At 40.5% G+C, this 211,499-nt stretch overlaps 1 protein-coding gene and 1 non-coding gene across 7 annotated transcripts; one reads left to right on the top strand and one right to left on the bottom strand.

Annotated features, from left to right (window-relative positions):
- Positions 1 to 6,023: 6,023 nt before the first annotated feature.
- On the top strand, positions 6,024 to 209,323 carry MAST2 (microtubule associated serine/threonine kinase 2). Of its 6 annotated transcripts, none has more exons than XM_043876744.1 (30): positions 6,024 to 6,567; positions 28,270 to 28,417; positions 39,656 to 39,798; positions 97,936 to 97,967; positions 150,211 to 150,302; positions 178,766 to 178,841; positions 181,286 to 181,306; positions 183,094 to 183,172; positions 185,397 to 185,551; positions 187,462 to 187,537; positions 189,908 to 190,117; positions 194,340 to 194,441; positions 196,725 to 196,857; positions 197,656 to 197,717; positions 197,968 to 198,053; positions 198,492 to 198,700; positions 199,693 to 199,831; positions 201,724 to 201,856; positions 202,595 to 202,760; positions 203,325 to 203,426; positions 203,669 to 203,791; positions 203,963 to 204,072; positions 204,423 to 204,577; positions 204,779 to 205,062; positions 205,188 to 205,385; positions 206,004 to 206,230; positions 206,443 to 206,565; positions 206,987 to 207,123; positions 207,257 to 207,447; positions 207,750 to 209,323. In XM_043876744.1, the coding sequence occupies exons 1-30, from the start codon at positions 6,355 to 6,357 to the stop codon at positions 209,267 to 209,269; spliced, it is 5,445 nt and encodes a 1,814-aa protein (XP_043732679.1). In that variant the 5' UTR covers positions 6,024 to 6,354; the 3' UTR covers positions 209,270 to 209,323. The 6 variants fall into 6 exon arrangements, with proteins under 6 accessions (XP_043732679.1, XP_043732681.1, XP_043732678.1 ...); XM_043876743.1 differs by having other exon boundaries at positions 6,025 to 6,567; positions 207,254 to 207,447; XM_043876746.1 differs by lacking the exon at positions 181,286 to 181,306.
- On the bottom strand, positions 105,569 to 105,759 carry LOC122678399. The gene has a single exon (XR_006336085.1). It is a non-coding gene; the product is annotated as a U2 spliceosomal RNA (small nuclear RNA).
- Positions 209,324 to 211,499: the final 2,176 nt, after the last annotated feature.

The raw sequence follows: 211,499 nt of genomic DNA, 5'->3' as shown, positions 1-211,499 counted from the left end.
CATGGAGTAAAATGCCCTACATTCCTGTTGCTGAGGGTCCTAGAGATGCTTCCAGTTCCAAATTTCCTAAAAGTCCTGTTTCATTGCTGAGTATATTCTAATGTATTTAATATGGCTTCAGTTTCCATCTGTAGCTGGTGTCCTGCCTGAGGTTACGTTTGGATCCATCAGCTCTAGCAAAACAGGTACTAGAAATCATCATATTAAGTGATGACAATGGAGGTTTAGTTACATGTAACAGACACCCCAAATTACAGTAACTTAAGATAGAGGTATATGTCTCGCTCACATAATGCTACAGGGGGCAGGAATGGGAGGTCTGATCCATTAGATTATCTTGGATCTTTCTACATTTGTTGCATTGTCCTCCCTTAGATGTTTTCTTATCTGTGTGGTCCAAGATAGGTTACTACCATGACCACTTTCCAAGCAACAACCTAGAAGAAAGGAGAAAAGAAGAAAGGAAAGACATGACTTTTCCCTTTTAGAGTGTAATTCAAAGGTTACGCTCATGCTCACAGCTCACTGGTCAGAGCTCAGTCACATGGTTACGTTCAGCCACAAAGAAGGCTGGAAATTTTCTTTATTCTAGGTGGCATGTGTCTACTGATATGAAAAGGGAAGAATGGATATTTGGCGACAAGTGTCTGTTTTTGCCATAATGTAATAAGGAATCTTTGTAGTTAATTCTTAGAAAGAGTAATGTGGCCCCTTTGAATCTCCTAGGAAATCTTTCATATAAGAGTAGAGAATGTTAGTATCACTGAAGACAGCCTTTTCCAAGAGGGTATGTAATGATACCTTTGCCCCTAGAAACATGAGTATCCTCCCTTAGGAGGATTAGCAAGCAATCATTGCCTAGGAGCATAATTAGATACTCTCTCTTTTGAGTGTTTAAGAGGAAGAATTGCAGATCCCTAGGATGTGGGCTCCTTGGGAAACTTGTCCTGGGCCTGCTTGCTTCCCTGGCAATTGATTGTGCTGTGTATGGAAATAGAAAACATATACCACTAAGAGCTTCAGTTGTGGGAACTGTGACCTGGGCATCTTTGGCTGAGCTGGGCACCAAGGGAATGGGCTTGTCCACTCTCAGAAAACTTTGCTGAACTGGGTTCAGCTGAACTGCTTAACCTGGTTATGTGGTCTGTATTAGCCTGCTTGGGCTGTCATGACAAGGTACCTTATGGAATTCTGTGGTGGTCCAGTGGTTAGGACTCAACACTTTCACTGCCCTGGGCTGGGGTGGATCCCTGGTTGGGGAACTAGGATCCTGTAAGTTGCCAAGGAGCAGCCAAAAAGAAAACAAAACATTAGACTGGGTGGTGTAAACAACAGAAATTTATTTTCTCACAGTTCTGAAGGCTAAAAGTCCAAGATCAAGATTCTGACTGATTCTCTGGTGAAAGCTCTCTTCCTGGCTTGTAGTTACCCACCTCTTTGCTACACAGTCACATGTCCTGTTGTGTATATGTGCATGGGGTGGGGGTGAGCAAGCACCCTCTGGTGTCTCCTCTTATGAGGATAATACTCCTGTTGGATCCAGTCCCCAACCTTACGGTTTTATTTAGCCTTGATTACTTCCTCAGGGGTCTGATCTCCAAACATAGCCACTTTGGAAGGTAGGACTTTAACATACGAATTTTGGGAGGACACAGACATTCACATCATTACATGGTCCCAGGATACAATGATGCTACTGTGGAAACTGTACTGATCTTCCTGGAGTAGAATTTCAAAGATAGCTACACTCTTCTTCTCTTTGAATCCATTACCCCTTGCCTTGTAACTTTAGTCCCTTTCTACACTGACTTGCTTTGGCAACAACTTGCTTTGTGATTTATGACTTGCTTTGGCAATGGCACAATTGTCAATGAGACACCAAGGAAGACTTAAAAAGTGCTTTCACATTGAGGCTTGCTGATTTTTTTCTGTTCTTGGGACCCCTATACTGCTGCCATGTGAAGAAATTCAAGTTAGTCTGCTGGATGATGAGATATGTGACTTAGTTGGCTCCACTGCTATGGCCAACAGCCTGAAAACTGCCCGATATCTGAGAAAGGCCATTCTAGATTATCTAGCCACCCATCAATCCTCAGCTAACTGCAGATGCACTTGCAAGCCAAGCAGTGATCAGCTAAACTGGTCCAGGCCATAAGAACCACCCAACTGATCTACAGAATTGTCAGCTAAATAAATGCCTGTTGTTTTAAGTCACACATTTTGAGATGGTTTATTATATAACAATAGACAACTACCATCCTTACCTTTTAGAATATGTAGGAACTTTGAAATTCTTAAATAATTAAGGAGGAGATACCAGACTTCCTGATAACTTGACATGAGGGGTCTGAGTGACTAATTAGAAAACAGAAAAGAATGTCATCACACGTATAACCCCAAGATTATTGAGCAGTTTGTATTTGTTATACATCTAAATACTGGTAGCTCTCACTTCTGGGCTCTAAACCAATTTAATCAATAGTTCACTGTACATACTCCCATAGATATCTCACTGGTACTTAACAGCAAATACATCTAAATGATCAATCATAATCTCCTTCAAACTTCTTCACTGTTTCCTATATCAGTTGTCCAAGCCAGAATCTTGGAAATTATTCTCAAATATTCTTTCTTTGTCTCTACCCAGATGAATCAACAGTTCCTATTGTTTCTGCTTTCTGAGTCTTTCTAAAATTCATTCACTTTCTTTCATCAGGACTATCACTTTCTTAGTACTTGTCATCATCACCTCTCTCCCAGATAATTATAACATTATCTTAATTTGGCTAGCATAGAATTTGCTAGTGGAATGGATGTGAAATGTGTGAGAAAGAAAATATTCAAGTATCATTCTGAGGTTTTGGCCTGAGAAACTGAAAAAAATATTGGCTTGTCATTTATTAAGCTGGGGAAGATAGGAGTAAGAGTGGACTCAAGCCAGACTGTGCCACATGGCCATCTCTGACAGATAAGAGGCTGAGAAACTAAGTATCTGAGTGTATTAGCTTTCTATTACTGGGTAATAAATTACCATAAACTTATCAGTTTAAAATAATACACATTTATCTCACAATACCTGTGTATTGTGAGTCCAGATATGGCTGGGCTATGTTGTCATCTGGAGAAGTTTGCTTTCAAGCTCACTCAGGTTGTTGGTAGAATTAATGTCCTTGTGATTGTAGGTTCCTTTGTTTTATTTTTCTGCTGGCTCTTAGCCAGAGTTGCCCATAGCTTCTAGAGGTTGCCTGCAATTTCCTGCCACATGACTTTCTCTATAGGCAGTTCAGAACATAGTAGCTTGCTTCTTCAAGCCATTAGAATGAAAATGAGAGTGGGTCTGTTAGCAAGCCAGAGTCTTATACAAAAATAGAAAAAAGAAAAAAAAAGACAGAGTCTTATACAATGTAATATAATGTAATCACAAAAGTGATATCATACCATTTTTGCTATTTAAAAGCAAGTCACAGGTCCCACCCACCTCAAGGGAAGGGGATCACACAAAGGGTTAAACTGGAGAGGAGGTGGATCATGAGGGCAACCTCAAAGGGTATGTGCCACACTGATTTTCCCAGTCCTACAGTGGAAGGTAAGCGGTTGAAGTAGAGCTCTGGTCCCTAAGTTGCCAAGGCTGAGCCAGGGAATTCTCTTGCCAGAGATTGTGAATCTGGAATGATGATGCAATTAGAGAGAAGAGAAGGTTAGAATCCCTTTGTACAGCAGCATGGCACATTGGCTGGTGGTGGTATGGGAGCACTGGTGACAGCACTGTCCTAAAATTGTCTCTAGTGTGTTCTCTGGAGAGGCTCCTTGTTTCTTGCTAGTTTCATAAGCTTGATCTTCCAATCTCTGTTCTGTGAAGCCCTCTATATAGTCTTCTAATAATCCCCCCTTAGGGTAATCAGAGTTTGTTTCTGTAACCGAGAATGTGTCAGACTCTGTACATACAGGGAAATATAAACAGTTGGCATAGTGAAAGTGAAAGTCACTCAGTTATGTCCAACTCTTTGTGACCCCATGGACTATACAGTCCATGGAATTCTCTAGGCCAGAATATTGGAGTGGATAGCCTTTCCCTTCTCCAGGGGATCTTCCCAAACCAGAGATCAAACCCAGGTCTCCCGCATTGCAGGTGGATTCTTTACCAGCTGAGCCGCAAGGGAAGCCCAAACAGTTGGCATAACTGTAAATAATTGCAGGTGGCTCAATGATAAAGAATCTGCCTGACAATGCAGGAGATGCGGGTTCTATCCCTGGGTCAGGAAGATCCCCTGGAGGAAGAAATTGCAACCCATTCTGGTATTCTTGCCTGGAGAATCCCATGGACAGAGAAGTCTGGTGGGTTATAGTCTACGGGGTTGCAAAGAGTTGGACACAACTGAGCAATTAAGCACACATACACACAGGAATTAATAGGAGAAGGTGGCATAGACAGAGACCAGATTTCAGATGTCCTTGCCAATCATACCAAGTTCAGTGGTAGACTTCATTTTGAAGGTCATGGAAACATATTTAACTGTTTTAAGTAAGAAAGTAACATGTTTTTTGAAGATTCTTGTAAAGGCTTATTGGAGGATGGGTTTGAAGAGAAAGGGTCTGGATGTAGACGAATTAGTTAGAAAGTTTTCCTAGTCAAGTAGGTGAGAGAAGATAAGACTTGAAGTGAGGTAGTACTAGTAGGATGTAAAGAGGAGACAGATTGGAGAGGTGGTAAGGTTACAGAAGAAGCAAGACTTGTTCATTAATTGGATGTGGGGACAGGAGGGGGAGGAAAGAAGTACAGGATGACTTCTAGGTTTCTGGTTGAGGCAACGAGGGGTGGATGGTGGTGAGGAACTGAAACAGGGAATATAAGGAGCAGATTGACGACTGACTGTAGAATGCACTGGTTGTGTGTGCAGGCTCTGATATCTGATAGACCTTGGTCTGAGTCCTGGCTCTGCACTTATTAGCTGTGTCATATTGAACATTTTATGTAACTCGAACCTGTTTCCTCAACTGTAAACTGGAAATAGTACAACTTACCTCTTGTTTACATATGTGTGAATTGAATGCACACTGTCTGGTATCCAGTAGTTTTGCTATAATGTTATTTATTATTACCTTTCAGAAAAGGTTCAGGGAAGAGGCTCAGGAAAAAAAAGGGGGACCCCTTAAGGAAATGCTTCTGTGAAAGCATTCCTGTCAAGTCAAAAGAGGAAAAATACGGTGCTGTGACAGACCAGCTGAAGCCAGAAGGAGGAGGCCAGACAGGGCTGAGCTACAGCCACGTTGCTGAGCAGATGAGTCACTGAAAGTGGCAGGCTGAGCTGCCCAGGCCATAGCTGGACTCGCAGTGGCCAGGCTGGACTGGGCTATAACGTGATGACTTCATTGTCAGTGGGGAATCATGGCGATGTTCTGGAAGCTTATCTTCCCTTTCCCCTTGAAGCAATCAATTGCTTCTTCCTCTTTTATAGGACTTTCCACATCCTGTCTTACTTTTTGGAAGCAGCAGGAAACCGTGGAAAGAGGCAGAAAAGCCAGAATTTGAGTTCTGTCTAGCTTGCTCAGTGACCTGGTGCATGTCACTTCTCGTCGGTCTTCTTATCTGTAACAGGAGAATGAACAGACCTGCCTTCAAAGTGTGATGTGACGATCAGATGACAGTTGGTTGGAAGGTGCTTAACAAAAAGGCACGCATTCGTGTTCTGTTCACTAGTTGTCTCCTTTATCTTCTTGCTGCTCCTGGTCCTTCTCCACCTACTTCCTTGAGGACGTTGATCAGTTCTAATTCATTTTAGATCCGCACCACTTAGCTTGGCCTGGCACACAATTTCGTGAATGGACGAATGAAAGAATCAATGAACCGTCCGTGGCAACCACAGGCGCGTCAGGGCCCCGCCCCCTTCCGCTTTCCACCCCCTCCCTCACACACCACGCGGAGGGGCCAAGGGCGGGTCTCTCGCGACCGTTCGCTGGCGCGTGCGCGGGAGACGGCGCGCGGCCGGAGGTGGCGGGCGGGCTCCCGGTGCGCGCGCGCGAGGGGAAAGGAGGGGCGGGGCCCGGCCAGAGGCAGGCGGGCGGGCGGCTGCCGTGGAGCCGGCGGCGGCGGCGGCGGGTGACCAGCCGAGCGTGTGCCGGGTGGGACAGGACGAGGCTGCGGCGATGCTGCCGCCTGCGTAAGGAGCCCCTAGGAGGCCGCGGCCCTTGAGGCCCCAGAAAGCGCGGAGGAGCTACGGGCTGGGGTCGGTGGCTTCGGGTGCCCGCCGGGCCATGGTGGCCGCGGGAGGTGGTTGGCGCGGCAGCGCTGCGGCCCGGGGCGGTGCGGGGCCGGGACAGTCGCGGCGCTGACGCCCGCAGGGCCCAGCCGCAGATATGAAGCGGAGCCGCTGCCGCGATCGACCGCAGCCGCCGCCGCCGCCGCCGCCGCCGCCGGCAGCCGGCCGGGACGATGGGGCTCAGCGGGCGGCGGAGCTGCCCCAGTCCCAGCCCCTGCCCCTGCCCCTGCCCCCGCGCCGGCGAGCGCCGCCCGGGAGGCAGCGACTGGAGGAGCGGACCGGGCCCGCGGGGCCCGAAGTCAGGGAGCAGGTAGGGCTCGCTGGGGTCTCGGAGGGAAAGGATGGGGAGGGGGAGCCTGAGTGGGACTGATGGGGGAGGGCTATCTCGGGCGGGAAGATTTGGGCTGGGGGAGTTGAAGGGGTGGGGACTGAATTGAAGTTGGGCAGGAGGAATGGGAGGTCTGGAGAGGCAGAAAAATGCGGAGTGGAGAAATGGAAGATGAGAGAGTAGGGATGAAAAATGGTCCTATGGGCGTTTGAGGTAAAGGGTTCTGGAGGAGAAGAAGGGACTCCGGAATGTGGGCTGGGAGTAAATGAAGTGCAAAGAATAGGCTTACTAAAGGGGTATGGAGGGATTATCCAGAGGGGCAAAAAGTGTAAGGTAGGGAGAGTCAGTTGATATAGTAAATGTTATCTTATTTTCTTGAGGTTGCCTTGACAGTTGTGAAAAAGATGTCATTCCTAAGCGTTCTCTAGTTTGGCCATCGTTATAGTCTTGTTGGAATATGTTTCTAGCCATTGTTAAAGTTCTCTCCAGTAATGATCCATTTCACGAGAAAGCACTTTTTAAAACATGTGCTTTGGGGATGCATGTGTGCAATCCCAAGGCAGTACTGTGAGCAGAGAATTCATAGATTTAGTCTCTGCCTTATAGGAGTTTACCACTGAAAATATCTTAGTGAAAAAACAGAAAGAAATGCAAAAAGTTCGTGGAGTTTCTGAATGGACAGGATGTGTTTATATATTAATTTATTAATCAAGTGTGGGTTATTTAGAAGTAGGGGATAAAGGTCAGTTTTATCAGGGAGAAGTTGTCATTAGTAGCTGTAGGAAGTTCAGTGAGTACTGCATGGTCCTTGATCTTGTGGGATTTACAGAAAAATGTACTGTAGTAATGGACTCCAGTGACAGCTTCCCTTTTGCACATACTATTCAAGACCCTACTGACTTCATCTTTGGAGATTTGAAGGGTCCTGTTAGGTCTCCTGCCTAACAGGAGACCTTTCCCGTATGTTAAATAAGTATTTTCCATAGACATCATTATTATATATAGTTTCAGTGATGCACATGTTAGCACTTGGACTTTCCCCCACTGTTGGTTTTTTATCTTGTATTCTCCACCCAGTGCTGAGTAGACTGTGCCATTGCTATCTTTGCCCTTACTTTCATGCAGCTGAGGATTGTCCTCTTACTGTAATTTTCTCTCTCAACCTTGTCTTTTATATTCTCTGCAGTTCCTATTTGAAACATTTTAAAAAGTACTTAAAACCCAGATCCTTTCCTTAGTCAGTTTACCTGGTCCAATTTACCTTATCCAGTGCTTCACTGAAGAGTTCAAGGTTATTTGATTTCTTCCCCTTTATCTCAGGATTTCTGTGTTCACTCATCCTTTTAAATCTCAAAGAAGGAAGTACTTATCCTCTTCCAGGCTAATTTCTCTATGTTTTTTATTTCATTCCCTCTTATCTTCTGTAGGCCCTTGTTGTATTATACCACAAATAAAAGCAAGACAACAGGATTTCCCTGAGTTTTGTAACCTACTTAAGCTGCTTTGTAATCTCATTTTTGCTAACCAGCAACCTTCTTGAAAAATGAGTTTATATTCAGGAGTCTGAGAAAGCTCCAGGAGATGGTGAAGGATAGAGAAGCCTGGCGTGCTGCAGTCCATGGGGTTGCAAAGAGTTGGACACGACTGCGTGACTGAACAACAGTTCACTCTCTCAGCTTCTTCACCTTGTATACAGTCCTCATATATTTGGCTTTTACCCAAACTGATGTCTTCAAGGTCATCAGTAACTTGTATGTTTGTTTATTTACTTTTTAATTGTGATGTGACTACAGAGTGCAAATCAAAGGTTCACTGAGCCCATGAATTTTTTTTTTCATTTATTTTTATTAGTTGGAGGCTAATTACTTTACAATATTGTAGTGGTTTTTGTCATACATTGACATGAATCAGCCATGGATTTACATGTATTCCCCATCCCAATCCCCCCTCCCACCTCCCTCTCTACCCGATCCCTCTGGGTCTTCCCAGTGCACCAGGCCCGAGCACTTGTCTCATGCATCCAACCTGGAGCCCATGAATTTTTACAGAATGAATACACCTATGTGACCACTCCTCAGATAAAGATGTAAAACATTTCCAGTACCCTAGAATGTGCCTTTGTGTTTTCTCCCAGGTATTACCCATCTCTAGAGGTAACCACTCACCCAGCCTCTATCACCATGGACTAGTGTTGCCTCTTCTGAACTTCATATAAATTAAATCATTCAGCTTAACTCTTTTATGACTGTACTCTTTCATTCAGCTATGTCTGTAAGATTCATCTATGTTCTTTTAGAAAAAGCTTGTTCTTTTTCACTGCTGTATAGTTTTCCCTTGTGTAAATGTTCCACGATAGATGCTAAAACTTCCTTTTTTTAAGTTGAAAAATAATATGTGGCTATTTGTGAAAAGTTTTCATTGTGAAAGAATTGCACAGAAAGATTTGCAGCAGTCCTGGGGACCTTAAAATGACTAAAGCTGATAACCTCCCTCTTCTCTGACCTCTGTGAACTATTGGTCACTCTTGACCATGTGTTTCTTTTGATGTTTTCTTCTCTTTTGTCATAATGTCTTTTCCACTCCTGTTTCTCTGACTGCTTCTTGGGTGTCTTTTTCTGTTTTCTGTCGCTGTCTCCAGTATGTTCCTTGAGGATGTGTTTCCTCTCTGTCCTCAGCTTTTTTCTTTTTATTTTTTCTGGTCATGCTGAAACTTACAGGACCTTAGTTTCCCAACCGGGGAACCCAGGCCCCTGCGTGTGAAAGCACTGAGTCCTAACCACCGAACCAACAGAGAATTCCCAGATTTTTTCTTTTATTCTTTGTTTTTAAAATTTTATTTATTTATTTATTCACTTTTGGTTGTGCTGGGTCTTTGTTGCTGCTCAGGCTTTTCTCCAGTTGCCGGGAGTGGGGATTACTCTCTAGTTGCTGAGCATGGGCTTCTCCTTGCGGTGGTTTATCTTGTTGCAGAGCACAGGCTCCAGGGTACATGGGCTTAGTAGTTGCAGCTTTTGGGCTCTAGAGCATGTGGGCTTCATTAGTTGTGACGTGAAGGCTCAGTAGTTGCGAGTGCAGGCTCAGTAGTTGTGGCACACTGGCTTAGTTACCCCTTGGCATGTGGAATTTTCCCTGACCACGGATTGAATCCATGCCTCTTGCATTAGCAAGTGGATTCTTAACCACTGGACCACCAGGGAAGTCCACGGGTTTTTTTTTCTTAATTGTGTTTTGTTTTTTAACAGGCTTACCCTATTCATGGCAAGTACTTAGGATACGGAGTAGGGCCTATGTGCTGTGCTTGGTCGTTCAGTTGTGTCCGACTGTTTTGTACATGGGGATTCTCCAGGCAAGAATACTGGAGTGGGTTGCTATGCCCTCCTCCAAGGGATCTTCCCAACCCTAGAATCGAACCCAGTTCTTCTCATTGCAGGCAGATTCTTTACCGACTGAGCCAAAGGGTCTGTAGTTCTTTTTGTTCATGACATTGTGTCACAGAGCCTCCTTGTAGTCTCCAGGCCTGACCTCTTTTCTTAGTTCTATATTTCCATTTCTAGCCTTAACATTTCCACCTTAGACTCTCAGCATTTGTGATCTTAACATTTGTGGTTTTCATAATTTGATAGTGTCCTTGAAATTATTTGTTGAAAACTTAAAAAATTTAAATTTTGTGTGTTATGAGGTGGGATGGATTATTCCATTTATTCAGGGAGTAAAAACCTAGCTGATCACCAAGGTATCTACCTTTCAGAAATGACTTTGTTCTTCATTTCTCCTGACATGGAATAATGCTGTTATATGTTATACCATGCTGGTGTTTAGGAATAATTTCTGAACAGGATGCAGAACTTGGATCTCTGGATTAGTGGCTTACTGTATCATTGAAATATTGATAGATTCCATTATTCTCTTTTGAAATGTGCTTCTCCCTGTGTCTTTCCTTGCTGTGGTCCTCAAACTTGAAATTATATCCGTGGTCTTTGTCTTTTTGCTCTCCCTTGACCCCCTTCTCCAGATTCTGCTGATCGGTCTTCATGATCTCTTTCAAATTTTTGTGCTCACTGTCATCACCTTAATTTACACCATTTATAAACTTTTGTCTTGGTTGTTGTAATATCTTAACTGCATTTACTCTGCTTTTAGCCTTTTAGCCTCTAATTTATTCTATATTCTAATAAAGATGATTGGAACTCCTTGCCTGTCTGAGTTGCAAATAAGTATTTTTAAATGATCAATTCATTGCTTTATCTTTAGAAACTTTCATTAGCTTTTTAATATCATAGAATAAAGTTTGAAGACCTTGGCATTCAAGGTCTACTTGAAACATCACTTTTTATTAGAATCAGTTAGAGGCCCCTTCTCTTGGTTCCCAATACTTTGCTTTGTATCCATTGTAGCATACATTATTGAAATAGCTTCTCTCTCTTGTTAGCAAGTTCTTTGAGGCCCAGACTCTTTCATTTACTATTGTATACACCTAGGGCCTAGTATGATATTTGAAACATAGTTATTAGTCTGAATACTTACTAGAAACATGTATGTGTGCTGGCACTTGAAACGTATCCTGAGCAATATCCTAACTGGTTGTCAGTCTCTCATCAGAGAAAAACTCCTCAGAGGCCGTCTTAATCATCACTGTACCAGCCTTTAGTGTTTTAACTGGTACATAATGGGCACTCAGTAAATATTTGTTTCCTCCTTAGGCACTTTCATATTTTTATTTTAATTAGTTATCTATTTGAAAAACTTTCTTCATAGTCTTTGCCCATTGAAATTCTACTCAAGCGTCCAGGCCTAACTCATGCCACAGAAACTGTTCTGTGAAGTTGCTTTTCTCTGATTGGGCTGTCATAAATAGCACTTCTGTCCTTCTGTATTCATTTTATGTTATTTCATATCTGCTTTTAAGTTGTAAATTATTGAGGGTGGGAACTATATCATCATTTTATATACCATAATACGTAATCAGGGCCTTTGTCACAATAGGCACAATAATTATTTACTAACTGAATGAATGAACAGGAAATGATTCAAATATTTTGAATTTGGGTGAGTTGAGTAATAATGGTAGTAAGAGAGAAATAGGTAAGTAAAGAAAATGAGACATTTTTGAAGATGGAGGAAGATGGAGTTCAATTTTACTTTCTAGAATTCTCTCAGCAGCATTAAGGAATTTTCAAAATTTTTTTCATGAAAATCATTATTCGGCACTGTAATGTTATTGTATAGTCAAAGTGAAGTGAAAGTTGCTCAGTCGTGTCTGACTCTTTGCGACCTCATGGACTGTATATATAGTCCATGGAATTCTCCAGGCCAGAATACTGGAGTGTGTAGCCTTTCCCTTCTCTGGGGGATTTTCCAAACCCAGGGATCAAATCCAGGTCTCCTGCATTACAGGCAAATTCTTTACAAGCTGAGCCCCCAGGGAAGCCCAAGAATACTGGAGTGGATAGCCTGTCCCTTCTCCAGTGGGTCTTCCTGAACCAGGGATTGAACTGGGATCTCCTGCATTGCAGACAAATTCTTTACCAACTGAGCTATCAGGAAGGCCCAAAAGCACAGGGCAGAAAACACACAGAGGGAAAACTGTGTATATTTTGTAGGGAAATGTAGTTGTTTGGTATTGTTGGAATTTGAACTTGGAGGCATAGATGATGAGTTTAGAGCCTAAAAGAGCCTCGATAGTAGAAGATCTTTACTACTATTTAAAAAGTAAAGTAGGGGAGTATGATGGTCTTACTTGTTTTTTTAACCTGGGTTACTCTGGCAGCTGTGTGGAGGATACAGTGTAGGACATGGTAATTAAGACATGGGCATTTGAGAATTTTTCCGAGTTTTCCCAGGGGCTTTACAGGTGGCACAGTAATAAACAATCTGCCTGCCAATGCTCAAGATGCTGGTTCGATCCCTGGGTTGGGAAGATCCCTGAGAAGGAAATGGCAACTCACTCCAGTATTCTTGTCTGGGAAATTCCATTGACAGAGGAGCCTTACAGGCTATATCAGACACGATTGAGCAGGTACTCACACTAAGTTTTCAATGGAAGGTGTGTGCTTAATTGCTCAGTCATGTCCAACTCTTTGTAACCCCATGGACTATAGCCCGCTAGGCTCCTCTGTTCTTGCAGTTCTTCAGGCAAGAATATTGGAGTGGGTGACCATTCCCTTCTCCAGGGGATCTTCCTGACCCAGAGATCGAATCTGAGTCTCCTGCATTGCAGGTGGATCCTTTATCATTTGAGCCATTGGGATGCTAGTGATAAAGAACTTGCTTGCCAATGGAGGAGACATAAGAGACTCGGGTTTGGTCCCTGGGTCAGGAAGATCTCCTTGAGGAAGGCATGGCAACCCATTCTAGTATTCAGTATTTTTGCTTAGGGAATCCCGAGGACAGGGGAACCTGGGAAGCTACTGTCCTTAGGATCGCAAAGAGCTGGATACGACTGAAGCGACTTAGCACGCACCTACTCCAGTCTGACCTCTGCAATGACAATGAGTTTTCAATACAGTGTTTGTTAACTCTTTCCTCCCATCTTGTCCCGAAGTAATCTAAGTAAGGGCCAGCCCTGAAGACCTATTACCTTTGGAAGATTTGATTTCATCAAAGGTCCTGGGAGCAGAGAGCCTGGGATGGTTGAAGCAGGTTGGACAGTTTTCCCTGATGAGCGTAGGATACATCTGCTTACAGATTTTTCCCATTTTTGTTTTACTGGATGCCTCTTAGCCTGCTGCTGCTGCTCCTAAGTCGCTTCAGTCATGTCTGACTCTGCAACTCCATAGACGGCACCTCACCACACTCCCCTGTCCCTGGGATTTTCCAGGCAAGAGTACTGGAGTGGGGTGCTATTGCCTCCAGCCTCTTAACCTAAGATCAGCCTAAAAGCTTTTTCCACCCCAGTTACTCATGGTGACCTATGTTTAGGACTGTTAGAGGCAGCTTCGTACTGCAATCACTATGCTTCTTTCATTGATGGTCTTAGCTACTATATGGTTCTTTGCTAAATTTGCTATCTAGCTTTGTACTTTTTGGTAAAACCCCCATGGTACCTTGGTAATTATCTTTTTTATCAGCAGGTATTGGTTGTTTTTCTTCTCTTATATATGTACTTGGGGTTCCAAAGAGGTTTGAAAACCAGGTTATTGGGTCAAGGGCTAGCCCTGGGGGTGGAGGAAAAAGTCCTCAGGGGAGAGCAGAGACTAGGTGTCCCCGGGAGTCAGGACTTACACATGATGCACTGTTAGTCCAACATAGTTGACCGCCTTTTTGTTTCAATGTTGTACCTCATTGTCAACTCCCCAAACTTTTTTCTCTGCACTATGGCTATATATAGCCATATATACAGTGGTGATGTAAAAGTGAAAGTCGCTCAATTGTGTCTGACTCTTTGTGACCCCATGGACTATACAGTCCATGGAATTCTCCAGGCCAGAATACTGGAGTGGATAGCCATTTACTTCTCCAGGGGATCTTCCCAACCCAGGGATTGAACCCAGGTCTCCCACATTGCAGGCAGATTCTTTACCAGCTGAGCCACCAGTGAAGACCCTATATAAAGTGGAAATATAGTAAATAATGATGAGAAAAATTGATATCAACCTGAACTTTCTGCTTCCATGTTCATTGGGCATATTTCATCTTTACCAGTAATAGTTCCACTTCTAAAATCTTAGTTTAGAGCTTACCACACTCTGACCTTCACATCATGTTCTGTTTCTGTAGCTCGCATTCATTCATCTCCAAAAATTGTTCAAACTCTTTGTAACCTCTAGCCTGTTGATTTTTGTTTTTCCTAAATCATCTTTTCATTGTTGGTCACCTCATGCCTCTACTTTCATCCTTGTCCAACTAAATATTTCATGGGCTATCATAATTATTCCTATGTATGTACCTTCAGTACCTTCTTTCATACCTGTCATACTTGAGAAAATCCCAACTGTGATTAAACCAACTCTGTCTATGGTACACTTGTATCAGATAATAAAAGAAATAAGTAAAATATGTACTGTGCTATACGGTGATAAATACTATGAAGAAAATAAAGCAGAAAAGGGAGATATAGAGTGATGGGAGATGTTATGGCTTTAAATAGCATTATCATGAAAGACATCTCTTTGGAATGAGATGTTTGAGTAAAGACCTGAAGGATATAAGAAACAGGCATTTCAATTCTGAGGGAAGTGTATACTTGGTAGAGGTAGAAAGCTCTTTAGGCTGGAAGCATCCCTTTAGCTCTAAAATTTTGTTTGAGGAACACCAAGGAGCCCAAGTATGGCTAGAGTAGAGTGAGTGAGAGGAAGAGTAGTAGGTGAGGTCAAAGGGGAAAGATGGGGAGAGGAGGGCTGAATTGTGGAGAGGTTCAGATGGGTAAGTGTCTTACAGGGTAAGGTTTTTGACTTTTGTGCTGAATGAGATGAAAAGCCATTGGAGAATTTTGAGCAGAGGAATCACGTGATCTGACATTCATTTTAATCCCATCTGTTTGACTACTCTAAGGAGCACTGACTGAATGGGTATGTGGAAGCAGAGAGACCACTCAAGAGACTCTTGCAGTTATTCAGGCAAACGAGCAAGGGATATGAAATAATTGTCTGTGAATAAGAGAGTGCTTTTCTTTAGAACAAAACCACTTGAAAGAATTATCTGTATCTTTCATTTCTTCTGCTCTTACTCTTTTTTGAACCCATTCCAGTCAAATCAGGCTGTAGTCTCCTAATTCCACTGCAGCACTTATGTCAGGGTCATCATTGGTCAAATCCAGTGGCCAGTTTTCAGTCTTCATCTCACTCAACCTGTTGCTTTTGACTTGGTTGATCATTCCATCATTTGGCTCCTGGGACCATGCTCTCTTGGTTTTCTTTCAGTCTCACCAGTGCTTCAGAGAGCTTAGTATTTAATCTGCTTCTACAATCTGTTCTCTCTCCTGCTGTAATCTCATTAGATTGTATTACTTTGCATTTCATCTGTATGCTGTTGATTCCCACCTTTTCCCCTCTTGTCTTGACTTTCCTCTGAGCTCTAACTCCTTTTTTCAGTTGTGAGTGTAACATTTCTATTTGGGTAGCTAATAGACCTTTCAAACTTAATGTGTCCAAAGTTGAACCCTGTTTTTATTTCCTATTCTGCTTCTCCCTCAGTCTTTCCAATGTCGATAAACAGCACTATCATTCAAGCTATGACAAACCTAGACAGAGTATTAAAAAGCAGATACAACACTTTGCTGACAAAGGTACATATACTCAAAGCTATGGTTTTTCCAGTAGTCATGAACAGATGTGAGAGTTGGGCCATAAAGAAGGCTGAGTGCTGAAGAATTGATACTTCCTAACTGTGGTGTTGGAGAAGACTCTTGAGAGACTGTTGGACTGCAAGAGATCAAACCAGTTCATCCGAAAGGAAATCAGTCCTGAATATTCACTGGAAGGACTGATGCTGAAGCTGAAGCTCCATTACTTTGGCCACCTGATGTGAAGAACTGACTCACTGGACAAGACCATGATGCTGGGAAAGATTGAGGGCAGGAGGAGGAGGGGTGACCAGAGGGTAAGATGGTTGGATGACATCGTCAACTCAATGGACACGAGCTTGAGCAAACTCTGGGAGATGGTGATGGACAGGGAAGCCTGGCATGCTGCAGTCCATGGGGTCGCAAAGAGTCGGACACGACTGAGCGACTAAACAACAAAATCATTCACTCAAAGCAAAATATGGAAGTTGTTTTTGATTCTTTTCTAAACCTCATATTCCACATTCAGCCCATCAGTTTTGGTTGGTGCAGTATTCAAACTGCATAAGACTTTTCCCCACTAGCTCCATCACTAGTCTAATTTTAGCCTCTTTCATCTTCCATCTGGGTTACTATAAAAGTCTCCTAACCTGTCTTCCTGATTCTATTCTTCTACCCTCCCCCCAACTATGATAATGATAATTTGCACACAGCAAGAGCAGTATCATCCTGTAAAAGCTAAAGTCAAAATTTGTCACCCTCTCTAGTCAAAAGTGGCTTTCCATCACAGTTAATCAAAGTTGAAGGTGCTTGCTTTGTCCTATTATAAGTGCCTATGTGATCTGCCTCTAGGCCTTCTCAAACCTCATTTCCTTCTCTTCCTCTTGTTACTGTGCTGTAGTCACAGTGGCTGCCTTGATGGTCTCCAGATATATTAAGCATGCTCCTGCCTGAGGACATTTTAAAAATTATTTGAGAAATTCTATACTTGGTAGGAACGTTATGACCAACCTATATAGCATATTAAAAAGCAGAGACATTACTTTGCCAACAAAGGTCCGTCTAGTCAAGGCTATGGTTTTTCCAGTGGTCATGTATGGATGTGAGAGTTGGACTGTGAAGAAAGCTGAGTGCCGAAGAATTAATGCTTTTGAACTGTGGTGTTGGAGAAGACTCTTGAGAGTCCCTTGGACTGCAAGGAGGTCCAACCAGTCCATCCTAAAGGAGATCAGTCCTGGCTGTTCATTGGAAGGACTGATGCTGAAGCCGAAACTCCAGTACTTTGGCCACCTCATGCGAAGAGTTCACTTGTTGGAAAAGACCCTAATGCTAGGAGGGATTGGGGGCAGGAGGAGAAGGGAATGACAGAGGATGAGATGGCTGGATGGCATCACTGACTCGATGGACATAAGTTTGGGTAGACTCCAGGAGTTGGTGATGGACAGGGAGGCCTGGCGTGCTGTGATTCATGGGGTCACAAAGAGTCGGACACAACTGAGCAACTGAACTGATACTTGGTAGTTTTCTCTACCTGAGGTGTTCTTTCTCTGGATATGTTTATATGACTGGCTTCCTTATTTCATTTAGGTCTCTGTTCAGATATCACCTCCTCAGAGGCCTTCCTTGACCAGCTATTTTTTTTTTCCATTTATTTTTATTAGTTGGAGGCTAATTACTTTACAATATTGTAGTTGTTTTTGCCATACATTGACATGAATCAGCCATGGATTTACATGTGTTCCCCATCCCGATCCCCTCTGACCAGCTATTTTGAAGTAGCACTCTTAGTCACTTCCGTCCCCTCTTTTTAGTATGTCCTTTATTCACCTGTGACTGTCACATATTTATTCTCGTTCTCACACATTAGAATATATGCTTAATGAGGATATGAATTTGAATTGGTTTTTCCTTACTGCTGTATCTCCAGTTTCTAGACATGTATATTGGAGATACTAAAGAAATACTTCTTGAGTGAATGTATAGTGATTAAGTCATTGTCTGACTTTAGAGTCCAACTCTGTGACCGGATACAAGTTACTTAAATTCTTTAAGCCTTAATCACCCCATGTGTATGTAGTGGAGATAATTTCATTACCAATTTCATTGTTAGGATTTAATAAGTTAATCCATAAGTTAAACACTTACTACAAAGCCTAATACCAATGAGTGCTCAATAATGGTTAATTATTATATTTTTAGGATACATGCATAGAATGTGTGAATATAGGGTTCATATTTTTCAGTGTTCTTATCTGGTTTCAGAAAGAAATAGAAAAAGGTATGTCTTAACCTTTGATTTGTTGGCATTATTGAACTGTCCTTTTATTTTGTTCAGCTTGAAAAAGCGGCTTTAATTTGTATGTTTTCCCTTTTAGCCCACCAGGCTCCTCTGTCTCTGGGGATTCTCGAGGTAAGAATACCAGAGGGGTAGCCTAGCCCTTCTCCAGGGGATCTTCCCGACCCAGAATAAAACCAAGGTCTCCTTCAGGTGGATTCTTTACAACCTGAGCTACCAGGGAAGCCCTTAGGGAAACTCCTATGAATTTCTTTCTAAGTAACTGGTTTAGAATGTGTTGTAGTCTCCCTAGGCTTTAGGATGTATTTAATAGCAAATATGGACCAAGGAAACCACGTTTTAAAATTCTGTGATATTGTTTTAGTTGTATACCAATTTTAATGTAATGTTCACCCTTCTTAAGGGTGAACCTGGTAGCAGAGGTACAAATCCTTTAACCTTCAGTTTGTTGGGAGATTAATAAGCCACATAACTTCTCTGCCTATGTTTCAGCAAAACAGGGGTAATATAGATGTAGGAATACTTGTTTTTTAATTTTATATAAATCATTTATTATATGTATACTTTTGCTTTCTAACCTTGTTCCACTCAGCATTGTTTTTGAGAATTATATGTCACAGATCAACACACGTTTTCTGTTAAGGGCAATATAATAAATATTTTAGGCTTTGTCATACTGTTTGTTTCACAACTACATACTCAACTATACTGTTGTAGCATGATAGCATCCCTAAGATAATATGCCAATGAATGAACTTATCTATATTTCAATAGACTTTATATAGAGATATTGAAATTAGAATTTTATGTAATTTCCATATTTGTCATATTGAGAATACTATTTTACAAAATCTTGTTCTATTGATTTGTTTTCCAACTATTTACAAATGTAAAAATTTCTTTTAGCTCTCTGGGTAGACATAAGCAGACTGTGGTAGGACATGGTCTACCAGCTGAAGTTTACTTACCTTTATCTATGTTATCTTAACACATTTAGATTAATTTCATCAATTTTAAACTGCTATATAGCATTCTTTTGAAAGACTAATTTGTAATATGTAAACTTTTTTGAAAAAATTGGACTTCCCTGGTGGCTCAGATGGTAAAGAATCTGTCTGCAATGTGGGAGATCTGGGTTTTATCACTGGGTTGGGAAGATCCCCTTAAGGAGGGCGTGTGGCAACCCACTCCAGTATGCTCACCTGGAGAACCCCCATGGACAGAGGAGCCTGGCAGGCTACAGTCCATGGGGTCACAAAGAGTTGGATACGACTGAGTGACTAAGCACAGCACAGCAAACATTTTGTTGTAATAATGGACCATTAGGTGATTTCCATTTTCCAGGGCTACAGTAAATATTCTTGTACTTACCTCCTTGTGCACATGTGCAGGAGTTTCTCTTACAGGATATCATTGCCAGATTGCTTTTTTCAGTGTTTGTACCTGTATATGCTTTGACCTCTGATGTTTTGCTGTGTCCTTGACAACTCTTGTTGTTATCACTTTTTGTTAATTTTCTAGATTTAGGTGGCAGCTCAGTGCTTTAAATACATTTTCCTGATTATTAGCAAGGTTGAGAATCTCTTCACAGATTTAGTATTTACTTGGAAGTTTTGTTTTCTGTGACTTCCTTAGTTGTGAACTTTGTTTTTCTCATAAACTGTTTCTTTTTATTTTTCTTATTGATGTTGAGTTTTTTTTTTTATTGTCATTTAAAAATAGAATGTGGTGAAGAAATATTGTAGAGAAAGAGCAAATTAGCCAAGATAGTAGTGATGAGAGTCTCTCGACCCACGGCCTCTTGCTCTCCCCCCACGTTTTGTAAATACATGATTATGTAACAGCTGAGGTCACTTATATCACTGCATATGCACTTCACGACGTACCCCCTTGGGCACAGGCTACCTAAACATATATAAGCTCCACCTGAAAAGCCCTTGAGGCTGCATTATGTCTGCATCTGCTGGGCCAACCACAAGAGAATACAGTGTGTCTGCCTTAAGGCTGCTGCGCTAGCCCGGAGAGAATAAACATGTCTGCAGTTCCTTGAGTTTTCTTTCAGCTTCCCCACTTGTGCCTTGCCTACCCTGGGTTCCGCAAACAGTCAGATACAGGGAGACAAATATACTTTAGGTTTGAATTCTCTTAATAGCTTAGTAGGTTTGAATTTGAAATGGGGATAGCAATGTCTATTTAACCGTGTTGTTCTTATGGTTATAAATTGCCTAGTTTGTATTGGAGCTCACTAAATGTTTGTTTCTGTGTTTTTTTATTGTGTTTGTTCTTTGTCACTACTGTAACTTTGTGTGTAGCAAAATATTCCTTTTGTAGCAGACCACTGGTTTAATGAATTTTCTTTCTTTCCTCCTTTTTTTTCTTTTTTACTATTTAACTTGTTTATTGTCAAATATAACAAGTACAGAAAAGCAGTAAAAAACAGAAGGATAATTTAGTGAATTATAAAATGAACACTATGAAGCAGAATTTTACCAGCCATTCAAGAAACTCTTCTTGCTGTGCCCCTCCCAATCACAGTCCCTCTTTCTCTGCAAAAGTAGTTAGTATTCTGACTTAGGGCTTCCCTGGTAGTTCAGACAGTAAAGAATCTGCCTGCAATGCAGGAGACCTGGGTTCAATCCCTGGGTTGGGAAGATCCCCTGGAGGAGGGCATGGCAAGCCACTCCAGTATTCTTGCCTGAAGAATCTCCATGTACAGAGGAGCCTGGCGGGCTACAGTCCATAGGGTTACAAAGAGTCGGACACAACTGAGTGACTAAGCATAGCATAGCATATTCTGATTTGAACATTTCTTTGTGTTTCTTTTTAAGTTTGCATCTAAGACATTACAGTTTAGTCTTGCCCATTTAAAAAAACTAGATGCATTTGTCTTTTTTAATCTATACGTTTTCCTTTCATCTCTTCTTTAAAGTCTGTATGTTGAAAAACCTTGAAACATTTGACCTGTAGTTTCCCATAGTCTAGATTCATAGTTATGGTGCATTTCAAAATGTTTCATGTCCTTTGTATTGCCTGCAAGTTACAGCTGGATAGAGAGGCTTAATCAGTCTCAGGTTCAATTCCTTTGGCAAGATTTTGGGTGGTAGTGTGTTCTTTCAGTAGAAGACACACGATGTCTGCTTTTTGCTCTTTGATTGGGGGTCCCCTGTACATAATGAATTGCATGTTTCTTACTGTTTTGAATATTTTCTCTTTGTTGTTGGCTTCAGCAGTTGGTAATGATATGTTTTGACTCAAATTCTGTTTGAATTTAACCTACTTGAAGTTCATTGAGCTTCTGAACATGTAGGCTCATGTCTCTCATCAAATTCGGGAAGTTTTTGGCAATTATTTCTTCAGGTATTCTTGCCATTTCCCTCTTCTTCTTCTTCTGGGATTCCCTTAATGCATATATTGGTTTTTTTGAAGATGAACCCCTCATCTCTTAGGCTCTCTCTTCACTTTATTCTCTTTTTTTCTTTTTGTTCCTCAGACTAGATAGCTTTGTCTTGTCCTCGAGATTGCTGATTATGTCTTTGCTTTCTCAAATTTGCCGTTGAACCCCCTACTGAATTTTTCATTTATTTATTGGTTTTCTTATTCTAGAATTTCTATTTGATTCCCTTTTATAATTTGTCTTTTTGTCGATAGTCTTGTTTTGGTCATACATTGTTTTCCTGATTTTCTTTAATTCTTTGCAAATGTTTTCCTTCGGTGATAGGAGCATAATTAAGACATTAGATTTCAAGTTTACTGCAAAGTGTGATACTGGGCTTCCTCAGGGATGTTTTCTGCTAATGTATTTTCACTCTTTTGAGTGGACCATATTTTATTACTTTATACATCTTGTGATTTTTAAAATTTTTATTGTTGAAAATTAGAGATTTGAATATTGGCAACTTGGGAATACAGTGTTTCCCCTTTCCCTAGGGTTTGCTATTTTTTGACTATTGAAGGCTGTAGTTGTTCATTTGTCTAGTGAGTTTTCTCAGCCTTTTTTGTAGAAATTGTATTTCTTGCTGTGGGTGATACTGAAGTCTCTATTCCTTAGCTTGTATTTTGATAAAGATTTTCTGGATTGCCAGGAGCTAAGCAAACAAACAAACAAGCATACAATCAATATGTTTGTTTTACAAACATACAACAATCTGGTCTTTGCAGATTGACTTTTTGACTCCTTCGGCCCTTAGCCAGACTTGTGCTGACTCCAGGGATCAGCTTGAGATGAAAGCTTAAAATCTCAGTGTTTCCTGAGCATGCATTTCACCCTGGGCTTTCTAAGTTACTTTATATACACAGGTGTTTGTGATTACCCTAATTTCCCAAAGAAACTCTCCCTTTTCCTGCCCAGATCTCAGGCAGTCAATTGTATGTCTCATTGTTAATCCTTTGCCCAGGTGGCTGTGGGTGTTTGGGTCACCTTATGGGATTTTAAGCAGTGCTTGCTGCTTTTCCACTGAGAAGATTCCAAGTTAGGTGAAATAGAGAGGAGTGCCTCGTGTCAGTCCTCCAGGCAGCCCCCAGGTAAGTTAGAACAGACGTAATAATTTACAAGTAAGGTCTACTCTGGTCCTTCTGGCACGAGGGGCCAGGGTCCCACTCTGGGATCCCAACTGATGTCTTCAAGATTGCCTCCACATCAAGGAATGAGTAGGGTGAGGGCGAGTAAAAATGCCACAAAGCTTTCCTACCATTTTTAAGTTGACTTCTTGATTCAGTTCTCATGGTTGTTGTAAATCTTCTATTTTCCAGAGTCTGACAAAAGTGGTTCTGACAGTTTCTGCCTGTTTTTCAGTGTTTCTTTGGGATAATTTTAGCTTGGGAACTGTCTACTCCACCATTTTTCTTATGTTGTCTTTCACTTGATTTTAATTTTTATCTTCCTAATGATGAATGATGTTAAGAATGGTTTCATTTTCCATATTTGCTTTTTCTTTGCTAAAATGTCTATTAGGTTTCTTGCTCATTTTTTTTTTATTGGCTTGTTACTGAATGCCTGTCTTTCTTAGATATGTTTTGCAAATATTTTTCCTCCTGTGTGATTTGTTTTCACTTTTTAAACAGTATCTTTGGAAGAGTAGTTTTTAAATTTGAAGTCTATAAATTTGTTCTTTTTTAAACTTATGCTTTGTTGGGTTATCTAAGAATGCTACCTAACTCAAAGTATGAAAATTTTACTCTTGTATTTTTTTGAAGTTTTATACTTTTAGATTTTATAGTTAGATTCATAATCCATTTAGAATTATTTTTCATACATTGCCTTTGATATGCCTGAGGTATGGGTCAAAGTACTTTTTTTTGTATATGCACATCAAGCAAAGGTTTTAATAGGGATAAAGAGAATATACTTTGATTAGTGTGACGTCTGGGTTTGACTCTTGGCAGGGTAGGTCAGGAAGAATCTATCACAGTATATGGACTTCTCTTCACCTATTAAATTACCATTCATATGGGATAAGACAACTTGTGTTGCAAGCCCAGGTTTTTAGCCTGATAGACAAGTTTTTAGTGTGTAGACTTCTGTTCTTTAGCTGTGAATCCTTTGATTATATCGAATCCTATCCTTGTGTGTGTGTGTGTTAGTTGCTCAGTTGTGTCTGACTCTTTGCGACCCCACAGATTGTTGCCCACCAGACTTCTCTGTCCATGGAATTCTCCAGGCAAGAATACTGGAGTGGATTGCCATTCCCTTCTCCAGAAGATCTTCCCAACCCAGGGATTGAACCCTGATCTCCTGCATTACAGGCAGATTCTTTACTGTTTGAGCTACAGGGAAGTCAAGGAAGGAAGTCCTATCCTGAAAGCATAATATAGTATAAACACAACACTAGCCTTGTGTATAAAGTTAGCCTGAGATTTGCTTTAGTACTGTGGGAGACCAAGAGAGTTCTGACCAAGAGAGGGAGGACTCTGTGAGGACTTGAGAAAAAGCAATAAGCTCTAGAGTTGGGAGGAGCATGTAGAGATTTTTTTTTTTTGTTTTTTTGTTTTTTTTTTTTTGGAAGAGATTTTGTAGTCAGGCAATTTTCAACCTTTTATTTGATAGTTGAAATTTACATGTCATATAGTAGGTATGTTATTGTTACATTGTTGCTATAATAGATAAATACAAATTATGTGTAATTTCTGGCATGCAAGCTATAATTCTGCCTTTTAAAAAATCTCACGTAAGAAACAACGTTGTAACATAAGTGAACCGACTTTATTGTAGTATTTACCAGGAACTTGCTTTCATTTAATTAAGAGTATACTGATTGAGTACTTTAAATCAATTTCAAGTAATTTATGACACAATTCTCACAGTTGATCAACATGTGTGTCTGTTGGTGGAATCAAACTGAAAGTTTTTGTTTAGTTTGGTGGTTCTCAAACTTGAGTGTGCTTCAGACTTACCTGTTAAGACAGATTGCTGGTCCCCTACCTGAGATTTTCCAATTTAGTAGATCTGGGGTGGGCCTCTAGAATTTGCATTTCTAACAAGTTCACAGGTGATGCTGATGTTCCTGGTCTGGGGACCACATTTTCAGGATCACAGCTTAGGCCAACTTTCACCTTACTATTTCAGTATTCTAGGGGCAGAGTTTGTCCTTTTTAACATAGCCTATTCACTGTTAAGATAGTTCTTCCGACAATTAAACCTACTTCTCCTTCTGTTATTTTTGTCCAGTGTTTCTAGCTCTGGCCTGTGAAGTAAGAAGTTTACTTTTCCTGTAACAGAGGAGAAAGCCCTCATGTAGTTGAAGAAAGTTTTTCATGTCTCCTTTATTTAATTTCATTCATGTTAAGCATTTATAGTTTCCTAATAGTTATTGGAAGAATACTGTAATTTGTAGTTATGTTAATACTCCCATAAGTGTGTTTTATTTGTAACCTCGTTTCTCTTCCTTTATTTTCTGGGATACTATCCAGGCCAGAATCCTGGAAGTCATCCTAGGTTCCTTCCCCTCCTTAACTCCCTATTTTGCCGAAGAATCATTTGATTGTAGAAATGCTAGGAACCAGATAAAAATTTGATCCAGTTTAAGCAGAAGGGGGCAGCTTATTTTAAGGGTACAGTAATATGCTATTGAACCTGAAAACCATGTGATTTGGCTGGATCTCTCATAAGTGACTAGAAATGGGAACTAGAAAATTGCAAGAAGTAAGTTAGTTTGGAAGTTATACTATAGAAAGGAAGTTCCTCCTCCCATGCCCCTTTTCTTTCTCTCTTAGACTATGTGTTCTATTTGCTTCATTCCCTTTTCTTGTCTTTAATAAATTCTTCAGTAAATCCAATAATGTTCTACTGTTTTAAAAAGTCCAGTCTAACTAACATATGTACAATAGATAGCCAGTGGGAATTTGCTGTATGACCCAGGAAACTCATACCAGGGCTCTCTAACAGCCTAGAAGGGTGGGAAGGGTTGGGAGGTGGGAGGGAGGTTCAGGAAGGAGGGGACATGTATACTTATGGCTGATTCATGTTGTTGTATGGCAGAAACCAACACAATATTGTAAAGCAGTTATCCTTCAATTAAAAATAAATAAGTCCAGTCTAGCTAGCTGAGCAAGAGAAGCAAGGTACAGAATAGTTCATAAAGAGTGATCTATTTATGTACTCAACTCTGTCCGAAGCCTGGATAGTAATTATCCTGGGGAGATAGTGTAGTGACTGAGAGGGAGCACAAGGGGCTTTCTGGAAAGTGCTTGGTTATGTTTCTTTTTTTTCTTTTTTTTTAAATCTTGATGGTGGTTACATGGATATGTTTAACTTGCTAAAATTCTTTGTTGTATGCTTAGTTATATGTACTTTTCTGAAATGAGTAATATACTAAAGTTAAAAGGACGTCCTGCTTTAAAAGTTAAATTTCATTTCCCATTTAATTAACATTTCCTTCCCTTTGCAAAGTTTTGATAGGAGAGACTTGGAATGAGAAGGTGCATAATCTGCTTTCATTTTTCCTCTCCTCTGGCTTCTTTTCTTTGGTATGTTATGATAGGGAATAGAGAGATTGAAAAGGATATGACTTTCTTTTCTTTTCTTTTTTTTTTTTTTTAGGATATGACTTTCTTTTAACTGATGCTGATCTAGTCCTATTGGTTGTCAGTCCTTTTGTGCCTAAGACTAATTGTTCATCCATACGATGAAGCAGGCATCCAAGTGCTGGCTCTGTCATGTAGCTCATTTTAAGTTATTTTGGGAGTATTTTCCTTTCCATGTTGCCTTCATATAGGATATTCCTTCGCCTTGGTATCTTGTCAGACCTCCTCACTTCCCTCCACCCACAGCTGCTTGCTGGAGTGTTGCCTCTGTGAATGGCCAGCCCTTTTAGATGGGTTACCAGCTTTAGTGCCCAAACCCTGATTTCTTTATGGTTTCTACTTGATGCATAAGTACTGTTTCATCCTTGTCACACCATTTGGTGGTAATATAGGCTGCTGCCTTGATGCTTTCTCTTTTTACATTGACTTCGTACATTCCCCTTTCTTCCTGCTCATTCCTGATACAGTTGCCTGGACACATCAATTGCTTCAGTGGTTGTTGTTTAGTCGCTCAGTCACGTCCAACTCTTTGTGACCCCATGGACTACAGACTCCAGGTCTCCCTGTCTCTCACCATCTCCTGGAGTTCACCCAAGTTCATGTCCGTCGAATTGGTGATGCTATCCCACCTTCTTATCCTCTGCTGCCCTCTTCTTTTGCCTTCCGTCTTTCCCAGCATCAGGGTCTTTTTCAATGCTACCAGTAATGGTACAGTGCTTTACTATCCCCCATATTCTTTTATCCATTTACTACCAATTTTAAAAATACTTTCTCCTTGGGACTTTCGTTGTGGTTCAGTGGTTGGGACTTCGCACTCTCACTGCTGAGGGCCCAGGTTCTATCCCTGGTCAGGGAACTAAAATCCCACAAGTGGCGCAGTGTGACAAAAAACAAAACAACAACAACCAAGAAAACAACTTTTCCCCCTTTCTCTTCAGCTGTTTTTCATCAACTTCACTCTTTTTAAGCTGGGGTATTTGTAAATTATATTCTGGATAGCCACTACCAACCAGTATTTGTGCTTTCCTATGTGTGAACCTACCTGTCACAATATGTGAGACCAGAGGCTTTTAAAAAAATCTTTTCTCAAGGAGGTAGGCGTTTCTCCATTTATTTTCCATCCCCTATGGCTTTTAGTATTGCTGTGGTACCAGTTACTTGTGTCTTGTTTTTCAAATGGCAGGTAATGTACATTTCATTTATTTCTCCTTATGCTTCTCATTTTGTTTTTTTACTGTCCAGGTCAGATTGATGTGCTGCTTATCTCTGTTTGTTGTAGCTTCCTTCATTGAAATGTAAAAGATAGGCTTCATTTGCCGTTTTTTTTTTTTTTTTAAAGAATATTTTCTCATTTAATGCTGCTAATTAGGTGGGTGTTTGCTTTAGAATGTCTGCATCTTGATGATGCTTATTGGTGAGGAGGAAGTGGCATTGGGATGGAGTGGGATGGGCTAGACTAAAGGCAAAGGGAAGGCACTTCATGTTGTCTGTATTGCCTCCTTTGTACCATTATACTTTTCCATATATTTAGCTCCTATTATAGAAACATAAGATCTTCCCTGGTGACTCAGATGTGAAGAATCCTCCTGCAAAGTGGGAGACCTGGGTTCGATCCCTGGGTCAGGAAGATCCCCTGGGGGAGGGCCTGGCTACCCACTCCAATATTCTTGCCTGGAGAGTTATAGACATATGTATTATAGAATATAAAGAAGGTTCTGAGTTTTACTTCAGCATTAACTGAATGTTAGGGATATTTGTAACTTTGTGTGACAGGTATTTTATTATTTATGATTTTTTAAAAACTGAGATATGCTTTTCTTTACTGGATGTAATGTGACTAAAAGAAAAGTAAATAAACATAAGTAGACATGTACTCGTTAGGAATAATGTATCCTGTCAAAGTGCCTTATTGTATCACCTTGAAATCTCATCCCCTATTTTTCCTTTTGTAATCAATGTCTCACATCATTCATGGCATACCAAAACAGTTGTCACTAAGAAATTTGTTTCTGGCTTCAGCTGTTCAATAGGAAATATGAAATGTTGGCACTTTTTAACTGTAATGAATGTTGTAGAGATGTTTAAAGTTCTTATACTTTCAGAAAAGACATTAAAGATTTATGTGTTTTACTTTTTACTTCCTTTGAAGGATGTGATAACTGGACGTAGTCCCCTGCTCTTCAGGAAGCTTAGTAATCCTGACGTATTTTCATCCACTGGAAAAGCTAAACTTCAACGACAACTTAGTCAGGATGACTGTAAGTTACGAAGAGGAAGCCTGGCCAGTTCTTTGTCAGGTAAGTATCTAGTTTTTTTATTCTTTTTAAGAGTTTTGGGACTGTGTTGTCAGTGTTTAAGGGTGTATCAACTTGGCATCTTGACACCTTCTTCTGTGGTAATAGTCTTCTATAGAACACTTGTGAGTAAGGCTGTCTTCCTTTCTTTGCTGTTTCCTCATGGCATCTCTGAATGCTAACCTCATGAACCTGCTAAATATTTCTTGATTGACCATTATTACTGGTTATTCCCTTTCAATATGATTTTTGCTCTGTGTTTATTTCTTCAGACTTCACAAACTTTGCTGCTGCTGCTTTTTCTTTTCTTTTTTTCTATTTCTGAAATACATTCCAAAGGCCATAGTGTCTCCCTACCTCTTCTATAGAAAAGTCTTAAAAGATTCAAAAGGAAAAATTAATACAAGGAATTCATGCCTAAATAGGAAGCAATTAAAACATGGCATGATTTTAAGCAGTCAATAGAGTATGAAAAAAGAATCTATTTGACTTTAGTTGAAGAAGGAAAAGTAGTCCTATTATGTTCCTTGGCCTATAGTGAACAGTATCAATTTCTTTTTACTTTTGTTCCTTTTCAGGGCTATTCCTTTGGTTTTCTCTTCTCACTCTTCTATTGAAATTTTTATTTTGTCTGTCATGTTTTAATCACATAGAACTGTTTCTTTCTTTTTCTTTTTTTCATTTATTTTTATTAGTTGGAGGCGAACCACTTTACGATATTGTAGTGGGTCCTGTCATACATTGACATGAATCAGCCATGGAGTTACATGTATTCCCCATCCCGATCCCCCCTCCCACCTCCCTCTTTACCCAATTCCTCTGGGTCTTCCCAGTGCACCAGGCCCGAGCACTTGTCTCATGCATCCAACCTGGGCTGGTGATCTGTTTCACCATAGATAATATACATGTTTCGATGCTGTCCTCTCGAAACATCCCACCCTCGCCTTCTCCCACAGAGTCCAAAAGTCTGTTCTGTACATCTGTGTCTCTTTTTCTGTTTTGCATATAGGGTTATCATTACCATCTTTCTAAATTCCATATGTATGTGTTAGTATGCTGTAATGCTCTTTATCTTTCTGGCTTACTTCACTCTGTATAATGGGCTCCAGTTTCATCCATCTCATTAGAACTGATTCAAATGAATTCTTTTTAATGGCTGAGTAATATTCCATGGTGTATATGTACCACAGCTTCCTTATCCATTCGTCTGCTGATGGGCATCTAGGTTGCTTCCATGACCTGGCTATTATAAACAGTGCTGCAATGAACATTGGGGTGCACGTGTCTCTTTCAGATCTGGTTTCCTCGGTGTGTATGCCTAGAAGTGGGATTGCTGGGTCATATGGCAGTTCTATTTCCAGTTTTTTAAGAAATCTCCACACTGTTCTCCATAGTGGCTGTACTAGTTTGCATTCCCACCAACAGTGTAAGAGGGTTCCCTTTTCTCCACACCCTCTCCAGCATTTATTGCTTGTAGACTTTTGGATAGCAGCCATCCTGACTGGCGTGTAATGGTACCTCATTGAGGTTTTGATTTGCATTTCTCTAATAATGAGTGATGTTGAGCATCTTTTCATGTGTTTGTTAGCCATCTGTATGTCTTCTTTGGAGAAATGTCTGTTTAGTTCTTTGGCCCATTTTTTGATTGGGTCATTTATTTTTCGGGAATTGAGCTGCAGGAGTTGCTTGTATATTTTTGAGATTAATCCTTTGTCTGTTGCTTCATTTGCTATTATTTTCTCCCAATCTGAGGGCTGTCTTTTCACCTTGCTTATAGTTTCCTTTGTTGTGCAAAAGCTTTTAAGTTTTCATTAGGTCCCATTTGTTTATTTTTGCTTTTATTTCCAATATTCTGGGAGGCGGGTCATAGAGGATCCTGCTGTGATTCATGTTGGAGAGTGTTTTGCCTATGTTCTCCTCTAGGAGTTTTATAGTTTCTGGTCTTACATTTAGATCTTTAATCCATTTTGAGTTTATTTTTGTGTATGGTGTTAGAAAGTGTTCTAGTTTCATTCTTTTACAAGTGGTTGACCAGTTTTCCCAGCACCACTTGTTAAAGAGGTGGTGTTTTTTCCATTGTATATCCTTGCCTCCTTTGTCGAAGATAAGGTGTCCATAGGTTCGTGGATTTATCTCTGGGCTTTCTATTCTGTTCCATTGATCTATATTTCTATCTTTGTGCTAGTACCGTACTGTCTTGATGACTGTGGCTTTGTAGTATAGTCTGAAGTCAGGCAGGTTGATTCCTCCAGTTCCATTCTTCTTTCTCAAGATTGCTTTGGCTATTCGAGGTTTTTTGTATTTCCATACAAATTGTGAAATTATTTGTTCTAGTTCTGTGAAAAATACTGTTGGTAGCTTGATAGGGATTGCATTGAATCTATAGATTGCTTTGTGTAGTATAGTCATTTTGACAATATTGATTCTTCCAATCCATGAACACGGTATATTTCTCCATCTGTTTGTGTCCTCTTTGATTTCTTTCATCAGTGTTTTATAGTTTTCTATGTATAGGTCTTTTGTTTCTTTAGGTAGATATACTCCTAAGTATTTTATTCTTTTTGTTGCAATGGTGAATGGTATTGTTTCCTTAATTTCTCTTCCTTAATTTCCTTGTTTTCTCATTGTTAGTGTATAGGAATGCAAGGGATTTCTGTGTGTTAATTTTATATCCTGAAACTTTACTATATTCGTTGATTAGCTCTAGTAATTTTCTGGTAGAGTCTTTAGGGTTTTCTATGTACAGGATCATGTCATCTGCAAACAGTGAGAGTTTCACTTCTTCTTTACCTATCTGGATTCCTTTTACTTTTTTTTCTGCTCTGATTGCTGTGGCCAGAACTTCCAAAACTATGTTGAATAGTAGTGGTGAGAGTGGGCACCCTTGTCTTGTTCCTGATTTCAGGGGAAATGCTTTCAATTTTTCACCATTGAGGGTAATGCTTGCTGTGGGTTTGTCATATATAGCTTTTACTATGTTGAGGTATGTTCCTTCTATTCCTGCTTTCTGGAGAGTTTTAATCATAAATGGATGTTGAATTTTGTCAAAGGCTTTCTCTGCATTTATTGAGAGAATCATATGGTTTTTATCTTTCCATTTGTTAATGTGGTGTATTACATTGATTGATTTGCAGATATTAAAGAATCCTTGCATTCCTGGGATAAAGCCCACTTGGTCATGGTGTATGATTTTTTTAATACGTTGTTGGATTCTGTTTGCTAGAATTTTGTTAAGGGTTTTTGCATCTATGTTCATCAGTGATATTGGCCTGTAGTTTTCTTTTTTTGTGGCATCTTTTTCTGGTTTTGGAATTAGGGTGATGGTGGCCTCATAGAATGAGTTTGGAAGTTTACCTTCTTCTGCAATTTTCTGGAAGAGTTTGAGTAAGATAGGTGCTAGCTCTTCTCTAAATTTTTGGTAGAATTCAGCTGTGAAGCCATCTGGTCCTGGGCTTTTGTTTGGTGGAAGATTTCTGATTATAGTTTTGATTTCCTTGCTTGTGATGGGTCTGTTAAGATCTTCTGTTTCTTCCTGGGTCAGTTTTGGAAAGTTATACTTTTCTAAGAATTTGTCCATTTCTTCCAAGTTGTCCATTTTATTGGCATATAGCTGCTGGTAGTAGTCTCTTATGATCCTTTGTATTTCACTGTTGTCGGTTGTGATCTATTTTCATTTCTAATTTTGTTAATTTGGTTCTTCTCTCCTTGTTTCTTAATGAGTCTTGCTAACGGTTTGTCAATTTTGTTTATTTTTTCAAAAAACCAGCTTTTAGCTTTGTTGATTTTTGCAATGGTCTCTTTAGTTTCTTTTGCATGTATTTCTGCCCTGATTTTTAAGATTTCTTTCCTTCTTCTAACTCTGGGGTTCTTCATTTCTTCCTTCTCTAGTTGCTTTAGGTTTAGAGTTAGGTTATTTATTTGACTTTTTTCTTGTTTCTTGAGGTAAGCCTGTATTGCTATGAACCTTCCCCTTAGTACTGCTTTTACAGTGTCCCATAGGTTTTGGGTTGTTGTGTTTTCATTTTCATTCATTTCTATGCATATTTTGATTTCTTTTTTGATTTCTTCTATGATTTGTTGGTTATTCAGAAGTGTGTTATTTAGCCTCCATATGTTTTAATTTTTAACAATTTTTTTTTTCCTGTAATTGAGATCTAATCTTACTGCATTGTGGTCAGAAAAGATGACTGGAATGATTTCAGTTTTTTTGAATTTTCCAAGACTAGATTTATGGTCCAGGATGTGATCTATTCTGGAGAAGGTTCCGTGTGCACTTGAGAAAAAGGTGAAGTTGATTGTTTTGGGGTGAAATGTCCTATAGATATCAATTAGGTCTAGCTGGTCCATTGTGTCATTTAAAGTTTGTGTTTCCTTGTTAATTTTCTGTTTAGTTGATTTATCCATAGTTGTGAGTGGGGTATTAAAGTCTCCCACTATTATTGTGTTACTATTAATTTCCTCTTTCATACTTGTTAGCGTTTGCCTTACATATTGCGGTGCTCCTATGTTGGGTGCATATATATTTATAATTGTTATATCTTCTTCTTGGATTGATCCTTTGATCATTATGTAGTGTCCTTCTTTGTCTCTTTTCACATCCTTTATTTGAAAGTCTATTTTATCTGATATGAGTATTGCGACTCCTGCTTTCTTTTGTTCTCCGTTTGCGTGAAATATTTTTTTCCAGCCCTTCACTTTTAGTCTGTATGTGTCTCTTGCTTTGAGGTGGGTCTCTTGTAGACAGCATATATAGGGGTCTTGTTTTTGTATCCATTCAGCCAATCTTTGTCTTTTGGTTGGGGCATTCAACCCATTTACATTTAAGGTAATTATTGATAGGTGTGGTCCCGTTGCCATTTACTTTGTTGTTTTGGGTTCACGTTTATACAACCTTTCTGTGTTTCCTGTCTAGAGAAGATCCTTTAGCATTTGTTGAAGAGCTGGTTTGGTGGTGCTGAATTCTCTCAGCTTTTGCTTGTCTGTAAAGCTTTTGAATTCTCCTTCATATCTGAATGAGATCCTTGCTGGGTACAGTAGTCTAGGTTGTAGGTTATTCTCTTTCATTACTTTAAGCATGTCCTGCCATTCCCTTCTGGCCTGGAGGGTTTCTATTGATAGATCAGCTGTTATCCTTATGGGAATCCCTTTGTGTGTTATTTGTTTCTCCCTTGCTGCTTTTAATATTTGATCTTTGTTAATTCTATTAATATGTGTCTTGGGGTGTTTCGCCTTGGATTTATCCTGTTTGGGACTCTTTGGGTTTCTTGGACTTGGGTGGCTATTTCCTTCCCCATTTTAGGGAAGTTTTCAGCTATTATCTCCTCGAGTATTTTCTCATGGCCTTTCTTTTTGTCTTCTTCTTCTGGGACTCCTATGATTCGAATGTTGGGGCGTTTCACATTGTCCCAGAGATCCCTGAGGTTGTCCTCATTTCTTTTGATTCTTTTTTCTTTTTTCCTCTCTGCTTCATTTATTTCCACCATTTTATCTTCTACCTCACTTATCCTATCTTCTGTCTCTGTTATTCTACTCTTGGTTCCCTCCAGAGTGTTTTTTATCTCATTTATTGCATTATTCATTTTTAATTGACTTTTTTATTTCTTCTAGGTCTTTATTAAACATTTCTTGCATCTTCTCAATCTTTGTCTCCAGGCTATTTATCTGTAACTCCATTTTGTTTTCAAGATTTTGGATCATTTTTATTATCATTATTCTAAATTCTTTTTCAGGTATATTCCCTATTTCCTCCTCTTTTGTTTGACTTGGTGGGCATTTCTCATGTTCCTTTACCTGTTGAGTTTTTCTCTGCCTTTACATCTTGTTTGGATTGCTGTGTCTGGAGTGGGCTTTCTGTATTCTGGAGGTCTGTGGTTCCTTTTTATTGTGGAGGTTTCACCAGTGGGTGGGGTTGGACGATTGGCTTGTCAAGGTTTCCTGGTTAGGGAAGCTTGCATCGGTGTTCTGGTGCATGGAACTAGATTTCTTCTCTCTGGAGTGCAATGGAGTGCCCAGTAATGAGTTTTGAGATGGGTCTATGTGTTAGGTGTGACTTTGGGCAGCCTGTATGTTGATGCTCAGGGCTATGTTCCTGCGTTGCTGGAGAATTTGCATGGTATGTCTTGCTGTGAAACTTACTGGCTCTTGGGTGGTGGTTGGTTTCAGTGTAGGTATGGAGGCTTTTGGACAGTCTCTTATTACTTAATGTTCCATGTAGTCAGGAGTTTTCTGGTGTTCTCAGGTTTTGGGCTTAAGTCTCCTGCCTCTGGATTTCAGTTTTATTCTTCCAGTAGTCTCAAGACTTCTCCAACTATACAGCACTGATAATAAAACTTCTAGGTTAATGGTGAATAGATTCTCCCCGTGAGGGACACCCAGAGAGGTTCACAGAGTTACATGAAGAAGAGGAGAGGGAGGAGGGAGATAGAGATGAGCAGGAGGAGAAAAAGGGGCACTCGAGGAGAGAGACAGATCTACGCAGTTGTCTGTTCCCAGAGTGTTCTCCGTAGCCCAGACACCCAGAAAGATTCACAGAATTTGATTGGGAAGAGAAGGAGAAAGGAGGAAATAGAGGTGTTCTGAGGTAGAAAACGGAGAGTCAAGATTGGGAGAGAGTAATCAACACACTCCTGAATAAAAATGGGAACTGGATATTGGATTCTTAAATGTCCAAAATTTATATCACATACTGAAAAACAAAGATTAAAAATCTAGAGTAGAGGTTAGACTCTTAAAAATACAATATTAAAAACAAAAACACAAAAAAGTTTTAGAAATATATATGAAGTTTGGTTTAAAAATAGGGCTTCTCTTTTTTTTTTTTGCAAGGTTATAGTGAAATGAAAATGAAAATTAAGGCGTAATAGAGGACTTTAAAAGGAAATAAGAGAAAAAGAAAGAAAAAAAAAGAAAAAAGAAAAATAAAAAACAAGACAGAGAAATTTTTTCCTAATTAAAAAAAATCATAAAACTCTATGAAAATGAAAGTTAAGGAGTAATGGGGGAGTAATAGGGAATTTTAAAAGAAAATAAAAGAGAAAAAATAAAAAAAGAAAAAAAATTTTTTTTAATTAAAAAAAAAAAAAAAGGTAAAAATATATGTAGGAATGTCTCTGGAGCTGTTGCAGTCAGTGTGGGTTTGGTTCAGGTTCAGATAGCTCCTCGTTCCAGCTTACACTTCTTGATATCTATAGGCCCCTTCCAGTGTAGTCAGTGTTCTCTACAGGGATTTTAATCTGTTGCACCGGTCCCTTCTGAAGCGGTTCCCTTTGTTTATTTGGCTTCTGTTTGCCGGTCTCTTCAGTGCCTAATTTCTGCCCTGATACAGGCGGGTGGAGGTGGTCTCTTGTTCAGGTTGCTAGTTCCGTCACGCTGCGGGGAGGGACGTGCGCTGCTTTCCCCGTCTACGCTGCTCAGGCTCCCGGCTGCTCTATATAGAGCGTGCCCTGCGCTGCGCGCGGTTCCAGCCCTCCGGTGTTCCACAAAAGCGCGGACTCGGCTGCGCCTGCGTTTTGTGCCTTCCCCAGCCCAAGCAGCTCAGGCAGCCAGGAGCTTGACGGGCACACTCTCCCCGGGTGCGGCGCACCTTCTCCTCTCCGCGGTCCCAGCCTCAGTTTCCGCCCGCACCAGTCGGGTACGTGTGCCTTCTCCCCTCCGCCTCCCCAGCCCCAGTCCCCATCCGCGCCGGTCCGGTGCATGTGCCCTGTGTCTAGCCGCGACCCTCCCGGCGGATGTCGACCATCCAGAATCTCAGGAGGTCTTTGATTAGAAACTGGAGGCCTGTTTGCAGTGCGGTAGGGGATGCTTTCCTTGGGGCCGAGCTGCCCCTTTCCCCTCCCCTCTGCCTCCTGCCTCTGGCGGGGCTGGGCCAGTCCGCAGCCGGCTACCTCCTCTGGACTTGCTCGGTCCCTTTGTTCTGCGAACGGCCAGCAGTGTGTTTGGGCTGGTTAATTTTCTCTCTCTCTCTTGCCATCCCACAGTTTAAGTTGGTAACTCACAAAAGCTCCCTCCGATTGCCCTCAGGCCTGGTCCTTACCCTAAGCAATGCCGCCCGCTCCTCTCCGTTCAGCCCCCACTTGCTGGTGGCGGATGCGGGCGTCTGGGGTACTTTTCTGCTGGGAGTTGCTTTTAGGCACGTAATCTGTGGGTTTTATTTATTTTTCCCTACCAGTTAGGATGCCCTCCGAGATTCAAAAACTTCCCCCAGACCCGCCAGTGCGAGGGTTTCCTGGTGTTTGGAAACCTCCTCTATTAAGACTCCCTTCCCCTTACGGATCTCCGTCCCTAGCTCTTTTGTCTCTCTTTATCTTTTATATTTTGTCCTACCTCCTTTCGAAGACAATGGGCTGCTTTTCTGGGCGCCTGATGTCCTCAGCTAGCGATCAGAAGTTGTTTTGTGAAGTTTGCTCTGCGTTCAATTGTTCTTTCGATGAATTTGTAGGGGAGAAAGTGGTCTCCCCTTCCTATTCCTCCGCCATCTTGGCTCCTCAGAACTGTTTCTTGTTTGTTTCTTTTTCCATAGTGTTTTGCTCTTCTTTCAAGGATGTGTTTTATCTTCTCATTCCCTATGAGTAAAGGGATTTTTACTTTTTAAATTAAAATTTTCTTGAAGTTTTCTTTTTTCTTTTTTTTTGGCTCAGCTGGATCTTCATTGTGGCACACAGGGTCTTCTCTAGTTGCAGAGCACAGGCTCTACAGGGCGTGGGCTCTCTAGTTGTGGCATGGGCTTAATTACCCTGTGGCATGTGGGATCCTAGTTCCCTGACCAGGGATCGAACCCAGCCCCTTGTAGTGAGAGTGCTGAGTCCTAACCACTGGGCTGCCAGGGAATTCCCTCTTTATTCTCATTTAATGGAGTTTCCAGGGGGACAAGATACAAATATGTGGTCATTCAACCATCTTTAACTGGGAATATTTCTTAAAAATAGGCTCTTGAAATCATTATAAGAGTAATAATTAGAATTTTTAAGTTTTTTCCCCTGAGTTATTTGTTTACTAAAGGGCTAGTTGCTCCATTTGTTCATGTTGTTCCTTTTGTTTTAAGCTATTCGTGTTCCTCAAATTCTTGACATTTCTTGGTAAGCTTCAAGCCCTTACTAGTATATGTCCATATGGGTTTTTTCTGCTGTCATGTAAATTTCTTTCCCCATTAGGCACTTATTTTGAAGAGAGAGAGAATTGTGATACTAGCCTTTGGATATGTGGATGGGAAGTTAACAACAAACTAATTTTCCTTTAGGTTATATAGCTCCTCATCTATAGGCAGATTGCCTGGAGAGCTTGGCAACATTTGCAGAAGGAAGAAAAGAAACTAGGCAGGCTCTACTCCAGGCTTGTGGAGGTTTTGAGTAGAGAAACAGTATTATTTTTTTGTGGAGGGTTTTATGAAAAGACTTCTCATTGAAGCATGCATTTGAGAGCATAGTTGGGAGAGAGCTGGATTTTTTTTTTAATTTTGTTTCTGATGAAAAATGTAAAATATGCCAGTTATACAAAATTTGAGTGCAGTAACATGCTTCATGTCAAAGTTGAAAATCTTTACGTTCTTCTCTTTTCCCTCCCTCCAAACCACTTATGTATACTCCATTATATTTAAATATACATTTAAAATCTTATGTAAGTATATAAACTTTATTTTAAAAATAAAAATTGAGATCTTATGCTATATACTTCCTTTCTGCTATTTTCACTCAACTGAAAACATTGAACATTTTCTCCTGACTGCAGTGTTGAGCTGCCTCATTATTTTTAATGGATTCAGTATGTCATTATGTGGAGATATTATAATTTCTTTAATTTGTAGTGATCATTTATTTTATTCCCCATTTTATTATAGTGAGAGCATTGCTAGGGTTAACTTTCTGGTCTACTTTTTTTTTTTCCTTTGCATTCCTACAAATGGAATACTATGTCTAGGCTTACTCAAATTAAAATTATAATAGGTTTTGCTAAATTGCCCTCCAAATAAGTTCCATCACATTTTGTTTGCAGTAAAAGGGTATGTTACAGCACAAACAAAACCCAAACCTAGTTTTGCTCATACCTCTTTATAAAAGTGGTTATTTCTCTGATGAATAGAATTTTGCAGGAAGAAGAGTTTTTAAGTAAAATTGGTGATCAAGTTAAAGCCAGGTGAATATGCAGGGCAGAATATTGAAGTTGAATGAGTGAATGGGTTTGGAAAAAGTAGAAGGAGATGAGGCCAGGGAGATAATATGGATTTATGGAGGATCTTTTTAGAGTTTTAAAAGTGTAACTTAGGACTTCCCTGTCAGTCCAGTGGTTAAAACTCTTGTGCTTCCCCTGCAGGGGTTGTGGGTTCAGTCTCTGGTCAGGGAACTAATATCTCGCTTATCACATGGTTCTGCCAAATAAAAACAAAAAAACAAACAACAAAAAAAAAAACACCAAAACTAAAAAAGCAACAAAAAGTGTGGCTTAATTCTTTAAACAGTAGAGAGTCATGAGAAGGGAATGACATGACCATATTTGTTTTGTTGGATCACTAGCACCAGTGCAAAGAATGGTGTGAGGGAAGGGGTTGAAATGGGACTTGAACCTCAGCTAGAAAGTCATTGCAGTTCTAGGTGCTCCATCTTTATAAATGAGTTTCTTGCAGTCTTTCAGTGGGATTAAGGCATTCAGTCAATCTGGACTGAACACATGGAATCTGGCAAGAGCAGCATAGATTCAGTGTTTGCCTTCTGGAAACCTAAGGGCCAAACTTGTCTAGGAGAAGCTTTCAGCTCCATTCTTAGCACATTGAGTTGATGAGAAACTAGGTAGGATGGAAGGGACTGGAAAACTCCTAGCCTTCTAGGTTGGGTGTTAGGTTGGAACAAGCCTGTTTGGTTGAAGGTTGGGCCCTGGCCTGGTGGTGAATATTACAGAGAATTTAAAATCATCGACTCAGTTCAGTATTCCACTTGGATTTCTCACTACCACCAACATAGGTGGAGTTTTTTAGAGGGCTACAGATCCTAAAATGGATGTTGGAGGGGCTTCACTTTGCTTTGGATCAATGTACTTTTTTTTTTTTTTTCTTTTTTCTGTATTTATTTATTTGTTTTTTTCCATTTTTTTTTTTTCCCATTTATTTTTATTAGTTGGAGGCTAATCACTTTACAATATTGTAGCGGTTTTTGCCATACTGGATCAATGTACTTTTAATCCATTTGCTGTGATTTATATTTTTTCATTTCATTAGTTAATAATTTGTTAATTTTCCAAATGTTGTGTTTGAAGGTAAGCAGCTGCTCCCCTTGTCCGGCAGTGCACACAGCAGTGTGGGACAGGTGACTTGGCAGTCATCAGGAGAAGCGTCCAACCTGGTGCGGATGAGGAATCAGTCCCTTGGACAGTCTGCGCCTTCCCTTACTGCTGGTTTGGTAAGTGTTAGTACAGAAGTTCCCTTGCTCTGTGAACAAATCCTTGGTTGTCATTTGTCATTACCATAGCTATATTTTTCCTTTAGGGTTTGGCTAGATTAATTTCTCAAAGCAAACAATGGAAAAGAATGGAATTTAATAGACTGTATTCTGAATGCACTCTCATGCTGTCACTGGTACTGACTGTGTAATGAGAGTCAATAAAAAGATTCAGTATGATTTTAACTTTAATGAATAAATTTCCTGAGAAAGAGCTTTCTTATGGAAATGATTCTAAATCTTGTGAAGTTGTGTTGCTTCCGTATATAGCTCTGTGGTATACATATTTAGTACACAGGGAACATGTTTTACACAGAGTAGGCACTTCAGTATGTATCAGGTGAAAGAATGAGCCTCTTCCTTGTCTAGCTTTGCATAGTAGACAGGACCTAACAGGTTAAGCTGTATAGTCTGGGCAGGTTGTTCTCTGCCTGTTGTTGCGTCTTGTACCCTTTTATCCTCAGTGGCCCTGCCTCTTTACTTGGGGAATCCATTGACTTTCTATTGATCTCAACCCTCTTCCCTCTATCTGTAAGACAAGGCAGACTAGTAATTTGCAGGATATGATAACAAGCTTGTTCCCGTTAAGATAAGTTCATCTACTCTTTGGGGCCATAAATCTTTTGGGTTGGCATATAGGCAGTAGAAAGCTTTGTCCATTTGTTCATCCAAGAAAGTGGGGATAGGGGAAGAAGTCTTCTTATAGCAGGTAGGAAGTTAGTTTTTGGATCAAGATTTCCTTATATGACCTGAGGTTTGTGATTTCAGGCTACAGGGATAATTGGCATCATTTGTGGAACTTCCCCAGCTTTTTATTTTGAAAATATCAAACTTACATAAAAATGGAAGAAATGGCAATTAAACTTACTTAGATTGACCAATTTGGTTGTAACTTTATATTTTGTGACATTTGTTTTATCTGTGTGTATATGTGTATATTTTTTTCCCTGAAGATTTCAAAGCAAGTAACAAACATTATGCTGTCTCACCCTCAAGTATTTTTCCTAAGATCAAGGGACAGTCTCCTAAATAACCACAATATATAACGGACCCTTGAACAACAGGGATTTGAATTGAGTGGGCCTAATTAAATGTGGGTTTTTTCCCCCATTAATACTACCAGATCCATGGTTGGTTGAATCCTGCAATGCAGAACTGTAGATAGGGAGGACCAGCCGTAAATTTATACTTGGATTTTCCACCGCACGGGGATGGGGAGGGATTGGGAGATGTCAGCACCTCTAACCCTTGTGTTGTTCAAGAGTCGTCTATATTACCAGATCCGAGAAGTTTAACATAAATTTAATTTTAAAAAATTCAGATTTTTCCACTTGTTTTCAACATGTCTATTAAAGCCCCTTAACCTCTTTTAACCTCTGGAACTTAAAAAAAATCCATGCACCATCATAGAGATTTTGATCCAGTGGGTCTGGAGTGGTCCCAGGCATCCGTATTTGCTTTAAATGCACTCTTTTGAGAACTGCTGCCATTAAGGTAAAGCTGAATGTTTCATTTTAAGGTGGTTTGTTGCAGAGGAAATTACTGGACTGAGTTTGCTGAATTCCTAGCCTAACAATTGAAGGAGAATATTCCTGAATTAATTTTTTTTTTAAAAAGCTTATTGAAATATAATTCACATATGATAAAATTACTCATTTAAATTGTGCATTTCAGTGATTTTTAGTATATTCATAGATGCAGCAATCACTGCAGTCAGTCTTAGAATATTTTCATCATAATCAGAAGAAGAATTCCTAAATCCTTTAGCTATATCACCTTATTTTCGTATCTCTCTAGGTCTTTGTAACTACTAATATACTTTCTGCCTCCACAGATTCACCTGTTCTGTCAATTTCCTATAAATTGAATCCTATAATATGTGGCCTTTTGTAATTGGCTTCTTCCACTTAAAATGATGTTTTTAAGGTTCCTCCATTGTGTAGCATGTATTAGTATGTCATTCCTTTTTACCGCTAAATAATGTTCCATTGTATGAATATACCATATTTTATCTGTCAGTTGATTGACATTTGGGCTGTTTTTTCCTTTAGACTATTATTAATAATGAACATTTGTTTACAGTGTTCATATGGACAGTTTTCATTTTTCTTGGGAGTGTAATTATTTGGTCTTATGATAACTGTTTAAATGCAGCAGTGTTTGATAAACTGCAGTATATGATGATTTTGGTTTCTTTACCTCTTCATCAGCATTTGCTATTGTCTGTCTTGATTTTAGTCATCCTAGTGGTTCTGAAGTGATATCTGTGGTTTTGATTTGTGTTTTCCTAATGACAGTAAGCATCCTTTTATGTGATTATCGGCCGTTTGTGTATCTTCTTTGAAGAAATGTCTATTCAGATTCTTTGCTCATTTAAAAAATTGGGTTATTTGTCTTTTTATGGGTGTATAAAATAATTACTTCTCTAGAACTGAATCTAGTTATGTCTTTCCTCCCAGGGATCTGCCTTTTGTTTCCTCTTGTGCTTTTCTTCCTCAGCAATTTACTTACTTATGGTAACCTCAGGCAAGTTCCTCCTTTTCCATTCTCGTAATCAAGGATTTCCAGTTGAATATTTTATGTTTGATGGCACATTTGATAGTTTTGAATACTTCCCTTGCTTTGACTTGCTGTACACTGAATATACCTTCATGCCACCCTAGCTTCTGTGGCATTTCTAAAAAAGTCTGTCCTATAATGTATTCTTGTTGTTAATAGAATTATGGCCATATACAGCCCACAGATCCATATATAGTCCGCAGACCCATATACCGTCCACAGACCCAGCCTCCAGCGAATTTTTGGGTCTATAAGATTCACATATAACAAAAAACCAATTTAGAAGTAATAAGACAACATTTAATAGAATAAGGAACTAAGGGGACAGGAATTGTCTTGGGTATAATGATTGGGGAGATAATTTGCCAGAGGTTAGATTTGACCAGAGTCTGGAGAATGATGAGCCAAAAGCCTGAGTGTAGCAACTGTTTTCATTTTGAGGCCATCTTGGTGATTGCGTTTGTGAGGGTAGTTTTGGACTTCTCCCTCATTTCCTAGTGTCTATTGAGAGGATTTCTCTGAATGTCCATTTTCCCCATATATGTAGAAACTATGATTCCAATTAGTGGTTTCCAGAGCATGTATAAAAAGAATCATCTAATCATATTACGGTATTTTATGTTCCTAGGGATAGGGAAAAACTTAGATGGAATCTTGTCCAAGATTATTCATTTTAAAATATATGTATGGTTCAATCCCTTGTTTGGGAAGATTCCTTAGAGAAGAAAATGGCAACTCACTCCAATATTCTTGCCTGAAAAATCCCACAGACAGAGGAACCTGATGGGCTACAGTCCATGGGTTGCAGAGTTGGACACGACTGAGTGTGGCACATACTTGTTCAGGAACTGTTGACCAAAACCTCCCACCTAGGCCAGGCACAATGATATCTGCTTGCCTGAATTGTCTCACAACAGGAGGTTCCCATAAAGAACTTGGTGCTGCTCCCCAAAACTAACCTGGAGAATTTGGGAAGGCCAAAAGGAGGAGGTGGTGTGTCCTGCCAACTGTCCAGAGGCCCTCACACTGAAACCCATCTTGTCTGAGAGAGGCGCAGGCCACCAGGAAGGACTCTGAGTCAGATGAAATTTAGGCCAAGCAAGATGATTGGCCAGAGACAACCTGGAAACTAATCCTGTTGCTGTAAACCTGAGACCGCGAGCTGTGTGGCAGAGCAGTTCTCCTGGGTTCCCTTACCCTGCTGCTCTCCACCTGGGTGTTCATTCCCAGTAAAGTTTTTGCTTTTTGTCAGCATGTGTCTCCTCGGACAGTTCATTTCCAAGTGTTGGACAAGAGCCCCACTCTTGGGCCCTGGAAGGGGTCTACCTTCCTACAATATATATACATATCCTTATATACTATAAATTATATGATATATATACATATATATGTATATGTGTCTTAAGACATATATATAAGAATATATATATAATTTTTAAAGTAAGGTTAATTCCTGCTTTGCTTTGTCATGAATATGCCAAGTAGTATCTGCAACTTTGATCTTTGTCTAAGACTCACTCATCTGTTTATTCTGCCTCTGTGTTCCCCTAAACCAATTCTTCAGTTGTTAACTAGAACCATGACCCCCTCCCTGCCCTGATAGCCCAAAAGCAGAGACCTGGAAGTTTATTTTGACTCCTCCTTTCCCTTACTCTCCCCCATCCAATCACCCAGTGAATCCTAGCTCCAAACATTTCTAAGAGGTCTACCTTTTTTCACCTTAGACTTTTTTCACCAGTCTAAGCCACATTTGCAGTCTCTTTGATCATTGCTGGGACCTCATTACTGTTAGTTCACTCTTCTTCCTTTCTAACCCCTCTCCACTCTAAAGTCTGTTCTTTCAAAAACAAGATCTGATTTTGTCTGTTCTTTTTTCTTTTAGTTTTATCTTCTAAATTTTCATTTGGTTAATATTTATCCAGCATCAATGTTTAAAATATTTCCATAGCTCCCTGTAACAATTATTATAAAATACAATAATCAGTAATTATTGAGTGGATGAATTTTCTTTGGCATTAGCAAATTGTCAATGAGAAATTGAGACCACAGATGGAAAGATGAGGCTTGGATGATTTTTCTCTGAAATCAGTCTGTTGGGTTCAAGTAATTTATACTGAGTTTGACCTAACCCATGAATTGTGCCAAACATTCAGATTTTAATAGAAGGGCTGTACATACCAGGAATCTCTTAATTGATAGTGTTTGACTAATTCTTTCTTTATTGGCAGACATGACCTTCACAGGACTGAGGTATGCATGCCAAGTTGCTCACTCGTGTCTGACTCTTTGCAACCCCATGGACTGTAGCCCTTTAGGCTCCTTTTTCCATGGAATTCTCCAGGCAAGAATACTGGAGTGGGTTGCCATATCTTTCTCCAGGGAATCTTCCCAACCCACAGATTGGACCCACAGATCGAACCCGTGTCTCTTGCATCTCCTGCATTGGCAAGCAAATTCTTTACCAACTGTGGTCGTAGGGATTGTCATTTACAAAGAATGGCTGTTTCCATCATTGTGTTCCTAGTTGACATGTTACATGCAACAGGTACATGTTGTACCTGGTACATAGTAGGCAATGTATAATTACTCACTGAAGGGGTGAAGGACTTTTGGAATACCTTTGCTAATATTATTGCTGGTTGGATTAACACTTGTTTGAAATATAATGTCCAAAAAGAAGGTTAATTTCATGTGTTGTTACCAGCCTGAAATGATGTCACACAGACCTCTATTCTTGTCCTTGTCCTAACTGCTGTCTTAATCAATTTCTTGGATAAATACACTGAAGAAATTACTTGTTACATATGCTGATGGCACATTTCCATTGTTGGAATGTTAAATTCAGTCAGAGCCTCACAAACAAATGATGGTTCAAGAAGAACCAGCACAATGAGATTTAACAGAGAGAGAAGTAACCTTTGAAAAGCCAAGCTCAGCACTGGATTGAAGGACTTACCTGGTGGTACATTGACTAGGAATCTGCCTGCCAATGCAGGGGACATGGGTTTGATCTCTGGTCTGAGAAGATTCCACATGCCATGGGCAACTAAAGCCTGTGTGCCACAGTTACTGAGCCTGCGCACTGCGATTTCTGAACCCACACACTACAATTTCTGAGCCCACGCTCCAGCTGCAGCTGCTGGAGTTTGTGTGTTCTAGAACCCATGAGCCACAACTAATGAGCCCCTGGTCGACAACTACTGAAGCCCACATGGCCTGGAGCCCACAGACCACAACTGCTGAGCCCTTACAGTGGAAGCATGGAATCCTAACCATTGGACTGTCAGGGAATTCCCTATTATTGTTTTTATTTATTTATTGGGTTTTAGTTGTGGTGTATGAGCTTGGTGGTTGCAGCCCAACTAAGCATGGGCTAGGTTGCCTCTCGGCATGTGGGATCTTTGTTCCCAACCCGTGATCAAAACTGGGTCCCGTGACTTGGAAGGTGGATTCTTAACCACTGGGTCACCAGGAAAGTCCCTATTATTGTATTCTTAACTTAGTATTTCAGAACTTTTTTGAGGTGACATAATTGGGGTATGCTTTTGAAGAAATTGGGAATCCAAGGGACTTCCATGGTGGTCCAGTGGTTAAGACTCTGGGCTTCCAGTGCAGGGTTCAGTCCCCTGTCAGGTAAGTAAAATCCCATATGCTTCATGGTGTGGCCAAAAAACGCAATCCAAGATATTCCTTACAACCTTTCTCCGTGTTTCTTAACTCGTATGATTATTCTTTAATGTTCACACATGGCTTCCAGTGCAGGGTTCAGTCCCCTGTCAGGTAAGTAAAATCCCATATGCTTCATGGTGTGGCCAAAAAACGCAATCCAAGATATTCCTTACAACCTTTCTCCGTGTTTCTTAACTCGTATGATTATTCTTTAATGTTCACACATGGCTTCAAAGAGAAACACCGTAGTTTTCAGAGCTGTATATGGTTGTGTCACCACCACCACCACAATCATGATATAGATAAAGAAAATCATGGTATGGAAATTTCTGTCACCCTGAAATGTTCCCTTGTGTCCCTTTACAATCGGTTCTTTCCCCTGCCAACCCTTGGCAAACACTGACCTGCTTTCTGTCACTGTGATTTTTTTTTTTTTGTCTTTTCCAGAATTTCTTGTAAATGGAATCATACAGCATGTGATCTTTTGTGTTTGACGTCTTTCGCTTAACATAATGGTTTTGAGATTCATCCACATTGTTTCTGAGCATTGGTAGTTCCTTTTTACTGATGAAAGTATTCCATGGTCTGGGTATATCAGACATTGTTTATTCATCAGTTGATGATCGTTTGGATTGTTTCTTGTTTTTTTGCCTGTTGTGGAGAAAACTGCTATAAAAGTTTGTGTACAAGTATTTGTGTGGACTCATACTTTCATTTCTGCTGGATAAATACCTACGAATGAGATTCCTGGAATATGTGTCAAGTGTATGGTGTATGTTTATCTAGACGAGAAACTGGCATTTTTGTATTCCCACCAGCAGTTGTTCCACATCCTTTTCAGTGCTGGGTATTGTCATTTTAATTTTAGCCATTCTAATGGGTGTGTAGGGGTATCTCATTGTGGTTTTAATTTGCATATCCCTGATGACCAGTGAGGCTGAAAAGCGATTCAGCCTCACTAGTCATCAGGGATATATATATACACACACACACACACACACACACATATTTTTTAATGAATTAAGTTTTTATTCAAAGTTAAAAGAATTTTAAAGAAACTTTTATAAATTACATAAAAGAAAGTTAAGAGGGACAGTCACAAGTCTTCAAAAATAATACAAAAGTATCTAAGGCAAAAAAAAAGAATCAGTATCTAAGGCAGCATGAATACAGACCATGTCACAGCATGGTGACCTAACTGTGATATAAATAAGACATAACTAACATTTGCACCAAGACCAGAATTTTTTAAAAAAGCAAAACATAACTTGAGAAGCTTAGTTCTGCATTGAGCTTCACTCAGATCCTTAATGGGTTTACACCATGTCATTGTTTTAAACAACTACATCATGTCAAACTATAAATTACATGGATGTGATTCTTTGAATTACTTGTACAGATTTTCTGTCCTTTAAGATTTTTAGGTTGTTTGTCTTCTTATTATTGAATCTTATGAGTTCTTTGTATATTCTGGATACAAATTATATATCAGATATATGCTAAGTATTTCTCCCTGTCTGTGGCTTATGTTTTCATTTTCTTGTTACTGGTTTTTTTTTTTTTTTTAGTAAGTAAATTATAAATATTTATTTTGTTGTAACTATAAGACAGTGAATGTGGTCAAATCATAGCAAAGAAAGTGTAAAACTTAAAATAGTTTTGTTGGAGTCATGGAATTTTAGTTATATTTGTTTTTGCTTTTTAAATTTTCTTGAAAATTATTTACTGGGTTTCTATAAAATTCACTTTCCACCATTTTGAAAAAACTTCTCCCAATCACGGAAAACTTTTAAAAAAAGGGGCGGGGGGGAGAAAAAATATTTTCTCATATTCCCAGCACATAGGAACTATTACTTTTGACTTTTCAGTGTACAGATGACTAATTTTTCTGTGTACAAGATTTGGTATGTATGTCTTCAATGCATATATAAAATCTATGAACATCATCACTATAAATGTCTTTCTTAAGTATCTTGAGTCAGGGATCAGTCCAGATTCATTGGAGTCGAAGCTCACACAACTGAGGAGTGCCCCCTCTTTGGGAGGAAAAATGAAAAATTGCCAAGATAAAATTAGGTGTTACCCCATGCACTGTAGCCTGCCAGGCTCCTCCCTTCAAGGGATTTCTCAGGCAAGAATACTGGAGTGGGTTGTTCTTGTTACTGTTTTATACAAAAATCTATATATAAAAATAGGCAAAGATTTACTGTATTTCTCTAACACAATGAAATTGAAATTGAAATTACTATTTATAATCGCTTAAAATTAAATAAAGATAAATTTTAAAAAGTTATTTGAAAGACCAGTACATTTTATTTTTTTTTAAGACCAGTACATTTTAAAGTACAAAACATTACTGAGAGAATTTAAAAAAGACTTAAATGATTGGAAAATATATGTTTATGGATTGGAAGACTCAGTGTCATTAAGATGTAAATTCTCCTATTGATCTATAAATTCAGTGCACTTCCAATCAAAACCCAAGCAACAACGTGATTTCAAATTTATATTGAAATGGAAAGAGCCTAAAATAACCAAAACAATATTGAAAAAGATGACCAGAGTTGAAGGAATCATCCCACCTGATTTTATGAGTGTCTATTAAAGGTACACTAATCAACATTGTGATATTGGTATAAAGATAAACACACAAATCACTGAAACAGAAAATGTAGAAATAGACAAATATGCAAGGTAATTTAATGGTAAAAGAGTCATTCCAACAAATGGTGCTAGAACAGTTTACATGGGAAAAGAAATGAACCTTGATCCTTACCCCATGCTATATATAAAAATTAAGTTGAAGTGGGCAATTGACAGTTGTAAGAGCTGAAGTTATAAAACATATAAAGGAAAACAGGAGAAAGTCTTTGTGATTTGGGATGAGGCAAAGGTTTCTCAGGGCACAAAAAGCACAGCCATAAGAAGGAAAAAGTTTGACTTTATCAAGTAGTATAAAATATTGAAGTGTTCAATGTATTAAGAATTATAGGAGTACAGGTTTTAAAAAGTGCATTCACTGCCTATTAACTTGAGAATCGCTCTCCTTCCACTTTTGGTTTCTTTCTTTTTTATAAGAGGAATGTGTTTCTAATGCCACCTAGTGTCTTTTCAAAGGTATGAGAATAATAAGGTTTCATCAGTTCAGTTCAGTCGTTCAGTCGCTCAGTCGCGTTCCACTCTTTGTGACCCCATGAACCACAGCACGCCAGGCCTTGGTATTCATCACCAACTCCCGGAGTTTACCCAAACCCATGTCCATCAAGTCGGTGTTGCCATCCCACCATCTCATCCTCTGTCGTCCCCTTCTCCTCCTGCCCCCAATCCCTCCCAGCATCAGGGTCTTTTCCAATGAGTCAGCTCTTCACATCAGGTGGCCAAGTATTGGAGTTTCAGCTTCAGCATCAGTCCTTCCAATGAACACCCAGGACTGATCTCCTTCAGGTTGGACCTCCATGCTGTTGCTGCTGCTAAGTCTCTTCAGTCGTGTCTGACTCTGTGCGACCCCATGGACAGCAGCCCACCAAGGCTCCCCTGTCCCTGGGATTCTCCAGGCAAGAACACTGGAGTGGGTTGCCATTTCCTTCTCCAATGCATGAAAGTGAAAAGTGAAAGTAAAGTTGCTCAGTTGTGTCCGACTCTTAGCGACCCCTGGACTGCATGCAGCCCACCAGGCTCCTCCGTCCATGAGATTTTCCAGGCAAGAGTACTGGAGTGGGGTGCCATTGCCTTCTCCGTAAGAGCTTTTAAAGTAAAAGTTGGGAAACTTTCATGATATTTCAACAGGATATTAGCAGTCTGATTGCTTGTTCTCAAGAATATGTTTGAGAAGCAAAAGAATAGGTTAATTATCTTACCTGAACAAATTTGGTGCTGAATTTTATAAACACTTTGATATCTTTGTGATAATTTGTAAAGAATATAAGGTGTACAACTTTAAAAATAGTGGCTTTCATATTTTAAAAAAGCATTTAAAATTTAAAAAATTTTAGACAAATTAGTTGATTGATTAGGACTATTGGAAGACATCTTATTGAATTTATTAAGAGTTAGAACAAATGACAGTGTTTATGCAAATACTTCATAAAGAAAAAGATTATTAAATCACCAGTTAAAAGTTATAGCTATATATTTTGTTCTGTTTTGTTTTTGTTTAAAATTTTTTACAGAAAGTCTTTTAAATTGGACCATTAATGCTGGGTATTGCTGTGTGTAAGTATAATAGTGCTGAGGAAACATTGAAAGGTGTTGATATTGGTACATTCTGTCATGTAAAGAAAGTAGAATTACTGGAGATATTTGAGTTGAGGTGGGCTTCCCTGGTGGCTCAGACAGTAAAGAATCTGCCTACAATGTGGGGGACGTGGGTTCGATCCCTGGGTCGGGAATATCCCTTGGAGAAGGGAATAGGGAATGGCAACCCACTTCAGTATTCTTACCTGGAGAATTCTACGGAGAGAGGAGCTTGGCAAGCTATAGTTCATGGGGTCTCAATGAGTTGGACATGACTGAGCGACTAACACACACATACACACATTTGAGTTGGGGTAGAGAACTAATTTTTACTAGACCTTATACTTGGATTCTTTTACATATATTCTCCTTCATTTTCTCTGGAACATAAATTTTCTTCTTGTGAGGTAGACATAGTTACCTTATTTTATGGGTGAGGAAATTCAGACCTGCAGAGATTATTCATTTGTCCATTCATTCTACAAATATTTATGAGGTACCCACTGTGTATCACCACTGTACGGATGCTGGTAATACAACAGTGAACAATACAAAGTTAAAGTACTTTGCTGTGGGATAGTGGGTGAGTATTAGAGTAGGGACTCAGAACCGGGTCTGACTCTGAGGTCTGTTTCAAGACTTGTAGGTAAGTAAAGAGGAAAGTCTTCAGCAAGTTGGAGAATTTGAATTGCATTTTTTTGCTTTGACTTGATACTCTATTTTCTCAACTATTCAGATACTGAAGATTTTGATCAGGATTACATACAGGTAAAATTTCACTTGATTTTGATTACATAAAAATTTCTTTTTTAAAGCCTTTCTCTTCTTTAGAGTATGCAAATGAAGTTGAAAATATGTTTAATTTTATTCTACATAAAATGGTTCTGGCTGGAAAAAGAACAGACAAATTACAATAAAGAGATATAGGCAAGATGTGAAATGGCAACATGTACATAGCACCTTTTCCTTAATAATAACCTGGTGCTGTTACCAACCCTAGGCCTGAAAGGGTGAGGGGAGGAAGTGACCCTTGGAACTTGGAGACAGAGGAGGCTGTGTGTAGAAGGTGACCTGACAGCATGACTTGTCATTGTGTGATATAGCCTAACACAACCCTGCAGTGATTAACCCAGTAGAAAAGTCGCTACTCTCTCCCTTACCATCTGTTCTTTCTCCAATCTCCTGCTGGTGCTACCTATTGGCTGAACCCATTTGAATGAAGAGGGCAAGGGAACCTGTTGACGTGGTTCATAATGAGCCTGCATTTGGGATACAATGAATGATCTGGAGTGACAAATGGATGGTATCTTGTACATCTTGCAAATGTTTTAAGCGAGCTTATTTATAATTTTGACTATGAATTATGTTAAGTTATATTACAGTTTTATTCAAAGCACTGCTAATTTTCTTTTTGGTAAACATTTTTTTGAGTGTGTCTTCATCCCAGAAACCTTCTCTTGTAGTTCAGAAATTCTGTCACAGTTCTCTGGTTCATTAAAATAAATGCAAATGTAGCATTTACTCTGCTTAAATTTGTGTGTGTAAAAACTTAAGTTCTTTAAAAAAAATAATGCATAGTAGCAAATAGCAGTTATTCTGTAAACTTTTCATAAATTCTGTTTTCAAATGGGAAATCAAAGTACTCGATATGTCTCTTGGACTCTTATTTGGAATATATTGTTCCCCTTGCTTAGATTGTTCAGTCAACTTCTGCACATCTTTTCAGCTTCAGTTTAATGATTTCCTCTATTGTGAAGACTTTTGTGACTCCCCCATCCTGAACAGAGTTTTTAAACTTTATTTTTAGCACAATTAAACCTTACACAACCTTTCTCTGTATAGGTGGTAGGCTCCAAGAATGTGATTGAAAATTGAGTGGTTAAACTAGTTGCTACCGATAGAAGATGCATTGCTTTGTACAAATTGCTTAACTTTCCTGTAATGCTTTTTCTTTGTAAAATGGGAATAAAAAATATCTGAAATAGTTATTCTCTTTTTGTCTTAAATATTAAATGAATTTGTAGATGTAAAGTTTAGAACAATGCTTGGTACATAGTAAACTCTAGGATACATTAGATAATGATATGATTATTGTTTAAATCTTCTCTCACCTGATAGTCTTTAAGTGCATGTTTCTCTTTACAGTTGGATTCCAGAGCATTGCACAGTGCATAGCATGTAGTAGGTTCCTGTACATTTGCACAGTGAATTGGTTTTGAGTATTTTGATATTCTTATTGTCTTAAACACTTAATTTCTAAAATTGTAAATAGTTGTTTTACTGAAAGTGTAATGAAGATTGCTTTCAACATCCTTCTCTCCATGAACATGTCTCTTCATTTTTCTTTCCTCGGGGTTAACATTTGTAAATATTTGCTGGGAATCTTGGTAGAAGATTCCATCTATCACTAGATTTTATGTATTTTTGAAATTTACTTATTTTTGGTTGTGCTGGGTCTTCATTGCTGTGCACAGGCTTTTCTCTAGTTGCGGCAAGTGGGAGCTACGGTCTAGTGGTGCTCAGGCTTCTCGTGGTGGTGGCTCCTGTTTATTGCAAAGCTCAGGCTCTAGGGCATGCAGGCTTCAGTGGTTGTGGCACTCAGGCTTAGTTGTTCTGCAGCATGTGGGATCCTCCTGAACCAGGGATTGAACCTGTGTTTCCTGCATTGGCAGGCAGATTCTTAACCACTGGATCACCAGGGAAGTTCAATTATAAACTTTTTGATAGCAAAGTTTGTTTCTTACAAAAATTTCCTTCCATTCACTGCCTCTTGCAATAGCCATCTAGCATAATATTTGCTATTTACTTGTAGTTGAGTCAACAAACATCAGGTGAAAATGAGTTTTTCTAAAAATTATCTGCTTATGGTGTATAACTCAGGTCTTTTTATGGTGTATAACTCACAGCTTCCAAGTGAGTTGTCATTCTGCATTTTTGCAGTGTGTCTTTTCTCATCTATAGAATATCTAGAGTGCAAAACTGGTTCAAGCATGTGCAGACTGGTAGCCTTGAAAGAGAGGAGTGTTAAGAAAGAGTAGTGTGCTGTGCAGAAAAGAGTTAATAAGGCCTGAGATTGCTGTCCTTAAAAAGGCATGTAAGATTGGCCCTTGGTTAGCATCTGGAAATGCATGGTAAACTGCTTCTTGCACTGATAAAGTTTTCCCAAAATGATGAGAGCGACTGACTGTGTCTGAACTATCCAAAGATTGTGAATATGTTTTCCTGGAGGCCTGGAATTTTGGTATGCAGTAGGCAGAGTGTACCTACATAACCAGCTCCAGTAAAAACTTAGAGCACTGAGTCTGATGAACTTCACTAGTAGGCAGTACTTAATGTGCATCATCAAAATCTGTTGCTGGAGGATTTATATGTGCCTGTGTATCTTCACTGGGAGAGAACTCTTGAAAGCTTGCCTCTGTTTTCCTCCAGACTTTGTCATGTACCTTTTCTCTTTGCCAATTTTGTTTTGTTTCCTTTTTCTGTAGTAAGTTTTAGTCATGAATACAAGTATAGGCACAGTCCCCTGAGTCCTCCTAGAGAGTTGTTAAATCTCGGGGTGCCTTGAGGGTCCCTGACAAAGGTAGCCTTTGAAGGGTTTGTGGAAATGGCCAAAGATAGCTCCCCAGGTTTACATTAATGGTTGGAGTCGAAGATTGTTTTAGGTGCAGTTAACTTTAGATCATTGCATAGCACCCAAGATTGAGCCATCCTTTACTCTACCACTGCCCCAGAATTGTCATTATTTGCCTTTTACCTTGAGGATGACATTGCTTCTGCCATGTCCTCCTGTTTTTTTATGGCACGTAAAACAGATGGAAACAGCTGGGCTTTATTTTCTCTATCTATTACCTCTTTGCAGCCTATTTTATTTCCATTATTTTTATTCAGTTGATGTTAGATACATGGCCACTGTGTTGAAGTATTATGCTGGGAGCTGTGGGTGATTAAAAAATAAAAATAAGACACAACTCTTAAACTGCCTCTGTTTCTTTCTTTCTTTGCCTACCCCCCGCCCCGTACTTCTCCCAATCTTATATAACTCTCTTCTGTTTTTCCTTTGTCTCAGGATTTCCTGATTAATATTTTCTCTTTGTGAATATATTTAACAGTTTTCTTGGGGAGTTAAAAAAGAAAACTGTTTTGGGTAGGATGAATTGAGAGAGTAGCATTGACATATATACACTACCATGTGTAAAATAGATAGCTAGGGGGATAGCCTGGCACTCTTCGGTGACCAGGAGGGGTGGGGCGGGGGGCCGGTGGGAGGGAGGCTTAAGAGGGAGGGGATAGATACACACACACACACACACACACACACACACACACACACACACACACACACACACACACACACACACACACACACACACACACACTGTTATAGCTGATTCACATTGTATGACAGAAATCAGCACAACATTGTAAAGCTTTATTTAAGTATAACCTCCAATTAAAAAAAAAATTGTCTTGGAATGTCCGTCTCATATCCCCATACTTACAAAATTATTTTGTACGACATAAAATGACAACCAGATTTTGGAGCCCATGCTTGTGTGTGGGTGTGTAGAGTAAACATGAATTATTACTGTGCTAAGTGAGGAAGAATTGTAGGAAAAATTGTGACTTAAAATATTCCATTAGTGTTTAACATATGAAATGTATATATAATAAGCATCTTTATAGTAATGTAAACACTGATTAGGTGAACTTGTGGTAATCCAATTGATCTGTGATCTATGTGAATCTAATACGCAGATTTCAGCCTAAGTTACTTATTACATAGAAGCATGTCTTCATCTGTTATAGAACCTGTGAAATAATCTTGCTCTATAGAATGTTGTAAAGCTAGAGGTAAATTGACCAAAGTACACATTCTCTGGGAAGAGAGCTATAAAACAGAGATAATATAATTTTGAGGTTATTATATACCTTTAAATCAGGCCAATGTATCTCTGGACTTTCAGCGTTCCTTCCTAAATTTCATCTGGTTTAGGTTAGAACTGAAGCATGCTATATCTACCTATTGTCTGGATTTTTATTCAGCAAATAATGTTTTTTAGCATCCACATGGTGTCAGAATTTGGGATGAATGGGCTTCCCTGGTGGCTCAGACAGTCAAGAATCCACCTGCAATACTGGAAACCTGGGTTCAATCCCTGGGTTGGGAAGATCCCCTGGAGGGATGCATGGCAATCCACTCCAGTATTCTTGCCTGGAGAATCCCCATGGACAGAAGAGCCTGGCAGGCTACAGTTCTTGGGGCCGCAAAGAGTCGGACATGACGGAGCAACTAAGCATAGCAATTACAGCTGAGAAAGTAAGATATATAAGACATTGTCCTTATTCTTAGAGAACTAAATAACAATTTCTGTATAATTGTTATAATAGAAAACTATGTAGGGCATAGTTTGGGCACAATAGGTAGTGATCAGTTCTGGATGTGGGTAGGAATTAAAAGCTTAATAATGATAATGCTTGAGCTGGATTTTAAAGGATGATTAGAAATAATCAAAGGATTATTTGTTGATAAGAGTTGCCTGTGGGGCAATAAATAACTTTTTCTAGGGAATGAAGGAAAACTTGATGGAAGAGGCCTGGAAGGGTAAGATTTAGACATGAAAAGCTTTGGATAGGGAGAAGGCCTTTCTGGAATAGGGAACATGAGATAAAGGTATGGTTGTCTAAAATCCTAGAAATAGCAAGTAGTTAATTTTGGCTGGAACATAGAGTTTATGTATTCATACTGTATGGCAGTCACTGTGTTTAGTGCTGACTGTGTCTGACTAAGACAGACATGATCCCTATATTCATGAAGTCTAAGGGAAGAAATGGAGTGGTAGATAAGGTTGTAAACAGTAGATTGGTTAAATTAGATTAAAGAGCAAAGGAGGTTGGGTGTTAAAGGAGGCATTAGGACCCCGTTTTTAGGTAGTGGAGAGCCCTTGAGGATGAACAGACTGATTGAAAGTTTTGATTAGGGTACTGGGGAGTCATGGGGTGGAGGGAGTCTTTTGTGTAGAGGTGATAGCTGGAGTTGAGAGATTGCAGATAAAAAAGTGGGAGAGTGGTTGATGTTGGGGGGAGAGGGAGGGAGATAGTGTATTTTAAGTCTCAAGGGTGTTTCTTGACTGAACGAGGGTCTGACCATGTTCTTCACTCCCTGTGTGCATCTCTTGCCTTCCTCATCAGTTGTTTCTTTTACCTTTCCCCACTTTCTTGACTGTTATTCTGACTCCTCTTCTTAATTGGCTTATTTATGAAATATGTTTCAGATTTTTTCTGGAACTAGAGATCTAATAGTTAACCTCTGCTTAGAAGCCTCCAATGATTATTCTTACAATTACAGAGTCTTGATAGATCTAACAGAGAGATTTCATTAATCAAAAAAGAAATAAACACCCCCCACTCTCCCCAAACACACACACAAGGTTATGTGAGCCGGGGCAGGTCTGGGTAGTGAAAAAAAGGACTCTGGTCATAAAGAGTTGTTTTTAAAGTTCAGGAAATTTGTGCTAGAGATAGAGCTTTAAGAGTCAAAGAATCGTCTGTATGAAAATGGTAGTTGAAGCTATGAATGTGGATCAGTTCACTTGAGAAGAACATCAAAGGATTAAAAAAGACAGACCTTTAGAGGAATCACACTTCTGTTAGATGATGGATTGGCTTTAGGACAGGGATCGTGTCTTTCTGAATTTAATCATTTTTGACTTCTGTGTGCCAGTTTGTTGTGCCAGGTGCTGGGTGCACAGAGAAGAATGAAATATAGTCTTTGTGCTTAGCAAGATCCCAGGCTTTCAGGACAAAGAGAGATGTGTAGTGAATAGTGCAGAGCAGAGGATGCTATTGGGGAGTGAGAGAAATTGCTGTTGAGCCTTGCATTTTCAGTAACTGTTCCATTATGTGTCACTCAGTGTGATTAGGCGGTTAAGGTTTTTGCTCTTTTTTCTTTTTAGGCAGTGTAATTGATTTGTGAATGTTTTATATTGCTGTGTTAAAGAAGAAAACAGCTATCCTTTCAAGAGATCAGTTGCATCTGTTGTCCTTGATTATAATTTTTGTATCAGTTCAGTTCAGTCGCTCAGTCATGTCTGACTCTTTGTGATCCCATGAATCGCAGCACGCCAGGCCTCCCTGTCTATCACCAACTCCTGGAGTTTACTCAAACTCATGCCCATTGAGTTGGTGATGCCATCCAGCCATCTCATCCTCTGTTGTCCCCTTCTCCTCCTGCCCCCAATCCCTCCCAGCATCAGGGTCTTTTCCAATGAGTCAACTCTTCACATTAGGTGGCCAAAGTATTGGAGTTTCAGCTTCAGCATCAGTGCTTCCAATGAACAGCCAGGACTGATCTCCTTTAGGATGGACTGATTGGATCTCCTTGCAGTCCAAGGGACTCTCAAGAGTCTTCTACAACACCACAGTTCAAAAGCATCAATAAGACGATTAGATATTTAAATAATAGTTTGGGTATAGAATGGATAGGCATCTGATCTAGCCTTGTAGATTCATGTGCTGTTATTTTACTTGGTACTTGCCTACTTATATAAACAGTCAGAGATTAGCTAAAGAATAATTATATCTTTCCCTTAGAAGTAATTGGAGATATTAATTAGTATTTCCACATCAACTGACATTTTTTATAACAGGGCCAATTTTGAAGGGCTCATTTACCACATGATTAAAAATAATAACATTTGTTAAAAACATCCTATGTGCTAGGGTATGCTGAGTATTTGAAATGGATTAGCACTATTTAATCCTTACACCAGCCCTATGAGATAGGCATGATTACTCAATCAATGTATGAATTGAGGACATGGAGATTTAAAAGTGGGTAACTTGTCCAAGTTCATACAGATGGTTCATGATAGAAATATGGTTTGAATGCTCACGTCTCTTTTTGTAGAATAGATGCTCTTAATCTCTGATAATGTTTTTTATTATTTTGTGATCATCATATCTGGGAAACTTCTCTGTTGGTTTTATTTGAACCACTTTTACTGAGAAATTATAGAGAAGCCTCTCCTTCAATGTTCTATAACAATTTCCTTTTCTCATCTAAAACCAGACAGAAAAAAAGATTAGGATAAATTTAACTGGACCTTCTGTATTTTTATTTGCTAAACCTAACAACCCTAAACAGGGAGGACCTCAGAACAGTAGACTTCTTTTTTAACAGATGTGGTATTGGTTTCCAAATTTTGCTGCACACTGAAATTATCTGGGAATCTTCAAAACACTGATGCCAGGCTCTTGATCTCAGATACTCAAATTTAACATGTGTGGGTGTGACTTGGAGATCAGAATTTTTTTAAAGCTCAGGTTGACCGTAATGTGCAGCAGAGTTTGGGAACCACTGAGATGTGGGAAACTCAAGGTTTCTAGGAACTTCCAAAAATCCCTACACAATGTTTTTTTAATCTTTTCTTCTCTTAGCAGATATTAAACATGCTGTAATAAATACCCATATTCATATACCCTTAAATATTGATGCTTCTCTCTCTCTAAAATAGATCCTTTAAAATGGGGTTGCTGGATTAAAGGTTATATTCATATTTTATTTTAATAGATATTATTGTTTTTAATAGTTTACCTTCTACCAGCAATATCTGAATATACCTGTTTTCTTAAATTTATCTGTTACTGGATATTAAAACTCTTGTAATTTTTGCCACAGTATGTTATTTTTTTAAAATCTTTATTTCCCAGATTATCCATTTATCCATTCTGTCATCCAACTTGATAATCTTTGTCCTAACTGGAGTATTTAGTCTGTTTTCTTTTATTGGAATTACTGATATATGGCCATTTATCTATTGCCTTATTTTGTGTTATTTGTCCGCCTTCTCTGTATTTCTTTTTTTCCTGTTTTTTTTGTATGGATTGGTTAATTCTTTCTCTTTTTAGTCTTACTAACCCCAGCTAGTTTAGAAATTATGTACAGTTTCATTTTTTAAATTGAAAAATAATTGTTTTACAGAATGTAAAATTATTTACAGGGCAGTAATGTAGAGACACAGACACAGAGAACAGACTTATGGTCACAGCAAGGGTGGGGGAGGCAGAAAGGGGAGGGTTCAAGATAAAGACTGTTTTTTATATATCTGTATCTTCAGTATACTCTGATGTTAAGATTATTTGTATTGGTTTTAAGTGAGCAACACCAAATAAAACCATCCATCATATAATTTTTACTAGTAGCAACCATAGTAAATTAATTGCTGAGAAGGGAAAGTCACTCAGTCGTGTCTGACTCTTTGCAATCCCATGGACTGTACAGTTCATGGAATTCTCCAGGCCAGAATACTGGAGTGGGTAGCCTTTCCGTTCTCCAGGGGATCTTCCCATCTAGAGCTCGAACCCAGGTCTCCCTCATTGCAGGCGGATTCTTTACCAGCTAGCCACAAAGGAAGCCCGAGAAGGGGTAAGAGGAGATTCAAAGAATTATGTATATCCTTTTGAGATTATAACTTCTAGCTGGGGGTATAAAATGAAGATACAGGGAAAGCTAATTAAATAATCCATGATAATAGAGATTCATATTCCCTTATCTGAAACCATTGAAAGTAGATACGTTTTAGAATTCAGATATTTTTCTTTGTATTTTAGAGATAATGAGGTGCATATACTATGTATTAACACATCAGCAGGATCTGGGGCACTCAAGTCATCAAACACATTATATTTCTGTCTCAAAATGTGAATATTTATATTGAGTGGGTGTAAATAAACATTAAAGTTGCCTTAGTTCAGTTTTGCTGCTAAATTATTTTTGGTATCAAAGTTGCTTTAAAAACACTTTAGATTTTAAAAGAACTTCTTAGATTTTGGAATTGGAGATAAGGGATTGTGAACCTGCATATTGCCAATTGTTTACATATTTTAAGAGAAGTGGGAAATCTTTGGGGTTCAGGTGTTAAGGAAGGAAAGACTCACAAAAGTAATAATTTGAGCTTGATCTTGAGGAATAACTAGAAAGAGTTTGAGAATACCTGTCTGTCTTACAAGGATAGTTAGGAAGAGAGCAGTGGGACTGTGGACTGATTAAGATATGTCTAGTTTTGAGTCCTGAGTCTGTCCCTAATAATTTTGTGACATTAAGCACACAGACCTTTCCTTCCTTCCTCTTCTGCTCTTCCTTTCTTCCTTCAACTTCCATCCTGTCTTTTCTTTTTCCTCCCTCTCTCCTTGATTTCATATTTTCCTCCTTTCTTACTTTTCTGCTTCATGTTATACATGTATAATATAGATGTTATTTATAAAGTACTTAGCACAGTATTAGGCACTTAGGTACCAGCAGTTATTATTTGGAAAGCATTTCACAAATTTAAAAATAGAGTTTTATTTAAATTTTATTGTTTGTTCTTCAAGACATTTTGCTGAAGAACATACTGTATTATTAGCTCTGGAAATTGTGACATAGTATGAATGTACTACTCAAGATGATTAATGCTTAATTTGTTTCTGATTCCACTGTTTTCTCTGTTAAATCACAAATGCCTATACAAAGTGTACTTTTTCCTGTTTCATCTGTTATTTCAAGGGAGTCTCAGAACATTTCTTGCCTTCAGTTGGGCAGGGTTATGTGATTGTGATAATATTTTGTATTGACTGGAATTTTCTCATTAGTTTGCCTCTGTGTAGGCAGCTTTTTTTGGTCTTAATGAATATATTTTCAGTCCTTTTTGTTGTTTAGTTGCTAAGTCCTTCTGACTCTTTCGTGAACCCATGGACTGTAGTCCGCTAGTCTCCTCTATCCATGGAACTTCCCAGGCAAGAATACTGGCGTGAGTTGCCATTTCCTTCTCTAGTGGATCTTCCCAACCTTGGGATCAAACCTGCATCTCCTGCATCTGCAGGTGGATTCTTGATCACCGAACCACCTTTCAGTCCTTTGAGGCAGCATTCAGAAGTTAGCAAATGAATCTAGGGAGGAGTCAAGACATCATGTCAAAATATACAAAGATAGATCTTTTCCTCCTTCAAAACCATTATTTCATGAGTAAAAATTCCAAATGATAGAATAAGTTTAAATAGGTTCTAAGTATTACATAAAATTCTAGTTATGCATGTTTTTCTACTCTTGCCATAGGCTTGAGTCTTTTTTTTTTTTTTTTTTTTAGGCTTGAGTCTTTGAAAGCAAGAAGGAAGATGACTTCATTTAGTAATGCAAAAGGCTGTACAGTTTATGTATGAGCTCACACTGTTATAAAGACTGTCTCTGTATGTTTTCACTCTGATGCTTAAGAAGCTCACAAAGTATTTCCCTCCTTTCCTCAGTCAGATGTACCTAACTCTGGCTTTGTCAGTCAGCTTTCTAGACTGTGGTTTTACATATGAAAGAGTTAGAAAATAATAGTCTTATCAAGTAGAAAGTGGCAGTCAAGGTTTCCCATTTGAAGGTTGTTACTAGTGAGTGAACCCACTCCAGTATTCTTGCCTGGAGAATCCCATGGACAGTGGAGCCTGGTGGGCTACAGTCCATAGGGTCACAAAGGGTGGGACACGACAGAAGCAACTTAGTATGCATGCACACATTAGTGAGGGTTGAATGTAGGCAACCATTTATAACTCACAAGAAGCAAATTAGTTAGGAGAATGGAATTTTGACATATAAAATGATAGACTTGTTCCTTCTTTAATATTCTTCATCTTGTAAATGGTGCCACAATCTTGGTAAAAGATGACATCCTTGATTGTTCTATTTTTCCACCTCATGTTCAGTCCAAGAGCTAGTCTAGTTGATTCTCTGTATGGAATACACTCTGAATCTATGTATTTCCCTTTTCCCCCAACTCTGCCAATTGCTGGAACCCTACTCCACGCCCCCATTTCTCTAGTCTAAACTGTTCCAGTAACTTATTGGATTTCTCTGCATTCCCTTGACCTACTTACAAATCATTCTTCACAAAGTAATCAGCACGTTAAGATAAAATGTAAACGACTTTTAAAGAAAGTAGCACATTAAAAAAAAATGTGTATCAGGGACTTCCCTGGTGGTCCAATGGTTAAGACTCAGCACTTCTGTTGCAGGGGATGGAGATTCGATCTCTTGTCGGGGAACTAAGATCCTGCATACTGTGTGGTGCAGCCAAAAAATAAAAATGTATATCAGATTATGTCATTCTTTTGCTTAAACTTACCCAATAGCTTCCCTTTGTACAAACAATGAACTCTAAATTCCTTATCATGGTCTACCAAGTTACTATATGATCTGGTCCCTGCCTACTTCTCTGAACTCATCCAACAAGGTTCTTCTTACTATATTCCATCTTAGTGTTCTTTCTGTGTAATGGATCTGTTCCCACCACAAAGCCTTTGCAATTAAAATTTTCGCTATAACTGATAGGCACTTTTGCCTAATCTTTTCATGACTGTGTCTTTCTTTCAAATTTTATCTCCAATGTCATTTCTCCCCCATCACATGTTGTTTTCTTCATAGCACTTAACAATGTGTATGTAAGTATGTATTTATGTGTGTATTTATTTACCTGTTTTTATTTGAAAATATAAGCTTCCCTGGTGACTCAGATGGTAAAGACTCTGCCTACAGTGCAGGAAACCTGGGTTTGATCCCTGGGTTGGGAGGATCCCCTGAAGAAGTAAATGGCAACCTACTCCAGTATTCTTGCCTGGAAATCCCATGACAGAGGAGCCTGGTGGGCTACAGTCCATGGGATGCATAAAGTTGGATACAACTGAGTGACTAAAATGCAGACTATCATAGCATATTTGAGGATTTCTTATTTTTGCCTTGTTCACTAACATCTTGACTGCTCTGCTTGGTGGAAGGACAAATCAGAAATGATGGGAGATTTTGTTCTTTATAATGTCTAGTGCAAACTGTCTTTGCATGCGTGCTAAGTTGCTTAAGTCATGTCTGATTCTTTGCAACCCTGTGGACTCATGCCACCATGGAAGCTCCTCAGTCCATGGAATTATCCAGGCAAGAATGCTGGAGTGGGTTGCCATGCCCTCCTCCAGGGGATCTTCCAACACTAGGTGATCTTCGCAACACCAACTTATAGATGACACTTCTAAAGTAGTGTACCATTTTACATTTCCACCAACAGTGTATGAGAGTTGTAGTTGTTCCATGTCGTTGCCAGTGCTGACTCGTGTCAGTGTTTTTAACCTTAGCCATTCTAACAAGTTTAATTTGGGGTTTTAAAGTCTTAGAATCATTCTGTCAGATGAATATTTTAATAGGTATTTTAATTAATTGAACTAACTAATCAGTGTCTCAAGGTAGTTTCTGCTTCTTATAAAAATTACTCATGCAGTAAGTAGTGTATCTTAAAATGAAGAGTGTAGGAATGGATGTCAGAAATGCCAGTGTTAGACAAAGGATTAATCTCAAAAATATACAAGCAACTCCTGTAGCTCAATTCCCGAAAAATAAATGACCCAATCAAAAAATGGGCCAAAGAACTAAACAGACATTTCTCCAAAGAAGACATACAGATGGCTAACAAACACATGAAAAGATGCTCAACATCACTCATTATCAGAGACATGCAAATCAAAACCTCAATGAGGTACCATTACATGCCAGTCAGAATGGCTGCTATCCAAAAGTCTACAAGCAATAAATGCTGGAGAGGGTGTGGAGAAAAGGGAACCCTCTTACACTGCTGGTGGGAATGCAAACTAGTACAGCCACTATGGAGAACAGTGTGGAGATTTCTTAAAAAACTGGAAATAGAACTGCCATATGACCCAGCAATCCCACTTCTGGGCATACACACCGAGGAAACCAGATCTGAAAGAGACACGTGCACCCCAATGTTCATTGCAGCACTGTTTATAATAGCCAGGACATGGAAGCAACCTAGATGCCCATCAGCAGACGAATGGATAAGGAAGCTGTGGTACATATACACCATGGAATATTACTCAGCCATTAAAAAGAATTTATTTGAACCAGTTCTAATGAGATGGATAAAACTGGAGCCCATTATACAGAGTGAAGTAAGCCAGAAAGATAAATACCAATACAGTATACTAACGCATATATATGGAATTTAGAAAGATGGTAATGATAACCCTATATGCAAGACAGAAAAAGAGACATAGATGTATAGAATAGACTTTTGGACTCTATGGGAGAAGGCGAAGGTGGGATGATCTGAGAGAACAGCATCGAAACATGTATATTATCAAGTGTGAAACAGATTGCCAGCCCAGGTTGGATGCATGAGACAAGTGCTCAGGGCTGGTGCACTGGGATGACCCAGAGGGATGGGATGGTGAGGGAGGTGGGAGGGGGGTTCAGGATGGGGAACACATGTAAATCCATGGCTGATTCATGTCAATGCATGGCAAAAACCACTACCATATTATAAAGTAATTAGCCTCCAACTAATAAAAATAATTGGGGGGGGAAAAAAAGTCACCTACGGGTGAAAGTGAAAAAAAAAAAAAGAAATGCTAGTGTTAAAGAATAGAGAACTTCTAGCAATATGGCAGAATAACCTAAAGGTCAAGAGTCCTTCTGGTCCAAATGCATAGAAATGCTGGATAAAATATACTTAAAAATAATAAATACCATAGAAAATCACAACTGAGCATAGTTAAAAGGAAAAGGAAAACTCCCATTTGCCAAGATCAGAAGGAAAATTAAAAGCCAGATTAATATTTCTTTAGTAGTTCATGGTGTGTTTGGACTTGTATATGAGCCTAAGAGTTTGGGGTTGGTTAAAACCATTTTTTTGTTGTTTTGGTTATTTTTACACAAAGTACATGCTTTAAAAATAATACTTTACTGTAGTATAATTGGCATACAATAGGTTATACATACTTAAAGTGTACAGTGTAAGTGTTAGCATGTGTATGCATCTGTGAAACCACTGTCCCAACCAAGATAATGAATATATCCATCACTTTCAAAAGTTTCCATTTGTTCAGATGTGAACCTACCCTCCTATACTTCTCTCTCCTGTTTCCATACCCAGGCTACCACTCTTTAGCTTTCTGTCACTGAAGATTAATTTGCACTTTCTAGGTTTTTGTGTAAGTAGAATTATCCAGTATGTACTATTTTGTTTAATTTCTTTCACTTATTATAATTATTTTGAGCTTGATCCATGTTGTGGCATGTATCAATAGTTCATTCCTTTTTATTGCTGAATGGTATTTCATTGTATAGCTATATGAGCTTTTTTAAAATCCTTTGACCTGATGATGAACATTTGGGCTTTGTTTCTGTTGCTTGAACAAACTATACTGTGAACATTTATGTAGTATTACTTGTGTAGACATATGATTTACTTTCTCTTAGATAAATTCATAGGAGTGGAGTGGCTGGATCATATGGTATTTGATTTGAAACTTTTAAATAACGTCTAAAATAAATAAATAAAAAAATAACGGCTAAACTGTTCTAAAGCAGTATACCATTTTGCATTTCCACCAACAGGGTATTAGAGCTCCAGTTGTTCATGTCCTTGTCAGTGCTGATTAATGTCAGTCTTTCTCACTTTAGCCATTCTGACAAGTGTGTAATAGTATCTCAGTGTGCTTCTAATTTTCATTTTTCTAATGATTAATGATGTTGAGCATCTTTTCATATACCTATTTGCCATCCAACTAACTTCTCTGGTGAAGTTTGTTGTAGCTGTTCTCCATCAGGTTGAGGAAGTTTCCTTCTTTCCCAGCTTATTGATAATTTTTAACATGAATGGATGATGTATTTTGTCAACTGCTTTTTTGCATGTATTGAGATGATGAAATTTTTCTTTTTTTAGTCTGGTAATTGGTGAATTATATTGATTTTTTTTTTCATTGGCTGGCTTTGAAAAAAAATTTCTGGGGGTGGGGGAGGACACTGTGCTGCAATCAGGGCTTGAACTAGGGCCCGCAGCAGTGTAAGTGCTGAGTCCTAACCACCGGACTGCCAGGGAATTCCCTCACTGGTTGACTTTTAAATGTTAAGCCAACCTTGCATTCTTTGCATTAACCCCACTTGGTCATGATGTATTGTCTTTTAAATATATCATTGGGTTGGATTTGCTAAACTTATTGCATTTATTTTCCTAAGGGAGATGTATAGTTTATAGTTTTATTTTTTTGTAATGTTTTTTGCCTGGTTTTGGAATCAGGATAGTGCTGACATTATAGAATGTGTTTGGAAAATATTCCCTCCTCTTTAGTATATGGAAAGAGTTTTTGAAGAATTTGTTTGTTTTAATGCTTGGTAGAATTTAGTATAGTGAGGTCACTTGCATCTGTCATTTTATTTGTAGGAATATTTTTAAACTACAAATTCAATTGCTTTACTAGATATAGGGATATGTGTATTCATACTTTTTATATTTCTTGAGGGGGATTTGGTGTTTTATGTCTTTTAAGGAATTTATCCTTTTCATCTAAATTGTGAAATTTATTGGTATCAAATTATAAATCTGTCATCCTGATCTTGGTAATTTTTTCCTTCATTTTTTTCCTCATCAGTCTGAATAATGGTTTATCCATTTTCTCAAGATCTGGCTTTTGGTTTAATTGATTTCTCTTATAATAAGAGAAATTTATGCATGTATATCTATGTTTTCTACTTCATTGATTTCTACTCTCATCTTTATTAATTGTTTTGTCTGCTTACACTGGGTTTTATTTATTCTTTCTAGTTTCTTGAAGTGGAAGCTGAGGTAATTTCTTTTCTAATATAGGTGATTTAATAGTAGTAAACATTTCTCTCCTTATGCTAATGCTTTAGCTATATCCTACACATCTTTAACTTGAGTGGTTTTTAAATTTTCACTCAGTTTAAATTATTTTCCAATTTTCTTTTTAATTTCTCTGAAAGATAAGTTAGTCATGGGTGTTCTCAAATACGAGATGATTTTAAAATATCTCTCTTGTTCTTTTCTAAGTTATTTCCATTGTGGTCAGCTACATATACGACTTGCCTTTTAAAATTTATTGGTTCATGTTTTACTGTGTTGAATATTGTCTACCTTAGTGAATGTTTGATGTGCACTTGAAAAGAATGTATATTCTGCCATTGTTGTGTGAGTCTTACACAAGTGTCATTGAGGTCATGTTGGTTGATAGTGTTTAGGTTTTTTTTTTTTTTCGGTCCTTACTGCCTGCTATATCAGTTGTTAAAAGAGTATTTTGGAATCTCAAGAGGGGCAGGAGGTCAATGCATGTGCTATCTATGTTTTTATTTTTTAAGTCATTGATTTTATAGCTTTGATTTTGTACTAAATTACTTTGGGCAGTTTTCACAGCAAAAATCATTTTAAGTAGTCTAAGCCTTTAAGGTGAGGGAGATACATAATTTAGGAATTAGAATTTAGTGATAAGACTTCTAGTTTCTGTAAAAGTTTTGATTTATTTATGTCAGCGTTTAGATTGAGAGACTGAATTTTTTGGCATACCTATTGGAATGTATGACTTTTAGTTTTATCCGTTAAAAAAATGGGGAAAACAAAACCTCTAAAAACAGAATATAAAGCAATACAAAAGTGCTTTTCTGTTTTTGAAAGTTGCTGGAAAGTTTTCTGTTTTTGTTTTTAAGTTTTCTGTTTTGATAGTGCAAAATTTATATTGTAATAAGCAAAAGACATAAAAATGATACTGCTTTTCTATTCTGTGATTGCTTATAACTTTTGCCTGCCTTTTAAAAGATGACATTAATTTTTTCAGTTTCAACCCATTTTCCATTTTCCCCACCATTTGACCTCTGTTAATTTTCAGCCCCACATGAAATAAATAAATTACCTGAGCTGAGGGACTGAGATTGCTTCTGGCAAACACAGTTAATGGGCTGTTTTTCAGACGAGATCGGGCGCGTTCAGGGTGGTATGGCCATGGACAATGGGCTATTTTTCAAAAGGGGGCACAAAACTTCAAACAAAAGGTCCCTCAGATATATGGGCATCTTGGAAACAAAGTAAAGTGCGTTAATAGGATACAGTAAAATGGAAATGTAGAAATCAAGCAAGTTTCAGCTGGTTTATTTAACTTTCTATTTTGAAATAGTGACAGTGTTTCCTAAAGTTTGAGTGGGGAGTCTTAACTGTAAACTCATGCATATTGTGAAATGGGGATATCAGTAAAATCACTGTCTTTTTACCTTGAGGAACATATTTTTCCTCATTAAACAGGCCTATTTTGAAGGAATTTTACTTGGCTGGCTGGGTTTCCACTTAAACAACAAATTAAAAAGAATCCTTTGTTGAGGACCTGTCATGAACCGTAGAGGTTCCAGGTTCTGTGCTTTGTACTGCGTGCCTGGAGAAGTCTCCTCCAAAACTGCCTTTAGGACTTGGGTCTTGCAACCAGAGTTAATTTTTTCATTGAGCTTACGTTGTCCTGTTTACCATATAAAGCTCCTTATAGCTTTCCGCATAGGGTTAGTCATAAGATATTTTATTCATGTTTGGATAAATGAGAGGTTGATAGTTGTTGGAAAGTGTATGGTTGCAACCTATTCTGAGAACTTATGTATTAAATTGTATTTATTTTTGCAGATGTTCTAGTTTTTAGTTATTACCAAGTAGTCTTTTTAATACCATGTTAATATATGGTAGAGAAGTTGATGAAATATTCTGTATATCCTTTCTAGGACAGGAATACCTCCTCCATTTGTTCTGTTTAGTTAAAGCTGCATGTTCTAGGCGAAACAGGGATTCAAGTTACTACTGTGTATTTTCTGAGCAGGTTACATCCCCTTCTTGGGTCCTAATTTATTGAAGTATAAAATAAGGGATTTTGGTTCAATCATGACAACTGTTTCTAAGTCAACTTTATTCAATATAAACTGTTAATTTTTCTTAGTCCCTAGGTCTAAACCCTTCCATTCCTGGCTGCTGTATTTATTAACCTCCCAATTATTTCTCTCCCCTCTCTTGTTGGATACTGTCATCAGGTATAAGTCTTCCTATTCCTACTATTACCTTTATTATCTTTATCTTCAGTGACCATGTGGATCCTTCCACATGGAAGGATTCTGGCGTCACAGTTACTTGACTTAATCATTATCATCATTTCTAGCCCACTTATGCACTCTCTTCAGGACCATACTCTGTGCCTTGGAATTCTTCTGACATGTTTTCCCACAAAAGTCATAATGCTGGATAACCTGCTCACCATGACTGGATAGATTTTCAGCTCCCTCATTTAATTATTCTTAGAGTATAACAGTTCTTAGGCTTATCAGCATCTCTATTAGACCTTTCTAATTTTTTCCTATTCTTTAATCTTTTTGTTTAGATTCCATTAACTCTTTAGTTAGTCTTTTGCCCCATTTTTTGTTGATCCATCTGGTAAATTTGTCTAATAGAACTTTTGCCTTTGTGTTACTGTAGTTTATTGAAGAAAACCTCACATGGATTAGATTGGTCGGTGGCCCTATAAAATTATGATGAATAATGTCTGTCAGTTCTCAACATTGCTTGCCAGTCCTTTTTCTTTTTTGGTGGGTTCCAGTGTCCTCCTGTCGATGGTTGTTCAACAGCTAGTTGCAATTTTGGTGCTCTCACAGGAGAAGATGAGCACACTGCTAGTCCTTTTTCTTTAAGTCATCTTCTTATTCTCCACTTTATCTTTTTCGAGTTGTCTTTGATCCTCTCAAATCTCTATTCTTTTTGCTGACTTCCTTCTTATTTCACAGGGAAAATAGCTATACTTGAAAACTTTGTCAGCTTCTTTACCACTAATATTATAGATATTTAGTTACCTGTACCTGCTTTTTCTTGTGTTACAATGAAAGAAATATTCCTCCTCTGATCTATGTAAATGCTGTGAATCCCATCCATCCCTTTTAATGAATAACTTCTTAAAGAGAATTGGCTGTGAAGAATAGAGAAGTGTTAACTGGAAGGTAGAAGAGCTGTCAAGATCTGCCATCTTTATTTCCTCATTTCCTGCTCTCTCTGTATCATTTCATGGCAAGTAGATGAGGAAACAATGGAAACAGTGACAGACGTTATTTTCCTGGGCTCCAAAAATCACTGCAGATGGTTACTGCAGACATGAAATTAAAAGATGCTTGCTCTTTGGAACAAAAGCTATGACAAACCTAGGCAGCATATTGAAAAGCAGAGACGTTACTCTGCCAACAAAGGTCCGTCTAGTCAAAGGTATGGTTTCCCAGTAGTCATGTATGGATGTGAGAGTTGGACCATAAAGAAAACTGAGCACCAAAGAACTGATGCTTCTGAACTGTGGTGTTGGAGAAGACTTTTGAGAGTCCCTTGGATAGCAAGGAGATCAAACCAATCAACCCTAAAGGAAATCAGTCCTGAATATTCATTGGAAGGACTGATGCTGAAGCTCCAATCAATACTTTGGCCACCTGATGCGAAGAACTGACTCATTGGAAAAGACATTGATGGTGGAAAAGATTAAAGGCAGGAAGAGAAGGGGACGATAGAGGATGAGATGGTTGGATGTCATCGCTGACTCGATGCACATGAGTTTGAGCAAGCTTCGATAGTTGGTGGTGGACAAAGAAGCCTGGTGTGCTGCAGTCCATGGGGTTGCAAAGAGTCAGACATGACTGAGCGACTGAAATGGATGAACTGTAACCCACTGCTGGTGGGCTTCTGCCCCTCTCACCCATCTGCCTCTGAAACTCTTCTTATAGAAGATACCAGTGACTTCCGAGTCAGAAGATTTAGGGGTATTCTTTAGATATGGGTCTCTTGGCAGCATTTGTTACTGTTCACCCCTCCTTTAACACTCTTTTCCTGGCTTCTTTAATAACATTAGCAGTCTTGACTTTCTTTCCATCTCTCTGTTTATTCCTTTTCAGTCTCCTTCAATTTAATCAGCATTTGTAAATATTATTTTAATATTAAAAATGAAAGTTTAGGGCTTCCTGGTGGTCCAGTGGTTGAGAAGCCAACTGCCATTGCAGAGAACCTTTCAATTCTTGCCCCAGGAACATCCCACATGCCACGGAGCAACTAAGCCCATGCATTACAACTACTGAGCCTATGTGCCGTAGAGCCCATGCTCCACCACAAGAGAAGCCACCACAATGAGAAACCTGTGCCCTGCAATTAGGTAGTAGTCCCCTGCTCTCCATAAAGCCCATGCACAGCAACAAAGACCCAGCACAGCCAAAAATAAATAAATGAATCTTTTTTTTAAAAATGAGAGTTTATTAGATTAGAGAGAAGAAAGCAAAATTGCACGAATTTTGCCAAAACATGAGGCTTTCAAGAAGCCAGGTTGTGGCAGGAAATTTTAGGTAGAGTGTGTTCTGTTTTGTCTTTAGAAATACTGAAAAAGGTTAAGAAGCCTCAGTATATGTTGCTTAAATTACTCAGCAATCCAATAAAGTATATGATTGTATTCCTGTTTAACTGCAGAGAATACAAGATGGAGAAGAAGGATGGATGTACTCAGGAAGCAATGCATTGTTCTTTCTCATTGGAAGGCTAAGGTTGCAGCAGGGTAGTAGTGGAGATGAAATCTGTTGTTCCTATGTTACAGAGAACATAGGAAGGGGTTTGTTACTGCATTTTTTGATTACTGAGGACTGGTTGAAGATTTTAAGCTGTGCATACTTTAGATAACTGAGACTGTCTTGGCCAACATCTGGTAATCCTATAACATTTGTTTCAGTGACCAGATGGCAATTGGCCCTGGAAGCCTTTTTTGTGGGTTTCCCACTGAAGTGAATTGAGTGCTCTTTGACACTCCTTTAGCGCTTTGCCATAATTCTCAGATCGTATTGTGATTACTTGTTTGTATTTGGCTTCCCTATTGGATTTGAGCTCTTCTGAAGTGGAATTATTAGTTTATGGGTAATGTTAATCTTGGTAATCTTTCCCCACCGCCCGTCTCAATGCTTGACATAATATATGATTCCTGAATTAGTAAATGAATGAAGAGTTTGAATTTTTAATCTCTGGCCTGAACAGTTTATCAGAATATACCATTTCTACTTCTACAGGATTAGAGACTCATTCCTACTTCCTCTCTGCTGTTGTATATGATTTAGTTAATAAAATCTCTTTTGATTGAAAGGTTCTGTAGCTTTAAGAGACTGTGACTTTGCACAGACTCTTCCACTGGATAACACACCCTATGCAAATCAGCTGTCTGTTCAGGTCTTGTGTTTGTTTTCCCCATAGACATAATCCATCCATTAGTTGTTTAAAGCAGCAGATGGAAGGAGTCCATGGAGATGTGGATTTATTAGCTCTCACAATGAAAGACCACACTGGTTGTGCTCAAGATTAGAAGGTTTTTGCTGAATGGAAGAGAAATGGATCCTGTTTTCTGTGCTATTTTCAGCAGTGTGGCTAGCTCTTGTGACTGGAGTTAGTTGTAAGAAAGACCAGAAAAAGATTTTGTAAATATACCTTCCTTCAAGCCCCAGACCGTTTGGTGCAGCTACCATAATTATAGGAGGGGCAGCTTTTTCTCCTTGTTGGGTGCAGACTGAATCTGTCTTAGAGTTGTTGCTATATTTACTCCTTAGAGTGAAGGTATGTATAAAGCATCCTGAGTCAGGGTGTATACCTACCTTTATTTGTCAAATTAGGAAATTTGGATTAATATCTTCTGAAATCCTTAGGGGAGGGAATAATTTGTGCATGTCCTATGAAGAACTGTGACTGTGAGTCAGCAGATCACCTATTTAACTCTCTTCCTAAGAATGTACTGCTACCTTTGCTAACAGTTCTTTTGTGACTTATTAGAAAAATCACTCACTTGCCTTGCTTTTCCTTCCCCTGTGTTTACTAGGATTCTGGCAACTACTGTAAAATTGGAAAGTTTAAAACATTGCTTATAGAGTGTTTAAGTGATAAAATCATATAATGAGAGCTAACCTTTCACTCCTGAACTCTCTTTATTTTATATATATATAATATATATATTTACAATCTATATATGTTATAAATTAAGAGACTTGAATCATCTTTAAATTGGCTGAAGTCTTGCTTTGAAAATGACAACCAGTGACCCAAGAAACAATTCTGAGATTATTAAAGTCTGGGTGAAACTAGATTTTTCTCATGCTGTGCCCTTTTAGAGGTCTGTTGGAATGGGGAGCTTTTCCTGTGACAATACTGTCAGCAATGAATAGATGAATGAATTTGTCCATGCTCAGAACTCACCACACGTGTACAAGCCCCCTCCAGGACATAAAAGAGCATGGAGACTGACCTTAGCAGTGATCTAAGCTCCGGAGGAAAGAGGCTTTCGTGACTGTCCAAGAAGTGAAGACCAGCGTATCTAGAGATAAAGAAACAAAAGAGCCTGTGACAGTATCGAAAGAATCTGACATTTGCTTTGTCTGTACAAAGGATGAAAAGAATTTTGCCGACTTAATCAAAACAATAACTGGTTTTATATCAGCCTGAGCTCAAAATAGAGCCTCAGAATAATATGTTTTTCTTTGTATTTCAGAAGAATTATCTTTTTAAAAATGTATGTGGCGTGGTTTTGTTTTGGGAAAGGAAAACGTGACACGGATTTTATAAGCTTAGTAGCTGTAGGTGGAGACTCTCTTGTTTTGTGTGCCAAACCTTTTTAATAAGCAGTGAAGTCAGGATATTAAAGATTGGAATTTTTTTTCAGGGAGCTTTGTCCTTTTCTTGGTACTTCAGATGTTTTCAACCAAAAGGGGTATGTATGGAAGAGAAAAACAAATAGGAAAAATTTCCCCCTTCTGTGGTGGTGATTCAGATGAGATTTGTCTGGACTGCTGTGAAGAAAGACGTCGCTGTGATGTGAGGCAGTGATTGTGTACTCACGCTGGACTGAGAGAAACCTGGTTTAGTGGAGCGGTGGGCACAGCGTGGGGAGAGCTTGATTGTACGTCGCTTTCCCCAGCAGTAAGCAAGTAGGCTGTAGTGGCTGACTGTCTGGAGAGTGGCTTTTGTTGGTCTGCTATCTATTATGGATGATTCCAGTATTCTACAAAGGAGAGGGTTACAGGTGAGTAACAGAAAGCCTTTTTTTTTTTTTTTTTTTTTTAACTAACCTCCTTCCTCTTACTGTCTATTGAAAATATACTGAACAGATGGCTTCAATTTTATTTAATTCATTTGAGGCAGGGGACAATGCTACTAAGTTCCTCTGTATTCCGTTATGTGTAACTTATAATTAAAGGAATCATCTAAGACCTTTCTACTTTAATAGAAAAATTTTGCTGCTTGGGTTTACTTACCCAAGTGGAGCAATTGAGTCAGACCCACGCACACCTAGTTTTGAGCACCAGACTTTTCTGACAGATTGTCTATCATAAACATATTCTGTTCCTGACCACTGTGCCTGCCTCCCAGCCCGTCTTTCCCTTAATTAATTCAATTATATGTGTTAATATATGTTTAACCCTACACAGAGCTTTAAGAACTTTTCTAAATTATCGCTTTGCATACATAATATAATGTAACCATATGTGATAACCATGTATCTGACACCTATTTTGGAAGCCTTCTCCTAAGTCGTGGATAATTTTGGTACGTGAAGAAGTAAGTAAAATATAATAATGAGGGGGAAATATATTGGTAGACAACCTTCAGCTGAGTTTTAATGAGTACCTTTAGAACTAAAAGAGTACATATTACAACTATTTCAGTTTTGATGATTAATTTTTTTATGCTTTGTAAAGTAGATCATCTTGGCTTAGTCTTGATGAAAAAAATGTGATGCTTGGGCTCACTTAAATTATATTGAGTGGAGCAATTAAATCAGACCAACACACATCTAATTTTGGACACCAGACATTGCTGACAGATTGTTTACAGTTCATTTAGTTCATCATTGAATGTTTTAAAAGATTGACATAGTAAAGGTCTCAGGATAAAACCTTAGTCAACCTATGAAGTTCTTGTCATGAAATGTAGCTATTTCTCTTGTTTTTATTTTGTTTTTTTTTTTACATTTGTAAAGCACTTTTTTACAAAGTACCTAGGGTCTTTTTACTTATTCTTAATTACCATTATTTTGGTTTCTTTAAAGTGCTCAGAAGGAAAAGGTGTAAGATTGGTAAAATTTAAACAAGTAATGATATTTGTAGCTCATCTTATTTGTGCTTCTGGTTAATGGCATTGAAGGCTTTCAGAGCCTACTTACTGGGAGCACCCACTGCACCTTCAGCAGCTGTTTAGTACCACCGGGCTTTCATAGTCAAAGCCTTGTTTAATTTCTCCTTTTTAGTACAGTTGGTTCCATAAGATTTGGCATTTGATTTCTTGGGAGTATTTTGAGAAGTAGTTATAAAGTACTCAGAAGACCTCTGATAAATAGTGATGTGTGTTTAAGTAGCTGTTAATAAAAAAATGGCTGGTTTCTAAGTACATTTAATTGCATTACCTATTTATATCTTTATTTCTTTTTAGTTTCCAGGATTCAGAAAGGGAATTCTGTTTGTTGAACGGGGAATGTTTTCAATTATTGTGTTTGTTTTGTGTTAAATCAATTATTTCCTTCCTAGTGACTGAGTGAGTCTCTAATATCTGCTGCCCTGTTTACTGATGCCCTTCCTCTCAGTTCTTTGTTTCTATCTAGTAGGAGTTTCAAATTGCCAGATTACAGAGCACTGTAAAGTGTTTTCTCTTTTTTTTTTTAAAAGTTGCAAGTTTACTCTTTAGAAGGGGCTTCCCTTGTCGCTCAGCTGGTTAAGAATCCACCTGTAATGCAGGAGACCCCGGTTCGATTCCTGGGTTGGGAAGATACACTGGAGAAGGGATAGGGTACTCACTCCAGTATTCTTGGGCTTCCCTGGTGGCTCAGCTGCTAAAGAATCCGACTGCAATGTGGGAGACCTGGGCTCAATCCCTGGGTTGGGAAGATCCCCTGGAGAGGGGAACAGCTCTCCGTTATCCACTCCAGTATTCTGGCCTGGAGCATTCCATGGACTGTATAGTCCACGGGGTTGCAAAGAGTTGGACATGACTTAGCAGCTTTAACTTTCACTATACTCTCTAGAAGACTGCATTGGAACATTCTGAAATAGAAGTAATGCTTGAAAAGCAGCCATTTAGATTATTTGTTTTAAACAGGTAAAATGTTAACATAAAACTTTAAAAGCTGATTTTAGATTTGTTTACATAAACACATAAAAGTGAAAGTGTACCCAGTGGTCCGGGCTTCACTGATAGCTCAGTTGGTAAAGAATCTGCCTGCAATGAAGGAGACCCAGGTTCTATTCCTGGATCAAGAGGTTCCCCTGGAGAAGGGATAGGCTACCAGTCCAGTATTCTTGGGCTTCCCTCGTGGCTCAGCTGGTAAAGAATTCCGCCTGCGATGTGCGAGACCTGGATTGGATCCCTGGGTTGTGAAGATCCTTGGAGAAGGGAAAAGCTACCCATACCAGTATTCTGGTCTGGAGAATTCCATGGACAGTCCATGGAGTTGGAAAGAGTTGGACACGACTGAGCGACTTTCACTTCACGCAGTGATCCAGATAATCTATGGGGTAACCTCAGAGGAGAAGATGAAAATCCAAATGAATATCTGGGCCTTAATAACAGCTTATTGGTGAACAAGTTAGACTTCTTAAAACTTTTCCGGCAAACCAGTGAAGATGCAGTCTGCTTTGATCATCCAGCTTTCTTTGCCAGGTTTCCTGAGAAATATCTTTGCAACCCCATGGACTGTAGCCCACCAAGCTCCTCTGTCCTTGGAATTTTCCAGGCAAGAATACTGAAGTGGGTTGCCATTTCCTCCTCCAGGTGATCTTCTCAACTCATGGACTGAACCTGTGTCTCTTGTGTCTCCTGTATTGGCAGGGGGATTCTTTACCCCTGTACCACCTGGAAGCCCTGAGAGATATCAGTATAGTAAATAGTGCATTCATTGTGTGCCTGTTTTGTTTCCTACACTGTTAGACTGTACATTACCTCAGTCAGTCATCATGATGTTGATGACAAATACATATTATCTGCATTTTCAGGTATAGATAATTTTAAAGAAGAAACAGAAAGTTGATTCAAATTACAGTTCTGCCCCATGCTAACCATATAACCATGGTCAAATTTTGAAAAATTCTCAATGCCTCTCTTTGAAATTAAAAAATATTGAATTAGCAATATGGGGAGAGGGGAGGAGAGGGTGAGATGTATGGAAAGAGTAACATGGAAATTTACATTACCATATGTAAAATAGATAGCCAACAGGAATTTGCTGTATGGCTCAGGAAACTCAAAACAGGGGCTCTGTATCAACCTAGAGGGGTGGGATGGGGAGGAGGTGGGAGGGAGGTTCAAAAGGGAGGGGATATATGTATACCTATGGCTGATTCATGTTGGGGTTTGACAGAAAACAGCAAAATTCTGTGAAGCAATTATCCTTCAATAAAAAATTAATTAAGAAATATTGAAGTATGTTTGATTTGTAGTATTGATATTAGTTTCAAGTGTCTTGAATTATCTTTATAAATTATACTCCATTAAAAGTTACTCTAGAATGATGGCTATTATTCCTTGTGGTTTACAATATATCCTTGTTACATATCTAATTTATACATAGTAAGCTTGTATCTGTTAATCTCATACCCTAATTTGTCCTTCCCCACTTCCCTCTCCCCTTTGGTGACCACAGGTTTGTTTTCTACATATGCGGCTCTGTTTCTGTTTTGTGTATACTTTCATTTGTATTATTTTTTAGATTCCACATATAAGTGATACCATACAGTATTTGTCTTTTTCTGTCTGACTTACTTTGCTTAATACATTTGAGAGTAAAAGGCAAGGGCTGCAGCAGGAGGACCAGTTAGGAGACTGTTGTGGTCCAAAAGGCAAGAATAATTAATAGATTGGAAGAGCATGATAGCATTGGAGACTTTCTGATTGGCCATTCTTTGTCAAATATGTGAACCTCAGTAACTTCCTCAAGGACAGACAGCTTGTAAAAGTGACTGGGCTATAGATATAGGCCAGAATAAGCTGAACTGAAAGTAACAGAAAACTTGACCCTGAGTGGTTGAAGTATTAAAGAAATACATTGACTCACAAGTATGGAAATCCATAGGTTGGATGGGTTTCACAGTTGGGTGGGTGATCTTGAGTCTTTTGCTCAGCTAGTGGCTTCTTTTTCAACTGGCTTCCTACTTATTAATAATAGAAAAAAGATCTATAGTGGTTTCAGCCCGCACATTGACACACTACAGCACCCCTGGGTCCTTTTAGACCTTTGGGAGATTATGTGTGAGCGTTTTTCTTTTTTTTAAAGCATTTTTCTTTTAAACTGGAGGAGCCTCCATCCTGTATAGGGACTGACATCATTTCACTTGAAGAGCAGTTGAGGTTTGGGTCTTCCATATGGTAAAAATTGGCTCTCATCTTACTTCTGTTTTTGGAGCAGCTGCAGTGTGAGAGATTTGAGATTGCAGTTCCTTGTGAATGGAAAAAAGTGCTTTTCAATTTGCGCTATTTCCCAGTCAATTTTATGGAGGTTATTTTAACTTTGAAGGGTCACCTGACTAGCCACCATGTACAAACTTTTATTATCAACTCTCTTAGTGTCATCATTTCTATAGCACAGTAAGTAAGTATTTGCCTGTAAGGCAAACAAAGTAATTGCCCATCATTGTATAGAGTCCAGATTCTGAATTGAGAATATGCCGTGCCTTCAGACAAAAACTGTGTAATGTTTCTTTCTTGGTTTTCTACCTTTGATGTTCAAAAGTGCAAGTGCCAAAAAAAAAAAAAAAAAAAGTGCAAGAGCCATCATTCAGGGGTACCTGACTGTTTAGGAAAACATGATAGCATAGTACATACTGGGAAGCATTATTGTTCACAAAGCTTTCTTGGGATTTTTAATTTTGAAAATTATGACTATCCTAATAAATTATGATCATCATACAAGATGCAATTCAGTTTAGATTTTAGTCTTAAAAACAAAAATCTTTAAGAACCAACTAGATTTCAAACATTCTTTTTGAAAGTTATTTCATTTTTAAAGTGATAGCGACATATGAATAATCATATAACCTAATAATTTCCTCCTGGTGTTCTAAATTTTGTTATTCTTTTTGTGGGAAGTTTGATAAAATAAGAAAAATTGCAGTTATACTCATCAATCCTTAGTACCATTAAATATTTTCATCATGTCAGTAAATTGGATGCCTTTAAAAATTGAATGATTTATCTATATGCTTTCTTTTTTTGCTCTGTGCTTTATAGTATACTCCTATGTTACAGTAAAAACAGACTTTTTTTTTTAAATTATTTTTTCCATATTCATTTATGTTCTCCAACAGTTTCTCATTCTTCAGTGTTGTTCTCTCCTTTCTCTACCTGTCAACCTCCTGGTCATCATCCCCATGTAGCAACTAATATCGCGGATAATTTCAGCATCTTTGCAGAAAATTGAGCGAGCTTCAGAACTTTAGAGTTCTCTTCTACTTCTTAGACTTTACTCTTTTAACAGCATACTTTCACTAACAGTGCATATTTTTATACATGGAGTTATTATGAATAGAATATCTTATAATATTCTAAAATTACCACCCCTTATCATCTCTGAATTAAATTCTTATATTCTCCTGTGTGAATCAGGATCACAGTTTGAAGGACTGCAGACCACTTCCTGTAGATGTGTTTTATTTGACTACTTTTGTAGATTTTAAGAAAAATTGACCACCAAACGTTTCTCATTTTGTATTTTGTTGCTTCATACATTTACTGTGTTTTATCATTTTAAGGCTCTCATCTTTTTAGTTTTTAACAGCTCTGAAATGGTAGTATGTTACTTTTGATGGTTTGCTATAGTTTAATTGACAGTGGTTATTTTGCTTTGCTTAATTTTTTTTTTTTTTTTTTGGCTGATACCTAGAATAATGGCATCTGTTGCAATTAATAGTTTTTGAGATTTGATGAAATATGTTACCTTACTGGCCCCTGAAAGTATTTGAGTTTGCAATATTTATATCTCAAAGACCACTGTTGTTCTTAGGTTCCTCTCTTTCTTTTTCTAATACGTTGAAGATCTCTGTTTCTTTGATTCTTTGGTTTTCCTTTAATAAGCTGTTACTAGTTTGATGTGTTTCCTTTCTCTATTATTTGAGATCTGTTTCACTAGTTTTTCTAAAACCAACTATCCCTTTACTTTAACCTTTCCAGTATAATTTTGCTTTTGGTGTATCTGTTTCTAATGGCATGCAGTGGCTTCTCCCCCACCCCCTCCGCCGCCGTCTATACTGATAAACCTGTCCATTTACATTTGTCGTACATGGTTTCTGCCATACTATTTCTTGCATTCCATGTCTTGCATGTCCATGCTTTACTGCTCTGATTCTTCTTTGCCATTTAAAAATACTGATTAGTTTTTTGGCTTGTGTTTTTGTTTGATTTTTCTAACTCTACTGGTGAGTTAGAACAAATTCAGATTTTAACCCCCCTCCTGAAAAAGAGTTTCCTTTTTTCTCATCAACCCCTCCAAAAGTACATGCTATTTTTTGTTTAGCATTTTAGTTCTTTTTTAAAAATTCTATAAGTTATTTCTATTTTTTGTTATTATTTTATATAGTCAGTACTTATTGAAATTTATGTATCTTTGCTAGTTTTCTTGTTCAGTATTTCTTTTTGGGTCTTAGGCTTCTTATTGGGGCTTCTCTGGTAGCTCGGACAGTAAAGAATCTGCCTGCAATGTGGAGACCTGGGCTCTATCCCTGGGTCAGGAAGATACCCTGGAGAAGGGAATGGCTACCCACTCCAGTATTCCTGCCTGGAGAATTCTATAGACAGAGGAGCCTGGTGGGCTACAGTCCATGGGGTCACAAAGAGTTAGACACAACTGAGTGACTGACACTTTAGCCATTGTCTCTTCAGATATTGTAACACTTGCATTTACTTGTTGCCTTCTGAGATTTTAATTGGACATATGTTGAACACAAGTGCTGGATACAGAAAAGGATATACTCTATATTCCATGTAAAGAAGATGTCTAAAAAGCAAAACTGACCTATAAAGTTGGGAAATCAAGATGGTGGTTTTCCTGGGGCGTATAGGTAGTGACTGGAAGAGGGGACATGAGGATGCTTCTAGACTGATTATAATTCATTTTTTAAAAAACCTGGCTGTTGGTTACACTAGTGTGTTCAGTTTGCAAAAATTTGAGTTGTATGCTTACATTTTTTCTGTATTTAATAGTGTATTTCAAAAAATAATAAAATATTTTTTGTCTTCTTTCATCCAGCTGGTCACTGAAATGTAGGATGGTACTGTTATCAACAGTGGATTCTGAGGGGCCCCTTGATACGTTTTTCTCCACTCCTGCTGTCACTCCAAACAGTGTTATTTATGTGAGGCACACTATGTGAATTTACTTACAAGTTCTGTGAAGAGATATCTAGTCTTTTAGTTGTGGAGAATACCCTCTCCCCCCACTCCCACCCCCTGTGCTTTTATATGTTAGCTGAGAAGTTGTCTCCAAAACCCAACCCTCTACCCTCTTCCGGTGGAGTGGAAAGTTGAATTATATTTCTTGAAAGTGAAGTGAAAGTGAAAGTTGCTCATTCATGTCCAACTCTTTGCAACCCCATGGACTGTACAGGCCCCAATACTGGAGTGGGTAGCTGTTCTGTTCTCCAGGGGATCTTCCCAACCTAGGGATCCAACCCAGGTCTCCCACATTGCAGGCGGATTCTTTACCAGCTGAGCCAGTAGGGAACTATCAATTTCCTTTTCTGGGAAGAGGAATGAATGAATATAAGTGAGAATTCAAATAGAAAATGTGAAGGCGATTGTGACTGGGAGCTGCCTTAGGCAGAGATAGCTTTGATCACAGTCATCTCCATGCTGGTGGCTATTGATAGAAAGGACAAACGCCAGCCTTGTGACTGTTGGCTTGCATATTTACTTGTGGGGATAGTGGTTATTGCCTTTAGACACTTGGCTTTTGTCTTTTCTTTGGAAATACTTTATGGGTTTTGTCATTGTGAATAATGAGTAATGCATATAGACAGTGATTCCTCATGTAAGCAGCACCATCTTATTTTGTGTGTAATACCTTTAGAAGTTTGCTTTGTGGAAAAGTGAAAGGGAGTGAATGGTTATTTCTTTAGAATTTAGTATTACAGCTTTCTTTGCCACTTAAGAATATAGTTCAAGAAAAGAGAGATACATCATTTTTGGCAGGCAGTGTCAAAGTATGACAACTTGAGGGATCTAAAATGATAATAAAAATTGCAGAGACTCTAAACAATATATCCTTGAGTTTTGGGAGCAGAGTTAGTATTTTGAGAATAGATTAGAACAATGCAACTTATTATTAATGATAATTCAGACTGTCAAACCCAATTTTTTTTTTTTTTTTGAGTGGGGATGAGTTTTTGTAAGAATAATTTTAGGTTTACAGCAAAACTGAGAGGAAGGTCAGATATTTCTTATGTATTTTTTGCCCCCCACACATACATAACCTTCTCCATTACCAATATCATTCATGAGAATGGTACTTTTTGTTTTGTTTTTTATCCAAGGCCGAACCTACATTAATTCATCTTAATCACCCAAAGGCCTTAGTTTACTTTAGGATTCACTTTTGGTGTTATATATTCTGTGGGTTGGGACAAATGTATAATGACTTATATATGTCATTATGATATACAGAATATTTTCACTGCTCCAAAAGTCCTTTGTGATCTGCCTGTTCATCTCCCCCTCCCCCAACCTCTGGCAACCACTGATCTTTTTACTGTGTCCATAGTTTTGCCTTTTCTAGAACATCATATAGTTGTAATCATACAGTATGTGGCCTTTTCAGGTTGATTTCTTTCACTTAGTAATATGCATTTAACTTTCCTTCATGCCCTTTCATGGCTCAATAGCTCATTTCTTTTTAGTGCTGAATAATATTCCATTGTCTGGCTATACTGCATTTTATTTATCTGTTTACCTACTGAAGCACATTTTGATTGTTTCCAGGTTTTAGCCATTATTAATAAAGCTGCTCTAAACATCTATGTGGAGGTTTTTATGTGGATATACGCTTTCAGCTCCTTCAGGTAAATATCAAGGAGTGCAATTGCTGGGTTAAGAAATAAGAGTATTTTAGCTTTTTAAAAAAATCATTTATTTTTAATTGAAGGATAATTACTTTGCAATATTATATTGGCTTCTGCTATACATCAACAGGGATCAGCCATAGGTATACATATGTCCCCTCCCTCTTGAACCTCCTACCCCATCCCACCCCTGTGGGTTGTCACAGAGCCCTGGTTTGAGTTCCCTGAGTCATCAGCAAGTTGCCGTTGGCTACCTGTTTTACCTATGGTAGTGTATATCTTTCCATGTTCCTGTCTCCATTCGTTCCACCCTCTCCTTCCCCTGTCCACCCTGTGTCCATATGCCTGTTCTCTATGTCTGCGTATCCATTGCTGCCCTGTAATGGGTTCATCAGTACCATCTTTCTAGATTCCATATATATGTGCTAATATCTGATATTTGTTTTTCTCTTTCTGACCTACTTCACTCTGTATAATAGGCTCTAGGTACATCCACCTCATTAGGACGGACTCAAATGCATTCCTTTTTATGGCTGAGTAATATTCCATTGTTTATATGTACCACAGCTTCTTTATCCATTCATCTGTTGATGGACATCTAGGTTGCTTCCGTGTCCTAGCTGTTGTAAATAGTACTGCAGTTAACACTGGGGTACATGTGTCTTTTTCAATTTTGGTTTCCTTAGGGTATATGCCTAGTAGTGGGATTGCTGGGTCATATGGTAGTTTTATTCCTAGTTTTTAAGCAACCTATGTACTATCTTCTGTAGTGGTTGTATCAATTTATATTCCTATCAACTTTGCAAGAGGATTCCCTTTTCTTCACACCCTCTCCAGCATTTATTGTTTGTAGATTTTTTGATGATGGCCATTCTGATGGGTTTGAGTTGATACTTTGTGTAGTTTTTGATTTGCATTTCTCTAATAATGAGCGATATTGAGCATCTTTTCATGTATTTATTATCCATTTGTATGTCTTCTTTGGAGAAATGTCTGTTTAGGTCTTTTGCCCACTTTTTAATTAGGTTGTTTCTCTAGTATTGAGTTTGAATGAGCTGTTTTTATATTTTGGAAATTCATCCTTTGTCAGTTGTGTCGTTGCTATTATTTCCTCCCATTCTGAGGGTTGTCTTTTCACCTTGTTAATAGTTTCCTTTGCTATGCAAAAGCTTTTAAGTTTAATTAGGTCCCACTTGTTTATTTTTGTTTTTATTTTCATTTCTTTAGGAAGTGGGTCATAAGGATCTTGCTCTGATTTATGTCATACAGTGTTCTGCCTGTGTTTTCCTCTAAGAGTTTTATGGTTTCTGGTCTTACATTTAGGTCTTTAATCCATTTTGAGTTTATCTTTGTATATAGTGTTAGGAACTATTCTAATTTCATTCTTCTACACATAGCTGTCCAATTCTTCCAGCACCATTTATTGAAGAGACTGTCTTTTCCCATTGTATATTCTTGCCTCCTTTGTCAAAGATAAGGTGCCTGTAGGTGCATGGGTTTATCTCTGGGCTTTCCTTCTTGTTCCATTGGTCTGTATTTCTGTTTTTGTGCTGGTACCATACTGTTTTGATGACTGCAGCCTTGTTGTATTGTGAAGTCAGGAAGGTTGATTCCTCCAGTTCCGTTGTTCTTTCTCAAGATTGCTTTGACTGTTCAGTGTCTTTTGTGTTTCCATTTGAATTGTGAAATTTTTGGTTCTAGTTCTGTGGAAAATGCCATTGGTAATTTGATAGGGATCGCATTGAATCCGTAGATTGCATTTGGTAGTATAGTCATTTTCACAATATTGACTCTTCCAATCCAGGAACATGGAATATCTCTCCATTTGTTTATGTCATCTTTGATTTCTTTCATCAGTGTCTTAGTTGTTGCATGTGGAATCTTTGATTTTTGTTGTGACATGCAGGATCTTTTGTTGCTGCATGACAGCTCTTAGTTGTAGCATGTGGGATCTAGTTCCCTGACTGAGGGTTGAATCTGGGTCCCCTGCATTGGGATCATGGAGTCTTAGCCACTGGACCACCAGGGTATGACTATGTTTAGTTTCATAAGGAACTGCCAAACTGTCTTCCAAAGTGGCTGTACCAATTTGCATTCCCACCAGCAATGAATGAAAGTTCCTGTTGCTCCATATCCTCACCATCATTTGGTGTTGTCAGTGTTCCAGATTTTAGCCATTCTTATAGATGTGTAGTGACGTTGTTGTTCAGTTGCTAAGTCATGTCCTATCCTTTGTGACCCCATGAACTGCAGCATGCCAGGCTTTTCTGTCCTTCAGTATCTCCCAGATTTTGCTCAAATTCATGTCCATTGAGTTGGTGATGCTATCTAACCATCTCATCCTCTGTTGCTCCCTTCTCCTTTCTCCTTCAATCTTCCCCAGCACCAGGATCTTTTCCAGTGAGTTGGCTGTTTGTGTCAGGTGGCCAAAGTATTGGAGCTTCAGCATCTGCCCTTGGAATGGATATTCAGGGTTGATGTCCTTTAGGATTGACTGGTTTGATCTCCTTGTAATCCACAGGACTCTCAATAGTTTTCTCCAGCACCACAATTCGAAAACATTAATTCTTTGGCACTCAGCCTTCTTTATGGTCCATCTCTCACACCCATACATGACTAACAGAAAAGCAATGTTATTGTTGTTCATTCGCCAAGTTGTGTCTGACTCTATGTGACCCCGTGGACTGTAGCATGCCAGGCTTCCCTGTCCCTTACCATCTCCCAGAATTTGCTCATGTTCATGTCCATCCAACCATCTCATCCTCTGTTGCTATCTTCTTCTGCTTTCAATCCTTCCTAGCATCAGGGTCTTTTCCAGTGAGTTGGCTCTTTGTATCAGGTGGCCAGAATATTGGAGTTTCAGCTTCAGCAGCAGTCCTTCCACTGAGTATTCAGAGTTGATTTCCTTTAAGATTGACTGGTTTGATCTCCTTGCTGTCCAAGGGACTCTCAAGAGTCTTCTCCAGTACCATAGTTCAAAACCATCAATTCTTCGGCCCTCTGCCTTCTCTATGGTCCAGCTCCCACAACTGTACATGACTACTGGAAAAGCCATAGCTTTGACTATATGGACCTTTGTTGACAAAGTGATATCTTTGCTTTTTAACACGCTAGGTTTGTATAGGTTTTTCATAGCTTTTCTTCCAAGGAGCAAGTGTCTTTTAGGCTGCAGTCACTGTCTGCAGTGATTTTAGAGCCCAAGAGCAGGAAATCTGTTACTGTTTCCATTGTTTCCCCATCTGTTTGCCATGAAGTGATAGGACTGGATGCCATGATCTTAGTTTTTTCAATGTTGATTAAGCCAGCCTTTTTACTCTCCTCTTTCACCCTCGTCAAAAGGCACTTTAGTTCCTCTTCATTTTCTGCCATTAGGGTGGTGGTATCTGCATATCTGAGTTTAATATTTCTCCCAGCAGTCTTGATTCCAGCTTGTGATTCATGCAGCCTGGCATTTCACACAATGTATTCTGCATAGAAGTTAAATAAATAGGGTGACAGTATACACCCTTGTCGTACTCCTTTCCCAATTTTGAACCAGTGTCTTGTTCTGTGTGAGGTTCTAACTGTGGCTTCTTGACGCATACAGGTTTCTCAGCAGACAGGTAAGGTAGTTTGGTATTCCCATCCCGTTCTCTTTTTTTTTTTTTTTTAAGAATTTTCCAATTTGTTGTGATCCACACAGTCAAAGGCTTTTGCGTTGTCAGTGAAGCAAAAGTAGATGCTTTTCTGGAATTCCCTTGCGTTCTCTGTGATCCAATATATGCTGCAATTTGTTCTTCTAAGTTTTCTAAACCTTGTACTTCTGGAAGTTCTCAGTTCACATACTGCTGAAGCCTAGCTTGATGGATTTTGAGCATAAACTTTACTAGCATGCAAAATAAGCACAATTGTTCAGTAGTTTGAAAATTCACTATCTCATTATTATTTTGATTTGCATTTCCTTGATGACATATGATATGGAACATCTTTTTATATGAGAAAACCTTAAGCTTTTAAATGTATTTTCTTATTTAGCCTTGGAATAACTTTTATGAAATAGGCAAAATAGATATTTTTATCTCAGGTGTGCGCAGGTAAGAAAAATTAGATTTAGAAAGGTTTAATGACTGACCAGGATTTATGAGCAGAGTAAGTAGTAGAACTGTGTTAAAATTTTTTTTGACTCAGCCCTGAGTTCTTCATACCATGCGGAAATATCTTGTTAAGATCATCAAACTTTTTACTGTTCTTCAGATTCATATGAGAACATCATATATCATCTGTGTCAAAATTTATAGAATAAAATACTTTTGTATACCTTGTTTTATTTGACCTTTATAAAGCATGAAATCTAGCGCTTGTTTTTTAGTTGCTAAGTTGTATCCAGCTCTTTTGTAACCCCTTGGACTGTAGCCCTCCAGGCTCCTCTGTCATGGGATTTCCCAGGCAAAAATACTGGAGTGGGTTACCATTTCCTTCTCCATGGGATCTTTGCAACCCAGGGATCAAACCCACATCTCCTGCATTGGCGAGGCGGATTCTTTACCATTGAGCCACTAGGGAAGCTCATCTAGTCCTTAGAGGTAGGTAAAATTCCATGCGCAAGTTATATATTATTGAGAATACGAACCTAATTTTCATAAATTCAAATTTTGTGCTCTTTTCCATGGTTCTTAATATTATTGCATGATAATGTAATATGTAAATATTCTGTCATTGGAATCTGTTCTCAGGATGAGGACATCTGAATTTAATAAAAAAAGAGGAGTGAAAAATTTAGAGTTTGATAGGCATGCCGTATCTCTATATACACTCATTTCCCCCTTGGCTCCTGACCTCAGGATACACCCACACTCAAGTGTGAATAAGCGGAGCTAAAACACCATTACGCCCAGAGCAGTAGTAATGGTACATTTGCTATACAGGAAAGGAAAGTTTTTGTGCATCCCAGCAGAATGCTTGCTGCCAGAGGAAAAACCTTGTATTTGGGCATAATGGTCCTTTTAAGGCCACCTAATAAATGGTATAAAAGTGGATTTCCTTTGTAGGTAATGGCTTCCGCTCCTTCCCATCCTGAAAACTTAAAGAAACAATAAAAGTCAGTCAGTGGAATAGCTACCAACCATCCTAAAGACAGTCAGTAAATAAGCAATAGCAGAGCATATCCTTTTTCCAGTAAAGCCTCTTTTGCTGACATAGTTGCATTTGACAGTTTCCATCAATATAACTCCAATGAGCAAGACCCTATGTGAGCCTTATAATGATGATAGTGATAATAACATAGTAAGTAGCATTCACTTACATTACTGATTCAGATGTTCATTTGGTACCTACTAGACTAGGTTTGTGCTGGGTACTAGTAATATAATTGTGAGCAAGACTGATCTCTCCTTCTCCTGCTAACAGTCAGTCTGAGAAAACAGACAAACAACTAATTGCAGTAAAGAGTTGGAATTAAATAGAGGTAGGCTGAGGAACGGAGAAGGCAATGGCAACCCACTCCAGTACTTGCCTGGAAAATCCCACAGACGGAGGAGCCTGGTGGGCTGCAGTCCATGGGGTTGCTAAGAGTCGGACATGACTGAACGACTTCACTTTCACTTTTCACTCTCATGCATTGGAGAAGGAAATGGCAACCCACTCCAGTGTTTTTGCCTGGAGAATCCCAGGGACGGGGGAGCCTGGTGGGCTGCCGTCTATGGGGTCACACAGAGTTGGACATGACTGAGGCGACTTAGCAGCAGCAGGCTGAGGAAACTGTGTGTAGGGAAATCTTCTCAGAAGAAATGAGGTTTAAGCTAAGGTCCAAGAATGTATAAAAAGACCAAAGGAAAAATCAGAGAACTATAGCTGTGAAGCCCTAAATGTGTGTGTGAGAGCGAGTATGGCATGTTTAACAGATCAAAACTCCAACAAGCCTGAGAATTGTGCAAAGATGATAGAAAGGAAGACAATAGCAGCTAGGCACTTTAGACTCTAGACTAAAGGACTTTAGACTTTATCCATTGAAGGGTTTTAAGAAATCAGCTAGTCATTTCTGCATTTTTAAAAGATCTTTCTGACTGCAGTATTTGTTTTTTTAAATTCATATACTGTCACTTAGAAAATAGATACTTATTACATGATATTTGCATTAATAGGGCATTAGGAATCAAGGGGGACAGAACTACAGTGAGGTCATTTGGGAGGGTGTTACTGGATGATGCTGGCTTGAACTAGTGGACATAGCTGTGGAAGTAAAGTGAAACTGACAGACTAAAGATAGATATTTTGGAGGTAGAATTGGCAAGGCTCAATGAATAATTGGATGTATAGGTTCAGAGAAAGTGAAGAAGCAGGAATACCTCTGGGTTTGATGGTACCGTCACTGAAATGAAAAACAGAAAAAGGGCAAGACTGAATAGAAAGATAAGTTGAGCTATAGTTGTAAAACTATATACAACTATATAGTTGGAGAGAGATTTGGGATGAAGATACAAATCTGTAAAATATGTGTAGAGAGGAGTGTCCCCAGGGAGAGCTTTAAGGACCATCAGCATTTAAGCATCTAAGATATTAAAGAAAGAGGCTGCAAATGATAAGAGGCAAAACAGGGGAATGTAGTTTAATGGATATAAAAATCACTCAAGACAGAAGAATGAATGATACTGTTAGATGCTACTGAGCAGTAAAGTCTGGAAAAGAAGTGAAGAGTGGAAAAAAAAAAAAAAAGGAGCTTTCTTGGTGACTCATATGGTAAAGAATCTGCCTGCAATGGAGGTAGACCCGAGTTGACCCCTGGGTCCAGAACATTCCCTGGAGAAGGGAATGGCTAACCACGCCAGTATTCTTGCCTGGAGAATTCCATGGACAGAGGAGCAAAATGATGAAGGAAGAGGCTGCAAATGATAAGAGGTAAAACAGGGGAATGTAATTTCATGGATAGAAAAGTCATTTAAGACAGAAGAATGAAAGATGCTGTCAGATGCTACTGAATAGTCAAGTACAGAAAAGAAAAGGTACAAATGTGGTGAAGGTTTTACATGAAGACTATTGGTAACCTGGCAAGAATGGCTTAAATGGGTGGTAAGGAGGGTGAAGGAAAAATGGGGTGCTAGGGTCTTGGGATATCTGCATTGCATTGAAGAAAATAGGAGGCGATGTGTTGGAGACAGTGAATGTAGACAATTCATTCAAGAAATGTGACTGTGAAGGAGGAGAAAACATGAGGCTAAGTTGTTGAAGAGAGGTGTGTAGTGATTAAGGGAAATTATTTTCTTATATCAAGGTGGGATAGACTTGAATGTGTTCAGAATGCGCTAATCAAAAGATCAGGAAGGATACAGAGTCCAGAGATAACTACTAGTAGGTTTGAGAAGGCTGAATGGAATAGGCTTCACCGGAGGTTATAATGTATTGTCAGTTATTACCTCGTGCTTTTTAAGAGTAAGTGATGAGTCAGAGAATTTATGGTTATTTGCCTAAATGAGTGCTTTTCTTGCCTTAGCCAGATTTCCTGATTAGGCAGCTTTCCTCCTTAGCCTGCTGTGAATATTCCATGGGAAAGAGAGGTTAGGGAAATCATTGTTCCTTGGCCTACCTTTATCTGATTGGAGACCTTACCTTGTTCACTTTGCCTTAGGCCTGTCTTTATGGACAGCTTGGCGCCAAAAAGTACTGATCTGGAGCCCTGGGCATCCATCTTGCAAATGTAGGCTTTTGTGTAGGTGCAAGAATTGGTGAGGATTGGAGAAGGGATGGATTTCCATGGATTCATCTCCTTATCTAAAAGTGATTCAGAGAGGGGCACATAGGCATTTCATAGAATTTTTGTTTATTGTTTGTTATTCTATAGTAGCTCAATCATGTCCGAATCTTGGCGACCCCATCGACTGAATCCCACCAGGCTCCTCTGTCCATGGGATTTCCCAGGCAAGAATACTGGAGTGGAGTTGCCATTTCCTTCTTCAGGGGATCTTCCTGACCCAGGGTTTGAACCTGCATCTTTGGTGTCTTCTGCATTGGTGGGCAGATTCTTTACCACTGAGCCACCAGGGAAGCTTGTTTATTGTTACTGCCCCCAAATATATTAATAAACCCACCCCATGTCACCTATTTAAACTATTCAAAAAGCCAGAACTGTCAGGTAGATTCAAAGAATGATATTCCCAATTTTATATATATTGTTTCAGAAAATAGAAAGAGGACACTCTCCTAGCACATTTTATGAGGATAGTATAACCATGATGCCAAAACCAACAAGACAACTTGAGAAGAAAAAGTACATAGCCCAGTTTTATTTGTTAATGTAGAAGCAAAAAGTCCTAAATAAAAGCCTCCAGACCCTAGATGGTTTTATTAGTAAAGTAATACCATTCTTAGACAGACTTGTTCAGAAAATAGAGGAGAGGCAGGAAGACTTCACAGTTGGTTTTAGGAGGCTGGCATAATTGTGATACCAAAATCTGACAAAGGCATTATAGTAAAAGAAAACTGGAGGCCATTATCCCTTATGAACATAGGTGTAAAAATCATTAATAAAATATTAGCAAAGATAATCTTATGGCATATTTGACAAAGTTCAGTTTAACCTAGAAGTGTAAGATTAGTATTACCCCAAATACTAACCTAATTAGTATTAGTAATACTAACCTAATCAAATATTACTCCCACATTGATTCAAAATGGATCATGAACCTAAACATAAAGACTAAAACCATAAAGCATTTGGAAATAAAATGTAGGAAAATATTTTTTGTGTCCATGGCACAGGCAAAATTTTCTTAGACAAGATGCTAAGCACTATTTAAAAAGAAAACTGGCAAGTTGACCTTCATCAAAATTAAAAACTTTTGCTCATAAAGGTACCACTTAAAGGAATTTCCTGACGGTCCATTGGTTAGGACACTACGTCTCCACTGCAGAGGGCATGAGTTCGATCCCTGGTCAGGAAATTAAGATCCTGCAAACCACATGCTTCCCCCCACCCTCACCCAAGGGGAAAAAAAGACACCAATTAATAACTCCAATAGGCCAGCCACAGGCTGGGAGAAAATATTCATCAAAATATCTAATAAGGACTTATATCTAGAATATGTGAAGACCTCTTCTACTCAATAATAAAAAGATAAACAGTTCACTTATAAAGGGGGCAATATATTTTATACAAGAATATGTACTGATGACTAATAAACACGTGACATGCTCAACATTCATCAAGAAAATGTCAGTTAAACTCACAGTGAGATACCAATACACACTCACAAGAATGGTTAAAATTTAAAATACTGATGTCATGTAAGTGGCATGAATGTAGAGCAAGTCTTATGTTATTAGTGAGAGTAATCTATATTAGCTAGAATGTGAAGCAATAGAAACTCCCATACATTGTTAATACAAGTACAACATAGTATTAATACAATCACTTTAGGAAAAGATCTAGTAGTTTCTTATAAAACTAAACATACACCAATCCTATAACCCAGCAGTCACACTTTTATTTACTCAAGACAAATGAGATACATGCCTGTTGAAAGACTTGTACAGGGGTGTTAATAGCTAAAACCTGAATAGCATCCAAATGTCCATTAGTAGGAGAAAGGATAAAAAAAATATGTTCTATTAGTATGATTGGATATTGCTACTGTTACATGCAGGAACATGGATGTATTTCTGAACACTGTGCTGAATGAAATAAGCCTTATATAAAAGGGTTCATACTTGTGCAATTCCATTCATATGAAGCTCTGAAAAAAAAAATCTATGGTGAAAATGTGGGAATAGTATTTGCTTGGGGTGAGGGAATAGTGGTTTATTGGGGGTTTACTCAGAAAATATATGATAAAACTTTCTGGACTGATGGAATGTTCTATACTTTGGTAGGGATTTAGGTTACCTGAGTGTATACAATATCATACTTACTGATTGGTACACCTAAGATTTGTGCAGTTTAATGTTTGTAAGTTTACCTTAAGAAAAAAAAAACCAACATTGTGAAACAGTTGTAAACAAATACTGGATTCTAGTTAATGATATACATGCTGAAGTATGTGCTAACGTCCATAGTCTACTTTGAGATGCATTAAAAAAAAAAGGAACAAAAAAACACCAGTGGGTAGATGGCTCAATATGTGACAAAGAAAATAATCACAAAGTTTTAACAGTTGTACAGTTTGGATTGTGGGTGTGTATATGGATGTTCACTATACAAATTTTGAGAATTTTTATCTCCCTCCATATGTAAAAATAAGTTCCAGGTATATTCACAGACTTGGTGTGAAAAGTAAACCTATAATCTTTTAGAAGAAAATATAAGTAAATATATTCATGGCTCTGTGTGTCAGGGATATATTTCTTATATGTAAAAACATAACATAAAGGAGAATGATAAAATGGATGGTATAAAAATTAAATTCTTTGGTGACTCCATTAAAAAAATAAAAAGATTAAGAGGACATTTTCAATGAATATAATAAGGAGGTCAAACCAGTCATTCCTAAAGGAAAGCAACCTTGAATAGTCATTGGTAGGACTAATGCTGAAACTCCAATACTTTGGCCACCTGATGTGAAGAGCCAGCTCATTGGAAAAGAGCCTGATGTTGGGAAAGATTGAAGGCAAAACGAGAAGAGAGTGGCAGAGGATGAGATAGTTAGATAGCATCACCGACTCAATGGACATGAATTTGAGCAAACTCCAGGAGATAGTGAAGGACAGAGAAGCCTGGAGTGCTGCAGTCGCAAAGAGTCAGACACGTCTTAGCTACGAAACAACAGTCCACAAATAATTAGTATCCAGTATATGTCAGGTGAATGCCTATAACCTGATAAGAAAAAAGAAAATCTAATAGAAAAATAGGCTGGGGATATAGACTTGGCCCTGTGTCTTGGTGGGTCCCGCAACCATAGATACAGATGGCTGACTATAATGTGTGGTGTCATTTTATCTAAGGGACTTGAACATCTGCAGGTTTTGGTTATCTGCTGGAAGTTCTGGAACCAATTCCCCACTGATACCAAGTGAACACTGTAAATAGGTAATTCACAGTTGAGGAAACCTAATGACCTAACCACATAAAGCATTGTTTAGCTTCACTAGTAATTATGGGCAATGCAAGTTAAAACCATATATGATAGGATCACAGCTATTAGATTAAACAAAATTAAACAGTCTAACAAATACCAGGTATTGGAGAGTATGTGAAATCGTTTGTTCGACAAATACTTTTTGAGCATCTATTATACTACTTGCCAATCACTGTCCTAAGTCATTGAGATGCATTAGTAAATAAAACAGACTAAGATCCTTGTGCTCATGGAGCTTAGATTCTAGTGGGTAAAGACAGAAAATGAACAATAAACATAATAAACAAGTAAATTATATAGTACGTTAGAAGTGATAGGTGTATTGAAGATGTGTAGGTTATAAAAGTAGAGTGGAGTAGGAGGGTGAGGGGGGTGGAAAACAAGTTGTAATATATAGAGCTATCAGGGTAGTAGGCTTCATTAAGAACTCAGGTGAAAATTGAGCCAAGAGATTTGAAGGCCATAGGGGTTAGCCGGGGAAATACTTTGGGAAGAGGAGCATTTTAGGCAGAGTGTACAGATAAGCACAAGGCTTTAAGGCAGAAGAATACTTGATGTGTTTGACAAACAGTAGAGTCCAGTGTGGCTGGATCAAGGTGTGCACGTGTGCACTGGAGAGTGAAGTTCAGAGAGATACTGGGGAGGGGAGGAGGGTCATCTAGCTAGCTCTTGACTTTTATTCATGAATGGAATGGGGAGCCATTCCAGGATTTTGAGCAGGAGTGTTGTGATCTTACTGACCTTTAAAAGGATCACTGTGTTATGTTGAGACTAGACCATGGAGGGGTAAGGATAGAAGCAGGAATGGGTTGCCAGTTGGGAGACAGTTGTGAGGCTGGGGAGAGGACCATCAGTCCTTAGATCACAATGGCAAAACCCAGGAGATTCTGTAACTCATTTAACAGTAAAACATGACCTCATTTGGGCTCTTCTGGTGACAAAACTGAATTGAGAGTTTTTAATCAAATTTATTGTTGTCCTCATACATTTAACTGGACAAATTTTGATGTGTCTGATGTGTTTTGTTGGTGACCTAGTCTTTGTTGAGGGTGTTTTATATTATACGTGTGTGTGTGTGTGTATGTGTGTGTGTGTGAGTGAGTGTGTATATGCTATTACCTGTTCCCAATTCTGATTTCTGAAACATGACTAAATCCAAGGTTTTTCTTTAAGAGATTGTAAGCATTTGTCTTTGGAGACAGAGAAAAATCATTGTATTCTGACTGTATTTTAAATTTAAAGCACTTAAGAATTCCTGTTGGATGAGATGTGGTGTGTGTTAAAAACAGGAGTCCAGATACTCAGAGTTTTGGTCTGAACAGCAGAAGAAAAGAATTACCATCGTCTAGGAGATATGAACAGGCTGTGGTTGGAGCTCATTTTGGTGGAGAGGACATGTTCAGTTTTGGACATACTGGATTTGAAATGTTGAGAAGGCAATTGATTATTATAAGTGTCAGGAGTTTGGGAGAAAGGTTTGGAAAGAAGAACTCTTAGAAAGTGTTGGTTTGGTTCAGTTCAGTCGTTCAGTTGTGTCTGACTCTTTGCGACTCCATGAACTGCAGCATGCCACGCTTCCCTATCCAACTCCCGGAGCCCACTCAAATTCATGTCCATCGCGTTGGTGATGCCATCCAACAATCTCATCCTCTGTCGTCCCCTTCTCCTCCTGCCTTCTATCTTTCCCAGCATCAGGGTCTTTTCCAGTGAGTCGGTTCTTCGCATTAGGTGGGCAAAGTATTGGAGTTTCAGCTTCAGCATCAGTCCTTCCAATGAACACTGAGGACTGATCTCCTTTAGGATGGACTGATTGGATCTCCTTGCAGTCCAAGGGACTCTCAAGAGTTTTCTCCAACACCACAGTTCAAAAGCATCAGTTCTTTGGTGCTCAGTTTTCTTTATAGTCCACCTCTCACATCCATACATGACTACTGGAAAGACCATAGCTTTGATTAGATGGACCTTTGTTGGCAAAATAATGTCTCTGCTTTTATACTGTCTAGGTTGCTCATAACTTCTTCCAAGGAGCAAACATCTTTTAATTTCATGGCTGTAGTCACCATCTGCGGTGATTTTGGAGCCCCTAAAAAATAAAGTCTCTCACTGTTTCCACTGTCTCCCCATCTATTTGCCATGAAGTGATGAGACTGGATGCCATGCTCTTAGTTTTCTGAATGTTGAGCCTCAAGCCAACTTTTTCACTTTCACTTTCATCAAGAGGCTCTTTAGTTCTTCGCTTTCAGCCATAAGGGTGGTGTTATCTGCATATCTGAGGTTATTGATATTTCTCCCGACAATCTGGATTCCAGCTTGTGCTTCATCCAGCCTAGCATTCCTCATCATGTACTCTGCATGTAAATTAAATAAGCAGGGTGACAATATACAGCCTTGACATACTTCTTTCCCAATTTGGAACCAGTCTGTTATTCCATGTCCAGTTCTAACTGTTGCTTCTTCACCTGCATACAGATAGCTCAGGAGGCAGGTAAGGTGGTCTGGTATTCTCATCTCTTTAAGAATTATCCAGATTGTTGTGATCCACACAAAGGCTTTGGTGTAGTCCATAAAGCAAAAGTAGATGTTTTTCTGGAACTCTCTTGGTTTTTTGGTGATCTGGCGGATGTTGGCAGTTTGATCTCTGGTTCCTCTGCCTTTTCTAAATCCAGCTTGAACATCTGGATTGGAGGGGAAGGTAAACTGATATCATCATTTTGGGAGCAATTTCCAATGCAATTTCTGACTCAGTTCATGCCACATCTAAGTGTATACTACCAAGAAACTTTTTATGCTTGTGGGTGACAAAACACATATAGTTTGTTTATAGGAGCATTGTCTTGTTGGAGAAGAAAAACATGGAAAGAAAATTAAGTTTCCATTTACTGGAGGAGCAATAAATAAATATTATAAAAATTTATGGATTGGACCACTGTACTATAGATATATGAACTAAAGTGAAATATATTCACATGGGTGAGTCTCCTAATTATAGTGTAGATTGATGTTAGCTGATGAATATATGCAGTATTTTAAGTATATAATTTAAAAATACATAAAACAATGCTAGTAATTATTTAAGGATATATATAATAAAAAATAAAGACATGTATGGAAAAGATAAACAAAAAATTAAGATAGTTGTTAAGTGGAGACTCATGGGAGGTGGGACTTGATAAATTTGGAAAGCATGTCACAGGGGCCCAACTTCTATTGTAGGGGTCATTTCTCATGCCAGTGGTGTGTATCATCATCTCTATTGTATTATTTTCTATAATTTATTTGTATAAAATATTTTATAATTAAAGAAAATATTCCATTTCATTCCTTTCATGTCCATGACTAATGATATGAATCCTTCACAATTTAGCAGCAGTTGATGGCTGGCCCAGTGAGTACCTGGAATCTACACTGGCCTGTTGGTTCCATCTAGTGGTGAAATTGCTGCCAGTGTTCTGTGAAACATCAGCAAGTAAGAATGAGGAGATGATGGTTAGCCAGACTGCTTAAACTTTATTATTTCACTAAAATTTAAGAGACAAAGGAAAAGGTTATTTTTTAGAGCTAGTGATTTTTTGCCATTATTAAAATGATGCTATATCTTCTAGGACGTAGAGCACAGACTTTTAGGACCGAGCTGGGCTCTTCTTTCTCTCTAACCCGTGTTTGTGTTTTGTTTTTCAGAAGGAGCTGAGCCTTCCAAGAAGAGGCAGCTTGTAAGTAGATGATGATGATGATGATTGCGATTATGATCTCCTGCTTAGGAATCCCTCCTGGGGACTGTTTTCAGTATCACTCAGAGAACTCTTATTCATGAGTGTATTTTTCTGTGGCCTCTTTTCTGGGCCAGTGAAACCAGTGGGCCAGCCAACTTCTCTCACTAGGTCAGCTCTTCCACTCTCCCTCATCACTCCCTACCCCAAATCCTCTCCTCTATGTCATTTTTTGTCTAACATTTGAGAGAAAGCTGCCAATTAAATACCCATCACAGTCTTATGCTTGTGTTCTGGAGTTTATTGAGTTTAGTTGTCATGCATTTTGAGAATTGTAAAATTGAAGCTCTTAACATCTGCATCTGTCCCATAACATAGTACTAGGGAGAGGTCAACAAGTTGAGGCAAACAAAAGCTAAGTTTGGGATCGTTGGAATAGGGCTATTGTTTACCTGTTTGTTCTATTCCGGCTTCTAGGCTCAGGGAAATTCATTAATGATCTTTGTCCCAGGATTTTAATTTCCAATATTTTCTTGGCCTGCTTTTTCTCTCAAGAATTCTTTTTGGGGTAGTACTGCACATTTGGCTAATCAGGATCATTTAGAATGCTTATTATTGCAGATTAAAAACGTACATTTAAATGATAAAAAGCAGTTAGAATGCCGATTCTGAACTTATATAAATTAAAATCTCCATGTTGGGGCCCAAGAGCCTATATTCTTTTGTACCTGCACCCACACCTACTGTGATTTTGCTAAGAAACCAAATTTGAGAAACAATAAGGAAATAGGGCTATGTTAAAACAATGGCTTTGAAATTTTTCCTTACAGAAATACATGAGACATAATTATGGAGGAGGACACAATGGTATTCACATATATTTATTAAGTATACTTTATACATCGTACACGTTTAAAAATGTGTGAAACACATGGTTTTTCTGTTACTGTCATTCTGGGCTTCTGCTTTGTAAAAATGCTCTAATGATTAAATTGTCCTCTGAGATTCTTATAAAGTCCTTTTGGCTGCTTTATGAAAGCTCACTGTGATTTGATATAAAGAGACTTGAGTTATGAGTCAGAAAACTCCTAGGGGTCAGTCTTGGCTATGTCACTTAATTAACTTTGTAATGTGGAGGAATCGCTTCATCTCCTCAGTTGCTTTATCTATAGAATGAACATTTTGATACCTGTTTTATTTCTTTTTTAATAGTTATTAGAAAGACAATATATGTGATAGTGCTTCATTTTTTAGATTTAGTTTAAGTGTATGTTACTTTCAGAATTCTTATAAGTAGATTAAATTTGGATATGTTTTATTGTTTAAGAGTCACCTTTCTATCTTTATTTCTCGCAGTGAATCTCAGTTCTAGGTTCTCAGGTGTCCTGAGTCTTCTAAAAACTGGGCAAGAGTGCTGCCAGGACTCTTAACTTGATGCACTTACTGATGCACTGAATGGTACATATAACTGAAAGAGAGTGACGTTTCAGCGTCACATTCAGCAAATATTTGTACTTGGCGACTTTCCTATTATTTCTGGCGTTTTTTTTATCCTTTAGGTTCCTTTTCTTTGGAAGTTCTCTGAGCTTTGCCTTTGCTTCACGTTAGGTGAAATGGAAGGCCTGAGGTTGGTCACTTCTTTCAGGAATGTATACCTCTAATGAATAGTTTGCAGAGAAGGAAGGATATCCTGTGAAAGTGATTTTTGTTTGAAACTGGAGGAAATTTTGGATCAATTTAGCTTTAGAGACATTTCTTGCTTATTTTAGTGGTATCTAAAGTTAGGCCTATTCTCACTACCTTTAAATATTGCCGTGCCCAAGTGTCTTGGAGGATCTTAGTTCCCTGACCAGGGATTGAACTTGGGCTCTGACAGTGAAAGTACTGAGTCCTAACCACTGGATCGCCATGGAAATTATCCAGAAATACTTTTTAATACACTAACTCACATTTAAACAGTGGTTCATTCAGTAAATTCATACTAATACCTGCTGTTTGTTGGGCACTGCTGTAAGCTCTGAGGTTATAAGATTCAATTAGATACATTTCTCTATTTTGGGAACTTAGAGTTAAGTTAACCAGAACAATAATTTAAAAAAAAATCATTAGTATTAGAGGAGTAGAAAGAATTTTGCTCTGGAAGAAATCTTAGAAACTTGGATGCTAATCTACAGTTTGCCACTAACAAGTTATATATGGTTTTAACAGGAACTATCATTTCTAGGCTTGAAATGTTTCACTTGTAAATGAAATGACTGGTTTATCTGAACTCTGTACTTAGTCATCTTCCCAAATAATGGTAGCTCATGGTACCTCTTCTGCAGAGAGCTGGGCCTGTCTTTGTACAGAGTGTGTAGTAGATGGCAGAGGATGACATAGCATCTTCAATAGAGAAATCAGGAAAGTAAGGGTACCTTACTTTTTGTATGTGGTCCTGGTAAGGGTCTGATTTCATTCCTTTGAATGTTCATAGCTGTTGTCCCAGCACCATTATTGAGTAGTTGTCTTAGGTTTTAACAAGATCAGTGGTTGCTCAGACTGTAGGGAGAGCAGGAGTGAAAGCTGGAAAGTAAGTGAGGATACCATTACAAAATTCAGTCAAGATGATGACTACTTAGCCAGGCTGGTAGGCGCTTAGATGGTGAGAAGTGAATGGATTCTGGATGTATAAAAGGAGAACTGACAATATTTGCTGATAGTTAATTTTGGTATATGAGAAAAAGAGAGAGATTGAGTTGACGGTGAGGTTTTAAGGCTGAGTAGGTAGATGCATATAGTTGCCATTTACTTTACAAGATTGAGAATATTATGAGTGGAGCAGGGGTTTTTTGTTGTTGTTATTGTTGCTCTTGGGATGGGTAGGATGGCAGTTTTTGGAGGAATCGCAACTTTGGTGCTTGCTTGACATTCAAGAAAGAGTGTTGATAAAGAGATTGCATGTGTGAATCCTGGGGACCAAGGGTGAGATATGATCTGGAATTATACATTTAGGGATTGACAGCATATATTAATAGATGATAATTTAAGTTACGGGATTGAATGAGATAAACTACTGAAATGCTACTTAAGTGTAGTCAGCTGACAGGTGATGATCAATGAACTGCTTTAGTAAGGAAGTTTAAACAATTTGACATTGTTGTGACCTTCAAGCATTTGATCATTTTTCTGTTATTTTATATTTGTTGTGTTTTGCAATGATGGAAATTTCACTTGGTCCTTCATCACAGCTAGTTTGAGAAGCACTGACCTGTTGAGTGAATGAATCTAGTCAGAAAAGAGATCTAAGACTGAGCCCTGGGCCTCTTCAGCATTTACTTATTAGGAGACAAGGAGAATACGTCAGTCAAGAAGCCTGAGAAAGAACATCCAAGTGAGGTTGCAATAAAACCAAGAGAGAGTGGTGTTTCCAAAGCCAGAAGAAAGTGTCAAGGCTATGTAAAATGACAACTAAGAATTGATTTTTGAGTTTAGTAATAGGGAAGACCCAATTAGTGACCTTGGCAAGTGACATTGATCAGAGGTGAGTCCAAAGCTTGATTTGAATGGATTTGAGACAGAATAGGAGACAGTATAACCTCTGTATTATTTGTATTTAAAAAAATGTCTAATTTAAAAAAAAAGTCTAATTTCAATCTAATGTGTGAGGAAGCAATCAGAAAAGCTCAAATTGAAGTGATAATCTGTAGAACTGCTGGCCTGAACTCTTCAAAAATGCTGACGTTGTAAAAGACCACAAACCCTAAAGATATGTTCTAGATTGTTGGAGAAAAGAGGCCTGGTGAATAAATGTAGTTCTTGATTGATTTTTGGTTGCATCCTGGATTTTTAAAAATAGTTGAAGGATATTATTAGGACAATTAAGGAAATTTGAATGTGGACTTTTCTTTTGATGAAAAGGTGCCAATGTTAAACTTTGTTAGTGTGACAATTTTGTGGTTGTTCCTTGTTCTTACAGCAAGGACATTAATTGTGGAAGTACTTGAGAAAGGAATTATTATAATGTTTATAGCTGACTTTCAAATGATTCAGTTATTTAACAAAAAGTGTGTGTGTGTATGTGTTAGAGCAAGAGAGGGAGTGAATGAGAGGAAAAGAGAATGGAGGAAAAAAGCAATGTAGCAATATGTTAACAGTTGTTAAATGTAAGTGAAGCATATACAGTGTTTCATTTAATTATTCTTATTTCTTTTCTGATATTTTGGAGAGGAGGTAGTCTATACTACTATTTCAGAGTGATTTGCTGAAAAGAGGATTTTAGAAATTAGGTGATACCTGGAAAGGTAATGGAGTTGAGTATTTTTCTCTCTTTTCAAAGTATAAATAGGAGATACATCTTGTTTGTACATCAGTGAAATTATCCAGTAACCAAGGAGCTGTTGATGCAAGAGTAGAGAGAACAACTTCTGGATTATTCTTAAGTAAGCAAAAATGGAGGCCATCTAAGTACATGTGGAAGTATTGGTCTTAGACAGGGGTGTTGACAATTTGTCCCCAGCAGCCTCAAATACCTCATTTCATTTGTAAAAGATTATGCATATAAAATGTATGGCATAGAACCTTCAATTTAGCATTCAGCTATTTGTTATTGTTAAAGTGTTTAGTGCAATGCCTATTTAATTAGTAGACTTTGAAAGAGTGGTAGTTGTTTATTACTGTTTTTATTATTAGCAGGCTATAATTACCTGTTAAAAACTGTAAGTTCTTCAGAAAAACAAATTAGTAAGATCCTAAACAAAGTTAAATGAGCAATAGGGTGCCTTAGAAAAGTCACAGGCTATTTATGGTTGGTTTTGGTCACATTAGGAAGAGAATAGCTAAATCCCAAGATGGGGAATGAGAACATCCAGGCCTACAATGATACAGACTTTGTTGGGACAAGTTGGTTATGAAAGTTCTTTTGGCTTGGCTCATATCATTTATTTTAGATGTAGCTTCCTGAAGTAAAATTGTTTTCATTTTTGGAAAACTATGTCATATTTAAACCCATCGGGGTATTAAATTTTTTTTTTATTGCATTAAAAAAATCTAGTCTAGAATATCAGACCTATAGAGCTGATAACTTTGTTGATAGTGTACATATCTGTGGCAAAATAATTGAAAGAAAATGAAGTTCTAAAGCTATTTCTACTTGTTTATCCAAGCCATAGGAATGTTGCGTTTTGCTTTTTTCTCATTTGAAACAGCTCTGAATGACTTCCCTTGCCTGGGTCTGTAGCGGAACCCCCTCTTAACAGTTCCTATCAAATAGGATTTTTTTTGGTTTGTGAATCAGCACCAATATCTAGGCCCTATTCTGTTTTTTTTTTTAGGCCCTATTCTTAGGAGCTCAGTGTCGGTAATGTTCTAGTCTTTAGTTACCCAGAAAGTTAAACTTTTCTAATACATATTACAACTCAAGGTAATTGTCCTTATATTTCTTGAAATGTTTTTATTTCTTTGAGGCTGTGAGCAATCAGTAGAGATAAAGAACAAACTGTAGGAGTGAAAAGGTAGCTACAGCACCTGTCATAGTGTGTGTGTTGCTATTGGTAGCCTTTATTAAACTTGAGTCCTTGAGGATAGTTACCTTTGCAGTGTTGACTTACTCATTTGATCAGTGGACTAGGACATCAGATATTGGATGAAAGTGGGAGAGTCAATTCTTAGGTAGGTTGATAAGAAGTCTGTGGTCTCCGAGGAGGAGAAAGGAGTCTGGGGCTCTTGAGGAAGAGATAGGGTTCTGAAGTTGTCAAGGAGGAGAAAAGGACAAGCGTTTTTTCTTCAAGCCCAGAGCTGATGATTGCACAACAAAACAACTCATCTTGCTCAAGGATATGTTATCCCTTAAACTCTGTTCAATTCAGTTCAATTCAGTCGCTCAGTCGTGTCTGACTCTTTGGGACCCCATGGACTGCTGCACACCAGGCTTCCCTGTCCATCACCACCTCCCAGAGCTTGCTCAAACTCATGTCCATCGAGTCGGTGATGCCATCCAACCATCTCATCCTCTGTTATCCCCTTCTCCTCCTGCCTTCTATCTTTCCCAGCATCAGGGTCTTTTCCAGTGAGTCAGTTTTTCTCATCAGGTGGCCAAAGTATTGAAGTTTCAGCTTCAGCATCAGTCTTTCCAATGAATATTCAGGACTGATTTCCTTTAGGATGGACTGGTTGGATCTCCTTGCAGTCCAAGGGACTCTCAAGAGTCTTCTCCAACAACACAGTTCAAAAGCATCAATCCTTCAGCTCTCAGCTTTCTTTATAGGCCACCTCTCACATACATGACTACTAGAAAAACCATAACTTTGACTATACAAACCTTTGTTGGCAAAGTAATGTCTCTAGGTTTGTCATAGCTTTTCTTCCAAAGACCAAGCATCTTTTAATTTTATGGGTGCAGTCACCATCTGCAGTGATTTTGGAGCCCCCAGAAATAAAGTCTGTCACTGTTTCCACTGTTTCCCCATCTATTTGCCATGAAGTGATGGGACCAGATGCCATGATCTTAGTTTTCTGAATGTTGAGCTTTAAGCCAGTTTTTCACTCTCCTCTTTCACTCTCATCAAGAGGCTCTTTAGTTCTTCTTCACTTTATGCCATAAGGGTGGTGACAATCAGCATATCTGAGGTTATTGATATTTCTCCCAGCAATCTTGATTCCAACTTGTGCTTCATCCAGCCCAGTGTTCCTCATCATGTACTCTGCATATAAGTTAAATAAGCAGGGTGACAATATACAGCCTTGATGTATTCCTTTCCCAATTTGGAACCAGTCTTTTGTTCCATGTCCAGTTCTAACTGTTGCTTCTGGATCTGCATACAGATTTCTCAGGAGGCAGGTCAGGTGGTCTGGTATTCCCATCTGTTTGAGAATTTTCCACAGTTTGTTGTGATCCACACAGTCAAAGGCTTTGGCATAGTCAATAAAGCAGAAATAGATGTTTTTCGGGAACTCTCTTGTTTTTTTGATGATCCAGTGGATGTTGGCAATTTGATCTCTGGTTCCTCTGCCTTTTCTAAAACCAGCTTGAACATCCAGAAGTTCATGGTTCACATACTGTTGAAGCCTTGCTTGGAGAATTTTGAGCATTACTTTGCTAGCGTGTGAGATGATTGCAATTGTGCAGTAGTTGGAGCATCCTTTGGCATTGCCTTTCTTTGGGATTGGGATGAAAACTGACCTTTTCCAGGCCTGTGGCCACTGCTGAGCTTTCCAAATTTGCTGACATATTGAGTGCAGCACTTTCACAGCATCATCTTTTAGGATTTGAAACAGCTCAACTGGAATTCCATCACCTCCACCAGCTTTGTTTGTAGTGATGCTTCCTAAGGCCCACTTGACTTCGCATTACAGGGTGCCTAGCTCTAGGAGAGTGATCACAGCATCGTGGTTATCTGGGTCTTGACGATCTTTTTTGGATAGTTCTTCTGTGTATTCTTCCAACTTCTTAATATCTTCTGCTTCTGTTAGGTCCATACCATTTCTGTCCTTTATCGTGCCCATCTTCATATGAAATGTTCCCTTGGTATCTCTTAAGTTTCCTGAAGAGATCTCTAGTCTTTCCCATTTTGTTGTTTTCCTCTATTTCTTTGTATTGACACTGAGGAAGATTGTTTTTTTTTTTTTTTTTTTGGTGCACCGTTCCTGGAAGTACTGCAATACCAGGTCGATGCGTGGAGTGGACGGAGCAAGCTCCTATTCCAACTCCCAGCTCCAAAAATCCATTTAATATATTGTCCTCGGATAGAGGACGTATCAGATATTAAACTGATAAGAACAGATACTACACTTGATCTTAGCCAAAAGGCCGAGAAGCGATGGAAGATTGTTTTTTAATCCTTGTTATTCTTTGGAACTTTTGGAAGTGACAAATAGATTCAAGGGATTAGATCTGACAGACCGAGTGCCTGAAGAATTATGGAAAGAGGTTTGAGACATTGTACAGGAAGCAGTGATCAAGAAAAGTGACCATCAAGCAGTGACCATCCCCAAGAAAAAGAAATGCAAAAAGGCAAAATGGTTGTCTGAGGAGGCCTTACAAATAGCTGAGAAAAGAAGAGAAGTGAGAGGCAAAGGAGAAGAGGAAGAACCTTGCTATTCTTTGGAACTCTGCATTCAAATGGGTATATCTTTCCTTTTCTATTGTTAGTTCTAATCCTGTTATCTTAAAATATATATTGTGGGAGTGGGTCTGGTAAGACCCTTACAACCTTGAGACATTCTTTTGATTTACTGTAATAACCAATTGAAAAAGTATATAGCTCCCTTGCTAAGACTAGCGAGGGGGGGCACTCTCTGTCCCCCTTCTGATGTCTATGTCAGAAGCTTTCTCTCTCCCTTTTTATGCTTTAATAAAACTCTGCTACACAAAAGCTCTTGAGTGATCAAGCCTGGTCCCTGGCCCGAAGCTAAATCTTCTTCTTCGGAGATCCCGAATCCGACATCATTCACCATAAGCTATCAAAAGTAAATGCCAGGTGTCTGCAATGGTAGTCAGTGGGCAGGGAAGACTTCCTGAGGCTCAAGGATTGGATGTATCAAACTTTAGCCCTGTGAAACTGACATGTGAAACAGTATCATGTACTTTCCCACTCTGATGCAACTTGATGGTATTTGTCTAGATGAATGCTTCAGGAGAATGTGCTAAAAAGAGGTACCACCTGCTACACATTGTAAATCCTTTGTGTGTGTCAATAGTGCCTGATATAAGGCTTTAGTTTCTCTGTAGACTTTGCAAGTCAGGAAATTTTGATACCTGTAAGAACTTTGAAGGCCAGAGTGATAGCTTTGTGTTACATTTAATAGTCTATTTTTTTAAATTGAGCTTATACAGAAAATGGTCTTACATACGTTCTCTACCTCTCCAGTGGGAAGGCAGGGATTGACAGAGATTGAAAGGAATGGAGCAATTAGTAGTAGTAATTTCCCAGCAGGAACTATTTTGTTGTTAAAAAATGAACATGGTTTGTCAGTGAGCCATAAGTGTGTGGACATAAGACCTAAAAATGGAAAATTTCTGAGAACCTGTATGTTACTGTTATGTTGAAAGTAGTTATTCTGATCATTTGCACATTGCACATATATATCTCTTGACCTTGCAACTACTATAATGTATTTGAATATCTCAAAGTCTGCTTAGCATTAGCATTTATAAAACCTAGGTCATTGTCTTCTCAGAAACCTACTCCTCTCTCATTTTCTAGCTTACTAAATGGTACCACTTCCTCAAGATAGAAAACTTTGTTATCCTTGTTACCTTTCTCTGCCTTATTCCAGCTCCTTTGTATTGTATTATACCTCTAAATAGCATCAATTCCTTCTTGTTTCTACAAGCACTTGCATGCCTATATAGTCCAAGCTGTTGTAATCTGTTGGCTCTGCTACTCCTGTAACTTCTAACTAGTCTTTGTCTAGCATTGCTTACCCTCCAGTACATGCACCCATCATAAAATAGGCAGAAAAAGCTTTTTAAAGTACAGATTTGATTATTTGATGTTTATTTAAATTCATTTAGTGTGTATTTGTATTACTCTTAGGATCACATCTGAAACTCTTGACATGGCCCATGAATAGTTTTCCTGTTTTTGTCTCTATATTTTTCACAGTGTGTTCTCTGTACCTGGAATGATCTTTTCTTCATCTATACCTCCTACTTAGTCTCAGTTTACATCTCACTTCCTTATGAAAGGCTTTTCTGATCTAATCCATACCTTGCTGTCCCTAGGATAAGTTGGATTTTCCATGATGTACTTTGATTAAACCCTCTACTTTCCCTTCATAGTTCTCACAGAAATTGTAGATGAAGAATTATTTGTCTTTCATCTCTCAATGGATTATCTGTTAGTCTGGTTGGGTTGCCATAACAAAATACCATAGGCTGAGGGCTTAAACAACGGAAATTTATTTTCTGATAGTTCTGGAGGCTAGATGTCCAGGATCACAGTGCCAGCCTGGTTGGTTTCTAAAGACAACTGTCAGAAGGTAAAACTGGCTTGCAGATAAAAAGCCATTTTCTTACTGTTCTCACTGTGTGCTTACATGGCCTTTCCTCTATGTGTGTATGTGTGTATGTGTGTAAGGGTGGGGAGTGTAGAGAAAGGATCAAGGATCAGTTCTTCCTCTTCTTATAAGGTCTCCAGGCCTATTGGATTAGGCCCCCTGCCCCTTATGAACTCATTTAACTGTAATTAGCTCCTGAAGATCCTATCCCCAAATACAGTCAGTCATTGGGGAATTAGAGCTTCAAAATAGGAATTTTGGGTGGGGGACACAATTCAGATCATAGCAGATGTAAGCTCCATGAGGTCAAGAACACATTTATATGACCTATGACAAGAATATAAATGGAGAGAGAAATGTAAAAGAGTTTTAAGTAAAGCTAATAAACTGTAAAATAAAATATGTTCTATCCTTCTATCTTGAGAAATACAGTTTCATAATAACAAATTACAAAAAAGTGTGAAACTTTTTTTAAGGTGTTAAATATTTTATTAATATTTAATTTAATATTATTATTATTATTCATAATGAGTATCAGGCACATATTGTGGCCACTTCAGAAGAGAAATGAAAAAAAGGACAAATTTGTATGTAGTAAAGAAATATTGAAATAAATTTATAAGTGGTTACAAACCTGGATACTTCTGTGGGGAGAAGGGAAGTCAGTTGAACCTATACTATACAGAGCTTATTTGCATTTCTATAGAAAGGAACTATTTTGTATTGCTGTCAGTTATCTGTAATCTAGAGAGTTGTAAAATAGCACAAAGGCAATAAAAGGCTAGAATCAAATAATTTAATCTCTAAACAGTGCATAGTTTTCAATCTGAAGATTATTACTATTTTTTTTTCTTTACTTACACCAAGTTTTCTCAATGTCTTTCTCTCACTCTTGATTAAATCAGTCTCAAATACTATTCCTGATCATAAAACAAGGTTGGTCTCATTAAATTTGGCCTAGTTTTTTACACAGGGATAGCAATAAGATTAATTTCCTGTTTGGCCTTCTTAAATTTGCTTTTCTGGGAATTTTATAAAGAATCTCAGATTGAACTTTTAAAAGCCACTGTTATTTGTATTTCGAGACTAGAGAGCCAAGCTTAAGAAATTCTTTGTCAGACTTCATCTGTAATATCTATGAATTTGGGTGGATTCTTCTTTTTTTCAAGGTCCTTAAAAATGTCTTAAGGGTCTTGGGTCTGCCAGGAAGTGACCTGCTGGACCCTGTAAAGGTAGGTACCAGGCCCGTTTTCTTGAGAGCATTTTTTATGTATTGAGTCCAAAAATTCAACCATAGTTCTTTAAAAGTGGCCTGTTTTACCTGATTAAATAAGTATCATTCTCAAATATGACATTTCAGATAAACTCTTAGTTGCATAACCATTTTTTACAATTATGTTTTAAGGGAATTCAGTAAGTAAATTTAGTGAGACTTTCTCAAATCTCATTGGAGTCAGTGAGAATCAGATACAATTCAGAAATGTTCCCTTTTACAAAAGCATATTATTAAGAATTTAGATAGCTTAAGAAGAAAGGGTAGGCTTCCTTATATACCCAGAAAATAGGTCTTAAGACGATATTCCAAACAAACTACAGTCATCCCTCCTTAGTTCATTCAGCCTTAGTGTAATTTATTTTCATTTCACTAGATCTTAGATTAGTAGTCTGCTTCTTGACTAAAAAGAGTTATGGAAATTCTGACTCAGTCCACTGCAGTGGTCTGAAAGTTTTCCAGTTGTCCAAGTGATGGCATCAGAAACCTGTACCCAAAGAGTCTGCTCTTTGAAGTGTCGATAGTTTGAAATACTACTACAGTCCTTTTCCAAAGAACTCTGAAACAATTCTTTGTTGAAAACACAGACTTTGGCTTTTAGTTGATTGTAAAGCCTTGAACCTAGCATCAGTGTAAAAAAAAAAAATCTCTTGGTCAATGACAGCTGTGGTCAGTTTATTATTGACAGTTTTTAAATGTGAATGGTGTGATGAGAGTTTATAACAAGAACAATCCAACTAACCAGGGAATTAAGTTGTGTCTGTAGCGTACAAAATAAGAATCATAAAATCAACTCAAAAAAATTTTTAGCAAAGTGTCTCTAGGGGTAGTTTTTTCAAAGAAGACAGTGAATGTTACATCTGATTTATAAAATGTGAATGAACATAGCTTTTACAGAGGAAAAATTTTTGATATATAATATGTAATAATCTTTTGACAGAAAACATGCCAGGACTATACTACAGATATCAAGTAAAAAGATTTAGTAAGACTGCAGTAAATGGTAGGCATTTATCAGTATACATTTATAAAATTCTATTGGCCTAGAAGAAGCTAGATTTAGATTTTAAAAGTAAGGCTTTTAGCAAGTAAGCATTTTAAGTGATAACTGAAATTAAGACTGAAAAAACTAAACTATTATTTCCTAAAATCTAGCAAAACACTGTGAGGACTCATAAACAGGAATACATTATGGGATAAATGCATGCTCAGTCACTCAGTTGTGTCTGATTCTTTGTGACTGTAGCCCGCCAGGCTTCTCTGTCCATGAGGTTTTCCAAGCAAGAATACTGGAGTGGGTTGCCATTTCTGAATCCAGGTTATGGGATAAAAGGGCATTGACAAATCTCTAGAAACTCCCCATAATTATAGTTTCTGGAATATTTATATTCATAGCATTTTAGCTGTATAAATTTAAAGTAGGGAAGGCTGAGCATCTTTTCTGATTTGACAGCTTTTTCCATGAAACTCATCAATAGTAAAATGTCAAATAAATAAAATAAATAAATAAAATAAAATAAAAAGTAACATAGTTTTGAATAACCTCAGCTTTTCCATGAGGAACCTTATTTTGTTTGTTTTCTTAAATAATTAAGGACATAATAAGTCAACATAAAGTGAAGGAAGTTATTTTATTAAGATATAAAATATTTGCTATCTGGGCACATTACACAGGAAAAAAGAATAAACTTTAATAAGGTAGGTGAAAGCAATAAACAGTAAGCCAAGGAAACTGGCCCATCAAAATTGGGTTAAAATTGCTAAAATTTTAACCAGTTCATAGCTTTTCAGATTCATGACATGGTATTTATAAGCCACAGCAAACAAAAATCAATTTTCCAATTTTGTTCTGCTTCATATTCTGGAACATACTCATACTTTACTTGGGGACAGTTCTTAGGGGGTTGTCAGATTTAATTTTATAGTAATACTAAAATGATACTAACATGTAATGTGTTTATCATTGCTGTCTTCAAATGAATCAATAAATAACACATTATTAAAATGTCTGAGAGGTAATTAGATTTAGATGAAGTCCTGAGGGTGCCCTTATAAGGAATTGGTGTCCTTATAAGAAGAGGGAGAGAGACAGAGAGTACTTGTGGCTCTCCCCTTCCACTGCCAGCCCCCTCCTTCTTTCCCTTCTCTTGCTCTCTCCCATGAGGACACAGTAAGAAGGTGACTGCTGGTTATAACTCAGGAAGTGAGCCCTACAAGGAACCAGATCTGCTAGCATCTTTTTTATTTTATTTGTTTACTTTGACTGCTCTGGGTCTTACTTGCTGCATAAAGGCTTTCTCCAGTTGCGGCAAGTAGGGGCTCTGTGGGCTGGCTTTTCATTGCAATGGCTTCTCGTTGCAGAGCACAGACTTTAGGGTGAGCAGGCTTCCATAGTTGTGATGTATGAGCTTAGTTGCTCTGTGGTATGTAGAATCTTCCTGATTCAGGGATCAAACTCATATCCCCTGCATTAGATTCTTAAATCTGCTAGCATCATGATCTTGGACTTCCCAGCCTCTAGACTGTGAGAAGTAAATGTCTATTGTTTAAGCTAAACACACACGCATACAAAACCTTGCAGTTCCCATTTGTAGTACAGTTATTATTGATAGTTATAACTCATACAAATGAACTCTTTGCGTGTCCCCAAAAAGTTTTGCTTGATGAATTTTGAGAAATATATATGAAACCGTACAACTCAAATTGGAACTTGGTTGCATGGCCAGGACTCAAATCCAGCCACAACCTAGATTGGGACTTGAACCCACTGTCTTTTAATTGAGATCACATGCTCACATACCAAATATCAAGACTTCATGAAGTTCAGGTTATTTATGTCTCATTGTGAAAAGAATTTAGTGACAGACACAAGATAGGTAAGAAGTAGATTTATATGAGAGTATATGCATTTCATAGACAGAATATAGTCCATCTCTAAAGGTAAGAGCTGGTCCTAGGTCATGGGGTTGTCTTGGAAAATGAGAGTGGCCATAGGAGAAACACATTCCACACAGTGTGGGCCATCTCAGAAGGCAAGAGGCCCTGAAACATGGCAGAGTTAGTTTTTATGGGCTGGGTAATTTCATAGGCTAACGAGTGGGAGGATTATTTCCACTATTTTGAAGAAGGGACAGAGATTTACAGGAATTGGACTCTGCCCACTTTTTGACCTTTTTACTGTTGGCCTTGATACTGCCATGGTGCTGGCAGGTGTGTCATTTAGCATATGTTAATGTATTATGATGAGCGTATAATGAAGCTCAAGGTCTAGGGGACGTTGAACTTCTGCCTTCTTTGACCTAGTCAGTTCTAACCATTTTGTCCTGTCTTCAGGACAAGGGCTATGTTGTTCTTTTACAATAAGTCTGCAAAAAAAAGAATGTAAAGTGTATGTGTGTGGGGGAGAATGTAAAGTGTGTTTTTATTTTATGTTGATTACATATTGGATTGATATTGTAAATGTCAGTTCAGTTCAGTTGCTCAGTCATGTCCTACTCTTTGGGACCCCATGGACTACAGCATGCCAGGCTTCTCTGTTCATCACCAACTCCTGGAGCTTGCTCAAACTCATGTCTATCAAGTCGGTGATGCCATCCAACCATCTCATCCTCTGTCGTTCCCTTCTCCCACCTTCAATCTTTCGCAGCATCAGGGTCTTTTCCAATGAGTCAGTTCTAACCATCAGGTGGCCAAAGTATTGGAGCTTCAGCTTCAGCATCAGTCCTTCCAATGAATATTTAGGATTGATTTCCCTCAGGATTGACTGATTTGATCTCCTTGCATTCCAAGGACTCTCAAGAGTCTTCTCCAACACCGCAGTTCAGAACATCAATTTTTTGGCGCTCAGCTTTCTTTATGGTCCAACTGTCACATCCATACATGACTACTGGAAAGAACATAGCTTTGATTGACTGTATGGGCCTTTGTCAGCAAAGTAATGTTTCTGCTTTTTAATAAGCTATCTAGGTTTGTCATAGCTTTTCTTCCAAGGAGCAGGTGTTTTTTATTGTGAATAATGAAAGACACTTGCTATAGTATATTGTGAATATACTGAGTTAAATATATTAAAAATTGTGTTATTTTGACAATACCAGCTTCATAAACTTTCTTGAGTCATTTTGTTTTCAGATTAAAAAACTATTTTTTTATTTGGCTGCACCAGGTCTTAGTGTGTAGCATGCAGGACCTTTGATCTTTTTTTTGTTGCATTCAGTATCTTTAGTTGTGGCATGAAAACTCTTAGTTGCAGCATGTAGGGTCTAGTTCCCTGACCAGGAATCAAACCCAGGCCCCCTTATTGGGAGCTCAGAGTTTTAGCCACTGGACCACCAGGGAATTCCTTAGATTTTTTTTTTTTCCCCTTAAATTAGAGGGTATTTGTTCTGCTACAGTAGTAAAAATTGGAATTGGTAAAAAAAAAAAAATTCTTAAAGCAGTACATGGATTTAGAAATGAACCATGAGCTCCACATGTCAGACTTTGTAATGGAGTCTCATGATAAATTATTCTTGTCACAGAAGATATTATACAACATTTTAATATCACCTTATAAATTGCTATCACTTACGTCGCAATTTCACCATCCTTTAAAACCATAGCTAGGCAGCCATAGAACATGTTTTGCTGCTGCTGCTGCTGCTGAGTCACTTCAGTCGTGTCCGACTCTATGTGATCCCATAGACGGCAGCCCACCAGGCTCCCCCATCCCTGGGATTCTCCAGGCAAGAACACTGGAGTGGGTTGCCATTTCCTTCTCCAATGCATGAAAGTGAAAAGTGAAAGTGAAGTCGCTCAGTGGTGTCCGACTCTTCACGACTCCATGGACTGCAGCCTACCAGGCTCCTCTGTCCATGAGATTTTCCAGGCAAGAGTACTGGAGTGGGGTGCCATTGCCTTCTCCAGAACATGTTTTAAATCTCCTTTAATGTTTTCAGTGCTGGGATATAGAGAAAACCAAAAATAGCAGTATGTTCAGACTAACTTTGATCTGTGGTGGTCCTAATAAAGTAGTCTATGGAAATTTGTTGGTGAATCTGCTTCATAGTCATGTGTGGTGAACAAACTCTAAGGTGGCCCACATAGTCTCCTCTTCCTATTAATATTTTTGTGTAATCCTATTCCCTTTGAGTATGGCAGTACCTGAAACTTGCTTCTAACCAATCAAAGAGTAAAAGTGACAAGATGTCATTCATTTGACTATATTATGGTCTATAAGACTTTGTCTAAGTTAGTAGACTCACCGTAGAAACTGTCTTTCTGGCTTCTTGAAGTAGGCAGCCATGTTGGGAAAACCCATGTGGCACAGAATGATGGTAACTTCTAGGAGCTGAGGTTGGCTTTCAGTTGATATCAAGTAAGCAGCTTGGGCCTCAGTTCAGTAGCCACAAGGAAATAAATTTTGCTAACTACCTGATTGAACTTAGAAGTGGATTCTTCCTTAGCTAAGCCGCTATATAAGAATGCGGGGGTGTCACAGCTTATCCAGGTCCTCTGCTTAGGACTAAGCAGAGGACCTGGATAAGCTGTGCTTGAATTCTAGACTCATAAAAATTGAAATACTAAATGTGTGTTGTCTTTAAATAGCTATGTTTGTGATAATTTCTTATGCAGTAGAAAAAGAAGGCATCATGTCAGCTTACTTTTTCCACTTTCTTGCTTTAATTTCCTCCTATTTTATTGCAGTGTTACTTTCATTGAATCTGCTATGTGGAAATTCTTTTGGCTAAAATATGTATTTAAATTTTTTAAAAAATATTTATTTGGCTGCATTTTGGCTGCATTGGGTCTTAGATGCGGCACACAGGATTTTCCTTGCTTCATGTGAAATCTTCCCTTGTGGTGTGGGGGCTCAGTAGTTGTGAAGCCCCAGCTTAGTTGCTCCACAGCATGAGGGATCTTAGTTCCCCAACCAAGGACTAAACCCATGTCCTTAGCATTGCAAGGTGGATTTGATTCTAAGGCAAACCACTCAGTATCATGGTAATCCAAGTCTATGCCCCGACCAGTAATGCTGAAGAAGCTGAAGTTGAATGGTTCTATGAATATCTAAGACCTTCTAGAACTAACACCCAAAAAAGATGTCCTTTTCATTATAGGGGACTGGAATGCAAAAGTAGGAAGTCAAGAAACACCTGGAGTAACAGGGAAATCTGGCCTTGGAGTACAGAATGAAGCAGGGCAAAGGCTAACAGAGTTTTGCCAAGAGAACACACTGGTCATCGCAGATACCCTCTTCCAGCAACACAAGAGAAGGCTCTACACATGGACATCACCAGATGGTCAATACTGAAATCAGATTGATTATATTCTTTGCAGCTGAAGATGGAGAAGCTCTATACAGTCAAGCAAAAACAAGACCAGGAGCTGACTGTGGCTCAGATCATGAACTCCTTATTGCCAAAATCAGACTTAAATTGAAGAAAGTAGGGAAAACCACTAGATCATTCAGGTATGACCTAAATCAAATCCCTTATGATTATACAGTGGAAGTGACAAAAAGATTCAAGAGATTAGATATGATAGACAGAGTGCCTGATGAATATGGATGGAGGTTTGTGACATTGTACAGGAGACAGGGATCAAAACCATCCTCAAGAAAAAGAAATGCAAATAAGGAAAATGGCTGTCTGAGGAGGCCTTACAAATAGCTGTGAAAAGAAGAAGAAGAAGCAAAAAGCAAAGGAGAAAAGGAAAGATATACCCATTTGAATGCAGAGTTCCAAAGTATAGCAAGGAGAGATAAGAAAGTCTTCCTCAAAACCAGATCTGAAAGAGACACGTGTACCCCAATGTTCATCGCAGCACTGTTTATAATAGCCAGGACATGGAAGCAACCTAGATGCCCATCAGCAGACGAATGGATAAGAAAGCTGTGGTACATAAACACAATGGAATATTACCCAGCCATTAAAAAGAATACATTTGAATCAATTCTAATGAGATGGATGAAACTGGAGCCCATATACAGAGTGAAGTAAACCAGAAAGATAAACACCAATACAGTATACTAATGCATATATATGGAATTTAGAAAGATGGTAATGATAACCCTATATGCAAGACAGAAAAAGAGACACAGATGTATAGCACAGACTTTTGGACTCTATGGGAGAAGGCGAGGGTGGGATGATCTGAGAGAACAGCATCAAATCATGTATACTATCAAGTGTGAAACAGATCACCAGTCCAGGTTGGATGCGTGAGACTAGTGCTCGGGGCTGGTGCACTGGGAGGACCCAGAGGGGTGGGATGGGGAGGGAGGTGGGAGGGGGGTTCAGGATGGGGAACACATGTAAATCCATGGCTGATTCATGTCAATGTATGACAAAAACCACTACAATATTGTAAAGTAATTAGGCTCCAACTAATAAAAATAAATGGAAAAAAAAAAAGTTAGCCGAAAAGAAAAAAAGAAAGCCTTCCTCAGTGATCAGTGCAAAGAAATAGAGGAAAACAATAGAATGGGAAAGATTAGAGATCTCTTCGAGAAAATTAGATATACCAGAGGAACATTTCATGCAAAGATGGGCTCAATAAAGGACAGAAATGGTATGGACCTAGCAGAAGATATTGAGAAGAAGTTGCAAGAATACACAGAAGAACTATCCAAAAAAGATCGTCAAGACTCAGATAACCACGATGCTGTGATCACTCTCCTAGAGCTAGGCACCCTGTAATGCGAAGTCAAGTGGGCCTTAGGAAGCATCACTACAAACAAAGCTGGTGGAGGTGATGGAATTCCAGTTGAGCTGTTTCAAATCCTAAAAGATGATGCTGTGAAAGTGCTGCACTCAATATGTCAGCAAATTTGGAAAGCTCAGCAGTGGCCACAGGCCTGGAAAAGGTCAGTTTTCATCCCAATCCCAAAGAAAGGCAATGCCAAAGGATGCTCCAACTACTGCACAATTGCAATCATCTCACACGCTAGCAAAGTAATGCTCAAAATTCTCCAAGCAAGGCTTCAACAGTATGTGAACCATGAACTTCTGGATGTTCAAGCTGGTTTTAGAAAAGGCAGAGGAACCAGAGATCAAATTGCCAACATCCACTGGATCATCAAAAAAACAAGAGAGTTCCCGAAAAACATCTATTTCTGCTTTATTGACTATGCCAAAGCCTTTGACTGTGTGGATCACAACAAACTGTGGAAAATTCTGAAAGAGATGGGAATACCAGACCACCTGACCTGCCTCCTGAGAAATCTGTATGCATATCAAGAAGCAACAGTTAGAGCTGGACATGGAACAACAGACTGGTTCCAAATTGGGAAAGGAGTACATCAAGGCTGTATATTGTCACCCTGCTTATTTAACTTATATGCAGAGTACATGATGAGGAACACTGGGCTGGATGAAGCACAAGTTGGAATCAAGATTGCTGGGGGAAATATCAATAACCTCAACTATGCAGGTGACACCGCCATTTATGGCAGAAAGCGAAGAAGAACTGAAGAGCCTCTTGATGAAAGTGAAAGAGGACAGTGAGAAAGTTAGCTGAAAACTCAACATTCAGAAAACTAAGATCATGGCATCTGGTCCCATCACTTCATGGCAAATAGACGGGGAAACAGTGGAGACAGTGTCAGACTCTATTTTTTTGGGCTCCAAAATCACTGCAGATGGTGACTGCAGCCATGAAATTGAAAGACGCTTGCTCCTTGGAAGGAAATTAGGACCAACCTAGACAGCATGTTAAAAAGCAGATATATTACTTTGCCAGCAAAGGTCTGTCTAGTGAAAGCTATTGTTTTTCCAGTAGTCATGTATGGATGTGAGAGTTGGACTATAAAGAAAGCTGAGAGCCGAAGAATTGATGCTTTTGAACTGTGTTGTTGGAGAAGACTCTTGAGAGTCCCTTGGACTGCAAGGAGATCCTACCAGTCCATCCTAAAGGAGATCAGTCCTGAATATTCATTGGAAGGGCTGATGCTGAAGCTGAAATTCCAATACTTTGGTCACCTGATGGGAAGAACTGACTCATTTGAAAAGACTGTGCTGCTGGGAGGGATTGGGGGCAGGAGGAGAAGGGAACAACAGAGGATAAGTTGGTTGGATGGCATCACTGACTCGATGGACATGAGATTGAGTAAACTCCAGGAGTTGGTGATGGACAGGGAGGCCTGGCGTGCTGCAGTCCATGGGGTTGGGAGTTGGACACAACTGAGGGACTGAACTGAACTGAGCTGGACTACCAAGGCAGTCCCTGGCTACACTGTATTTAATGTTTTAACAAATGAAAAAACCAAATAGCTAAACTTACTTTTTTTTTTTTTTTTGGCCCTTTCCCCATCCTTTTCAAGTGATTAATGTAAGTTTGTAAAAACACTGCATAATTTTCTGCACTGTTTGTACCATTTTATACTTCTACTACCAGTGATACTGAGAGTTCTAATTGTCCCACTTCTGTACTAAGTCTTACTTGTTATAGTAAGACTTTTTAAATTTTAAGACCAGTCTAAGGGCATGGGTAGTAATATCTCATTGTGATTTTAACTTGCATTTCTTGGGTGAAAAATGATGTTAATAATAACATAAAGCAACCAACAATTGTAAGTAATTACTGGATTCTACTCTAAGCACTCTACATATAATCACCAAGTAGTCCTCATCACAGCTGTATGATATGCATGCTATTATTCCATTATTATTGTTATTATTATTAAATAGCCTGGGGTTGCGTATTAGAGAATGGAGAATATTGAGTAGAACCTTAGAACCTCGCCTTAACTGCATGGCGTCAGCTTGGGGTGGGGAGAGACAGAGGCTAGTTTCCTAGATGTGGGAGTGTGGACTTCTGTGACTGACCCTGATATCATCACGAGACTTTCCCAAAGTGAGACTCAGTACTTGTTGAGAGGTGGTAGATTTCTGAGAGAGTGTTTCCATTTTTGTAATAGAGAGCAGGGGATTCTGGGAAGGAACTGTGAGAGACAAATGATTGGGCTGGTACACGAAGAGGGAAAGTGAGTGTCTGTAGCTGCCAGGTGGGGTGAGTTTGGTTGGATAATTAGAGCAGTGGCTTTCAAATTTTTTAGACTATGATCCTCAATAATAGATTTTACATTATAACCCATGACACGTGTTTGCACTTATAAATAATACATATTTCAATAACAGGTGTTACAAACACAAATGTCACTAATTCTTCCCCTCACTTTGTGTGAAGCACTCTGATATTTTCTTTTCTGAAAATTCTATTTCCCTTTTAAGAAAATATTGGTCCCGACTTTCTAAATTGATCTCATGACTCACTAGAGTTGTGACCTGTAGTTGAAAAAGCACTGGTTGGAGTATGAATTAATCTTTTGGATGTTATCCTAGAAGATTAGTTTGACATACTTTGTCATCCATATGAATGAGACGATCTCATCTGAGTTGGCAGGTGCTCTGAAGCAGGGGACCAAGATTTTGCTGAATTTCCACTTCCTTAGCTGACTGTGTTTAGCTCAATAATTTATTTGCTTTTGTCAGATGGTTTGTTATGTGTTTGCACTTACCTTCCCCTTTAGATTGAGAGCTTGCCCTCTTGGGAAGGCAACACCTATGATAATAGCTAATAATTCTGTAGCACTTCCTTTGTGCTAGGCACTTTTCTGTTTTACATATAATAATCTTCACTACAACCCACCTATTAAGCACCTTACCTATTTTCATTCTATAAGTGGGGAAATGTTCAGTGACTTACCCTTCTTTACAGTTCTTCTGCAGCTTACCTCATATAATATCTGCCATAGAAATTATTTCATTAATAATTTATGGATGAAATTAAACTAAATAGTTTCTAGTCTTCTCTTAATTTGACTTATGGTGTTTCTTACCAGAAGGTTATTTAAGTGATTGGAGAGGAATACAAATTAAGTTTAAAATGATGCTGGGTTTTGTCTGAAGAAATGCAGAGTTTACTTAAATTGGTTCCTGAGCCCTAACATTACAACTATCTTGTCCTCCATCAGGTCTGGGCTTGAGAATGAATAACGTTGCAGAAATGCCCACGTATTCTTAGCTCATTATTTACTGATTTGGGATCCTTAACGTGCTTTGTTTCCCGTCCGCTGCCCACTGCAGCAGCTGTTCTAGCCTGACCCACGCCTCCTGAGCTAATAGTATTTCTGTCACCGTGTGAGTTTTCCACTTGGTATGTGCAGTCTCTGCCAGAGTCCTCACTGTTGCCAGGCTTCAGGGCTGGAGGTGACTGATGTGTGGGGGAGGGGACCTGATGCTTGTCACTGAGGAGGAATGAGGTGCTCCCTGGGACTCTGATTTGTTCCAGGCTGAGTGTGAATGATGTCAGGCAGACAGAGGACAGCTGATTCATTTGGGATCTGGGACTCCTCACTCTGCCTCACTGCTGCCTTTTGTGCTCTTAGGTTTTTTTTTTAAGGGGGGGTGTTGCTGAAAATCATAATTTTGAAGGAAAGTACTTTAATTTTTGTCTTAAATTTGGGAAGCCTTTGTAAGTTTCCTTTGGCTTATGCCTGCATACCTCTTGTGTGAGAGAACTTCCTGCCAAGATCCCCAATGGGAGAGGGCAAAATCTTGAGTAGCCAGGAAAATGATGAAACGGAGGCGAGAGAGACTGGGAGCACCATGCCTGCGGATCCAGTAAGGAGGCTGGGGTCTCTGAGTGGAAACTGGCAGGTGTCAGGAAAAGAACTAATGCCAACTAACACACCTTCATTTGCTTGGATAAAGACTCTGGTTTGGAAATGCCTGTCAGGAAGAGGGCTGGGCTGGCTTCATGAATTCAAGGTCAAAACAGTGGTCCCTGGCAGAGGTATATGGGGTTTCTAATTCTAAAACCTGAGTTAGATGTCTTTTAGAGATTCTTAGGTACTTGGGAAGCCGGGCTAACAATGAAGATTTTTTTTTCTGCCTTGCATGCAAAAGTGTATTTAAAGTAAGTGTCAAAGCCCCAGTGGATATGAAAAACAAACGGAAAGGAAAATATCTCCTCTTTTGATTAGAGAGGGTATTGTATTTCTGCCCTTGGCCTGTCAGCTCAGGACCTCAGATCTGCCCTTGCAGATCCAAGCCTGAGTCTTTCAGGGCGGGAATTTTATTTCTATGTTAACCAATATAGAAATAATACTTAGGTAAGGATTTTGAAGCTGGGGAATGGAAGAAGACTTGCACTTCAGGGTAGCTTTCCCAAGAGATGCTCAGGCTTATTTAATGAAGAAATATTGAGTAAATTGATCAGCAAATTAGGGAACCAGGGAAAGGAGTACCCTAGAGTTCATTCCGCCTCAGTGATCTGTCTTGAACGGCCTTTGCTGTAACAGGGCAGAGGGAATGCCTTTCAGATTTCCTTCTCCTGAAGGGTAGTGGTTACGTGAAGACAGCATAGCTACTCAAGTAGGCGGACTTTGTCAGTGGGCTTCCTTTGGGTCATTGCCCTTCAGTGCTAGTGGATGCTCATTGATTGAACTGATGATTCTGCCAGACCTTGGGAAATCAGACTTGTTTGAAGTATAAAATCAGAAGGATTGGCACACTTTAAAAAAAAAATGGTTTATTTCCATATTAAACCTACAAAGTAAATGACCACAATAGGGAAACTTCATCAATTAAGAAAACATAGGGATTAAAAATCATCCTCTCCAAACATTAGTGTACCGGTAATTTTAATCATTGTATCTGTTTTAGTGACTTTGAATTTGGATTAGGAAGACGCTCCTTGAGGATCGAGGAAGTAGTTTATCAATCTCTTCCCTTTTTCAAACATTTCTTTCTAGATTATAGCCCCAGAGTATAACCAGTTTGCAGAGTGGTAATTAAAAACAAAGAGAATGAAATCTGGTTTTCATAGATTTTTTTATAATTTCTAATTGTATATTCATCAGATGGCTAAGCCTCATCTTATGTGATAAGATTTAAGACTCCAAAATTTTCTATAAGCAATGTTATTCAGGTTAACAAGTGTATGTTCTGATTAACTCTAGCTTATATGTATTGTTGACCCTTAAAACCACAGGTCCACTTACACCACAGATTTTTTCAATAAGTATGTGCTACAGTACTATACAATGTACAATTACTTGAACCTGCAGATGTAGAACCTCAGATACGGAGTGCTGACTATGAAGTTGGAGTGACAACTGTGAAGTTATAGACAGATTTTCAACTGCAAAGGGAGTAGACACCTGCATTGTTCAAGTGTCAACTGTAGTCGGGAACTAATTTTTTAAATTTAGATGTCATTTAGAGTTCTTTAGAAAAGTGGAAATTCTTTTTGAAAGTGAAAAATTAATATTTTTGCTTATAATTTAAAAATATATTGAGAAATTTTACCATCCTATTATATCTTCATATTGTGTACTCATCTGAGAAATATGCTGAAGCCAGCTAGAGGGATAATATATAGGAAGGTGGAGATTTCTTTTGTATATGTGTAATTAAATACAAGTAGAATGTCATCAAATCCAAACAAGTAGCAAACAATACAGGAGACTCACATCATTTTAAAACAGGTGCTTATGTGATACTTAAGTTTTTTTTCCTATCTTATAAATAAGATATTGTAGTTAAATATGGTATTTGTATAGAAAGCTATACCACTACTATACATACTAAATGCTATGCATCTGTCAATTATTTTTTATCATCCGTGACATATCTATTATATATGATTAAAAAATAGAAATTTATATTTACCATCTGTCTGTGTTCAGTCTAATGATCTCACTTAGTCTTCTTTAGGATTTAACACATTAAGATGGTTAATTTGTTTTTTTGGGGAAAAAAATAACCTGCAAAATGAAAATTAAATAGAAGCAAAATTTATTATATATAATGAAATAACATTATTTGGTATACTCAGACTAAAGTTAGTTAACTTGGTATTTTAGATGTAATCTAACAACTTAAACTATTAAGAATGCTTTACTTTTATTGACATATATTTCTCTAGGAAATTTTAGTCATTGAACACAACATATTGTCTGTTGCTTGCTAATTGATGAATTGTAGTAAATTTACAACATTTTCACAGAAGCCAACCTAAATACTTTGAATACCCAAAGCTTAACTTTTTGGTTTTAATTCTGTGGATTAAGTTTTAGTCTCCATGGTCATTCTGTGGCAACATTGGTACTGGTATATTAATATCTGAGAATGGGAGAATGGTTTTTGACCACTTACTTTTCTTGAGCCTCTTGCCTAAACTAACCCACTTTGAATGTTTCTTTTTGGCTAAGAAATTACCACTGACTCTGTTTTTCTCTGCTGTGGTACGTTGTCAGAATCTCTGCTCTTTGCCGAGGATCTGAAGTAAACCGGCACGTACTTTCTCCCACGTCGGCTCCAGCCTGGTCCCTCTCTAAAGTCCCCTTTAGTGCCGATTGTGCTCTGGCTACTTCTCCTCTTGCCTTTTTCCTGAACACACACGCCCATAGCAGTCCTGGCAGTCCCTATTCCAGCCGCTCACTGCAGTGGAGGTAAGGAAACCTACTGTGATGAACGTGGGCCTTAGCAATTGCTTCTGGTCTGATAAGTAAAACCTAGACCTTTCTCCTTAATGATGGGGAGAAACTGCACAAAAGTGATGGCTTGTGTGAAAGGAATTTCACAGATCTCTGTTACACGCAAAATTAGGGGAAAAGTAGTGTAGCATATCAGTAGTTAGATAATTGTGTGTCCATCTTAACCAATGGGCAGCCCTGTGACCACCCCATAGGAGAAACATAACATGATAGACTGCTTGAGTTCTCTGAGGGTTAAGTAGTCCAAACCCACATTATACACAGAAGGAAAATGAGTCCATACTATATGCTGGGCACTGTTTTTCTCTTGAAGGACTGTGATCACAAGGGAGTAAAGTCCTGCTCTCAGTGAGCTTAGATTCTAGTGGAAGGAGGCAAACAAATTAGTGAGTAAATGTATAATAGATGGACATAAATGATACTGAGAAAATACAGTAGGATAAGGGGGGATGGGGACTGTGGGATCTGGGGGTTGACATTTCATATAAGATGGCCAGGGAGGTCCTCAGCAATAAGTTGACATTTGAGGAAAGACCTGAAGTAAATCTCAGAGCCAGAATAGGGATATCTGAAGGAAGAGCATTTCAGACAGAGGCAGCAGAAAGTGCCTAAGACCTGATCTAAGAGCTTGCTCTGTGTGTTCTTTGTATAGCAGAGTCCATTGAAGCTCGTGTGGAATGAGTTAGGTGATGAGTGGGAAGAAATGAGGTCTGAGATATAGTGGGGAGCCAGATAAAGTAGAGCTTTAAAACCATGATAAGGATTTTTATTCTTTTACTGGGTGAGTTGAGAAGCTATTGAATGGATTAAAGCAGAAGAATGTCATGATCCAACTTAGATGAAAAGAATCGCTATGGCTGTAGTTAGAAGGCTACTGGTATATTCTAGGTGAGAGACAGTGGTTTGAACCCACGATGGTGCAGGTGGTAAGAAGTGTGGATTAGATGCAGAATCTGAAAAAAAAAAAAAAATAGATGCAGAATCTGAGAAAATGATGAGTTAAGGATAACTGAAGATTTGGGGCTGAATAGCTAGAAAAGTTTAGTTATTGTTAACTGAGATTGGGGAACTGCAAGAGATAGCTAATTAGACATTCAGTTAGAGATATGTGAGGTCTGGGCTAAAGAGTAGAAATTGTCATCTTATAAATGAATGAATCATTAGGTTTATGAGATTATCCAGTGAGTAGAGGAGGAAATGTCAATGGATTGAGCCCTGGACTGGGGCAATCTGACTTTAAGAGATTGGGGAGACAAGGAACTAGCAGAGGAGAGACTAAAAAGGAACAGTTCTTCAGGAAGGACTAAGAAACCAATTGAAAAAATTTTTTAAGTTAAGAGGAAGATACGATTGATCAATAGGTATTTGGTAAGCTTTAGGATTGACTGGTTTGATCTTCCTGCAGTCAAAGGAACTCTCAAGAATCTTCTCCAGCACCGCAGTTTGAAAGCATCAATTCTTCGGCACTCAGCCTTCTTTGTGGTCCAACTCTCACATCCATACATGACTACTGGAAACACCATAGCTTTGACTATACAAATCTTTGTTGGCAAAGTGATGTCTCTGCTCTTTAATATGCTGTCTAGGTTTATCAGAGCTTTTTATTTTGTGACTGCAGTCACCATCTACAGTGATTTTTGGAGCCCAAGAAAATAAAATCTGTTACTGCTTCCACTTTTTCCCCATCTATTTGCCATGAAGTCTGGATGCCATGATCTTAGTTTTTTTAATGTTGAGTTTTAAGCCAGCTTTTTCACTCTTCTCTTTCACTTTCATCAAGAGGCTCTTTAGTTCCTCTTCGCTTTCTGCCATTAGAGAGGTATCATCTGCATATCTTAGGTTGATATTTCTCCCGACAATCATGATTCCAGCTTGTGATTAATCGAGCCTGGCATTTTGCATGGTGTATTCTGCATATAAGTTAAATAAGCAGGGTGACAATATACAACCTTGATGTACTCCTCTCCCAATTTTGAAGCAGTCTGTTGTTCCTTATCTGGTTCTAACTGTTGCTTCTTGACCAGTACACAGGTTTCTCAGGAGGCAGGTAAGGTAATCTGGTATTCCCATCACTTTAAGAGTTCTCCACAGTTTGTTGTGATTCACATAGTCGAAGGTTTTTGCATAGTCAGCAAAGCAGAAGTAGATGTTTTTCTGGAATTCCCTTGCTTTCTCTATGATCCAACGGATGTTGGCAATTTGATCTCTGGTTCCTTTGCCTTTTCTAAATCCAGCTTGTACATCTGGAAGTTCTCAGTTCATGTAGGCAGTGGGAAGTTCTCAGGTCACGTAGGCAGTGGAAAATGGCATTCAGCCCCAAAGGATCTTGCTCTAGTATCTGTAGTCTTAACCCTGCTATAATGTTTCTGAAGAAATGTGCTATTGTGTGTTTAGTTAGTAAGTAAACAAATTCTTAGGACTTAATAGCACCCCAGCTGAGTACCATTCTAACTATTTAAAAATCTGTAAATCATTCAATCCACACACCAGGTTTGTGCAGTAGAGATTATTGTTATGCTTGTTGTGCAGATGAGAAAACAGATGTGCAGAGAGATTATAATAAATTACCTGAGATAAAACAGATGGTAAACGGCAAAAGTGGGATTAAAACCCAAGCCGTCTGGCTCCAGAAATCGTGTTCTCAACTATACTGTTCTGCTTCCCCATCTAAGATACTTCTTTCATATAGTGTGTTTTGAGCCTCAGTAACTTTGTGGACCCAGGTCTTCTCTTTTCCCAAGGTCACCTAGTCATGACATTCTTATACAAATCCACTCATACTCAGGGAGTTGGTGTTTCTAATCCATTTTCACTTTCAGGCCATTATCTTACTTCCTTTTAAAAACCTCTGTCCTTCTTTTAGGCGTGTGTCATTCCATTTTTTTCTTTTGCCCATGTTCATTGTTATTATCCACTAATTTAGTTTTGTTCTCTGAGTTCACGTTCCGAGTCTAGGACAGAAAGACTTTAATGAACACAATGATGAACCTAAATTCTACAAAATTGTTACCATTTTTGCACATTAGTACATGTGCCTAATGAACATGCTGTTATTTAGCAATTAAGCAAATATAAGTTGAAAGAGAAAAATGATTCTAATAAACAATACGAATAAGTGAATAGAATTCTAGAGCTACTGGCAGTGAATTTAACTTCTATTTAAAAATAGATGACCCAGGAGAGATCTAGGATCTGCATACTGCCACCATGCAGGGGCCGTATTAGGATGTGTTTTATTTCCACAGAGTATACTATTTTTATGGGCTGAATTGTGTCCCCCTAAAATTCGTATGTTGAAGCTTTGAACCTCCAGTTACTAGAAGGTGACTGTACTGGGGCATAGGATTTTCACGGAGATAATTAAGGTTAAATAAGGTCTTTGGGGTGGGCTGTAATTGACTGGTGTACTTATAAGAAGGAGGCTTCCTTGGTGGCTTAGTGGTAAAAGAATCCACCTGCCAAGCAGGAGATCCCTGGGTCAGAAAGATCCCCTGGAAAAGGAAACGGCAGCCCACTCCAGTATTCTTGCCTGGGAAATTCCAGCGACAGAGGAACCTGGAGGGCTACAGTCCATGGGATCTCAAAAGAGTCAGACACGACTTAGCGACTGAACAACAACAATAACTTAGAAGAAGGGGTTTAGACAGGACACAGACACAGAGGGAGAAGACAGCCATTTACAAGCCAAGGAGTAAGGCCTCAGAAGAAATAACCCTGCTGACACCTTCTAGCCCCTAGAACTGGAGGGAAATAAATGTCTCCTGCCACCCAGTCTGTGGTACTTTGATTGGCAGCCCTGGCAAACTGACACAGCTATTGAGGCTTTTGGTTGCATTGCCCAAAGGGGCTAGAAATAGTAGTTAGAACTGGCACTGCTCAGAATCTTAACCCTTTTTATTGAGTGCTGCACCTTAGTGATATATTTAAGATCTCACAGATTGTTGTCTATAGTGATTTGAAGGACAATAAAGACACAATTTTAAAATAATGATCTTTCCAATTCTTATAGTATATTTCCATTTGTTCCTTGATGAGAAGGGATAGGTCTGTTACAGACAGGTCTTGATGCTATCTTTCAAGTGTCCTAGATGGGTATGGTCAAGCTTAAGAGGCATAATAAATGTGATTGTGATTGGGTTGAATTAACCTCAAACCTTTAGTCAACTTGTACCTCTTCTAAGAATGTGATTCTAGCCTGCTGATTGGCACTGAGACATGCATATTGCATTGTTGATAAAACCCTATTTGAAGGAGTACTAGATATGGTCCTTGGTGTAATTGATGTCCCTAAGGACAGCAGGAAGCTGTGTCTTGGGCCATTCATTGGGATTTTAGACCTCCTGGGGATAGAAGCTTGGTGTTGGCAACTCCCTGGAACATAGAATGGCTTAGGTTTTGATTCAGTTTTGAGTTGCCATTATTATCGTCAGCCCTAAAGTGCAGCAAGAAGTCCTCATTAGAATGAACTTTGTATAGGAAGAGTTCTAGCTGTAGCTTACTTCCCACTGCATAGAAATTCTTTTCGTACAATCTCTAGTGAAAAAGTTATTCTTTGGTTGAACATCTTCAGCAACAAGAAGTTCACCATCGAAGTATGTAGCTAGTACTAATTCAGGCCTCTGGCCCTTCCTGTGTCACATTTGTAAGAAGCTTTCTGTAGACTTTAATGGCAAAGGGCAGGTGTTCCTTTGGGCGTCCTCCAAATCTGGGCAGCCTTTGAAACCCTTTTTTGGTAGTGTCAAGATTGTTTCCTGCCAAAGAGAAAGCACTATTTTCATTTACCAACACCTGCTTGTCTTATCTGTCTTTCTTTAAACAACTGCTTTTCAAAGTAACTCTAAAAGAGGAACATCTCCAGAACTTGTTCTTATCCTGGCCCTGTTGTAGGCAAATCACTTCCCTTCTTTTTTATGTTATTAAACTGGGGATGGTAATGGACTTCAGGTATCACTGTCAGGATACATGTAAGATTGTTCAGAATAACAATTATTGTTGCTGTAACAGTTACTTTGCTGTCTTTGTTAGATAATTCACATATTGCTAATCCTCACTTTTTTTTTGCTTCTATTATTTTTCCTTTTGCTTTCTTTTAGCTTTCTCATGTTCTGATTTTCCCTTGAGTAACTCTAGGTATCACTTATCATTATATTCTGCCCTTGGAAGTTTTGTTACTGGCTAAGATGAGGCAGTGGCAGCTGTGTTCTCTCTTGCCTTCTCACACAGGCTCACTAATTATTGCAGCTAAAACTGTCCCACTGGGGCACACCAGGACATGGAGTAGAATGAAGAACACCGAATTACATTCTCCTTTGGGCCATTTCTTGGCAGTGGGAAAAGTCCATTGAGACAGGCTTAAGGTGTTTCATTCCTATCCACCACCCCCACTCCTGTGTAAGGAAGAGAACAACTTGAGAATATATTCAAATGTGATTCTCCTGTTAGGGAAGGGGTAGTCCTTTTTTAAAATTTTTTTAAGAAAAGATAAAGTAATGCAGAATACTAGCTGTGATTTAACCTCAGGAAGCTGTATGCCAGAGAATTGTAGATCCTGGCTTCAGTGACTCTGAATAAATATATAGTTCGATCAGGCAACATGCCAAAGGCTTGCTTTTGAATTAAGAGTAGGAAGCTGAAGGTTTCTAGGGTATTTCTATTTCTAGAAGTAGGAAAATTTTGTTTACTGGAAAACTTACTCTCTTTTAAAAATATTGTATTGTGGGAAATCTCCATAATATTCCAAAGTAGAGAGAGTAGTCTTATATCCCCACTGTAAGTTTGTTAACAACTCATGATCAGTATTATCTCATATATATCCCACCTATTCCCCCCCATACTCAGTTATTTTAAAGCAAATCTCATTTCATTTAATCTGTAAATATATCAGTTTGTATCTCTAAAGGTAAGAACTCTTATCTAGCAATATCATCAAATATCTAGTCAGTGTTCAAATATTTTATGACAGTTGGTTTTTTAAAAAAATCAGTATTCAAATATGCCAACACAGTTTGTTTGATTCCTGTATCTCTTAGGGCTTCCCTGATAGCTCAGTTGGTAAAGAATCAGGAGACCCCGATTCGATTCCTGGGTTGGGAAATTCGCTGGAGAAGGGATAGGCTACCCACTGCGATATTCTTGGGCTTCTCTTGTGGCTTAGCTGGTAAAGAATCCACCTGCAATGTGGGAGACCTGGGTTCAATCCTTGGGTTGGAAAGATCCTCTGGAGAAGGGAAAGGCTACCCACTCTAGTATTCTGGCCTGGAGAATTTCATGGGCTATATAGACCATGGGATCGCAAAGAGTCAGACATGACTGAGCAACTTTCACGTTCATCTCTTAGGTAGGGTGACCATATAATTTATTATCTAAACTAGGAAGCTTTTAATAATGAAAGAGGACTCTATTAACAGTTATACTGGAATATCAGGCATGAACCTGGGTTATAATGGACAAATTGGGGTGTCTGGTCACTCTACCTTTAAGTTTCTTTGGTTCTCCCATCCTCTTTTTCATTTCCTTTTCTTCCTTGTATTTAATTTGTTGAAGCAACTGAGTTGTTTATCCTTGTAGACTTTCCCACATTCTGTATTTTCCTGATTGCATCCCTGAGAAGTTATTTAACATGATCTTCTGACCTCTGTAAACTGTAAACTGTAGGTTAGATCTGATTCTGATTTGATATGGGGGCCTGGGGAAGAATACTTAACAGAATTTGGTGCAGTGTACAGCTGTTAGGACTCAGGTCATGTCAGGTTTCTCCCTTATTTTGATAGTAGTGGTCTTTGATAATTATTACTTACACCCGTTATTTTATTATTTTGCAAAAAAGGTGATATTCCCATTCCTTTTCCATTTATTAGCTACAGTGTTTACACGAAGAGAATTTCCCCCTTTGTTATCTATTTGTTACCCTAAGGTACGGGCTTCCCAGGTGGTGCTAGTGGTAAAGAGTCCACCTGCCAATGCAGGAGATGTAAGAGACATTGGTTCAATCTCTGGGTTGGGAAGATCCCCTGGAGGAGGGCATGGCAACCCACTCTATTATTCTTGCCTGGGAATCCCATGGACAGAGGAGCCTGGTGGTCTACAGTCAGTCCTTAGGGTCTCAAAGAGTCAGATATAACTGAAGTGACTTAGCACACACACTACACCCTAAGGTACAGTTAGGTACTCTTACTCTTTTTTTAAAGGAAATTTTATTGGAGTGTGGTTGATTTACAATGTTGTGTTAGTTTCTGCTCTACAGCAAAGTGAATCAGTTATACATATACATATACCCACTGTTTTTTAGGTTCTTTTCCCATTAAGGTCATCACAGATTATTGTGTAGAGTTACCTGTGCTATGGGCTTCCCAGGTGGTGCCAGTGGTAAAGAACCTGCCTGCCAATGCAGAAGACTAAGAGACCTGGGTTCAATCCCTGAGTTGGGAAGATCCCCTGGAGAAGGGCATAGCAACCCACTCCCATATTCTTGCCTGGAGAATACCATGGATAGAGGAGCCTGGTGGGCTATACTTGTGCTGTACAGTAGGTTCTTATTTGTTAACTATTTTATATATGGTTATTGTTGTTCAGTTGCTAAGTTGTGTCCGACTCGTTGGACCCCATGGACTGCAGCATGCCAGGCTTCTCTGCCCATCACTATCTCTCTGAGTTTCCTCAAACTCATGTCCATTGAGGCAGAGATGCCATCCAACCATCTTATCCTCTGTTGCCCCCTTCTCCTCAATTTTTCCCAGCATCAGGGTCTTTTCCAATGAGTCAGCTCTTCACATCAGGTGGCCAAAGTATTAGAGCTTCAGCATCAGTCCTTCCAATGAATATTCAGGGTTGACTTCCTTTAGGATTGACTGGTTGGCTCTCCTTGCAGTCCAAGAGACTCTCAAGAGTCTTCTCCAGCCCCACAGTTCCAAAGCGTCAGTTTCTCAGTGCTCAGCCTTCTTTATAGTCCAACTTTCACATCCGTACATGACTACTGGAAAAACCATAACTTTGACATTTTATGTATAGTAGTATGTATATGTCAATGCCTGTCTCCCAATTTATCCCTCTTTCTTCTTTACTCTCTAGTAAGCATAAGATTGTTTTCTATATCCGTGATCCTATTAGGTGCCCCTACTTTTTTTTTTTTTGCCACACCATGCAGCATGCAGGATTGTAGTTTCCTGACCAGAAATTGAGCCTGCTGTCCCTGCAGTAGAAGTGCAGAGTCTTAACCACTGGACTACCAGGGAAGTCTCTAGGTACCCTTATTCTTGAGTCAACTTGGACTCTTACGTGGACCTTCAACCTGACGCCCAAGTGTCACATACTTCGTTGGTCAGTGTTTTATAACTGTTGTTCTGTAGTGAAGATTGTTTAGCCAGAAAAGTGCAACTGGAGACTTTTGTCTCTGTGATAGCCCTTGGGGCTTGTCATTTTAGTAACTGTTGACTGAATGTTCAGCTAATCAAAACCTTTGCTTGCTCTTTTGGCTCCTAGTAGTCATTCTTGGACTACTTGACAAGGCGCCTTGTCATATAGACTCTGGAGTGGTAAAAACTGATGTAGGTGCTCTGAGAGGTAATGACTGATCCAGGTAGCAGGAACCCAGTAGCTGCACAACTGCAGAAGATAAACGTTATTTGTTAAGCTCCTTTAGGAGGGCCTCTTGTAGCAGCTTCACTTTCGTGCCCCTGGATGCTACAGGAGGAGGGGCCCCTGCTTATCCTGATTGCCCCAGGGACTAGGATCCCTTTTCTGGTCTTGATAGATAGGATGCTCAGTCACTTCAGTTGTGTCCAACTCCCCACGATCCCATGGACTGCAGCCTGCCAGGCTCCTCTGTCCATGGATTTTCAAGGCGAGAACACTGGAATGAGTTACCATTTCCTTCTTCAGATAAATAGGATAGGTTGGGGATTAGAGAGTCTTTCTACTGAGGAACTAGTATACTAGGGGAAGAGTTAGAGAACCCAAATAATTTTCATGATGATTCTAGGCACAGAAGAATTAATTTTCATGGTATATCTTCAGGATAAATTCCTAGAATTGGGCATGCTGAGTTGAAGAATAAATGCATATGTAATTTTATAATTTTTAGACTTCATTCTTTTTAATTCAGCCATTAAACTAAATGGCTGAATTAAAAAGAATGTGTTGTGTGTTTATTTTCTCTTTATCCATTCATCCATTCAGTATTTTATAATTTTATTTATAAAACATGTAAATTTTCCCCTATTCAACTATTTTTTAGTTTTTCAAGTTTTGATTCATTAATTTTTTATGCTATTCATGTATATTTCTGACGATCTAAAACAATCTATATTTGCAAGTCTTTTTTAGATTTCTATTAATTGATTTTTAACCTCTGGAAATTCATCTTCCCATTTTTTATTTTATTGGTTGGCTTTCTTAGCATTAGATTTTTTTCAAGTGTTTTGGTTATTATTGTGACTGGTAATTTATTTTCTTTGTAGTTATTGCTCACATATGCAAGGCTGACAGTTTCATGTATTTCTGTCTTATCCTCAGCTTTTTGAGTCTTCTTTTTTTTTTAAACTTTCATTGGCCAGAGCTTCTGGTATTAGGTTCAGGGGTAGCAAGGATAATAGGCACCCTTTTGTTTTGTTTTTTCCTCTGACCTTAAAAGGAATGTATCTTAAGTTTCTCTCTTGAGTATAATAATTTTCTTTTAAATTTAGAGTAAAGATCCTTTATAAAATTAAGAAAATTTCTTAATTTTTCTTTAAAACTTTCTTTGAGTTTTTCTTTAAATCCTGTTAAACTTTATGAAATACCTTTTCTCTGTTTTTTCTCTCCAAAATGTTTCTGCATTTCAAATACACAATATTAAAAATCATATTTGCTAGTATTACTAGCACTCATCAGAAAAGTCTAAATATTGGAAAGCTGTCAAACTCCTGACATAAGTTCAAAATTCTGATTTTTACTTAAAAAGTTGGATTTTATCATTGGCAATAAATACTGTCAGTTGTTTCTTAAAATAATAGGCTTATTTTGTTCATGTCACGAAACTCTTTGCAAAAACTTAAGTCTGAATTACTGTGAAATGATGTTCATGTAAAAAGTGGCTCACACTGAACCAACAGCACGAGTATCTTCTTTAATGCCTTCATTGTGCTCTGATAATTCAGTAGTAAGTAGTGTTTCATGCATACTTCTTATTGTATCACACAGAGTATTTAAGAAATAGTCAAGATTTAATAAAATTACTAATTTTTATTGTTTTGACAAGTACGTTCTGAGTCAATCTAATTTAAGATTTTTTTTTTTTAAACTGCAAGTGAGTGGTGGTGAAATATACTGAGAACATTTTAGTTCCATTTATGCTGAGGTGCCAGAAGTTTTACCCACTATTGGCGTTGTAGTATTACTTAGAATTAAAACATATATGCTTATAAAGGAAATGGACCTATAATTTTCAAAGGGTGTTGTTATTCATCTTTGAATTAAAGTTATACTGATGTCATGAAACAACTTAGGCAACTTTCCAACTTATTCTGTTTTCTAGTACAAGTTTGTAATAAGCCAAGGATTACTTGTTGCTTCTAAGTTTGTTAATTATCTCCTGTAGAGAGCTACTTGGCTTGTGATGGGAGTCATGTGGTGATGCACAATAAATTCTGTAATGGAAGGTTATATAAAAATCAGTGCCAGTGTATGGAAATCAGTCTTTAATTCTGCCCTGGAGAACTCAATAAGGGCTTAAGATAGAAGGAAGTTTCTTGAGTTGGTAAGAGAATAATTAACATATACTTGTCAGGTACGCATTTGAAACAAGGGTAGAAGGAGAAGCAATAGATGTGCATGGGAGTGGAGACATAATGGCATGGGCTTGTTTAGTTAGTATTGCGGTGTAGACCATCTAGAGGGTGGATTTGTGGGAAGGTGATGATGAGTAGAACAGATCGGCAGGGGGCTGGCCATATCATGAAGGGGAGTGAATGGCATGCTAATCACTAATTTAGGTATTTATTTGTTTAACTGTGACAGTTGTCAGAGAATTTTGAGCAGAGGTGTGAGAATGATCACTTGCTAGTTTCCTTTAAACTATGATGGTCCAGACTAGAACCATGGTTGTACCAATTAAAATGCAGTGTAATTATTGTGATTACATTACTGATTGCTGCAAATTTCTTTTCCTACCCCAACTATCCCTTTCTTCTTCACTTTACATATGTGTAAACCACAGTCATTTTAAATTTAATTTTTATTTTGTTGAAGTAATATATGGACCTAATTTCAAAAGCCATTGACTTCTTTAAGGCTTGTAAGAGAAAACTAGATATTCTCTTATCCCACTCTTACCGTCCTTGATTTTTGCTTCTCAAAAGTAAGCACTTTAAATTATTTCATCTAAAAACAAAAAAAGAAAAAAACCAAACAAAAAATAATTTCATCTATAATCAATTCAATTATGACTTAATAACTGTTATCCTAGTTGAATCATTGTATGCTGTGATTATGTTTATTTTACAACTTTTTGTTTTCTTGGTAATAACTACCTCACTTTTGCATTGCTTTATATTTTATTTAGAATTCATTTGCTCATCCCTGAATTTTCCATCGGAAGTGTAAAATGCAGTAGGTTATACTAGATGATCTCATCCTCCCTCTCACACTCCCCTCTGCATCATCACTCCTAGAACCCTCTCATCTTCTGCTCCAGTCTAGGCTGACTGTTCTCGAGTCTTCTTGCATAGTTGGCATCATGGTATTACCAGTACCTCTTTCCACTGTGGAGTCCAATACAGTCCCCTGATTTTCTGCCTTCCTCTTAGTCATATCCTTCATTTTAGTAGAGCATAGACACCCAGATTCTTTTTTTTTTAAAGATACCTCTTATAAGCGGTATCATATTATAATTATCTTTGTCTGGGATGAAACCCATGTCCTCTGTATCACCAGGAGGATTCTTGTTCACTGTATCACAAGCGAAGTCCCAGATTCTTTTTTTTTTTTTTTAAAAGGCACCTATGTTCAGTAAATGTTGCCTGAGCTCTTTTCCTTCACATATCTAATTTTCTTCAGCTGCAAGCCTCTGAAGGCCAGTGTTTGATTACATTCATTCCAGCACTTGGCCCAGAACCTTGCAATTAATTATCACTAAAAACGACTGGGATATTGAGGTTTGATTACTGAAAGTTGGGGCTCGGCTCTAAGAGTGGCCACTGTATCCATGGCTACCTCATAGAAACAGAACTGTGTTCTGATCTTCTCTATTATGGAAACTTGGGTGCAGGCCAGACAGCTGGGCCATTTATTGAGGGAGGAGGCAGGAAAGAAGGGTTGTTACTAATTCAGGGTTTAACCTGGATATTGAACAAACATATGGAGTGACTGCAAGATATTTTGTGATTCCCCTTAACCACTAACTCTTAAAGAAACCAATCTGGACATGTAACCTGGAAGTGGGCTTCTTCTTTGGTACTTTCAAAGAAATCTGGAAGCTTGGGAACTAGTAAAGGCAAACCAAATATACCACAACTTCCCAGATACTGTGTAATCAGGGATAAAGCAAGACAATTTCATTTTACCAAGGCCCATATTTGTAGTAGAAGTGAACTCCATTCAAAGAAAAAATATCTCTAGTTTCATTGACCGCTTTCCTTTGATCACCAAGAAATGCACTGCTCTAAGAATGCATTACAGGACTGTTCTCTCCCATTCATTAGTCATCCAAACAATAATATCTCTGTGTTTCAGGTTCCTTATCTGTATAAATAGGGGTATAGTAGTACCTACTTCATGGGGTGTGAGATACTACATACAGTGCTTTCAACAGTGCCCAGTTAGCACTTAATAAATACTAGCTATTATGATTATTGTTTTAAATGCATAGCTAAATTCAGTAGAATGTGAGGAAAATCCCAAGAGACCTAAATCTAAGCGTGAAAACAACATCTAACAGTGGAAACCAATGTTGGAACTTCCAAGAAACAGGGCCAGGGAGGAAGCTATGTTGTATTATATTAGTCCTGGTATCTTTTAGGGGAAAGTAGATGAGGCCTTGGGCTTCTTTAGAATAGGGAGACCCTAAGTTAGGGTAGAATTAAGACCTCATATATAATTAGGACTCCTCAAAGGGCTTTACCCTCAGTGTAGGAATGGACTGGGAAAAATTTTGTCCACTGACATGGAGAGATGAAATGAAGTTCTTTAATATCATCTGGGTTTTAAATAGGTTCTTAATAAGAAAGAAGAAAAAGTCTCTTTGAGAATTTTAAACTATAAACCTTTATTAAACTGAATTTGGGACCTAGAGTTTATACCACATGTTTAGTTTTAAGAGCTGATTCTAGGTTGTAAAGAACTCTGACAGATTTGTCCAAAACAAATTCAAAGAGATTTTAAAGACATACCTTCAAATCAGGTAGCACAATATTCCTATGAAGCCACACTAGTGGGTAGTTTATAGTACAAAATGATAGACTATACATGGAAGCAGGCCACCATAAATGAAAATCATTAGAAAAAAGGAACAGTAAGATTAGATTCCTATGAACTTAAAAGTAGCAAATGAGTATATTTAAAGCGAATAAAAATGTAAATGGAGATAAAAATGAGAGAACAGAAAATGTTTAATTTTAAAAGATCAGGCATATTTCCAAAAAATGCCAATTAGAATTTAAGAAATTAAATACATTGCAACATTGAATTTGAAAACTTAGTAGTCAGGTTATATAGTAGAGCTGTAGACAAAGCTAGAAAAATTTTATCTAAAGTGCAGCACAGAGATGGAAAAGGTGTAAAATATGAATGAGAACTAAGAAATACAGAGGATACAATTACAGGGTCCAATATAGAAAATAGAGAAATGGGGAAAAGGCAGTATTTAGAGATAATGACTGAGACCAGAATTGATTAGAAACCAAAACAACATCATGGAGCACAAAAGGTAGAAATAAATCTCCATCTAGATACATTGCAGTAAAATTTCAGAACCAAAAACAGACAGAGGTCTTAAAAGAACTAGAGAACCCTTAATAATTCACAAAAACTGAAGGAGCTCCTATGAATGAGTTCAGCAAGGACATTTACCTAAGGAAATTGAAAACATGTAATGTACACACAAACACATAGCTATTCGTAACAACGTCATTTAAAATAGCTAAAAAGTAGAAACCACCCAAGTGTCCATCAGTTTATGAATGGATGAATAAAATGTTTGTATATTCTTCACACAATAGAGTATTATTCAGTCATAAAAAGAAATGAAGAACTGACAAATACTTCATTGTAGATGAAACGTGCTGAGTAGAAGAAGCCAGAGTCAAGGCCACATGACATATGATTCCATTGATGTGAAATATCTAGAACAGGTGGAATCCGTAGAGACAGAAGTTCTTTGGTGGTTGCCTGGGAAGAGGGGAAGGAAAGATGGGAATGGAGAGTGACTGCTTTATGGTACAGGGGTTCTTTTGGGGTAATGAGAATGTTCTGGAATTAGCAGTGGTGGTTGCACACTTACGAGTGTATGAAAAACCACTGAATTGTACACTTTCAAAGGTTGAATTCTGTAATATGTGTAAGTAAGTAAGTGAAAGTCGCTCAGTCACGTCTGACTTTGTGCGACCCTATGGACTATATAGTCCATGGAATTCTCCAGGCAAGAATACTGGAGTTGGTAGCTGTTCCCTTCTCCAAGGGATCTTCCCAACCCAGGGATCAAAACAGATCTCCTGCATTGCAGGCGGATTCCTTATCAGCTGAGCCAGCAGGGAAGCTGTGAGATGTGAATTATATCTTAAAAAAATTGTGGTTTAAAAGAAAAGCCGCCAGAGAGAAAAGAAAAATTAACTGCAAAGGAACAACAATCTTGAGAGCAAGCTTCTCAGCAGCAATAACAGGAGCCATAAGACAATGGACTATCTTTAAGGTATTGAGAAAAAAGGTACTCTCAATAAGAGGTTGTAGAATTCCATACTTGTGGAAGTCATTGAGAAAACTAAAGCCATCTTCAGACAGACAATGAAATTGAGAAGGTTTATCAGTATCAGATTTTCAGTGAAGTAATTGCGAAGAAAAGAAGAAAGTTGTGAGATCCAGGAGGGAATGCTGACCAAAGAAATTGGAAATATGAGTAAATCAATGCAAGCAGTTACTGTATGAAACAGTAATTACTAATTTGGTATTGTAAAAGCAAGATAGACCTGAAGCACTGGACCAAATAACATGTATATTAGAAGGGGCAAGGAGAACTGGAGTTAAGATCTAATTTTGTTCAGAAGGGAGGGTTGAGATGCCAGCTATCCTTAGACCTAAGACTTAGACTCCTGTTAAGACAAGAATGCCTATTAAAAGTTTAGTAACAGTAACTGTGTTTAAAAAATACATAATTTCCAAACCAGTAGAGTAGGAGTTAAAAAGTACTTTATTAACCCAAGGAGAGCTGCCATCCCCCAAAAAGGCAGAACAAGGGGGATTCTTGGGGCAGGTCACAGTGTTGCACAGGGAAATGTGGAAGGTGACATTGGAGGAGGTAAGGGGTATTTGCCATCGTATAGGTGGAGGAAGGGCATTCCAAGTGAAGGGAACAGTTGGTGCAGTGGTCCAAGTAGCTTGGTGTCTTCATGTGAAGTTAGCAGCCTTTGCGAGGTTTTGGGCAAATGAGTGAAAGCATCTGATGTATGTTTTAAAAGGATCACAGTGGCTGCTTGCGTTGAGAACAGACTGGCAATAGGAGACAGGAGTAAATTAGAGAGACTAGTTAGGAGGCTGTTGAAATAATCCAGGCAGAAGACAAATAGTGGATTTATCTCCAAGCAGCACCCTTTGTTGACCAAGAGAACATGCATTTTCTCCCGCTCTAGCTTCTTGGGACTTCCTTGGTAGCTCAGCTGGCAAAGAATCCACCTGCAGTGCAGGAGATCTGGGTTCGATCCCTGGGTTGGGAAGATCCCCCGGAGAAGGGAACAGCTACCCAGTCTAGTATTCTGGCCTGGGGAATTCCATGGACTGTATAGTCCATGGGGTCGCAAAGAGTCGGACACGACTGAGTGACTTTTACTTTACTAGCTTCTTAATATGTACAGGGACATCATCCTAGTTGTTACTCTGAAATACCACCTGGAAGTGCATGACCTTAAATGGTTCCAGATTCTTGTCTATTTTATTGATCACAGTTAATGAAGCAGAAGTGGTCTTTTCCACACTCTTAATTCAGAAAGGAAATAGCCATATAGTAGTCAATTCATTACCGAGTACTTAGATCCCTAACAGCAGCTGGACTTCTGGAACTGAGAGGCTGGAGATTAGAGGCACTGAGGGGTCTGCAACCATGTATCCTACTGTATATTCCTTCAAACTGGGAAACAGACTTCCTAAATATTTGATTTGAGTACCTGCTAGTTGCTGAGGGAAGGGATTTTTGAAGGCTGGGAAGTCTCCAAATATGGTCACAGTTCAGCAGTTTCACAGAGCTTGCACAGGGTGCCTTAGTACTTGCTCCCACTATCCATGGTGGGGTGACCATGGTGAAGCAAGTAGTAAGATAAAGTACCAGACCTTGCTGCGAGTGACCAAGTGACTGGCATGGTAGTGGGCAGCAGTCTGGTTTAACCCAGTCCTTGCAATGGGCAGCAGAGCATCAGCTCAGGGGCTTCCAAGTTACCTTCCATCAGCTGAGAGTTGGTGTGGCTGACTCTGTAAACATCCGGTACCTTAATCTTCTGGAATGGAAAAATGAAGGCCCGCCCTTTATCTTCTAGGATCCTGGGGAAGTGGCCACTGCTTGCTGAAATGGAAAAATTAGGCAGTTCTTGCTTTGGATCTCAGCTGAGTCATGACGTCCGTACCAGGGTGTCTGACCTTTTTTTCCTTCCCCTGGCAGCTGTTGCAGATTTGCCAAGTGAGATTATATGTACCTTCATAAAAAGACGTGTGGCCTAGAAATGTGATCTTTAGTGTTTTGAATCTAATTCAGATTTTAATAAGACCATGACAAATGAAATGAGAATCAATTGTCTGTCCCTGCCATTTCAAGAGATCTTTGTTTTCATACAAGAGAAGTTTGGACATAGTGGTTGGATATACTTTACAAATGTCAGGTGTCCTCTTTTATTGTAATTGTCGTAACAAATTATACTCATCCATTCATCCACTTAACAGATTTATTGAGAGTCTGCTAAGTGTCAGGCAGAGTTCTCAGCACTGCAGAATATAGCAATAAACAAAGTCTGTACAGACCCCTGATCTCATAGAGCTTAAGATTCTAAGACAGCAAACAGAATGAATGTGAAATGCATAGCATGTTAGGTAACAGCGAGTGCTGTTGAAAATATATCAGGAAAGGAGGAGAAGAGTATTTGGGAGGGTGGATGTTACCATTTTAAATAGAACGGTCAAAGGAAAATCCATTCAGAAGACTGTACTTGAGCAAAGACCTGAAAGAGGAGGGAGTAAGTCATGAGGGAAACGGGCAAAGGAAGCCGCCTTTGGGAAAGCCCTGAGGCAGTGGTGCACATGCATGTTCTAAGAGAAGTGAGGAGGCCCGTGTGGCTGCAGTAGAGTGAGCCGAGGGACAGAGGTAATGGAGATCCAGGCCACGTACAGCTTGTCGGCCATTGTAAGAACACTGACTTTTACTCTCACTGAGACAGAGAATTTTAAGCAGAAAAGTGACTTTGATATTATTTACATTAAAAAATAAATAGCTTTATTAAATTGTGGTTGAAATATAATAGGCTATACATATTTAAAATGTACAATTTGGAGCTTCCCTGCTGGACCACTGGTTAAGACTCCACCTTGTAGTGTAGGGGACATGGGTTTGACCCCTGGTCTGGGAACTAAGATCCCACATGCCATGGAGCAACTCAGCCCATGAACCACAACTACTGAGCTTGCCTGCCCTAGAACCTGTGTGCCACAGTTAGAGAGCCTGTGCACCTCAGTGAAAGATCCCACATAGTGTAAGTAAGATTCTGCTTGCCCCAACTAAGACTCGATGGAGCCAAATAAATAATAAATACAAATGAATGGTGCAGTTTGATGGATCTTGATATATGTATGTGTCTCTGAAACCATTTGTACAATAAACATTCAAGACAGTAAACGTATCTACAGCTCCCGGATGTCCTTATGCCTCATTATAATATGTCCCCTGCCTCTGGTCAGGAAGCCTGTTATCTGTTGTCCGTCCCTACAGGTTAATGTTTTCTTGAATTTTATGTAAATGGAATTGTTCAGTATGTACTTTTTTATGTCTGGCTTCTTGATTTCAGCATAATTATTTTGAGATTCATTTATTGTGTGTATCTTAGCTCATACCTTTTTATTGCTGAATAGTAGTCCATTGTATGGGTATATTATGATTTGTTTATGTTAGTGAACATTTGAGGTGATTTCTAGGTTTTTGGCTATCACAGGTAATAAACAGCCTATGGTCCTGCTCTTTTACCCAATCTATCAGTCTTTGTTTTAGCTGAATATATATTTAGAACATTTGCATTTTATGAGATTATTAATGTAACTGATTAAAGTGAAAGAGGAGAGTGAAAAAATTGGCTTAAAGCTCAGCATTTAGAAAACTAAGATCATGACATCTGGTCCCATCACTTCATGGCAAATAGATGGGGAAGCAGTGGAAACAGTGGCTGACTTTATTTTTCTGGGCTCCAAAATCACTGCAGATGGTGATTGCACCCATGAAATTTAAAGACGCTTACTCCTTGGAAGGAAAGTTATGACCAACCTAGACAGCATATTAAAAAGCAGAGACATTACTTTGTCAACAAAGGTCTGTCTAGTCAAGGCTATGGTTTTTCCAGTGGTCATGTATGGATGTGAGAGTTGGACTATAAAGAAGGCTGAGCACCGGAATTGATGCTTTTGAACTGTGGTGTTGGAGAAGACTCTTGAGAGTCCCTTGGACAGCAAAGAGATCCAACCAGTCCATCCTAAAGGAAATCAGTCCTGGGTGTACATTGGAAGGACTGATGCTGAAGCTGAAACTCCAATACTTTGGCCACCTGATGCGAAGAACTGACTCATTTGAAAAGACCCTGATGCTGGGAAGGATTGAGGGCAGGAGGAGAAGGGGACGACAGAGGATGAGATGGTTGGATGGCATCACCGACTCAATGGACATGGGTTTGGGTGAACTCCGGGAGTTGGTGATAGACAGGGAGGCCTGGTATGCTGCGGTTCATGGGGTCGCAAAGAGTCTGACATGGTTGAGCGACTGATTGTAATTGAACTGATTGAACTGACTGATTGAACTGAATGTAGTTGGATTTAAATCTATCCTCTTGCTTATCGTTTTCTGTTTGGCCCAGCTATACTTGTTCTTTTTCTGCCTTCCTTTAAGTAAGTAAGTAAGTGTTAGTCTCTCAGTCGTGCCTGACTCTGTGACCCCATGGACTGCAGCCCACCAGGCTCCTCTGTCCATGAGATTTTCCAGGCAAGGATACTGGAGTGGGTTGCCATGCCCTTCTCCAGAGGATCTCCCCAACCCAGGGATCGAACCCAGGTCTCCTGCACTGCAGGCAGATTCTTTACCTACTGAACTACTGTGAGTCCATTTTATTTCTTTTATTGGCTTATTAACTATCAGTTCAGTTCAGTTCAGTCGCTGAACTGAGTCAGTTCAGAGTCATGTCTGACTCTTTGCGACCTCATGGACTGCAGCTCTCCAGGCTTCCCTGTCCATCACCAACTCCTGGAGCTTGCTCAAACTCATGGTAATCAAGTCGGTGATGCCATCCTCTGTTGTCCCCTTCTCCTTCTGCCTTCAATCTTCCCCTGTATCAGGGTCTTTTCCAATGAGTCAGTTTTTTGCATCAGGTGGCCAAAGTTTTGGAGCTTCAGCATCAGTCCTTCCAATGAATATTCAGGGTTGATTTCCTTTAGGATTGACTGGTTTGATCTCCTTGCAGTCAAAGGGACTCTCAAGAGTCTTCTCCAATACCACACTTCAAAAGCATTAATTCTTCGGTGCTCAGCTTTCTTTTTGATCCAACTCTCACATCCATACTTGGCTCCTGAAAAAAACCATAGCTTTGACTGTATGAACCTTTGTTGGCAAAGTAATGTCTCTGCTTTTTAACATGCTGTCTAGGTTTGTTTTTCTTTGAAGGAGCAAGCATCTTTTAATTTCATAGCTGCAGTCACCATCTGCAATGATTTTGGAGCCCAAGAAATTTTAGGAGCCCGACTTCTATACTTTATTTTTCTTCTGCACTACTTGCGTTAGTGTTTAAAATGTAAAATTTTAACTTCTGGTTTATCTTAAGGTAGTATTATACCACTTCATACTTAATGTAAGAGCCTCACTGTAGTATATTTCCATTCTCCCCTCCCAGCCTTGCTGTTATGGCTATCCTGCTTGCATTTTATATCTACATATGTTGAACCTAGACAGCATATTAAAAAGCAGAGACATCACTTTGCTGACAAAGGTCCAAATACTTGAAGCTATGGTTTTTCCAGTAGTCATGTATGGATGTGAGAGTTGGACCATAAAGAAGACTGAGCACTAAAGAATTGATGCTTTCAAATTGTGGTGCTGGAGAAGACTCTTGAGAGTCCCTTGGACTGCAAGGAGATCAAACCAGTCAATCCTAAAGGAAATCAACCCTGAATACTCATTTAAAGGACTGATGCTGAAGCTAAAGCTCTAATACTTTGGCCACCTGACGCGAAGAGTCAACTCATCGGAAAAGACCCTGATGCTGGGAAAGGTTGAAGGCAGGAGGAGAAAGGGGCAACAGAGAATGAGATGGTTGTATGGCATTACTGACTCAATGGACATGAGTTTGTGCAACTCCAGGAGATAGTGAAGGACAGGGAAGCCTGGCGTGTTGTAGTCCATGAGGTCACAAAGAGTCAGACACAACTGAGCAACTGAACAACAGCAACGAACAACAGTGTTGTAAACCCCACAGTAAATTATTGTGTTTCCATTAAAATTCAAGAAGAGATTTGGGTTTTTTTTGTTTGTTTTTGGCTATACCCAGAGGCTTTTGGGAAGTTTAGTTTCTCAATCAGGGATTGAACCTGTGCCTCTTGCAGTGGAAGCATAGAATCCTAACCACTGGACTGCTAGGGAAGACTCAAGAAGAGACTTTAAAAAGAAAAAAAGAAAAATGGTTTATGTTTATAATTTTTGGTGCTTTTCTTTATGTAGATCCAGATTTCCATCTAGTATAATGCTCCTTCTGCTTACTATAGTGCAGATCTGTTGATAATGAGTTATTTCAGCTTTTGTGTGTCTGAAAAATCTTTATTTGGACTACCTTTTTTGAAAGATATTTTCACTTGGTATTGAATTCTAGGTTCAGTGCTTTAAGACATTTCTTCACTGTCTTCTGGCTTGCATCTTTTTCCAAGCAGAAGTTTGTTGTCATTGTTATCTTTATTCAATTGTGTTATGTAATTTTTCTATCTGGCAGCTCTTAAGATTTTATCATCAGTTTTAAGTAATTTGATTGTGATATGCTTTGGATGCTTTTCTTCGTGTTTCTTGTGCTTGGGGTTCAATGAGCCAGTTAGATCTGGGAGTTTATAATTGTCAAATTTGGAAAAATTTCAGCAGTTATTTCTGCAAATATATTTTCTGTTTCTCCCCCCCTCCCTTTCAGGGATTAATGACACAGTGGTTGGCAGAAGTTATTGCACAGCTCCCTGGTGCTCTTTCCATTTAAAAGTTCCCTTTTCTCTGGCACTGAAACATGTATATTACCATATGTAAAATAGATGACCAGTGCAAGTTCAATTCATGAAGCAGGGCACTCAAAGCTGGTGCTCTGGGACAACCCAGAGGGATGGGGTGGGGAGGAAGGTGGAAGGGGGGTTCAGGATGAAGGGGATACATGTATACCCATGACTGATTCATGTCGAGGTATGGCAAAAACCACCACAATATTGTAAAGTAATTAGCCTCCAATTAAAATAAATAATTTTTAAAAATAAAAAATTTCTTTTTTCTGTTTCATTTTGCATAGTTTTTTTCTCACTGTATCTAGGATCACGAATCTTTCTTCTGCAGTGCTTTATCTCCTGTTAATGTCATCCTGTTTTAATTTTCATCTGAGACTCTTAATCTCTGGAAGTCCTATTTGGATTTTTAAAAGTATCATCCATAATCTCTCCTTAATATGCTTACACTTTCCTGTGCCTCACTGAAAATATAGAGGCTTCCCCGTTGGTCCATGGTTAAGACTCTGCCTCCAATACAAGAGATGCGGGTTCGATCCTTGGTCGGGAAACTAAGATCCCATTTGCTGCGTGGCAGCTAAACCCACACATCACAGGTAGAGAATCCTGCATGTCCCAACGAAGATCCACACAGCTAAAAATAAATAAATAAAATTTTTAAAAGGGGGAAAAAAGTATGTTTAGAAAATATGGAATATAGTTATAATGATTTTGTTATTTCTCTTCTGATTCTGTGTGTACCATCTCTGGCTTTGTTATTTCTACTCTCCCCCACCCCCCACACCACATCATGGGTCATATTTCCCCCTTTTTTCCATGCCTAGTAATTTTTATTATGTACCAATCACTGAATTTGACTTTGTATGACAGATTTTTTTTTTTGCTTTATTTTTGAAGCCTTATTATTATTTTTATTATTGAAGTATTATTTTTGAGCCTTATTCTGGGACACAATTAAATTACTTGGAAATAATTTGATCTTTTAAGGATTGCTTTTAAACTTTGTTAAGGTTTTCCTTGCTAATGTCCCGTGAATAACCAGGTTTCCCCCCTCTGTCTGGTGGAAACACAAACTGTTCCCAACCCTGTTTGAGTACCAGGGAGTGATTCCATCTGCTCTTTTTCTTAGGGAAGTTTCCTCAACCCCCAGGTTCTGTGCGGGCCATCTTCTCCCTGTGCTGTTGTGGGCATGTCTTTCCAGGTACTAAGCTCAGGCGGTTGTAGGACTGACCTTGTTTGTTTCCCTTCTCTTTAAGTGATCACTGTCCTACACTGCTTGTTGTCTAATGTCTGAAAGCTGTTTCATTTTTTCATCCTGCTTGGAAGACTAAAAGAGAATTCACACAAAACCACGTTCGAGCTCATGGTTCTTATGGAATGGGTAGAATTGAGTAAGTTAAAGAGCGAGGGCATACCTGCTGAAGAAGGTAGTGTGAGCCCTAGTACAGACCTTGGGTATCTTTCTGCTCAAGATCCCCTCGGTCCGAATAAGCTTTCTAAGGGTTAATGTGATTTCATATGTACCTTTCATAAAATATGACAAACCTAGACAGAGTATTAAAAACCAGAGACAACATTTTGCCAACAAAAGTCCGTCTAGTCAAAACTATGGTTGACCTGAACTGAACTGATAGTTACTAAGCCAATAAAGGAAATAAAAGGACTCACAGTAGCTTTGACCAGAAGGGGCACTTGGGGACTTTCTGGGGTAATAGAATCACTGTCTTTTGTTTTGGATGTATTATATAAATGTGTACAGTTGTCAGGGCTCATTGAACAGAACACCTAATTGAATATAAATTGAATCCCAGTTTGCTTTTTAGAAGAGGAAGTTATAACCGTTGAATGGTGTTGAGAGGTTACGTAAGACAAGGACTGAGAATTGACTTTGTTGGTGATGACCTTGATAACAGACAAGAAGGATGTTGGTTGTCTAGTCTAGAGTGGACAGGAGGGCCTTCCTTGTGGCTCAGTGGTAAAGGAGTCACTTCCCAATATGGGAGATGAGTTCGATCCCTAATCAGGGAAGATCCCACGTGCCTCAGAGCAACTAAGACCATGCTCTTAAGACCAGCAAGAGAGGCCACTGCAGTGAGAAGCCTACGTACCACAGCTGGGGAGTGCCCCTCCTCCTCCTGCACAGCAACAAAGACCCAGCACAGCCAAAAATAATTTTTTTAAAGAGATAATAGGAAATGAGATATGAGGATAACAAGTACAGAATCCCTGCATGGACTTTTTCCCAAACAGGGGAGCAAAGTTGGGAGTGGTCTATGAAAGTTTTTTTTTTTTTTTTCCATTTATTTTTATTAGTTGGAGGCTAATTACTTTACAATATTGAAGTGGGTTTTGTCATACATTGACTGAATCAGCCATGGAGTTACATGTATTCCCCATCCTGATCCCCCCTCCCACCTCCCTCTCCACCTGATTCCTCTGGGTCTTCCCAGTGCACCAGGCCCAAGCACTTTATGAAAGTTTTTATTCTAATTTTCTTGATGTGTAAGAAATGACATTATGTTTTTATGATGATGAGAATGACCCAATAGGATGTAGAAATTCGTGTTACAGGAGAAGGAAGACAGTGGAGGTATAGACTTCTTGAATAGGGAGTCAGGGAATTGACTTTCATAGCAACATGGTCTTCTGCTGCTGTTGATGGGAAAGTCAGTATATGTATACAGATTTAGGCTGATAGATTTTTTAAAAACATTTATTATTTATTTTTGACTGAGTCAGATCTTAGTTGCGACATTTGGGATCTTTTGTTGTGACACACAGGCTCTAGCTGTGGCATGTGGACTCCAGAGCAAACAGGCTCAGTAGTTGGGGCACGTGGGCTTAGTTGCCCCACGGCATGTGGGATCTTAGTTCCCTGACCAGGGATCAAACTTGTGTCTGCAGGATCAAACTTCCCCTGCATTGGAAGGTGGATTCTTAACCACTGGACCACCAGGAAATTCTCCAGGCTAGTAAGATTTTTGGAGCAGAAATATATAGTACTTCTTTTTGTTTTGATTCTTTTTACCCCTAGTTGAATAAAAAGCCAAGTCAGCAGATGAGGATAGGATTTGGGGAAGGGAAGAAGTACTGGAGGTTTGGGGAGAAGATGTGAATTAGTCTTGAGATGTAAGTTGTCTTGGAGAGAAAGTGCGTTACCTAAGTAGATGTAGTATGGATCCACTTGGTAGTTATCATCATAAACATAAAGAAACACCAGCCAGCATGATTTTGGATTTTTCTTCATTCACCATCAGCCGCCCAAGTGCAGTTGCAAAATAGATGGAAAGTTGGGTTTAAAAGGATTGGAATTTTCACCAGGACTGTGGTGTCCTAGGGGATAGCACGGTTTCAGTTAGAGCCAGAATTGAAACTGAATGTTGAGAAAATAAGTTAAGGTTATAGTTTGCTGATGACAGACTGAGTTCCGGGAGGCATGGTGTAAGCTTTCTTCTTTTTTTCTCTTTTTCTCTTTTTTTTTAAGATCAAGGAGTAGAGGGAGACTGTGTCAAATTAGAGGTGGAAGACTTGGGCCTTTGGTGGTAACAGGGGGTAATAAGGGCATGTGAGATGTGATCGGATGATTCCTGATGGTTTCTTAGGGACAGGTATGTGTCATTTCTAATCACAATCTCTTGAGATTGATCACAATCCTTCCAGCGATTCCTTATCACATTTCCAATAGTTCTTTACAGCAGTCTGGCAGCCCTACAGAGTCTGGCTGCAGTCTATACCCATAGCTTCTATAACCTACTTTTTTCCTTGTCATTTTCCCCTCCTGCCATCTACTTGAGTTTTTTGCTGTTTCTTAAAGATTCTGTCTCTTCATATCAGTGTTTACTGCCATTTGAGGATAGAAATTTTCTTTTGTTCTCTTCGGCTTCCCTTGCACCTGGAATGGTGCCTGGTGTGCAGTTGATGTTCAGTAAATATTTGTTTGAAAGAAAGTGAAAGTGAAGTCCCTCGTTCGTGTCCAACTCTTTGTGACCCCATGGACTGTAGCCTGCCAGGCTCCTCCGTCCATAGGATTTTCCAGGCAAGAGTACTAGAATGGGTTGCCATTTCCTTCTCCAGGGCATCTTCCCAACCCAGGGATTGAACCCGGGTCTCCCGCATTGTGGGCAGACGCTTTACCACCTGAGCCACCAGGGAAGCTTTAAATATTTGTTTTGATGAATGTAAATGACCAGGCTTCTTTAATCCCTTTAAAAGATGGGCTAACTTTCAAATAAATTTACATACACTTTACAATAACAGGTTGAGCATGAAATGACTCTTCAACATGATTTGACTTTCTCCAAGCACAAGAAAAATCCTCAGGCATTAAAATGTAAAGGAAAGCCAACTTTGTAGAAGGAACCCAGCCTTGCTCTGAAATTTATGGTGAAATGAGACTATTAATTAATTGATTAAGCAGTTTTTCAAAGATAAATTTCATAGATTTAATAATTTCATTTTTATGGCAAGAACATTGATTTTTTTGAGAGATGAGAATATTTATGGCTTGTGTTTTTTGTTTTCTGAATCAAACTTGGAGTGGTCACTCTTCATTAGATACCATTTAGTGCATGGTTATGACATTTAGGGAACTCCTTGGATATTTGCTTGGGAAGCAAAACTTGCACATTGGAAAAGTGCAGTGGCAATACAAGATAAAAGTCAAGGCCGTGACAAAAGTTATTGCAAGATGGAACACAATAAATTATGAAATCTCACTGTGCAAACAGTAATTGCTAACCCAGTTCAAAGTATTATACTGCTCAGCTCATGAAATGATGTGACTTTGTCTCTCGATAGCCACTCAAGTTCTATGGGCCCATGATACAACCCTGTTATAACTGACATTTGTGTTTTCATTGCAGCTGTCGGACAAGTAACCGCAAGAGTTTGATTGTGACCTCTAGTACATCACCTACACTACCACGGCCACACTCACCACTCCATGGCCACACAGGTGAGTGCTTAAAGATTAAGAAAGGTGGAATAAAAGAGTGGTCACAGATGCCCAATTTCCTTCCTCTTCTCACTGCATGAGGTTCATCATGTTACAATATATTGTTTCTTCACTTGGCTGACTGAAGCAGACAGAACTCATGGGCATGCTTTCTATGGGAGAGTGTGTTCAGTCTGTTTTTGACTCTTAGTTATTTCTTGCCTTGACCTGTCAATATTACTTTTGGCTTGTGCATGTCTTGGGTCCACCACCCCTGTTCTGGTGTGTTGAGAGTGTGTTATGACTCCGGTCATCTGGGACATGTGATGAGGGCTCCATTAACATTTTGTCCTACCTTGCCCAAGAATTAGGGTTCACACAGATGGTTTTCTGCCTCATAGGACTCTTAATAACTTTCCCTCTTTTAGAACAGGAGTCAACAGTAGTGAGAGAACTGTTTGTTTCATGTTGACATTTGCTTCAATTCCAGTATGTGGAATCACTGATCTCATGCATTCAAACTCAGCTTCATCTGGAATATGGACTCTTCTAGGCAGTGTAAGGACTGATGTACTTGTGTCTGACTAAAGAATATATAAAAATTATGAGGCAGATGACCTCATTGGAGTTAGCCGTGTGTTTTAGTCTAGACATGTATTCTTAAATCGCAGGGGAGTCAGACCAGGAGACTCAGCTTTGTGGAAGGAGTTGTTGCTCTGCTGCACTGTTCACTGCTATTCTGTTTCCAGTGGAAGTTCTAGACTCGGGATAATGGAAACAGAGCAGGCTTGGACCCATAGGAAGCCATTGCTGCCTGGATTTGATAATCTACAGGCCTTGTCTTTGGGCAATAAGAAGGTACCAAAGTAGTGAAACAGTATAGCATTAAACCAAACAAGACAGGTCTGTTCCACTTGAGTTTGTCTCCTTGCTGATAGTTTACTGTGTCTTTGGAGAGTGTGCGGATGAATGAGGAATAGTTGTTTGAGCACCCTAAGAATCGGGTGATTTTGAAACTGATCTGTGTCCTTGAGATAAGGGTCTCACTTTATCAGACTCACTCAGATCCAGCAATTCAGTGTGCTCGTTGAATTTTCCAAGAATCAGTAGAATTCTCAATTACTATACTAACCCTAATATGAGAAGACACCACCAAGAGCACAGGCAGACCCAGGGAACTAGATCTACTTGGCTTTTAAAGCAGATCTCTCATTGTGCTTAGGGACTTTTCCTTCAAAATGAACTGGGCTAGGTGTTAGCTCAGATAGTGCATTCTAACCATGAACTTTGTAAAAACTCAGCATATATCTGACTTGGACTTTTCTTCATGTAGAAATTAATTTAGCACTTCCAAACCTTGAACATAGTATCACAACTGTAATGTGAATGCCAGGCAGTAATTGCTACTTGCAGCTTCTCTCTGATATGATTATCTCTTTGTTTAGATTCCTGACAGAGTTTAGGACTAAATCTTCCCTACTCAGGGACTTTGATCGAGAACATCATCTGGCCTTTTCAGCCTGCCTGGGTCTGCGGACTCTAGCTTTATGTTAATACATATAACATGCTTAGTATATGCTTAGTACTCCATAAATGTTAGCTATCATCATCATCTCTCTTAAATACTGCAGAAAATCTAGGTAGGCCTCAGATCCAGGGAGGAAGAACTGATGTAAAAGCCCAGTTCATGACTGTGGACTCTGTATTTAACCAAATGTTGAGAAAGCTCAAACTTCATATTGGATTAATTCTAAAATCTTATACATCCTGATATTTGGATCCACAGAATATTCTAAGACTCTTTATTTTCACTTTAAAGTCTGGAATATGTTGAATAATATGGGGTCTATGGATTTTAAAGTAGGTTCATTTCATACAGTTTAGTTCAATATTAAATATTTACTAGGTGACAGAGAATGAGATGGTTGGATGGCATCACTGACATGAGTTTGACCAAACTCAGAGACATAGTGAAGCTGGCTTGCTACAGTTCATGGGGTCACAAACAGTTGGACACAACTTGGCAACTGAACAACAACAGCATAACTAGATTATAACTATAGTAAGGTCAATTAAGTAGGCACTTAGCCATTCTGGAAGTGGAACCTTTCTAGTTCATTGTGTTTTTTTTTTTTCTTTTAATTAATAAACTTTTTTTAGAGCAGTTTTAGATTCATGGTAAAACTGAGCAGATTGTACAGAGTTCCCATATACCCTGTCCCCACACATGTAACCACCTCCCGCACCGTCAGTATCCAGCACCAGAACAGTACATTTGTTACAACTGTTGAACCTGCATTGTCACATCATTATTACCCAAAACCCGTAGTTTACATTAGGGTTCGCTCTTCATGTGCGTTATATGAGTTTTGACAAATGTATAGTGACATGTATCTACCATTGTAGTATGCAGAGTAGTTTTACTGCCCTAAAAGTCCTCTGTGTCCCATGTGTTCATCACTCTGTACCCCAACTCCTGACATTCACTAATCTTTTCACTGTCTCCATAGTTTTGCCTTTTCCAAAATGTCATGTAATTGGAATCACATAGTATGTAGCCTCTTCAGATTGGTTCACTTCTCTTAGTAATATGCATTTAGCTTTCTTCATATCTTATCATGGCTTGACAGATCATTTCTTTTTAGTGCTGAATAATATTCTATTGTCTGGATATACCACTCTCACAGGTTTTCACGTGTACATAAATTTTCAGTTCATTTGGTTAAATACGAAGGAGGGTGATTGCTAGATTGTATGGTTAAGGGTAGTTTTATAAAGTGGCTGAACCATTTTGACATTCCCACCAGCAACAAATGAGAATTTCAGTTGCTCTACAGAAACTTTCCAATTTTTGGTGTTGTCAGTGTTTTGTAATTTGGCCATTCTAATACATTTATAATAGGACCTTGTTGTTTCAGTTTGCTTATCCCTAGTGATACATGGTATTGAAGATTTTTTCATATGCTTACTTGCCATCTGTGTATCTTCATTGATGATGTGTCTTTTCACATCTTTTGCCTGCTTTTTAGTCAGGTTTATTTTCTTATTGTTGAGTTTTAAGTGGATTTTTGTATGTTTTGGATAGCAGTCCTTTATCAGATGTCTCTTGCAAGTATTAATATTTGTGGCTTGCTTTCTCCTCTTGCAGAGTAGAAGTTTTTCATTTTACTCTAGACCAGCTTATCAATTATTTATTTCATGGATTGTACATCTGGTCTTACATCTAAAATGTCATTGTCCTGTCTCAGGTCATCAAGGTTTTGTCCTACGTTATATTCTAGGAGTGTGGTTTTGTGTTTTATGATTAGGTCTGTGATCCATTTTGAGTTAATTTTTATGAGGATTTGCATCTATTCTTTTTTTTCAGGTGGCTGTCCAGTCATTACAGCACTATTTGTTAGGAAGAATGTCTTTTTTCCATAGTATTACTTTTGCTCCTTTGTCAAGCATTAGTTAATTATATTATTCTGGGTCTGTTTCTGGCTCTATTCTATTCAATTAATCTATTTGTTCTTCCTCTAACATCACACAGTTTTGACCACTGTAGCTTTAGAGTAAGTCCTGAGTTTGGTAATATCAGTCTTCCAACTCTTGTTCTTCTTCTTCAGTATTGAGTTGGATATTCTGAATCTTTTGCCTCTGCATATAAACTTTAGAATCAGTTTCTCCATCCATAAAGTAATTTGCTGAGACTTTGATTGTGTTTGTATTGAATCTACAGATCAAGTTGGGAAGAACTGACATCTTGACAGTGTTGAGTCTTCCTGTCCGTGAACGTGGAAACTCTACATTTAAGTAGTTCTTCTTTGATATCTTTCATCTGAGTTTTTAAATTTTCCTCATGTAGACCTTGTACATCTATAACTTGTTAGATTTATACCTAACTATTTCATTTTGGAGGTGCTAATGTGATTGGTAATATTTTTAATTTCAAATTCCACTTGTTCATTGATGGTATAAAGTGTTGACTTTTGTACATTAACCTTGTATCCTGCAACTTTGATACAATCACTTACTTGTTTCAGAAGGATTTTTGTTGATTTTTTTCCCCCAGATTTTCTGCATAGGCCATTATGTCATCTGTGAACAAAGACAGTTTTTATACTTTCTTCCTTCCCAGTCTGTATACTTTGTAACTCCTTTTTTTTAGCTTATTGTATTAGCTGGAACTTCCAGTATGATGTTGAAAAGCAGTGGTGAGAAGGTATAGTCATGCCATTTTTCTGATTTTGGCAGAAAACCTTGAAGTTTATTATCATTAAGTATCAATGTTAGCTGTACATTTTTGTAGATGTTCTTCATCAAATTGAGGAACTTCCCTTCCATTCCTAATTTATTGAAAGATTTTTTTTATAGATGGATTTTAGACTTTGTCAAATGCTTTTTCTGATCTGTTGATGTGATCATTTGATTTTGCTCCTTTAGCTATTAGTATAATGGTTTACATTAATTGATTTTCAGATATTGAACTAGCTTTGCATACCTAGCGTTAAAACCCTCTTAGTTATGGTGTATAATTTTTTTTATGCATTGTTGGATTGGATTTGTTAATATTTTGCAGAGGATTTTATTTCCATGTTCATGATAGATACTGGTTTTTAGTTTTCTTTTCTTATAATGTCTTTGCCTGGTTTTGGTGTTTGGGTTATGATGGCCTCATAGAATAACTTAGAAAGTATTCCCTCTACTTCTGTCTTCTTGAAAAGATTGTGGAGAATTGGTATAATTTCTTTTTGAATGTTTGATGGAATTCACAAGTGAACCTATCTGGGACCTGCTGCTTTCGGTTTTAGAAGATTATTAATTATTGATTAAATTTTTAATAGTTATAAGCCTATCCAGATTGTCTGTTTCTTCTTATGTGAGATTTGGCAGGTTTCGTCTTTAAGTAATTGGTGTATTTAAATCTGGATATCAAATTTGTGGGCATAGAGTTGTGCATAATTTTCTTTTATTATCCTCTTAATGCCCGTGGAATCTGTAGTAATAAAGCATCTGTTCTGATGTTAGTGACGTGTGTCTTTTCTATTTTCTTCCTTAGTTAGCCTGGCTAGATGCCTGTCCATTTTGTGGATCTTATCAAAGAACCAGTTTTTGGTTTTGTTGATTTTCTCTATTGATTTCCTGTTTCCAATTTCATTGATTTCTGCTCCAGTATTTTTTCTTTTCATCTGCTTATGTTTAATTTGCTCTTTTTCTGGCTTCTTAAGGTGGAGGCTTAGGTGATTAATCTTAAATCTTCCTTAATTAATTAATCAAGATTCAATTTTTTTTTTTTTTTTTTTTTTGGCTATAGCATGCAGCTTGGGCATGTAGGATTTTAGTTCTCTGACCAGAGATTGAATACATGCTCCCTGCATTGGAAGCGTGGAATCTTAATCACTGGACTGCCAGAGAAGTCCCAAGATTCAATTTTTAAAGGTTATACTCCATTTACAGTTACTGTGAAGTATTGTCTATATTCCCCCATGTTGTACAATACATCCTTGTAGCATATCTTTTTTTATTCAGCCACATCATGCATCATAAGGGGTCTTAGTTCCCCTGCCAGGGATCAAACCCATGTTCCCTGCAGTGGAAGCCCAGAGTCTTAACCACAGATTGCCAGGGAAATCCCTCTTGTAGTCTGTCTTATTTCCAGTAGTGTGTACCTCACACTCCCTCACCCCATTGCACAAACTTGGTAAGTTGTAGTTTCATTTTTATTTACTTAAAAATACTTTAAAATTTTTGTTGAGATTTCTTCTTTGACCTAATTGTGTTATTTTTGAACTGTGTTGTTTAATCTTCAAATATTTGGAGGTTTTCCCAGTTGTCTTTCTGTTTATTGATTACTAGTTTAATTCTACTGTGATCTGAAAGCAGATGGGTGAATTCTTTTCAATTAAATTTGTTGTTGTTGTTGTTCAGTCGATAAGTTGTGTCCGACTCTTTGCACCTCATGGACTGCAGCGCACCAGGCCTCCCTGTCCCTCACCATCTCCTGAAATTTGCCCAAGTTCATGTCCATTGAGTCAGTGATGCTGTCCAACCATCTCATACTCTGCTGTCTTCTTCTCCTTTTGCCTTCAATCTTTTCCAGCATCAGGGTCTTTTCCAATGAGTCTGCTCTTTGCATCAGGTGGCCAAATACTTGTAGCTTCAGCTTTAACATCAGTCCTTCCAATGAATACTCAGGGTTGATTTCATTTAGGATTGACTGGTTTGATCTTGTTGTCCAAGGAACACTGAAGAGTCTTCTCCAGCACCATAATTCAAAAGCATCAATTCTTCAGTGCTCACTCTTTTTTATGGTCCAATTCTCATATCCGTACATGACTACTGGAAAAACCATAGCTTTGACTAGACAGACCTTTGTTGGCAAAGTGTTGTCTCTGCTCTTTAATACACTGTCTAGGTTTGTCATCGCTTTCCTTCCAAGAAACAAGTGTCTTCTAATTTCATGGCTACAGTCACCATCTCAGTGATGTTGGATCCCAAGAAGAGAAAATCCGTCACTGCTTCCACTTTTCCCCTTCTATTTGCCATGAATAATGGGACTGGATGCCATGATCTTAGTTTTTTAGTGTTGAGTTTTAAGCCAGCTTTATCATTCTCCTCTTTCACCCTCATCAAGAATCTCTTATAGTTCCTCTTTGCCTTCTGCCATTTCAGTGGTATCATCTGCATATCTGAGGTTGCTGATATTTTTCCCAGCAATCTTGATTCCAGACTGTAAGTCATCCAGCCTGGCATTTTGCATGATGTACTCTGCATATAAGTTAAATAAACAGGGTAACAATATACAGCCTTGTCGTACTCCTTTCCCAGTTTTAAATCAGTCACTTGTTTCATGTAAGGTTCTAACTGTTGCTTCTTGACCCACATACAGGTTTCTCAGGAGACAGGTTAGATGGTCTGCTCTTCCCATCTCTTTAAGAATTGTCTACAGTTTGTTGTGCTCCACACAGTCAAAGGCTTTAGCATAGTCAATGAAGCAGAAGTAGATGTTTTTCTGGAATTCCCTTGCTTTCTCTATGATCCAACAAATGTTGGCAATTTGATCTCTGGTTCCTCTGCCTTTTCTAAACCCAGCTTGTACATCCAGAATTTCTCGATTCAAATACTGTTGAAGCCTAATTTGAAGGATTTTGAGTATTACCTTGCTAGCCTATGAAATGAGTGCAATTGTCTTGTAGTTTGAACATTCTTTAGCACTGCTTTTGCTTGGGGTTGGGTTTCCCCAAACTGTGTGGAATGTACTTACTTCCACATTCTTTTGATTAGTGTTAGCAGGTCTCTTCTTACTCTATCCATTTGCTTTTAATTTATATGTGCCTTTATATTTTAAAAGGCTTCCTTGTAAAACTACACTTAGTTGGGCCTTGTTTTTATTTTTTTTTAATCTATGTGAGAGTCTCAATCTTTTTAATTTAGACTATAAACATTTAAGGTGATTATTGATATAGTTGGGCTTCCCAGGTGGTGCTAGTGGTGAAGAACCTGCCTGCCAATGCAGAAGGTGTAAGAGATGTGGGTTTGATCCCTGGGTCGGGAAAATCCCCTGGAGGAGGGCATGGCAACCCACTCCAGTATTCCTGCCTGGAGAATCCCATGGACAGAGTAGCCTGGTGGGCTACAGTCCATATGGTCGCAAAGAGTCAGAAACAACTGAAGCGACTTAGCATGCTTGCGTTGATATAGTTGTTCAGTCGCTCAGTCGTGTCCAATTCTTTGTGACCCCATGGACTGCAGCAATGCCAGGTTTCCCTGTCCTTCATCTCCTGGAGCTTGATCAAACTCATGTCCATTGAGTCGGTGATGCCATCTTACCCTCTGTTGTCTTTTATGTAGGTCCAAGTTTCTGATCTATATCATTTTACTTCTCTTAGAACTTTTTTTTTCTACCACACTGCACAGCTTACAGGATCTTAGTTCCTTGACCAGGGATTGAACCTGGGCCAGGGCAATGAAAGCTCCAAGTCCCAACCACTGGTCTACCAGGGAATTCTCTTAGAACTTTCAACATTCCTTGTAAGGCAGGTCTGTTGGCAACAAATTCCCTCAATATTTGATTATCTAAGAAAGTCTTAGTTTCTCTTTCACTTATGAAGAATAATATTGTAGAGTACAGAATACTAGGTTGGTGGGGTTTTTTCCCTCTTAACTCCCTTGTTTGCGAGATGTCTGAGAAGTAGAATATAATTCTTTTCTTCTCTGTAGGTAAGATCTTCTTACCATCTGGTTTGTTTCAAGCTTTTTTTCATTGTCTTTGATTTTTTTTCTAAGTTTGAATATAGTATGCTAGGTGTAGGGGTTTTTTTTGGCATTTAATCCTGCTTTGTGTTCTCTGAGTTTCCTGGATCTGTGGTTGGGTGTCTGACATTGACTGGGGTAAATTCTCAGTCATTATTGTTTCAAATATTTCTTCCGTTTCTTCCTGTGTCATTTCCATTACACAAGTCTTAACACCTTTTGTAGTTGTCCCACAGTTCTTAGATATTCTGTTCTATTAATTTCAGTCTTTTCTCTCTCTCTTTTTAGTTTTGGAAATTTCTAGTATCATTCCTCAAGGTCAGAGATTATTTTCTCAACTGTGTCCGTTCCACTAATGAGCCTTTCAAAGACATTCTTAGTGATTTTCTTATTGATGGACATTATAGCAGTCTGAGCCTAATTAGGAGACAGAAACCACACAGTGATTTAAACAGATGAAGTTTAATAGAATTATAAACTGTGACAATAAAAGAAGACCAGAACCGGCCCACAGCCACTGAGCAATCAGCATGCAGCTCTCCAGAACACTGGCACAGCAGCCAGTATCCAGGCCTGCACAGAGGGTAGGTGGCATGGAGTATGTCATATCGCTCAGGAACAACGTGGAAGACAAGCCCTAGAGTACAAGGGGTGAACCAGCAAGCAGAGGGCATCAAGGTACCAGTGTGGGCATGCCTGGAGCATACAGTGTCATTTCAGGGAGGGCTATGGGAAGGTGATCACCAGGTCAGGTTCGGGATGCAAGGTTGACAGCGTGTGACTTGGTCAGAGCACCCCTGCCTGTCCTCACTGCCACACTAACAAGGAGGTGTTGCTGGGACTGCACCCTGAGCCTCTTCCTTGTACAGTGTCCCTCCAGCGCCCTCTACTGGGAAAGTTTAATGTGTTTGCTATAAATGAAATGCCTAAACAAGCAGAAGATGTTAAGAAGAGATGGTAAGAATGCACAGAAGAACTATACAAAAAAGGTCTTCACGACCCAGATAATCACAATGGTGTGATCACTCACCTAGAGCCAGACATCCTAGAATGCGAAGTCAAGTGGGCCTTAGGAAGCATCACTACAAGCAAAGCTGGTGGAGGTGATGGAATTCCAGTTGAGCTATTTCAAATCCTAAAAGATGATGCTGTGAAAGTGCTGCACTCAATATGTCAGCAAATTTGGAAAGCTCAGCAGTGGCCACAGGACTGGAAAAGGTCAGTTTTCATTCCAGTCCCTAAGAAAAGCAATGCCAAAGGATGTTCAAAATACCACACAATTCCACTCATCTCACCCGCTACCAAAGTAATGCTCAAAATGCTTCAACAGTACGTGAACCGAGAACTTCCAGATGTTCAGGCTGGATTTAGAAAAGGCAGAGAAATCGGAGATCAAACTGCCAACATCCATTGGCTCACAGAAAAAACAAGAGAGTTCCAGAAAAACATCTACTTCTGCTTCATTGACCACACCAAAGCCTTTGACTGTGTGGATCACAACAAACTGTGGGAAATTCTTAAAGAGATAATTTAAGATTTAAATTAAATTTAATTTTTACCTGCCTCCTGAGAAATCTGTATGTAGGTCAAGAAGCAACAGTTAGAACCGGACATGGAACAATGGACCTGGTTCCAAATCGGGAAAGGAGTACATCAAGGCTGTATTTTGTCATCCTGCTTATTTAGCTTATATGCAGAGCACATCATGTGAATTTCTGGGCTGAATGAAGCACAAGCTAGAATCAAGATTGTTGGGAGAAATATCAATAACCTCAGATATGCAGATGACACCACTCTTATGACAGAAAGTGAAGAGAAACTGAGGAGCCTCTTGATGAAAGTGAAAGAGGAGAGTGAAAAAGCTGGCTTTATTAAAACTCAGCATTCAAGAAACTAAGATCATGGCCTCTGGGCCCATCACTTTATGCAAGGAGATGGGGAAACAATGAAAGCAGTGAAAGACTTTATTTTCTTGGGCTCCAAAGTCACTGCAGATGGTGACTGCACCCGTGAAATTAAAAGACACTTGCTCCTTGGAAGAAAAGCCATGATAAACCTAGACAGCATATTAAAAAGCAGAGACATTACTTTGCCAACAAAGGTTTGTATAGTCAAAGCTATGGTTCTTCCAGTAGTCATGTATGGATGTAAGAGTTGGACTATAAAGAAAGCTGAGCGCCGAAGAATTGATGCTTTTGAACTGTAGTGTTGAAGAAGACTCTTGAGAGTCCCTTGGACAGCAGGGAGATTCAACCAGTCCATCCTAAAGGAAATCAGTCCTGAATATTCATTGGAAGGACTGATGCTGAAGCTGAAACTCCAATACTTTGGCCACCTGATGGGAAGAAGTGACTCGTTGGAAAAGACCCTGATGCTGGGAAAGATTGAAGGCAGGGGGAGAAGGGGACGACAGAGGATGAGATGGTTGGATGGCATTACCGAGTCAATGGACATGAGTTTGAGTATGCTCTGGGAGTTGGTGATGGACAGGGAGACCTGGCGTGCTGCAGTCCATGGAGTTACAAAGAATCGGACACTACTGAGCAACTGAACTGAACTGAAAGGAATTCTCTCCTCTGTGGCAGAGAAGGTATTAAAGGATGAATTTTAGAAATATCTGATTGATAACTAGCACAAATATTTAGATTGTTTTCAGTTCTTCACTATTTTAGTTAGTGTTGCAACAAACATCCTTCTTCATATTCTTTTTGTATATATGCATCAGTCAGTCTGTTCAGTCGCTCAGTCATGTCTGACTCTTTGCAACCCCATGGACTGTAGCATGCCAGTATATATATGCATAAAGACTGTCTGAGAAAAAAAGACTGTCTAAAAATGTGTAGACATGAACTTGCTGAATTGTATTTTCAGAGTAAGCTTAACAGGTCAGTGGGTGTATTTATATGATGTTTGTTCCATGTCATCTGATTCTAAACTGGTACAATGGGACTAAAAGTGTGTCTTCCTTAAGCCTTCAGCCCCTGTCATGCAGGGTCAAGAGCAATCTCCAGTAACCCACTCCTCTTTACTCCCTAACTCTTGCAGTCTTCCCATCTCTTACCTGTCTTGAATCCACTATGGGCTAATTTCATTATCCCTGACTGATAGGAACCCCCAGATATTTGAGCCTTCTATCTCCTATATTCCTAGTTCCTGTAAACCTCTGAACATTTCCTGTTCTGACTTTTTTTCTCATCTCTCTCTGACTCTGAGGACTTCCAATGTACCATTTGGACTCAGTCCATCAGTCTAGTTCTAATGAAATCCTGGGGAGGAGGGAAGGGTTAGAATACTGGCTCTCTGCTACCCTCTTACCGCCCCCCTGACCTCTGATCACTGGGCCTGAAAGGGAGAGTAGATGTTCTTGTCTTTTCAGTATTTTCCCTCTCTTCTTCCTAGTGCCCCAAAACTTTGAATCTCATACCATTAAATACTATCACTTATCATTAAATACCATCATTGCCGCTATAAATATCTTAGTTCTTGACTCACTTTTACTCTTCAGTTCTAACTCTTCTGTTATTCTTGATAGTTTGAATACATGTATGTTGAGGTTCTTTTCAGTTCTTAGGACTTTTAGTTCTTTGAACCTATCTTCCAATGAGTTTCTCCTCCAAACTTCCTTGGTCACATATGCCCTGTACTATATATTTAGACTTTGTTTCCATAATTTCCTTCTTCCTTCTCTCCAAATACTAACACAGTCTTTCTCCTGTGCCATCTAGAAATATCCCCCCAAATCAGCCATTTGATTCCAGGACCTCTGGTCCTTGGAACCCTTAAATATGTTAAGTTTGAGATGCCTTTTAGGCACTGGCATGGGCACATCAATGTATTAATCTTGACTTCAAGAGAGAAGTAGGGCTGGAGAGTGCCTGCCAGAGAATATGAGGAGCCAGCAGGGTACTAACCCATGTTTAAGGCCCAGTGGTACAAAGGGGAGGGTGAAAGCAAGCAGTCATTACTTGAGAAAGCTACAAGGAAAGCTGTGTCCACAGGGACAGTGAAGTTTCACCTAATTTGTTAAGAGCTATACTAAATGTATGTCCAGGATGTATAGAAATACAAAAGTAAAGATATGCTGGCATTTTAAAAAGACCAGTTAGAGGCCCTGGCCATTGTCAAGATGTCAGCAAGGGAGTACTAGAAACGTAGAAAATATATAAATATGGGAAAAGTTATGCGGTCAGATCAGCAGGGATTAAAACTAATTGTCTCCAGATTTCCTGTTCAGATGATTAATGAGTGATGATACTCTTAAATGAAATTGAAGAGAACAAATTTAGGGAAAGAAGAAAGATCACAGAAACAAATCCATATATATGTGGTCACTTGATTTATGACAATGGCAACATTGGGACAATTGGACCTTCATATGGGGAAATTGAAAGACTTAGCTCTTACTTCACAAAAATCAATTTCAGGTGAATGGTAAATTTTTTTTTTCAGCTTCTGTTAGATATAATTAATATATAAAACTTTGGCCACCTGATGCGAAGACCTGAGTCATTTGAAAAGACCCTGATGCTGGGAAAGATTGAGGGCAGGAGGAGAACGGGACGACAGAGGATGAGATGGTTGGATGGCATCACCGACTCAATGGACATGGGTTTGGGTGGACTCTGGGAGTTGGTGATGGACAGGGAGGCCTGGTGTGCTGCGGTTCATGGGGTCGCAAAGAGTCGGACACGACTGAGCAACTGAACTGAACTGAACTGAAGATATTTAAAGTACACATGTGAAAATTTGATATACATGAATTGTGGATTTAAATTGGAAAACCAAAACACTAAACATTTAGAAGACATACAGTAGAACATATTTATTTTTTAAAAAGGACAGAAAGAGAATTGGTAATACGTAAAGGGATTTTTTTGTAAAGGACACATAAAGATAGTGTGATTGAAAAATGGCCGAGGGACTTGAACAGGTGGTTCACAAAAGCAATCTAAATGGCCAATAAATATGTGAAAAGATACTTTAATCTCATTGGTTATTATGGAAATGCAAAATAAAATCACAATGACATACCATTCTGTTACCATCAGACATGGCTTAAATTAAAATGACAGAACCAAGTGTAGATAAGTATATGAAACAATGGGAACTCTTAAGCATTACTGGTGGAACCATACATTGGTAATCCATTTTGCAAAAACAGTTTGGCATTTTCTTAGGTGAAGTTTAAAAACAGATTAGAGCGCAAAAGGTCACATATTGTATGATTCCATTTCTATGAAATGTCCAGAATGGATGATGCCATAGAAACAGAAACTAGATTAGTGATTGCCAGTCTTAGGAGACAGGTGCAGTTTCTTTTTTGAGTGATAAAAATGTTCTGGAAGTAGATAGTCGTGATGTTTGCACAACTTTGAGAATGTACTAAAACTGCTACACTGTGCAGTTTAAAAGGAATTTTATTGCATGTGAATTGTATCTTTTTTTTTTTTTTTGGCCACACCACGCAACTTGTGGGATCTTAATTCCTCAACCAGGGATCGAATCTGGGCTGGCAGTGGAACAGAGTCCTAATCACTGGACCACCAGGGAATTCCCTATATCTCAACGTTTTTAATTGAGAAAAGCTAAACTCAGGTGTTAAGGATGCCTATTTAGTTGGTAAAGCTGTAAAGAAATGATTGCCATAAAATTCAGGGTAATGTTTACCTTTAATGGGAAAGGGGAGGTATTTTGACTGGAAAGGTTTGACTAGAAGAAGGCATTTTGGAAGATGGCATCGTTAACCTGGATGGTATTTATATAGGTGCTTGCTATATAGTTATATTACTTTATTACTAGTTAAACTGTGTAAATGAAGCAATTGGTTCAAGGTCAGCTGATTGCTCTGTCAACTGAAAAAAATGCGCAACGTGAGAGTTGTGAGTTAAGTTTTATTTGGGGCAAAATGAGGACTGTAGCCCAGGAAATAGCATCTCAGCTTGGAGAAACTGCTCCAAAGACATGGGGGGAAAGGTCAGTATATATGTGATTTTGGTGAAGCAAGGAGTACATGCAATCAAGCACATATTTTTGCAGAAGTTTTCTGCTAGTCTTGTGAAGGTTACTGCTGATCACGAGGAACAGTCATCACCATGAAGGATTTTAGTGCTTTTCTAGATATGAGGAGATGCATGAACTGGGCTCATAAAATTTTCTCTTCAAAATACCTAACAATATGAAGACCTGTTCTGCCAGTTTTTCCCAGAACACAGATTGCCTCATTTCTGATCTCCACCCTGAATTCCTTTCAGGGGTTGTTGATGATCAGCTGCAGTGGCTCATAATTTGATCCTTGTAGAGGTAGATGGCAAGTGCCAATTTGTAGGTGACAGCTCCCAGTTCTATTTATCTTTTATTATAACTTGTTTCTCTGGGATGGATGATTGCTTGTCTTTGAATTATTTCTTCCAACTGCTTGGTGAAGTTGAAAAAACCTGCTTCTTGGGCTGCTGGGTTTTCTATCAGATTTTTTGTCCTTGTTGAGCGATTTCTGGCTGTTTTCAAGGATAAGTTCCTCTCAATGATGTAATTTTTTTTCCCTTAGAGCCAGAACTGTAGATGTAAGTCAATAAGAATTATCAAGTCAATTTAATTATTTTCTTCAAAATGTTAGCATCTGTATCTTCCCTCAAAAGAAGACCAATTCAAATTATATTGATTCTATTCTGTCATAGTCTTCATATTAGTGATTTTTGGTCTCTTGGTAAAATGAATATTGGAAAGTATAGAAAAAGGCACAAACATTTTAGAACTTAGCTTCTGTATAATAAATAATTTCTATGGTATTTATCCCAGGTTCCTGGCACAGGGCTTCTAAAAACCTTGGAATTTTCTGAGAAAGTCTTATGCCAGTGAAGTAACTCAAGGAGGCCCCCTAGATAGCTCCAGGATGGAGTCTTGTCACCAGGAAAATCAACCACATAAATAGAGAGTTGAAACTTTGGTTCAACCCAGCCTCATGGGGAGGGGAAGGAGCTGGAGACTGAGTTCATTGTTTAGCCAGTGATAGAATCAGTTGTTCTTACGTAGTGAAACTCCAGTGAAAACTGTAGACACCAAAGCTTATAGTAGCGCTTCCTGGTTGGTGAACACATTTATTGTGCCAGGAAGCAGGACGCACCCAGATTCCACGAGGAGGGTGCACAGGAGCTCTACGTTCCTTTCCTGACTTCACCTATGTACATCCTTTCTAATAAACTGTAATAATGAATATGATACTTTCTGAGTTCTGTGAGTTGTTCTAGTGAATTATTGTAGCTGGAAGGGAGGCAGGCATGGAAATCTCCAGATTTATAGTCAGTAGGTCAGAAGTACAGGTACCTCCCTCCTCCCAAGATAAATGGCTGGTGTAGAAAATGAGGCAGTCTTATTAAGGACTTTGCCCTTAACCTGTTGGGTCTGTACTAACTCTTTGAGGTTGGTGTCAGAATTGAACTACACCCAGTTAGTGTCAGAATAGTATCTTTTTTGAAAAGTATGTTGGAGCCTGGCCGTTTGGGAGGAATACATGTTATAATGAGTTTGTTATTTCATCAACTTCCAGGTGGTAGGAATCCATTGTTAATTACCCCCGAAACAGGGATGCTTTTTGCCAGCGATTACAGTCTCACACCTAGAGACCTGATTTTGGATATGTCCTGGTGACTACTCCCATAACTTGCAAGCCATTTCCATTCTGTGATGTTGGCAATGTTTGGTATATAAGACATTGAATTGTGAACCAACTCTAAAATGTTCTAATGAACAAATGTGTAAACCTTGGTGGTGGTGGTGGTGGTGGTGGATTAGTTGCCAAGTCGTGTCTGACTCTTGTGACCCCATGGACTGTAGCCCACCAGGCTCCTCTGTCCATGGGATTTTCCAGGCAAGAATACTAGAGTGGATTGCCATTTCCTTCTCCAGGGGATCTTCCCGACCCAGGAGTTGAACCTGGGTCTCCTGCATTGCAGGCAGATTCTTTACTGACTGAGCTTTGAGAGAATGATAAATTAATAAGTACTTACGTCATTGACACTGAAACAAAGATGTTTACCATATGGTGCCCTTAATTCTGGTAAATGCCATCAAGTGTTCAAACAGAGGCAAGCAGAGGAGAAAGAGGACATTCATAGTTCAGGTTAAATAGGTTTTCTTTGTTTTTTAATTGATTTCTTCAGTTATCTTTGTGATTTCCTTTATTCTGGGTTTCATTTGCTCTTCTTTTTCTAATTTCTTAAGATAAAAACTGAGGTCATTGAACTGAATTTTCTTTTTCTAAAAATATTTATTTACTTGTCTGTGTCCGATCTTCATTCCATCGTGCAGGATCTTTCCTTGCAGCTAATGGACTCTCTAATTGTGGCATGGGCTCAGTAGTTGTGGCATATAGGCTTGGTTGCTCCATGGCATGTGGGATCTTAGTTCTCAGACCAGGGATCAAACCCGCATCCCCTGCATTGCAAGGCAGATTCTTAACCTCTGGACCACCAAGGAAGGCCCTCATTCTTTTCTAGTATAGGTATTTATTTAGTGATATGTTTTTCTTGCTATCGAACTGCTTTAACTGATATATTTTCATTTTTATTTAGTTTAAAATACTTTTCTAATTTCCCTTTGCATTTCTGCTTTGATCCACAAGTTACTCTGAAGTATGTTGTTTAGTTTCCAAATATTTGGAGATTCTCCAGAGGTCTTTCTATTATTGATTTCTAATTAAATTTCATTATGCGCACAGAACATACTTTGTATGTCTTGAATTCTTTAAAATTTATTGGATCTTCTTGTTTTATGGACCAGAATATGATCTTAGTAAATGTTCTTGTTTACTTGAAAAGAATGTGTTTGGTAGTGTTCTTTAAGTGTCAGTTAGGTCAAATTGGTTGATGTGTGCTCAGGTGCTCAGTCGTACCTGAGTCTTTGCAGCCCCATGGACTGTAGCCCACCAGGCTTCTCTGGTCATGAAATTTTCCAGGCAAGAATACTGGAGTGGGGTGCCATTTCCTATTCCAGGGGATCTTCCTGACCCAGGGATAGAACCCATGTCTCTTGCATCTCCTGCATTGGCAGGAAGATTCCTTACTACTACCCCTTGCTGATCTATAAATTTCCACTCAAATGATGAAAAACTTGGCTCCAACCACCCATTATCCATATATATTTAGTTTTTCAATTCCACTGTACATAGTAGCAGTGTCAAAATTGTTTTCCCCATACTCCCATGGGAAGCACCTTTATAGACGAGAGTTGAGTATATATATGTAGTTCCTTTTGCCTTCAGACTCCATTCATTTTCCATCTTTTTATGACTTGATAACTGATTTGTTTTTAGTGCTGAATAATTTCATTGTCTAGATGTACCACAGTTATATTCACCCACCTACTAAAGGATTCATCGGCTGTTCCAAGTTTTGGCATTTATCAATAAAGTTGCTATCAGCTTCTATGTACAAGTTTTTATGTGGACAGAAAGTTTTCTACTCAACTGAGTAATTACTTAGGAATACAGTTGCTGGATTATACAATAAGACTGTGTTTAAGCATTGTAAGAAATTGCCAAACTATCTTCTAAAGTGGCTATACCATTTTGCATTCCTACTAACAGTGAATAAGTTCCTATTATTCTACATCCTTATTAGTATTAGATATTGTCAGTTTTTTTTAGCCATTCTAATAGATGTGTATGAGTATCTCTTTATGGTTTTAATTTATGATTCCCTATGACAAATGATGTTGAGCAACTTTTCATGTGCTCATTTGCCATCTGTGTATCTTCATTGGTAAGATGTCTGTTCAGATCTTTTTCACCTTGTAAAACTCGTTTGTTTCTTATTGTTGAGCTTAATGTTGATCCATGTTGAATTAGTTTTTGTGAAAGATTGTGTCTAGATGATTCTTCTGTGGGGTTTTGTTTTGTTTTGTTTGCATACAGACATCTGGTGGTTTTAGCACCATTCATGGAAAAACCTATCTTTTCTTCGTTTATTTTGGATACAAGTCTTTTGTATCCAAAATACAACATGTTTTGCAAATATTTTCTCCCAGTCTATGGCTTGTCTTTTTTATTCTCTTAACAGTGTGTTTTGCAGAGCAGCTTTTTATTTTAATGCAGTCCAATTTATTAATTTTTTCATTGATCGTGCTTTTGGTTTCATATCTTAAGAATTCATCACCGAAGTCAGGGTCACTTCCTTTTCCCCTATGTATCTTCTAAAAGTTTGATAGTTTTGTGCTTTATATTTAAGCAGATGTTACATTAGGATCATTTATGTGATCCATGTTGAATTAGTTTTTGTGAAAGATTGTGTCTAGATGATTCTTCTGTGGGGTTTTGTTTTGTTTTGTTTGCATACAGACATCTGGTGGTTTTAGCACCATTCATGGAAAAACCTATCTTTTCTCCGTTGAATTGCCTAAGCTCCCTTGTCATAGATCAGTTGAATATAGTTGCATTTCTTTATCTCTGGGTGCTCTGTTCTGTTCCATTATCTATGTGTCTGTTCTTTCACCAATACCACACTATCTTTTTTTTTTTTTTTTAAACACAGATTTTTTTCATTGCACTTTTTGGTCTTTTTTACAGAAAAAAGTTATAGGTAGTTCCACTATATATTGCAATTATTTTTTAAGTAATAAATTAAGACTTTTAGTTGGAGTTTCAATGTCAAACTCTCAAAAATTAATGGAATGAATATACAGAGAAGTAGAAGGATATAGTAGACCTGAAAAGCACTATTAACCAATTCAACATAATTAAGACTTACACAATTTTCACACAACAGTAGGATACAAATTCTATTCAAGTTCCCATAGACTATGAACTAGGAGACATTGGAACATATCCAGGGGTATGAAACAAGGTGCAGACATATCATAGTCTAAAGGTATTGAAATCATAGAATCTGTTCTCTCATCACTATGGGATAATGTTAGAAGTCAATATCTAAAGATATTTGAAAATAACTAACATATTTTCAAGTGCAATGTGACATTTACCAAGGGAAATCTTTGACTTAGCCATTGAAAGCCTCAATGAAGTTAGAAGACTGATAAAACACAGAGGGTGATTGCAGAGAAAGCATTTAATGAGAGATTAATATCAATGTGAGAAATTAATATTAAAGATTCTCTAAAAAATCCCACGCATTTGGAAGTAAATGTCCACTTTTAAATAATGAGTGTATCTAAGAAGTCATAACAAGGAAAATTAGGAAATATTTGTAATAGAATAATAATCAAAAGAGAATTTACTAGAATTTGTTGCATACAGCTGGAACTGCTCAGTGCAATTAAATGTAGTGTGGGCTCTTAAATAACGTATGAAAACAAATAATGGACACTAGCATAAAGTTTTGTGAAATTTGAACAAAATCTGGACTTCAGTTAATAATACTGTATCACATGTTAATTTCCTGCCTTTTTTTTTTACATAGTATTTCTTTATATTCTCAGAATTGAATTAGAAGTTTCAAGCTTCATTCAAATTTTTTTAATCACTAAGACCATAAATTTTCCAGATTTTTAACAGTAATACTGGATGCCAAAATACATGGATCTATGTCAAAGTTTTGAGTGAATAAAAATAAAAAAATTAGCATTCTATTCATACTAAGTCAAACAAATGGAATCAAAATGTCATACAGTTTTTAGCCATACAAAAACTCATAAATTTTCTAAAATATATATATTATACATACTCTATATATTTATGTATACAGGAACTTTCCTGCTATATTTGATAAAGGCTTGAGAAACAACAAAAGAGATGGAGAAATTGGAAAGCATAAACTAAATGGGAGTACTGAATATGAAGTAGAAAAAGTGAAACAAACTAGATAAAAGTAAAAGATCATCATATAATCCAGTTGTTTTTAAACATGGCTGCTCATTAGAAACACATCTGGAGCTATTGAGAGAAAAAGTAATACCTGGACATTTGTATTTTTCAAAAAAGTCCAAGATAATTCTGATATGCATCTGGATTTTATAACTTGATTACAGGTTCTTCTTTTTTTTTTTTTTTACAGGTTCTTCTTTTAAATGGTAGTTTTAGTAATAAAGAATTCTGTTATTTTCTGTTGGCTAGTAATGATACAATGGTATTAAGCAAATAATAGTTACATAACCACAAGAATAAAAAATGTTTATCAATTTTCACAATCAATAGCCAGATGAAAAAATAAAAAGATAATTACAATTGCAAGCTATAATGGAAACATGATTAACTTAACCACATAAAATAATTACATACAGTTTGAGGGGTTAAATAGAGTGATGTGGTAAGTGGAAGTGCATACATGCACATGTTTTCATCCACCCAGCAAGTTTTCATCTTTTGGTTGATGCATTTAATCCATTTACATTTAAGAATTATCAATATGTATGACCCTATTACCATTTTCTTAATTGTTTTGAATTTATTATGTGTAGGTCTTGTCCTTCTCTTGTGTTTCCTGCCTGGAGATGTTCTTTAGCATTTGGTGTAAAACTGGTTTGGTGGTGCTGAGTTCTTTAACTTTTGCCTTGGCTGGAAAGCTTTTGATTTCTCCATCAAATCTGAATGAGAGTCTTGCTAGGTAGAGTATTCTTGGTTGTAGGTTCTTCCCTTTCATCGTTTTAAATATATCATGCCATTCCCTTCTGGCTTGTAGAGTTTCTGTTGAGAAATCAGCTGATAACCTTTTGGGAGTTCCTTTGTATGTTATTTGTTGTTTTTCCCTAGTTCCTTTTAATATTTCATCTTTGTCTTTGGTTTTCTTCAGTTTGATTACTATATGTCTCAGTATGTTCCTCCTTGAGTTTATCCTGCCTGGAATTCTCTGTGCTTCCTGGACTCAGTTGACTATTTCCTTTCCCATGTTAGGTACATTTTCAGCTATTATCTCTTCATATATCTTCTCTCTTCTCCTTCAGGGACCCGTATAATGTGAATGTTGGTGTGTTTAATGTTGTCCCAGAGGTCTCTTAGGCTATCTTCATTTTTTTTCATTCTTTTTTCTATATTCTGTTTTGAGGTAATGATTTCCACCACTCCGTCCTCCAGATTATCCATTCTTCTGCCTCCATTGCTGCTGCTGCTGCTAAGTCACGTCAGTCGTGTCCGACTCTGTGCGACTCCATAGACTGCAGCCCACCAGGCTCCCGTCCCTGGGATTCTCCAGGCAAGAATACTGGAGTGGGTTGCCATTGCCTTCTCCAGTGCATGAAAGTGAAAAGTGAAAGTGAAGTCGCTCAGTCGTGTCCAACTCTTAGCGACCCCATGAACTGTAGCCTACCAGGCTCCTCCGTCCATGGGATTTTCCAGGCAAGAGTACTGGAGTGGGGTACCATTGCCTTCTCCGTCTGCCTCCATTATTCTGCTATTGATTGATTCCTTCTAGTGTATTGTTCATTTCTATTTGATTGTTCTTTAGTTCTTCTAGGGCTTTGCTAAGCATTTCTTGCATCTTCTCCATTGTGTTTCTGAGATCCTGGATCATCTTCACTGTGATTTTTCTGAATTCTTTTTGTGGAAAGTTGCCTGTGTCCACTTCATTTAGTTGTTTTTCTGAGGTTTATCTTATCCCTTCATCTTAGACATCACCCTCTGCTTTTTCATCCTGATTAACTTTCTGTAATGTGATTTTTATTCTAGCCACTGCAAGATTGTAATACCACACTGTCTTGATCTCTGTAGCTTTATAGTGAATCTTGAAATCAAGTAATATCAGTCCTCTGGTTTTATTGTTTATTTATTTATTTTTAGTATTGTGTTGACTTTCTGGTTACTTTGCCTTCCCAGGTAAGCTTTAGAATCCTTTTGTTAATATTCGCAAACTAGTTTGGTGGGATTTTGATTAAAATTGACTCCATAGATCTGGGTGGGAAAAACTGACTCCTTTTTTAAAAAAATAATTTTATTTATTTATTTATGACTATGCTGGGTCTTCATTGCTGTGCAGGCTTTTCTCTAGTTGTGATGAGCTGGGCCTACTCTCTAGTGGTGGGGTGCAGGCTTCTCATTGCTGTGGCTTCTCTTGTTGTGGAGCACTGGCTCTAGTGCTCAGGCTTCAGTGGGCTCAATAGTTGTAGCTCCTGGGCTCTAGAGCACAGGCTCAATGCACAGTTGTGCATGGGCCTAGTTACTCTGTGGTATGTGGGATCCTCCTAAACCAGGGATTGAACCCCTGTCTCCTGCATTGGCATGTGGATTCTTTACCACTGTGCCACTAGAGAAGCCCTGAACTGACATCTTAACAATATTACATCTTTCAGTCCATGAGCATGCAATATCACTTCATTAATTTAGATCTTTGACTTCTTTAATCAGTTTTATTTATAGCATATAAATTGTATACATATTTTATTAGATTTATATGTAAGCATTTCATTTTTGTGTTAATTGTATAATTGTGTTTTTAATTTCAGCTACTGATTCTTCATTGCTGGTTATAAAGGAAAGCAATTGACTTGTACTGTATATTAGCCATGTATCTTATATCCTATGACTTTGCTATAATTGCTTCTTAGTTCCAAGAGTAATTTTTTGGTTCTTATTGATTCTTTAATCTCTACACAGACAATCATCTCATCTACAGTTTTATATCTTACTTCCCCACCTATTTACCTTTTATATCATTTTCTTGTCTTGTTGAACTAGCTAGCACTTCTGCTATGATGTTGAATAGGAGTGGTAAGAGGGGGCACCTTTGCCTTGTTCTCAGTCCGAGAAGGAAATCATCCACTTTCTCACAGTGAAGTCTGATTTTAGCAGCATAGCTTCTATAGATGTTCTTATCAATTTGGGGAAGTTCCGCCCTATTTTTAGTTTGCTAAGACTTTTTATCAGGAATGGGGGTTAGATTTTGTCAAATGCTTTTTCTGTATCAGTTGATGCAATTATGTGTTTTTATCTCTTTTGTCTGTTGTTGTAGGTTATATTAATTGACTTTCAAATGTTGGACCAGACTTGCATACCTGGAGTAAATTCCAATTGGTCATGGTATATAATATTTTATACATTGTTGGATTTTATATTTCTAATGTCTTGTTGAAGATTTTTACATCTGTGTTCGTAAGAGATACTGGTCTATAGTTTTCCTTTCTTGTAATGTCTTTATCTAGTTTTGGTATTGAGGTAATACTGGTCTCATACAATGAGTTAGGAAATATTCTTTCTGCTTCTGTTGAAAGAGATTGTAGGTAGTTGGTATTACTTTTTCCTTAAATGTTTGGTAGAATTTATCAGTGAAATATCTGAGATCAATCTTTTATTTTTTGCAATATTATGAATATTGATACTTTTTTAAAGAAGTTCTTTCTTTTTTATCCAGTCTTACAATCTCTATCTTTTAATTGGTGCCTTGTAACTGAGTTGGTAAAGAATCTGCCTGCAATGCAGGAGACCTGGGTTTGATTCTGGGTCAGGAAGATCCCCTGGAGAGGGAAATGGTAATCCACTCCAGTATTCTGGAGAATCCCATGGGCAGAGGAGCCTAGCAGGCTATAGTCCATGGGGTCATGAGAGTTGGACACGACTTAGCCACTAAACCACCACCACCACCACCATGCTATTTCATTTACTGTTGTTGTGGATAATGTTTTGGTTTAAATCTGTCATCTTCCTATTTATTTTCTTATCGTACCATCTGTTTTTTTCTTTATTTGCTCTTTTATTTGGGACTGAGTGTTTTTTAATTTTATTTTATATCCTCTGTTGGCTTATGAGCTGTAACTCTTTGTTATTTAGTAGTTGGATTAGCATGTATAATATACATTTTATCACCATATTAAACCACTTCACTTGTAGCATAAAAATAATACTATTCTGTTTCTACCCTCCCAGCCTTTATATTGTCTTCAACCTTTTTGTTTTCATATATAATATAAATTTCACATTACCTTGTTATTTTTGTTTAAACATTATTTTTTAAAGACATTTAAATAATAAGAAAAAAATCTTAGATATTTTCCCATGTAGTTAACATTTCCAGTGTTCTTCATTCTTTTGTGTAGATCCATATTTCCATCTGGTATTATTTTCCTTGTGCCTAAAGGACATTTTGAAACTATTTCTTGTAGTGCAGTCTTCTGTTGAGAATTTTGTTTGGCTTTTTTATCTGAAAATATCTTTATTTCATCTTTCTTTTTTAAGAATATTTTCACTGGTACAGTGACTTTTGACACTAACTGCCCAGAATTGGGCAGAACTTAGGTTATGGCCACAGTCCTCCACAAAACTATCGTTACTTTAGACATCACTTGCATGATTGGCAGTTCCCAGCCCACTCATAATTCTCACCAACTGGGTACAAGTTCGGGGTTCCCACTGCCTTCTCAGATTTAATAATTTGCTAGAATGACTTGCAGAAATCATAAAAGAACTATATTTACAAATACAGTTTTATTAAAGCAAAAAAAGATACATTAAGAACCAGCCAAAAATAGAGATACTTAAGGTGAAGTCTGGGAGGTTGTGTGTGAAGTTTCTGGTGCCTTCGCTCCATGAAGTCTAGATGCTTCACTCTCCTGGCACACTGATGTGTAACAATATGCAGAGTATTATTAACCAGGAATGCTCATCAGAGCTGTGGTGTCCATAGTGCTTACTGAAGTTTCATTATGTAGGCATGATTGATTAATTCATCAGCTATGTGAGTGAACTCAGTCTCTGGCACCCCTGGAGGCCAGAGTAATATCAGATGGCTTAAAGCTTCAGCTCTCTGTTCTCTTGGTTCCTCATCTTATTTGCATAAACAGTCGGGCCCCACCATGAATAACAAAGATACTCCTATCACTTGGGAAATTGCAAAGATTTAGAGGCACATTCCTAGGTACTGGGACAAATGCCACCAGGTTCTTTATTACACAGTAGCTGGGTATAGAATTCTAGGTTGGTAGGATTTGTGTTTTTTCCCATTAATTTAAAGATGTTATTTCACTATCCTTTTGCATTATTTTCAGTGAGAAGTCTACTATAATCCTTACCTTTATTCCTGTCTAAACATGTCTTTCCTACCCCCCTCAATCTGCCTCCCAACTACTTTTAAGATTTTTCTTTTTATCATGAGTTTTGAGCAATATGATTGTAATGTGCTTTGGTATATATTTCTTCCTCTTTCTCTTAGAGATTCTTAGATAAAATGGGTTTATAGTTTTTCCATCGAATTTAGAAAACCATCAGCCATTATTTCTTCAAATATGTTTTCTGCATCCTCTACTGTCTTATCCTTTAAGGATTATTATTCTGCTTGAAGTTGTCACACACCTCAGTGATGTGCTGGTTTTTATTATTGTTGTTATTTGCAACTTTTTTCCCTCTTAGTGTTAGGCATTTCTGACATGTGTGTGTTCTGTGAATCCCTAGCTTTGCTGTGAGCTCCTGGAAGATCCTTCATGTTCTTTTCAATAACCATCACTATACCTGGTCCTTGGGAGACTGGTCATTGTTTGTAGAATACTCATGTTCAGGGCATTGAGGCTTTAGATTGGTGGTTTTGGGAACCAACAAAGGGCATCTAGCTTTACATGTCATGGATCAAACTGAGGGTACTTGTTAATCTCTGAGATGACACTATTTAAAAAGAATTATATATATATAGTTTTCTCAGTTCAGTTCAGTTCAGTTGCTCAGTCGTATCCGACTCTTTGCAACCCCGTGAATCGCAGCACTCCAGGCCTCCCTGTCCATCACCAACTCCCGGAGTTTACTCAAACTCATGCCCATCAAGTCGGTGATACCATCCAGCCATCTCATCCTCTGTTGTCCCCTTCTCCTCCTGCCCCCAATCCCTCCCAGCATCAGGGTCTTTTCCAATGAGTCCACTCTTTGCATGAGGTGGCCAAAGTATTGGAGTTTCAGCTTCAGCATCAGTCCTTCCAGTGAACACCCAGGACTGATCTCCTTTAGGATGGACTGGTTGGATCTCCTTGCAGTCCAAGGGACTCTCAAGAGTCTTCTCCAACACCACAGTTCAAAAGCATCAATTTTTCAGTGCTCAGCTTTCCTCACAGTCCAACTCTCACATCCATACATGACCACTGGAGAAACCATAGCCTTGACCAGATGGACCTTTGTTGGCAAAGTAATGTCTCTGCTTTTTTAGACCTTGATAATTCTTTTAAGTCCTACCTAAGGAAACAGCTATTCTAAATCACTTTTCTCACACCCTGGTGACATGTGCTAGCCAGGAGGTAGGATAAACCATGAGAGGTAGCCCTCAACACACAGGAAACCCAGAGGTGGTACTGAGTTGAGAGCAGATTTATTGCAGAAGGTGGTGCACCTCACTGGAGCTGCCTGGCAAGGGGATGAGTAGAAGCTGAAAATGCCTCTTCTTCATTAGTTCTCCTAAAAAGAGTGCCTTTATATAATTGATACAGAGATACTGCACAGGGTAGGGAGCCATTGTTTGAGTGACTGATTTTTCTAAGATCAGTACTGTGCTTAGTCGCTCAGTTGTGTCTGACTCTTTGCGACCCCATGAACCTGCCAGGCTCCTCTGTCCTTGGGGATTCTCCAGACAAGAATACTGGAGTGGGTTGCCATGCCCTCCTCCAGGGGATCTTCCCAATCTTGCAGGTCTTCCACATTGCAGGTGGATTCTTTACTGTCTGAGCCACCCGGAAGATCAGTACAGAAAAACATTGAGTGCTCTTCACACCTGTTGAATGGAGATAATGAGAAACTCATGGGCAGCTTCATGGCACTTTGAAACATCGTACCCTATACAGAAAATAAATTGTCCAAGAAGAAACCAGGGCCTGCTGAACTATCAGGTCCCTGGGTAGCTGCTGTTTCTCATAACTAGTGTGGGTTCATAGAGGTGAGCACAGAAGGAGGGTGGTGGGCAGGGACTGGCTGAGTGATCAGCACATCATGGACTGTGGTGCTTACTCCAACATGGTTTTTTGGGTAGAGACATGTTGACAGTTCCTCCTAAATACCAGCCCCCAGCTGACAATTGGACCACAGAAGTGTGGCAGGCTTAGATTTGGCAATTGTGGTCCTTAGCACTAAGGTAAGCACACAGTTGGGTTTTTTTTTTCAATTTATTATAATTGAAGGCTAATTGCTTTACAATATTGTGGTGGTTTTTGCCATACATTCACATGAATCAGCCATGGGTGTATATATGTTCCCCATGCTGACCTTCCCTCCCACCTCCCTTCCCATCCCATCCCATCCCTCAGGATCATCCTAGTGCACCAGCCCTGAGCACCCTGTCTCATGCATCGAACCTGGACTGGCGATCTATTTCACATATGATAATATACATGTTTCAATGCTGTTCTCTCAGATCATCCCACCCTCGCCTTCTCCCACAGAGTCCAAAAGTCTGTTCTTTACATCTGTGTCTCTTTTGCTGTCTCGCATATAGGGTCATCGTTACCGTCTTTCTAAATTCCTTATATATGCGTTAATACACTATATTGGTGTTTTTCTTTCTGACTTACTTCGCTCTGTATAATAGGCTCCAGTTTCATCCACCTCATTAGAACTGATTCAAATGCATTCTTTTTAATAGCTGAGTAACATTCCATTGTGTATATGTACCACAGCTTTCTTATCCATTCGTCTGCCAATGGATATCTAGGTTGCTTCCATGTCCTAGCTATTGTAAACAGAAGCACACAGTTTTGTTCAAAGCTTCTGAACTATAAGTTTACAAGTTATAGGGGACATGTGAAAACTAACAAAGAGATGGAGATAATTCCTACCCTGTGAAGGGGTTGGGCATGCTTTGCAGACTTGGGGACCTTGTGTATGGACTGTTTAAGGAATACCACTCTCCTAAGTTCCCACCTGAGAACTTCATTTTCCCCTAGGCACACATATTTCTGGATTATATCCCCTTGGATGCAGTGTGCAGAATATATGTGTAAGTGCCTTTCAGACCAGCAGTCCTGTTGCCCTTTGAGAAGTGTTTGAGTGTTTGGCTGTGTGCTCTGCCCTGAATGAGTTCAAGCTTTTGCAAAGTTGGGTTAACTTGACTAGGCAGATTGGAACCTGAGGTGTTCCAAAGAGGACAGGAAATTGTCAAGTTGCTGCTAGATCTAGAACAGATGTCTGAGAAGCATAGATGGGTTATAGGCAACTTGGGAACAAGGGAAAACCCTCTGGGCTGCCAAACTTTTGCAAAGAGAGAATCATTAAACTAATGGTGGGCCTGGAAAAATAATCATATGTGCCCACTGCCAATGCTAGGAGATGATTTCTTTTCTAAAGGTTATCATCTCAGCCTTCCCCAGAAGGAGACCTCACAGAGGATTTCTTTTACTTTCCCTGTCCACAGGTAACAGTCCTTTGGATAGTCCCCGGAATTTCTCTCCAAATGCACCTGCTCACTTTTCCTTTGTTCCTGCCCGTAGGTAAGTTGGTAGACTCTTCTGTGACTAACATGTGTGGTATTTGCATGAATGTCAGTTAAATGTCAGCTTCCTCCTTTGAGGCATTGCCCTTCCAAGTCTGTTACCTTGGGTCTGCCAGCCATCAAAATTCTTGTCCTGCTTTCCTCGCCCAGGTCATAATTATCTTGTTCAACCTTTGTTTTCCAAACACTATAGGTGTTTGCATTTGAGTATTTGAATGGGCAAGCAGATGTTAGAAGTGGATTTATTTTACAATCTTAAACAGAAATCCTTGGTTTCCTGAGGGTATGTTCTGAAACATTATACTCCCGATTGAGAGCTGTGCTAATGAGAAGATGGGCTCTCCTCCCTGGAGGACCTGAAGTTACACTTTCCCTCCTCTAACTCAGCTAGTTCCAGGTAGCTGGAAGGAGCCATTTATGCCTCTCTCCTTGAGGATAAAGAAACTACCAGGTCTTCACTTATACTCCCATGAATTTAGAAAGATTTGGTGTGATGAAAAGCCATGTTTGTATTCCTCACATTTCACTCATTTCCGGAAGTGATATGAACTTGATATGACTGCACATGGGAGCAGTCTTGACAGTTCAGCCCACTGCCAGGCTATCACCTGGCCTCTGGAGAAGTACCTGAGCTGAGTCACATGAGTCCATCCAATCCATGCATCAAGGCTTCCTATACAAATTATTTACTTTTCAGAACATCTCTAAAATTCTTCCTTGGCAGAGTTCATGTTCTTTGATTTTATTTTTAAAGCTATTCTTGGTTAGAGGCAGTCTTTGTCATTAAGACCTCCAGAAAAGAAATGTTTTCAGTATAGGAATATGCTGGATGGATGCATCTGCTTTTCCAGCCTGGCTGAAAGTCTCATTTGTCCTGGAATTGCTGCCTCAATTGTGTGTGAACTCTCGCCTCAGAGCTCGGACAGCAGGACCTAGGACTGTCCTCTATACTGAGTCATTTCCCATTCATTCAGTAAATGTTTACTGAGTACCCAGTAAGCCCAGGCACAGGCTGGGTACTTAGTCGGAACCAGACAAACAGAGCCCTCATTTTCTAGAAACTTAGTGGAGTTAGTAGAGTCTGTGCACTTGTTCCCTTTGAGGGAATGCTGTTCCCTCAGGTCTTTGCTTAGTTAACATTGGCTCTCCAGAGAGGCCTTCCCTCACCATACAGTATAAAGAAGTCCCTCATCATTCTCCAGCAGAGCATCCAGTTTGATGTTCAAACTAGTACTTTTCAGTGCCTGATACAGTCACCCCTGGGTATCCAGAGGGAACTGGTTCCCGGACCCTAGTGGATACCAAAATCCACAGATGTTTAAGTCTCATAGTATTTGCATATAACCTGTGTACATCCTCTTCTGTACTTTAAATCACCTCTAGATTACTTATAATACCCAATACAATGTAAATGCTATGTAAATAGTTTTAAATACAATGTGAATAGTGGCTGGCACCAGAAAATTCAGGTTTGGCTCTGTGGAACTTTCTGGATTATTTTTTCCCTGAATATTTTTGATTCGCTGTTGGTTGAATCTACAGATGCAGAACTATGGATAAGGGGGGCTGACTGTATTTTCTTATTTGCTTTCCATTTCCTCTTAACCAGAATCAAAGCACCTTTAATAGAGATGCCTTAATATGTTGCAAATATGTCTGCTGGTATATAATAAGCACTAAGTCGGTGCTTACTGATTGAATGAGTGGTGGGGAAGAATAATGAACGAGCAAATGAACAAGTATATAGTTATAACCTGTGATAAGCACCGTAAAGGGAAAGAGTATGCTGCCTAAAAGAGTAGGAGGGCAATGAGGCTGGAGAGTCTATACTGGGTGGTCATGTAAGGCCTCTAAGAAGGACTGACCTTTAAGCCAGCCTGAAGGATAAGAAGGAGCCTGCCTTGTTGAAAGTGAGGACACAGGTGTGTAGACCAATCCAGGCAGAGGGAAGAGCATGTTCCATTGGTGCTCTGTGCCTGCGTCATTGCATGGGCTTTAGGCATAGATCAGCTAGGAACTTTGAGGCTTGGTATTACCACTGAGATCCACACAGATCTGTGCTAGGTGGCCTGAAGTTTGAGTCGAAGACAGAAACCTAGGCTGTCCTCTTACCAGACAGAGTCAGGAAAGCAGTTAGGTATTGATAGGGGAGGGGAGGAAGACGTCAATCCTGCCAAACAGAGTCCTTAGGAATTATGTTTCCTGTCACTGAAGTCCAGCATGGGCTTTATAGCATTGCATTAGTTTGGAATTTCACACAAAAGACAGATGTAGTGAAACCCTAGGGGTATACCTGTTAGTCATACAATTCCATTTCTAACTTTTGCACATTCCTAAACAAAAGGTTTGCCTCTGCCAGCTAGACCAAATGCCAGGGGTCAGACAGATCAATCTCTCTGGTTCCCTTTGGTTCTCACTTTAATGTATGTCTTTCCACTACAGCCATGGCCACAGAGCAGACAGGTAATAGCGGATTTGACGGGGAGGGGCTGGGAAACTGCTATGCATGGCCAGACAGTGTGGTTTGTGGTTTTGTGCTTGGTGAGAACTGGGTGTGATGAGTCTTCTCTGACTGTGGGTTTGGTCATTTGGCCTTTCATTTCTAGCAAAGAGGCTCTAAGGGAGCCCCTTCTGCCTGCTGGAACCAAGGCTCCATGCTCATATGCTTAGAGGCAGGATTTGATAAATAGTTCCAAGCTTCTGAGCAAAGAGACAAGTCACCCTCATTCCCACAGCTTTGCTTGGTCACCCGGTGGATGACCCAGCAGAGGACACAGAGGCCTCCTTATAGTGGCGTTTCTGACTCTGGTGGTCCCTGCTCCTCAGTTTATAGGAAAATGGCTGCCATGCAATTGGTTTCCATTTCCGTGTGAAGGAGGAAAAGTCACCTGTGGAGAAGTGTATCTAACAAGGGTTTGGGAAATGCCTCCCTGAGCTAGACTAGTTCCATTTTCACTGAGCTCTGTTTTCCAGGAATTGGCTTGCTTTCTTGTGTAGAGCTCTCAGGGCCACGCAGAGGTTAGAGAGAACATCATGTTTGAGCAGGCTCTTGGACATTTTGTGTCTCAGAGACTAGGTTCCAGCAGGACTGGCTGCCTGGGTGGCATGAATTTTGAGTTGTGTGCATGTGGCATGGAACCCCCGGCTGTCCCCTAACAGAACCTAGTAGGAAAAGCTGCTCAGTGTTGCTGGGGGTGGAGAGGAGTGCTTCCAAAAGAAAAGCCCTGGCAAGATTGATTCCTTTTTTGCTTCTTCCTCTCCATGCCTCACCCTACCCACTGTTAACTGTGAAGCCTGGAAGAAAACAATCCACCCTGATCTCTGGGGCTTAATGTTTTCTCTGAAGATTGAGAGTATTGAACTTAACTTCTAAAGGTCCTCCATTGCTAGTGTTCAAAGAAGTTTTCCTCTAACTTCAACCAGAGCAGGCTACACCCCCAAGTCCCACAAGAAAGAACATTTGTTACAATACATCCTGTAATCCAGGAAAGAATCACTTGTCCATGTTATAAAAGCTTCAAGCCAAATATTTGCTTGATCTTTCTTCCCCCCAGCAAAGCAGGTAACTGTGGTTCTCTGTAATGAGAGCTTCAGGCACATCCTCTAAGGAGCAGCTAGAAGCCTGCCCCAGAGTCTCATATACAGCCAAGGCTATACCAACTCACTCCTCATTCATCAGGTTGCTGTCACTCTTTGGCAAACATTCTCAAAGATTAGATTTATCAATCCTAATGGGTCCTGGGTAGCCTTTGACTATTTGCCTTCTGTTGAGTCATACTCAGACCCAAGTGGTAGTTTCATTTCTTCCTGGTTATCAACCCAGTGGCCTGGGGCACCCCAAAGGGCCCTTCATGTGGAGCCTTTAGGAAAGGAACTAGCATTTCAGTGGCAGTTCTCTCCTTGTGTTGTAGCCTTTAGCTGGGATCTTCTGTCATCACTAGAAGTGAATAAGTTGAGAGTGTAAAGATGTTTATTCCAAAACCATAGTATTGCATAACAGATGTTCTTATTTAAAGTTATGGACTCCTTTATAGTCAGAGATGTCTGTCTTTCAGTGGAAAATACATAACAATAGGCCCCATGTAGGAGAGAGATATGAAAGCATGTGCTGGACCAAGCAGTACTGTCTTGAGACAAGAAAGAGCCAACCAGTGAATTAGCTGCCCCCCAAAAACTGATCAAAAGACAGGCAAGTCCTGGGCTCAGGGTGGGGTCTGGTAGAAACTGCCTAACGTTCGTTTCTTACATAGGACTGATGGACGGCGCTGGTCTTTGGCCTCATTGCCTTCTTCAGGCTATGGAACCAACACCCCTAGCTCTACCGTCTCAGTAAGTAGCCAAATCTGTGGCTATACTTCCTTCACCCTGAGGAAATACTTCCCTACAAGTTATTGCTCCCTGTCCCTACAGTGTTGTGAAATGGTTCTCAACTTTTTCTCCAAAGCCCAGCTCAGAGAGGTTGCTTGGGATGAGGCTGAGTGGGGCAGAGGTCTGGTGGCCCTTAATAACCATAGTCAGATCCTTTAGTCATAGTCATGCCTTTGGAAGGAATTAACCAACTTGTTTCTGAGCATCAGTTATTCCTGGTGGAGTCCGAGGGGAACTTGAGGGTGGACTTTTTCTTTGCCCATGAGGCTGGGCACAGGGACTCCTAAGCACAGTTCCCTTGTTCCCCTATTTTATTTCCAGAACTGCAGTCAAGAGCAGATAACCCCTCCCATGTCCCAAAGGACATGTATCCTCCAACTTTTTCACTTTTCCTTTCAAAAACTTCTAAAAGTTCTTAGAGAAGATTTTAGCCTAAAACACAACAGATGTCCTATTGCCGCTGTGCACAATTGATGCTAAAATGAGGCTTCCTCACTGAGCAACTTTTAATTGAAGGCAGGATAACACATTGGCAAACACTTTCTGTAAAGGGCCGTATTTCAGGCTTTGCAAGCCACAGACTGGATGACCCATTTCCCTTGTATTCCACCATTCTTCAGGTCTTCTCAGTTCAATTTGTCTATATTCATAAATCCAAAGCAGGTAAAAGGAGTTACTCTTTTTTTTTTTTGCTGCACCTCACAGCCTGTGGGATCTTAGTTCCCCGACCAGGGATCCAACCCATGCCTTCTGCAGTGGAAGTGCAGAGTCTTAACCACTCCTGACCCACAGGAGAGTCCTAAATATTACTCTTAAATTAATCCAGAGATCTCACTGGTCTTTTGGCAGCTGTTTAGTTTCAGATCTTTCCCGAGTAAATATTGCTTCCCATAATCCTTTACTCAACCATCATTTTTTTTAGATCCAAAGTAAGTGTCATATATTTATTATGTATATATATTCCTGTTCAAAAAGTTTTAATCAACTCAACCCATTGCTTCAGCTTATTTTATTGAAATACCTTAAAATACCAACTTTGCCTCACTGTTAGTTGCAGTTGAGTGAGGATACTTTTAAACAGTTTCTGTCTAAACTGTTTATAAAAAACGTGACCAAGACAGAGCCCTGTGAAAACCTCCCACCAGCTGTTTACAATTTTATTTATTATAGCATTCCATGAGAGAAGTGTGCACTGTTAGTCAAAAAAAAAAAAAAAAAAATTCTGATTTCTCACTTGGCATTAAGGCTTATGTGTGGCCACAGAGTTCTCTCAGTGTGGTGTGGCAGGTTTGAGTGTAAATGGATTTAGACGTTTAACTCCAGTTACTTCATCAGTCGGTGAGCAGAATTGAGCCAAGAGTGCTGGATTGGCTGCTTTTGTAGCCAGTCTGGTCGGGTAAGGGGGGTTCACTGACCAGAGCAGCCACAGCAATGGCTGTACTGTGGGCTGCCTCTAATAGCACAGCTCACTCCTTCTCATAGTCTCCTGTGACTCCAGGGGGATCTTAGCTTTAATCTCAGTCATCTGGCCATGTTTAGAACTCTTTAACTATTTTCAGGTCAAGTCTAATCTTTGGGTTGCAGATCTAAAAATAATTTTCTTCCCTGCTGAATTTTCTTGCCTATTGGTATCTCTAGAGCCAGGGCGAAGTGGTCACAGCCTCAGCGAAGCCAGTTGCCCTCTGGGTAACAACCTGACGGAAGCATTGCTGAGCCACCCCGGGGCTCTCCAAAGTGTTGTAGGAGGGAAAACTTATAAGGATGTCATTTGTAGGCTGAGCATTCCTAGGACATTTCCAAAGAAGCCAGGAAGCATGACTTATTAATTACTTGCCATTCCAACTAGCCAAAAGCTTCACTGAAAGTAAGGGGTCCTTGCAGTATAATCTGCTTTTTGCCACCTAAAGAGGACTCCTAGGGAGTCGGGGAGCTCTCACACCTCAAGAATGTCTGGGTCTGACCTTGTGAAAAACTCAGAAAGGATGAGAGTATCTCGTCTCCGTCAGGACTGAGAGCCCTGAGGGGTAGAGATGGACAGGATGGTGCCCAGTGGAGGGGAAGCCTGCTGCTGTGGGCTGACTTCAGGTTTACATTGACTGGGGGCCCCTCACCATTCTCAGTGACCTCCACTCCTGGACTACCTCAAACTTGTCTCTAAAGCTTTTTTTTTAAATGTCCCCTCTAGTCATCGTGCTCCTCTCAGGAGAAGCTGCACCAGTTGCCTTTCCAGCCCACGGCCGATGAGCTGCACTTCTTGACGAAGCATTTCAGCACAGAGAGTGTGCCCGATGAGGAGGGACGGCAGTCCCCTGCCCTGCGGCCCCGCTCCCGCAGCCTCAGGTGAGGGGTCCTTTGCCCGGTGCCCTAGAGCTCAGCTTGTCCTCAGAGCCTAGGAGTTGGCACACTTGCTCCATAAAGGGCAAGACAGTAAATAGTTCACACTTTGTAGGCCATGCCACCTCTGGCAGCTACTTACTCTGCTGTTGTGTGGACTCATCCACAGACATTATGTGAACTTTATTTATAAAAGCAGGCAGCTGGCCAGATTTGGTTTGCGGGCTGTAATTTGCCAACCCCTGGCCTAGCACATGGGCACAGCTCGAATGAGTCAAGTCCAGGGAGGCTCGAGCCCTTTGGCTTCAGGTACAGTTCAGCTTACCCCCCACCCCCACCCCCTGCCACTGAGAGGTGCCTAACGATGCTGTCAGGGGGGTCCCTCTTCTTCCCTTTAAAAGTAGTTGGCAGTATAAATGTACTGTGGACTCTTTTCAGTTATGGGAGAGTAATGGTATCATCCCTTCTGATGGTTACCTGGCTAACAACCCAGAGGCCCAGAATATATAACTCAGCCAACTGATAACATTGGTTCTGAGAACACTTGTGGCTGACTCGGGGAGAAGCCCATCGCAGAAGAAGAACTAAATGGCTATCTCAGTCGGTCTCACCTCCCTGAATCACTGGGGATCATCAAACCAAGCAGTCCTCAACCCCTGATTTCTCTGTATATTCCATGGAATCAGTCAGCTGTTCTCTTTGGCATTAGGTGGTAAATCTGTGCCAAAATTCCAGGTTCAGAAAGAAGGTGGAAACTGCAATGAGCAGGGCTTTCAGAGATGGAGCTCAGCTTTCCAGGGCCCCTGAGGAATACTAAATTGGCCGACATGTTGAGGGTGGGGACCAAGGAGTAATGCCTCCCAGGAAGAGTCCCCTCGAGTAATGTTGGCACTACAAGTGTCAGGGAGTGAGCTGAGCCAGACCACAAAGACTGGTTCAAATTTAGGTTGATGACAGTAATGACTGGGACTGTAGTGCACAGGGTCAGACATTCAGACAAGGGAGCACGGAGCCCAGTGCTTGCTCCCGAGCAACGGGAACAACAGAGGAACGCCCGAATCTTGGTGCTCTTCACAGTCCACATCGAAACAGGGGCACCTGTTAGACCATCTGAGATTAAGAGGACTGCAGTATCTCTGGGAATCCCTGAGGATTACTCTTAAAATGCTTGGTAATGTGCATCAGTGCAGCAGGCGGACCAGGGCCACTGCAGGGAGGAAAGGCAGAATAGAGCAGCTCTGAACTCGACTGGGATCACATGTCGGGGGCATCAAACTGGGCAGGACCCAAGTAGCCATTCAGTTGTGTGGCTCAGACTTTGAAATCCTTTATGAGGATATAACCACACGTGGGCCAAAGCAGAAGATTTAGATGGCCCAGGTTTACAGTTCTCTACAGGCTGGCGGGACTTGCCTCATTCATCCCCCAGGTAGAGCTAGATCAGCCCCACTGGCTGCAGCTTTTTCGGAAAAGATACAAGTATACACTGTCTTCCTCTAGTTGTTTTGATGGTTGGTGGTTTGATTTGATTTGATTCCTGGAACATGCTGGGGGTGGGGCCAACCCCACTGGCCAAAGCTAGGAGGACCCAGAGAGTCCTGTTCTGGGGGTGGGGATCCTAGAAGAAATACCTGTGGCTTCAAGAGTGGTCTCCTCCTGTCTAGGCCTTTTCAGAGGTCTTTGAGAAGGCCAGGCCTCTTACAGGAAGATAGTCTAGCTCCAAGTGACACCATTTTGAGCTGAAGAAAGTGTACTGGCAGCTCCAGGAATAAGGAGGCTCTGGAACTCAGCACTCCTGAAGGTGGGAGTGTATGGGTGCTGCAGACAGTGGGCGGGAACGGGCTCTGGGGATGGGCATCCTTCTCCTCAATGGTTCCCTGGCACTAACGTAACACAGTTGTTTCTTTCTTATTTAGTCCTGGACGGTCACCAGTTTCCTTTGACAGTGAAATAATAATGATGAATCATGTATACAAGGAAAGATTCCCCAAGGTAAGGATCCAGATTAAAGGAAATGGTAATATCTCTGAGAATGCAGCCTCCAGCCAGCCCCAGTGCAAAGACCAGAGGTGGGAGGTAGCACTCTGTCTCCGGAGGCAGCCAGAATAGGAGGACACAACATGGGGACTTCCAGACTGCCAGAGAAGAGGAGGGGCAGAGGACTTGGGAGTTTGGGGATTGTACTTGCAAGCCTCTGTTTCCCCACTCCCCACAGAAAAGGGGTGTCTAGAGGGAAATGTCAAAACTGTATACTACCATCTCTTAGTGGGGAAGGAAAGAGCAGAGATCTTGGTTCTAATCTGCCCGTGAGAATCCATGAGTTGGGGTCCCCCAGAAGGAGATTTGCCCTCTGAGGGCACCTTCATTTAAGACAGATTTCTAAATTTCCCCTGCCAGAAAATTGGCCAGAGAGAGCAGTAAGCTGGGAGACAGAGCTCAGAGTTGCTATTCACAATTGGACTTGTGTTTTCAAGTGGGGAAATGCAGGTTATTGTCCTGAGATAGTTGAGAAGTGGTCTATGGCTGCAGTTTGACGGTGAGCCTCCTCATATGTGGAATGAGAATCTTGTTTCCCATTTGCTTTTCCTTTTGAAGACCACATGCCTAAACCCTGTGATGTGGCTGTCTAATGATAGGCCCTGCTCCTTCAGAACAAACCAGCTCTGGAGAGAGCGAACCAGGGCCAGGTGGACCCCTCTTCATGACAACAGAAAGAGTGAGGTCTTCAGGCCTCTTTCTTCATCCTCTGTCCAGACCCCCCGCTCTGCCTGTTCGTCTGTATTAGGGTTGGCAATGTGTGGTTTCCTGCTTCTCCAAGCATGTCCTTTCTCTAGCCTCGGGGGTCTCTGGGCACACATGGCAGGCTGAGGGAAAGGTGTGCCATCCTTGTGCTTTCCTTCTTCACGGGGAAGCGGAGCAGTGAGGAAGAGCAGATTCTGGGAGCAGACGGACTGAGTTCAAGTCTGCTCCCACTGTGTATTAGTCTCGTGACCCCGGGTAGATGATTAACTTCTCTGAACTTCATTTGCCTCATCTGTAATTTGGGATAAGAAGAGAATCTATCTCATAGGGAGCTTGTGAAGATTAATGAACATTAAACTTTTCTAACTGTGCCCAGGACACAGTAAGCACTCAGAAGTGTTAGCTGTTATTTCTCTGCTGCTCTGTGGTCTGCACTTTCTAGCCTTTGAGTGGGCACTGGAGAACGAGAGCAAAGCAGAGGGGTAGAGTGATGGTGTGGAAATCATTCTGTTGTGCTTGGTTCTTTATAAGAAAAAAATTGGGTATGTATAGTGTTTGGAAATGCATCCCGTTTCCTCCTCCTCCTTATGTATTAGGTGTTGAGTTGTTATTCTAGCACTGCATGTTTGTATGTCCCCAAGTCATTCATGTAGGATAAACTGATGGTAGAGAAAATATGTTGATTCCTTCCACTCCCTCCCACCTCCTCTCCCCTCCCACCACCATATATATATGTGTCTATATGCATAAACAAAAAATGTGTGTATACATTCACACACATATACAAATACTCACCTAAACACACTGAAAATCAGAAATTGCCACCTGGTGGGCAAAGAAAAGAAAGCCAAGCCCCAGATAGGCCAGAACTTGTTAGCTCACATATGTTCATTCTTTCGACATTTGTGAGCAGTTAGGTCCCCAAGAGGCTTCTGAGCCAAACCCCATGCTGCTCTGCTGGGAATCCAGGTCCGTGAGCAGGCAGGTTCACAACTTGAGTAAATACTCTCTGAACATCTGCTTAGCTCACTTGGGTCCTAAGGTGAAGTAAGAGCATCCTGAGATAATCAGACTCCCTCTGGCTTGAAGAAGTTCCCAGTTTGGAGACAGATTTAGAAACCAGCAGTGTCCACACACCAAGTTTGTATAGTTGGGGGGTCGAGTGGAAGCACAGAGGAGAAGAAGCCCTAGTTTGCCTGGAGGAATCAGAGACTTCCCAGAGGAAATGATGCTTGAACTGAGATTAGAAGGAGTAGTAGGAGTTTGCCAGGGAGGCTTGGCAGGTGAAAAAGCCACACACAAGCAACAGCATCAATGGACAGAGGCGTGAGACAGCATAATGAAGGAGGGAAACAACAGAATCCTAGTGTCCTTAGAGTAAGAGAGCATGCTCTTTAAGGAGTGGAGAGGTGGACAAGGCCAGATGGGAGAGGGCCTCAACTGAATGTTTTGACTTGACTTGAAGGCGACCTTTCATGTGTCTAGTCGTCAGGTTCCCCAAGTGCAACATCAGGAAAGCAGGATCACAGAGCCTGTCCTCAGGCTATGACCAGGCCCTTGAGGCTTAGCTCCAGGCGACCTGGTAGGAGGAGAGAGTCACTTGTCCTCTTTGATTTGCAGGCCACTGCACAAATGGAAGAGCGTCTAGCCGAATTCATCTCCTCCAACACTCCAGACAATGTGTTGCCCTTGGCTGATGGAACCTTGAGCTTTATTCATCATCAGGTGATAGAAATGGCCCGAGACTGCCTGGACAAATCTCGGAGTGGCCTCATTACCTCACACTACTTCTACGAACTTCAAGAGAATTTAGAGAAACTTCTGCAAGATGTGAGTGTCCTTGTGCCAGAACTCTGGTGAATGCTCCCTGTGGCAGTGGTTACTAGTCCTGAGCTAAGATTAAAGTGGTCATGGTGTTCCCAGCCTGCTTGTCACCTCTTGCTGGTGTGTGGGGCCCACCTCACGTGTGCTGCTGCTGCTGGACTTTGGTTCCTCCTCAGTCCCCTGCATTTCTGAGAGAAGCCTGTTTAGTATCAGAACTCAGTGCTATGAGTCTTTTCCTTTTCTAATTCCAGTTACCCTGCCCGAGGTTCCAACACTGGTAGTGTTCATAAATATCTCCCTAGGAGACTTGTAACCCAAAGCCAGAAAGAGGCCCCAGTGGCTGTCGTGGGCTCTCGTTTTGTAGACACACTGGTGTAAGCAGAGCCTTGAGAACGCTTCTTCTCAGCCGAGATAAAGCAGTCCTGAGGACTCTTTATCTGTTCCCTGATACTCCCTGTGCATAGTGAGAAGTTGTCTAGTAGGGACAGATGGTTTAGAGACCTGGTGCTCCCGAGTGTGAGAAGTCTCTGGGTGAAGTAATCCAACGAACACTGAGTCCTCGCTGCTTCATGCTCCACTGGTGGCTTCCTCTCCACCTCTCCACTTGGATGATGGGTGCTTCTCCGCAGACCACAGCTGTTCATATCACACCATTAGCACAATTTAGGGGAGAGGAGATGTGCTGTCTCCCTGGGGCTGGGCTCTTCAGGTCACTAGAGTGTTTCCCAGTCTAGACCCAGTTACCTCCAGACCCATGCCTTCTCACCAACTGAGCTGAGAGCTGAGGCTGATAATCAAATGGACTCCAGTGTGTTAGTCCAGAAGTTAGGAGCAGGAAGGTTTTTGTTTTTTTAATTTAGGAAAAAGTTCAGTCTAGAGAAAGGATCATGATCATTGCTGTCAGATACTGGAAGACTTCTCATATGTAATAGATGCATAGCTTTTCTTTCCCCTACCCTAAAAGGTAGACAAGCCCAGTGGACAAGAGTTACTGTGAGAAAGGTTTTGATTTTAATAGAAGAAGAAGTTCTTCCTTCTATTAAAGTGTCTTTCTGATTTTAAAAGTAATACTTGCATTCAGACATTGCAGAAATAGAGTTTAAAAAAGCTAAAGTCCCATGAAACATCACTGGCAGCTGTTTGTTTCTGTTCAAGAATAACTTTTTAACAGTTCTATAACAATAGATAGGAATCGGGGACTGAGATATCAGGTAAATCAACCAGACTTCCAAGGTTGCTTGTACATCTAAGATTGATCTTCTGAAATGCTAAAGTCAGAGCCCTGCCCAGAACCTACAGGCATTTTCCAGACTCATTGCCCCTGGAAGTAGGAAGAATACTAGACAGGGAGCCAGTGCAGTCATATGTTCTGTCATTTGCTAGGCCCTAGGAATGCAGAAAAGAAGTTCAATGCAAGTCTGACTCAAGGAATTTGCCTTTGACTTGGGTATACAGACCCATCAATAAAAATTACAGTAAAAATAACAGCTATTATTTATTGAAGTGTCCTGTGTGCCAGACACCACACCGAGTGCTCTATGAATTACCTCACTTTTGTTTATTGTAGTAAGTGTGATCGATGAGCACCAGCTAGAGATGAGTTCTGAGCAGAGAGGAGGATATGCTGACTCTGTGTGGAGAATTCAGGAAAAGTTGGATCTTGATGAGGAGGTAGGAGTTCACTGGACTTAGGAAGGAGTACAAACAACCTCTCAGAGGTGTGGAGGAACTTGGTACATTCTGGACATTACAGGTAAAGTAGTTTGACATGGCTAGAATGAAAGATGCCTGCAGGGAAACCTTGGTAGATGAATATGCTAGTTACTGCACTAATTTAACTTCACAACAGCACTGTATGGAAGGTGCTATTATTATTCTCTAAATAAACAGATGAGAAAACCAAAACTTAAAGGGGCCAAGCTAGCCCAAGGTAACTTGTTTCTTGCATAACAGAGTTGGAACCCAAACCCAGGTTATTCATTCCAGAGCCTAAGATCTTACACTTTGAAACAGTTAGTCAGCAAGCATTGACATCTGCTATATAAGAAGCACCTATGCTAGGCCTAGCACGTGAGGGAAAAAGAAAGACACAGGCTGCCTATTCACAAGGCTCAGCAGCATAGCTGTAGAGACAGTTAATTATAAGACAACATGCTAGTACCATGTGCTATGAGCAAACAGCTAGGAGAACATAGAAAAGGGAGCTGTTACTTCTTGTTCTTCGTGTGTGTGTGTGTGTGTGTGTGTGTGTGTGTGTGTATGATGGATCAGGGGTCTTAGATGAGCCTTCACACAGTTGATATTTGGGCTGCGCCTTAGAAGAGTGAACACAGTTTCATCAAGTGCCCAGCCTCTCTTCTCATTTAATAACCAGTTTTTTTTTTTAATGGTCTTCATTTGCTATATTTCTTTTCTTGCAACCTATTCACCATTCAGTGTCCTGCCTTCCACTTTCCCTTTCCATATTCCACTAAAACTGTTTCAGGCAAAAGTCCTGAAAGAACTAACTGGCCAGTTGCCAAATCCTGTGACCTCTCTCAGCCCTCATCTTTGTTTGCCTCTCTGCAGGAGTTTGCACAGTGAAGAAACCTCTCCTTGATCTCCCCTCCCCCTGGTTGTTGTGACACTCATCTCTCTCGTCTTGCTGCTCCTTCACAAGTTCTCTTAAATGCTGGTGTTCCGAGGGACACCCTCCTGAGCATCCATGCTCCCATTCTCCTTCTTCACTCTGATCAGTCCTGTCAGCTCCCATGTCTTCAGTAGTCATCCATTCACTAAGGGTCCCTGCCCGCCTCCATTCTCTTGAGCTGCAGATCCTTCACTTTCCTTCCCACATCAGCTGGTATTCTTTATTGCAAGTAGTAGAGCCACCTCAGAACAGTTTATTATATAAAGACTGAAAGGGCAGGTCTTAGAGAATTGAAGACAGCAATGCAACCAGGCTTTCAGAAGGGACCAGAGCTAGAAATGAGTACCTGTGGAAAGCCAGGAAGTGTTCATCTTCCTCCGGTCCACTCTGTTCTCTCTTTGGTAGGTACGCTCATCCTTTTCCCCAAGAACAGATTATACAGTTCTGTCACCCTGATATTAACCATTGTCGTTCCATCCATCTTTCAGCACCTACATCCCCTCTGGTCAGCTGTTGGGAGTGGGAGGGAAAGTGCAGCCACACAACACGGACTCTAGAAGTCAGAGCAGTTTCCAGAAAAAAGCTCTCCTGGGCTGAGCAGATACCTCAGAAAGTAGCTAGTATAGTACTTCAGACTCTCCAAGTCCAAAACAGAACTCTTTTCCACCTACCTGCTTTGTCTTTAAAGCTAAAGGGAATATGTTCTCTAGCTATCCCTGGGGCTTCCCTTGTAGCTCAGTTGGTAAAGAATCTGCCTACAATGCAGGAGACCTGGGTTCTATCCCTGGGTCAGGAAGATCCCCTGGAGAAGGAAATGGCAATCCACTCTGGTATTCCTGCCTGGAGAATCCCATGGACAGAGGAGCCTGGTAGGCTATAGTCCATGGGATTGCAAGAGTCACGACTTAGCAACTAAACTACTACTAACTACTACTACCTATCCTTACCTAAACTGCATATCTCTTTATATTATCTATTTCATTTAGGGGTTCACTGAAATTTCCTTAAAATTGGAGCTGCAGTTACCATCTATTCCTGCCTCTCGCACCCCTCAGGGCTGCTCTTAGATGGCTCGGTCTGTCCATTTCCCTCCATTCTTACTTCCTTGATTTATGCCTTTTTCATCTGCACTATTGCCACAGCCCGCTGGTGGGTTTTCTTCCTTTTAGACTTGCCCTCTTTCATGCACCATCCCCACTATAGCCAGAGAGGTCTCTCTGAAGTCCCTGCTGCTCGCATCACTCTCCTGCTTTGAGGTCTTTCTGTTCCTTACAGTCTGTCTGTGGTGGAACGTGAGCATCAGTGAAGGCTCCATTGAGAGCTGCCTCTTATGCTGGGGTCTGGTGGGTAAGTGAAGCCTGCTGGATGGAGAAGCAGGTAAAGTGGTGTGTCCGTGTGACATTCCTGTGTCATGTAGTGTTCACCAGCTCACATGGCTCCTGCTCATGGCCCACTGACACCCTCTAAGGTCTCTGCTTTGCAGAGCTCTCTATACTACAAAGCACTTCTCCCCAGAGTCGGCTCCGTTGAGGCCAGTCCTGCTTCGTTCCGCCACGCTGGGCTGGCAGATCGCTCAAGCTACCTTTGTCTTCTCTACAGGCTCATGAGCGCTCAGAGAGTTCAGAAGTGGCTTTTGTGATGCAGCTGGTGAAAAAGCTGATGATTGTCATTGCCCGCCCAGCTCGTCTCCTGGAATGCCTGGTGAGTGGCCTCTGGGAAGGTTGGTGGGGGGTGGTGGCTGGAGGGGAGGGAATAGGGACTGCAGAGGAAGTATTCTGCTAACAGCAGAACTGTGGGGGCACCCACTGCCATTTCTGCTGCTGAAGTCCTTATTTAAATATGCCATACAAGCACTGGGGGACCAAATGAGTCCCTGAGGAAATGTGGACACCCCTGAGGAGAGTGGTGGGGAGAGGTTTCATCTGCCCACCCCACACTGAGCAGGCCCAGGTTAGTGGGGCCCCAGGGCTGAGAAGCACAGGCCAGTTTCGTTTGCACAAGTTGAGTCCACCCTTCATTTGATCATTCAGTGACACTTTACTGAATGCCTTCTTCATTCTAGACGCTGGAGATACAGGTATAAATAAAGCAGAGTCCTGATCCCATAATGCCTCCTCTGCAGCAGGGTTAGAATTCATCTTGAATAACTTAGGTATGAGGCCTGAAGATGTGCAAATAATAGCTATGATATTGGCAGAAGTGTTGTAAAGGGGGAAAATCCAAAGTACAGTGGGAACATGGGGAAGGACGTGCTCTGGTCCTTCTCAGGATGGACAGGAATGAATGTTCAGTGAAGGCCCCCTGGGGAGCGTGAAGCTTAGTCAGCGATTTTGAAGGATAACTGTGAGTTTGCCAGGGGAGAGCCATCAGAAAGGGCATTTGATAGAGTATGGGTGTGTCTGAAGAGCTGGTGAGGGACAGACTTGGGAGGTGGATCATGACAGGACCATGAAGGGTGCGGGTTCTTGGCTCAGGAGTTTATGCTTATCCGTAAGGCCACTGGGAGCCATCAGGAAGTTTAGGTAAGAATGTGACGTGGTTAGATTTACTTTTTAAAACTAACTTTGTAAAGGTATAATTTACATACAGTAAAATATTTGGTTTGGTTATACCATTTGGTTATACAGTTCAGTGAGTTTTAACAAATCTACATCTGTCTAGTAGTCACTGCCACAGTTGAGATGGAAGATATTTCTCTCACCTCAGAAAATTCCCTTGTGCCCCTTTGCAATCAGCCCCTTTCCCCACCCCCACCTTGCCTCCCACTCCAGACAGCCACCTATCTGCTCTTTCACTATGGTTAAGTTTGCCTTTTATACAGTTTAATATAAATTAAATCATATAGTAAGTTCTGACTTCTTGAACTCAGCATAATTTTGTAGAGATTCATACATGTTATTGCATGCAACAGTAATTGGTTACTTTTTATCTCTGAGTAATACTCCATGAGATTTACTCCTGAGAAAGATAACTATGGCTACAACATGGATAGTGAATTGGGGGCGAAGGCAGAATGAGCCAGGGACAGAGGGGCAGAGGCCCTTAACGCAGTTCATGTGAGAGAGGAGCGCCATGAACTCAGACGGTGGTAGAGAACAGATGAGGAGAGTTAGGTAGAGGGGGTTTATGAAGTAACATTCTGACTAGACAGGGACGGAGGAGGAAGGTAATAGAAAGTAAAGTCTAAGCAATAGGTGGTGGTGGTATTTTCTAAACCCCTGAGACCAGAGGTAAAGAAAAGCAGTGGAGGCTGGGATTGTGGTGACCAGAGGGCTGCTCCCGCAACAACATGAAGTCTGTGATTAAACAGGGGCTGGCAGTTAAGTCTGGGCTTGTGCAGTGGTTTTCTCTTTCTCCCTACCTCTGTGGCCATGGTCAAATCCATGCATCTCTGTGAGACTTGACATCCTCCCCAAGATCATAGAGGTATCATCAGGGCATAGCGCCATGTGACACTTAGTAGGCACTCAGTCAGTGAGGCCCTCGTTACTCTGTGCTCTGGGCAGACAAGGACTTCTGTGCTGTGTCCATATGGCTCTCTAGACCCCAGGACACCGGGGTTGCTCAGTAGATGCCTCACAGCATGGGTGTGTACCAGCAGGGCTGTGAAGTGTGATTGAAGGTGGGCCGGGACTGCCCCTCTGCACTAGGTGTGGGAACACACCGGAAAGTGCTGTGTCTGGCTGGCACAAGGCTTTGGACCAGGCAGATAGGCAGAGCTCTCTAGAAACCCAAAGCTCTGAGTCTTCTTGCTGTAGAAGACAGCAGATATTTAGGATGTCCGATTTGGAGATGACCTTTAAGACAGCTTTGTCCCCGCTGGTCCCTGATACATGATGTTTCTGGGGATTCTGGGGTAGGGGTGTCCATCACAAAGAGGAAGTCTTCCTATTCCTCCTGCTCTGGGTAAATGTCTTAAAACTATAAAGGCCAGCAGCCTTCGCTTGTAGCTCTCACCACTGACTACCTCTCTCCCCGGTACAGGAGTTTGACCCTGAAGAGTTCTACCACCTGTTAGAAGCAGCTGAGGGCCACGCCAAAGAGGGACAAGGGATTAAATGTGACATTCCCCGCTACATCGTTAGCCAACTGGGCCTCACACGGGATCCCCTAGAGGGTGAGCATGCAGCCTCGTGGCTGCAAAGAGGCCCCACAGCCTACAAGCTCTAACAGCAGGGAAGCCACTGGGGGAAGAGGGATAGTTGAACAGGGACACAACACAGCCTCAGAGGCCTGAGGGCTGTAGGTGGACCCTGTGTTCTGTGTCATAAAAAAGCCACTCCTTCGAGATCCTCCACATCTGCCTTCTGACACCCAAGCGGGGTTGTCTTGGGTGCATCTGAGTTGGATTTAGATCCTAAAGGTCAAAAGAGGTCAACACAAGGACCACAATCACATTTTCAAAAACGGTCACCTAGTCTGCATGCTTGCCTCTCCTGCTGCCACCTTACAGGTCCCCCTGTGTCTTTGGGGTGGTCCTGACTCGGGCTTCACACTGAATCCCTCATGAAGATGGGCATCTGAGTCCCTTGTCTCTAGTCGCCCTGCCCCTGCCTTTCCTACTTCCCGGCCTCATCCAGCAGAGCAGAGTCTTGGCCAGCAGGACAGGGGCCGGCTACCAGCTTCAGGCCTGTTTTCAGCCATTGTCCCAAGTTTGAGGGAAGCTTTATAGAATTTTCCAGGCCTTTTGAATGGCACTGGACTTAGAGAGAGACGAGTGGCAATGTTATTTGGCAAACAAGTCCAAAAGCTGTGACTCCGCTAAAGCCAGAGCCGCAAGACCGCCTCCCAGACTGGTGCAGGAAGCATTTATGCCTCCCCTCCATGCGTCTGTCCTGTGACGTGAGCGGACGGCTGAGAGGTCTGGACATGTTGCCGCACACACTTTTGTCTTGTGTCCTTGCTTTGTTTCTAGAAATGGCCCAGTTGAGCAGCTATGACAGTCCTGACACTCCGGAGACAGATGATTCAGTCGAGGTAAAGACTCTGAGCTCTTGCCTCAACCCTGGAGCCTGGGGCCTGTGAAGTACAGGCTGTGGATTCTCTCAGAGACTGTGCTCAGGAGGGCCAGGGAGAGGGTGGTTGCTGCACTGAGAGGCTGTTCAGCTCTGGGGAGAGCAGGGAGGCTCTGGCAGGGCTGAGCTGGGCAGACACTGGAGCACAGCCTCCTCGGGTGTGTGCGCTCTGATGAGCATGCCTGCCCCCTGCCTTTTCCCTTGTCTTCCAGGGCCGTGGGGCATCTCTGACATCGAAAAAGACACCCTCTGAGGAGGACTTTGAAACAATTAAGCTCATCAGCAATGGCGCCTATGGGTAAAGGCAGGGGTCAGGGTGTGGCCGGGACTGGAACTCAGTTGGCCCGTGGGCTCTTCCTTCTGGAAGTGAGTGGTACCTGGTCCTCTGGGCAGCAGGACTGTCCCTCAGGATGGCCCTTCTCCCTCCCTGAAGCCTCCTGGAGAGGCGAGAGTGCAGTTCCCTCTGACATCTGAGCATGGTGCCTTTCCTGGGCAAGAGCCCCTCTTCCCTTGGGGGCACTCATCCTCTCGTGAGCTCTGAGGAGTGGGTGAGTTGTGTCCTCAGCAACTTGACGAGCTCCCGGGGCAAGCCCTTGGGTCCTTCTCATTGTTGAGCACTGCCTGCCCCTCTGTTCCATACACTGATTAGGTGTGAGAGGAGTCAGTTTGACCCCCAGGCTGGCAGTGGGGAGGGCATGGCCAAGGGCCGTGGGGAGCAGACGGGCTTTGCTTCCAGGGCCGTGTTCCTGGTGCGGCACAAGTCCACCCGGCAGCGCTTTGCCATGAAGAAGATCAACAAGCAGAACCTGATCCTGCGGAACCAGATCCAGCAGGCCTTCGTGGAGCGGGACATACTGACTTTTGCCGAGAACCCCTTTGTGGTCAGCATGTTCTGCTCCTTTGAAACCAAGCGCCACCTGTGCATGGTGATGGAGTATGTGGAAGGTACTGGGGGACAGGTGGCCTGCCTTGGGGGCCAAGGCACAGTCAGAGACAGTCCTGATCAGGGACCAGCAGCTTTGTGTGGGCGTGATGTTTCAGGGCCCAGCTTCCCCACCTGTTCTTGGCCCTGGTTTCTGCTTTAGGATCGTAGAGACCATTTGGCCATGGCGGGCACCAGGTGCCGTGCCTCTCCCAGGGAGAGGCTTCTGGAGCAGTAGCTGCCATGAGGCTGCCCACGTCAGGCACAGAGAGAGACACTCTGGGACAGGATGTATCTGCCCCTCAGCTGTAAAACCTGTGCCCAAAGCCTGCACAGCCCACAGACTGCTGGCGCCACACAGGACCGAGGAGGCAGCAGAGCCACCCATGCCCAGGGTCAGTCGCTGGGAGGATTGCATCTGGGCCCTTGGGAGAAAGGCAGGCTGCCACCCCGACAGATGGGCTTTAGAGGGGCACCCCTTAAAGAGCACGCAGCATGCTCGGGACGGCACAGAAGAGCAGGGTGGAGCACAGCTTCTCCGGTGGCCTTCCCTCTCCCTTCGTCAGGGCTGTGTACAGCTTCCAAAGATATTTTGCCTAAGTCTTGAAGTTGAAGCTGAACAACACTCCCCTTTTAATTCCTTGGGTATGTGCTGAGAGTTTACAGTGTTACTGTACTCAAAACTAAAGGACAGCCAACAGGAAGGAAATAACACATGCTGAAATCTCAGCCAGACGTGTTTACAATAAACAGGATTCCCACCCAAAAATAACTTAGTCCTGTCCCAACAAGTCAACTTACAGGCATAGAGGCCTGGGTTCCTTCCTTCTTTGGCCTTGACAGTCCCCGCCCGATTCCTCGTACTGCTGCTCCTGTCCACAGTCTGTCTCAGGGGTGCTAGAGTCACCGTCTCTGGCACCAGGGAGTTTGGTGATGCCATCTGCCCTGGGGCCTCTGAGACCATCTGGAGCAGGGCACTGGCCCCCTCCCTCATGGTGGCCCGGGCTCGTTGCAGGAGGAGACTGCGCCACGCTGCTGAAGAACATCGGGGCTCTGCCTGTGGACATGGTGCGCCTGTACTTTGCAGAAACCGTGCTAGCCCTGGAGTACTTACACAATTATGGCATCGTGCACCGTGACCTCAAGCCTGACAAGTATGCCCACTCTCCGAGTCCCTTGCCTAGGGTCTCAAGATAAATGAAGGCAGACACAGCATGTTTGAATCTATCCCAAATGGCTGCTCATGTGGGTGTGCACCTGGGCTTGGTACTCTAACCCCTGACTATCCTCAGATGCAAAGAACATTGACAGCAAGGTCCAGCAGGGGCACTGTAAGGCTTTGGTGACATCAAATAATCAGTGAGGAGCTCTACCCAAGAACCCAAGCAGGAGCAAAAGAATCCACACATCTAGTAGATGGCAGAGCAAGTGGCCTGACATTTACTGACATGTGCTCCGTGCCGAGCACTGTATTCTCGTCCCTGCTCTATAGAGCTTAAGTCAGTGTGGGTGACTCTCTCATGCTGAGGAGCGGGATATGCAAAGGCACAGACAGGTGTGAGGAACTACAAATAGTACAGTATGGCTGAAGCTGAGATTGTTAGAGTAGTGACTGAGGGGCAGGGTTGGACCATCAACGGACCTTTTATTTAGTTTGGGTTGAGTTTTAAAGGGTCCTAGAGAATCTGTGACCCAGGGCTTCCCTGGTGGCTCAGACAGCAAAGAATCCACCTGTGTTGCAGGAGGTCTGGGTTCGATCCCTGGGTTGGGAAGATCCCCTGAAGGAGGGCATGGCAACCCATTCCAATATTCTTGCCTGGAAAATCCCCATGGACAGAGAGGAGCCTGGCGGGCTACAGTCCATGAGGTTGCAAAGAGTCAGACACAACTGAGCGACTAAGCGCAGAATACACACAGAGTCTCTGAAGGGTCTGTTAACCACAGGGTGACACACTCAGACTTTGATTTAGGTTTAGGAAGACCACTGCCCGTGGAAAGAGGAGGTGAGACCACAGCGGTAGACTAGGCCCCAAACAGCATTGCCTGCCCTGGAGCAGAGTCAGGCGGGAGAAGAGAGGGATGGGGACGTAGGAAAGAAATGGTAAGCCTGGGGTGAGAGAGCAGGCTGGGACATCTTCCACGTTTCTGTCTTGAGGCCGGAGTGATAAACCTCTGTCATGGAAAGCGGCTTTGACATTAGACAGACTGCATTCATAGAGCTCGTTAACCCTGTGAGCTCAGGTTGGTGAATTAAACCTCTTTGAGCTTTGTGTTCCTCCTCTTGGGGATGATAATACCTGCTTTGGTTGTGTTATTCCTCTGTAAGACCTTTCATGAGCCAGAATATTTTTATAAACAATCACTAAAGCACTTACCAAAGAGCTCAGTAGGTAAGAGAAACACTGCTTTTCACTGAGAAGAGGACCCATTTGGAGGCATGAGCTTGTTTGGACAGGTTGAGTTCATGGTGCCTGTAGGGCTTCTGGCAGTGAGTAGGTGTGGAGCTCATGAAAGAAGTCAGGGCCGGAGATACTAGGGAATACAGGGGTAGCAGGGCTGAAGCCTTTGGCACAAAATGAAATGGCTCAGGCAGAGTGTGTGAAGGGGAAAAGGCAGTTCCCTGTGAGATCTTAGAGCCCTCCCAAGTCCAGCTGTAGATGTGGGATGAGATCATTGTGCCCCTCTCCCCCCTCTCCCTGATTTGGGGTGTTGTGAGCCCCCCAGGTCAGGAGAGGGGACCGGACATGGCTGGAGCCTAAGGACAGGGCTGACCACTTGGAGAAGAAAGCTTGTTCCTCAGCCGGCTGATACTTTCCCTCAGTGTAGAGTGCAGTCAAGGGCAGTAAAGAAAGGTGACTTGGGGGGCTGGTGGGCAAAAGGCAGGTTAGTTGCTCATGCAGAGTGCAGTTCTTACACAGCCAGAGCTGTTTGTTCTCTCACAGCTGCCTGTCCCCCTGCCTGAGTGGGGAAAGGGGGAGTATACTAAAGTCAGCACTCTTGGAAGACCAGGAAATAAATCCAGACATTTGTTTCTCTGGTTTCCCAGCCTGCTGATTACATCCATGGGTCACATCAAGCTCACAGATTTTGGCCTTTCCAAAATCGGCCTCATGAGTCTGACCACAAACTTGTACGAAGGCCACATTGAAAAGGATGCACGGGAGTTCCTGGACAAGCAGGTAAGAAGGACAGTTGAGACTTTGGGGGTTGAATTCCAGGCCACAGAGTAAGGGCTGGGGGCCACATGCTTCCCCTGCAGCTCAGTGTTAAGACTGAGAGCGAGTGCCTATCTTTTCCTCTTTGTGGTTCCAGGGAGGTGCCGGGGGAGGGAGCACCTTTGGAAATAGGGTGGCCTATGAGAATCAAATGGATAGGAAATCCAAAATCATCTTCCTCCTGGGGCTTCAGAGAAGACCGGTCACAGGACCATTGACACTCTCAGAGCTGACACAAGGTCGGTCCTGAGCCTCCTGGCCTCAGTGAAGGGCAGAGCTCCCCCGGCGCCTATGTCCTGGGAACACAGCTCCAAGTCTCCACTGGGCTGCATCCGGAGAGTAGCCTCTGGGCGTTTCCTGATTTGACATTTCGGGTTGTGACTGTTCATAAGTAGTAGTAGTCAAGTGGCCATAGGATCTGTTCTTTGGGAGACTGGAGGGCAGAGGCCAGTTGTGGGCACCACATGTCAAGAGGGATAGAACTAGACGTTTCAGTTAGTTAGGAAATACGTAGACTCACCCCACCGATAGTGCCAGCTCTGGTAGCCTGGGGCTCCTGTCACTCCTGCTCATTAACCAGAGTGCACTGAGTCTTCATTCAGAGACTTTCTGCTCCAGAAGCGGAAGCACCCCCACCCATCCTGTCACCCATGCCAGGTGACTGTCTCAGGATGCTGAGCCTCCCAACTTCTCTTTGCCCAGGTATGTGGGACCCCGGAGTACATTGCGCCTGAGGTGATCCTGCGGCAGGGCTATGGGAAGCCAGTGGACTGGTGGGCTATGGGCATCATCCTGTACGAGTTCCTGGTGGGCTGCGTCCCTTTCTTTGGAGACACTCCGGAGGAGCTCTTTGGGCAAGTGATCAGTGGTAGGTACCATCTCTCCAGCCCACTGCGGGGACAGAATCCAGATCCACAAATATGATTTACACAAGCGTCTGTGAGGCTTATGAGTTCTTGCTCTGAATTCTTTTGTGGGTGTTTGGTGTGCTTGCTTCAGGTGTGCACATGCACACCCTTTGTGTCACCTAGCACTTGTTCTGATTGTTTGTGATCCCGCATTTGTGCATGGGTGTACCTGTGCCATGAGTGTGAGTTCTCTGTGTGTGTGTGAGTGTACATGTGTCAGGAGTATAAAGGCAGGGTGAGCTGGAGATCAGAAGAGGGGATGCCACTGCTTTTCAGTGGCCGCTCTGGATCAAAGAGCCAGCCGTGGTCAAGGATGTGGGAGATTCCCCCAGAGAGAGAGGAACTTGTGCAATTTAAAGGAAATGGGTCCCAGGCAAGGCTTTCAGGGCTCTGGGCTGGACCCTTTATACCTCCCCATGGCATATCCTATCCTAGGACCCTCTTCTCCAGCTCCCCACTCTACCCACAACTTCTAAGACCTTCTCTAACCTACTCCTTCCCTTGTCACCCCGATAACTCTTCAGATGAGATTGTGTGGCCTGAGGGGGACGATGCACTGCCGCCGGACGCCCAAGATCTCACCTCCAAACTGCTCCACCAGAACCCACTGGAGAGACTGGGCACAGGTGGGACAGGCCCCAGTAAGCTGTCTCAGCACTTGCAAAAGGGAGGGGCGGGGCTGTCCATGTAACTGGGAGGTTCAGGCTTCAGGTGTGGGCAGCGCCCCTGGTTCCTGACTGCCATGCTCCCTGTGGGCAGAAGAAGATGCTGCTGGAGCTGAGGCCTCCAGGCCCAGCCTCTCGGGAACTAGGTTCTCACTGGATGTGCTGACCTGGACTCCACCCGCCCAAACCATCCCTGTCCACAGGCAGTGCCTATGAGGTGAAGCAGCACCCATTCTTCACTGGTCTGGACTGGACAGGACTTCTTCGCCAGAAGGCTGAATTTATCCCTCAGCTGGAGTCAGAGGACGATACCAGCTACTTTGACAGTAAGGCCACTGGTGGGACAGGGAGGAGTAGGAATCCTACCTGTGCCCAGAGACACTTGTGTGCCCTGAGCTTGGTATTGGGAGTCACTTCTCCAGGCCTTCCTGAGGTCTGATGGGGTTGAAAGAGGCCAACACCAGGGCCTCTGAAAGGCACTGTTGTGTGTGCCCCAGCCCGCTCAGAGCGATACCACCACGTGGACTCGGAGGACGAGGAGGAAGTGAGTGAGGATGGCTGCCTTGAGATTCGCCAGTTCTCGTCCTGTTCTCCAAGGTTCAGCAAGGTGCGACCAGTGCAGCCCCAGCTGGAGAATTGGGAGGAGCAGAGCTGTTGAGGGGTGTGCTGGGGCACACCTAAGGGGGCGCGGCTGGCGCTGTCTCCAGGAAAAGAGGGGAGAGGGCCGCACCTGCGCGGGGTGGATGCTTCCAGGTCTACGCAGGGCCCTGAGGTATGAGATGCTGGGCTGGGGCCAGGTCAGACCAGTGGAATGGCTGTTTCCTTGAATGTCCATCAGCTGTGTACAGGGGAGGAAAGGGGAGAATCAGCTCCAGTTCCTGGGCTCCAGGCGCCGGGGATCCTTTGTGGCCCGTGGTGTGGTGGTTGGGCATCCCGGCAGGCGTCCTGTGCCCTCAGGTGTACAGCAGCATGGAGCGGCTGTCGCTGCTCGAGGAGCGCCGGACGCCACCGCCCACCAAGCGCAGCCTGAGTGAGGAGAAGGAGGACCGCACGGACGGCCTGGCGGGGCTGAGGGGCCGAGAGCGGAGCTGGGTGATCGGCTCCCCCGAGATGTGAGCGCTCAGAGCTCGGCCAGGGTGGGCAGCACGGCCATCCGTGGGGCGGTCACCGATGATGGGGAGGGATGTGATGCCGTGAGGGGGCTTTGCGCGTGTGGCTCCCGGAGGGTGGGTCTGTGAGCCGAGCCCCCAAAGAAGCCTGAGCTGGAGGAGGGAGGCCGCCGGGCCCTCCACCCTCGGCCTCGTGTCTCCCAGATTACGGAAGCGGCTGTCGGTGTCCGAGTCGTCCCACACGGAGAGCGATTCCAGCCCTCCACTCACAGTGCGGCGCCACTGCTCCGGCCTCCTGGACGTGCCTCGCTTCCCGGAGGGCACTGAGGAGGCTGTTGGCGCCCCCAGGAGGCAGCAGCAGGAGGGTTCATGGCTTCTGACTCCCCCGTCTGGAGAAGGGGTGTCTGGGCCTGCCTTGGAAAGGCCAGCAGAGCGACGGCTGAAGCTGGAAGAGGAGGCTGCAGGCCAGAGCGGCGCCCCCAGCCCAGGTGCGGCCCCGCGAGTGGAGGGCCTGGCTGGGGTGCTGCAGTGGGGGGGGGGGGCGGGGGGCGGCGTTCGTTGCGGAGGGGAGGCTCAGCTGCACAGTGGGCCTCATTGCTCGCTTGGTCCACAGCCATGGAGACCCGAGGAGGCCGGGGAACCCCACAGCTGGCGGAGGGAGCCACAGCCAAGGCCATCAGCGACCTGGCAGTGCGCAGGGCCCGCCACCGGCTGCTCTCTGGGGACTCCATAGAAAAGCGCACCAATCGCCCCATCAACAAAGTGATCAAGTCCGCCTCAGCCACAGCCCTGTCCCTCCTCATTCCTGCCGGTGAGCCCCCTCGGGAGTGAAGATCAGGATTCATAGCAAGGGGCTTGGCCTCTGTGGGCCTGTGGCCAGGGGTCTCCCCCCAGCAGGTGTGTCTGTGTGTTGTGTTGAGGAGCAGGTGTCCGAAAGACTGCGTGTCACGTTTGTTAAGGGAGTGAGTGTCAGTCTCGGGGTGTGTGTGTGTGTGTGCATCCAAAGACAGACAGCACTGTGTAGCAAGTGCAGGCTCCAAGGCAGAGAGCTTACATTCAGATCCTGGCTCCATCTCTAAAGGGCCCTTGATCTTGAGGAAGTTGCTTAACTCCTTTGAGCTTCAAATTCCTCATCAAAAAATGTGAATATCCATAATGGTAGCTCATAGGATAATTGTGACATTCAAGTACGAAGCGCTCGTATGGTCCGTAGTACATATAAGTAAGCACTCAGCAAATGCTCACTGCCATTTTCCATCACCTCCTGGGTCTGTGAGGGTCTGGGTGCATGAAGGGGCTTTACTGTTCGGAGGCTGTGGGGAAAACAGGGCTGGAGGCAGGCTCTGTGACTAGAGCTATGTGGGAGCAACAGCCCAAATGGGCTGTGCTCGAGCATGGACCCGCTAAGTCCCAGCTTCTCCTTCTCCAGAGCACCACTCCTGCTCTCCACTGGCCAGCCCCATGTCCCCACATTCCCAGTCATCCAACCCATCATCCAGGGACTCTTCTCCAAGCAGGGACTTCCTGCCAGCCCTCAGCAGCTCACGGCCCCCCATTGTCATCCACCGAGCCGGCAAGAAGTATGGCTTCACCCTACGGGCCATCCGTGTCTACATGGGTGACTCAGATGTCTACACTGTGCACCACATGGTGTGGGTATGTTGGGCCGTCCAGACCTGTTGTCCCCCAGCTTCATCACTCCTCTTCCTGCCTCTTACTAGGGCCTGTCTGTCCCTGTTTCTGTCCCTGCCCACACCACCCTCCAGGGTCAAAGGGTGGGGCAGAGGGGGTCACAGCTCGATGATCAGAAGTAGGCCCACCCTTCATGCTCAGGCTCCAGACTGAGGACTGTTCTCTCCCCGGCACAGCACGTGGAGGACGGAGGTCCAGCCAGTGAGGCAGGGCTGTGTCAGGGGGACCTCATCACGCACGTCAATGGGGAGCCCGTGCATGGGCTGGTGCACACAGAGGTGGTGGAGCTGATCCTGAAGGTCAGTGCTGGGTGTGCTGCTTGCAACCCCTGAGTGACCCCAGCCTAGAGTCTGTGACTGGCCATGGGGGAGTGGGGACACACGCACAGCTGGCCCTTAAGATAGGTGCGCACACACATGGGGGTGGCTGGAACCGAGGGTTTTCACTGGAAGGTGACACCCTCCTTGACCAAGGCAGGGATCCTGCCAAGCTGTGGAATGGAGGACAGGCCCTGTGAGCCTCTTCTCTCTCTTCCCAACCCTGAGCCACTCGGGCTCCAGTGGAGCTGTTTCCTGCTCTGTGAAGAGGGGAGGTGGTCCCTGTTTCAGACCTGGTGCTGCAGAGGCAGAAGCTCATGCTGTGGACAGCCATGCCAGGAGCAAGGGACCGGGGCAGGAACATGGCCACGGCCTTAGCCTGGGCACATGTTTTGTTCCCCAGAGTGGAAACAAGGTGTCTATTTCAACAACTCCCCTGGAGAACACGTCCATTAAGGTGGGGCCCGCTCGGAAGGGCAGCTACAAGGCCAAGATGGCCCGAAGGAGCAAGCGGAGCCGGGGCAAGGATGGACAAGAAAGGTGAGCCAGACTCAGTCACGGGTCTGCTCTCAGCCACACCAGGGCCGGTGTGTGCCGGGGACCCCAGCCCCGGGCCCGTGTGTGCTGTGCCCCGGTCAGAGCTCAGACCACCTGTGACCTCTTTCTGCAGCAGAAAAAGGAGCTCCCTGTTCCGGAAGATCACCAAGCAGGCATCCCTGCTCCACACCAGCCGCAGCCTGTCCTCCCTTAACCGCTCCCTGTCATCCGGCGAGAGTGGGCCAGGCTCGCCCACACACAGCCACAGCCTTTCTCCCCGCTCTCCCACGCAGGGCTACCGAGTGACCCCTGAAGCTGTGCACTCAGGTATGGAGGGTTCCCCGCAGGTTGCAGAGCAGCCCCTTGGAGGTGGCGGAGTCCTGGGCCCTCTGTGCATCTCACCCGTCCCTCTCCAAGGCTCTTGCTCAGCCCACCCCCAGCAGATCCAGCAGTCCTGGGGAGGAGGTGACAGGTGGGGGATGACCTCATGTCTGTAGCCCGAGCTCTGGTTCCCTGGTGGGGTCACCTTGATGATCTGGGACATTTCAGGGCTAAGCCCTGTTTTTTCCCCTCAGTCAGTTCTAAGAGCTAACTCCTCTACCTCTGTGTGTGTGTCTGTCTGTGCAAAGTGGGGGGGAATTCATCACAGAGCAGCTCCCCCAGCTCCAGCGTGCCCAGCTCTCCTGCTGGCTCTGGGCACACACGGCCGAGCTCCCTCCACGGTCTGGCGCCCAAGCTCCAACGTCAGTACCGCTCTCCAAGGCGCAAGTCAGCAGGCAGCATCCCCCTGTCACCACTGGCCCACACCCCTTCACCACCGCCAGCTGCTTCGCCTCAGCGTTCCCCATCACCCCTGTCCGGCCACGGGGCCCAGGCCTTCCCCAAGCTCCACTTGTCGCCTCCCCTAGGCCGGCAGCTCTCACGGCCCAAGAGCGCAGAGCCACCCCGCTCACCACTACTTAAGAGAGTGCAGTCGGCTGAAAAACTGGCGGCTGCACTGGCTGCTTCTGAGAAGAAGCTCGCCACGTCTCGAAAACAGAGCCTTGACCTGCCCCACCCCGAGCTAAAGAAGGAATTGCCGCCCAGGGAAGTCAGTCCTCTGGAGGTAGTTGGGACCAGGAGTGTGCTGTCTGGAAAGGGGGCGCTGCCAGGGAAAGGGGTGTTGCAGGGTGCTCCCTCACGGGCCCTAGGGACCCTCCGCCAGGACCGGGCTGAACGGCGAGAGTCGCTGCAGAAGCAGGAAGCCATCCGGGAAGTTGACTCTTCAGAAGATGACACTGATGAGGGGCCTGATAACAGCCAAGGTGTTCAGGAGCCAAGCTTGGTACCCCACCGAGAAGGGGGCCATGATCCACCCCTCAGAGGAGCAGGAGAGGGTGAAGAAGAGGATGCCTTCTTGCCCAGGGATCCCAGGGGCCAGGGCTCTGTGGTCCCAGGCCTCCTGACTGGGGTCACACTGGGATCTCCCAGAATGGAAGGCCCTGGTGTCCCCCAGAAGAAGCTTGGGATGATACAGGCCTTTGAAGAGGCTTCCAGCACCTCGTCCTCAGCCCCCAACCTGGGGAAGGCTGGCCCCACAGACCCCGTCCCTGCTGAAGGCTGCTGGAAGGCCCAGCACCTCCACAGCCAGGCACTGACAGCACTTTGTCCGAGCTCTTCAGGACTCACCCCTGCCAGTTGTTCCGCTGCCTCCACCCCTGGAGAGCTGGACCCATGGTCCTGGAAATTCCTCTTCAAGGGCCCTGACAGGGCATCCCCGACTGGAAAGGCAGCAATGGAAGATGGGCCAGCCAGCTCCCAAGATTTGGAAACTACAACTCCAGGCCACCCTGCAAACCTGTCCCCCAGACAGGAGGGGAAGTCATGGCCACCCAGTGCCCCTGGGCTGGCCCATCCACCTTGTGAGTTTCCCAGCCAGAGCTGGCTATGGGAGTCTGAGTGTGCACAGAGAGAGAAAGAGGAGCCAGCGCAGGGCACCACCAAAGTGCCTGATGCCTCAGGTGACAGGAGGCAGGACCTTCCATACAAGAGCTGCCCCTTCACCCCAGAGCCTGGGCCCAGCCTGCTCCAGAAGGGCCAAGACCCAGGGAGCCCTCAGAAGCATCAGGACTCGGCATTGGCACCTGATGAGCTTTTAAAGCAAACATAGAACTTGTTTGCCATTTCTTGCACTCGGTCCTGTGTAATACACTCTTGGAAACTATGTCTTTTGCTTGCTTCTTTCCTTCAGTCAATACAAATGTAACGTAAGGTCCTGTGATGCTGAGAATATGATGGTGAATGAGACAGCTCCCACTGTCCTGGGAGGGGAGCCTAAGCCAGCGAGGCTTCCCAGACACTGTGGTGTCTGAGCTCAAACCTGAAGGATAGATGATAGGTAGTAACTTGCTAGAAGAGTGAGGATTTAGTGTGAGAAAGGATGTCCAGAGAAAGCACACAGCATCTGCCATATACCTGGTACATTCGAAGAACTAAAAATAACTCGAACTGGTATTTGAGTCTAGTGAGTTAGGCTAGGGCCATATCTAAGAGTCTTCTAGTTTAGACTTCCTCTAGGTGATGGGGAACCAGTAGCCATAAATATTCCTGCTTTCTACAGAAGGGAACTCAGGTTTTTCAGACAGTAACATTGGCAAGATAATATGGCTTGGGCAGAGCTAAGATTAGAATCTAGGTCCTCTTGACTCTAGAACTCATATTTATCTCATTTGGATTGCCTCTTAGCTAGTAAATGAGAAAAAAAAAAAAGAGGTAGAGGGAGGTGAAGAGTTGAACTTGGGATATCTTTAATTTGAGGTACTTGTGGGTCATTCAGAAGGCTGGGTGCATGGGTCTGGAGTTCAGTAGGGAAACCTAGACTGAAGATAGAAATCTGAGCACCATCAGTGTATCATTGGTAGTGTACCAGCATTTAAGGCAAAGAAAGGAGACTTAGAGGAAGCAGCCAGAAGAGTCATAAATTCCAAAAGTAAAGAGTTTTTAAATGGAAAAAGAAGTTATCTGGTAAAATGCTGACAGAGAACTGCCTTTGGATTAAGTCACAAACCCTTAATGTTTGTTGCCGGTGAGCCCTTCATGGGCTATCAGCAGGTAGGCCTCAGTGCTGGAGACAGACACTGCTGATGTGGGCAGCTGCCATGGGTAGAATTCACTTGGTGAGTGGGGAATGTGGAAGGGAGGAGGATGGAGTCGGGAGATGGCATCATAGGAGCAGGGTAGGGCCGTGGGGGAGTGGCCTCCATAGTGACACAGGACTTGCCAGACTGCTGTCTTCCCCTAACTGTTCCAAAATCCAATACCTAGGTCAGAAGGAGAGGCCTAGAGGCAGGAAAATGCCTCTGGGTGCTGGCTGGGCGTCACCCTTTCCACAGGTCTTTGTCTCCCAGCATGGGGAAGGCTGTGGTCGCCAGAGGGCGCACTCTGCCCGTGGTGGCAGATATCTAGTCCCTCAGCCTTCCAGGCCCCTCACACTCCCTCCTTCCTTCAGTCATGCATTGATGACAGATCCTTGGCCAGCCAGTCTAGGACACTGGGAACACAGGAAACTAGCTGCCTGTGGCAGCCCCCCGTGTATGTCAGGATCTGGTTAGAAGCACCATGCCATGGGTGGAGAAGGAGGGGCGGCACATCTTGCAGCAGTTCTTGGGAGGAGTGGGCACAGAGGTGCTAAGCATCCTGTAACGCTTAGGGCAACTGCCCCAAGTACCAGTGCTTCCCTTGAGAAACACTTCCAGAATAGCCTGACAGAAATGAGGAGCTTCTGGAAGGTAGTTGCAGGGAAGTGGTACAGTCATATTTAGGTTTTAGGAATCGCTGGCTGCATTGTAGAGGTTCGGGGAGGGTAAACGGATCAGGGAGAAAATCATGTAGTAACCCCTTCCAGTGTTCTGGACTAGGATGGCAACAGTGAGGAAGGTCCCCAGAGGGAAGGGGCGTGTAAGGAGCCAGGCACATAGACCTGGCAGCCATCTGCCAGGAGATGATAATTAAATCCACAAGAATAGAAGGGGACTGTACAGAAGACCTGTGCAGAAAGAGGTCCAAGCCCTTTGGGTTAGCTGAGGAGGGAGCTAAATAAATGAACAGAGACCCAGAACTTAGGAGAAGCCAGGCCATTTTAAGAATTTTGTGATTTACCAAAAGAGCAATTGAAAGTTATTTAATGGTTTTACACAAGTTCAGATTTGGATATCTGGGGCATGGGGGCCGGGTGGGGGGCGGTTGGTTTTTTTTAACTCCCTGGCCAGAGATTGAATCTGGGCCCCAGCAGTGGAAGTCTAAGTCCTAGTCCCTGGTCTGCCAGGGAACTCCCCAGATTTGTATTTTGAAAAGATCAATCTGGTTGCTATGATGAGAATGAATTTGAGGAAGCAATGGTG

The sequence above is a fragment of the Cervus elaphus genome, chromosome 20 (assembly GCF_910594005.1).
Source record: "Cervus elaphus chromosome 20, mCerEla1.1, whole genome shotgun sequence".
Taxonomy (NCBI): domain Eukaryota; kingdom Metazoa; phylum Chordata; class Mammalia; order Artiodactyla; family Cervidae; genus Cervus; species Cervus elaphus.
The sequence above is the reverse complement of the archived record's forward strand: the minus strand, read 5'-3'. Positions and strand labels throughout refer to the sequence as shown.

Bases quoted from the DNA above. Each gene is read 5' to 3' on its own strand.
- MAST2 (XM_043876743.1), top strand. From the start codon at position 6,355: ATGAAGCGGAGCCGCTGCCGCGATCGACCGCAGCCGCCGCCGCCGCCG. The intron at 194,442-196,724 runs GTGAGTGGCCTC...TCCCCGGTACAG, and splicing joins CTCGTCTCCTGGAATGCCTG to GAGTTTGACCCTGAAGAGTT. The intron at 199,832-201,723 runs GTATGCCCACTC...CTGGTTTCCCAG, and splicing joins CGTGACCTCAAGCCTGACAA to CCTGCTGATTACATCCATGG.